Genomic DNA, 288,358 nt, shown 5'->3' on the forward strand with positions numbered 1-288,358 from the left:
AGCTGGAGTGACGTCATTTACCGCGCATGCGCAGTCCGTCAGATGCATTTTTTGATGGGAGGCATTATCCGACAGGACACCGGCGCTACCTGTAAGGCGACCCAGGCAGTCGCCTAGGGTGCAACTCAGCAGGGGGCGCCAGGAACCTGCCCGCTTAACCGGAATCATTATGGACCGGCGGGTGCGGGCGGCGCCCCTCATGCTGTGCTAGCCTGTGCTGGCTTCGCCCTTGGCCACCTGGGCGCTTTTGAGCTGAGTGACAGTGAGTCTCAGGGGCAGGGCTGAGTGCCAGGATCCAGTGCCAGATATCTTCGTAGCGGCGGTGCTGCGCATGTGCACTACGTTTCCCCTGCCGATGACATCAGCCGGCAGAGAAGACGGGGTGGGGGAGACCTAATGCGCATGCACGAGGCAGGACAGCGGGAAAGTTTGACTCAGCGCCGACTCCGCCAGCCGTCAGATAAGTAGTCACTGACTCTCAATGTCTAAAGGGGTTTTAACCCCTTCAACTTGGGATGGGGGGTGGGAGGCTGCCTGGAACACAGGCTCTACATTGGTGATGGTGAGGCTCCTCATTGGTGAGGCTCTCTAAGTCTCTCTATCATAGTCTATATTATAGACTATGATAGAGAGACTTAGAGAGCCTCACCAATGACTATATCACATAGTATTGTAAATTAATAAATGCAGGATTAATGTATCTGATTCTTGCTTGATTTTTATGGAATGGAAGTATTGATTTTCCTGTTTGTTTTCCTAACTTCTTTTTATTAGGTTTGGAGTCAGTGGCGGCCGGTGCTTTTGGGGTGCTGGGGCGCCTCCCCCCCTATCCATGCGTCCGGCCCCCTAATCTACATGCGGGGTGCCGGACGCATGGAGTTCAATGGGGTTTTTTTTTTTGTCACCTGATTAGAGCCAGAGGCTCTAATAGGCTTCAGCAAAGGTGGACCCAGGTCGCAGAGCAGTGCCCCCCGAGCCCACCCATTGTATGACAATAGCGAATGAAAATTCGCTGGCATCCCTGCGTTGAAAGGGGGCACGCTGGCATCTCTGCGTTGAAAGGGGGCACGCTGGCATCTCTGTGCATTGAAAGGGGGCACCCTATGCCTTAATTACTGAAGGCCCCTTTCACACTTTTGTGACCTCAAAGTCACGCAATTTTTTACCGCGTTTTTTGCCACAAAGCAATGGGGGCACGCTGGCATCTCTGTATTGAAAGGGGGCACGGTGATCTCTGCATTGAAGGGGGCACGCTGGTCTCTGTGCATTGAAAGGGGGCACGCTGGTCTCTGTGCATTGAAAGGGGGCACGCTGGTATCGCTGCATTGAAAGGGGGCACGCTGGCATCTCTGCATTGAAAGGGGGCACGATGATCTCTGCATTGAAGGGGGCACGCTGGTATCTCTGCAATGAAAGGGGGCACGCTGGTCACTGCATTGAAAGGGGGCACGCTGGTCTCTGTGCATTGAAAGGGGGCACGCAGGTCCCTGTGCATTGAAAGGGGGCACGCAGGTCCCTGTGCATTGAAAGGGGGCACGCAGGTCCCTATGCATTGAAAGGGGGCATGCTGGTCTTAATTACTGAAGGCCCCTTTCACACTTTTGTGACCTTAAAGTCACACAATTTTTTACAGCGTTTTTTGCCACAAAGCAATGCCTATTACATTTTTCTGTTTGCAACCCCTAAAATTTTGAGCACCAGCCACCAATGGGGCTTTTTTTTTTTCACCTGATTAGAGCCAGAGGCTCTAATAGGCTTCAGCAAAGGGTGGACCCGGGGCGCAGAGCAGCGCGCCCCAAGCCCACCCATTGTGTGACAATAGCGAATGAAAATTTGCTATTGTCCCACGGATCCTCCTCCTGGCCATTTAGGAAGCGGGTCCGATACGCGCTTCCTGATTGGCAGAAAGGCAAACCCCATGTCAATGGCCGAGGAGGAGGCAGGAGGACTGAGGACTCGAGGAGACGCCGGGGGACTGAAGAGAAGCCGCAGCTACAGATAAGTGCACTGGTCTCGGGGGGGGGGGGGGGAGCTTGGCACGCTATTCACTCTGCATTGAAAGGGGGCACATTGGCATCCCTGCATTGAAAGGGGGAACCCTGGCATCTCTGCATTGAAAGGGGGCACGCTGGTATCTCTGCATTGAAAGGGGGCAAGCTGGCATCTCTGAATTGAAAGGGGGCACGCTGGCATCTCTGCATTGAAAGGGGCACGCTGGTATCTCTGCATTGAAAGTGGTCACGCTGGTCTCTGTGCATTGAAAGGGGGCACTCTGGCATCTCTGCATTGAAAGGGGGCACGATGATCTCTGCATTGAAGGGGGCATGCTGGTCTCTGTGCATTGAAAGGGGGCACGCTGGTATCTCTACATTGAAAGGGGGCACGCTGGCATCTCTGCATTGAAAGGGGGCACGCTGGCATCTCTGCATTGAAAGGGGGCACGATGATCTTTACATTGAAGGGGGCACGCTGGTATCTCTGCATTGAAAGGGGGCACGATGATCTCTGCATTGAAGGGGGCACGCTGGTCTCTGTGCATTGAAAGGGGGCAAGCAGGCATCTCTGAATTGAAAGGGGGCACGCTGGCATCTCTGCATTGAAGGGGGCACGCTGGTATCTCTGCATTGAAAGTGGTCACGCTGGTCTCTGTGCATTGAAAGGGGGCACGCTGGCATCTCTGCATTGAAAGGGGGCACGATGATCTCTGCATTGAAGGGGGCATGCTGGTCTCTGTGCATTGAAAGGGGGCACGCTGGTATCTCTGCATTGAAAGGGGGCACGCTGGCATCTCTGCATTGAAAGGGGGCACGCTGGCATCTCTGCATTGAAAGGGGGCACGATGATCTTTACATTGAAGGGGGCACGCTGGTATCTCTGCATTGAAAGGGGGCACGATGATCTCTGCATTGAAGGGGGCACGCTGGTCTCTGTGCATTGAAAGGGGGCACGCTGGTATCTCTGCATTGAAAGGGGGCACGCTGGTATCTCTGCATTGAAAGGGGGCACGATGATCTCTGCATTGAAAGGGGGCACGCTGGTATCTCTGCATTGAAAGAGCACGCTGGCATCTCTGCACTGAAAGGGGACACGGTGATCTCTGCATTGAAAGGGGGCACGCTGATCTCTCTGCATTGAAAGGGGGCATGCTGACCTCTGTGCATTGAAAGGGGGTGCGCTGGTCTCTGTGCATTGAAAGGGGGCACGCTGGTCTCTGTGCATTGAAAGGGGGCACGCTGGTCTCTGTGCATTGAAAGGGGGCACGCTGGTCCCTGTGCATTGAAAGGGGGCACGCATGTCCTTGTGCATTAAAAGGGGGCACGCAGGTCCCTGTGCATTGAAAGGAGGCACGCAGGTCCCTGTGCATTGAAAGGGGGCACGCATGTCCCTGTGCATTGAAAGGGGGCATGCAGGTCCCTGTGCATTGAAAGGGGGCACGCTGGTCCCTTTGGATTGAAAGAGGGCACACTGGTCTCTGTGCATTGAAAGGGGGCACGCTGTGCCTTAATTACTCAAGGCCCCTTTCACACTTTTGTGACCTCAAAGTCACGCAATTTTTTACAGCGTTTTTTTGCCACAAAAAAATGCCTATTACATTTTTCTGTTTGCGCCCCCCCAAAAATTTTGAGCACCAGCCGCCACTGTTTGGAGTATAATTTTTTAGTGTGGCTGTTTTTCTTGAAAAAAGTCTTCTCTACGTCTCCTGTGCTCCCTGTTTGTATTCTGCAGCGAGATTTTCTTAGGTCTAAAGGTTACTACATATTTTAGGTAAAAAAAAATCGCAATAAGCGTATTTTGATTGGTTTGCGCAAAAGTTATCACATCTACAAACTACGGGAAAGATTTGTTTTTTTTATATTTATTTATTTTTTTACTAGTAATGGCGGCAATCTGCGATTTTTAGTGGGACTGCGACATTGCGGTGGACAGATCGGACCCCTAACTGACATTTATGACACTTTTGGGGGGACCAGTGACATTACTACAGTAATCAGTACTAAAAATACGCACTGTTACTGTAATAATGACACTGGCAGGGATGGGTTAACACTGTGGGTGTTACATCGTGGGACGAGCATATGGGGGGGCGTTAATTTTTATTTTGCTAGGGCACCAAAAATCCTTTCACCGACCCTGAGTACAGCAATGGAGGACTGCGCAATTACCAGTTAAATTCACGCAGTGCCAAATTGCAAAATATAGCCTGGTCATTAGGGGGGTAAAACCTTCCGGTCCTTAAAGCGGAGTTCCAGCCATTTACTCACCTGTCCAACGGTCCAGCGATGCGGCCGCCGGAAGCCTCGATCCTCTCCCTCGGCGCCGGCATCACTGCTGTGGGCACCCGGCTGTTACAGTTTGCGGCTTCACAGCCGGGTACCCACTGCGCATGCGCGAGTCGCGCTGCGCGCCGTGATTGGCCGGCAATCTTCTGGGACCTCTGACGTGTCCCAGAAGATTGCAGGGAGGGAGGGGGAGAGGAGAACTTCCGCTCAGGGCGCCGCGGCGCTCCGAGCGGAAGTGGGAGCGGGTACCTGTCAAAACTAGGTACCCGCTCCCCCCCCCAAAAAATGACATGCCAAATGTGGCATGTCGGGGGGTCAGGACTCCCTAATGCGGAAGTTCCACTTTTGGGTGGAACTCCGCTTTAAGTGGTTAATTGAGAAAAGTACACAGAGGGCTGTGCTTTGTTCATATTTCATGTCTGAGGTTTACAACTGTTGCAAATAGTAAATTTTCGTAGCTTTCTGATTGGAATACTGCAGCACTCTCATTCTTTCCATATATAACCGTAAGACACGAAAAGTATTTTACTAGACACACATATAAAAATAAGATACCCAGCACACAAAAATGCATTTCACCTCCACCCCTCTATCCAGTGACTACATCAGCTCGCCCCACATAATAAAGGAAGCACGCATCATGTGCAGCATCGCATCACAAGCTCCCAGCGTCCCTCACTACAAACGCCTCACAGCTCTCTCTTACATCGCTCATTGGTCAGGATTTCCTCTCCCACAAATCACAGAGCGACCCACAGAGGACTTGCCTGTGTGACATGTAAACGTCTGCCGTGATTGGTCATTCTGGAGTTGGGGCGGGGCAGACATTAAGGAAGTGTACTGCTGAGTTACCATATAATCTTCCGGTTTCAGTCGAAGTGGTATGCAAGTTGTTATTATGTTGTGTTTGGGTTTTACCTTGATAGGTAGAAGTCAGTCCGTGTTGGAAGGTTTGCTGTTGCGCTGTAGCGGACCCTGTTTTTTTTTAATAATAAGGCACACAAAGTGTGCGGGGACTTGTGGTACATGAATGGGCCCAGCTGGGATTTGCACTTGCCTTCTGATACAGAGAGTAGTGGTGTATGTTGTGCAGTGACCTATGCCTTCCTGTTTACTGTGTGTGTGCCATATTAATGTGGATGCAATTAGTTAGGCCACATTTACACCTATGTGTTCTGTTGTATGCGTATTAGGAATGGATATATAAAGTAGAGATGGTGTTCGGTGTATATGGGATCCTTGTCCCAATCCACCTGCCAGGAAGACGACACTGCACACCGCTAATCACAGGCAGTGAGGCAATTCCTGGTCCTGGGAAATATCTCAGTGCCTGTTATTTCCAATGTGCGGTGTCAGGATCGGGCAGGACTAGAACCCCCCCCCCCCCCCCAAAATAAAGCACATCAGTGAGGTGCACTATGCTAACAAATGGGTGTCACGCCTATTGTTGTCGATCAGCTTTAGACATCAGTTTGAGCTGGGGCTGAACTCATTGACAAGTGTATTATACCTGCTTCAAACTGCCTTCCCAAAGCCCTTGTGCACACGGGGTGTATGAATCTGTGCTCCGTGTAAGAGATGTGTATACCCCACGGGCCGTGGGGTATACACGTCACCCACAAGGGCACAGATTCTTTCCACTATGCGTGAATGTGGCCAAGACTTTATGGAGAGAAGCAGTTCTGATGTGAACAAAAGTCTGTCACCACTGGCCATTCGACTAGATTCACATGCTTTTTGCCTGGTTCACAATGTGTGAATCCATGAAACTAATGGAAACCCGTGTCAACACATGTGCAGGCACATCGCTGTATTCACCATCAGCTTTTTCATATTCAATATAAAATGCATCGCTATATTCACCATCAGCTCTTTCATGTTCAATATAAAATGCATTGCAATGGTGCTAGCATGCTTGTTGATGATATTAGTTATTAGGTTATTTGTTTTGATTCTATTGTTTTCAGTGGAAAATGCATAAAGAAAATGCCTCAGCTAAAATTAATGGCCTTTAGGTTTCTGTCTCTATAAAGCCCAACTCAAGGCTTGTTAATGCTTGATGTTAACCACTTAAGCCCCGGAAGATTTTACCCCCTTCCTGACCAGGGCCTATTTTGCGATTCGGCACTGCGTGACTTTAACGGACAATTGCACAGTCGTGTGACGCTGTACCTAAACGAATTTGACGTCCTTTTTTTCCCACAAACAGAGCTTTCTTTTGGTGGTATTTGATCACCTGTGCGATTTTTACTTTTTGCGCTATAAACAAAAAAAGAGCCTCAATTTTGCAAAAATAACAATATTTTTCAAATTTTTTTTATATGAAATTCCCCCCCAAAAAATGTAAAAATCAAAATGTTTTAACATTTTAGGCCAATTTGTTTTATGCTACATGTGTTTGGTAAAAAAAATCGCAAAAAGCGTATTTTGATTGGTTTGCGCAAAAGTTATTGTGTTTACTAACTAAGAGAGAGATTTCTGTCATTTTTGGTGTTTTTTTTTTTAACGCGTAATGGCGGCGATCTGCGATTTTTTTTTTTTTTTTTTTTTTTTTTTGCCACATTGTGGCGGACAGATGGGACCCTTGACTGAAATTTTTGACACTTTTGGGGTTACCAGTGACATTACTACAGTAATCAGTGCTATATATATATATATATATATATATATATATATATATATGCACTGTTGCTGCAAAATGACACTGGCAGGGAAGGGGTTAACTTTATTGGGGAAGGAGGGGTTAAGTGTGTCCCTAGGGGCGTTCTTCTAACTGTGATTGGATATGGCTACTAGTGTAGGAACAGTGATCCACAGTCCTACATAGTAGAACCATATGATCACTATTCTTACACGGGGGAGAATGACAGGCGGCTTGTTTACATTAGCCGCCTGCCTTTCTCCCTTCACGGCAGACGATCGCGAGTGACCTGCGATCGCGAGTCACATGCACGGACTTCCCAGGGAACAAGCCGGGGTGCGCGCCCACTTTTGGCTCACTTTTGGCTCACAGGCAAGTGACAGGCTAGTGACGTACCTATACGTCACTTTGCCTGGCCGGGGCTGACCGCCGCAGTATATGTACTTGCGGCGGTCGGCAACCGGTTAAAGCAGTATTAAACCCAAAACCAAAAATGTAATATATTGCAGCTTACCAATTTTTAGATGTGGTGTCTGAATAGTTTTCTTTTTTCAAGCTTCTTTCCCTCTGTTTTTATCTGATGATCTGGACAGCAATACACTTCCTGTTTTAAAGAGACACAACTCTGGAAGAAGAACTGGGGGTACCTTTTGGATAGCAGCAATGTCAGTCTGGGGGGAGGGAAATGTTAAATGTAATAGCAGATTTAGATACACTAACAAACTGAATCCAAATTCAAGCTCACACTTTATCAGTTACAGCAAACAGTTTTTCCTTTGCTTTTTTTTCCTTTTGGTATATAGGTTTTTACATGAATAAATAAAAGTTGTTAATTGAAAGCACCCCTTCCAGTGTTAAATTGCTTGTCTCACCCCTTTAAAATGATACATCTGGAAGTGAGCTTGTTCTTTTAAAAAATAACAGACTTACCGGCTGGATCACCAGATAAAAATAGAAGGAAGTTTAAAAAAAGGAAGCTAATGCAATCACATCTAAGAATTTGTAAGCTGTAATATAATAGGTGTTTGCTTTTAGGTTTAATAATGCTTTACATTTATCCATGCTGTGCATGGGTATTCCTTTCCCCCTAGCATTAGCTAAAGGGGAAAGGAATAAGGGCTTGTTCACATATGTGCGGAAATTTGTGTTTTTCTTCAGTTGAAAAGTGCAAGGGTATACAGCAGGGATCCTCAAACTGCGGCCCTCTGGCGGTTGTGGAACTACCCATCCCTTGAGGCATTGTAAAACTCTGACATGCACTGACATGACTAGGCATGATGGGAATTGTAGTTCCTGAACAACTGGAGGGCCATAGTTTGGAGACCCCTGGCATGCAGTTGTTTTCTGTGTTCTGTTCACATTACAATATGGCAGAGAGAAAAGTACAATCCCCTCTATTCTGCTCTTTGATGCTGTGGAATGTGGGTGGGCCCTCATAGTCAGCCTGAAGCAGCTTTGGGGGATTGGTTGCACAGAGAGGAAGAATAGCGAAAGTGTGTTTAATTCCATTACCTTTTGGTTACATGCATGTAGTGTTGGGTGAACCCTAGATCGTTGGTAACCTAGAGTGGGGCATTGCAGGCTGTGTTTGTTTTTTTTGTCTGATATTGTCCATTGAAATATATTTCATCGCACATGGAAAATCACATTGCATTGTCCATGAACATATATCGACATGCTTTGCCATGCTTTCTGAATCAGGTTGACCTGAGTTTTCATGCATGTTCATTTATCCTAATGGAAAATGCATCATTCAAATCCAGTCACATACACTGAACAAAATTATAAATGCAACACTTTTGTTTTCGCCCCCATTTTTCATGAGCTGAACTCAAAAATCTAAGACTTTTTCTATGTACACAAAAGGCCTATTGCTCCTAAATATTCACAAATCTGTCTAAGGGCTCTTTCACACGGGCGTTCCGTATGTCCGTTTTTCATCCCATCCGTTTGCGGATGAAAAACTGACATAATGTATCTCTATGTAAATATGGATGTCAGTGGATGATCATCCGCTGACATCCGTTTTTCTTCAGTTCAGTTCAGTTTTTTTGAACGGAGGAGAACCCTATTTTTTCTTCCTTTCAAAAAACGGAACGGACGCAAAAACGGATGTCAGTGGTGTCATCCGCAGACATCCGTATTTACATAGACATGCATTATGTCAGTTTTTCATCCGCAAACGGATGGGATGAAAAACGGACATACGGACCGGATGACACAAGTGTCATCCGTGTCCGTTACAAAAAAAAAAAAGGACCTGATCGGGCAAAAAAAAAGGAACGCCCGTGTGAAAGAAGCCTAAATCTGTGTATCTGTGTTAGTGAGCACTTCTGCTTTTCCGAGATAATCCATCCACCTCACAGGTGTGGCATATCAAGATGCTGATTAGACAGCATGATTATTGCACAGGTGTGCCTTAGGAAGGCCACTCTAAAATGTGCAGTTTTAGGACCCTTTCACACAGGTGGACCGATCAGATCCGCCTGTCAGTATTTTTGGCGGATCTGAACGGTCACCCCATGCATCTCTATGGGGCACCGGATGTCAGCGGAGACATGTCCGCTGACATCCGATCCGTCAAATCTGGACGGATGGAAACCCTATTTTCCATCTGTCGATCGGATGAGAACAGACAAACGGTCCGTTCCCATCCGATTCCCCAATAGAGATGCATGGGGACCTGACAGCTGTGTCTCCGCACACAGCACGGAGAACAGCTGTCATCCTCCTGCTCAGGGGGGGATCGGCGGATCGATCCCCTGCTGAGAAAAACAGAGTCCGTCCGAAGGACTCCACTGTGTGAAAGAGCCCTAACTGTATTGGGGGGGGGTCCGAAAACCAGTCAGTATCTGGTGTGACCACCATTTGCCCCACATAGTGCAACACATCTCCTTCACATAGAGTTGGTTGATCAGGTTAATTGTGGCCTGTGGAATGTCGGTCCACTCATTTTCAATGGCTGTGCGAAGTTGCTGGATATTGGCAGAACCTGGAGCAAGCTGTCCTATACACCAATCCAGATCATCCCAAACATGCTCAATAGGTGACATGTCTGGTGAGTATGCTGGCCATGCAAGAACTGGGATGTTTTCAGCTTCCAGGAATTGTGTACAGATCCTTGCGACATGGGGCCATGCATTATCATGCTGCAACTTGAGGTGATGGTCGTGGATGAATGGCACAACAATGGGCCTCAGGATCTCTTCACGGTGTCTCTGTGCATTCAAAATGCCATCAATAAAATGTACCTGTGTTCATTGTCCATAACATATGTCGGCCCATACCATAACCCCACTGCACCATGGGCCACTCGATCCACAACGTTGACATCAGAAAACTGCTCACCCACAAGATGCCATACACACTATTTGCCATCTGCCCTGTACAGTGAAATTTGGGATTCATCTGTGAAGAGAACACCTTTACAAGGTGCCAAACGCCATAGAATGTGAGCATTACCTAGTTAAGTCGGTTACGATGATGAACTGCAGTCAGGTCAAAACACTGATGAGGACAACGAGCATACAGACCAGCTTCCCTGAGACGGTTTCTGACAATTTGTGCAGAAATTCTTTGGTTATGCTAATTGATTGTTGCAGCAGCTGTCCAGGTGTCTGGTCTCAGATGATATATATATATATATATATACACTAACCGGCCACTTTATTGGGTACACCTTTCTAGTACCTGGTTGGACCCCCTTTTGCAAACAGAACTGCCTTAATTCTTCGTGGCATATATTCAACAAGGTTTTGGAAATATTCCCCAGAGGTTTTGGTCCATATTGACATAATGGCATCATGCAGTTGCTGCAGATTTGTTGGCTGCACATCTAAGATGCAAATTTTCCATTCCACCACATCCCAAAGGTGCTCTATTGGATTGAGATCTGGTGACTGTGGAAGCCATTGGAGTACAGTGAACTCATCAAATTCAAGAAACCAGTTTGAAATGATTTGATCTTTTTGACATGGTGCATTATCCTGCTGGAAGTAGCCATCAAAGGTTGGGTACACTGTAGTCATAAAGGGGTGGACTGGATTGGTACTAAGGGGCTCAAAGTGTGCCAAGAAAAAAAATCCCCTACACCATTACACCACCACCTCCACCAGCCTGAACCATTGATACAAGGCAGGGTGGATCCATGCTTTCATGTTGTTTATGCTAAATTCTGACCCTACCATCTGAATGTCTCCGCTGAAATCGAGATTCATCAGACCAGGCGTGGTCTTCTGCTTCTGTAGCCCATCTGTTTCAAGGTTCGATGTGTTGTGCATTCAGGGATGTATTCTGCATACCTTGGTTGTAACAAGTGGTTGATTGAGTTACTGTTGCCTTTCTATCATCTCAAACCAGTCTGCCTATTCTCCTCTGACATCAAGAAGGTATTTTCATCTACACAACTGCCACTGACCGGATTATTTTCTCTTTTTCGGACCATTCTCTGTAAATCCTAGAGATGGTTGTGTGTAAACATCCCAGTAGATCAGCAGTTTTTGAAATACTCAGACCTCCAACAACCATGCCAAGATCAAAGTCAATTAAAACCTCTTTCTTCCCTAATTTGATGCTCGGTTGTAACTTCAGCAAGTCGTCCTCACCACGTCTAGATGCCTAAATGCATTGAGTTGCTGCCATTTGATTGGCTGATTAGCAATTTGTGTTGCCAAGCAATTGAACAAGGTGTAACTTATAAAGTGGCCGGTGTGTGTGTACAGGTCCTTCTAAAAAAATTAGCATATTGTGATAAAGTTCATTATTTTCTGTAATGTACTGATAAACATTAGACTTTCATATATTTTAGATTCTTTACACACAACTGAAGTAGTGCAAGCCTTTTTTTTGTTTTAATATTGATGATTTTGGCATACAGCTCATGAAAAACCAAAATTCCTATCTCAAAAAATTAGCATATCATTAAAAGGTTCTCTAAACGAGCTATTAACCTAATCATCTGAATCAACTAATTAACTCTAAACATCTGCAAAAGATTCCTGAGGCTTTTAAAAACTCCCAGCCTGGTTCATTACTCAAAACCGCAATCATGGGTAAGACTGCCGACCTGACTGCTGTCCAGAAGGCCATCATTGACACCCTCAAGCAAGAGGGTAAGACACAGAAAGAAATTTCTGAACGAATAGGCTGTTCCCAGAGTGCTGTATCAAGGCACCTCAGTGGGAAGTCTGTGGGAAGGAAAAAGTGTGGCAGAAAACGCTGCACAACGAGAAGAGGTGACCGGACCCTGAGGAAGATTGTGGAGAAGGACTGATTCCAGACCTTGGGGGACCTGCGGAAGCAGTGGACTGAGTCTGGAGTAGAAACATCTAGAGCCACCGTGTACAGGCGTGTGCAGGAAATGGGCTACGGGTCCCGCATTCCCCAGGTCAAGCCACTTTTGAACCAGAAACAGCAGCAGAAGCGCCTGACCTGGGCTACAGAGAAGCAGCACTGGACTGTTGCTCAGTGGTCCAAAGTACTTTTTTCGGATGAAAGCAAATTTTGCATGTCATTTGGAAATCAAGGTGCCAGAGTCTGGAGGAAGACTGGGGAGAGGGAAATGCCAAAATGCCTGAAGTCCAGTGTCAAGTACCCACAGTCAGTGATGGTCTGGGGTGCCATGTCCGCTGCTGGTGTTGGTCCACTGTGTTTTATCAAGGGCAGGGTCAATGCAGCTAGCTATCAGGAGATTTTGGAGCACTTCATGCTTCCATCTGCTGAAAAGCTTTATTGAGATGAAGATTTCATTTTTCAGCACGACCTGGCACCTGCTCACAGTGCCAAAACCACTGGCAAATGGTTTACTGACCATGGTATTACTGTGCTCAATTGGCCTGCCAACTCTCCTGACCTGAACCCCATAGAGAATCTGTGGGATGTTGTGAAGAGAAAGTTGAGAGACGCAAGACCCAACTCTCTGTATGAGCTCAAGGCTGCTATCGAAGCATCCTGGGCCTCCATAACACCTCAGCAGTGCCACAGGCTGATTGCCTCCATGCCACGCCGCATTGAAGCAGTCATTTCTGCAAAAGGATTCCCGACCAAGTATTGAGTGCATAACTGAACATAATTATTTGAAGGTTGACTTTTTTTTGTATTAAAAACACCTTTATTTCAGTAATTTGATTCAAAAAGTGAAACTCCTATACTATATAGATTCATTACACACAGAGTGATACATTTCAAGCATTTATTTTGTATAATTTTTATGATTATGGCTAACAGCAAGTGAAAACCCAAAATTCAGGATCTCAGAGAATTAGAATATTACATGATAGACCAAGACCAATACAAAAAAGGATTTTTAATACAGAAATGTTGGCTTACTGAAAAGTATGTTCATGTACATTTATAGTATGCACTCAATACTTGGTCGGGGCTCCTTTAACCGCTTCCATACAGAGCAGTTAGACACCCTTCCTGCCCAGACCAATTTTCAGCTTTCAGCACTCTCACACTTTGAATGACAATTGCTCAGTCATGCTACACTGTAACCAAACAAAATTTTTATAATTTTTTTCACACAAATAGAGCTTTCTTTTGGTGGTATTTGAACACAACTGGGGTTTTTTTTTTTCGTGATATATGCAAAAAAAGAGCAAAAATTTTGAAAAAAAAACACTTTTTTTTAGTTTCAATTATAAAATTTTGCAAAAAATTAATTTTTCTTCATACATTTGGGCCAAAATGTATACTGCTACATGTCTCTTGTAAAATTAACCCAAATTAGTGTATATTATTTAGTCTGTGTGAAAGTTATTGAGTCTAGAAGCTATGGTACCAATTACTGAAAATTGATCACACCAGATGTACTGACTGCCTATCTCCTTTCTTGAGGCCCTGAAATGTCAGGACAGTACAAATACTGACCAAATGACCCCTTTTTGTAAAGTAGACAGTCCAAGGTATTTAGTAAGAGGCATGGTGAGTTTTTTGAAGTTGTAATTTTTTCCCACAATTCTTGGGAAAATGAAGAAAAACATTTTTTTTTCTTTTTTTTCCCACAAAGTTGTCAATTTATAAGCTATTTCTAACACATAGCATGTACACAGCAAAAATTACACCCAAAAATACATTCTGCTACTCCTTCCGAGTATGGCGATACCACATGTGTGAGACTTTTACACAGCCTGGCCACAAAAAGAGACTCCACGTCCAAGAAGCACATTCAGGCGTTCTAGGAGCATAAATACACATAAAACTTTCTTACTACCTATCACACTTTTCAAGGCCCTAGAGCACCAATACAATGGAAAAGTCCACAAAATGACCCCATTTTGGAAAGCAAACACTCCAACGTATATTCTATGAGGCATTATGGGTCGTTTGAACATATGATTTTTTTCCACAGGTTTTTGGAAAATGTGGGAAAAAAATGAAAACTTTTTTTTTTTACACAAAGTTGTCAATTTATAGGATATTCCTAACACATAGCATGTACACAGCAAAAATGACACCCCAAAATACATTCTGCCACTCCTCCTGAGTATGGCAATACCACATGTGTGAGACTTTTTCACAGCCTAGCCATATAGAGGGGCCTAACATCCAAGGAGCATCATCATGCATCCTAGCCACTTGCCTAGGCCTATTTTTGACATTTGGTGTTTACAAGCTAAAATCAGTTGTTTTGCTAGAAAACTGCTTAGAACCCCCAAACATTATATATTTTTTTTAGCAGAGACCCTAGAGAATAAAATGGAGATTATTGCAATATTTTTTATCACACCGTATTTGCGCAGCGGTCTTCCAAACGCAATTTTTTGGGAAAAAATTCACTTTTTTTAATTAAAAAATAAGAAACCAGTAAAGTTAGTCCAATTTTTTTCCATAATGTGAAAGATAATGTTACGCCGAGTAAATAGATACCCAACATGTCATGTTTCAAAATTGCGCACGCTCACGGAATGGCGACAAACTTTGGTACTTAAAAATCCCCATAGGCGATAATTTAAAAATTTCTACAGGTTGCCATCTTTGAGTTACAGAGGAGTTCTAGGGCTCAAATTATTCCCCTTGCTCTAACGATCGCGGCGATACCTCACATGTGTGGTTTGAACACCGTTTACATATGTGGGCGGGGTTTCTGTATGCGTTCGCTTCTGCGCGCGAGCTAACGGGGACGCTTTAATTTTTTTTATTTTTTTTTTTTACTATTTATTTTATTTATTATCTTTTATTTTTACACCGTTTAAAAAAAAAAAAAAAAAAATTGATCATTTTTATTTCTATTAAAAGAAATGTAAATATTCCTCGTAATAGAAATAGGCACGACAGGACCTCTTTTTTGTGAGATCTGGGGTCAAAAAGTCCTCAGATCTCACAAGTACACTAAAAGATAGAAAAAAAAAAAAAAAATTATTATATAAAATGAAAAAAAAAAAAAAAAGGACCTTTAAACCGGTTGCTAGGCAACAACATTTTCCGTAGCTCCGGTCCTCCAAGACCATAGAGTCAAGTGAGGGCAAGCTTGCCCTCACTCGACATCCTGTCTGTGAGGATTCGGGACCGGATCGTTTTCCCTGCTGCCGGCGGGTCCGGTAAGCGAGGAAAAGGACCGGAACGCGTCGGGAGGGGGGGGCGCCTCTTCCGCCATCCCGGAAGGGTGATCCCACGGCGAATCCGCCGCTGGGACCACCCTTATCGGAAAGCCAACCGTCCACCGTTTAAAAAAATACCAGGGTTATGGCAGCTATCTGCTGCCATAACACCGGTATTTAGGTTTAAACGGAGGACGTATATAAACCTTTTTGGACTTGGACTTGGACATGGTGGCTGTATGAAGGGTGACAGGTACTCGGGTACTTTGTTGGGCAGGTGACAGGTACTCTGGTACTGATGAGCAGGTGGCAGGTACTCGGGTACTCCGATAGGCAGGTGACAGGTACTCGGGTACTCTGATGGGCAGGTGACAGGCAGGTGATAGGTACTGATGAGTAGTACTCACTGACTGATAGGTGATACTGTACTGATGGGTACTGATGATCAGTACTGATACGTGATAGGTACTGATGAGTACTGATGAGTAGTGATGGGTACTGATGAGCAGGCGGCAAGTACTCGGGTACTTCAGGCGTCAGGTACTCTGATGTGTAGGTGACAGGTACTCAGGTACTCTGATGACGGGTACTCCGTTGACAGGTACTCAAAGTACCCGAGTACCTGTCATCAGAGTACCTGTCATCAGAGTACCCGAGTACCTGTCATCAGAGTACCCGAGTACCTGTCATCAGAGTACCCGAGTACCTGTCATCAGAGTACCCGAGTACCTGTCATCAGAGTACCCGAGTACCCGTCATCAGAGTACCTGAGTACCCGTCATCAGAGTACCCGTCATCAGAGTACCCGAGTACCCGTCATCAGAGTACCCGAGTACCTGTCATCAGAGTACCCGAGTACCTGTCATCAGAGTATCCGTCATCAGAGTACCTGAGTACCTGTCATCAAAGTACCCGAGTACCTGTCACCAGCCCATCAGAGTACCCAAGTACCTGTCATCTGAGTACCTGATGGGCTGGTGACAGGTACTCGGGTACTTTGATGGGCTAGTGACAGGTGCTCTTTATTGGGGGGGTGGGGCAATCAGTGTGTTTGGGGTGCACTGTACTTGGTAACTAGCTGTTACCACACTCTCTTCCTCACACAGGATCAGTGTGTGAGGAGGAGAACACGGTGACAGCTAGTTACCGTGTTCTCTGTTGACATTTGTGACTGGCTGTGATTGGACACAGCCGGTCACGTGGTAAAGAGCCAATTTCATTGGCTCTTTACCTAGATCGGGGATCGACTCTGTCCGAGGGACGAGCCTCGTCCCCGATCGCTGCTCTGCGCGCCCCCGGGGACGCGCATTGCAGAGAGAACGAGCGGCTCGTGCTGGAGCCGCTCATGTGATCGGCTGTGATTGACACAGCCGATCACGTGGTAAACAGCCAATTTATATTGGCTGTTTACCTTGATCAGGGATGGGCTATGTCCGAGGGACGAGCCTCATCCCTGATCGCGCCGCTGCGCGCCGCCGGGGGCGCGCAGTAGCAGCTAGAACGGGCCGACGTCATATGACGGCGGCCCGGATCTAGACAACCACTTTGCCGACGTCATTTTACATGACTCGGTATGGAAGTGGTTAACATAAAATGACTGCATCAATGTGGCGCGGCATGAAGACAGCATGTGGCACTGCTGAGGTGTTATGGAAGCCCAGGCTTTGATAGCTGCCTTCAGCTCATCTGCATTGTTGGGTCTGGTATGTCTCATTTTCCTCTTGACAATACCCCACAGATTCTCTATGGGATTTAGGTTGGGTGAGTTTGCTGGCCAATTAAGCACAGTGATACCATGATCATTAAACCAGGTATTGGTACTTTCTGACAGTGTGGGCAGGTGCCAAGTCCTGCTGGAAAATGAAATATCATACCATGTGGTATACCATATATACCTTTTTATACCATATTTAGATGGTCAGTTTGTCCAACTGATCCCCACTGCCAAAGTTTTGTACACCCCTTTAGGGCTAGCCCAGTTAGGCTATGTTAGCCATCCCTATTCAATGTCACCTATACTGAGTATATACTGTGTTTGCTGCTTTTGTTTAACTTAAGGGGAGCCATGGAGCCTATGTGGGCTGCAACTCTGGTGTCCTTTTTTGAAAGGGAATCCTTTTCTTCCCCCTTTATACACAAGTGGAGGTCCGCACAGTAGTATGTAGCACACATAGTTTATTTAGTCCGGACGTACATATTGAGTGACACTGTTTTTAGAGGTGCAATTAAGGGATGTTTTTGGCACTGTGTGGCAACTACCGTATGAGTGATTAACTCTTTAATAAGTGTAACTTGATACAGTAAAATACATGTTTTATATCCAAACCATTAGGTCTAGTTCTTGCCTAATTAACCGCTTAGTTATCTATTGAGGGAGCTATACTCCCACTTGGATTTAACCGTTTCCCCTTTTTTGTTTATGCATTTGTGTTAGAGGGCAGAACAACAATTTGGTGTCTTAGGCCCCGTTCACATAGGGGCGATCCGACTTGGGGGGGCGACCTCGGAGCGGCCGCCACGGACTTCATAACATTGAAGTCTATGGCGGTCGCCTCCGGGTCGCCCCAAAGATGCTCCGGACCCTTTTTCTAAGTCAGAGCGACTTGTGTCGCTCCTATTAGAACGGGTCCGCAGCTTCCCTATGGAAGGCGACCTACGGCGACCTGTGAGGCGACCAGGTCGCCTCACAGGTCGCCTTAGTGTGAACGGGGACTTAGACATTGCTATTGTGAATTGTTAGAATTACATCCCCCTATTTTGTGTTTAAGTGGAAAATTTAATTAGCATCTCCATAAAGCTAGTCAGCATGAAGTGCTCTACAATTTCCTGTTAGAGGGCTGCGCTGACTTTGGACTTGCTAAAACAGTGGATCAACATCAGATGACATGGCTCCCCAAATCAATTATGCATTTCATTTGGAAATCAAAGTCCCAGAGTTTGGAGAAAGAATAGAGAGGCACAGAATCCAAGTTGCATGAGGTACAGTGTGAAGTTTCCACAGTCAGAGGTGATTTGGGGAGCCATGTCTATTGCTGGTGTTAATCCACTGTGTTTAATCAAGTCCAATGTCCACGCAGCCCTCTACCAGGAAATTCAAGAAAGACACCAGACCCAACAATGCAGACAAGCTGAAGGCCACTATCAAAGCAACCTGGGCTTCCATAACACCTAAGCAGTGCCACAGGCAGATCCAAGTAGTGAGTGCATAATGTACTGTACATAGACATATTTTTCAGTAAGCCAACGTTTCTGTATTAAAAATCCTTTTATTTCAGAGGATACACTGAAAGATTATAGTATAGGTTTTATTTCAGTTCTCAAAAATTGTTACTTTAATTTCACTTTTAACTTTTTATGTGGAACTTTTTTGAAATAATAAATAACTATCTACAGTTTGAATAAATTTAAGGAAGATTACACAGAACAGTTTAGATGAAGTATAATATCTGCATTTCTCATGGTACATTTTTTCTTGTTTTTTCTTGTTTCAAACATTGTTCTGCCACTCCATTGAACCAACTCCACTGAAGTAGTTCATATAATTCAATTTTGCTGAGCACTTTGTGTGGGCAATCAAGAATGGGCAATGGCAATGGGTGTCAAACCCCAAAGGTTTCAAGTTCGTCACCGTGCTGTTTGCAGCCATTTCTGGTTCATTTTCACAGGATAGGGGAGTTATGTACCTGTCTGTATTCTGCCTAGGGGTGCACCGATCCGACTTTTCCAGTCCCGATACCTTGCATTGTGTATCTGCCGATACCAAAACCGATCCGGAACTACACACATACACAATATGCATTCGGCTGCAGTACAGAGCAAAGCCAGTGCTTCATGTGTATGGCTCCCCCATTCACAGGCGGAGTGCACCTGATATCACTCCGCCTATGAGCCGGACCTATACAGGAAGTAGCCGCTCCGTGCAAGTAAGGGACTGCGGAGCAAAACTGGATCGGCCTGCGGATCGGTTAATTTTACCGATCCCCCGATCCAGCTATTTTGGCAGTATTGGCGCCGATATCCGATCCTAATATCGGATCGGTGCATCCCTAATTCCGCCGAAAGAAAATTGTGGAGTATACAGCAGCAGAGGACTAGGTTGCTCAGTTTGTACAGTGCAGTGCAAGATTGATGGAGGTGAGGAAAATCTGCAAACAATTAGCAAGAACGCCAAAGGCATTCTTCACAACCCTCCTTGCATGATTTAGTCTATAATTGTAGATCTTTGCTCTCTAGAAGGGCTCCGCATGGGGAATGGCTTCAGTAAATTTTCATTAAATACAAAAGCTTCATCAGCAACAAATATAAAGTTCATCTCGTCTATGTTTTCCTCACATTTGGGTTTGTGAAATTTTGTCTGGGCAATAACACCATCAGAATTGCGCCATTCTTGCCAACGTCCAGATAAATAAATTTGTAGTTCGTCATGCTGGCAGTGGTAAATGCTATGCTAAAAATGCCCTTATAGTTCCAGAAGTAGAAGCCTGAGTTTGCTGAAGGATTAATTCTAGCATGCTTTCCGTCTATATCTCCGCCATAGTTCATAAGTGCCATTGTTCATGGAATTGCCTAGCAACTGCCTTTCATTGGTCAGGATTTCTTGGGAACTGTAAAAAAAAAAAAAAAAAAAGTAGTGTTACGAGAATATATTTTACACAAAAGAAAAACATTTTGGGGGTATTTCTGTTACTTTAGAAAGACAATATTTACAAGAATCCAAAAAACATTTTTTCAAAACAAGATTATGAAAAAATGAATTGTACCTTTTTTTAAAGTGATTGTGAGGTCAGAAGGTTTTTTTATCTTGATGCATTCTATGCCTTAAGATAAAGAACCTTCTGTGTGCAGCAGCCCTCCTCAGCCCCCCTAATACTTACCTGAGCCCATCTCGCTCCAGCGATGTTACAGGGGTGTCTCGGCTTTCCGGGACTCTCCCTCCTCATTGGCTGAGTGGGCAGCGTGGCGCCATTGGCTCCTACTGCTGGCAATCAAATTCAGTGAGCAAATGAGGAGAGAGAGGGACGCGGTCCGGGCTGCGGATCCATGCCTGAATGGACACAGGGAGCTGCAGCTCGGCTCTGGTGCTCCCATAGCAAGCTGCTTGCTGTGGGGACACGCAGCAGGAGGGGGGGGGCAGGAGTGCCGAAGAGGAACCCAAAAACAGGATAGGGGCTGCTCTGTGCAAAACCACTGCACAGAGCAGGTAAGTATAACATGTTTGTTATTTAAAAAAAAAAGGAGACTACAATTTCGTTAATGTATTCATTCTGCATGACTTTGATGATGGCACTGCAGATCTCTGATATTCTTATGCCAAGTGCTTGTGGTGAAATGCCAGTTGTGAATTTCAGATCCTGCAGGCTTCGCACCGTGGCAAGATATCAGAGTGTGGCAATCAACCGTTGCTCCACACTAATTGCCTACCGGAGAAAGGTATTCCTCTTTGTAGTGTGTGGCTTTACTGCAGTCAGGATTTGATTGAAGCAATTTGTCATTCAATTGCAAATAATTGCGTAAATGGTTAGGATTGTTCTCCTGCAATTCCCTCCCCAGACACGTGGGTGTACTGGTCGCACCTCTGTAGCCATCTCTTGCACTACAGCCACCTTTTTTCTGTTTCTTCAGTTGACTCCGTATGGCCAAAACTCCAACACCAATAATAGCAATTGCTCCATTCTTAGAATCCATCACTATAAGGAACAAAAGATCTGTTGGTGAGGAGACAACATAGAATTTGCTACTTATGACAATGGCACTGATGCAAAGGTGTGGTTAAAAGGTCACACATACAGTACATCACTTCCTCAGCTACTCTGACGTTCCTACGACATCTAGCCTTTGCCGTACCAGATTTTTTGTACACATGTAGCATCCTCACTATTGACCGATTTTCTTATAGTGTGTACGAGGCTTAAGGGCTCTCTAAATGGCTCATGAGCTAACAGAGAATGCAAAATGTATCCACCCTATGGTATCCACCCTCTCCACAAAGGTTGTCGGGACTTGTAGTTTCCCATTCACAGAGGTCTGTGAATGAATGACCTGGCCAGGCAGGCGGAGCCCCTCACTGCCACGTTATTTTTCAAACAGTGACAGCGGCGACTAGAGAAGATGCTTGCCCGCTGTCACTGGAGAGAGGGGGAGAGGCTGCAGCTGCAAGAACATGTTACATGTTCCACGGGTGGAACGTAACCTATTTCACGGGTGGAACGTAACATGTTCCAAAAGGTGACCTTCTCCTTTAAGGCCTGATCCAGCAATCTGTGTTGCCCACTAGGTATTTTACTTACCTTCAGCTCCAATCCAGTTAACTTCATTGTGTTGCCCTGCTCATGACCCAAACAGCCTTTCCTTTAAAAATTGGCATTTCATGCTGCACATGCAAATCAAATCTCTTTTATTTCTGGTGGGAGTGAGTAGTAGAAAGCAGCCATTTTCAGAGAAACATCTGCAGATCTGAGCCAGCTGCACTACAAAGATAGCTGGATTGGAGCAGAGGTAAAATAAGACTTAGTGGGCAGCATTCAGTGGGGTGGGGGACATTTTTTAGGGAAAAAGATACAGTTGTACATTAGATTATATGCAGTATTCTTCCCAGGTGAATTTTCTTCCTGCCTTTTTTGGTGAACCCTTTGCATTTTTTGTAGAGCTTTTTGAGAGCATTAAAACAAGGGCCAGGTGAATTCAGAGACAGGGAAAGCTTCCATTTCTGGTGCTGTGGTAAGGGGCCATAGCTCTAGTGAGAGCTTTTCCTGCTTTGCACACTAAGGACCTGGCTGTGCACAGATTACACAAGAAAATACTTTAATATCCACTCTTCCAGTGCAAACTGGGGTTGCGCTGTTTGGCTTTCTCTGTCTTTTGGGAGGTATAACAGCAGCTCCCAAACGAGTAAGGCTGCAGGATGGCAGCCTTAACTCAATAATTGGTGCATATGTGATCTGGTCAGATTAGTTTCAAAAAGTCTTGCAAATGTAAAAAAAAAAAAACATTTAACTAAAGCAGACCTTTGGGCTTGTTTTACTTAAATTGGAGAGTGCAAAACCTGGTTCAGCTCTGCATAGATGTACAGGGCACTTTCACCCCCTTCCTGCCTAGACCAATTTTATCTTTTAGTGCTCACATTTTGAATGACAATCACTCAGTCATGAAACACTGTACCCAAACAAAATTTGTATTACTTTTTTCCCCACACAAATAACTTTCTTTTGGTGGCATTTAATCACCACTGCATTTTTAATTTTTTGCAATATAAGTGAACATTTTGGGAAAAAAAAAAAAAAAACACTTTATCGTTCATTCACAGACGTAGCTCCATATTCTTCCTAAGCATTGGGTTATGCTGCCCTCTACAGGAGTAGGATACTAGGCAGGAAAAATCTTTACCACACCTATGAGGCAGTCCCTGAGGGTATACACCTACTCACTCTGCTATAGGCATTCAGTTTTTTATCTGCCTAGTTCCCTGCTGGGATTTCAGTCCTAGCATGTTTTTATGTAAAAAGGGAACCTTTTGTCTAAATTCATTTTTTTTAGTTAGTTATGTTCCTGAGAGAACTACAATCAACAGCTGGCCTGGGCGTCGGACTGGATATTCTACATCCTTATGGTCTCCCTGTCTTGCCAGCGAGCGTTTACAGGTCCCAGGCTGGACTGCGAGTGAAACACCTCACCGAGACGCACACGACCTGGTTTGGCTTAAGTCGCAGGGTATCCCTTGGCCGTCACCACCCCCACTCTGGAAGAAGAGGTGGTCTGCCTGGAGTGGCACCCACCTGAATATCGTTGGTATGGGGAGTAGTGTCCCCCCATATCTATTGCAGTCTCAGGGGGGACGTGGGCCCCTCCCTGGGACGGTCAGACCCTTGGGTTACTCCCATCCCCATGTCCCCCCCTTTTATGTGGGGTCCATAGGGACCATCCCCCATCGACCATCCAAGGCTCCCCCTGCAGGCTATCCTCCCCACTATTCCATAGGCGGTCCCTACCTCAGTCTGGTAGGGTGCAGGAGCTGTAGCAGGCGATGGGGGCCCTCGGGTGAGGGGGCCTGCCGATGCCACTGATTGGGCGATCCGCTGGGGCGTGTAGATCCTTGTGGGGGTCCCTGCCAGGGCCCCCCATGCCTGATGATGGCTGGACCCCTCAGGGGATCCTGTAGACCGCATGGCGTGCTGGGAAAGCTGCCATTTTCTTGTAGATCAGCTTACAAGGCTCAGCAGCCATTTTTTAGTAGTTTCCCATTGAAATGCATTGGGCAGCCATTTTCTAGGAGCCCCGATAATGCTGTACAGCAGCGAGTGGCAAAGGTTTAGCTCTGGTGCTGACCCAGGTACTTCTGCTTCCTGTGAGGATTGTTCTCTGCACACATCAGGTCGGCTCTGCTCTCCTTAATATCGGGCGGTGATGAGTTTATTGGGGTCCCTGTAGGTCCCTCTCTCACTCTGCTATATTCCAGTTTATTGTGCTGGGACTTATATTACCACTTGTGCAGCGGTGCTGGGACGTTTTTTGCAGTATTCTTAAAGTGACACTGCTCTGTCCCCGGGCTATCATGGAGTCCCAGGAGCAAGTATCACCTATTGATCCCCTCCTTGGTGTTGCGGGGACCTCCGGATCGCAACCCTTGTCTGCCTTAACAGCGTTTTTTTGAAACCCTGGTGTCAGAAGTGAATTTGGTCCTAAAAATGAGTACCAGTAAAAAGCGCCCATTGCCCTCATCTGCCTCATCTGTATCCTCAGATTCTAAGGTTGACTTTGATGGGGAGGATGAAATATCCTCACCTGCAGCCGTGCGGGAAAACGCGCTGGTGGAGTCACCTATAGTTTCAGTGCGGGAAACTCTAAAAACGGTTAATGATTCTACAGCATCAGGGACGCAGGTGTACTTTGGCACATGCAAATCCCCAAAGTCGGGCAAGGTTCTCACTTGTCTGGAACTTTTTGACAAAATTGGTAGCTTTTGAGCAGCATTTGGCCTTGGGTACTATTAAAGGCCAGGTGTTGGCCTTGGCGGTGTTTTTTCAATGTTCTTTAGCTACGCAGACTTTGATTCGCATCTTTATCCAGGGAGTTTGCGATTATGGCTTCTCCGATACGGTCCCCGTTACCTCCGTGGGATCTTAGCTTGGTATTGTCAGTCCTTCAGAAACCTCCCTTTGAAAACATTAGGGAGATTCCTCTGCTTAAACTGTCACAGAAGGTAGCCTTTTTGGTAACTATTACCTCTGAGCACAGAGTGTCTGAATTGGCGGCGCTGTCCTGCCATTCACCTTATTTGGTGGTCCACCGAGATAAAGTGGTACTTCGAATTAATCAGTCGTTTCTTCCTAAGGTGGTCTCTGATTTCCATTTGAATGAAGACATTGTGCTGCCTTCACTCTGTCCTAAGCCCAAGCATCCTAAAGAAATTGCTTTGCATTCCTTGGATGTGGTTCGAGCAATTAGGGTTTATCTGGCGGCTACTGAGTCATTCAGGAAATCAGACTCTCTTTTTGTCTTCACGGAAGGACCTCGGAAGGGATTGGCTGCGTCTGCTGCGACCATATGCAGATGGATCAGGCAGACGATGGTACAGACTTATTCACTTAAGGGTCAGGTTCCACCTTTCCCTGTGAAGGCGCATTCTACTAGGGCGCTGAGTGCTTCTTGGGCTTTTCGCCATCAGGCATCAGTAATACAAGTTTGCAAGGTGGCCAATTGGTCGTCTGTGCACGCGTTCACAAAATTCAAAAAAATGTGTTGGCATCTTTGGATGCTTCTTTTGGCCGCAAGGTTTTGCAGGCTGCTGTTTAAAAGAGATTGTTTTCTCTTTGAGGGTGTATGTTTCCAGGTGAGCTCCAGTTGTTCCTGGTTGAGCTCCATGTTACCTGGTTGGCTAAATTTAGCCTTTGGGAATTACGTTCTTTTCTGCGTTGTTTTCCCACCCCTCATGCTAATGCTGCTTTGGGACGTCCCAATAGTTAAGAAGAATATGGAGCTGCGTCTGTCAATGAACGATAGAGAAAACTATTTTTGACTTAACGAAAAAACCTTTTCTCTGAAGTTCGACAGATGCAGCATCTGCCCCTCTATATATGAGTTGGGTCGAGGTTTTTTCTTCTCACACTGCTTGCAACAAAACTGAATGCCTATAGCAGAGTGAGTGGGTGTATACTAGGGAACAACCGATTATCGGCAAGGCCGATTATTGACTTTTGCTGATATATCTGTATGAGCCTTGGAACTGGCCGATATTCCAAATATTGCTCATATAAGGGTAAAATGATGTCACATAGCATAATTCCTTTTACAAATGTTATTGAATATGCCACTTACATATGTACAAATTAAAGATATAAGCAATTCCACATTAGAAGATCTGCTGGCAGATCGGTATCTCTCACCCACTTGCCGTAAGTGACACCCGGGTGATACTGCTCCGTCTGGCATACGATGACGATCTTGGAGGTCACGTGATGATGCTAAGCATGACCACGCACGTGACCTCCAAGATCGTATAATGGACGGAGCGGTATCACCCGGGTGTCACGGCAAGTGGATGAGAGACGGATCAGTATCGGGTGGGTGGGAGATGGAGCGGGTGAGAGACAGAGCAGTATTGAGCAGATGTCGAACGGAGCAGTATCAACCAGGTATCACTTACGACAAGTGGGTGAGAGATACCGATCTGCCAGCAGATCTTCTATAGTAGAATTGCTTATATCTTTAATTTGTACATATGTGAGTGGCATATTCAATAACATTTGTAAACAGAATTATGCTAAGTGACATCATTTTACCCTTACATGAGCATCACCACCTAATGGTTGGAGGAGGAGAAGACTAGTCTTGGACCCTGACATAGGATGTATAAAATATCGGCCGATACCGATATGCGATGGCCAAAATATGGGTATCGATATCGGCAACGAAAAACTGATATCGGTCGATCCCTATACCTCAAGGGACTGCCCCATAGGCGTGGTAAAGATTTTTCCTGCCTAGTGTCCTATTCCTGTAGGGGGCAGCATAACCCAGTGGTTAAGATGAATATGGAGCTTCGTCTGTCAATGAACTTCAGATCAGGGAGAAAGATTTTACGGTAAGTCAAAAATCTATTTTCTCTTACGTCCTCCGACAGTCGCCGCCTCTCCATATTCGTCACAATGGGGTAATTGACCTTTTCTCCGTAGGAGTAGCTAGGCAACAGAATATGTCAATATTAAAGCTTTTAGCATATCCCACCCCAGGGGGTGGTCCCCTCAGTCAATACCCTCCTGCTTCCTGTATCTATACCTCAGTTTCATTGTCTAGCTTTCAGGAGTTAGCTGGCTGTTTCTAAGCTGGGGCTTTTTGCCTCAGCCTTTATCTTCTTTTGATTTTATTTGAGTTTTTTTCTCCCTCTTTACTTAGCTGTTACTTTTGTCAGCATTAGTTAGTTCTTCTGATGAAGAGGATCATGCGGGCTGGGTCTCGGGCTGGCCCCCCTGGTCGCAGGTTGTGGGCCAGTGGCTTCCCAGCCTGCCATCGAGCGTTCAGTCAGGTTTTTTCCTGGCATGTGTGAACGACCCATCCCTGTTCGATGCAGGGATGCTGCGGTGAGGTGGCTACCTCACTGGACGCCATGCGGTTTCGCACCGCAGTTCTGCTGCGTCCTGGCTGCGACTCTCCCTGTCTTCTGTGCAGCGGCTTGATCGATTGGGCGGGCTCCCCACGCCATTTAGAAGGTAAGTGTATCTGTGTGGGGACCTGTCTGTTTAGGGGGTGTCAGTCTGGGACTGTGTAACCCTGTTTCTGTTCACACTATTGGACTCCCTATCTGTTTTGGCTGCATTCTGTGGACTACAAGGAGGGGGGCCATACTGCACTGTTTCTGTGATCAGACTGTGTGCTTCTATTACTGTGTGACAGGCTGTATGCTGTGGGGCATGATTTGATCGTGTTTGTGCATACATGCGGCGGCCGCTGCTGCGGTCCGCCATTTTTTATTATACTGCAGGCGTGTGAGGGTGTTTTACTGTGTGCGGGGAGCGACGTTTTTGGCGCCAAGCGCCGCCATTTTGGCGGCGATCGCTCCGGCCTCATATTAACACTGCAGGATCTCTGCCTTTACTTCCTCCCCCGGCGGCCATTTTCTTGTAGCATTCCATAGGCTTTATAGGAGCGGCCTTGATTGCATCACTTCCTTTTCCCTGGGCACACCGATCGATACAGCAGCAGCAGTGATCTCTCCAGGTTTTTATCCTCTTTAGTCCTGTATTCCTTGCCTGAGTTTGTACTTTTCCCTGTGGGGGTTGGCTTGTGCTGGTGTGTGTGTGTGTGCGGTGGGCTGCGCTTACCGCGCTTTTAAAGGGGCAGTTACCCTTTTTTTTTTCTCCTGCACACTTCTGGGGGCATGGATTATCAGGAAAGCAAATTTCCTCCCACTTTAATGGGAGGCCAAGGGGCTGCTGCTGCTCCCCCTGAGGGGGGCGATTTGGCTACCATTGTGGCTAACCTGGCTGCTCAGGTGCAGATGCTTGTGGCTGCTCAATCCACAAAACGGCCCAGAGTTTCAATCTCCTCTGATTCAGAGGGCGAGGGTGATGGGGCTGCTATGGCCGGGGTCCCCTTATTGGGGTCCCGTTCGTCCCTGGATTTTGCAGGGTCGGAAGGGGAGGCAGAGGTTGAGGGGGTTGATGAGGGGCTCGTCTGAAGAGCTTGCAATCATGGATGAATTGGTTGCTTCTATCAAACAAACGTTGCATTTACAGGATGAGCCGTGTCCGCCTGCCGTTCTGGCTTCTTATGGGACACAGCGGAGACGCAAAACATCGCAGGTTTTTCCTTGCACTGAGGATTTTCAGCGCGCTGTTAGTGAACAATGGCACAATCTAAAAAAGCCTTTTGCTGTGCCAAATAGGTTCAAGCTGCGTTATCCTTTCACGCCCGCCACTGATGAACGCTGGTAGGTAACGCCTCCGGTGGATCACGCGGTGGCGGTTTTGAATAAATCCACTGCGATTCCGGCAGAGGATACCCAGGTGTTCCGGGACCCTACGGACAGGAGACTGGAGTCTCTTGCCCGCCATACTTACTCGGTTACCGGTTCCATGCTAAAAGCTATTTTTGCTTCCCTTATGGCAGCTCAGGCTGTTGTGGATTGGACGCAGGTACTTAGGCGCGTCCTGGTGTCTGATTCTGCCCCGCCGACAACATTGGCTATGGTGGATTAGATTCATCAGGGTGTCATGTATTTGTGTGATGTGGAATTGGATGTAACTCCTTTGGCTGCACGTGTGCACAGCGTGGCGGTGTTGACACGCCGTTTGATTTGGCTGAAATGTTGGTCTGTGGACCAATCTTCTCGCAAGACTTTGGCTAATTTGCCCTATACGGGTTCCCGCCTTTTTGGCGACTCACTGGATACGCTGATTAAGGGGATCTCTGGGGGTAAGAGCACGCTCTTGCCCCAGTCCCACAAGGCTAAGGTTGCTCAAGGTAAGAAGCATGCTTCGTTTAGGCCCGCTCAGGGGTCCTTTCGTGCCTTTCGGTCGCACTATAAGGGCAAGCCCTTCAAAGGTCAAGGCTCCCAAAAGAAACCGTGGGCAGGTAAGCAGAAGTCCGACCAGTCCGGGTCCGCTGCCCATAACAACGCGGCCTGAAGGGGCGCCCTCACCCAGCTCTGGGGTGGGGGGACGTTTGCTCGGTTTTCTTCAACCCTGGCTGGCCCGCGTTCGGGACAGGTGGGTTCAGGAAATCGTTCGATCTGGATACAAGATCGAGTTTCTCTCTCGGCCGGTGGGCAGATTTTTTCCCTCAAATCTTCAGCTGTCTCCGGAGCGCTTGCGGGATCTGCACCTAGCGGTGCGGGACCTGCGGGCTCAGGGAGTGGTGGTTCCGGTGCCTCATCGGGACAGATTTCGGGGGTTTTATTCAAATCTGTTCACTGTGCCCAGAAAGGAGGGCAAGGTACGTCCGATTCTGGACTTGAAAGCTCTGAACCGCTTTGTGCGGGTTCGCAAGTTCCACATGGAATCCCTGCGCTCGGTGGTGGTTGCTCTAGTTCCAGGAGAATTCATGGCCTCCATCGACCTGAAGGATGCATATCTTCACATCCCCATTTTCGAGGGTCACCAGAGGTACCTTCGATTCGCTATTGCGGAGGATCATTACCAGTTTGTGGCGTTACCCTTTGGTCTCGCTTCGGCTCCGCGGGTATTCACCAAGGTGCTTGCACCAGTTCTGGCCTTATTGAGAGCCCAGGGTATATCAATCCTGGGGTATCTGGACGACATTCTGGTTCGGTCTGCGACCAGTCAGGGTCTGGTGAAGGACCTGTCCGTCACGATGCAGACTCTGCAGGAGTTTGGTTGGACGATAAACTTCCCAAAATCGACGCTGTGCCCGTCGGTTCGCCTTCCCTATCTGGGAATGATTCTGGACTCTGTCCAGGCGAAGGTCTTCCTGCCGGAGGACAAGCTCAGGACACTCCAGGACGAAGTCAGGTCCCTTCGGGACGTTCCGTGCTCATCCCTCCGGACGGGCATGCGGTGTCTGGGTTTGATGGTCTCGACTTTCGAGGCGATTCACTTTGCCCAGTTCCACACGAGGGGTCTCCAGGCGGAGATCCTGTCCAGGTGGGACGGGCGACCAAAATCTCTGGATCTTCAGATCTCGTTGAGTCCTCGCACCAGAAGAGATCTTCTGTGGTGGCTACAGTCCCCGGCGGTGTCGGGGGGCAAGTCTTTTCGTCCGTTTTCATGGACGGTGATCACCACGGATGCCAGCCTGTCGGGCTGGGGTGGTGTTCTGGGCGTTCTGTCCGCCCAGGGTACTTGGTCGGAGGGGGAATCTTCCCTTCCGATCAACATTCTGGAATTGCGGGCGATAAATCTCTGCCTTCGACGTTGGACGGACAGGCTTCAGGGCCGTCCGGTTCGGGTGCAGACGGACAATGCCACAGCGGTGGCCTACATCAACCACCAAGGGGGCACCAGGAGTGCCCGAGCGGCTTGGGAAGTAGCCGACATTCTGTCTTGGGCCGAGACGCACGTCCCGGCGATATCTGCAGTTCACATTCCGGGGGTGGAGAACTGGCAGGCGGACTATCTGAGTCGCCAGTCTCTGGACCAGGGGGAATGGTCGCTCCACCCGGATGTCTTCCAGATGTTGTGCGCGAAGTGGGGCCTTCCAGATGTGGACCTGTTCGCGTCTCGTCTGAACAACAAGGTGGAAAGGTTCGTGGCAAGGACGCGCGATCCTCGGGCAGACGCGTCAGACGCGTTAGTGGCTCCGTGGCATCAGTATCGACTGATGTATGCGTTCCCACCGATTCAGTTGCTTTCCCGGTTCCTTCGCAGGTTGTCCTCGGAACCGCTCACGGTGATTCTGGTGGCGCCAGACTGGCCCCGCAGGTCTTGGTACGCAGACCTCGTGAATCTGGCGGTCGACACTCCATGGCGTCTGCCTCTTCGAGAAGATCTTCTGTCCCAAGGACCGATATTCCATCCTGCTTTACAGTCGCTGGCTTTGACGGCCTGGCTGTTGAAACCGAGGTCCTGAAGGATAGGGGTCTCTCCCCGGAGGTCATTCATACTTTGATCAATGCTAGGAAGGCCTCTTCGGGGAAGATTTACTACCGTACTTGGAAGGCCTATTTTGCCTGGTGTGAGTCCAGGGGGTTTTCCCCCCGCTCATACTCGGTGTCTCGGGTGTTGTCTTTCCTTCAAACGGGTGTGGACCAGCGTTTGGCGTTGGCCACGATTAAGGGTCAGATTTCTCCGCTGGCCGTTCTCTTTCAACGCCCTGTGGCGTCTAATTCTCTGGTTGGCACCTTTGTCCAAGGGGTGCGACACCTGGTCCCTCCTCGGAGGGAGCCTTTGCCTCCATGGGACTTGAACCTTGTTCTGTCCGTGTTGCAACATGCTCCTTTTGAGAAGATCAGGGAGATCTCGTTGCCTCTGTTGTCTAAGAAGGTCGCCTTTTTGGTGGCGATCACTTCGGCTCGCAGAGTGTCGGAGCTGGCAGCCTTGTCCTGCAGGTCTCCGTATTTGGTGCTTCACTTGGATAAGGTGGTCTTGCGACCTAATCCCTCTTTTCTTCCGAAAAGGATCTCGGAATTTCACCTCAATGAGGACATTGTCTTGCCTTCGCTTTGCGCGGAGCCTAAGCATCCGAAGGAGGTGGCCTTACATTCCTTGGATGTTGTTCGAGCGATCAGGGTTTACCTGAATTCGACAAAATCCTTTCGCAAGACGGATTCTCTCTTTGTCCTTCCTGAGGGACCTCGGAAGGGCAAGGCGGCGGCGGCTTCTACCATCGCCAAATGGATCAGACAGACCATTGAGCAGGCATATGCTTTGAAGGGGAAAGTTCCTCCTATGCCTGTGAAGGCGCACTCTACAAGATCTCTGAGTACGTCTTGGGCCTGTCATCATCGGGCTTCTGTGGCCCAGGTGTGTAAGGCGGCGACTTGGTCGTCCGTTCACACCTTCTCAAAGTTCTACAAAGTGGATGTTCAGGCATCGGCAGATGCTTCTTTTGGCCGCAAGGTTCTTAGTGCGGCAGTACCTTAAGGTCCCTTGTTTTTGGGCCCTTGGCTGTTTGGGATGTTTTTATCCCTGGATTATTTGTTCTTCCTGGGTTGTTGCTCCTGTTGAGCAAAGTTTTTTTCATGCTGCCCAGCTGGTTTCCTTCCTTTGGTAAGGTTACTTTCTCTGATATGGGTCCGGCGTTGCCTTGGGCGCGGCTGCGTTTCCCACCACTCATGCATACACTGCTTTGGGACGTCCCCATTGTGACGAATATGGAGAGGCGGCGACTGTCGGAGGACGTAAGAGAAAACTGAATTTTTGTAAAATCTTACCTGTAAAATTCCTCTCTCTGAGTCCTCTGACAGTCGCCGCCCCCGCCCCTCTTTTGGGGTTTGTTTATGTACTCTACTGCTATTCTACTGAAACTGAGGTATGGATACAGGAAGCAGGAGGGTATTGACTGAGGGGACCACCCCCTGGGGGTGGGATATGCTAAAAGCTTTAATATTGACATATTCTGTTGCCTAGCTACTCCTACGGAGCAAAGGTCAATTACCCCATTGTGACGAATATGGAGAGGCGGCGACTGTCGGAGGACTCAGAGAAAGGAATTTTACAGGTAAGATTTTACAAAAATTCAGTTTTTTTTATTTTATTTTTTGTTTCTATTATAAAATTTGGCAAATATGTACTTTTTGTTCAAAAATTTGGGCCACAATTTATACTGCTACATATCCTTGGTAAAAATAACCCAAGTCTGTGTGAAAAGAGTCTACAAGCTATGGTACCAATCATTGAAAATTGATCACACCTGATGTACTTGAGACCCTGAAATGTCAGGACAGTACAAAAATCCCCAAATGATCTCTTTTTGAAAAGTAGACAGTCCCAGGTATTTAGTAGGAGGTATGGTGAGTTTTTTGAAGTTGTAATATTTCCCACAATTCCTAGGAAAATAAAGAAATTAATTTATTTTTATTTTTTACACAAAGTTGTCATATTAACAAGTTATTTCTCGCACATTGTATACGCATATGTGCAATGACAACCCAAAACACATTCTGCATCTCGTCCTGAGTATGGTGATCCCACATTGTGAGACTTTTTAGTCACCGTAAGGTGTTCTATTACAAATCTATTTTCCTGACTACCTATCACACCTTTGAAGGCCCTGGAGCACCAGGACAATACAAACGCCCAGAAAATGACCCCACGTGACAAGTACTTGGGTACGTTGATGGGCTGCGGATAGGTACTTGGTTGTTCTGATGGGCTGGAGACAGGTACTCATGTACTTTGATGGGCTGCAGATAGGTACTCGGGTACTCTAATGGGCTGCAGATAGGTACTCTGTACTCTAATGGGCTGCATATAGGTACTCAGGTACTCTGATGGGCTGCGGATAGGTACTCGGGTACTCAGGTGGGCTGCCGACAGGTACTTGGGTACTCTGATGGGCTGCAGCTAGGTACTCGGGTACTCTAGCTACAGATAGGTACTCTAATGGGCTGGAGACAGGTACTCTGATACTTTGATGGGCTGGAGACGGGTACTGTGAGTACTAAAAATGTGCATGTATTATTATTTTTTTTTTAAAAAAATAATACTTATCCTTAAAAATTAATCTGTTGCATTTTCTTGCATAGCTAAAGAAAAGGTTCATTCTACATATGAGCCACACTATAAGGCCTGGTTCACACTTATGCCTTTTTTTTTTTGTGCTTTTTGCAGAATTGCACTGCAGTTTATTTAACATGGTTTCCTATGGGACACGTTCACATCTATGCTTTTTTCAGCCGCTGAATTTCTGGAAAGGGTCAGTGACTTTTTTAAACCCAAGAACGGTGCTTTTTTGGCTCAATAGACTTCAATGGAGAAGCTGCAGAAAAGCATGTAGTGCATTTTAGAAGCAATTTGCATTATGCGTTTTTAAATTTGCCCAACAATAAATTGGTCCAAAAATAAAAGCATAAAAAATGCAAATCGCGGTAAAATCGCTTGTGCACTGCAGAAACATTTAAAAGCAAACTTCATAAGTGTGAACCGAGCCTAAGGGTAGAACCCCTATAAAAAATTATCTTTTGTTAGTCTAGGTGATTATACTTGGCCACACCAGTAGTTGGCTTGAGGCTGTCATCTTGTGTTACAATGCTTGTAATAGCTCTTGTATTTCATTTTTTAGAGTGCTTGTGTCAAGTGTCTCCACATGTGACCTGTATATTAAATTGGTTTTAAAGGTATGAAGCAAGCAGCTCCCCCCCACCCAGCACCCCCTTATACTTACCTGAGCCTGATCACGATCCAGCAATATGCATGAGAACAGCGGGTTTCCCTGCTCTGTCTCCTCATTGGACAGGGAGGCAACAGTGGGAGCCATTGGAGTTTCAATGGACATGCAGAGCCAGCTCCGGAGAGAGCATGTACGAGTGCCCCCATAGCAAGCGGATTGCTATGGGGGCACACAGCAGGGGGGGTGTAAATGTGCCAGCAGAGGACCCGAGAAGAAGAGGTACCGTATATACTCGAGTATAAGCCGACCCGAGTATAAGCCGAGACCCCTACTTTTACCACAAAAAGATGGGAAAAATCATTGACTCGAGTATAAGCCTAGGGTGAGAATGCAGGGCGGCGGGCATGGTGCAGGAGAATGCAGGGTACTGGCATGGTACAGGAGAATGCAGGGTACTGGCATGGTGCAGGAGAATGCAGGGTACTGGCATGGTGCAGGAGAATGCAGGGTACTGGCATGGTACAGGAGATTGCAGGGTACTGGCATGGTGCAGGAGATTGCAGGGTACTGGCATGGTACAGGAGAATGCAGGGTACTGGCATGGTGCAGGAGATTGCAGGGTACTGGCATGGTGCAGGAGATTGCAGGGTACTGGCATGGTGCAGGAGAATGCAGGGTACTGGCATGGTGCAGGAGAATGCAGGGTACTGGCATGGTGCAGGAGAATGCAGGGTACTGGCATGGTGCAGGAGATTGCAGGGTACTGGCATGGTGCAGGAGAATGCAGGGTACTGGCATGGTGCAGGAGATTGCAGGGTACTGGCATGGTGCAGGAGATTGCAGGGTACTGGCATGGTGCAGGAGAATGCAGGGTACTGGCATGGTGCAGGAGATTGCAGGGTACTGGCATGGTGCAGGAGATTGCAGGGTACTGGCATGGTGCAGGAGAATGCAGGGTACTGGCATGGTGCAGGAGAATGCAGGGTACTGGCATGGTGCAGGAGATTGCAGGGTACTGGCATGGTGCAGGAGAATGCAGGGTACTGGCATGGTGCAGGAGATTGCAGGGTACTGGCATGGTGCAGGAGATTGCAGGGTACTGGCATGGTGCAGGAGAATGCAGGGTACTGGCATGGTGCAGGAGATTGCAGGGTACTGGCATGGTGCAGGAGAATGCAGGGTACTGGCATGGTGCAGGAGATTGCAGGGTACTGGCATGGTGCAGGAGATTGCAGGGTACTGGCATGGTGCAGGAGATTGCAGGGTACTGGCATGGTGCAGGAGATTGCAGGGTACTGGCATGGTGCAGGAGAATGCAGGGTACTGGCATGGTGCAGGAGATTGCAGGGTACTGGCATGGTGCAGGAGATTGCAGGGTACTGGCATGGTGCAGGAGAATGCAGGGTACTGGCATGGTGCAGGAGATTGCAGGGTACTGGCATGGTGCAGGAGAATGCAGGGTACTGGCATGGTGCAGGAGATTGCAGGGTACTGGCATGGTGCAGGAGATTGCAGGATACTGGCATGGTACTAGAGGATCCGGGGTTGTGGGCATACTACAGGAGATGCAGTGCTGTGGGCATGGTACATGTGGACCATGCCCGCAGCACTGCATCCCTCGTAGTGTGCCCGCAGCCCATGGCAGGTAGTGAAGCTGTTTCACTTACCTGTTCCAGAGGCGCCTTCATTTTAAAAATGGCGCCGCCCGGCGCGACACGTCATTGCGCACGCGCCGCCGCCGCTCGTATACTTTCGGCTATTCCCGGCCTCTCCCGAGCGGCTCCGGGAATAGCCGAAATTACACGAGCGGCGGCGGCGCGTGCGCGGTAACATGTATGCGACGGGCGGCGCCATTTTTAAACCTTAAACCCGTCGGAGAGGACATTTTTTTCCTTGACTCGAGTATAAGCCGAGGGGGACGTTTTCAGCACAAAAAAATGTGCTGAAAAACTCGGCTTATACTCGAGTATATACGGTAAGTGTAACATTTTATTTTATTTTTTTAATTTTACCTTTAGTTTTACCTTAACCTTTTACCTCCTTTATCATGCACATCATACATTAACCCCTGTGTATGATAAGTGTTTGGTCTGTACATGCTGTATCTAGTTATTTTAACCTCCTCAATTTCTTATTACTTTGTTCATTTCCAAAAAATACTGTGATCACCTTGGGGTGCCTATTTTCCACAAAGGGGTCATTTTGGGGGTGTTTGTACTGTCTTGGCACTTTGTATTTTAGCAAAGGGTAAGGGAAACAGTTTATTTTCCACATTTTTTGGCCTTTTTTTCCCCCCTACATAGTAAAAAATAAAATAAAAAATATCACCAAAAAATAAATAAAAAAAACACCAAAAAAATGACTGGTCTCAAATTGCATTTGGGTACAGTATTGTATGACAGAGTATTTGTCAAAGTATCACGGCATTAAAAAATAGTATAGTACTGAAGGGTTATTACAGGTGGATACTCAAGGTTAATGCTGTGAATGCATTAAGGTAAAAAAACACTTCTTACTACTTTAATGAATTAGTTGCAGCAATAGTGTCTGAATGTAAAAGTAGCACATATGAAAACTGAATTTGTTGCAAAAATTTCAGAATTAGCAAGAAAACTGTTTCACATATTTAATAAATTTGCTACAGGACTTTCTAGTACAGCCATAACATCAGAAAAATAGTTGAATGTGCTTTATTAAATTGCCCCCCATAGTGGGGTTTCTCAAATTTGTCTGCGAAAGTGGAAATACACTTTTAAGCTGGCCCTACACTGATCGAAATTTGGTTGGTTCAGCTGCGATCGGCCAAATTTTGATCAGTGTGTAGCTTTTGCACTCAATAGAAGTCAGTGTGCCCCTTCCCTAGCTGCTGCCCCATTTGTTACATATCTTACTTTTACTAATGCAGCAGTCCCCTGTTGGCAGTGAACGTCTGGCACTGATCCTTGTAGTTTGTGCTGCAGTACACTGATCAAAAAGTTTTCATAACCCTTGAAATGTTTCACATTTCATCATGTTACAGCCAAAAACGTAAATGTATTTTTATTGGGGTTTTATGTGATAGACCAACACAAAGTGGCACATAATTATGAAGTGGAAGGAATATGATAAATGGTTTTCAAATTATTTTTTTACAAATCTCTGAAAAGTGTGGCGTGCATTTGTATTCAGCCCCTATTACTCTGATACCCCTAACTAAAATCTAGTGGAACCAATTGCCTTCAGAAGTCACCTAATTAGTAAATAGTAGGGAAACACCGATTATCGGCAAGGCCGATATGCACTTTCCCCGATATATTGGTATTGGCCCTGGAATTGGCCGGTATTGCCGATATTCTTGTGACCTCATTCTGCCTTCTTAGGCCGCCTCCCTCTCCATCGCCTTGGACAGCCTCGTCTGGAATCGGGACTAGTCTCGCGGGAGTGTATCACAGCCATACACCCACCCACAGCAGCCTGGTGCCAGCCAGCCACCCACACCCACAGGCCCTGTACCAGCCAGCCACAGGCACTGTACCAGCAAGCCAGCCAGCCACAGGCACTGCGCCAGCCAGCCACCCACAGGCCCTATACCAGCCAGTCACCCACCCTCCACAGGGTGCCAAACAGCCAGCCACCCACCACAGGGTGCCAGACAGTCAGCCACCCACAGACAGGGTGCCAGACAGCCAGCCAGCCACAGGCACTGTACCAGCCAGCCGCCCACAGCCCCTGTACCAGACAGGCACCCACAGCCCCTGTGCCAGCCACCCACCCACCACAGGGTGCCAGCCACCCACCACAGGGTGCCAGACAGCCAGCCACCCACCACAGGGTGCCAGCCAGCCAGTCATCCACAACAGGGTGCCACTCAGCCGCCCACCACAGGGTGCCAGCCAGCCATCCACCACAGGGTGCTAGCCAGCCACCCACCACAGGGTGCCAGCCAGCCACCCACCCACCACAGGATGCCAGCAAGTCAGCCATTAAGCATTAAACAAAAATTAACATGTTCAGTACCAGATTTGTGTCAGAAATTGTCTTTATTTTTCAAAACTTTAAATGTACAAAATATCGGCCGATACTGATACGTTGTGACCAAAATATCGGTATCGGCCCTGAAGAAACCATATCGGTCTATCCCTAGTAAATAGAGTCTACCGGTGTGTAATTTAATCTCCGTATGAATACAGTTGTTCTGGGAAGCCCTCAGAGATTTGTTAGAGAATATTAGTAAACAAACAGCATCACGAAGGCCAAGAAACACACCAGACAGGTCAGGGATAAAGTTGTGGAGAAGTTTAAAGCAGAGTTAGGTTACATAAAAAACATGCCAAGCTTTGAACATCTCACAGGGCACTGTTTAATCCATCATCCAAATACTGAAAGAGTATGGCACAACTGCAACCCTACCAAGACATGGTTGTCCACCTAAATTGACAGGCCAGGCAAACAGAGCATTAATCAAAGAAGCAGCTAAGAGGCCCATGTTAACTCTGGAGGAGCTGCAGAGATCCACATCTCAGGTAGGAGAATCTGTCCACAGGACAACTATTAGTCGTGCACTCACAAATTTGGCCTTTATGGAAGAGTGGCAAAAAGAAAGCCATAAGCCATGTGCAGTTTGCGAGAAGCCATATGGGGGGACACAGCAACATGTGATAATTGGTGCTCAGGTCAGTTTGAAACCAAAATTTAATTTTTTGGCCTAAAAGAAAAATGCTATGTGTGGCGGAAAACGAACACTGCATATCACCCTGAACACCCCATCCCCACCGTAAAACATGGTGGTGACAGCATCATGTTGTGGGTATGCTTTTCTTCAGCAGGGACAGGAAAGCTGGTCAGAGTTTATGGGAAATTGGATGGAGCTAAATACAGGGCAATCTTAGAAGAAAACCTGTTAGAGTCTGAAAAAGACTTAAGACTGGAGCGGAGGTTCACCTTTCAGCAGGACAACAACCCTAAACATACAGCCAAAGCTACAATGGAATATTTTAGATCAAAGTATATTCATGTTTTAGAATGACCCGGTTAAAGTCCAAACCTTAATCCAATTGAGAATCTGTGGCAAGACTTGAAAAGTGCTGTTCACAGTTGCACTCCATCTAATCTGACAGAGCTTGAGCTATTTTTCAAAGAAGAATGAGCAAACATGTCACTCTCTAGATGTGCAAAGGTGGTTCTACAAAGTATTGACTCAGGGGGACTGAATACAAATGCATGCCACACTTTTCAGATATTTTTTTTTTTTTTAATTTTAAAAACCATTTATCATTTTCCTTTCACTTTGCAATTATGTGCCACTTTGTGTTGGTCTAGCTGTCTAGCACATAAAATCCCAATAAAATACATTTTAGGTTTTTGGTTGTAACATGACAAAATGTGGAAAATTTCTGGGGGTATAAATACTTTTTCAAGGCATTGTATTTCCCCACCTAATAAATAATGAAAACAATGCAAGGCTTTTATGAATAGAGCAGGTGTAACCTCCTTTGATACTTGTACTGCAGGTGGAACTAAGGCCTAGTTCACACCTATGCGTTTTTTGGGTGCTTTTTGCAGAAACGCACTACAGTTCATTTAAAAAACAAATGGGCACAGTCCTCACCTATAACTGGCCTTTGCAGAAAGGAGCACATGGAAGGGCAACGCATGCATAACAAAACAAAAGAAATTCCCAGCTCAACTTACCGACCAGCCTACAACCAACTGAATTAACCTGTCTAACAGCCCTGTTTGTATTGTATTTTCTGTAGTCCTTCAAGTTAGAACTACAAAAAATACTGGGGTGCTCTGACGGGGCTCCCAAGCTTTCGCATGTATTTGCAATGTGTGCAAACGAAACACCTGTCTTTAACGCATATTGTTAAGACAGGATCATTTAGGTGGTTGTAGGGTGGTCCGTAAGTTGAGCTGGGAATTTCTTTGGTTTTGTTTTACAGTTCATTTTACATGGTTTCCTTTGGGACACGTTCACATCTATGCTTTTACAGCTGCTGAGTTTTTGGAAAGGGTCAGGGATTTTTTAAAATGCAAAACAATGCTTTTTTTTTTTTGGTTCAATAGACTTCAATGGAGAAGCTGCAGAAAAAAATGTAGTGTGTTTTTACAGCGATTTTGCTGCTTTTTTTTTTTTTTTTAATTTGCCCAAAAACAAATTGGGCAAAAAAACCCCATAAATTATGCAAAACGGAAATGCATCAAAATATGGGTGTGCAAAACGCACTGCTGAAACAGAACAAAGGCAAACTGCATAGTTGTAAGCCAAGCCTAAGTGTCTTAGCGCCTGTCCTTGGCGATGTCAATAGACTGCTGGCTAATATTAAGATATGTAGCAAACTCTGCAACAGCCAGAGTTTGGGTTTACTCCATTAGCGCTAACCTATTTTTGCTGTGCAAACTGCTAAAAATTATTTCTCTTTCGTTCATTGACGGACACAGATTCTGATCTCCATAACCATTGGGTTATACTACCGCCTACAGGAGTAAGACACTAGGCAGAAAAAACGCCTGACTACGCATATGGGCAGTCCCAGGGGGTATACTTCCTCTCTTTGCTATAGGCAAAGGGTTTTTTTTCTGCCTTGTCAGGAGTAAGGATCTAGTTCCTTGCTGGGATCTCTGGTCCTGGCAATTTTTTTTCTTTTTAGATAGAAATTTTTTCTCCTGTTTATTTCCTCTGAGATCTACAATCAACTGCCAGACTGGGGGATGGGCTGGATAATCTAGATCCAGTGGTCACCCCAGACTGGCCAGCGAGCACGAGCAGACCTCAGCTCCATGCTAGGTAGCCCATGACTTAGCCTCACTGGATAGGGGCTGGCCTGCAAGTAAAAAAACCTTGCAAGGTCACATAGAACCGGGTCTCTACCCGAGTTGCAGCTTTCCTCCTTGCCAACAATCCCCCATTTAGATGGAGAGGGGTTCTGTCTGGAACGGTGCCGCCTGGTTCCTGGTATGGTGAGTATCTGTCTTCCTTCTACCCCTGGAGGATTTTCGGGTGGACATGGGCCCCTCCCTGGGACGGTCGGACCTCAGGGTTCCCCTCCTTCCCGTCAGGCACCCCCCTTTTCATCTGTCCCCATCTTACTCCCTCCACATATGCTGGGGCCTGGATGATCGACTGTGCGGGATGGGGGGGGGTTGAACCTGGTGGGGGCTCCTGCCAGGGCCCCCTGTTCTGCTTGGGTCTATCCTTGAGGCCTGGGTTCCCTCCAGGGTCCCTGGAAGTCTTGTGGTGCCCTGCGGGGCTGCCATTTTGTTGTAGCCTGTGTGTTTCTTTGCACGGTGGCCATGTTTGTGTAGTCCGGCGGCCATTTTGGCAGGGTGGCGATTTCGGCGATGGGCGCCCGTTCTCATTCCCTGGTGCTGAATCCAGGATCCTTTTTACTTCCTGATCACCGCACGGGGAGTGCAGATTATCCTGGTGGCCCCCGCCTTCACCTGTCTTAACTGTCTCATCATATCCTGAATCTGATACGGCCTCCGCAGACTTGGGTCACCCTGCTGGGTCTGCAACCACACGCCCCGGAATTCTCTAAGAGTGAGGATGATTCAATCACATCTGCAACCGCGCACGAAAGGCTCTGGTGGACGCACTGATTGTATCTGTGCCTAAGACCTTGAAGATGGAGGATGCAGCTGCGAGGCGCAGGTTCCCCTTGGCACTCACAAGCCATCCAGAGCGGCAAAGGTGTTTCCTTTCCTGGCCTATTTTGACAGAATTGTCACTAAAGAGTGGGGACAACCAAAGCATCCCTTTGGGGTCCCTAAGCGATTTTCTAGGCGTTACCCCTATGAGGACTCCCTTATTAGGAAGTGAACTGTTCCTCCGGTGGTGGACCCCCATGTTTCCAGATTGAACAAGGCAACTATGATTCTGCTTGAAGAGTCCTCTGTGGCCCCCAATATGTACACTCTGGCTGGTTTGGCACAGAGACCGGTATTCACCATTGCCCTGGTGTCGCAAACTCTGACCGAGGTAGGCTAAACTTTTACGCAGTGACCTGGAGGGAGAACCGCCTCCCCCCCCTGCTTTTGCTGAGCTGGCAGACCAGCTGGTCCAGAGGTTCTTCCTTCTCGGCTCATAAGACGTTTTTTCATTCCTCAGGGTCGACTGACGAGGACTCAAAGTCTTTCAGGGCCTCCTCTGGAGGATCCAGATGAACCTGGTCTGCCAACCTGAGAGCGGGCTTCTCCAGACCCATTGACAAGGTTCCTTCAGCATGAAGGTGCGCCCTCACCCAAATCAAGTGTGGGGGGACATCTTCGCTGGTTTCCGGACCCGTGGACTTCCCTGGTACAAGACAAGTGGGTACACGAGGAAGATTCGGTCCGGCTACAAGATCGAGTTTCGCTCTTGTCCCCTGGCAAGGTTCTTTCCTTCCAACTTGCACCTGTCCCCGGACCACTTACAGGGTCTGTTTGGGGCGGTACAAGACCTGTTACTTCAAGGGGTGATTGTCCGGTTCCGACTTCAGGACGTTTTCAGGGTTTTTACTCAAACCTGTTTACAATTCCCAGGAAGCAAGGCAAAGTGTGTCAAATCCTGGACCTCAAGGTGCTGCACTGCTTTGTGCGGGTGCAAAAGTTCAGAATGGAGTCTATTCGCACCATGGTGGCATCCCTGCGACAGGGGGATTTCCTTGCCTCCTATCGACCTCAAGGATGTCTACCTTTACATTCCAATATGTGCCAGTACCAGCGCTTCCTCCAATTTGCCGTGGGAAAGGAGCATTATCAGTTTGTGGCGTTAGGGCTCTTTCACACGGGCAGTCCGATCAGATCCGCCTGTCAGTTTTTTAGGCGGATCTGATCGGATCCTCCATGCAGCTCTATGGGGCAGCGGGTGTCAGCGGAGGTCACCTCCGCTGACACCCGCTGCCATCCGCATCCGATCCTGTGCTGAAATCTGGACAGATGGAAACCCTATTTTTCCATCCGTTCAGTAATCGGAGCGGAGCGGATCTGATGAGAGCGGACAAGCGGTCCGCTCTCATCCGATCCCCCATAGAGGGCAGCGGGTGCTGAGACACCTCCCTCTCCGCTCTGCAAGCGGAGACGGAGCTGTCATCCGCCGGGCTCAGCGGGGATCGCGGATCGATCCCCGCTGAGCAACACGGATCCGCCTGCGGAGGCGGACCGTGTGAAAGAAGCCTTACCCTTTGGTCTTGTCTCTGCTCCTCGGATATTCACAAAAGTGTTAGCCCTGGTGCTAGCTTTGTTACGCCAAATGGGGATCGTGGTACTGCGCTACTTGGACGATCTCCTTCTGCGAGCGGAGTCTCCCTCTGCTCTGGTGGAAAACCTGGAGATTACAATAGGAACTTTGCGGAAGTTCGGCTGTATTCTGAATTTCCAGAAGTCTGCTCTGGTTCTGTCCATAAAGCTGGACTATCTGGGCCTGACTCTGGACTCAGCCTTAGCCAGAGTGCTCCTTCCTCTGGACAAATTCCAGAAATTGCAGGCTGCAATTCATCTCCTGCTGTCCAGCAGATGGTCATCCCTCAGGATTTGCATGCAGGTGCTGGGCCTGATGGTGTCTACCTTCGAGGCGGTTCCTGCAAAGGGAGATTCTGGCCAAATGGGACAAGACACCGCAATCTCTGTAGAAAATCCGATCCGGCTGAGTCTAGGAACTAAGGACTCCCTGATATGGTAGCTTTGTTCTTCTGCGCTTTGGCTGGGCAAATCTTTCCTCCCCTTGTATTGGACAGTGGTAACCACAGATGCCAGCCTGTCCAGCTGGGGAGGTGTCCTCGGCAAGCTTTCTGCTCAGGAGATCTGGACACTGGAAGAGTCCAGACTACTAATCAATGTCTTGGAACTCCGAGCTTTCAGGCTGTGTTTGGACCATTGGACGGATCGTCTTCAGGGTTGCCCAGTGTGCATTTAATCAGACAATGCCATGGCCGTGGCTTATGTCAATCACCAAGGGGGCACAAGAAGTGTCCTAGCGGCTCTGAAGGTAGCTGGCATTTTAAGGTGTGTAGAACGGTTCGGTCCAGCCCTCCCCGCCATACACATTCCCGGGGTGGAAAACTGGCAGGCGGATTACCTCAGTCCGGAGGCATTGGACCAAGGGGAGTGTGCTTTTCATTTGGATGTGTTTTATCCGTTGTGCCTCTGAGGGGGCATCCCCGAAGTGGATCTGTTGGCGTCTCAGCTCAACAGAAAGGTGCAGAGGTTTGTGGCTCGGTCAAGGGATCCTCTGGCAGATGCCACAGACACGCTTGTGGCCCCGTTGGGTCAGTATCGTCGGATTTACGTTTTCCCTCTCAAGCTTCTGCCAAGACTTCTATGCAGGATCAAGGCAGAAGGGATTCTGGTCATCTTAGTGGCTCCGGACTGGCCTCGGCGGGCTTGGTACGCTGATCTGGTATGGCTGGTCGCCGATGTTCCTTGGAAGCTTCCTCTCAGGGAGGATCTGCTGTCCTAAGGACCGATCTTCCATCCTGCTTTACAGTTGCTGGCTTTGACGGCTTGGCTGTTGAACGCCAGATGCTAAAGGATAGAGGTTTATCTGAGTTGGTGATTCTTACACTGTTAAAAGCTAGGAAATCTGCTTCTAGGAAGATCTACTATAGTACGTGGAAGATGTACATTGCGTGGTTTAAGTCTCTTAGGGTTCATCCTTGCTCCTTCTCGTGGCTCGATCTTGACCTTCCTTCAACAGGGGGGGCGGGTTAAACAGAAAATAGGCTTTGAGTACCATCAAGAGCCAGGTGTTTGCCAATCTTCTTCCGACGACCCTTGGCCGCACACTCCCTGGTGGCTATCACCTCTGAGTGCAGGGTGTCGGAACTGGCAGCATTATCCTGTTGTTCACCTTATCTGGTGATTTACAGAGATAAGGTGTTTCTTAGCCCCTGTCCTTCGTTCCTTCCAAAGGTTGTCTCTGAATTTCATTTGAATGAAGACTTTGTGTTGCCTTCCCTGTGTCCCAGGCCTAAACTTCCGAAGGAAATTGCCTTGCATGCCTGGGATGTGGTTCGGGTAATTAGGGCAGCTACGGAGTTCTTTCAGGAAGTCAGACTCACTATTTGTGCTCACGGATGGGCCTCAAAGGGTTGTCCGCTTCCTCTGCGACCATTTCCAGACGAATCAGACAGTGATTCAGGCCTATTCCATCAAGGGTCAGGTTCCTCCTTTTGCTGTTAAGGAACACTCTACTCGGGCGCTTAATGCCTCCTGGGCCTTCCGTCATCAGGCGTCAGTAATGCAGGTTTGCAAGGCAGCCACCTGGTCATCGGGGCACAATTTCACAAAATTCTATAAAGTGGATGTGTTGGCATCTGTGGATGCTTCTTTTGGCTGCAAGGTTTTGTAGGTTGCTGTTGAGAGGACCTGATTCTCTTCGAGTGTGTATTGTTTTTTTTTCAGGTGGGCTCCAGTTGTTTTGGTTGAGCTCCTGTTGCCTGGTTGCCAACTGTTTAGCCTTGGGAATCTTTTTGTTGTTCCCACCCCTCATGTTTAACACTGCTTTAGGAACGTACCAATGGTTATGGAGATCAGAAGCTGTGTCCGTCAATGAACAAAAGAGAAAATTGGATTTTTGACTTACTGTAAAATCCATTTCTCTGATGTTCATTGACAGACACAGCACCCACCCCTCTGTGGAGTTGTATTTCTTCTGACACTGCTTGTAACTAAACTGAGTGCCTATAGCAGAGACAGGGAATATACCCCCTGGGACTGCCCATGGGCACAGCCAGACTTTTTTTCTGCCTAGTGTCCTACTCCTGTAGGGGGCAGTATAACCCAACTGTTATGAAGATTAGAAGCTGTGTCCCTCAATAAAGAAATATCAGAGAAATGTATTTTACGGTAAGTCAAAAATCCCATTTTTTTTTTTTTTTACCATACTTCTGCCAGCTTTAAAGTAAAAAAAAAATACAAACGCAAATTTGGCATTTTCTTAATAGGGAAAAGTTACAGATTCTCTTTTAAAATGTTGTTTCAATTTTGTTACAGGCGAGAATGGAGGAGCCAGACAAGGAGGCAATGGCCACTGCAGTTCAGCGTGTAGCTGGAATGCTGCAGAGGCCCGATCAACTGGATAAAGTAGAACAATATCGAAGGAGAGAGGCTCGAAAGAAAGCATCTGTGGAGGCCAGGCTGAAAGTAAGAATTTCTGGCATTGACTATTTTTTTTTTTTTTTTTACTCTCTAAACATGTAAAAATAATTTTAAAGTCCATTTTTTGAATCTTAGGTATAGTGTTTAGCACTGTATAAAGGACATGTAGATTAAGAGGGGGATTGAATGTGTGGGTGATAAAATCATCAAGGGCATGCAGGTCTCACTTATAATTCAATTTAGAAAAAATTGGACTTGTTTTTATTACCATGTAATGGTAAAGTATAAAATGTCCCAACTCCAGGATTTGCAGAACTTTACAAATCTGCTGGATTATAAGGGGTTAGGTCCAACAAGTTGTATGTCATCTTGTGGACCTATCTGTTTTATTTACTATTTGCATTTTTGCATTTTTTTTAGCTCTGGGAGTATAGCTATTGCAATACTTGCAGCACTCCAACACTGGACCTTTGGGTCAACGATACAGCAGCTGCAGGATCATTTGCAGCTGCTCTGCCTGTCCCTGTTTTCTTGACCAACAACAGAAGGCTTTGTATTATGTGAACTCATTCACAAAATACAAAGTATTTTGAAATGTACAAAGTAAATGAAATGTGGAGGGGAGTAGCAGGCAGAATGGCTTCTGTGTAGTAGAGCACATCTCAGAGCATCAGAAGTTTAAAGACAGCTGTATTCCTGGTGCTTAGTAAAAATGTAATGGTAAAAAGTGATAAATGTAAAGGTGACATACACCTCTTTGAACTTAACTTCTTCAAGACTAGTATATTTTTGTTGCTGTGATTCCTGAAGTTCCACTTTAACTTTGTATTCCACAAACGGCATGATGTAAAAGGGTGGTAACCTTAGCTCTAACAGTTTAGGTGGTATCTTTTGCGGCTTGGGGCAGCCCTCTTCCTAGTTGCAGATTGTCATAAAGTAATATTTTAAATTAGGACTGCATTCAATGAGAAAATTAAGACATTTTCCTTTTTCTTCCATTGAGGGACTAATTTTTTTCGCCTTAAGGTTATACTACAGCCTACCAGAGGGTTGGACACTGGGAAATGAAACTTCTACCAGCATCCATGTTTTTTGATTCAATTCGTTTCTGCGATGCATCACTAATACTGCACATGGTTTTCATCAAAAACCCATCAGTGCTGATCAGTGCAGCCTCATCAGTGGCCATCAATGAAGCCTTATTAGTGGCCATCAGTGCAGCCTCACCAGTGCCCATTAAATGCAGCCTCGTCAGTGCCCATCAAATGCAGCCTCATCAGTTCCAATCAAATGCAGCCTCACCAGTGCCGATCAAATGCAGCCTTGCGGCGATCTCCCGCTGTGTCATGGAGCTTGGATTTGAATTGCCCGGCAGGCACTGTCAACAAAGTCCTGACTCCTAGACCGACTCCTATGATAGACATCACACTGATTAAATATCCTGGCATTGGATCAGTGTGTCGTCCTTGATGGGAGACGGTCCAGGAGGCGGGACTTTGTTACAGGGGCCACCCGAACATTTCCAGGGGCCACCCTGTGTGACCTACACAAGGAGAGGAGGAAGGAGGGAAGGACTCTAAAAGGGGCGCGCCGGGATGACGTTATCGATGCAATCACTATTCAGCCATTTTCTGTATCGATGCTGAATCGTTTAAGGCTTAATCGTAATGCATCTAATATACGATTATTTTTAGCACCCCTAGCAGCCAGCGGTAGGGAAGAAATGTTGGATAATGCTGCCGCTGTCAGATCACTTTGCCCTGCACCTGTTAAAAACTAGTACCTCTCTTTGCAAGGGAGTTTTTGCCAGCAATCGTACATTATAATAAAACCTGCAAATAAATCTGTATATAATATGTATAAACTAATGATCGACCGATATCGTTTTTTCGTTGCCGATACCGATATTTTGCCGATTGCATATCGGTATCGGCCGATATTGGCCGATATTTTCACACATGCAAAAATTACCCAAAAAAACCACAAAATACGTCAGAAATCTCTCAATAAATATGTTAATCTTTATTTATTAACATGTTTAACATTAAGTGCTGGTTTTTCGCACCTTAACTGCATAATAACTGATATAAAAACTTCAATTCCAGGGACATTTGCTTTGCATTTCACATCCTGATTGTGCATTAATGCATAAAACGGACTGCACTGCAGTAACATATTGCAGTGTGTGAGTCCACTACTGCAGCACTGTTACGATAAAAGTGCTGCAGCAGTGGACTCACACACTGCAACAGCTACACAAAATACACATACACAGTGGATTGGATAGACTGGAGTCAGTGGAAGGGGACTACCTCTGCAGTAAGGCACTGACTGCAACTAATGCAGTGCAGTCAGTGCAAAACTGCTAGAAAAAAAGCAAGGAAACAGCTACACAATGTCACAGTGGATTGAACTGGACTGGAGTCAGTGGAGGACTATTACCCTCTGCAGTAAGGCACTGACTGCCACTAATTCAGTGCAGTCAGTGCAAAACTGCTAGAAAAAAAGCAAGGAAACAGCTACACAATGTCACAGTGGATTTGACTGGAGTCAGTGGAGGACTACTACCCTCTGCAGTAAGGCACTGACTGCAACTAATGCAGTGCAGTCAGTGCAAAACTGCTAGAAAAAGAGCAAGGCAACAACAGCTACACAATGTCACAGTGGATTGGACTGGACTGGAGTCAGTGGAGGACTACCCTCTGCAGTAAGGCACTGACTGCAACTGACTGAAAAAAAGCTAAGCAACAGCTAGACAGTGGAGTGGATTGGAGTCAGTGGACTACCTCTGTAGTAGGGCACTCTCTACAGCAGTCAGTGCAAAACTGCTAGAAAAAAAAGCTAGGCAACAGCTAGACAGCGGATTGGAGTCACTCACCAGACTACCTCTGCAGTAGGGAACTCACTGGAACTACAGCAGTCAGTGCAAAACTGCTAGAAAAAAAGCTAGGCAACAGCTAGACAGGGGATTGGAGTCACTCAAGGGACTACCTCTGCAGTAGGGCACTCACTGCAACTACAGCAGTCAGTGCAAAACTGCTAGAAAAAAGCTAGGGAAGAGCTAGACAGTTGATCTGAGTCACGCAGCGGACTACCTCTGCAGTAGGGCACTCACTGCAACTACAGCAGTCAGTGCAAAACTGCTAGAAAAAAGCTAGGCAACAGCTAGACAGTGGATTGGATTGGACTCTTAGCAGTAGGGCACTCATTGCAACTACAGCAGGCAGTGCAAAACTGCTAGAAAAAGGTAGGCAACAGCTAGACAGTGGATTGGAGTGGAGTGGACACTACTCTTTTCAATACTCCCAGTTAAAGCGGAGTTCCACCCAAAAGTGGAACTTCCGCTTTAGGGAGTCCTGACCCCCTGACATGCCACATTTGGCATGTCATTTTTTGGGGGGGGGAAGCGGGTACCTAGTTTTGACAGGTACCTGCTCCCACTTCCTCTCGGAGCGCCGCGGCGCCCTGAACGGAAGTTCTCCTCTCCCCCTCCCTCCCTGCAATCTTCTGGGACACGTCAGAGGTCCCAGAAGATTGCCGGCCAATCACGGCGCGCAGCGCGACTCGCGCATGCGCAGTGGGTACCCGGCTGGGAAGCCGCAAACTGTCACAGCCGGGTGCCCACAGCAGTGATGCCGGCGCCGAGGGAGAGGATCGAGGCTTCGGGCGGCCGCATGGCTGGACCGTTGGACAGGTGAGTGAATGGCTGGAACTCCGCTTTAAATCGAACAATATTATAATGCAGAAAGCGGAACATTTCAGCATGTCTATGGTCACCTGTTAAAGGTCTTCTGTTTTGTTCAAACAATGCTGCAACTTCGTAAACATGCTCAGGAGTGCAGGACAGAGGAGCAGAGAGAGGTATCTTCTAGCATGGAAAGCAAGTCTTTTGTAGCGTGCCTCATTTTCTCTCCACCACTGAAGAGGATGACTTCTGTCAATTACGGCTTCTTTCAAATAGAGATGAAGTTCATCATCCAGGCTCATCGTTGCAGATTCGGAAGAAATTGAACCCTCCGCATGAGGCCCCAATAAAACACAGAAAATGTCCTGATCAATTCGACGACGATGAAGCCGATTCTCTTCTGTTTGTTGACGTATTTTTGGACATTTGTCTGTTTTTTCAGCATGCTGCTCTTCATAAAAGTAGCGTTCTGGACTTTTCTTTTGGGCAGGAACCTCCTGCACCTCCATGTCTTCTGTCAGCCATTGTTTCGCCTTAACCAATACATGATCAGAAGAGAAAGCATGGTTCTTGTATCGAGGATTCAAAAGACTTGCAAGCACAACATGTTTAACCTCTTCATGCTTCTCAAAACATATATCAAGCAAAGCTCTTTGGCTTGACAGACCATCATTTGAAAGTTGGAGGCTGTTGTGTGCCATGATGACACAGAGGTCTGACGTTTCAGCAAGCCTCACTCCTTTAGGCATATTTGCTCCACTGTCTCTAAGTTACGCAAGCATCACTCGGTCTTTGTTGATTCCCTATTCTTCAAGCATGCCTAGCAACATTTCTCTACTGTACTCAGCTGTGTGGGATCCTTGCATCACTTTTGTATTCAACACCAATTGCCTTCTTGTCCATCCCCTGTCAATGAAGTGGCATGTAAGAATGAGTAGTGACTCGAACTATGTTTGTGACCAGCAGTCCGTCGTGAATGAGAGCCAGTTGCCAGCATTCTCTGGTTGCAGCATAGCCTTTACTTTGTCAACTACCTTTTGGTGTAGCTTTGCCAGAATTTTGGTTTGATAATACTTCTCACTCTTCAGTGTGTAGCTTGGCTCAAGCATTGACATCAACCGCTTAAATCCTGAGTCAGACACCATTGTAAATGGCTGGTTATCAGTGACAATCATCTCTGTGATTACTCTGTCCAGCAGTTGGGATCTTCCATCTGAATCTAGACAGTGACATCTGTTTTTTTTTCACAAACATATCTCTTATTGTTGCCTGGGATAGTGGAGGAGATATTTCAAAATCACATTGATATTCATTTTGTTTTTTCTGTGCTGGCTGATACAATTCAATATGATGAACTCTTAGACGGGCCCAAAGATTTGAGGTATTTTTGTTTTTTGCAGTTACTGATCCCATGCTTATGTTGCTTGTACATGTGTTGCACACTGCTGCTTTTCCTGGAGATGGTTGAGACGAGAAATAGTCCCAGACCACATGTTTACTCTTTCTCTCCTCATCCATCTTCATTTCAACTTGAAAGACATAAAATAGATTAAAGAAATGGCTTACTCAAGTTGCTGCTGATGCTGGCACTGGCACCCTGTTGTGGGTTGGTGGTGGCTGACGCCTGGCAGTGTGGCTGGCTTGGTGTCACCCTGTTATGGGTGGCTGGCTTGCAGGAACACTCTGGTGGCGGGCTGGATTGGTGTCAGCCTGTTATGGGTGGCTAGCTTGCAGGAACACTGTGGTGGCTGGCTTGCTTAGTGTCAGCCTGTTTTGGGTGGCTGGCTTGCAGGAACACTGTGGTGGTTGGCTGGATTGGTGTCAGCCTGTTATGGGTGGCTGGCTTGCAGGAACACTGTGGAGGCTGGCTTGCTTGGTGTCAACCTTTTATGGGTGGCTGGCTTGCAGGAACACAGTTGTGGCTGGCTGGATTGGTGTCACCCTTATGGGTGGCTGGCTTGCTGGAACACTGTGGTGTGTGGCTGGCTTGCAGGAACACTGTATTGGCTGGCTGGCTTGCAGGAACACTGTGGTGGGTGGCTGGCTTGCAGGAACACTCTCTGTGGTGCCTGGTTGGCTTGCTTGGTGTCAGCCTGTTATGGGTGGCTGGCTTGCAGGAACACTGTGGTGGGTGGCTGAATTGGTGTCACCCTCTTATGGGTGGCTGGCTTGCAGGAACACTGTGGTGGCTGGCTGGATTGGTGCCAGCCTGTTATGGGTGGCTAGCTTGCAGGAACACTGTGGTGGCTGGCTTGCTTAGTGTCAGCCTGTTTTGGGTGGCTGGCTTGCAGGAACACTGTGGTGGTTGGCTGGATTGGTGTCAGCCTGTTATGGGTGGCTGGCTTGCAGGAACACTGTGGTGGCTGGCTTGCTTGGTGTCAACCTTTTATGGGTGGCTGGCTTGCAGGAACACTGTGGTGGCTGGCTGGATTGGTGTCAGCCTGTTATGGGTGGCTGGCTTGCAGGAACACTGTGGTGGCTGGCTGGATTGGTGTCAGCCTGTTATGGGTGGCTGGCTTGCAGGAACACTGTGATGGCTGGCTGGATTGGTGTCAGCCTGTTATGGGTGGCTGGCTTGCAGGAACACTGTGGTGGCTGGCTGGATTGGTGTCACCCTCTTATGGGTGGCTCGCTTGCAGGAACGCTGTGGTGGGTGGCTGGCTTGCAGCCAGGAACAGTCTCTGTGGTGCCTGGTTGGCTTGCTTGGTGTCAGCCTGTTATGGGTGGCTGGCTAGCAGGAACACTGTGGTGGCTGGCTGGATTGGTGTCAGCCTGTTATAGGTGGCTGGCTTGCAGGAACACTGTGGTGGCTGGCTGGATTGGTGTCACCCTCTTATGGGTGGCTGGCTTGCAGGAACACTGTGGTGGCTGGCTTGCAGGAACAGTCTCTGTGGTGACTGGTTGGCTTGCTTGCTGTCAGCCTGTTATGGGTGGCTGGCTTGCAGGAACACTGTGGTGGCTGGCGGGATTGGTGTCACCCTCTTATGGGTGGCTGGCTTGCAGGAACACTGTGATGGGTGGCTGGCTTGCAGCCAGGAAAAGTCTCTGTGGTGCCTGGTTGGCTTTCTTGGTGTCAACCTGTTATGGGTGGCTGGCTTGCAGGAACACTGTGGTGGTTGGCTGGATTGGTGTCAGTCTCTTATGGGTGGCTCACTGGTTAGCAGGAACACTGTTGTGGGTGGCTGGCTTGCAGGAACAGTCTCTGTGGTGCATGGTTGGCTTGCTTGGTGTTAGCCTGTTATGGGTGGCTGGCTTGCAGGAACACTGTGGTGGCTGGCTGGATTGGTGTCACCCTTATGGGTGTCTGGCTTGCTGGAACACTGTGGTGGGTGGCTGGCTTTCAGGAACAGTCTCTGTGGTGCCTGGTTGGCATGCTTGGTGTCAGTCTGTTATGGGTGGCTGGCTTGCAGGAACGCTGTGGTGGCTGGCTGGCTTGCAGGAACACTGTGGTTGGTGACTGGATTGCTGGAACACTATGGTGGCTGGCTTGCAGGAACACTGTGGTTGGTGGCTGGCTTGCAGGAACACTGTGGTGGCTGGCTGGCTTGCAGGAACACTGTGGTGGCTGGCTGGCTTGCAGGAACACTGTGGTGGGTGGCTGGCTTGCTGGAACACTGTGGTGGTGGGCTGGCTTGGGGTCACCTTGTTATGTGGGTGGCTGGCCTTGTGTCACTCACTCACCCTGGCCTGTTGTGGGGGGTAGCTGCTGCTGGCTTCCTGGAACACTGGTCACGGTGGCGGGTGGCTGCGAGTGGCTGGCTTGGTGTCATCTGGGTAGCTGGTTGCTTGCTCGCTGGGCTGGCATCCTGCTGTGGTGGGTGGCTGAGGCCAGGGCCTGTGGGTGGATGGATGGCTGGCAGCGTGACCGGACCAGACTGCAGCTGGCTGTAACACAAGGCTGTGGGAGGCGGTCTTAAGTGCAGTGCGCGCGGTGAAATGGCGTCACGTACGGGCTGCGCAGGAGTGGGAGGCGGTGTTAGAAGGCAGAACGTGTGCACGCAACATACGGAATGACGTCACGAAAATATCGGCAATGTCGGTAAAAAAAAGCCAATTCCGATATATCGGGGAAAGTCCATATCAGCCCTCGATATATCGGTTTTGCCGATAATCGGTCGATCTCTAGTACATACTGTTACTAACAGAGAAGGGGGGAAGACTCCTAGCTGAAGATATTGGAGGTGGGACTGTGCGGGTGTTCTGAGCTGTTATTCATAGGACACTGCCTTGGGGGGTGGTACAGACCAGGACTCCCAAGTCCACAGTGAGCAAAGAGGAAAAACATCACTGTTATGGGAGGAAGAACTACAAGAGGGCTGTGACAAGACCAGTGGCTGGGGGAATAATATGTATAGTAACCAGTGGTCTTACAAACAGGAAACCCCTTGGAATCAACAATTTGATTTAAAAATAAACAGGATATTTCATAGCAACTGCCGAGTGCACCAGATAATGGATGACATATTCAGTGAAGGTAGGAAAGCAGCAATAATGGCACGTAAAAAAGGTTTTGCCCGAAGTTCTGCTTTAAATGTTAGTGTGGAGTTTGCAGATCTTCATTTATATAAAAGCATGTTGTATTTTGTAGAAAACTACAGCTCTTCTAAGTGGTAATAGATATGAAAAGGTAATGAGAAACAACTGTTTAGGTATCATTTGACTTGATATTTTATGTGTAATTATGATTTTACATGTGTCCATCTTGCAGTTGTCTTTAATGCTCTTAGTAGGCAGTGACCAAAACATGCATAGCTGAAAACATTTTCCATATAATTTACTGTACATAGTATATAGCGCCTAACACTTTTAATCACCATGCTAATTATTTCTTTCAGGCAGCTATTCAGTCACAACTTGATGGTGTGAGAACAGGTTTAAACCAACTTCACAACGCATTGAATGATGTTAAAGACATCCAGCAGTCCCTGGGAAATGTTAGCAAAGACTGGAGGCAGAGCATTAATACCATCGAAAGCTTGAAGGATGTGAAAGATGCTGTGGTCCAGCATAGTCAGCTGGCAGCAGCAGTTGAGAACCTAAAAAACATTTTCTCAGGTAATAAATCAAAGGTGTTTTCTTTTACTGTATGGTTTATGAGAAAAGGCAAGCCTTTTTACCAGTTCAGCTCTAGGTAAATAATTTCACTTTCTCTTTCGTTCATTGACGGACACAGCTTCTGATGTTCTTAACCATTGGGTTATACTGCCCCCTACAGGAGTAGGACACTATGCAGAAAAAAATTCTGGCTACACCCATGGGCAGTACCAGGGGGTATACTCCCTCTGTCTGCTATAACCACTCAGTTTTTTTCTGCCTTGTTAGGAGTAAGGACCTAGTTCCTAGCTGGGATCTTCGGTCCTGGCATTTTTTTCCTTTTTAAATGGTATTTTTTCCTATCTTTGTTATTTTGTTCCTGTGAGAATCTGCAATCAACTGCCGGACTTTATGACAGACTGGATATTTTTTACAAAATCCAGAGGGTCACCCCAGTCTGGCCAGCAAGCACGCGCAGGCCTCAGCTCCGCGCTAGATCGGCCGTTACATAGCCCCACTGGACGGGGGCTGGCCTGCGAGTTAAACGTCTCATGAGGGCGCATATGACTTGGCCTCGGCCTGAATCACAGCGTTCCTCCTGACCGACAGCCCCCCCCCCCCCACATTCCAATGGAGAGGTGGTCTGTCCGTAGCGGTGCCCACCCTGTTGCCATGGTATGGTAAGTAGCTGTCCCCCCCAGCCCCTCTGAATTTCGGTGGTCACTGTGGGTCTGCCGGCCCAACCCCTCCCCCCCTGGGAGAGGTTATGAGCTGGCTTTTGCCACATGCTTTTTAGGGAGCCTTGTTGGGGTTGCTGCTGGCTAGGTTTTTTCCTGGTGCGCAATGGGAGGTTGAGCAGGGTTCCCTGCCACCCTGGGGTGACTAGGGCAGGGATGTCCTCTGGGCTCAGTGCTGCAGTTGTTGGGCTGGGGAGCAGATGGTTTTGCATCTGTGGATCTGGCTGAAAATTTAGGCCGCAGCTTTGACGCCTGCTGGTCGGGAACAATGTAGAGCGGCCCCAGTGAGGGTGGCTGAAGCCACTACCCTCCATTTGGGCATCCGCCCTCCCCTCTGCTACCCCTGTGTGGTCGGCCCTGCTGGGGCTCGCGCCCAAGCAGCTGGGCGTCCACAAATATTTAGGCCGCGGCTTGTGGCCTACTAGGCCATGTAGCTGAGTCAGGCGCTTTGGTTGTGGGGGAGCTGCCCCAGCAAGGTTAGCTGAAGCCCCCGCTATTTCCTCTAATGGCCCTATTGGCTGGGATCCGTGCACTTGCAGCCTACTGGGCCATGCGGCCAGCTTGGAACCTCCCTTGGAATGGGTTGTGCTATGGGGGGGCGGTCTATTTTTTGATGGCAGCAATGCTGAAGTAGCTGGCGACCGGGTGGTGCTGCCAACACTGTGGGGTTGTCCCTTGGCAGTGTTTTTACACTCATCTGTGGGTCCCACTGGTCTCCAATAGAGAATTCTCAGATAGTGAGGATGATTCCTCCACATCTGCAACCTAAAGATGGGGGATGCGACTGGGGCGCAGATTCCCTTTGGCACTCTCAAACCACCCAGGGGCAAAATTAGTTCTCCTTTCTCCGCCTAATTTGACAGAATTGTCGCGAAAGGGTGAGGACGACCGAAGCGTTTCCTTGGGGTCCCTAAGCAGTTTGCTAGGTAATACCCCTATGAAGAGTCCCGTTTCAAAAAGTGGTTTGTTCCACCGGTGGTGGACTGTCAGGTTTCCAGGGTAAACAAAACAACCATGATTTTGGTTGAAGAGTCTAAGGCCTTTAAGGACCCTGCTGACAACAAAGGCGGAGGCTGTGGCCAGCAAAATGTTTCACCTGGCTTGCCCGAAATTGAGGCCGGTGTTCACCATTGCCCTAGTGTCGCAAACTCTGGCTGAGTGGGCTAAGTTTTTACGCTGTGACCTGGAAGGGGAACAGCTCCCACCTGCCTTTGCTGAGCTGGCGGACCAGCGGGTCCAGGGGCTGCATTTTATCTGTGCTGCATCTTTGGATGTGGCTCCCCTAGTGGCTTGGATCCTTCGGCATGTCCTTTGGCTAAAATGCTGGCCTGCGGACTAGACCTGAAAAGGCCCTGGCTGTTCTTCCTTTTCAAGGAGATCGCCTGTTTGGAGCTACCCTGGATGACATCATTAAGGGGTCTCACAGGGGGGAAGAATTCCCTTCTTCCACAGGTTACTAAGGGCAAGGACCATTGTTGCAGATGTGGGCCCTCCTTTTCGGCTCATAAGTTTTTCGTCCCTCAGGATCGACTGACAAGGGCTCGAAGCCTTTCGGAGCCTCCTCTGATAGATCCATGAATAGGTTGTTTGGTGCCTCAGGCCAAGAGGTGGGACTTTAAGAGCAAGTAGTTATGTAAACAAGTTATACATAAAATCAAAAGGTAGATTATTCAGTAGTTTAAAGCATATATTCAAAAAGAAAGACTTATAACAATAATGTGCATAAATGTTGGGTTAGAGACACAAGGTGCATAGGTAGGAAAGTAGGTTCGGAAAATTTTCTGTGACAAGTGTAAATCTGGTGACTTATTCTGGATGTTGTCTCTGTTTTTCCATGCTGGGGGCTTGGAAAGATATTCACAGAGGTCATCCGGTAGTTGTCCCGACGCGTTTTGGCAACGTTGTAGCCTTTCTCAAGGATTTTATCACCAAGTCTATTAAAGTAGTGATAGATATATCAATTATTGTCTGTAAATGTCATATTCATGTAAGTAATAATCTAATGGTAATGTAAAATACATACATTTTTTTGCCTATTCATGTGTGCTTCCCTGTGTCTTGTAAGACTCGCAACAGGAACCATTGGATGCGGCCTGGAGGGTATACGTGAATAAATAGTTTTGTAATTACAGAATTAGAGAAAGTATTTTAATGGACTTGAAGTAAGTTTGGGGAACTCACAATGTTTGCTGCAGAATCGCAGTTGCAATAGTGCTCCACACTATTGTGGGAACTTCTTGGGGTCTTTTGGTGTAGATACTGTAATTGAAATTGCATTGTTTTATTGGGTTGTAGTGAGATAGAAAAAATGTGTTTTTGCAAACAAAAAAGGTGTGGGGTAACTTACATAGTGTGCTGCTGAATTGCAGTCACAGTTGTGCTCCACAATGTTGGGGGAGCTTGATGGGGTCTTTTTTGTAGTCGGGGTACTGAATATACATATAGTATGTGTAAATGAATAGTTATAGAAAAGGTGTGTGTATATATATATATATATATTATAAGTTTGGAGTAAGTTGGGGGGAACTTGCAGTGTGTGCTGCAGGAATCGCAGTCACAATCGTGCTCTACAATAAGGGGGGGAGTTTCTTGAAGTCCTTTTTTGTAGTCTGGGTACTGAGGGTACATATGGTGTATGTGAATAAATGGTTATGTACAATATTGTGGGTAATAAACTTGAAGTAAGTTAGGGGGAACTTACAGTATGTGCTGCAAAATCGCAGTCACCGTAGTGCTCAACACATTTTTTCTATCTCACTACAACCCAATAAAACAATGCAGTTTCAATTACAGTATCTACACCAAAAGACCCCAATCGTGTGGAGCACTACTGCAACTGCGATTCTGCAGCACACATTGGGAGTTCCCCAAACTTACTTCAAGTCCATTAAAATACTTTCTCTAATTCTGTAATTACAAAACTATTTTTTCACGTATACCCTCCAGGCCGCATCCAATGATTCCTGTTGCGAGTCTTACAAGACACAGGGAAGCACACATGAATAGGCAAAAAAATGTATGTATTTTACATTACCATTAGATTATTACTTACATGAATATGACATTTACAGACAATAATTGATATATCTATCACTACTTTTATAGGCTTGGTGATAAAATCCTTGAGAAAGGCTACAACGTAGCTGAAACACGACGGACAACTACCGGATGACCTCTGTGAATATCTTTCCAAGCCCCCAGCATGGAAAAACAGAGATAACATCCAGAATAAGTCACCAGATTTACACTTGTCACAGAAAATTTTCCGAACCTACTTTCCTACCTATGCACCTTGGGTCTCTAACCCAACACTTATGCACATTATTGTTATACGTCTTTCTTTTTGAATATATGCTTTAAACTACTGAATAAACTACCTTTTTGATTTTATGTATAACTTGTGTACATAATCACTTGCCCTTAAAGTCCCACCTCTTGGCCTGAGGCACCTAACAACCCCTTCATGATATATAGGGACGGAGGCAACCAATACTTTCTAGCTCTATAGAGATCAAAACATACCCCCCACCTCTGATAGATCCAAGTGAGCTTGGACTGGCAAGTCGACGGCGGGTTTCTCCAGACCCGCAGACAAGGCGACTCCAGCTTGGAGGTGCGCCCTCACCCAAATCTGGGGTGGGGGGATGTCTTAGCCGGATCCTGGACCTGTGAACTTCCCTGGTACAAGACAAGTGGGTCCATGAAGTCATACGATCCAGATATAAGATCGAGTTTCATGCTCGCCCTCCGGAAAGGTTCTTTTCTTCCAATGTGCGACTGTCCCCAGTCCGCTTACAGGCCCTCTTTGGGGCGGTGCAAGATCTCTTGCTTCAAGGGGTAATTGTCCTGGTTAAAATAGATGAACGTTTTCAGGGGTTTTACCTGTTTTCAGTCCCCAGGAAGTGGTGGCTTCCTTTCCCACAGTGGTGGCTTCCCTGTGTCAGTGGGATTTTCTTGCCTCCATAGAAATCAAAGATGCCTATCTTCACATTCCAATATGTGTCGGTCACCAACGCTTCCCCCGCTTTGCTATGGGAGAGGAACATTATCAGTTTGGGGGGTTATCATTTGGTCTCGGTTCTGCTCCCCGGGTCTTCACTAAAGTGTTGGCCCTGGTACTGGCATTGTTACGCCAGCAGGGGATCGTGGTCCTGGGCTATTTACATACTTGCCAACTGTCCCTTTTTTCCTGGGACAGTCCCTGCAAATAGGAGCCTGTCCCAGGTAATTTATATTGTCCCTGGAAGCGCCTGTTAATCGGGCTGCCCATAAATGTTACGCAGAAGTAGTGTAGCTGAATGAGAGACTTATTCCAACTCCGCTACTGTGGCCTTAAGTTTGAAATTCCCTTTTTAATTTCCTGTAATTATCTCTATATTAAGTAGACTCTATAATCTGATAAGTAGGCGAGATTAATTATGGAGTGGGCGGAGCTTCAGGGAAGTGGGTTTGGTAAGTAATTGATAGCTGTGCTGTAAAGTGTCCCTGGAAATTATTTTAAAATGTTGGCAACTATGTATTTACACGATTTCCTCTGCAAGCAGAGTCTTAAAACCTGGAGATCACCATACAAACTCTTAAAGTTCGGCTGGATTCTGAATCTTCAGAATTCAGCCTTGGTCCCTTCTACGAACCTAGACTACGAACCTAGACTATCTGGGGCTGACTCTGCAGTGCACGGGCTGTTTTTGCCAGACTTCCCTTATAAATTTTTAATAGTTTTTTAATAATATATATAATTTTTTTAATAATAAGTTCTCTTTATCTTCATTTAGAGTGTACATGTTTTTATACAATTTCATAGTATTTTTATCCATGTATTTTTTATCCAATCTATTTTTGACGAATATATTCTATGATGCTAATTTAAATATTTTTACACCTGACTATATTTAATTATCTAATTATATTTGTCGCTAATTTAATTATATTCTTATATCTGAGAATACATTATCTCCAAAATATAGATTAATTAGCTTGGGCGCTTTTTCAGATCCTTTTGTTATTAATTTAAACTTAGCTTTACTATCCGTGGTCACAGAATAAACCAATCCACCTTTAAAACATTACCCTAGCAACTGCTGATTCTGGCTCCCGAAGAAAATTCATTGGTCAACACAAACCACTCGGGAGAGTTCAACACTTCCTTTAGATTCAGATTAGTAAGTTCTGCCCAACAACCGATGACGCGCTAACATGAATTTTCCGATTGGGCGCTCGTTCCGGTTGCCGGGCAACCTACTAGGATTTATACAAGCGGGACTCACGTAGCCTCACGCTGCTCCTGATGACGTCAGCTTGATGACGAAACGCGTAGAGCGTAGGCACGTCAGTTCCGCCCTTTGAGACGCACATCCGGTTGCTGAGACGCACGGCGTCCGGAAGTACCGCTATACGAGGGGTTCGCGGTCCCTACCTGCTTACGGATGCTGTATCTTTATTTTAAATGTGAGTACTTTATGTAAATTGCTTAATAAATGGACACATTTTACGGTACATCACTATATTAGCGTTTTCTATCCATATAATCTCGGACATCATTCCTAATACTCTGGAGCGCTGCCTATGATCCCACACTACACATCGCTTGCCTAAATACCTGATTACTGGAAGGAGGAAGTGCATTTGATCCCAGAAGGAGTGAAGAGGCTCACCGCAGTTTTCCGGGGAACACCCCACTAATCCAACGCTTGTTACCCCTGTAGGGGTGCCCCTCTCTGGTGAGTGCGGGCTATATAGGAAGGGGAGCACGGAAATTCCCTCACCCGGCACCCACATCCTGATCCATCACTGGGAAGCACCCCCTCCATCCATGAAAATTTCTTCTGGCACCTTATAGCACAATATTGTTGCACTATTTTGGAAGATCATTATATTGATCAAATCTGTGGACTTTCTTCACTTTTATTACGGACTATTTATTTCTTTGTGTATATTTATTCCTGGAATCCCTATAAGTGTTTTTACAGATCCCAAACTATTCTATTTTCACTTGGCACAATATTTAATTTTTTAGTACCATTTTTATATATTGATTCTCACCTGGATATCCATTATTTCACTTTTTTGGTATTGACATTTTATTCCTGATATTAATACACCACTTGGCACGTTTTATCACTTTACAATTGTTTTACTTGGATATCCACACTTATCATCTTTTAATAGCACTGCCACCTAGTGTCTACATTATTTATTACACGAGTCACCTTAATTATTTTTAGACTCACATATTTTCTACCAGTTGGGATATATTTATTGCCTGTAGGCACTGCACACATTTTATTTATTTATGTCATTTCACTTTATTTTCATTGGTTTATGATTAATTATTAATTATTTATTAATGCTATAAGTTTATCAAGTGTTGGTTAGAATACACACTGTGGCATTACATTGGAATCATTGGGTATATATAAGGACCATTACTTATACCATTGTTATCACATTTTTATCACCTACATCGTCCTTGTATTTGTAGGATATATTACTCCCCTGTATATATATATATATATATATATATATATATTTTTACAATTACTGGCAGCGCCAATTACCCTATCAAACTCCTATGACTCTGCACTCTGCCTTAGCCAGAGTATTTCTTACTCTGTGGAGTTATAATTCTGCTGACCCTGCTTGTAACAAAACGGAGAGGCTATAGCAGAGAGAGGGAGTATACCCCCTGGGACTGCACATGGGTGTAGCCAGAATTGTTTTCTGCCTAGTGTCCTACTCCTGTAGGGGGTGGTATAACCCAATGGTTAAGAATACCAGAAGCTGTGTTCGTCAATGAGAATGGATTTTACGGTAAATCAAAAATCCAATTTCTCGATCGTCCATCGACAGACGCAGTCTCATCTCCATGAGCTCATTGGGGTATGCTGCCACCTGCAGAAGTAGTCTAGGCAATACGTTAGTACAAAGCTTTTAAAATGTACATGCCCACAGGGCTGTCCCTCCAGGCATAACCCCCACTGCCACAGCCTAGCACATCAGTTTGTTTCTGCCTAGAGAAGGAGTAGGGCCTAGGGTTCATGCTGGGACTCTGGTCTCAGTTTTTTTTATTATTTTCAGAATATTTTCTTTTTATTTCTCTTTACTCACTTGCTAGCTAGTGTTCAGGGAGGAATTTTCCTGGTGATCTACAAGCAACGATGCCCGCTGGGGCTTCGCACTGGATAATCTAGATCCTTATGGTTCCCCCAGTCTGGCATTGGCCTACGAGCGTGAGCAGGTTATAGTCCCGACCTAGGTCTAGCCACGATGGTGCCCCTTTTCCAGATGGGGACGAGCCTGCGAGTGGATGCCTCGCCGGGACGCAACGACCTGGAACACACATGCCTGCAGCATACCCCTCAGATACCCCCACTTCTGGTAGGAGGCAGTCTGCCCAGAGCGGAGCCCACCCGATCCATGTTATGGTGAGTAAATGTGCCCCCCTTGCCCTGCTGGCCTTGGGGAGATGTGGGCCCTCTCCTGGGGATAATGGCATTTGTGCCTCCCAAAAGATCCCCTTGGCCTGCCCTGTGCCCGGTCTGTGCGTCCTATCCTCCCCTCTTCCCTGTCCCTGCAGTGGCTGTGTGTCTGGAGCGCCTGGTGCCCTGGGGGGGGAGGGGGTTGTACCTTGGGCTTGTTGGTCCCTGTTGTGGTTCCTGAGGCCTTCATGTGTCCGGTCCCTAGCTGCATGGTTCGCCGTGGGCGCCGCAGTCTTAAGTGGGGGCAATGTAAATTTTTCCCTATAGACTTGTATGGGGCAGGCATTTTCCCTGTAGCTTCCTATTGATATGTATGGGCATCCATCTTTGTGTAACCCTTGTGCTATGCCGGGCAGTGTGACCTTCCTCAGGCAACATCACTTCCTGTCCACTTGTTTCCTGCAACTGGCCGAGGTCACTTCCTGTCTTTCTCTCCATGCTGCTGGAAGACTCAGGATGACAGGTTGTCTGAGGTGGTACAGTACTTTTGGTCCCCACAGGCATATTTCTGCACTTTCAGCTGTCAGTTTAGTTTAAAGGGGTTCCCTACAGACCGCTGCGATCGGTGGTGGATACCACAATCGGCACTCTTAAAGCAACAGTACTCCGGTTTTTTCAAATTGCAATATGGAGTCCCAAACTGTGCAATCACCCTCAGACCCACTCTGTGCGAATCCTGGACAGTCAAGATCGCAGTCGCTGGCCACGATTTCAGCAGCTCTGAAAAGCCTGCCGACTAAAGTTGATTTAGTCATGAAAAAGGTTGATAGCTGAAAACAGCCGCTGCCTTCTCCATCTATGGAGGTGTCCTCTGATTCAGAGGGTGATGGGGTCACCCCGGACGCCCCCCTACCTGGGGGGTCACTGTCCTCGCAGTCCGATGGTGAAGAGGATCTGTCCTCTTCAGCTGCAGCGTGGGAATGTGCATTAGTGGAAGCCCTGATTATTTCAGTACAGGATACTTTAAAATTGGCTGATGTGCCCACACCGGCAGGGACTCGGGGGCTTTTGGCTCTCAGAAGTCTCCAAAAGCTGACAGGGTTTTCCCTTGTCTCGACACTTTTCACTTTCAATTTGTGGCATTACCCTTTGGTCTCACCTCGGCTCCCAAAGTTTGTACCAAGGTCCTAGCCCCTGTGCTGGCCTTGTTACGTCGACAAGGTATCTCCATTTTGGGATGTCTGGACAATCTCCTGTTGCGAGCAGTCTCCCATTCAGATCTGCTGGACAATGTCTCCATCACCATTCAGACCCTTCAGGAATTTGGATGGATGATCAATTTCCACAAATCTGCCCTGACACCGTCCATGCAGGTCACTTATCTGGAGCTGATCCCCGACTCTGGCGAGGGTCTTCCTTCCCTTGGACAAGCTTCAAAAGTTGCTAAGGGCAGTTTGATTGCTGATGGAGACTGATCGAAGCGGACCCGTTTGCTCAGTCTCACACGAGACAGTTGCAGAAAGAGATTTTGGCCAAATGGAACAGAGATCCTTGGTCCTTGGACCTACAGATTCGGTTGAGCCATCTCATGAAGGTTTGCTCTCTCTCTTGGTGGCTCCAGTCACCTGTCCTGTGCCAAGGCAAGTCCTTCCTGCCGGTGTTCTGGACGGTGGTCACAACGGACGCCAGCCTGTCAGGCTGGGGTGGAGTGCTGGGGAAGCTCTGTGTCCAGAAAACTTGAACGACGAAAGAGACTTCCTTGCCGATCAATATTCTGGACCTGAGAGCGATCAAGCTCTACCTGCTTCACTGGACGAGTCGGCTACGCAGCTCTCCGGTTCGGGTTCAGTCAGACAATGCCACAGCCGTGACTTATATCAATCACCAAGGGGGCATCGGGAGTGCCCTGGCGGCCAAGGAGGTGGGCGGAACACAATGTTCCGGCTCTCTCCGCAGTCCACATCCCGGGTATGGAGAATTACATAGTTACATAGTTAGTGAGGTTGAAAAAAGACATCAGTCCATCCAGTTCAACCTATGATGTGTGTGTGTGTTTGCTTTTAACCGTACATTGTATACCCCTGTATGTTGTGGTCTTTAAGGTGTCCATCTAATAGTTTTTTGAAACTATCAATGCTCCCTGCTGATACGACTGCTTGTGGAAGAGAATTCCACATCTTTACCGCTCTTACAGTGAAGAACCCCTTACGCACTTTAAGGTTAAACCGCCTTTGATCAAGTTTTAGTGAGTGGCCACGTGTCTTATTGTATCTCCTTTCTCTGAATAGTTTGTTCCTTATGCTAGGGTCACCAGTACAGTATTTGTACATTGATATCATATCCCCCCTCAATCGTCTCTTCTCCAGAGAGAACAGGTTCAGTGCTTGTAGTCTTTCCTCATAGCTGATGTCCTCCATTCCCCTAATTATTTTTGTTGCCCTTCTCTGGACTTTCTCCAGTTCCAGCACATCCTTCCTGAGGACCGGTGCCCAGAACTGGACTGCATACTCCAGATGTGGCCGGACCAGAGTCTTGTAGAGCGGGAGAATAATCTCTTTATTTCTGGAGTGAATCCCCTTTTTTATACAACCCAGTATTCTGTTGGCTTTGCTTGCGGCGGCTTGGCATTGCATACCACTGCCAAGCCTGTTGTCTACCAGTACCCCCAAGTCCTTTTCCATCCTAGACTCACCCAGAGGTTCCCCCCCTAGTGAGTTGCTTGCTTTCTGGTTTCTGGCCCCCAAGTTACTTTACATTTTTCAACATTAAATCTCATCTGCCATGTAGTTGCCCACCCCATTATTTTGTTCAGGTCCGCTTGTAAGGTTTCCACATCCTGCATAGAAGATATTGGCATGCCTAATTTAGTATCATCAGCAAATACTGAGATTGTACTCGATATCCCCTCCTCCAGATCATTTATGAATAAATTAAACAGGATTGGTCCCAGGACAGAACCCTGGGGGACCCCACTTTCCACACCCGCCCAATCCGAGTACTCCCCATTAATCACCACCCTCTGGACTCTCCCCTGGAGCCAGTTCTCTATCCAGGTACTCACCTTATGGTCCATACCTACCTTCCTTAGTTTGTACAGTAAGCGTTTGTGGGGAACGGTGTCAAAGGCCTTTGCAAAGTCCAGATACACCACATCCACAGGCTTACCTTTATCTAGGTGGCAGCTCACTTCATCGTAGAAGGTTAATAGATTGGTTTGGCACAAACGATTTTTCATGAATCCATGCTGATTACTACTTATAATACCGTTTTCATTACTAAAGTCTTGTATGTGGTCCCTTAACATCCCCTCCAAAATTTTGCAGACTACTGATGTTAGGCTAACCGGCCTATAGTTACCTGGGATATATCTCGGCCCCTTTTTAAATATTGGTACCACGTTGGCTTTTTTCCAATCAGCTGGCACCATACCCGTCTGTAAACTATCCTTAAAGATCAAGAATAATGGTCTGGCAATCACCTGGCTGAGCTCATTAAGAACCCTCGGGTGCAAGCCATCCGGTCCCGGGGATTTATTTATGTTAAGTTTCTCTAGTTTAGCTCTAAGTCTATCCTCTGTTAGCCATGGCGGCACTTCCTGAGGTGTATTATTTAGTTCGGCCTTACAAGCAAGGTTCGTGTAGCCCCCCGATTCCTTTGTGAAGACTGAAGAGAAGAAATTATTTAACACTTCCGCCTTTTCTCTGTCCTCAGTGGCCATTTTTCCTTTATCATCTTTTATGGGGCCAATGTGTTCTGACCTCACTTTCTTACTGTTTATATACTTAAAGAACTTCTTGGGGTTCTTTTTACTCTCCTCCGCTATATGTCTCTCGTGTTCTATTTTAGCCGCCCTGATTTCGTCTTTACATTTCTTATTACACTCTTTATAATGCTTAACCACTTAAGCCCCGGAGGATTTGGCTGCTAAAGGACCAGGGGTTTTTTTGCGATTTTTTACTGCGTGACTTTAACGGACAATTGCGCGGTCGTGCGACGCTGTACCTAAACGAATTTGACGTCCTTTTTTTCCCACAAACAGAGCTTTCTTTTGGTGGTATTTGATCACCTGTGCGATTTTTTGATCACGCGCTATAAACAAAAAAAGAGCGTAAATTTTGCAAAAATAACAATATTTTTCACATTTTTTTATATGAAATTCCCCAAAAAAAAAAGTAAAAATCAAAATTTTTTAACATTTTTCGGCCAATTTGTTTTATGCTACCTATGTTTGGTAAAAAAAATCGCAAAAAGCGTATTTTGATTTGGTTTGCGCAAAAGTTATCGCGTTTACTAACAAAGAGAAAGATTTTTGTCATTTTTGGTGTTTTTTTTTTTAACGCGTAATGGCGGCGATCTGCGATTTTTTTTTTCGGTACTGCGACATTGCGGCGGACAGATCGGACCCTTGACTGACATTTTTGACACTTTTGGGGTTACCAGTGACATTACTGCAGTAATCAGTGCTATACATATGAACTGTTACTGCAAAAATGACACTGGCAGGGAAGGGGTTAACTTTATTGGACAGGGAGGGGTTAAGTGTGTCCTAGGGGCGTGCTTTCTACTGTGTAGGGACATTCCTATTGGTGTAAAAGCAAAGATCAACCGTTCTACATAGTAGAACGGTCAGATCTTTACATTTACACAGGGAGAACTGACAGGCAGCTTGTTTACACAAGCTGCTCTGTCTTTCTCCCTTCACAGGAGCGATCGCAGTGTGACTGGCGGACATCGAGTCCGCCGGTCACACGCACTGACTTGCCTGTGAACGAGCCGCGGCGGGCGCGCGCCTCGGCGGGCGCGCGCCCGCCCGCGATAGGCTCGCAAGTCAGTGACAGGCGAGTGACGTACCGATACGTCACTCTGCCTGGCCGGGGCTGACCGCCGCAGTATATAGTCGTGCGGCGGTCGGCAACGGGTTAAATGCTGCCAATGACCCCTCAGTCTTGTATTTTTTGAAGGCCTTTTCTTTAGCTCTAATATACATTTTTATGTTGGAGTTGAGCCACCCAGGGTTTAGTTTTGCTCTTTTAAATTTATTTCCCTGTGGAATGCACTGGTCCACCCCCTTGTTAAGTATGCTCTTGAAGCACTCCCATTTTTCCTCCGTGTTCATTGTTCCCAGGGTTCTATCCCATTTGATATTTTCTAGCAGCGAGCGCAGTTTAGGGAAATTGGCTCTTTTGAAATTCAGTGTTCTTATATTACCCTTGTGTTTCCTATTACTGTAATTAATACTGAAACCAATTGACCTATGTTCACTGCTCCCTAAGTTATCCCCTATTTCTATATCCGTGAGCAGGTCTGTATTGTTGCTAATCAGTAGGTCAAGTACCGCATTGTTTCTTGTCGGTGCATTCACCATCTGACCCATGAAATTGTCCTGCAAAACATTTAGGAACTGCCGAGCCTTGGCTGAGTGCGTGGTTCCTTCTGCCCAGTCTATATCCGGATAATTAAAGTGCCCCATTATAATGACATTTCCCATCCTTGCTGCCAATCCTATCTGTAACATGAGGTCCGCCTCACCCTCCTCCCTCTGGTTTGGGGGCCTATAGCATACGCCCAATATTACCTTCCCCACCGTGCCTTCCCTTTGAAGCTCTACCTATAGGGATTCTGCCTCGTCCTTTGCTCCATTATTAATATCATCCCTCATATTTACCTGTATACTGTTCTTAATATACAGACATACCCCTCCCCCTTTTTTACCCTCTCTATCCCTGTGATAAAGGGAATACCCCTGAATGGTCGCCATCCAGTCATGAGAGCTGTCAAACAGTTATGCCCACAAAATCTAAGTCCTCCTCAAACATCAGCAGCTCCAGTTCTCCCATCTTGTTGGCCAGGCTTCTGGCATTGGTATACAAACCTCGTAATTTGATCGGTTACATTTATCCTCATTTGATGTTTTTAGGCTGCTCTCTTGATTTTTCCCCGTACCCACCCTGGGTTTAGGAGCTCCGAACACCCTACCGCTAATGCCCCCATTTCTGCCCTCTGAAACTTGCTTTCCACTGGCTAATTCTACATCTGTACCCTCCCCCCCATTCCCTAGTTTAAAAGCCCCTCTAAATTTTTGGCCATCCTCTCACCCAGTACAGCTGCACCCACCCCATTTAGGTGCAATCCGTCCCTACCAAAGAGCCGGTGACCGACTGAGAAGTTGGCCCAGTTCTCCAGGAACCCGAAACCCTCCTTACTACACCAGCTCCTCAGCCACTCGTTAACTTCCCTAATCTCCCGCTGCCTCTCTGGTGTGGCTCGAGGTACAGGTAGTATTTCGGAAAATACTACCTTGGAGGTCCTAGTCCTCAACTTAGCGCCTAAGTCCCTGAAATCGTTTAGGACTCTCCATCCTCCTCTGCCTATGTCATTGGTACCCACGTGTACCATGACAGCTGGGTCTTCCCCAGCCCCACCCAGTAATCTGTCCACCCGATCCGCGATGTGCCGAATTGGCAGGAAGATTACCTGAGTCAGGTGTTGGATCAAGGTTAATGGTCCCTTCATCCGGACTTGTTTTATTTCCTGTGTGCCCAGTGGTGGACTCCAGAGGTGGATCTGTTTGCGTCTCGTCTCAACAGGAAAGTTCAGAGGTTTGTGTCCAGGTCTCGGGATCCTCTGGCCGACGCCACAGACGCTCTTGTGGCTCCTTGGAGTCAGTATCGCCTGATCTATGCCTTCCCTCCGCTTGTTCTCCTGCCGAGGTTTGTCTGCCGGGTGGCGAAGGAATGCATTCCGGTGGCACCAGATTGGCCTTGGCGGGCCTGGTACGCAGAACTGTTAAAAATCTGTGGATCTGCCATGGCGTCTTCCTCTACGGGAAGATCTCTTATCTCAAGATCTTCCATCCTGCTTTACGGTCGCTGGCTTTAGGGCTTAGCTGTTGAAAGCAAGGTGTTGAGGGATAGCTGTCTCTCTGTGGCCTTCAAAAGGGTAGGAATCAACAAATCAAAGTCGACATCTAGGAAGATCTATCATTGTACGTGGAAATCGTACATTTCATGGTGTGAATCGCTGCAGCTGCACCCTCGCTTTTTCTCTATAGCTAGAGTTTTGGCCTTTTTAAAAATGGGGTTGAGCAGTGCCAGGTGTCGGCCTTGGCTATTTACTTCCAACGTCCGTTGACTGCTAATAGTTTGATTCCCACTTTCATTAAAGAGGTGCGTCATCTGGCTCCTCTGCGGAGATCCCCGTTACTGCCATGGGATCTTAATCTGGTTTTGTCTGTTCTTCAAATTGTTCTCCTTTTGAGAATATTAGGTAGATTTCTCTGCTTTCTTTGTCGCAGAAGGTTGCCTTCCTAGTGGCTATCACTTCTGCCCGCAGAGTCTCTGAGTTGGCAGCACTGTCCTGTCGTTCGCCTTATTTGGTGGTCCACAGGGATAAAGTGGTCCTCCTACCTTATCCGTCTTTTCTTCCTAAGGTGGTGTCGGATTTTCACCTGAATGAAGACATTGTGTTGCCTTCCTTATTTCCTAAGCCTAAACATCACAAGGAAGTTGCCTTGCACTCTCTGGATGTGGTTCGGGCAATAAGGGTTTATCTGACGGTTACTGAGTCCTTCAGGAAGTCGGACTCTCACTCTTTGTTCTTACGGACAGTCGCAAAGGTTTGGCTGCATCCGCTGCTACCATTTTGAGATGGATCAGGCAGACGGTTGTTTAGGCTTATTCGATCAAAGGGTCAAGTTCCTCCTTTCCCTGTGAAGGCGCATTCTACTAGGGCGCTGAGTGCCTCTTGGGCTTTTCACCATCAGGCCTCTGTTGTACAAGTTTGTAAGGCAGCGTCTTGGTCGTCTGTACACACCTTTACCAAATTTTACAAGGTGGATTTGTTGGCATCTTCGGGTTCCTCTTTTGGCCGCAAAGTTTTGCAAGCTGCTGTTTCATGAGAGAAAGTTTTTTTGTTATTCTCTTAGGGGTCTTTTACCTGGGTGAGCTCCTGTTGTTTGGTTCAGCTCCATGTTGCCCGGTTGGCTAGGTTTAACCTCTTGGAGTTGACGTTACTGTCTGGTTGTGTTTTTCCCACCCCTGATGCCTATACTGCTTTGGGACATCCCACTCGGCTCATGAAAAGATGAGGCTGCGTCTATCGATGGACGATAGAGAAAATACGATTTTTGTAAGATCTTACCGTAAAATCGTTTTCTCTGATGACCATTGACAGACGCAGCACCCGCCCCTCTGTATGGGAATGGTTCTTTTTTCTTCACTGCTTGCAACTAAACTGATGTGCTGGGCTGTGGCAGTGGGGGTTATGCCTGGATGGACAGCCCCATGGGTGTGTAAATGGTAAAAGCTTTGTACCAACGTACTGCCTAGACTACTCCTGCAGGTGGCAGCATACCCACTGAGCTCATGGAGATAAAGCTGCGTCTGTTGATGGACATCAGAGAGAAAAATTTTACGGTAATATCTTACAAAAATATTATTTTTTGAACACATGAAAAATGTTCATTTTTGGCAATAAAATTACTTAAACCCCCCAAACATTTTTTAATTTTCTAAAAGTAGAGGCTCTGTAGAAAAAAAAAGATATTAGAAGGTTACAAATTTCTATACCATGTGCTATTTGCACTACTGTTTATTAAACGCAAATTTTTCAGGAAAAAATATATAATGCATTTTAGTGCAAACACACACAATATAATACCCATTTTTGGTAAAATCTAAAAGATAAGGTTGCATCGAGTAAATGGATGGCAAGTCTTATTGCGTGCGCCTGTGATAACTAATTTGAATTTTTTTTTTTTTTTAATCTTAATGCAGAGAATGCATTACAGTAAAACACCATTTAGCCTTTACAACCACTTTAACTGTGAATTTAAGAACTACATATCCCATGGTACCTTGTCTGCAAGCAGATGTTTCTGTACTGACTCTGCCTCCTAAAACTCCTCTTCTCACCATATCTGTAGTTCAGATGGCAGGCTCTGTGAATTCTGTGACACAGCAGTGCCTTTCACCAGAACATAGTGAATGTATCACAGAATCCAAGGAAGTAAATGTGTGGGGAACTTCACAAAGTAAATTTGTAAACTTCAAAATCATTCAGAGTAAGAGGAGTAGGCTAGAAATAATTGAAGTACAATTATGGAAATTAATATATGATTTTTACCTGTTGACCATTCTTATTATTATTGTTACAATACAATGAAATACACGCGGGTTAAGAGGGCCCTGCTTATTAGAGCTTACAATCCAATAGGGTGCAGTAAGTGGTACAAAAGGTTATAAATGTGGGGGATGAGCTGATGGAAGTAATAAAAAAATGAGTTGGAGGCTTAATAGGCTTCCCTGAAGAGATGAGGTTTTAGGGATCACCTAAAGACAAGCAGAGTAGGAGATAGCAGGACGTATTGAGGGAGAGTTCCAGAGGATGGGAGAGGCTCTAGAGAATTCCTGGAGACAAGGGGAGCTTGAGAGCAGGAGGTCTTGGGAGGGGGAGGTGCGGACAAGACAGTTTAGGTGATATTTGAAGACAAGATTGGTGATGTAGCTTGGGGAAGAGTTTTGAATGGCTTTGTATGATATTTTGAATTTAATTTGCTTGGCAATTGGAAGCCAGTGTAGGGATGTAGGGACCATAGATACACATTAACGTTTTATAAATGATGAAGTGCAAATTGCATACATCATACTCTCTAATAGATAAGAGATAATAAGAGATAATTATATTAGTGATAGACTGATATCATTTTTTTAATGCCGATACCGATATTTTGCCGATCCCATATCGGCCGATATTGGCCAATATTTTTGTACATTTAAAATTTTGCCAAATAAACACAAATTCCGACACAAATCTGTTACTGAACATGTAAATCGTTATTTATTAACATTTTTAACATTAAGGGCTTGTTCTGTTGACACCTTAAGTGCATAAACTGATAGGAAAACTTCAATTGCAGGGACGTTTGTTTGCATTTCACATCATCTGATTGTGCATTAATGCATAATAAAGTGCTGCAGTAGTGGACTCACTCATTGCAATAAATTCACTACTGCAGTGCAGTCAGTGCAAAACTGCTAGAAAAAAAGCTAGGCGACAGCTACACAGTGGACTACCTCGGCAGTATGACACTCACTGCAACTACTGCAGTCAGTAAAAAACTGCTAGAAAAAAAAGCTAGGCAACAACAGCTACACATACACAGTGGATTGGAATGGAGTCAGTGGAGGACTACCTCTGCAATATGGCACTCACTGCAACTACTGCAGTCAGTGCAAAAACTGCTAGAAAAAAAAGCTAGGCAACAACAGCTACACATAGTCACAGTGGATTGGACTGGTGTCAGTGGAGGACTGCCTCTGCAGTATTACACTCACTGCAACTATTGCAGTCAGTGCAAAACTGCTAGAAAAAAGCTAGGCAACAGCTACACATACACAGTGGATTGGACTGGAGTCAATGGAGGACTACCTCTGTAGTATGGCACTCACTGCAACTACTTCAGTCAGTGCAAAACTGATAGAAAAAAAGCTAGGCAACAGCTAGCTAGTGCTAGACAGTGGAGTTGGACTGGTGTCAGTGGACTACCGCTGCAGTAGGGCACTCACTCACTGCAATAATTTTAAATTGCTACTGCACTACTGCAGTAGTGATTTAAAGTTATTGCAGCAGTGAGTGGTGCACTACAGCAGCAGCAGTAGTCCACTGACTCCAATCCACTGTCTAGCTTTTTTTCTAGCAGTTTTGCACTAACTGCAGCGCAGCCCAGTCAGTGCCAAACTGCTAGAAAAAATAGCTAGACAAAAGCTAGACAGTGGATTCATTGGAGTGGACTGGTGGACAGACACTACTACTACACTTGCAAATCAATACTCCCAGTTAAGTAGAACAATATTAAAGTGCAGAAAGCATAACATTTCAGCATGTTCACCAGTTAAAAGGCTTTTTTTCTTTTCATAAATTGTTGTCACTTCACTAAAAACATGCTCACTTGGTACTGAGGAAGGAGGAGCAGAAAGGTATCTTCTAGTATGAGAAGCCTCATTTTTTTTCCACCACTGAAGAGGATCACTTCTTCTGTCAATTACTGGTTCCTTCAAATAGAGATGAAGTTCATCATCCAGGCTCATTATTGCAGATTCTGATGAATCCGCCGCATGAGGCCCCAATAAAACGCTGAACATTGCATCTATTTGACCACAATTAATTTTCTCTTCTGTCCATTGTCTTTTGGGACATTTTCTCCTGCATCCTGCTCTTCCACATCAGAAACCTTCTCTTCTTGACTTATCTTTTCGTCGGGAGGAACCTCCTGCACCTTCTGTTGAATATCTTCTGTCAGCCATTGTTTTGCCTTGGTCAATACATCATCAGAAGAGAAAGAATGGTTCTTGTATCGAGGATCCAAAAGACATGCAAGCACAACATTTTTTTTCTCATGCTTCTCAAACCATTTGGTGAGGCTGTCCCTCATGGCCTGCCTACATGCTTTAATGCCATGTGTGTTGGGTCCTTCATTCTGCTGAAGAAGCCTCTTTAGGTCTCTCACACATGGGATCACAGAGGAAATAGATGAGTGGTAATGACTCGCCTCCAGTGTCACTTCCTTAATGGGTACGAGCGTCTCAATAATGTTGGCTACTATGTCCCACTGATCTACAGTTGGACAAGAATGTCCTCCAAGTCCATATTCACCAGAATATATAGAGAGCTCGCTTCTGCTCCAGCATCCTTTGAAACACGTGTAGCGTTTAGTTCCATCGTGCTGGAACAGCCTGTATCAGGTTGTTTTTGGGTAGGCCAAGGTCTTCCTGAATGCACCTCAGTCGCTGCTTGTCAAGAACAGAATGGTGGAAATGGCCTGCACACTTCTTCAGCATGGTAATAATGTCTGGCAAAACTTTCTGGTTTGACAGACCATCATTTACCACCATTTTGAGGGTGTGTGCCATGCAACTGAGGTCTGACACTTCAGCAAGTCTCATACCTTTAACCATGTTCGCTCTACTGTCTCGCAGCACAAGCATCACTCAGTCTTTGGGGATTCCCCATTCTTCTAGCATGCCTAGAAACATTTCTCTAATGTACTCCCCAGTGTGGGATAAGTGCATCACTTTTGTATTAACACCAAATGCCTTCTTGTCCATTCGCTGTCAAAGAAGTGGGATGTAAGACTTATTAGTGATTCTGTTTGTCCTGACCAGCAATCAGTCGTGAATGAGAGTGAGTTGCCAGCATTCTCTGGTTGCAGCATAGTCTTTACTTTGTCAACAACCTTTTGGTGAATCTATTCCAGCATTTCAGTTCAATAAAACTTGTCACTCTTCAGTGTGTACCTTGGCTCAAGCATGGACATCAACCACTTAAATCCAGAGTCAGACACTATTGTAAATGGCTGGTTATCAGTGACCATCATCTCTGTGATTACTCTGTCCAGCAGTTGGGATCTTCCATCAGATTTTAGCCACCTGTTTTTTTCTGAAACATATCTGTTATTATTGCCTGGGGGTAGTGATGTTTCACCTTGTGATTCATTTTGTTTTTTCTGTCCTGCATTATACAATTCAACATGATGAACTCTTAGATGGGCCAAAAGATTAGACGTATTTTTGGTTTTTGCAGTTATTGATCCCATGCTTACATTGTTTTTGCAAGTGTTGCACAGTGCTGCTGATTTTCCTGCAGATGGAGAAGAGAAATAGTCCCAGACCACAATTTTAATTTTTATATCTCGATCTATCTCCATTGAAACAAGAAAGTCACTAATATAGGCTTAAACAAAATGGCTGGCTGGCATCCTGTGGTGGCTGGCTGGCTGGCACCCTGTGGTGGGTGGGTGGCTGGCTGGCACCCTTTGGGGGGTGGCAGGCTGACTGGCACTCTGTGGTGGGTAGCTGGCACACTGTGGTGGGTGGGTGGGTGGCTGGCACACTGTGGTGGGTGGGTGGCTGGCTGGCACCCTGTGGTGGGTGGCTGGCTGACTTGCACCCTGTGGTGGGTAGCTGGCAGACTGGCACCCTGTGGTGGGTGGCTGGCTGGCTGGCACTCTGTGGTGGGTGGCTGGCTGGCTGGCACCCTGTGGTGGGTGGCTGGCTGACTTTCACCCTCTGATGGGTGGCTGGCTGGCACCCTGTGTTGGTTGGGTGGCTGGTTTCCACCCTGTGTTGGTTGGCTGGCTGACTGGCACCCTGTGTTGGTTGGCTGGCTGACACCCTGTGGTGGGTGGCTTGCTGGCACCCTTTGGTGTCCGGCTGGCACCCTTTGGTCGCTGGCTGGCACCCTTTTGGTGGGTGACTCTCTGGCACCCCGTAATGGGTGGGTGGCACCCTTTGTTGGCTGGCTGGCAACCTTCCATGGCTGGCTGACTGGCACCCTGTGTGGTGGGTGGGTGGCTGGTTGGTTGGCACCCTTTGGTGGCTGGCTGGCACCCTTTTGGTGGTTGACTCTCTGGCACCCTGTAATGGGTGGGTGGCACCCTTTGTTGGCTGGCTCGCAACCTTCCATGGCTGGCTGACTGGCACCCTGTGTGGTGGGTGGCTGTCACGTACAGGCCCAGGGCCTATCGCTGGATAGCTGGTACACTCAGGATTCAGGCAGGGCCTGTGGCTGGCTGGTACACAGTGGGTGTGTGGGACTGTTTGGCTGGTTGGCACCGGGCAGCTGTGGGTGGTGGGTGGCCGTGGCGGCTGGGTCACAGAACGTGTGTCTGTGACTGGTCACTGTGATTTTGAAGGACCACTAGATCACTCACTTTCCCGACCGACTGTGCAGCATGCAGACTCCAGTGTGCCCACGGCCGGTAAAACGCACTGTAACGAAGCTGAGGGAGGCTGCCTAAGCGCTGCCCAGTGCGCGGAGGCGCGTGGCGCAACATACACGATGATGTCACGAAAATATCGGCAATATCGGTAACTCCAAAGGCCAATTGCGATATATCGGGGAAAGTGCATATCGGCCCCCGATATACACTGCGAATCTCCGAATGACGTAATCGCCGACCGGACCCGGAAGTGAGAAGAGGATAAATAAAGCAAAAAATCAGGTATTTACTAGCAAAAAAAAAAACTTTCCATTGGTAAAAGTCGTTTTAAAGGGGATTACATACATCTAAAGTGACTAAAATGGGTGGAACTCCACTTTAAGTGTTTCTTTTTTTTTTTTTTTTTTACCTTGTAATACATTCTCTGCATTAAGGTAATAATCTCCCCACTACTTGCTCCACCCCGCACCAAAAAAAGTCAGCAACTACAAAAACTTTAGCTGCTGACTTTTAATATTAGGACACATCTGTCCAGGGATCCCGCGATGTCGGCATACCAGCCGATTTTCCAATCAGCTCTTGGGTGCTGCCGCCGACATTCATTGTGAGTGAAACGGGCAGTGAAGCCTTAGGTCTTCGCAGCCGGTTCCCTACTGTGCTTGTGCGTAGTGCACTGCACTTTGCAAGTGGGCCAGCGGCGGCGGAAGAAAGGAGAAGGGGGGCTGAACGAGTGGGGTACCTCACCCCAGCAAGATCACCCAGAAGTTACCTGTCAAAAACAGGACCCCTGCTCCCCCCTCCCTCCCAAAAGGTGCCAAATGTGGCACCGGAGGGTGGGAGGAAGCAAACAAGCAGAGCTTCTCCTTTTAAGTGTATGTAAAGTCAAAGCCTATTTTTTAGGCCCCATGCACACAGGGCGTTTTTGCAGCTGCTGTTAGGAGCGTTGTATGTGTTTTTTTTTTTTTCAACTTAAAAACGCCCCTCTATGTTATTCTATGGCCTCATGCACACACAGGCTCTTAGGAGCTTCAAGTGGTATAGGAGTATTTAAGCTGCAAAAAAACCCAGGGCCTGCGCGTTCCGAGGACCAGCGCCAGAGCTGTAAAAACGCCCGATGCTGCTAAAGGCTGAATAACGTTGCTTAACGTTGCTTATACAGCGTTAAGCCACGTTATACGTTTTTCTTTGTATGTGATAATCAATGGTTCCCTATGGGAGCCCATTGATTTGAATGGAAGTCGCATTACAAGTCGGATCAGGCAGATCCGACTTGTGGTGCGACTTGCACTCTATGGATCTTGAGGGGAACTCCACGCCAAAATGGGAAAGAAGTGGCGTGGGCCCCCCCCTCGCCCATTTTCCAAACCAGGCCCTTCGGGTCTGGTATGGATTTTGAGGGGAGCCCCACATAGAAAAAAATGGCGTGGGTCCCCCCCAAAATCCATACCAGACCCTTATCCGAGCATGCAGTCCCAAGCGGAGGGGAGAAGACCAGAGTGGAGAAGTGCAGCGTGTGCTGTGTGCAGAGAGAGGAGGAGGAGAAGGTGCTGCGGGGGATCTCGGGGGAACCGAGGTGTCCGGTGACTGAAGGGGAGGATCATCTGAGCGGCGGCAGCAGCGGCAGAGGAGGACCAAGAGGGACTGAAGGACTGAATACCCCCCCACCCCTCAGAAGAGCGGCGGCGGCCGGGCTAGAACCCCCCCTCCCCCCCTGAAAGGAAGCGGGCGGCGAGCGGATCGGTAACCCCCCCTCCCTTGTTGAGGCGGCGGCGTCCGGTGCTAAGACCCCCCCCACCGAAGTAAGAGCGGGCGGCGAGCGGTGCGGTAACCCCCCCTCCCCCTTGTTGCGGGCGGTGTACAGTGGGCAGTAAACCGTCCCTTGCGGCGAGCGGTGCGGGAACCCCCCCCCCCCCCCCCACAGAGAGGAGCAGAGGAGACTAGCTGACAGGGAAGTGACCGAGGGAGAGGGGTGCTGAGAGGAGACTGACCGACTCACCGTCAGGAACTGCTAGTGACAGGCTTAAAGGGACACACACTAGGTAAGTAAGACTGGTGACTTAGATTAAACAGTGACTGAGGGTGTAGTGTAGTACCTGAGTGTCTGTGAGTACCTATTACTACCTGAGTGTCTGGGAGTACCTATTACTACCTGAGTGTCTGGGAGTACCGATTACTACCTGAGTGTCTGTGAGTACCTATTGCTGCCTGAGTGTCTGGGAGTACCTATTGCTGCCTGAGTGTCTGGGAGTACCTATTGCTGCCTGAGTGTCTGGGAGTACCTATTGCTGCCTGAGTGTCTGGGAGTACCTATTGCTGCCTGAGTGTCTGGGAGAACCTATTGCTGCCTGAGTGTCTGGGAGTACCTATTGCTGCCTGAGTGTCTGGGAGTACCTATTGCTCCCTGAGTGTCTGGGAGTACCTATTGCTCCCTGAGTGTCTGGGAGTACCTATTGCTGCCTGTGTGTACTGTGAGTGTTGTGCGTCTGACCGGGCTGTGCGACTGAGTGTTGTGCGTCTGACCGGGCTGTGCGACTGAGTGTTGTGCGTCTGACCGGGCTGTGCGACTGAGTGTTGTGTGTCTGACCGGGCTGTGAGATTGTGAGTGTTGTGCAACTGAGTGTCAAGCGAGTGTAGCGGAGTACCAGAGGGTGAGAAGGTAGAGTTAGGAAGCCAGGAAATAGCCACATAGGATAGACTTAAATTGCTGAATCCCCATTAGATTTGATTAGTAGGTACAATGCCCGGCGGGTGTGGAGATGCGACTCGGTGTACATCTTGTGATATGTATGCGTTCCTCAGACGTGATCGAGGGTGAATACAAATGCGCAAAATGTAAGCACGTTGCTTCCCTGGAAGCTCAGGTCCTGAATCTAGTGAAGCAGCTGGCAACACTGAGACGAATGTCCATACCAGAGGAGAGCCAGGATCGTACCAGTCAGGTGCAGGCAGGGGTCTGCACAGAGGTGGGCGGAGTATTGGAGGTGCAGGCATTAGAGCAGAGTAGAGGGGTGACAGTTAGGAGGGGTAGAAGGGGACAAGGCAAGGAGGCTGATCCTGGGCTGGAGCACCCCAATAGATACGCCCCGTTGTGTGATGTTGGGGAAACCAGTCAGGGACCAACATTGCTGGAGCAGAGTGACGCCCCTAGCTGCCAGGGGAAGAACTCCTCCAGTGAGGCCGGGAGAAAGGGAAAGGAAAGACAGGTGCTGGTGGTAGGGGACTCAATTATTAGAAGGACAGACAGTGTAATCTGTGACAAAGACCGTGTGCGCCGAACAGTCTGTTGTTTGCGGGCGCTCGGGTTCGGCACATCGCGGATCGGGTGAACAGATTATTGGGTGGGGCTGGGGAAGACCCAGCTGTCATGGTACACGTGGGTACCAATGACATAGGCAAAGGAAGATGGAGAGTCCTAAACGATTTCAGGGACTTAGGCGCTAAGTTGAGGACTAGGACCTCCAAGGTAGTATTTTCCGAAATACTACCTGTACCTCGAGCCACACAAGAGAGGCAGCGGGAGATTAGGGAAGTTAACAAGTGGCTGAGGAGCTGGTGTAGTAAGGAGGGTTTTGGGTTCCTGGAGAACTGGGCCGACTTCTCAGTCGGCCACCGGCTCTTTGGTAGGGACGGATTGCACCTAAATGGGGAGGGTGCAGCCGTACTGGGTGAGAGGATGGCCACAAAGTTAGAGGGGCTTTTAAACTTGGTGACGGGGGGGGGCAGGGTACAGATGTAGAATTAGCCAGTGGAAAGCAAGATTCAGAGGGCAGAAATGGGGGCATTAGCGGTAGGGTGTTCGGAGCTCCTAAACCCAGGGTGGGTATGGGGAAAAATCAAGAGAGCAGCCTAATAACAACAAATGAGGATATATGTAACCAATCAAAATTAAGAGGTTTGTATACCAATGCCAGAAGCCTGGCCAACAAGATAGGAGAGCTGGAGCTGCTGATGTTTGAGGAGGACTTAGATATTGTGGGGATAACTGAGACTTGGTTTGACAGCTCTCATGACTGGATGGTGACCATTCAGGGGTATTCCCTTTATCGCAGGGATAGAGAAGGTAAAAAAGGGGAGGGGTATGTCTGTATATTAAGAACAGTATACAGGTAAATATGAGGGATAATATTAATAATGGAGCTATGGATGAGGCAGAATCCCTATGGGTAGAGCTTCAAAGGGAAGGAACGGTGGGGAAGGTAATATTGGGCGCATGCTATAGGCCCCCCAACCAGAGGGAGGAGGGTGAGGCGGACCTCATGTTACAGATAGGATTGGCAGCAAGGATGGGAAATGTCATTATAATGGGGGACTTTAATTATCCAGATATAGACTGGGCAGAAGGAACCGCGCACTCAGCCAAGGCTAGGCAGTTCCTAAATGTTTTGCAGGACAATTTCATGGGTCAGATGGTGAATGCACCGACAAGAAACAATGCGGTACTTAACCTACTGATTACCAACAATACAGACCTGCTCACGGATATAGAAATACGGGACAACTTAGGAAACAGTGACCATAGGTCAATTGGTTTCAGTATTAATTACAGTAATAGGAAACACAAGGGTAATATAAGGACGCTGAATTTCAAAAGAGCCAATTTCCCTAAACTGCGCTCGCTGCTAGAAAATATCAAATAGGATAGAACCCTGGGAACAAAGAACACGGAGGAAAAATGGGAGTGCTTCAAGAGCATACTTAACAAGGGGATTGGCCAGTCCATTCCAAAGGGAAATACATTTAAAAGAGCAAAACTAAACCCTGGGTGGCTAAACTCCAACATAAAAATGTATATTAGTGCTAAAGAAAAGGCCTTCAAAAAATACAAGACTGAGGGGTCATTGGCAGCATTTAAGCATTACAAAGAGTGTAATAAGAAATGTAAAGATGAAATCAGGGCAGCTAAAATAGAACACGAGAGACAGTAGGACAGAGGAGAGTAAAAAGAACCCCAAGGAGTTCTTTAAGTATATAAACAGTAGGAAAGTGAGACCAGAACACATTGGCCCCATAAAAGATGATAAAGGAAATATGGCCACGGAGGACAGAGAAAAGGCGGAAGTGTTAAATAATTTCTTCTCTTCAGTCTTCACAAAAGAATCGGGGGGCTACACGAACCTTGCTTGTAAGGCCGAACTGAATAATACACCTCAGGAAGTGCCGCCATGGCTAACAGAATATAGACTTAGAGCTAAACTAGAGAAACTTAACATAAATAAATCCCCGGGACCGGATGGCTTGCACCCGAGGGTTCTTAATGAGCTCAGCCAGGTGATTGCCAGACCATTATTCTTGATCTTTAAGGATAGTTTACAGACGGGTATGGTGCCAGCTGATTGGAAAAAAGCCAACGTGGTACCAATATTTAAAAAGGGGCCGAGATGTATCCCGGGTAACTATAGGCCGGTCAGCCTAACATCAGTAGTCTGCAAAATTTTGGAGGGGATGTTAAGGGACCACATACAAGACTTTAGTAATGAAAACAGTATTATAAGTAGTAATCAGCATGGATTCATGAAAAATCGTTCGTGCCAAACCAATCTATTAACCTTCTACGATGAAGTGAGCTGCCACCTAGATAAAGGAAAGCCTGTGGATGTGGTGTATCTGGACTTTGCAAAGGCCTTTGACACCGTTCCCCACAAACGCTTACTGTACAAACTAAGGAAGGTAGGTATGGACCATAAGGTGAGTACCTGGATAGAGAACTGGCTCCAGGGGAGAGTCCAGAGGGTGGTGATTAATGGGGAGTACTCGGATTGGGCGGGTGTGGAAAGTGGGGTCCCCCAGGGTTCTGTCCTGTGACCAATCCTGTTTAATTTATTCATAAATGATCTAGAGGAGGGGATATCTAGTACAATCTCAGTATTTGCAGATGATACTAAACTAGGCTTGCCAATATCTTCTATGCAGGATGTGGAAACCTTGCAAGCGGACCTGAACAAAATAACGGGGTGGGCAACTACATGGCAGATGAGGTTTAATGTTGAAAAATGTAAAGTAATGCACCTGGGGGCCAGAAACCAGAAAGCAAGCTACTCACTAGGGGGGAAACCTCTGGGTGAGTCTAGGATGGAAAAGGACTTGGGCGTACTGGTAGACAACAAGCTTGGCAGTGGCATGCAATGCCAAGCCGCCGCAAGCAAAGCCAACAGAATACTGGGATGTATAAAAAAGGGGATTCACTCCAGAAATAAAGAGATTATTCTCCCACTCTACAAGACTCTGGTCCGGCCACATCTGGAGTATGCTGTCCAGTTCTGGGCACCGGTCCTCAGGAAGGATGTGCTGGAACTGGAGAAAGTCCAGAGAAGGGCAACAAAAATGATTAGGGGAATGGAGGACATCAGCTATGAGGAAAGGCTACAAGCACTGAACCTATTCTCTCTGGAGAAGAGACGATTGAGGGGGGATATGATATCAATGTACAAATACTGTACTGGCGACCCTAGCATAAGGAACAAACTATTCAGAGAAAGGAGATACAATAAGACACCTGGCCACTCGCTAAAACTAGAGGAAAGACGATTTAACCTTAAAGTGCGTAAGGGGTTCTTCACTGTAAGAGCGGTAAGGATGTGGAATTCTCTTCCACAAGCAGTCGTATCAGCAGGGAGAATTGATAGTTTCAAAAAACTATTAGATGGGCACCTTAGAGACCACAACATACAGGGGTATACAATGTACGGTTAAAAGCAAACACACACACACATCATAGGTTGAACTGGATGGACTGATGTCTTTTTTCAACCTCACTAACTATGTAACTGGATGAAGATTTTTAATAAACTTCTCAAAATGTCTCCTGTACATACACTGCCTTTTATGGGGTGAATGGGTAGGGGTACAATGTACCCCATACCCATTCACATAGGGAGGGGGTCCGGGATCTGGGGGGCTCCTTGTTAAAGGGGGCTTCCAGATTCCGATAAGCCCCTTGCCTGCAGATCCCCACAACCACCGCCCAGGGTTGTCAGGAAGAGGCCCTTGTCCTCATCAACATGGGGGCAAGGTGCATTGGGGTGGGGGGTGCAGAGCTCCTCCTGCCCCAAAGCACCCTCCCCCATGTTGAGGGCATGTGGCCTAGTATGCTCATCCCCTCCCCTTTCCTGGCCTGCCGGGCTGCATGCTGGGATAAGGCTCTGGTATAGATTTTGGGGTCGACCCCACGCCGTTTTTTTCCCCCATTTTGGCGTGGAGTTCCACCTCAAGATTCTCACAGCGCAAGTCGCACCACAAGTGGGATCATCCTGATCCGACTTCCATTCAAATCAATGGGCTGAAAGCCGTATCAAAGATGGCTCCTAGGCAACCATTGATTTTGAATGGAGGCAGAAAAAACGCTGCTAAAAGCCAACGTGGCCAAACGTGCAGTAACGCCAATGGAGAAAGCTACTAAAAGCACGTTTTTACAGCTGCTTTTTCCTGGCGTTAGAAGTGGCTCTGCAGCGCGTTTTTTCTGACGCCCTGTGTTCATGGGGCCTTAGTTTTGAATAGAGTAGGGAAGAATTAGAACTATTGCTAGCTTTGTATATTTTTGGGGAAAGTGAAAAAAATATTTTTGGAACCATAAGGTTATTTAATTGTTCTTGCTATGCAAAAATATTAATGTTGAAGTAAATAATCTGGATCATAGGGAGGCAGATCCAAACCCCAAAGGATCTCCACAGTCGTCCTTGGCTTGTAGTTTAATGTAACCAAAATGCAAATTGAAGCGCTACACCACTACAAAGAGGTCCAGATACAAATTTATTCCAATAAAAGTCAAAGACCCCAAAACACACTGGATACTTTTTGGATTGCCTCTTAACAGTGGTGTGGTGCTTCAATTTCCAGGTTAGTATTGTCTGTCTCCCAGCTAGATAAATTCATCCTCTTTAGAGAGATTTCCTTTCATTTCTTTTTACATCTTTAGGAATAGAAGCAAAGGGAAATCTGCTCAACAGTACCCAGCAAAAAAATAAAAAAAAACGTACATGGTTTTTACCCTTACCTATTCTAACAGTGAAAAAATACATCTGGCTATACACACATTTTAATACCATTTATTGACATTGTGATAAGCATTGTTTGAAGAGTGTCACGTGACCGCTGTACTGGCTTCTTAGCCCCTCCTGCCGTAGCCCGTAGATGGGGGCGAAGATGTGGCCGGGAGTGATGTGCCCAGCCTGAAGAGCTCTGAAAAACGATATTTAGTGGCTTAGTTTTCCATAAATAATTAGTTTTATGGCTGCACAAAAGCGGGGCTGGTAGTGACAGTTTTTAAATGTTTACTTTATTACTAATAGCGACAGGATGGGGGGAGGGATCTCTCACAGACTACATTGACCGATCTAGCGAGGACCGATATGCACTTTCCCCGATATATCTGTATCGGCCACCAAGGTGGCCGATATTACCGATATTTCGGAAAGTGCTTGTACCGGAGTGATGCCTGCAGCTAGAGGCATCACCCCGGTACCGGTGTCCATAGCCAACGGTCGGCTTTCTTGTAATGACAACCAATGTGGCTGAGGGGGGACGTCCCCTCCTGCTGCCTTCAGCGGCTCGCCTGGGCCTCTCGTCCCATCGGGAGACCCGGGCAACCAGCCTACACGGCCGCTGAAGACCTGATCAAAGCCGAATTCGGCTCCGATCGGGTCTCCATGCAAAATCCCGGAAGTGTTCTCATGACATCACTTCCGGTTACTGGTGCCAAATTAAAAAAAATTACAGCATTCAAAGCAGCCAAACGTAGCATTTTGAATGCGTTTAAGTGCAGAGGAGGGGTTTGGGGTCTTTTAGACCCCCACATCCCTTTCACAAGAGTACCTGTCAAGTAAAAAAATAAAACCTTTTTAAATGTACGAAAATATCGGCCAATACCGATACGCGATGACCAAAATATCGGTATCGGCAATGAAAAAACGATATCGGTCGATCCCTATCACAGACACAGAAGCCTGACAGCCAGGGAGGGGAGAGGACGGGGGACAGAGGAGAGCAGCAGATGACGGATGGCACGTAAGCTGATCACGGTGTCAGGAACTCAGCAGCCATGATAAACTGTGATAAGCTGACCCTGCCTGCCTACACCAGCACTGTGCTGTATAACATTTTTTTTTTTTTTTTTTTTTAGGGTTACAAACACTTTAACCACTTTGCCACTGCTCACTGGAGCTCTACTGCGGCAAAGTGGATCGTTATCGTCTGGCGACGTAGACCTACGTCGCCAGACGCTCCTCTTTCTCGGCGGCGCGCGCCCGCCGCCGGAGGCTCGCTCCTGCTGTATTCAGTCACAGCGGGAGTCGGGCCAGGGGAGGAGCAGCGGCGATTGCCGCTGCTCTTCCCCGATCGTCGGGGAATCGAGTCTGGAGATCCGCCCGCTTGTGTAAACAGAGCGGGCGGATCTCCTAAGTGACAGGCAGGGTCAGATTGCAGGGTTCAGCATAGCTGAACCTGCGATCTGTCCTTGTGTCACTCAGTCACCTCCCCCCACACATGTCAGTAAGCACCAGGCATACATTGACCCCTCCCTCTCCAATAAAATTAACCCCTTCCCTGCCAGTGTCATTTTTACAGTAACAGTGCATATGTATAGCACTGATTACTGTAGTAATGTCACTGGTACCCCCAAAAGTGTCAAAAATGTCAGTCAAGGGTCCGATCTGTCCGCCGCAATGTCGCAGTCCCGCAAAAAAAATCGCAGATCGCCGCCATTACTCGTTAAAAAAAAAACCACCAAAAATGACAGAAATCTTTCCCTTAGTAAACGCAATAACTTTTGCGCAAACCAAACAAAATACGCTTATTGTGATTTTTTTTTACCAAACATAGGTAGCAGAAAACAAATTGGCCAAAATATTTTAAAAAATTTGATTTTTACATTTTTTTGGGGGGGAATTTCATATAAAAAAAATTTGAAAATATTGTTATTTTTTTTAAAATTTACGCTCTTTTTTTGTTTATAGCGCAAAAAGTAAAAATTGCACAGGTGATCAAATACCACCAAAAGAAAGCTCTGTTTGTGGAAAAAAAGGACGTAAATTTTGTTTGGGTACGGCGTTGCATGACCGCGCAATTGTCAGTTAAATTCGCACAGTGCCGAATGTGTCGCCAGACGCTCCCCTTTCTGGGCCGAAAAGTGGCCCAGACGTAAGACAGCAAAATCCTCCGGTGGTAAAGTGGTTAATTAGTACATAATCACAATGTGCTCAGCAATATACAGAAGATTAGCACACCCTCTGGCAAGCCTTTAGCATCCATCTTTCATGCACATTTGCAGTATTTACCCTTTAAAAACATGGAAACATTTTAAAATATAGAGGCTGTTTGCAGATTCCGCATGCAAAGGACTTCAGGATAGTGGCGTCATGTCCTCGGAGTTATGCAAGTGGGCCTTAAAAAATATGGAAAGCTATAGCATAGTCTATGGTTGCTGTATTTATATTATTAATGAGTAGTGTGCTAACATGGCCATTTTACTGGACTGTATACACTATATTAAACAAGCAAAAAATTGGGGGAGCAAGCCGTGAACATGTATATCTAAAGGCGGTGCAGCTATGGACCAAGCAACATGTATATTAACCACTTTACCACTAGAGCATTTTGCTGTCTTACGTCTGGGCCACTTTTTGCGATTCGGCACTGTGCGAATTTAACTGACAATTGCGCGGTCATGCGACGCCGTATCCAAACGAAATTTAAGTCCTTTTTTTCCCACAAACAGAGCTTTCTTTTGGTGGTGTTTGATCACCTGTGCGATTTTTACTTTTTGCGCTATAAACAAAAAAAAAGCGTTTATTTTGAAAAAATAACAATATTTTTAACATTTTTTTTTATATGAAATTCCCCCCCAAAAAAGATGTAAAAACCAATTTCTTTTTTACATTTTTGGCCAATTTGTTTTCTGCTACCCATGTTTGGTAAAAAAAAAATCGCAATAAGTGTATTTTGATTGGTTTGCGCAAAAGTTATTGCGTTTACTAACTAAGGGAAAGATTTATGTCATTTTTGGTGTTTTTTTTTTTAACGCGTAATGGCGGCGATCTGCGATTTTTTTTTTGCGGGACTGCGACATTGCGGTGGACAGATCGGACCCTTGACTGACATTTTTGACACTTTTGGGGGTACCAGTGACATTACTGCAGTAATCAGTGCTATAAATATGCACTGTTACTGTAAAAATGACACTGGCAGGGAAGGGGTTAATTTTATTGGAGAGGGAGGGGTTAATGTATGCCTGGTGCTTACTAACGTGTGGGGGGGGAGGTGACTGAGTGAGCTAGGGACAGATCGGATCTTCAGCTATGCTGAACACTCCGATCTGTCACTCCCTGTCATCCAAACTGGATTCCCCGACGATCGGGGCAGAGCAGCGGCGATAGCCGCCGCTCCTCCCCTGGCCCGACTCCCGCTGTGAATGAAAACAGCGGGAGCGCGCCTCCGGTGGCGTGCGAGCGCCGCCTACAGGGGAGGAGTCTAGCGACGTAGGTCTACGTCGCTGGACGATAACGAGCCACTGTGCCGCAGTAGCAGCACAGTGGCTAGTGCTAAAGCGGTTAAAAAAGAATAGCGCACACATGCAAAAGAAATTACTATCAAATATGGAGACAATCCATAAATAAAAATGGGGATTTAGTCCCACCATATGGCCATATCGTGCTCAAGCCCACCACTACGTCAAAGTACCCCATTATCAGTGGGTCCTACACTATCCATAAAAAAGGGGTGAATCCAGCCTCTCTAACCCTTGGAGACAACACTCCTTGCTGGGATAGATGTGCTAATGCACTACAAGAGACTCCTCCTTTGTCTACTTGATAGTGGACACTGATAGAGCACAGGTGTGTGTGGGGGGTGGGATGCTCAACCCCAGAAGTCTGGTCAGACCGAATACATAATAAACAAGCAAAAATTTGGGGGAGCAAGCCCTGAACATGTATATCTAAAGCCGGTGCAGCTATGGACCAAGCAACATGTATATTAAAAAAGAATAGCGCACACATGCAAAAGAAATGACTATCAAATATGGAGACAATGCATAAATAAAAATGGGGGTTTAGTCCCACCATATGGCCATATCGTGCTCAAGCCCACCACTACGTCAAAGTACCCCATTATCAGTGGGTCCTACACTATCCATAAAAAAGGGGTGAATCCAGCCTCTCTAACCCTTGGAGACAACACTCCTTGCTGGGAAAGATGTGCTAATGCACTACATGGGACTCCTCCTATATTTTGCTTGTTTATTATGTATTCGGTCTGACCAGACTTCTGCGGTTGAGCATCCCACCCCCCACACACACCTGTGCTCTATCAGTGTCCACTATCAAGTAGACAAAGGAGGAGTCTCTTGTAGTGCATTAGCACATCTATCCCAGCAAGGAGTGTTGTCTCCAAGGGTTAGAGAGGCTGGATTCACCCCTTTTTTATGGATAGTGTAGGACCCACTGATAATGGGGTACTTTGACGTAGTGGTGGGCTTGAGCACGATATGGCCATATGGTGGGACTAAATCCCCATTTTTATTTATGGATTGTCTCCATATTTGATAGTCATTTCTTTTGCATGTGTGCGCTATTCTTTGTATACACTATATTACCAAAAGTTTTGGTACAACCTGCCTTTACACGCACATGAACTTTAATGACATCCCAGTCTTAGTCCGTAGGGTTCCATATTGAGTTGGCCCACCATTTGCAGCTATAACCACTTCAAATCTTCTGCCTGTCTGCATTAAAACTTCGGAGGGCTGTCGGCAAGCGATTAAATAAGTAATGTTACTTTCACCTAAATAAAAACACAGCCTTCCAAATTAGGCATTCAAGGAACATTCACACTTTGCGTTGCCATTAGATCATATTTATCAGACTTTGCTTTTGTTGTTCTTTTGCTTTTTTTTCTATTAAAAAATGTATATTGTCTTTTTTCTCATAGTCCCAGAAATCGTAAAAGAGACTCAAGATCTTATTGAACAAGGTGCACTGCTTCAAGCACATCGTAAATTAATGGACCTGGAGTGTTCTAGGGATGACCTCATGTATGAACAATACCGTATGGATAGCAAAAATACCCATGACATGAATCTTATTCAAGCTTATTTTGGTGAAGTACAACATCTGTCTGATGAGTTGGCCAAACAACTGTGGATGGTAATACAGAGATCGATAACCACTGTTCGCAAGGATCCTACCTTACTTGTTTCAGTAGTTCGCATTATAGAGAGGGAAGAGAAGATAGATCGACGCATGATGGATAGAAGGAAACAAACTGGATTTATTCCACCGGGAAGACCCAAGAAGTGGAAACAGAAAATGTTTGACGTTATTGATAAAACAATTGGAGCACGAATTGAGGGTACACAAGCAGAGACAAGAGAATCTGATAAAATGTGGTTGGTGCGGCATTTGGAAATCATCCGTCGTTATGTGTTGGATGATCTTATAATAGTCAAAAACTTGATGGTGCAGTGTTTTCCACCTTCATATAGCATATTTAGTAAAGTTTTGGAACTGTATCACAATGCTTTGTCTTCTCGGATCCAGGAGTTAGCTTTAGAAGATCTTGAAGCCAATGAAATTGTCAGCATTCTTACTTGGGTTTTAAACACCTACCATAGGTAATACTAACTATTTCAGAATCTGAGTACTTTTCTTGTTTAATTTTTTTATTTAGTGCTAAGAATTTAAACAGCGTTTTTTTAAATAGTATACATTCTTATCCCTGCTATCTCACATGCAGATATACTAGGGACAATTTAGACAGGAGTAAGTTAACCTACCAGCATGTTTTTTTGGAATGTGGAAGTAAAGCTATATAAGTACAGGGTGAACCCAATGCAGATAGCATCCTAGCTATTGCTGCAAGGCAGAAGTGCTAACCATTAAGCCACTGCATTACTCATTTTCTCTTTCGTTCATTGATAAACACAGCTCATGATCTTCTTTGACCCGTGGGTTATGCAGCTCTTCCTAGGAGTAGGACACTAGGTGGAAAAAGGGTTAACAAAAGTTAACAAAGCTTAACTACGCCTATGGGGCAGTCCCAGGAGGTATACTCTCAATTCCTGCTTTAGGATCTAATTTTATTTCTGCCTACTCAGAAGTAAGGACCTAGCTCCTTGCTGGGATCTCTGGTCCTGGCATTTTTTCCTTTTTAAACTTAATTTTTTTCTTCTTTTATTATTTTCTGTTCCTGTGAGAAATACAATTAATTTGGTTCCTGTGAGAACTACAATCAACTGCCGATCTGGGCAAAGGACTAGATATCCTAGACCCTTACGGTCTTCCCAGTCTGGCCAGCGAGCGCACGCAAGCCTCAGCTCCAGGCTAGGTCGGCCGTGACATAGCCCCACTGGACGGGACTGGCCTGTGAATGAAACACCTCGCGAGAACACACATGACCTGGTCGTGGGCTGAGTTACAGCATACCTCTAGCCCGCAACTACCCCCTATTTCAATATGGGAAGGTGGTCTGCCAAGGGTGGTGCTCACCCGGTTCCATGGTGTGGTAAGTAGTGTCCCCTCTTCTCCCTTTGAGGTCCCTCAGGGTGGACGTGGGCCATGCCTTGGGATGGTTGGACCCAAGGTTCCCTTCCCCCAGCTCCTCTAACTGTCATGGGGGTCCTTTGGCCCCAACCTACCCCCAACCTACTTGCTCCTGTAAAGGGGGGATGGATGTGGTTGTTGCTGACCGGGCTGTCTGGATCGCACGGGGGGGGGGGGGTTTGAGCAAGTTCCCGGCCCACTGGGGGTTAGTGACTGGGGCAGGGATGTCCTCTGGACTCCCTGTCGTGGTTATTGGGCAGGGGGGAGCAGATGTCTCCTCATCCGCGGGTGTGCTCATCACATGGCTGGATCGGGCCAAAAATGTAGTCCGTGGCTTTGCGGCCTGCTCCCGGCTGTCCAAGTGCCTGACCACATGGCCAGATCGCGCCAAAAATTGAGGCCGCAGTTCTGCGGCCTACTCGCGGCTATTCGAGTGCCTGGCCAGGCCGTCCGGGGCCGAATCGGGCCCCAAATTTAGGCCACTGCTTTGCAGCCTACTCACAGCTGACTGTCCGAGCTGATGACCAGGCTGTTCGGGCTGCTGACCGGGTTGATGGAGCAGCAGACGGGTGTCCGCCTCCCCCCGTCTTCCTCAGGGCGGTGGACATGTGGTATGCCTGGCGCCCCCTTAAACTGGGGGGGGAGATGTGGGGGCACTGCATTTTTTAGCAGTGTGAGGGTTATTGTGTGAGGGTACTCTGCCTGCGCGTCCCCCTCTTCCCCTTTCTAGGGGGCTTTGTCCTAATATGTCCTCTTTGGAGGGCGACCCTTAGGTCTAATAGGTGGTCCTTTTGTGGACCTTTAGCCAGCATCTCCTTTAGGGATGCACTGATCAGATATTAGGATCTGATATCGGGGGCCGATACTGCCACAATAGCTGTATCGGGGGATTGGTAAAATTAACTGATCCACGGGCCGATCTGGCTCAGCCGTCCATTACTTGGTGTAGTAGTAGTATGGGATGGGAGCCGCTACTTCCTGTATAGGTCCGGCTCACAGGCGGAGTGATATCAGATGCACTCCGCCTGTGAATGGAGGAGCCATACAAATGAAGCAGCGGTTTTGCTCTGTACTGCAGCTGCATGCATATTGTGTATGTGTGTAGTTCCGGAGCGGTATTGGGATTGGCAAATACACAATGCCAGATATCGGTATCGGGACAAGAAAAGTCGGATCGGTGCACCCCTAGTCTCCTTGTGGGACTGTGGTCGGCAACCTCCCCTGCTTATTATGTTCTCTGGGTGAGCTTAGCATATAGCGACTCTACTGGGTCTGTATCCACGCACTTCGGGTGCTCTGACGATGAGGATGATTCCTCTTTTACTGCACATTCAAGGACGCTGGTGAATGCACTGATTGTATTGGTGCAGGAAAACTTGGGGAATGCAGCTGCTGCTTCTGCGTCAGAGACACTGGTCCCCTTGGGGCCTGCAGATCCCCTAAAGCAACAAAGGTATTTCCCTTTTCCCGCCTACTGTGACAAAATTGTCGCGAGTCAGTTGAGTTGTTCTAAACGCAATATGGCGGTGCCTAAGCGTTTCGATAGGCAGTATTTCTTGGCAGTCCCTGTTGAGTATGTGGGCAGTCCCACATGTGGCTAAGGCATCCAGGCTGAATAATTCTGCCCCATTTCCGGTGGAGGAGTCTACAGTTTTTAAAAGATCCTTTTGACGGGAGAGCCGAGACTTTGGCCTGTAACATGTTTTCTGTTGCCGGTTCGGTCCTTAGGCCAGTTTTCAACATAACATGGTGTCCCTGACTTTCCCAAGTGGGCAAAGCTTTTGCGCCAACATCTGGAGGGGGAACAGATTTCTCCTGCTTTTGCGGAGCTGGTAGACTAGTTGGTCCAGGGGTTGCAGTTAGACCGCGATGCCTCTCTGCCAGCGGCTCCCTTAGTCTCTGGGCTGTCCGTGACAGCAATGATCCTTTGGCGCATGATATGGCTAAAATGCTGGTCTGCGGACCAGACTTTCCAGATGACCTTATGTGATCTTCCCTTTGTGGGGAATCGTCTGTTCGGAGCCTCCCTGGAAAGGTCTCCTCTGGAGGTTCCATGAGGACCCGGTCTATTATGCCGAGAGCGGGTCCTTCCAGACTTGCAGACAAACAGCCCTTCTGCCTGAAGGGGCGCTCTCATCTGTATCTGGGGTGGGGGAGGACTTCTTCGTTTCTTTCCGTACCCGTGGTTCTCCTTGATTCAAGTCAAGTGGGTCAACGAGCTGATTCGTTCCGGCTATAAGATCAAGTTTTCGGTCTTCTCCTCCAGAGAGGTTCTTTCCTTCCAACCTGCGTTAATCCCCAGACTGCCTGCTAGATCTCTTCAGGGCGGTGTAAGACTTGCTAGTACAAAAGGTGATTGTTTTGGTCTCAGATCTCGGAATGTTTGTTTCATGTTTGCAGGTCCCAGGAAGAAAAGCGAGGTTGGTGCAATCTTGGACCTCAAGCTCTGAACTGCTTTGTGTGGGTACAGATGTTTCGAATTAAGTCCATTCGTGCGGTAGTGGCATCCCTACATCAGGGGGATCTTCTGGCCTCTATTGATAGTAAGGACACTTACCTTCATATTCCCATGTATGTCGGTCATCCGCGCTTCCTCGGCTTGCTGTGGGCAAGGAGCATTATCAAGAGGTCTCACCTCAACCACTCTGGTTTTCGCAAGTGTTGGCCCGGTGTTGGCATTGTTGTTCCAGCGGGGAATTACGATACTGGAGTACCTGGATGATCATCTTCTGCGAGCATAGTCTTCGAATGCTCTGAAGGACAACCTGGAGATTACTGTGGGGACACTGCAGGAGTTTGGTTGGAAATTCAATTTCTCTATCGCTCATTGACAGACGTAGTCTTCTTGATTCTCAAGAGCTGGGTTATGTTGTCTCCGCAGGAGTAGGACTAGGCAGAAAGACAAAACGTTCTGGCTCCACCTTAGGGGCAGTCCCTGAGGGTATATCCTCCCTCTCTCTGCTACAGGGAATCAGTTTTTTTCTGTCTAGTCAGGTTAATTTAGTGTTGTCGGTTCTTCAGAAACCTCCCTTTGAAGATATTAGGGAGATTCCTCTACCCACGTTGTCCCAGAAGGTGGCCTTCTTGGTGGCTATTACTTCTGCACGCAGGGTGTCAGAACTGGCCGCATTATCTTGTCGTTCACCATATCTGGTGGTTCATAGAGATAAGGTGGTTCTTCGTCCGAATCCATCCTTCCTACCAAAAGTGGTTTCAGAATTTCATCTGAATGAAGAAATTGTATTACCTTCCCTGTGTCCTAAGCCCAGTCATCCTCGGGAGTTTGCTTTACACTCCTTGGATGTGGTCCGGGCGATCAGGGTATACTTGAAAACGACAGACTCGTTTCGCAAGACGGATTCACTTTTTGTGATCCCAGATGGACCCAAAAAGGGGTTGCCTGCATCTGCCGCGACCATTTCCAGATGGATCAGACAGACGGTAGTGCAGGCTTATTCTATTAAGGGTCGGGAGCCCCCGTTCCCTGTTAAGGCGCACTCCACTCGGGCACTTAGTGCGTCATGGGCCTTTCGCCATCAGGCGTCAGTGGTCCAGGTGTGCAAGGCGGCTACCTGGTCGTCGGTGCATACCTTTTCTAAACATTATAAAGTTGATGTAATGGCATCGTCTGATGCCTCGTTTGGCCGCAAGGTTTTGCAGGCCGCAATTTGAGGAGACCAGTGGTCTAACTCGAGGGTTTTTTTCCGTTGGAAAATTTTTTCTTTAGTCTCATTTTTTGTTTATAATGAGCCTTTAAAACTTCTAGTTTGGCACCGGTTGGGCCTTCTAGATTGGATTTGATTTTGTCAATCCCACCCCTCATTTGTGGCACTGCTTCTGGATGTCCCAGCTCTTGAGAATCAAGAAGACTACGTCTGTCAATGAGCGATAGAGAAAAATGGATTTTTGTAAGATCTTACCGTAAAATCCTTTTCTCTTAAGCTCATTGACAGACGTAGTACCCGCCCCTCTATCATTGAGTTGGGTTGGGTTAAATTCTCTGTACTGCTTTAAACAGAACTGATTCCCTGTAGCAGAGAGAGGGAGGATATACCCTCAGGGACTGCCCCTAAGGTGGAGCCAGAACGTTTTGTCTTTCTGCCTAGTCCTACTCCTGCGGAGACAACATAACCCAGCTCTTGAGAATCAAGAAGACTACGTCTGTCAATGAGCTTAAGAGAAAAGGATTTTACGGTAAGATCTTACAAAAATCCATTTTTCCAGGTATTGGCTCTGGTTCTGTCCACCTAGTTGGACTATCTGGGTCTGTTCTGGACTCGGCCTGAGCCAGGGTGTTCCTCCCATGGGACGAGGTTCTAAATTCTGTCCACACAAGACCTCTGCAAAGAGAGATTCTTGCAATGTGGGGCAATAATCCACAGTCTCTATACAATCTGACCCTTTTGAGCCGGGGTATGAGAGGGTCCCTGATTCAGTGGCCTCGCTCTCCTGCGCTTCGACAGGGTACATTTTCCTTCCCCTGTACTGGACGGTAGTCACAACGGATGCCAGCCTGTCCAAGTCGGTTGGCGTTTTTTTGGCACGGAATGTGATCAGGGGGTCTGGACTCTGGAAGAATCCAGACTACCGATTGATATACTGAAAATTTCCTCCGGAGATGTTTCATCAGTTGTGTCTCTGGTGGGAAACTCCTGAGGTGGTCCTGTTGGCCTCCCATATCAACAGGAAGGTGCTACGCCAGAGACGCACTAGTGGCTCCTTTTGGGTCCAGTATCGTCTTATATACATCTTTCCTCTTCTAAAACTTCTGCCAAGACTCCAGCGTAGGCTCAAGGCAGAAGGTAGTACGGCCATCCTAGTGACTCCAGACTGGCCTCGCCGGTCTTGATACTCAGATCTGATACGGCTGGTCGTCGATGCTCCTTGGAGACGTCCTCTTAGAGATCTATTGGCTCAAGGGCCAATCTTCAATCTTGCTTTACAGTCGTTGGCTTTAACAGCCTGGTTGTCGGAAGCCAGGTGCTGACAGCTAGAGGGTGATTCCCACGCTGCTGTAAGCTAGTAAATCTACTTCTAGGTAGATTTACCATCGCGTTTAAAGAGCGTACTGTGCTGATGTGAATCTCTTGGGGTTCACCACTGCTTCTTTTCGGTGACTCGAAGTTTGGCTTTCTTCCAACGAGATGTGGAGCAGCGTCTTGCCTCGGGTACCACCGGGGGGGAATGGGGGGGGGGGGGGGGAGTTCGGCCTTAGCGGTTTTCTTCTATTGTCGTTTGGCTATGTTTTCTGTGGTTCGCACCTTTGTTCGGGGGGGTCGCTACTTGGCTCCCCCAGTGTGGTATCCATTGCTCTTGAGGGATCTCCACTTGGTGCTGTCGGTTCTTCAGTAACCGCTGTTGGAAAATATTCACGAGATTCCTCTGCTTACATGTCCCAGAAGGTAGTCTTCTTGGTGGCTTTTTCTTCTGCATGTAGGGTGTTGGAGCTGGCAACTTGTCTTGTCGTTCACCTTACTTAAAGTGGTGCTTCGGCTCTGCCAGTTGCTCCTTCCTAAAGTCATTTCTGGTTTTCATTTACATAAAATCCTAAGCTCCCTAAAGAGCTTGCCTTACATTCTTTGGATGTACCTCGGGCATTTAGGGTGTACCTGGGGACGACTGAGTAGTTCTGGAACTCAGATTTCCTATTTGTCCTTACAGGTGGGTCCTGTTAGGGGCTGGCTGCGTCTGCTGCGACCATTTCCAGATGGATAGGCAGGCGGTGGTGCAGGCCTATTCCATTAGGGTCAGGATCCTCCTTTCCCTGTTATGGCGCATTTTACATGGGCGCTTAGTGCCTCTTGGGCCTTCCATCATCAGGCGTGAGTGGTGCAAATTTGCAAGGCGGCCACCTGGTCATCTGTGCACATTTTCACAAAATTTTATAAGGTGGATGTGTTGGCATCTGCAGATGCCTCTTTTTGGCTGCAAGGGTTTGCAGGCCACTGTTGGAGAGGATTAGCCCTCTTTGAGGGTGTACTTTTTTGTCAGATAAACTCCATTAGTTCCTGGTTGAGCTCCTGTTTTACCAGGCTGGCTACGTTTAGCCTTTGGGAAGTATATTTGTTGCTGTGTTCTTCCCACCTCTCATGTTGACACTGCTTTGGGTCGTCCCACGGGTCAAAGACAAAGTGGAGCTGTGTCTGTCAATGAACGAAAGAGAAAACAACTGGATTTTTGTCTTACCATAAAATCCTTTTCTCTGATGTTCATTGACAGACACAGCACCCACCCCTCTGTGGAGTTGGGTTATGTATTCTTCTGACACTGCTAACTTTTGATAACCCTTTTCTGCCTAGTGTCCTACTCCTAGGAAGAGCAGCATAACCCATCTGTCAAATGAAGATATGGAGCTGTGTCTGTCAATGAACATCAGAGAAAAGGATTTTACAGTAAGACAAAAATCCAATTTTTTAGGCAAAATGGCTATATCTGTAAAAAGACACAGCAATCAAATTTACACCCATATGCTTTGTTGGGCACAGTTTTCCATGTACACCTCACTACATACTGAGGTTAATATAACATTTAAATTTTTTTTATATTCTGCCTATGCAAGGGCAGCATCTACTTGCCTGGCTTTCCAGCACATCTTCCTGCACCACCATATTACTGGAAATCAGTGCATTTTCAAAGTGCAAAGAAAAGTAGCCTATCCATGCATTCTTCCTTGCATCTAACCCCCGACCTGCCCATCCCAGAAGGATTAGCCCATGTGATTTATTATCGTTTAACCACTTCAATACTGGGCACCTTTGCTCCCTTCCTGCCCAGGCCAATTTTCAGCTTTCATTTTTATTGACATTTGCTCAGCCATGCAACACTGTACCCAAACTTAATTTTTATCATTTTGTTCACACAAATAGAGCTTTCTTTTGATGGTATTTCTACACCACTTTTTTTTTTTTTTGCTAACTAAAAAAAAACCCACTGAAAATTTTGAAAAAAAAAAGCACTTCGTTAAAAAGTTTTGCAAATAAATAATTGTTCTTTTATAAATTTAACCCAAAATGTATTCTGCTACATTTCTTTGGTGAAAATAACCCAAATCAGTGTATATTATTTTGTTGTTAGGAAAGTTATAGAGTCCGCTATATACCTGATAATTGATCCATCCTGATGTGCTGACAGCCTCATTTCTTAAGCCCCGTACACACGTACCGATCGTCGACCGACCGATCGTCCGTCTTTTGTCCCCGGGCTGTCGTGTCCGCTGAAAAGTGCAAAAGACTGCACACGAATTTTGTCTACCGACTGCAGAAGTGATGTCATGTGATGGTTAACTTTCCCTGTGTTTTTTCTTTTCTGAGCATGCCCAGTCTTGCAAATCTGCTGTCTGTCGGCCGAATTCTGTACTGACTGGCGAACAATCGGCCGTCCTGGTGTTGGCATACAAAAATTTTAATGCTTGCACGACAGATTCTGTTCGGCCGAAAGTGCGCTGTCGGCTGTCGGAAGCATCATACTAACAAGCTGAAAATCGGCCGATCGGTCGTTGGCCCGAATCTTTTCGGCCGACAATCTGCACGTGTGTACGGGCCTTTAAGGCCCTATAGAGCCAGGAGAGTAGAAAATACCACCCAAATGACCCCTCTTTGAAAAGTAGACAGTCTAAGGTATTTAGTAAGAGGCATGGTGGGTTTATTTGAAGTTATAATTTTTTATCACAATTTATTTTTTTTTTTTTACACACTGTCACTATTACAGTGCAGCGTTCCCTTCTAACTGGTGTGGTGGTGATCAAGGACACTGACTGGTGACAGTACGAAAAAGAAAGTTATTTTATTTGTTTTAATTTTTTTTTTTTTAACACACTGAGACCAGAACAATATAATACTACCATAGTAACATTGTACTACTCTGGGAAAGTGATCAGTGTATGTATGTGTATATATATATATATATAAGTATATATATATTTTTTTTTTACACATCAGGATTGCTTATAGCAGTGTATTACATTGCTATAAGCAAGCATTTTACTGAATGAAACTGAGTCATTCAGTCTGTTTTGTTGTGATTAGCTGTGATTGGTCAAAGCTAATCACATTGTACAGATGGGCTGTGATTGGCCCTGTCTGTACCATGTAATCAGATTGACCAATCACAGCTAGCAACACAATTGTGCACAATGGATGGCATTAAAAGTAAGCCATACAATGTGTACAATTGTCTTGTGACCTGCTGTGTTTCGTCGCGACAGTCACATGGTACCGGCCTGTGGACATGGCAGGTGACAGATTGCGCTGCCATGTGATCGGCGCTTCCTGACAGTATGTCATATGACGTCCTGTCAGGATAGGAAAGTAACCACCCAACCATCATTTGTCTATAGGAAGTGTTTAATGATATTTTAGAAGTATAACCTATTCATTGTTGTTTCAGTTCTGAAATGATGGGGAATATAGACTTAGTTCCTGAAGTTGATGTAAAGTTGCTAAAGCCACTTCTCTCTGAAGAAATAGTAGACCAGCTTCTGCATAAGTACATGGCAACTCTCCAGGTAAGCAACATTTTTAATTGTTTTATGTAAAGAATGCAAAATTTACCAAAGAACAATCTGTTAAAGCCCAGCTCCAGCTTTGTTTTGCTCTTGAACAGAGTAAAAAAATGTTATTCATTTCTGAAATTATATGTCACTGCATTTCCTTATCTTTTTTGTTTGGAATGAAAAGTGAGTGGGCAAACCCCAGTCAGTTACTTTAACAATTTTTACTGCAGGGTCAACCGTACAATAAATGATGCAAGGCCCTTTTAAAGGAGTCACAGATGGCAATCAGATCTGAAAAAAAAAAATGGATACCGTTCCCTTAACCTCCCTGGCGGTATGATTCTGTCAGGAATTCTGTACCAAAAGCGGTACAATTTTTTTCATGGAAATTTGGCGTTATGTATTATAGGCCTACAATTCTTAGTAATTACTGACTTAAACCTGACCAAAACAAGACTCTAGTAGACATCCCAGATGTGATAAATTTGAAACACAAACGCATGAATTATAATCTAATCAATAATATAATTTTATTATATATATATATATATATATATATATATATATATATATATATATATTATATAATAAAATTATATTATTGATTAGATTATAATTCATGCGTTATATTGTATATATATATATATGTGTGTGTGTGTGTGTATATATATATATATATATATATATATGTGTGTGTGTGTGTGTATATGTATATATATATATATATATATATATATATATATACATATACTAGAGCTGCACGATTAATCGTATGAAAATCGCGATCTCGATTCACCCCCCCTGACGATCTAAACCTGACATATGCTCGATTCTTTGCATAGCTGCTGTGAGGAAGCAGAGAGAACAGCTGTGGAAAAAAAAAAAAAAGCCTCCCGCAAACAAACGCCTATCAGCATAAGTCTCCCAGTAACTATAAACAAAATGATTACATTGTATCTTTTCCTTCCCTCTGCCAGGGAGAAAGGAAGTTTAACCTCTTAAAGACTAGACCTTTTTCTGACACTTGTTGCTTGCAAGTTAAAATCAGTTTTTTTTCTAGAAAAGTACTTAGAACCCCCAAACATTTTATATATTTTTTTTAGCAGAGACCCTACAGAATAAAATGGCGATTGTTGTAATATTTTATGTCACACTGTATTTGCGCAGCAGTCTTTCAAACGCAATTTATAGACTAATAAAACTAATATAGACTATAAAAAAAAAAACGTAACAGTAAAGTTATCCCAATTTTTTTTTGTCGAGAATCGTGGGAGAATCGTGATCTTTATTCCAAGCTAAAAAATCGTGATTCTCATTTTGGCCAGAATCGTGCAGCTCTAACATATACATACACCTATATATATATATATATGTATATATAATATAAATGTTATGTGTGTGTTTGTGTTTTGTGCAACGTTCAATGTTTGAATTTCCCTCCCTAGTTCCGCTCCCATGCAGCATTGCTGCTGCAGGGAACGGAACTAGGAAGTCATCACACCGACGGAGGACGGACGAGCGGCGGGGATCTCAGACGGCTGGCGATCTCAGCAATGGGAGATCATCGCTGGATCGCCAGGAGAAGGTAAGAGACCGCTGCGCGCATCCACCCCGAGCGTGACTCGGGGATACCGATCCTAGCACAGAAAATCCACCCCGAGTCACGCTCGGGGTTACCGCTAGGAGGGTTAAAGCACAGTGCTTGTGCTGTGTAATTTGGCCCCCTGTATCTCCTAAAAAAACCTGACTAATCCTGCCTGGTTCTACCCACCCCCTGTAAACTGAACACGGTGTATCATGGCTAATGAGCCCTGACACCATGATCAGTTTACTTGCCTTTGTCATCCGCTGCTATCCAAAGCTCTCCTCTGTCTCCCTCCCCCCTCCTCCCCCCTCCCCTCCCTGCCTGTCAGCTCTTACTAGCGCCACTCTGTTCCCCTCCCCGCTGTAAAAAAACGAGGTTATCTTTATACCATGCCCTCTGTTAGATAACAACCTGTATCCTAGTTCCTGTGCTTTATTTAAAAAAAGCAGATTTCTACCTGTTTTCATTATCGGCACTCACTTGACTCCCGGCTCTCTCCTTCTTTCCTCCCCGGCTGACGTCAGAGGAAGTTCTCGGCCTCGCCCGCTGGAGACGTCAGACTGGGAGAGGAGAGAGCCGGGAGTCACGTGAGCGCCGGTAGACGCTGTAAAACCGGGAAGAATTTTGGCTTTTGTTTATAAAGCACAGAAACTAGGACACAGGTTTCACAGGGGTGTACTTAAAGCTTTACTAAACCCAGGGCCCTGTATTCAAAATATCTGGTCTCCCACAGTACACAGAACATGGAAATGCAATTATTTTAGTAAATAATAACTGCTAAATATCTTTTCTCATCAGCAGTATATAGCAGTCTTGTGACTTCTATCAGTGCCTGACCAGGATGCACAAATGTTCCGTGCATATCTATGCAGGCCATCCCTTTCATGCCATTTGGGACACATCGGCTGCACTGACACAGCTTCTGCTCCCAATTTGACATCTGTGTGGATCCCTGAACGCAAACAGCGTGTGTTAGGGGTCCCACACTCTAACCCACATGCACACAGACCCCAAATTGATAGCCGTAGCTGTGTCTGTGTATTGAACATCTGTCACACTGGGGGAGTTGGATGTTCATATAGGTCCATATTGACTGTATAGTATGTTTCCTTTTTTGTTAATGGTTTTCACTTACAATCAGAGGGCTGGGAGCATTTTTCAAATTAGTAACTAAATTAAGCTTTTTGAGGGTTGGACTTGCTGTATTCAGGAGAAATAAACATGGGACACCTGGCTGGAGCACCTGCAGGAAATGGAACATTACACTATACAATGAACTGTGATTTCTCAGCACATAGGCAGCAATGAGCAAACGAAGTTCCTTGGCTACATTTGCTGTTTTGAGAAAGGGTCATCCTTTTTTGAAGATTCCCATTGCATATCCTGTATAGTGTTGAGCGAACACGGACTGTATTATTCGTGTTCGTACCGAATAATTGGATTTTTTGTACCCGAACACGGACACGGACACTTTACTGTATGTTCGGGTAAAAATCCGTGTTCGGTCGTTTTATTTCCGGGTTTTGCATGCTTTGGCGCTCTTTTCATGGCGGGCTTTCAACAGCCAATCAACAATCGTTTAACTGGTGTGCCTTAAGCCATCCCAGCCATGCCTGCAAATGTCTCAGTAGCTGTGATTGGCCGTCTGAAGCATGTGACCAAGTCTTTATAAGTTCGAGGCAGCCGCAGCGGCGTCATTATGCTGCTTAGATTCAGGGACAGAGCACACATCAACGTGCTGGCTGCTGATTAGGGAAAGATAGGCAGGAAAAAACCATTTGTGTCCGGATAGAATTGAGGGACAGGTCGGAGTGTTTAGGCAGGGCGAGTTGTAGGCATTTTAGGGATAGAGTCTGCTGAATTATAGGGTCAGTGTCTTCTACAAACTACAATCGATATTGCTGTGTGGGGGGTGGGGTCTGCACTCAATCCTGATCTACGATCTCTTCTCAATCCTGTTAGGGACAGAGTCTGCTGAATTTTAGGGAAACTGTGTTCTACAAACTACAATCGATATTGCTGTGTGGTGTGGGATTGGAGATAGGCAGGTGTCAGTGATCCACATCCATTTTTCTGTGTGTGAGCTGCAGTGAACACAATCTTTTTGGGCTGCAGTGAACACAATCTTTTTGGGCTGCAGTGAACACAATCTTTTTGGGCTGCAGTGAACACAATCTTTTTGGGCTGCAGTGAACACAATCTTTTTGGGCTGCAGTGAACACAATCTTTTTGGGGTGCAGTGAACAAAATCTTTTTGGGGTGCAGTGAACACAATCCTTTTTGGTGTGCAGTGAACACAATCTTTGTGGGGTGCAGTGAACAAAATCCTTTGTGGGGTGCAGTGAACACAATCTTTTTGGGGTGCAGTGAACAAAATCCTTTTTGGGGTGCAGTGAACAACATCCTTTTTGGGGTGCAGTGAACACAATCTTTTTGGGGTGCAGTGAACAAAATCCTTTGTGGGGTGCAGTGAACACAATCTTTTTGGGGTGCAGTGAACACAATCTTTTTGGGGTGGAGTGAACAACATCCTTTTTGGGGTGCAGTGAACAAAATCCTTTTTGGGGTGCAGTGAACAAAATCATTTTTGGGGTGCAGTGAACACAATCTTTTTGGGGTGCAGTGAACACAATCTTTGTGGGGTGCAGTGAACACAATCTTTTTGGGGTGGAGTGAACAACATCCTTTTTGGGGTGCAGTGAACAACATCCTTTTTGGGGTGCAGTGAACACAATCTTTTTGGGGTGCAGTGAACACAATCTTTGTGGGGTACAGTGAACAGAATCTTTGTGGGGTGCAGTGAACACAATCTTTGGGGGGTACAGTGAACACAATCTTTGTGAGGTGCAGTGAACACAATCTTTGTGGGGTGCAGTGAACACAATCATTGTGGGGTGCAGTGAACTCAATCTTTGTGGGGTACAGTGAACACAATCTCATACTTCTGAAGGTTTGAGGGTGCTGCCTGTTCCATACTCCCCCTACTCCTCATCTAGCCTTTTAGGGGTACAAACAATAGTAATTGGGGCCTAGTGTGGTTGTGTACGTGTGATATACATACACTTTTTTGGGATCATATTTTCTATTCCGCTATTTAATCAAAAACCTTTGGGGATCAGTTAAATTGGGGGATAGTCTGTGTTGGTACGTGTGAGAGAGATCCACCTTTCCAAGTTGTTGGGGTTCATCTCATACTTCTGAAGGTTTGAGGGTGCTGCCTGTTCCATACTCCCCCTACTCCTAGCCTTTTAGGGGTACAAACAATAGTAATTGGGGCCTAGTGTGGTTGTGTACGTGTGATATACATACACTTTTTTGGGATCATATTTTCTATTCCGCTATTTAATCAAAAACCTTTGGGGATCAGTTAAATTGGGGGATAGTCTGTGTTGGTACGTGTGAGAGAGATCCACCTTTCCAAGTTGTTGGGGTTCATCTCATACTTCTGAAGGTTTGAGGGTGCTGCCTGTTCCATACTCCCCCCTACTCCTAGCCTTTTAGGGGTACAAACAATAGTAATTGGGGCCTAGTGTGGTTGTGTACGTGTGATATACATACACTTTTTTGGGATCATATTTTCTATTCCGCTATTTAATCAAAAACCTTTGGGGATCAGTTAAATTGGGGGATAGTCTGTGTTGGTACGTGTGAGAGAGATCCACCTTTCCAAGTTGTTGGGGTTCATCTCATACTTCTGAAGGTTTGAGGGTGCTGCCTGTTCCATACTCCCCCTACTCCTAGCCTTTTAGGGGTACAAACAATAGTAATTGGGGCCTAGTGTGGTTGTGTACGTGTGATATACATACACTTTTTTGGGATCATATTTTCTATTCCGCTATTTAATCAAAAACCTTTGGGGATCAGTTAAATTGGGGGATAGTCTGTGTTGGTACGTGTGAGAGAGATCCACCTTTCCAAGTTGTTGGGGTTCATCTCATACTTCTGAAGGTTTGAGGGTGCTGCCTGTTCCATACTCCCCCTACTCCTAGCCTTTTAGGGGTACAAACAATAGTAATTGGGGCCTAGTGTGGTTGTGTACGTGTGATATACATACACTTTTTTGGGATCATATTTTCTATTCCGCTATTTAATCAAAAACCTTTGGGGATCAGTTAAATTGTGGGATAGTCTGTGTTGGTACGTGTGAGAGAGATCCACCTTTCCAAGTTGTTGGGGTTCATCTCATACTTCTGAAGGTTTGAGGGTGCTGCCTGTTCCATACTCCCCCTACTCCTAGCCTTTTAGGGGTACAAACAATAGTAATTGGGGCCTAGTGTGGTTGTGTACGTGTGATATACATACACTTTTTTGGGATCATATTTTCTATTCCGCTATTTAATCAAAAACCTTTGGGGATCAGTTAAATTGGGGGATAGTCTGTGTTGGTACGTGTGAGAGAGATCCACCTTTCCAAGTTGTTGGGGTTCATCTCATACTTCTGAAGGTTTGAGGGTGCTGCCTGTTCCATACTCCCCCTACTCCTAGCCTTTTAGGGGTACAAACAATAGTAATTGGGGCCTAGTGTGGTTGTGTACGTGTGATATACATACACTTTTTTGGGATCATATTTTCTATTCCGCTATTTAATCAAAAACCTTTGGGGATCAGTTAAATTGGGGGATAGTCTGTGTTGGTACGTGTGAGAGAGATCCACCTTTCCAAGTTGTTGGGGTTCATCTCATACTTCTGAAGGTTTGAGGGTGCTGCCTGTTCCATACTCCCCCTACTCCTAGCCTTTTAGGGGTACAAACAATAGTAATTGGGGCCTAGTGTGGTTGTGTACGTGTGATATACATACACTTTTTTGGGATCATATTTTCTATTCCGCTATTTAATCAAAAACCTTTGGGGATCAGTTAAATTGGGGGATAGTCTGTGTTGGTACGTGTGAGAGAGATCCACCTTTCCAAGTTGTTGGGGTTCATCTCATACTTCTGAAGGTTTGAGGGTGCTGCCTGTTCCATACTCCCCCTACTCCTAGCCTTTTAGGGGTACAAACAATAGTAATTGGGGCCTAGTGTGGTTGTGTACGTGTGATATACATACACTTTTTTTGGATCATATTTTCTATTCCGCTATTTAATCAAAAACCTTTGGGGATCAGTTAAATTGGGGGATAGTCTGTGTCGGTACGTGTGAGAGAGATCCACCTTTCCAAGTTGTTGGGGTTCATCTCATACTTCTGAAGGTTTGAGGGTGCTGCCTGTTCCATACTCCCCCTACTCCTCATCTAGCCTTTTAGGGGTACAAACAATAGTAATTGGGGCCTAGTGTGGTTGTGTACGTGCGAGATACATACACTTTTTTTGATCATATTTCCTATTCCGCTATTCAATAAAAACCTTTGAGGATCAATTGAATTGCGGGATAGTCTGTGTCGGTACGTGTGAGAGAGATCCACCTTTCCAAGTTGTTGGGGTTCATCTCATACTTCTGAAGGTTTGAGGGTGCTGCCTGTTCCATACTCCCCCTACTCCTCATCTAGCCTTTTAGGGGTACAAACAATAGTAATTGGGGCCTAGTGTGGTTGTGTACGTGTGATATACATACACTTTTTTTGGATCATATTTTCTATTCCGTTATTTAATCAAAAACCTTTGGGGATCAGTTAAATTGGGGGATAGTCTGTGTTGGTACGTGTGAGAGAGATCCACCTTTCCAAGTTGTTGGGGTTCATCTCATACTTCTGAAGGTTTGAGGGTGCTGCCTGTTCCATACTCCCCCTACTCCTCATCTAGCCTTTTAGGGGTACAAACAATAGTAATTGGGGCCCAGTGTGGTTGTGTACGTGTGATATACATACACTTTTTTGGGATCATATTTTCTATTCCGCTATTTAATCAAAAACCTTTGGGGATCAGTTAAATTGGGGGATAGTCTGTGTCGGTACGTGTGAGAGAGATCCACCTTTCCAAGTTGTTGGGGTTCATCTCATACTTCTGAAGGTTTGAGGGTGCTGCCTGTTCCATACCCCCCCTACTCCTCATCTAGCCTTTTAGGGGTACAAACAATAGTAATTGGGGCCTAGTGTGGTTGTGTACGTGCGAGATACATACACTTTTTTTGATCATATTTCCTATTCCGCTATTCAATAAAAACCTTTGAGGATCAATTGAATTGCGGGATAGTCTGTGTCGGTACGTGTGAGAGAGATCCACCTTTCCAAGTTGTTGGGGTTCATCTCATACTTCTGAAGGTTTGAGGGTGCTGCCTGTTCCATACTCCCCCTACTCCTCATCTAGCCTTTTAGGGGTACAAACAATAGTAATTGGGGCCCAGTGTGGTTGTGTACGTGTGATATACATACACTTTTTTGGGATCATATTTTCTATTCCGCTATTTAATCAAAAACCTTTGGGGATCAGTTAAATTGGGGGATAGTCTGTGTCGGTACGTGTGAGAGAGATCCACCTTTCCAAGTTGTTGGGGTTCATCTCATACTTCTGAAGGTTTGAGGGTGCTGCCTGTTCCATACCCCCCCTACTCCTCATCTAGCCTTTTAGGGGTACAAACAATAGTAATTGGGGCCTAGTGTGGTTGTGTACGTGCGAGATACATACACTTTTTTTGATCATATTTCCTATTCCGCTATTCAATAAAAACCTTTGAGGATCAATTGAATTGCGGGATAGTCTGTGTCGGTACGTGTGAGAGAGATCCACCTTTCCAAGTTGTTGGGGTTCATCTCATACTTCTGAAGGTTTGAGGGTGCTGCCTGTTCCATACTCCCCCTACTCCTCATCTAGCCTTTTAGGGGTACAAACAATAGTAATTGGGGCCTAGTGTGGTTGTGTACGTGTGATATACATACACTTTTTTTGGATCATATTTTCTATTCCGCTATTTAATCAAAAACCTTTGGGGATCAGTTAAATTGGGGGATAGTCTGTGTTGGTACGTATGAGAGAGATCCACCTTTCCAAGTTGTTGGGGTTCATCTCATACTTCTGAAGGTTTGAGGGTGCTGCCTGTTCCATACTCCCCCTACTCCTCATCTAGCCTTTTAGGGGTACAAACAATAGTAATTGGGGCCCAGTGTGGTTGTGTACGTGTGATATACATACACTTTTTTGGGATCATATTTTCTATTCCGCTATTTAATCAAAAACCTTTGGGGATCAGTTAAATTGGGGGATAGTCTGTGTCGGTACGTGTGAGAGAGATCCACCTTTCCAAGTTGTTGGGGTTCATCTCATACTTCTGAAGGTTTGAGGGTGCTGCCTGTTCCATACCCCCCCTACTCCTCATCTAGCCTTTTAGGGGTACAAACAATAGTAATTGGGGCCTAGTGTGGTTGTGTACGTGCGAGATACATACACTTTTTTTGATCATATTTCCTATTCCGCTATTCAATAAAAACCTTTGAGGATCAATTGAATTGCGGGATAGTCTGTGTCGGTACGTGTGAGAGAGATCCACCTTTCCAAGTTGTTGGGGTTCATCTCATACTTCTGAAGGTTTGAGGGTGCTGCCTGTTCCATACTCCCCCTACTCCTCATCTAGCCTTTTAGGGGTACAAACAATAGTAATTGGGGCCTAGTGTGGTTGTGTACGTGTGATATACATACACTTTTTTGGGATCATATTTTCTATTCCGCTATTTAATCAAAAACCTTTGGGGATCAGTTAAATTGGGGGATAGTCTGTGTCGGTACGTGTGAGAGAGATCCACCTTTCCAAGTTGTTGGGGTTCATCTCATACTTCTGAAGGTTTGAGGGTGCTGCCTGTTCCATACTCCCCCTACTCCTCATCTAGCCTTTTAGGGGTACAAACAATAGTAATTGGGGCCCAGTGTGGTTGTGTACGTGTGATATACATACACTTTTTTGGGATCATATTTTCTATTCCGCTATTTAATCAAAAACCTTTGGGGATCAGTTAAATTGGGGGATAGTCTGTGTCGGTACGTGTGAGAGAGATCCACCTTTCCAAGTTGTTGGGGTTCATCTCATACTTCTGAAGGTTTGAGGGTGCTGCCTGTTCCATACTCCCCCTACTCCTCATCTAGCCTTTTAGGGGTACAAACAATAGTAATTGGGGCCCAGTGTGGTTGTGTACGTGTGATATACATACACTTTTTTTGGACCATATTTTCTATTCCGCTATTTAATTTAACTGGGCCTCCATGCGAGACCTGTGTGCCTTGTTGCGCTGTTTTGAGTACTCCACCAACATGGCCAGTGGCAATGACGCCGTTCTCAGCTTAACTATCCCACTTCTATGCCTCCTTGAAAAAACAATTCGGGCGATGATGGAAGAGGATGTGGCACAGGATGAGGAGGAGGAGGAGGATGAAGAGGTAACATTTCCAAGGCTTTCAGGGCAGTCATTCGCAAGGGGCTCCGAGGGTGGGTTCCTGCACACGCAAACGCCAGGGACGCAATTGTCCAGCAGGGGCACAGTTCTGGAGGATGAGGAGGATGAGGAGGAGGAGGAGCTGGAGGAGGAGATGGAACCATGTTCACAGCAGGGTGGCACCCAGGCCAGCTCATGGCCATCACTGATGCGTGGCTGGGGGGATACAGAGGACACGGACGATACACCTCCCACAGAGGACAGCCTTTCGTTGCCTCTGGGCAGCCTGGCACACATGAGCGATTACATGCTGCAGTGTCTCCACAACGACCGCCGAGTTGCCCACATTCTAACTTGTGCTGATTACTGGGTGGCCACGCTGCTGGATCCCCGTTACAAGGACAACGTACCGTCCTTAATTCACTCACTGGAGCGCGATCGCAAGATGCGCGAGTACAAGCGCACGCTGGTAGACGCCATGCTGCTGGCATTCCCATCTGACAGCGGGGCCACAGTGGAAGCACAAGGCAGAGGAGGAGGAGGAGGAGGTCGCCAACGCAACCAGGGCACCGCCAGCACCTCAGAAGGCAGGGTTAGCATGGCCGAAATGTGGAAAAGCTTTGTCAGCACGCCACAACAGCAGCACCAGCAGCTCAGATGGAACGTCTTAGCAGGAGGCAGCATTTTACCAACATGGTGGAGCAGTATGTGTGCACACGCCTACATGTAGTGAATGACGGGTCTGCCCCCTTCAACTTCTGGGTCTCCAAATTGGGCACATGGCTTGAGCTTGCCCTTTACGCCTTGGAGGTGCTGGCGTGCCCTGCAGCCAGTGTATTATCTGAACGGGTATTTAGCACGGCTGGGGGCGTTATAACAGACAAGCGCAGCCGCCTGTCCAGAGACAATGTGGACAAGCTCACGTTCATTAAAATGAACCAGGCATGGATCCCACGGGACTTTTCCGTACCTTATGCAGAATAGCAATGGATACCGACCTTACCCACCCATTGTTCCATTTTTGCTCTTTCTCACTCTTTTGGGGTGTACCCTCATTTAAAATTTTTGAAAAGAAGCAGTGTTGGCTACCTCGTCCTCCTCCTCAGGGCCAGATTAATGTAGGGGCTATTGGAGCTGCAGCTCCAGGCCCCTACCTTTTATATAGGCCCCGGGTTGGCCATATTCACTGTTACCGCTCTTCTGTCACTTGTAAACACAGAAGTCTGGCTTCTATGCTCGCTTCCCCAGGCAGCACCCTCAGAACCTCCCCACACAGCGTGAAGGCCGGACAAGGAGGGACAGTTGGCGATGCATGGATGTGTTTATGGGCTTCAGAGACAGCATCCCATGTTGAATTAGGCATGCATGGCTGCACCCTTCCTCCTCTGGGTGCATGGCAAGGCACGGCCCTTAAGGCCCTTCAAAATCCTCAGCACCAAGCCCATGATGCTGTTAATCTGGCCCTGGTCCTCCTCCACCGCCGCTTCCACCTACACCGCCCATAGGTGTGCGCAGCCTATTGCATTAAGGTGTGCACCCCAAAGTTGAAATACACATGCATGTGTTTGCCAGCAGGGAGAGTAATGTATCGGGGCCATGTACCTGTAGGCAAGGAGAAATAGAGCAGAGCAGGTCCCAGGGAGATCTTTCCCATCTCCTCACTGGCAATGCTATGTGCCCTAGGTGATTAGGGTGTGCCCAGGCACACCCAGCACACCCTGTGCGCACGCCTATGTCACCGCTAGGCTTGTGACGGTATCAGATTTTCATGCTGCGATTAATTGATTAAGGTTTTGCCACGGTATACGGTATTATCACGGTATTCTATTATTAAATTTAAATTATTAAATTTCCACCTCACTTCAATTTCATTGCTGAATTTAGGGGCTTTGGTTCACTTATGCACATTATTATATAGTCAGTCAGTACAGACTCTGTGAACCAGGCCTAAAATAGGTCATCAAGCAGTGTCTGGCCTAACTGGTGATAACTGGTTCTGGCGCTCGGCTCCGATCCGATGGCCTGGTCATTAAGAGGGCAAATCCTTGTGGTCAAGAAGTGGTTAAACCTGAAGGAGGTGTTGTTTATAAATTACTTTACTATTGCTTTAGGCCTGGTTCACATGTATGCGGGTTGGTGGTTCACATTTGCACAGGCATAGCAGCCCATTGATTTGAATGGGCTGCTATGCCCTCATTTTCCGCAGAAAAAAGGTGCATGCAGCATTTTTTTAAAATTCAGTGGCCTTGAAATCCATCCTGCTTTTGCACCATGCGACTAACCTGCAGTTCCTGCTCTGGCAAGCTTTCTGCATTTTTTGTATACGTGGGCACGGCATTTAAAAATAAACAGTTTGCGTGTGCAGCAACGGCAGGTAAGTCGCATGGTGCAAAAGAAGGATGGATTTCATGGCCACTGCATTTTTTTAAATTCTGCATGCACCTTTTTTCAGCTGAAAACGCAGGCATAGCAGCTCAAGCCCATTCACATCAATGGGCTGCTATGCCTGTGCAAATGTGGGCCCCCAACCCGCATACATGTGAACCAGGCCTAAAGCAATAGTAAAGTCATTAATTGGTTAAACCTGCAGGAGGACCGGTGTTTTTATCTATTAATGACTTTACTATTGACAGAAAAAGATCCAGTCTTTAAGAGGTTAAACTTCCTTTCTCCCTGGCAGAGGGAAGGAAAAGATACAAATGTAATCATTTTTGTTTATAGTTAGGAGACTTAATGCTGAAAGGTGTTAGCTGAGTGAGTGAATGAGTCATCCAGCTCACTGAAATGTATCAATTCACAAGTCAGGCAGACTTGACAGAGAAACTCGGTATTTTAAAAATGCCACAATAACAATACCGTGGCTATGCAATACCGCGATATATCGAATTACCGAAAACCGGCATATGTCTAGTCACCGCCACATCCACCACCACCTCAACCTCCCTCCTACTCCATATGGGCCTCGTCCTTCAGAGATGAAGAAGAACATTGTTTTATTTTTCTGTTTTTTTTTGTTGTTTTAAGTTATTTCCCTATCCACATTTGTTTGCAGAGCACTTGCCATGCTCTTAATTACGTTTTGCTGCCATTTGCAGCACTCTAGCCCTTTCCTTTGGTGTTTTAGAGCCATTTTAGTGCCTTAAAGTTCGGGTCCCCATTGACTTCAATGGGGTTCGGTGTCCGGGAAAAGTTCGGTAAAAGTCCGGGACACGGACCCGGACTTTTTTTTAAAGTTCGGCCGAACCCGTCGAACACGGACATCTAGGTGTTCGCTCAACCCTAATCCTGTATAATCTAAAAAAAGAAGGGTGATTAGTGCTTCTCATGTGTCTTTTCGGTGTTACACTCCCCATTTCTGGGGTTGAATGTTGTACTGCGGTGTACTTGCATTTCGAGCCCTATGGGTTTGGGGTGATGTCTTCTAGTGCCCAGAACACAGAGATTTCTTAGCCCTAGTGGATATCCGAGATGCTTACATTTTTATTTTATTATTATTATTTATTATTATTATTATTAATTTTTCTCTCATTTAAGGTCGTGTCTTACTTACCCCTCCTTTAACCCTCTCATCCTATTGCCTTACGCATGCTTCACGGGGTAAGGCTCTATACGGGTGCATCTCAAAAAATTTGAATATCAAAAAGTTAATTTATTTCAGTAATTCAATTAAAAAAGTGAAACTTATATATTCTATAGATTAATTACACACAGTGATATATTTCAAGCATTTCTTTCTTTTAATTTTGATGATTATGGCTTACAGCTAGCGAAAACCCAAAATTCAGTATCTCAGATAATTAGAATATTGTGAAAAAGTTTAATATTGTAGACTCATGATGTTACACACTAATCAGCTAATTAACTCTGTAAAGGTTGTACCTGTACCTGTAAAGGTTTCCTGAGCCTTTAAATGGTCTCTCAGTCTGTTTAATAGGTTACACCATCATAGGGAAGACTGCTTACTTGACAGTTGTCCAGAAGACAGGCATTGACACCCTCCACAAGGAGGGTATATCAAAAAAGGTAATTGATAAAGAAGCTTGCTGTTCACAGAGTGCGGTACCCAAGCATATTAATGGAAAGTTGAGTGCAAGGAAAAAAGTGTCGAAAAAGATGCAGAAGAAAGAGGGATAACCGCATCCTTGAGAGGATTGTGAAGCAAAGGCCATTCAAGAATTTGGGGGAGTTTCACAAAGAGTGGATTATGGCTGGTGTTAGTGCTTCAAGAGCCACCACACACAGATGTATCCAGGACATGGGTTACAACTGTTGCATTCCTTGTGTCAAGCTACTCCTGAACCAGTGACAACGCCAGAAGTGTCTAACCCAGGCTAAGGAAGAAAAAGACTGGACTGTTGCTTAGTGGTCCAAAGTCCTCTTTTCGGGGGAAAGTAAATTTTGCATTTCAAGGTAATCAAGGTCCCAGAGTCTGGAGGAAGAGTGGAGAGGCACAGATTCCAAGTTGCATGAGGTCCAGTGTGAAGTTTCCACAGTCAGCGATGATTCAGACAGCTGGTGTTGATCCACTGTGTTTTATCAAGTCCAAAGTCAGTGCAGCCCTCTACCATAAAATTCTAGAGCACTTAATGCTTCCCTCTGCCGATCAGCTTTATGGAGATGCTAATTTTATTTTTCAGCATGACTTGCCACCTGCCCACACTGCCAAAAGTACTAATACCTGGATTAATGATCATGGTACCACTGTGCTTGATTGGCCAGTAAACTCGCCTGACCTAAACCCCATTGAGAATCTGTGGGGTATTGTCAAGAGAAAGATGGGGAGACACCAGACCCAACAATGCAGACGAGCTAAAGGCCACTATCAAAGCAACCTGGGCTTCCATAACACCTCAGCAGTGCCACAGGCTGTGATCACCTCCATGCCACGCCGCATTGATGCAGTAGTTCATGGAAAAGGAGCCCCGACAAAGTATTGAGTGCATACTTTATTGTACGTGGACATACTTTACATAAGACCAAAAAAGAAAAAAGGATTTTTGGCTTACTGCAATATTCTAATTTTTAGAAACACAGAATTTTGGGTTTTTTACTAGCTGTAAGCATTAATCATCAAAATTAAAAGAAAGAAGTGCTTGAAATATATCACTCTGTGTGTAATGAATCTATATAATATATACATTTTACTTTTTGAATTGAATTACTGAAATAAATTAACTTTTTGATTATATTCTAATTTTGTGAGCGTCCATTCAAAAGACAGGCTACCTTACCTTATTCCCTGCAGAGGGATTGTGGGTTCCAGTTCAACCATCCCTAGATGGGTTTGCCAGATTATTTCTTCGGCCTGGTCCTTTAAAGTGATCCTTGCAATAAAAGGCAAGATTTGTTTATCAGATCTGCCCTCAACTCCCACCCACTACCACCCTACCTTTAAAAATCAGTGCTCGATAGTAGTTGAAAAATGTGCCTGTAACAAAAAAAAGTTAGAATAAATACTTAATATATAAACAAAAATAAGTAAGGCCTTGGATTTATAATAGCATTCCCAACATTGCGCTAATCTGTATGGTGTTGTCACTATAGCCTAACTGAAAATAGGCGGGCAGGGGCCTGCACAGAGGAGGGTGGAGATACAAGGGTGCAGGCATCATAGCAGAGTAGATGGGTGACAGGAGGGATAGAGGGGAACAAGGCAAGGAGGCCGGTCCTGAACTGGAGCACCCCAATAAATTCGCCCTGTTGCGTGATGTTGGGGAAACCAGTCAGGGACCAGCATTGCTGGAGCAGAGCAACGCCCCTAGCTGCCAGGGGAAGAACACTTCCAGTGAGGGTGGGAGAAAGGGAAAGGAAAGATAGGTTCTGGTGGTAGGGGACTCAATTATTAGGACAGACAGGGCAATCTGTCACAAAGACCGTGAGCGCTGAACTTACCGGGCACTCGGGTTCGGCACATCACAGATCCGGTGGACAGATAACTGGGTGGGGCTGGGAAAGACCCAGCTGTCATGGTACATGTGGGTACCATTGACATAGGCAGAGGGTGATGGAGAGTCCTAAAAAAGGATTTCAGGGACTTAGGAGCTGAGTTGAAGAGTAGGACATCCAAGATAGTATTTTCAGAAATACTACCTGTACCTCAAGCCACATCAGAGAGGCAGCAGGAGATTAGGGAAGTAAACAAGTGGCTGAGGAGCTGGTGTAGTAAGGAGGGTTTCGGGTTCCTGGAGAACTGGGCCGACTTTGCACCTACATGGGGAGGGTGCAACCATATTGGGTGAGAAGATGGCCAACAACTTAGAGGGGCTTTTAAACTATGTGATGGGGGGAAGGGTACAGATGTAGAATTAGCCAGTGGGGAGCAAGGTTCAGCAGGCACAAATGGGGACATTAGCGGTAGGGTGTTCAGAGTTCCTAAATCCAAGGGTGGGTATGGGGAAAAATCACAATAGCAGCCTAAGAACAACATCAAACGAGGTTATAGTTTGCATCTGGTCAAAATTACAAGGTTTGTATACCAATGCTAAAAGCCTGGCCAACAAGATGGGAGAGTTGGAGCTGCTGATGTATGAGGAGGACTTAAATTTTGTGGGGATTACAGAGACTTGGTTCGACAGCTCCCATGATTGGCTGGCGACCATTCAGGGGTATTCCCTTTATCGCAGAGATAGAGAAGGTAAAAAAAGGGGGAGGGGTATGTCTGTATATTAAGAACAGTGTACACGTAAATATGAGGGATGATATTAATAATGGAGCTATGGATGAGGTAGAATCCCTATGAACTTCAAAGGGAAGACATAATGGGGGACTTTAATTATACAGATATAGACTGGGCAGAAGGAACCATGCATTCATCCAAGGCTCGGGAGTTCCTAAATGCTTTGCAGGACAATTTTATGGGTCAGATGGTAAATGCACAGACAAGAAACAATGCGGTGCTAGACCTACTGATTATCAACAATACATACCTGCTCACGGATATAGAAATACAGGGCAAATTAGGAAACCCTGACCATAGGTCAATAAGTTTCAGTATTAATCATATTAACAGGAAACACAAGGGTAATATAAGGACACTGAATTTCAAAAGATCCAATTTCTCTGTCGCTCATTGACAGACGCAGTCCTCTTTGAATAATATCAGTAGGGTTATACTGCCCCCTACAGGAGTAGGACACTAGGCAGGAAAAACGTTCTGGCCACACCTTAGGGGAAGTCCCAGAGGGCATATCCTCTCTCTCCCTGCTACAGGATGTCAGTTTTTTTCTGCCTAGTCAGGAGTAAGGACCTAAGTTCCTTTCCTGGGATCTCTGGTCCTGGCAAGCTTTTTTAGATAAATCTTTTTTAGTTAGCTTTTTCTCTCCAGTTTTTGTTCCTGTGAGATCTTCAAGCAATTATGCTGGAGCTGGGCGACGGGCTGGATGTTGAGATCCAGTGGTCACCCCAGCCAGCCTACGAGCGCGTGCAGGCCCTAGCTCCGCGCTGGGTCGGCCGCGACATAGTCCCACTGGACGGGGACTGGCCCCGCGAGTTAAACGCTCGCCAGGTCGCCTACGACCAGTCAGGAAACTGCGTCTGTATTGGTCGACAGCCCCCCCACCTCGGTGGAGAGGGGTTCTGTTAGGAGTGGGTGCCCGCCTGTTCCGGTATGGTGAGTAGAATGTTCCCCCTCTCCCCCTGTCGGGTTTTGGGAATAGATGCGGGCCCCTCTGTGGATGGTCGGACCCTCATGATCCGGGGTTCCCCTCCATCCTGTGACACACTTCACATATCTCCCCCTTGCTAGTGTGAGTGGTGAGTAAGGTATACCATTCCAGGAGGCTTGGTTTGGGAGCTGACAATCTATATGAGTCTGTCACTGCAAGGAAAGTCTGCATTGTAAAAACAGCATTCCAGGCAGGCTCTGTTGCTAAACTTGGAGATCACTATGATCTCTTTGGAAGAGTTCGGGTGACTGGTGAACCGGCAGAAATCATCCCTGGTCCCCACCAGGAGACTGAACTATCTGGGCCTAACTCTGGATACATCTTTGGCAAAAGTGTTTCTCCCGCCGGAAGATTCAGTCGACGACTCAGTTATTATTGACCGTCAACTGGCCTTCCCTGCGAACTTGCATGAGGGTTCTGGGACTGATGGTGGCCTCCTTCGAGGCAGTACCGTTTGCCCAGTCTCATACCCGGATCCTTCAAAAAGAGATTCTTCTCAAATGGAACCGGAATCCCGATTCCCTGGACAATCAGATCCAGCTGAGCGAACGGACCAGGGAATCTCTGGTTTGGTGGCTTCGGTCACCAATGCTCAGTCAGGGGAAGTCATTTCTTCCAATCTATTGGACGATTGTCACCACGGATGCCAGTCTATCCGGGTGGGGTGGGGTTCTCGGCAGACGATCTGCTCAGGGGCTCTGGTCCCTGGAAGAATCCAGGTTACCGATAAATGTATTGGAACTGAGAGCGATCAGACTTTGTCTGATTCACTGGACCGAGCAGCTCCGGGGCAGCCCGGGGCAGATCCAGTCGGACAATGCCACGGCCGTGGCTTACGTCAATCACCAGGGGGGCACCAAGAGTGTCCTGGCGGCCATGGAAGGGGCCAACATCCTTCGTTGGGCGGAACGATTTGTTCCAGCTCTCTCCGCGGTATTCATTCCGGGGGTGGAGAATTGGCAGGCAGATTTTCTCAGCTGTCAGATTCTGGATCAAGGGGAATGGTCTCTTCATCCAGAGGTATTTCACCAACTGTGCCTTTGTTGGGGCACCCCGGATGTGGATCTGTTGGCATCTTGACTCAACAGGAAGGTGCGGAGGTTTGTAGCCCGCTCCCGCGGCCGCAGACGCGCTGGTCGCCCCGTGGGGGCAGTATCAGCTACTGTATGCTTTTCCTCCTCTCAAATTACTGCCGAAACTTCTGCGCAGGATAGAGGTGGAGGGAATTCCAGTGATCCTGGTGACTCCGGACTGGCCTCGTCGGGCTTGGTACGCCGACCTGGTCACGCTGGTCACAGACGCTCCTTGGCGACTTCCTCTCAGGGAGGATCTGCTGTCTTAGGGACCGATCTTCCATCCTGCTTTACGATCGCTGGCTTTAACGGCCTGGCTGTTGAGACCCAGGTGCTGAAGGACAAGGGGTTGTCAGCTTCAGTTATTCCTACTCTAATTAAAGCGAGGTAATTAAAGCGAGGAAAGCGACTTCCAAAAAAGTCTATCATTGCACATGGAAGTCTTATATCGCGTGGTGTGAATCCCTTGGGTTTCCTCCACGTTCTTACTCGGTGACCCGAATATTGGCTTTTCTGTAAGAGGGGGTTGAGCAGAAACTGGCCTTGAGCACTATCAAGGGTCAGGTTTCAGCGTTAGCAATCTTCTTTCAGAAGCCTCTGGCTACTCATTCCTTGGTGCGGAATTTCATCCAGGGGGTGCGGCACCTGGCTCCGCCGGTGCGCGCGCCCTTGCCGCCATGGGATCTTAATTTGGTGTTGTCGGTTCTTCAGAAACCTCCCTTTGAAAATATTAGGGAGATTCCCTTGCTTACTTTATCCCAGAAGGTGGCCTTTCTGGTGGCTATCACTTCTGCACGCAGGGTGTCAGAACTGGCTGCATTGTCCTGTCGTTCCCCATATCTGGTGGTTCATAGGGATAAGGTGGTTCTTCGTCCGAATCCATCCTTCCTTCCTAAGGTGGTTTCAGAGTTTCATTTGAATGAGGATATTGTGTTACCTTCCCTGTGTCCTAAGCCCAGTCATCCTCGGGAGTTTGCGTTACACTCCTTGGATGTGGTTTGGGCGATCAGGGTGTACTTGACTACTACGGAATCTTTCCGTAAGACGGATTCACTGTTTGTGATCACAGATGGCCCTAGAAAAGGGTTGCCTGCGTCTGCCGCGACTATCTCCAGATGGATCAGACAGACTGTGGTACAGGCTTATTCTATTAAGGGTCGGGTTCCTCCGTTCCCTGTTAAGGCGCACTCCACTCGGGCGCTTAGTGCTTCCTGGGCCTTCCGCCATCAGGCGTCAGTGGTTCAGGTTTGCAAGGCGGCTACCTGGTCGTCGGTTCATACCTTTACAAAATTTTATAAAGTTGATGTGCTGGCATCGGCGGATGCCTCTTTTTGCCGCAAGGTTCTGCAGGCACGCTGTTTGAGGAGACCGGTGGTCTACCTCGAGGGTTTTTTTCTGTTGGGTTTTCATTTGAGTCTCATCCTTTTGTCCGATGAGCCTTTAAGACTTCTAGTTGGCATCGGTTGGTCCTTCTGGATTGGATTTTGATTTCCGTTATCCCACCCCTCATTTGTGGCACTGCTTTGGGAACGTCCCTACTGATATTAATCAAAGAGGACTGCGTCTGTCAATGAGCGACAGAGAAAATTGGATTTTAGACTTACCGTAAAATCCTTTTCTCTTAAGCTCATTGACAGACGCAGTATCCGCCCCTCTATTTTTGAGTTGGGTTGGGTTAAAATCTCGGACACTGCTTTGTGACATAACTGACATCCTGTAGCAGGGAGAGAGAGGATATACCCTCTGGGACTGCCCCTAAGGTGTGGCCAGAGCGTTTTTCCTGCCTAGTGTCCTACTCCTGTAGGGGGCAGTATAACCCTACTGATATTAATCAAAGAGGACTGCGTCTGTCAATGAGCTTAAGAGAAAAGGATTTTACGGTAAGTCAAAAATCCAATTTTCCCAAAACTGTGCTCTTGGCTAGAAAATATCAAATGGGATAGAACCCTGGGAACAAAGAACGCGGAGGAAAAATGGGAGTGCTTCAAGAGCATACTAAACAAAGGGATTGGCCAGTATATTCCCAAGGGAAATACATTTTAAAGAGCAAAACTAAACCCTGGGTGGATAAACTCCAACATAAAAATGCATATTTATACTAAAGGAAAGGCCTTCAAAAAATACAAGGCTGAGGGGTCATTGGCAGCATTCAAGTGTTACAAAGAGTGTAATAGGAAATGTAAAGGCAAAATCAAGGCGGTTAAAATGGAACACGAGAGACATATAGCGGAAGAGAGTAAAAAAAAAAAAAAACCCTAGAAATTCTTTAAGTATATAAATTGTAAGAAAGCGAGGCCAGAACACATTGGCCCCATAAAAGACGACAAAGGGAATCTGTCCACAGAGGACAGAGAGAAGACGAAAGTGTTAAATAATTTCTTCTCTTCAGTCTTCACAAAAAATTGGGGGGCTACACTAACCCAGCTTGTAATGCTAAATTAAATAATACACCTCAGGAAGTACCCCCATGGTTAACAGGAGAAAGACTTAGAACTAAACTAGAGAAACTTAACATAAATAAATCACCGGGACCGGATGGCTTGCACCCAAGGGTTCTAAAGAGCTTAGCCACGTGATAGCTAGACCATTATTCTTGTTCTTTAAGGATAGTCTACAGACGGGTATGGTGCCAGCTGATTGGAAAAAAGCCAAGGTGGTACCAATATTTAAAAAAGGGCCGAGATATATCCCGGGTAACTATAGGACGATCAGCCTAACATCAGTAGTCTGCAAGATTTTGGAGGGGATGTTAAGAGACCACATACAAGACTTTAGTAATGAGAATGGTATTATTAGTAGTAATCAGCATGGATTCATGAAAAATCGTTCTTGCCAGACCAATGTATTAACCTTCAACGATGAGGTGAGTTGCCATCTAGACAAAGGAAAGCCTGCGGATGTGGTGTATCTGGACTTTGCAAAGGCATTTGACACAGTTCCCCACAAACGCTTACTGTACAAACTAAGGTGCATAGGTATGGACCATAGTGTGAGTACCTGGATAGAGAACTGGCTCCAGGGGAGACTCCAGAGGGTGGTGATAAATGGGGAGTACTCGGATTGGGTAGGTGTGGAAAGTAGGGTCCCCCAAGGTTCTGTCCTTTGGACCAATCCTGTTTAATTTATTCATAAACGACCTAGAGGAGGGGATATCTAGCACAATCTCGGTATTTGCGAATGATACTAAACTAAGCATGCCAATATCTTCGATGCAGGGTGTGGAAACCTTACAAGCGGACCTGAACAAAGTAATGGGGTGCGCAACTACATGGCAGATGAGGTTTAATGTTGAAAAATGTAAAGTAATGCACTTGGGCGTAAGAAACACGAAAGCAAGTTACTCACTAGGGGGGGACCTCTGGGTGAATCTAAGATGGAAAAGGACCTGGGGGTCCTAGTGGACAACAGGCTTGGCAGTGGCATGCAATGCCAAGCCGCTGCAAGTAAAGCCAACAAAATACTGGCATGTATAAAAAAGGGGATTCACTCCAGAAGTAAAGAGATTATTCTCCCACTCTACAAGACTCTTGTCCGGCCACATCTGGAGCATGTTGGCCAGTTCTGGTCACCGGTCCTCAGGAAGAATGTGCTGGAGCTGGAGAGGGTCCACAGAAGGGCAACAAAAATAATTAGGGGAATGGAGGACATCAGCTATGAGAAAAGACTACAAGCATTGAACTTATTCTCTCTGGAGAAGAGACGCTTGAGCGGGGATATGATTTCAATGTACAAATACTGTACTGGTGATGACCCTAGCATAAGGAACACACTTTTCAGAGAAAGGGAATACAATAAGACACGTGGCCACTCACTAAAACTAGAGGAAAAACGGTTTAACCTTAAAATACGTAAGGGGTTCTTTACTGTCAGAGCAGTTAGGATGTGGAATTCTCTTCCACAAGCAGTCGTATCAGCAGGGAGCATGATTGCTTCAAAAAACAATTAGATGGGCACCTTAAAGACCACAACATAAGGGGGTATACAATGTATGGTTAGCAGCAAACACACACATCATAGGTTGAACTGGATGAACTGATGTCTTTTTTTAACCTCACAAACTATGTAAGAGCCAGGGAGGGAAAGAGACTATTTCTGTGACAAAAATAAGGCAAATTGGGGATGAAAAATAAATTAATTTTATTAGTATTAAAAAATGTAATTCCAATTAAAAGTATGTTTACCAGGGGTTCAGGTTCCCCTGACAGGGAAATACACAAGCCACTTCCATTGCATGTCTAGCATGCTTACATGTAACAAAAACAAGGGCAACATAAAACAAAAAATACAAAAATGTCTGGACGCCAAGTATTCTGTCACACTGGGTACCACCAAGGCTAAACGCCATATAAGGATTACCAATGGGATCTACCAAAGATAGTTCTCCTGTGTGTGAACCCCTTGGGAGCATGAGCTGGAGGGGTGGTTGATATCGCTAGCAATGCTTGATGTATGTTCTTTTAAAAGGATATTCCTATTAAGTTCTTGATGGGGTTGTAGTAGTCCCTGCAGGATATGGATTCCACCAATGAATCCTGAAGTCCTGTTTATACGTAAGGAAGGATAACAACACTGTTTTCATTAGGGAGAGGAAGTTCCTGGATACTATAAATAAGGTATCAATAGTTGTAGACTGCTGATCCGTGGACAAGAACCCTATAGTCCAAATCCCCTAATGCTAGATCTCAAAGTGGTTCATCTGTTTCTGATGGTGTGGGGATATGGGGTAGGAGGCCGTCCATTCTGACTCTGCAGGTTGATGCAGAATTTTTGAAATCACACACCTAGACCGGTGATTAAGGCCACTTAGGGGAATCCTTGCATCCATGCAGTGCGTGTAAACACTGGCCATCCCTTTGCGCTGACTATACAACTCCTGAGGAAGTAGCAGTGCTATTTACCAGGGGTCCTGAGTTGGCTAGGGATCATAGGTTGTGGATAATGCTTTTATGTAGGCATAGATCCAAAGTCTTGTTTTAGCAACAGGGGCATAAAAATCAAGACTAGATTAGCAAGTATACTTTACCCCCGCTTAATATAGGCTGCCTATATCGAGCGGGGTTAAAGTATACTTGCTAATCTAGTCCGGAACGGATGATCCACTTGGATATTTGAGATCCAGCGTGGGGGGATCTGGACTATAGGGTTCTTGTCCACTAATCAGCCATCTACAACTGTTGCTACCTTTATAGTATCCAGGAACTTCCTCTCACTAAGGAAATCAGTGTTCTTATCCTTCCTTGCCTATAAACGGGACTGCAGGATTCATTAGTGGAATCCATATCATGCAGGGACTGCTATAATCCCATCAAGAACTTAATAAGAATATCCTTTTAAGTTCCCAAAGGGTTCACACACAGTAGAACTATCTTTGGTAGATCCCATTGGTAATCCTTATATGGCATTTAGCCGTGGTAGTACCCTGTGTGTCAGAATACTTGGCGTCTGGACGTTTTTGTAATTTCTGTTTTATGTTGCTCTTGTTTTTGTTACATGTAAGCATGCTAGACATGCAATGTGGAAGTGGAGTTGTGTATTTCCCTGTCAGGGGAACCTGGACCACTGGCAAACATACTTTTAATAGGAATTCAATTTTTTCATACTAATAAAATTAACTTAATTTTTCGTACCCAATATGTCTTATTTTTTGTCACAGAAAAAGCCTCCGCCCCTCCCTGTCTCTTGATACAGGGACTATTTTTTTTCTTTAGAATAAATTCTTGCCTAACCCTCACCTTCCTCAGTGTGGGCCTTGAAGTTACCCTTCTGATGAGGGCACTTTGGCCCAGTGCAAAAGTGTCTTGGGCGACTCGGAATTACGGAATCTTTATTCTTACCTGTATCTTGCCAGAAGGGGTGTGATGTTCCCCTCCTCTATGCTCCGAGGGTGGAAGATAAATTATATACTTGCTTTACCATTGTATTACTTTTAAATACATTATTCAACTATCAAGTAGCGATTCTTGCAGAAGTAGGGAGTCTAATAGAGCTTGTATTTTTACTTCAAGGTCCACTTAAGGTAACCGGATCCCCCCTTTCCATTCACCACTTGTTCTGTTCTTGGGCTTTCTGGCACTAGGTTTTGGTTTCCCAAAACCAAAACCTAGTGCACAGCTGCTACCTGGTTCCTTTTTTCTTCATTTTTGTCAATTTTTTTTTCTTGTGAATGTGCTAGCACCCTGGGACTTAGCTTTGGACATAAGGTGGCAGTGTGATCTTTATTTTATTTTATTTTATTTTATTCTTATTGCTTTGTTTTGACATTTTCCCTCCAATCTTTCCTGTTTGGTTACAGCTTGTTACTCTGCGCTTCTGTTACATGTGTAGAGATATAGCCACTAGATGGGGCTGTGCCTCTTTCCTTTGCAAAGAGGCACCTTTATAGCCACACTGAATTCTTTGATCTTAATGCATTACTGGAGAAATGGTGTTAACAGTGAATAATTTTTTTTTTTCATTATTTGGTATATTTGTATTTTAATATCTAATTGTGCAAGCTAAATACATTTTATGTCTAATTTTTTTTTCTTCTGCATCTATTTAGTCTAATATTATTGCTTGGTTGAGAAAAGCATTAGAAACCGATAAAAAAGACTGGGATAAAGATACAGAACCTGAAGCTGACCAGGCTGGCTACTACCAGACCACGTTGCCAGCTATTGTTTTTCAGGTAATTATTAAACATTTTTGTTTTGAATATGTTCCAGGAAAGAACTGTGAAAAAATGCTGCTCCCTTTCCAGACATAAATTGTAAGTTCTGCCCACCACCTCTGCTGTCTGCAGTGCTGCTTGACACACTGCCCACTACCTCCACTGTCCTGAAATCATTTATTTCAATGTGTTTTTACTTGACATTAAATTTCTTCTCTTTTTCCTCCTCTTTAAAACTGCCTATGTGAAGAGCAGAGCTCCCATGATTCTCAAGGTCTGACCTCTAGTAAGACATTTAGTGCCGGTTCACACTATAGCGATGTCAGACATTGCATGTGATTCGCACCGCACTGCTGTGCAAATCACATGCGATGTCTGTGCGATGCGAATGCAGCCATACACAGATTGTATGGCTGAATTTGCATCACAAGTTGTGCAGAACCCTTTTTTGGTCCGCACCAGAATCGGATCGCATGGGCGTTCTCAACTATGCAATCCGATTTCTGTCTGAATTGACAGTTTGCACTGTGATATGCGAACTAATCTGGGGGTGTCATTAACTTTGTATTGACACTCCCAGCAGTTTGCATATGGCAGTGTGAACTCCCTGCGAGTCGGCTGCGATGCAGTAATCCGCAGTGGATTTGCAGGGTTCCCGCATCACACCAATGTGAACCGGCACTTAGAGAATGCTCCATGTTTACTTTTGGCCATTTTTGTAAATGGGCAACAAATGCATTTTTAGGCGCATCTACCCACTGCTTTTTAATGGGCTTTAAATAAGAAACATTGTGGCAACAATATTTTCTGATAGTTATGATTAAAATGTATCTAAATTTAAGAACACCCTTTTATGTTTAGTCTTTTAAAGTTATTTTCAATTAACACTAAATTGTTTGACGAGGGGAATATACTCTGTTTTTGTATAACATGTTTATCTAATGGTATGTTGTATTAGTTATTTGTCATAAAGCTATTTTCCTTTAATACATATATAAAATTCCCCTACAGTATATACCTTTCTTAACAGACCCTGTCATTAACCTAAAGAACTGAAAGTAAAAACACAGAAAAATCGAGTATTTTAAATGCTTACTTTCTGTGTTTTTATTGATTTGCATTGTGCCTCTAAATTTCCTAACAGAAGAGTGAATTCCCTAGCACAGCCCCCTCCCTCCTTAAACATGAGAGCCCCCTACCCTTCTGGCAGTGTCTTATTACTGTCTTTGCTGGCAGCTCCTCTGCCCTTCGTTTATTTTCCTTGCATACCTTTTTATGTAGCAGCTGTGGGAGGAACAAAGGGGAATACTACAGAGTATAACTTGAATGATAACTCTGAGTCTATGTAAGGCTCACATCTAAGATGGTGGTGCCCCGCAGCAGTCTGAGGGCTTTTGGATGCTTAAATATAGAAGGGACTTACATGTAGATAACTTGTCTAAAATATGTTACACAATTAGTCTAGTTGAAAAAAGACCCAAGTTTATCTAGTTCAACCAATAAAAGGGAAAATAAATAATTATACAATCCTATATACACAATTCTATAACTACAGTTGATCCAGAGGAAGGGAAAAACTCCCCAGCAAAGCATGATTCAGTAGGGTAAAAAATTCCTTCCTGGGGGGCGTGGTCTGGACATGGACGGCTGAAGTTGTGCTTTCCCTGAGCTCCGTGCCTGTCCGACCCTTACCCGGCCGACGTTCACTGCTGACGCCCGGGATGAGATCAGCGAGGCGCAGGAGGTCAAGGGGAACGGCTGGACCACCGAATACACCCCGCCGGAACCCGGTTCGTGGAGCTATTCAGCACTTCTTTTCTCCTACACAGGCTCCCGCCGCCGCCTCCAACATGGCGGCTGCACGCTCTCCCCCTCTACAGGATGCGAGCCCTCCTCCAGCATCGCCGGCTTCCACCGCTGCCTCGGAAACCCTGTTGGACACTCCGGCTGCCTTTGGAGCCCCGGGACCCAGCCCTTCCCATCCGACTACCCAAGTGGAGGTGGACTCTGAACTCCGCGCCCTGTTGCGCGCCCTCCCCACAAAGGCCAACATCGAGGCGATCGTGGGTCGCCTGGAAGCGAAACACCGCCAGGAAGTGACCGTGGTCCGGGCTGAGGTACAGACTGTGGCTGTTTGGGTGTCGGCGGGGGAGACCACCATACAGGCTATGGAGGGACGCCTGGCCTCGGTGGAGGCTGCACTGCGGTCCCAGGAGGAGGTGACCATTGCCATGCAGATCCATATGGAGGATCTGGAGGACCGCAGTCGGCGGAACAATGTCCGGATTAAGGGTCTGCCCGAGGCCACGGATGCTGATGACCTTCCGGCCACGGTCACCGCGATCTTTGCGCAGCTATTGGGGGAAGATTTACCCCCCCGCATGGACTTTGACCGCCTGCACAGAGCACTGGGCCCGCGTTCTTCGGACCCGGACAGGCCACATGACGTACTGTGCCGCCTGCATAGGTTTGCCCACCGTGAACTTATCATCCGGAAAGCATGGGATGTGGGCACCCTGGACTTTGATGGAGCGGCCCTCAAGTTGATGCCGGACCTCTCCAGGGCCACGTTATACCGCAGGGCCTTGCTGAGACCTCTACTGGATCTGGCTCGCCGCAGTGGCGTCACCTACAGATGGGGATACCCGCTTTCTGTCACCTTCCGCAAGCCGAACTCCTCCTTCACACTCTGCTCCCGAGCGGAGCTCCCTGCGCTCTTTGCCTTTTTGGAAGCTGACCCTATTCAGGTACCCAACTGGCTCCTTCTACTGCCCAGGCCGTCGGATCGCAGACCACCTTCCTCCGGAGGCTTTCTGGGATCTCCCCGTCCTCAACGTTCCAGACGGAATTCCAGGCCCCGGGCGCCGGAAGCACGTAAAGAACCTTGACTGTATTTACCCTTCGTCCCGGGCACCCTCTGATGCCCCGAAGCACCTCGTCAGCTGACTAAACTGATCCCTGGTTCCTTCACCTTGCCCTGCAGATGACGGCTTGACTCAGGTTTGCTTGTTGTTGGTATCCCCCCCCTTTTTTTTGTCCGGGTTGTGCCTCCCCGCAGATGCCCCTGCTTCGCCTGCCTGCATGGACTGGCCTTGCTGCCCCCCCACTGACTGGCAATTACTTCACCCGCTGCCCCCACTGTCCGAGGCGGGGGGGTGCTAGGTCCGGGCACCGCCAAGACTGACGTCATGGACCGTTCTATTGTCCCCACTTTGGGTACCCGCAGCTGCTGCAGCCTGCACTGCCATCCGCAGTGCTGTACATGGAGTCCCAGGGGTGGGTGCCTGGGGGGGGTCGCCTGTGGGCTCCCCGTGGGTTGTGTGGGGTGGGGAGGGGGATTGGGGTGACCTGCTGTGGGGACCTGCACTTGTTCTCATGGGGATCTGTTACCGGGGACGTTATGTTCTTATTGTTATTGTTTATTGCACTGTTCGCTCCTGCGATCCTCGCATGCCCCAGAGCGGGGGGGGTCCTTTGACCCCTGGTCTTTTGTGGGCCACTTAGCGGAGATGCAGATGGCTGTGGTTACACTACCTGTTTTCATTATGTGCCTTAGATGCTGCTGTGGGTACTAGACTTGCCCTGAGGGGCCCTCGGTCTGCCCCCTCCACTTCCAGACACGCTGCTTTTCCTTGCTTCTGTTTCTGACGTCTATCCTACATACCATACTTACTAATAGGTCTCTCTCTCTCATGATGGTATCCTGTCTCCCTCGGCTCCTACTCTCTACTCTCCCTCCTATACACGTACACAGTGCTGGGTGGGCCGGACAGCCGGACTCGGGTTCCATTTTTCCTGTTTTTTTTTTTTGTATTTCCTGGTCTGTCCTTCTCCAACCCCCGACCCCCAGTAGGTTGACGCCTGGTGGGCTCCGTGCCTCCTGGCGCTCGTGCAGTAATTTCTGCTCTCTAGTTTTGCTATCTCCTCCTCTCCTCTGCTTCTTTCTCCCTCTCGCACTCTCTCTATCCCCTCCTACTCCCATTCTTGTCTACTCCTGACCTTTGCCCCTTCTCACCCCCCTCCCCCTTGTTTGTGTGTACCCCCCGCTCCGTACGGGCTCATGGACGCCATTCATATTGTTTCTTTGAACGCCAAGGGGCTCAACGTCCCCGAGAAACGGAAAGTCCTCCTCAATGAACTTCGCCGCAGTAAGGCGGATGTAGCTTTCATTCAGGAGACCCACTTTCGGGACGATCGCCTTCCACTCCTTAAGAACCGTTTCTATCCCTTTGCATACCATGCCACTAACCCTGTGGCGAAATCTAAGGGAGTCTCGATCCTCCTCTCTGCTAAAGCTCCCTGGCATTGTGAAGGAACGCTGGTGGACCCTGCGGGCCGTTATCTGTTTTTGAAAGGGACTCTGGGCCCGGCTCGCCTCACCTTCGCGTGCGTGTACGCTCCTAACGAGGGACAGGCCTCATTCATGGTGGGCGTTCTGGAGAAATTGAACGCGTTTCAGGAGGGACAACTCGTTCTAGGGGGAGACCTCAACCTGCCACTAGTGCCCGATGTGGATACCTCCTCGGGGACGTCCTCGATTCCCCACGGACACCGGAAGAGGTTTTTGCAAGCCCTCCACGGTGCACAGCTGGTGGATGTCTGGAGACTCCAGCATGGGGGGGAGCGGGACTACTCGTTCTATTCCCCACCCCATCAGACATACTCCCGTATCGATTATTTCTTGGTGCCACACCGCCAACTCCACACGGTGCGGTCCACCTCGATAGGATCCATCACCTTTTCAGATCACGCGCCCGTCTCCCTGACCTACTCCCTGACTGAGGGATCGGAGCTGGGGTCCAGGGTGTGGCGTTTGAGCGACTCGCTCCTCCAGAACGCCGAGGTACAAGCGGAGATTCAACACGAGCTTTCTGAGTTCTTTCGGGTAAATGTCCCGGACGACTGTGACGCAGGCATGATATGGGAGGCCCACAAGACAGTGATGCGGGGACTTTTTATTAAGCACGGCTCCCGTCTCAAGAAACAGCGCCAGCAGCTACTGGAGCGACTGTTGGACGAGATCCATGCCCTGGAAATTAGACATAAGCGTTCCTTTTCGAGAGAATTGGAACTGGAATTGATTGCACTCCGCCAAAAGGTTCAGGACATCCTCTTTATGAAGGCTAAGGCTGACTTGCAGAGGGCTCGTCAGAAGTTCTATCTTTCTGGCGACAAATGTGGCCGGCTGCTGGCGTCCTCCATTCGGGCGCAGAGGTTGGCTAACTACGTCCCACACGTTCTGTCCCCGTCGGGGCAGCGGGTTGCCCTCCCGAAACAGATCGCCGCGACCTTTCGCGACTTTTTCTCCACCTTATACAACCTCCCTCCCTCAGTGTCCCCCGCATCTCATCTAGAGGAATATATCGCCTCAGCGCACTTGCCCTCCCTCGCGGCAGAAGACTGTGAGTCGCTGGAATCCCCGATCACGCTGCTGGAGTTGCAGGGCGCTCTAGGCTCCTGTAAGGCGGGTAAGGCCCCAGGGCCTGACGGCTTCACACTCCCCTACTTCACCACTTTCCTACCCACCCTCGGCCCTCACTGGGTGAAGTGGCTCAACCTTCTAGGATCTGGGGAGTCTGCCTTCCCGAGGGACTCCCTTAGGGCACACATCTCCCTCATCCCGAAGGAAGGAAAGGACCCCTCAGCCTGCGCCAGTTATCGCCCGATTTCATTATTAAATGTGGACCTGAAAGTGTTCGCTAAAATCTTGGCGAATCGACTTGGACCTTACATGTCCCGTTTGGTCCATTTGGACCAGGTCGGCTTTATACCATCCAGGGAAGCTCGTGATAACACGACCAAGGTCCTCAACCTCATTCATGTTGCCCGGTCCACTAATACCCCTTGCGTTTTCCTGAACACGGATGCCGAAAAGGCCTTCGACCGGGTCAGCTGGAGGTTTATGACGTCCACCTTGCGTACTGTGGGCCACCATGCTGTCCTGGATTGGACATCTCTACTCGAACCCGACTGCGCAGGTGAAGTGCAATGGAGTCCTCTCAGACTCCTTCTCGATCTCCAATGGCACTCGCCAGGGCTGCCCTCTCTCCCCCCTTCTCTTCGCCCTCTCCCTAGAGCCTTTTCTGTGTAGGGTGAGGGCGAACCCGGACATCACCGGACTTACCGTTGGGGACTTTGAATGTAAGGTCTCTGCATACGCGGACGACATGATGTTTTCCTTGACCAACCCTGTCGTCTCTGCGCCTAACCTTCTCAAGGAGTTGACGCTATACGGTACACATGCTAACCTGAAGATCAACTTCGGTAAGTCAGAGGCGATGGGGGTCGCTATCCCCCCGACCTTAATGGCCACCATTTCTTCCTCGCTGCCTTTCCGCTGGACCAAAGGGGCGCTTACGTACCTGGGCACCCGCATAGCGCCGATTATCTCACAGCTTTACGAGCTCAACTTCGCCCCACTGCTCGTCACGGTCCGCCGCCTCCTTGAGGCCTGGTCAACCGGCCTTCACTCCTGGTTCGGGAGGTGCAACCTGCTGAAGATGACGGTCCTCCCTAAGGTTTTGTACCTGCTTCAGGCTCTCCCAATCAAACTTCCATCTGCCTTTTTTAAACAGCTGCACTCTCTCTTTGTACGGTTCATCTGGGCCACGGGTGCCCCACGCTTGTCCCGGGCACTTTTGACGTTACCCAAGCACTGTGGCGGCCTGGCCCTGCCGGATGTGCACAAATATTACTTGGCGACGCACCTCGGTCGCCTTCTCGACTGGCGCAGGCAATCCACATACAAGTTGTGGGTTGGCCTGGAATTGGCGCAATCTACGATACCCCTAGGGGGCGCCCCCTGGTGTAAGGGGCACTGGCCACCTGCTCTGGTATCCCACCCTACGATTGGGGTTACCCTCTCTGTGTTGTCCCCGGTAATCCTTAACCCTGCTATTTCTTCTGCAACTTCCCCGCTGTTTCCGATTTTGGGGAATCCGGCGTTCTCTCCGGGCCTGATAGATCGGACGTTCCAACCGCTGGTTGACCGTGATAAGAGAGTGGCGTCTCGCTTTACGTGTCCGGGTGGCTGGCCCTCCATAGCAGCACTGTCAGACCCGACGGGGCACTTTGCCCTTACCTTTTGGCCGGCTGTGCAATTACACCACTTTCTCCTTTCCCTCCCGGAACCTGACCTTTTCAACAGGGAATTGACCCCTTTTGAGGAACTTTGTGAGGGTGAGGGAATGCTCCCACACACACTGTCTCAGGCTTATCACCTCTTGATCTCCCCGCCGGAGGATTTCACCCCTCCTTTCCTTTCCAAATGGGAACAGGATCTCCAGATTTCTCTCTCACCGACGCAGAAGCTCAACATCTGCACCATAGCTTTAAAGACGCCGACCTGTACCAGACTGCAGGAGTCCAACTATAAGTTACTCACCAGGTGGTACAGGGTCCCTTCCCGTCTGAGCAAAATCTTTCCGGGGACCTCCGATACCTGTTGGCGCTGTCAGGAAGACAGGGGTACCCTGCTTCATGTATTCTGGTCCTGCCCGAAACTGCGAGACTTTTGGACCGCGGTGGGCTCCCTACTACGAGATCTGACCGAACATACTATTCCGGACACGCCGGAATTTTTCCTCTTACAACGCACCAGCATCCCTCTGAGGAAATATAAACTTTCTATTGTGCCCCATGTCCTCTGTGCGGCTAAATCCTGCATTCCGCAGTACTGGAAGACCTCCCGATCGCCCACCATCAGGGACTGCATGCGGAGGCTGGTCGAGGTGAACAGACTGGAAGATTTGACCCTTACAGCGCTCCACCAGCGTGAGAAGTATGAGAAGGTATGGGGATACTGGAGGGTTTTCGTCCTGTCAGAACGGGGAACTTCTCTGTTGGGCTCCTGAGTCTGGCCGAGAAAGTCATCCTCGGAGGGAGTGGTCCCCGGGATCCGGTGCGGAGCGATTCCCCCCCCCCCACCTCCCCCTCTTTCCCCTTCCTTCCCCCCCTCCCCCCCATCCCCTTGCCCCCCCCCCCTGTCGATGTGTGTTTGTCCCCCACTCTGTCTGTCCTCCTCTTTCTCTTTCCTGCTCTTTCTTTTATCTCTCTAATGCTGTCTTAGCCTTACTTCCTAAACCTTGAACTGGAACTGTGCTGCGCAGACGATGAGTCTGCATTGGTCACTATCACTTATTTGGTACTGGCGCACAACAACCTTGCATACCTCCACATGGGCCTAGTGCCCCGGAAACTTGATTATTTGTATCTGTCGATGCTTATATGACGCACTTGTTTTCCTCTGTTGATGCTTCCGTATTTGTCCTGACCTTTGCACTAACGGCACGTATGTGCGTGCTTTCTTCCTACTTACTTGGTGCTTGCCTCGGTGATTTACATGTTTTTGGTTATATTACACTGTACTGTACTGTTTATCTGGTTCAACTTTTACAATAAAATCATATTTGAAAAAAAAAAAATTCCTTCCTGATCTCCCAAGAGGCAAGTGGATATTCCCTGGTTCAACTTTACCTATAAATGTTAGTATCCAGTTATACTATGTACATTTAGGAAATAGTTCAGGCCTTTTTTAAAGCAATCTATTGACCTGGACAGAACCACTTTTCTGAGGGAGTCTATTCCACATTTTCACAGCTCTTACTGTGAAGAAACCTTTCTGTTACATTCACACACAGTATTTCTCAAAAGTGAGTACACCCTTCATATCTTTTCATATGACAACACTGAAGAAATTACACTTTGCTACAATGTAAAGTAGTGAGTGTAAAGCTTGTATAGTAGTGAGTGTAAAGCTTGTATAACAGTGTAAATTTGCTGTCCCCTCAAAATAACTCAACACACAGCTATTAATGTCTAAACCATTGGCAACAAAAGTGAGTACACCCCTAGCAAAAAATGTCCAAATTGGGCCAAAAGTGTCAATATTTTGTGTGGCCACCATTCTTTTCCAGCACTGCCTTAACCCTCTTGGGCATGGAGTTCACCAGAGCTTCACAGGTTACCACTGGGGTCCTCTTCCATGACGACATCACAGAGCTGGTGGATGCTAGAAACCTTGGCGCTCCTCCACCTTCGGTTTGAGGATGTCCCACAGATGCTCAATAGGGTTTAGGTCTGGAGACATGCTTGGCCAGTCCATCACCTTTACCCTCAGCTTCTTTAGCAAGGCAGTGGTCCTCTTGGAGGTGTGTTTGGGGTCGCTATCGTGTTGGAATACTGCCCTGCTGCCCAGTCTCTGAAGGAAGGGAATCATGCTCTGCTTCAGTTTGTCACAGTACATGTTGGCATTTATGGTTCCCTCAGTGAACTGTAGCTCCCCAGTGCCAGCAGCACTCATGCAGCCCCAGATCACTCCCACCCCCATGCTTGACTGTAGGCAAGACACATTTGTCTTTGTACTCCTCACCTGGTTGCCGCCACACACACTTGACACCATCTGAACCAAATACGTTTATCTTGGTCTCATCAGACCACAGGGCATGGTTCCAGTAATCCATGTCCTTAGTCTGCTTGTCTTCAGCAAACTGTTTGCGGGCTTTCTTGTGCATCATCTTTAGAAGAGGCTTCCTTCTACGACAACAGCCATGCAGACCAATTTGATTTAGTGTACGGCGTATTGTCTGAGCACTGACAGGCTGACCCCCCACCTCTTCAACCTCTGCAGCAATGCTGGCAGCACTCATACTCTATTTCCCAAAGATAACCTCTGGATATGACGCTAAGCTTGTGCACTCAACTTCATTGGTCGACCATTGCGAGCCCTTTTCTGAGTAGAACCTGTCCTGTTAAACCACTTTATGGTCTTGGCCACCATTCTGCAGCTCAGTTTCAGGGTCTTGACAATCTTCTTATAGTCTACGCTTTTTTTTTTTAAGTACAGCAACAGTTCTTTTTCTCTTACGTCCTCCGACAGTCGCCGCCTCTTCATATTCGTCACATATGGGGTATTAGACTTTGCTCCGAAGGAGTAGCTAGGCAACAGAATATGTTAACAATAAAGCTTTTAACATATCCCACCCTCAAGGGGTGGTCCCCTCAGTCAATACCCTCCTACTTCCTGCAACCATATCTCAGTTTTAATGTCTAGCTTGTCAGGAGTGGCTGGCTCTCTCTGTGCTGGGACTTTCTGTCCCAGACTCTTTCTTCTTTTTAATATTTTGTTTGAGTTTTTCTCTCTACCTTTATTTAGCTGTTATTTTGTCAGCGTTAGTTAGTTCTTCGGATGAAGAGGATCATGCAGACTGGGTCTCGGGCTGATCCCCCTGGTCGCAGGTCGTGGGTCAGTGGCTTCCCAGTCTGCCATCGAGCGTTCAGCCAGGTAACGCTCCTGGCATAGTGAACGACCCATCCCTGTTCGGTGCAGGGATGATTGGTGAGGTGGCTACCTCACTGGACGCTGTGCGGTTTCTTAACCCCCATTTTGTGCGTCTTGACTTGCGACTCTCCCTGCCTCATGTGCAGCGGCTTGTTCGCCTGTGCGGGTCCCCCACGCCATGTGAGGTAAGTGTATTTATGTGGGGACCTGTCTGTCTGGGGGGGTGTCAGTCTGGGACTGTGTAACCTGCCTTTATTCACACTGCTTGTCTCCCTATCTCTCGGCTGCATGCTGTGGGCTGCAAGGGGGGGAGGGGGAGCTGTATGACACTGTGTGTGTCAGACTGGTCAGTGTGAGAAGCTGTGTGCTGTGGGGCATGTTTTTTTGGCATGTTTGGGCATATACAGCGATCGCTGCGGCGATCTGACATGTATTCTGATATTGGCATGTAATGTGTGTTTTAATGCACTGTGGAGCGGCGGTTTCGGCGCCAAACGACGCCATTTTGCCTACACTCGCTCCGGCCGCATGGTTTACATGCATGGAGGCCATTTTCTTGTAGCCTCCATAGGCTTACATAGAGCGCCCTGGCAGCATCACTTCCTCTTTCCAGGAACACCGATCGAGGCAGCGGCGAGGGTCTCCTCAGGTTTTATCCTTCTGTTCTTGCTATCCATTGCCTGTGTTCAGTTTGCATATTCCCTGTGGGGGTCTCATTGTGCTTGAGTGTGGTGCGGTGGGCTGCGCTTGCCGCGCTTGCTTAAAAGGGGCAGTTAACCCTTGTTTGTCTGGCATTACAGGGGCAATGGATTCTCAGGAGGGCAAATTTCCTACAGTATTGGTGGAAAGCCAGGGGACCGCTGTTTCCCCCCCAGGGGGGGATTTAGCCACTATTGTGGCTGGCCTTGCTGCTCAGGTGCAAATGCTGGTGGCTGCTCAATCTACTAAAAGGCCCAGAGTTGCTCTTTCCTCTGATTCTGAGGGTGAAGGTGATGGGGCTGTTATGGCAGGGGCCTCCTTATCGGGGTCCCGCTCCTCTCTTGATCTAGTGGGGTCTGAGGTGGAGGCTGAAGTTGAGGGGGTTGATAATTCTCCCCCTGGCTCACCTGAAGAGCTTGCAATCATGGATGAGTTGATTGCTTCCATTAAGCAAACGCTGCGTTTGCAGGACGAAGTGTGTCCCCCCGCTGCCTTGGCGGCTTATGGGACGCAGAGGAAACGCAGGACGCCGCAGGTTTTTCCCTGCAATGCTGATTTTCAGCGCGCTGTTAAGGATCAATGGCGCGATCTGCGCAAACCTTTTGCGGTACCAAGTAAATTCAAGCTGCGTTATCCTTTTTCGCCTGCCACTGATGAAAGGTGGTGTGTGCCTCCACCAGTGGATCATGCAATTGCGGTTTTGGACAAAGCCACTGCGATTCCTGCAGAGGGTTCCCCTGTTTTCCGTGATGCCACGGATAGGAGACTGGAGTCTCTTGCCCGTCATACTTATTCTGTTACGGGTTCTATGCTTAAGGCTCTGTTTGCTTCTCTCATGGCGGCCCAGGCGATCGCAAGTTGGACGCAGATGCTTAGGCGCGTCCTAGTGGCCGATTCGGCCTCGCCGGCGACCCTGGATATGGTGGATCAGATCCACCAGGGTGTCATGTATCTGTGTGATGCGGACCTGGACCTGATTCCGTTGGCTGCACGTGTGCACAGCGTGGCGGTGTTGTCTCGTCGCCTGGTTTGGTTAAAATGTTGGTCGGTGGACCAATCTTCACGTAATACCTTAGCCAATCTGCCTTATGATGGGTCTCGCCTTTTTGGGGAGTCCCTGGATGTGTTGATTAAGGGGATCACCGGGGGTAAGAGCACTCTCTTGCCCCATTTCCCCAAGGCTAAGGGGGCTTCTGGGAAGAAGCATGCTAATTTTCGGCCCCCTCAGGGGTCCTTTCGTGCCTTTCGGCCGCACTACAAGGGCAAACCGTTCAAAGGTCAAGGCTCTCAGAAGAAGCCCTGGTCTGGTAAACAGAAGTCCGGCCAATCCGGACCTGCAGCCCATAACAGTTCGGCCTGAAGGGGCGCCCTCACCCAGTTTTGGGGTGGGGGGACGCTTGCTCGGTTTTCTTCAGCCCTGGTTGGCCCGTGTGCGGGACAGATGGGTTCTGGAAATCGTTCGATCTGGTTACAAGATCGAGTTTCTCTCTCGGCCGGAGAGCAGATTTTTTCCCTCAAATCTTCAGCTGTCTCCAGAGCGCTTGCGGGACCTGCACCTGGCGGTGCGGGACCTGAGGGCTCAGGGAGTGGTGGTTCCGGTGCCTCATCGGGACAGGTTTCGGGGGTTTTATTCCAATCTGTTCACCGTGCCCAGAAAGGAGGGCAAGGTTCGTCCGATTCTGGACTTGAAGGCTCTGAACCGCTCTGTGCGGGTTCGCAAGTTCCGCATGGAATCCCTACGGTCGGTGGTGGCTGCCCTGGTTCCGGGGGAATTCATGGCCTCCATCGATTTGAAGGATGCGTACCTTCACATCCCCATATTCGAGGGTCATCAGAGGTACCTTCGATTTGCCATTGCGGGGGATCACTACCAGTTCGTGGCGTTGCCTTTTGGTCTCGCCTCGGCTCCGCGGGTCTTCACCAAGGTGCTTGCACCGGTTCAGGCATTATTGAGGGCCCAGGGCGTTTCTGTCCTGGGGTATCTGGACGACATTCTGGTTCGGTCTGCGACCAGCCAGGGTCTGGAGGAGGACCTGTCTGTCACGATGCAAACTCTGCAGGAGTTTGGTTGGACGATAAATTTTCCAAAGTCGACACTGAGTCCGTCGGTTCGTCTCCCCTATCTGGGAATGATACTGGACTCGGTGCAGGCGAAGGTCTTCCTGCCGGAAGACAAACTCAGGACTCTCCGGGAGGAAGTCAGGTCCCTCAGGGACGTTCCGAACTCGTCTCTGCGGACGTGTATGAGATGTCTGGGATTGATGGTCTCGGCCTTCGAGGCGATTCCTTTCGCCCAGTTTCACACGCGGGGTCTCCAAGCGGAGATCCTGTCCAGGTGGGACGGGCGACCTCAATCTCTGGATCTTCAAATCTCGTTGAGTCTTCGCACCAGGGAAAACCTTCTGTGGTGGCTCCAGTCCCCGTTGGTGTCCGGGGGCAAGTCGTTTCGTCCGATCTCGTGGACGGTGATCACCACGGATGCCAGCCTGTCGGGCTGGGGTGGTGTTCTGGGCGTTCTGTCCGCTCAGGGGACTTGGTCGGAGGGGGAGTCTTCCCTTCCGATCAACATTTTGGAATTGCGTGCGATAAGTCTCTGTCTTCATCGCTGGACGGACCGGCTGCAGGGTTGCCCGGTTCGGGTGCAGACGGACAATGCCACGGCGGTGGCCTACATCAACCACCAAGGGGGCACCAGGAGTGCCCGAGCGGCTCGAGAAGTGGCCGACATTCTGTCTTGGGCCGAGACTCATGTCCCGGCGATAACGGCGGTTCACATTCCGGGTGTGGAGAACTGGCAGGCGGACTATCTGAGTCGCCAGACCCTGGATCAGGGGGAATGGTCTCTCCATCCGGCTGTCTTCCAGATGTTGTGCGCGAAGTGGGGTCTTCCAGATGTGGACCTGTTCGCGTCTCGTCTCAACAACAAGGTGATGAGGTTCGTGGCAAGGACGCGCGACCCTCGGGCAGACGCGTCGGACGCGTTAGTGGCCCCGTGGCATCAGTACAGGCTGATGTACGCGTTTCCACCGATTCAGTTGCTGTCCAGGTTCCTTCGCAGGTTACATTCGGAACGCAACACGGTGATTCTTGTGGCACCGGACTGGCCTCGCCGGTCCTGGTACGCAGACCTCGTGAATCTGGCGGTCGACGCCCCGTGGCGTCTGCCTCTTCGAGACGATCTACTGTCTCAAGGACCGATATACCATCCTGCTTTACAGTCGCTGGCTTTGACGGCCTGGCTGTTGAGACCGAGGTCCTGAAGGAGAGGGGTCTCTCTCCGGAGGTCGTTCATACTTTAATCAACGCGAGGAAGTCTTCCTCGGGGAAGGTTTATTACCGTACTTGGAAGGCCTATTTTGCCTGGTGTGAGTCCAGGGGGTTTTCACCCCGCACGTACTCGGTGTCCCGTGTGCTTTCTTTCCTTCAAACGGGTGTTGATCAGCCTTTGGCGCTGGCTACGATAAAGGGTCAGGTGTCTGCTCTGGCCGTTCTGTTTCAACGTCCCGTGGCTTCCAACCCATTGGTTGGCACCTTTGTTCAGGGTGTGCGGCATCTGGTTCCCCCGAGGCGGGATCCTCTGCCCCCTTGGGACTTGAATCTCGTTCTATCTGTGTTACAACGTGCTCCTTTTGAACAGATCAGGGAGATCTCTTTGTCTATGTTGTCCAAAAAGGTCACCTTTTTGGTGGCGATCACTTCGGCTCGCAGAGTGTCGGAGCTGGCGGCTTTGTCCTGCAAGTCTCCGTACCTGGTTATTCATTTGGATAAGGTGGTCTTGCGACCTAATCCTTCTTTTCTTCCGAAACGAGTTTCGGAATTCCATCTTAATGAGGATATTGTCTTGCCTTCGTTGTGCACGAAGCCTAAACATCCAAAGGAGGTGAGATTACACTCTCTGGCTGTTGTTCGGGCGATTAGGGTTTACCTTAAATCGACTGAGTCTTTTCGAAAGACGGACTCCTTGTTTGTTCTTCCAGAGGGTCCTCGGAAGGGCATGGCGGCTTCGGCCTCTACCATCGCCAAATGGATCAGGCAGACCATTGAACAGGCCTATGCTTTGCAGGGGAAGGTTCCCCCTGTGCCTGTGAAGGCGCACTCTACTAGATCTCTGAGTACGTCTTGGGCCTGTCGTCATGGGGCTTCTGTAGCCCAGGTGTGTAAGGCGGCGACTTGGTCGACCGTGCACACTTTCACAAAATTCTACAAAGTAGATGTTCAGGCATCGGCGGATGCTTCCTTTGGCCGCAAGGTTCTTAGTGCGGCTGTTCCCTAGGGTCCCTTGTTGGGGACTCCTGGCTGTTGGGATAAGTTTTGTATCCCCTGGTTTTTTGTCTTTTCCTGGGTTGTTGCTCCTGTTGAGCACTTGTTTTTTGCTGTTGCCCAGCTGGTTTCCTACCTTTGGTAAGGTTCCTTCTTTGATGCGGAGACTGCGTTGCCTTTCGGCGCGGATGCGTTTCCCACCCCTCATGTTTGCACTGCTTTGGGACGTCCCCATATGTGACGAATATGAAGAGGCGGCGACTGTCGGAGGACGTAAGAGAAAACGGAATTTTTGTAAAATCTTACCTGTAAAATTCCTTTCTCTGAGTCCTCCGACAGTCGCCGCCCCCGCCCCTCTTTTGGGGTTTGAATGTATACTCTACTGCTATTCCACTAAAACTGAGATATGGTTGCAGGAAGTAGGAGGGTATTGACTGAGGGGACCACCCCTTGAGGGTGGGATATGTTAAAAGCTTTATTGTTAACATATTCTGTTGCCTAGCTACTCCTTCGGAGCAAAGTCTAATACCCCATATGTGACGAATATGAAGAGGCGGCGACTGTCTGAGGACTCAGAGAAAGGAATTTTACAGGTAAGATTTTACAAAAATTCCGTTTTTTCAGATCCTCAGAGTTCTTTGCCTTGAGGTGCCATGTTGAACTACCAGTGACCAGTATGAGTGAGAGCGATAACACCAAAGTTAACACACCTGCTCCCCATTCACACCTGAGACCTTCTAACACTGAGTCACATGACACCGAGTAGGGAAAATGTGTAATTGTGCCCAATTTGGACATTTTCTCTTAGGGGTGTACTCACTTTTGTTGCCAGCGGTTTAGACATTAATGGCTGTATGTTGAGTTATTTTGAGGGGACAGCAAATTTACACTGTTATACAAGCTGTACACTCACTACTTTACATTGTAGCAAACTGAAATTTCTTCAGTGTTGTCACCTGAAAATATATAATAAAATATTTACAAAAAATGTGAGGGGTGTACTCACTTTTGTGAGATACTGTATATTCTTAAAGGGAAAATCATTGCTAAAAGAAATAGTCTGAGGGACTGTTAAGGGCCGGTGCACACCTGAATTGCACTGGAACACTGTACGCATTCCTGTGTGATTCCAACGCATTGTCGGTGCTATTTTCGGTGCTATCGGTGCTATATTGCAAATCCCTTCACACGGGGTCGCACAAAAAGTAGTGCATGCGCTAAAAAAATGCATTGCACCAAATTGAAAAGTAGTCTGGTACCATCTGCGTTTTTGAGTGTCGTTAAAATCATATTGGTACCCACAGCAGATCACAAGGGCTCTGCATTTTGAGCACCGTACAGAAGCAAGCACGGAACACGCATTTCCTATACTCTGTTCTGTTTAATCAGGTTTTATTGATTTCAGCAAAATAAAAGGGAACAGAATAAATGTTCTTTGAAAACTTGTAATATGCTGAATGACCTGTACAAAAACAGGCTCTACACGTTAATGAGCAATTTAATAAACTGAAAGTCTTTGCGACTGTCGTCTCATTTGCAGTATGCAGAAACCGATATGAAAACAAAACAACACAACATGTAAGAAAACACCTCGTTTACAGGCAGGGCAGCTCTTGGACTGAAACATGCCAGAGAACTAAAACAAGGGGGAAGATAAAGAGGGTAAAGATAAGGTGGAGAGAATAAGAGAGATAGAGAAATTACCCGCCTAACTGTTACCCCGGCACAATAAATCTTAACCTAAAGGGATAAAGCATAATGTTAATCTGTTTCAAGACATACAAATTTGTCCCCATAAGACAAGAGAGAAGACATACTCAATCATTTGGTATCTCTTACATCCACCCCATCCTTACATCTCTAAATTTTTCTTGTTTGTCCCTAACAATGTGGATCCAACGTTCAGCCTTCATAATGACATCCACTTCCCTTTTCCAACTAGACAATGTAGGGCAAGTAGATTGTTTCCAGAATCTGTGAATTCAAATCTTTGCAGCATTTAATAAATACACTTTGTTTTATAAGCCTTCAAGGAAGATAGGATCCCATGAAAAAGGAGATGGATGGAGAATTTGTGATCGGTCTAAGGGACAGTTTTTTTAATACAAGGGGTAATGGCTTCCCAGAATTCTGTAATCTTAGGGCAGGACCACCAAATGTAGGAAAACGTGCCTCGTTGATCACATCCCCTCAAACAACGGTCGCTAGCAGTAGGAAACATCCGGGCTACATAGGAGGGGGTCTTGTACCATCTGGTAAGAAATTTAAAGGAGGATTCTTGGGTACAGGAGCTAATAGAAGAGATATGAGTCACTTTAATGATCCGTTGGATCTGGGGTGGGGTAAATTTCAGTCCAAGCTCCTCCTATTCCCTAATGTAATAAGGAACTATCGTTGAGCAATTGCCTAGTACCAGTTTATACATTTGGGATGATAAATGTCTAGAGTCGGGGAGGTATACACATAATGATTCAAACGTGGTAAGACTCGTCATAGGGTGCGGTTTGTGGTCCAATTTAGAAATAAAATGAGTCAATTGGCGATGCCTCGAAGTCATTAAAGGTGTCATAGGAAAATTGCAGAGCCTGAAAGTACAATAGAGTTTCTTGAGAAGCCAATTTTGCACGTGTCATATCGCCATCTGCTCCGCATGAACAAAATAATCTAGGTTCCTCACCCTGCAAAAAACCATGGAAATCCCCCCCAATGGGGCTAGCGGAGATGTTTAATGATTAGTCCGATTCAACCTATCCCAAACATTCAAGGTTTATCTAGTAAGGGGAGAAGTCCAGTCCGAGAGACCTCTAGATGTGGATGGTATCCACTGGGCCCCTGCCAGGTTCCTACCCGCCATTGATTTCTGTAGAGGCACCCACAATTTGGACATAGCCTTATAATCAAGAGCAACGTCTTCCTCCATCTTGTTTCGCCCAATGAAGGATGTCATATGATAGCCTAGGGCAGTGTTTCTTAACTTTTTTTCAGTCAAGGCACCCTTTAAAAATTAAGAACAATCTTGAGACACCCTTTAAAAATTATGGACAGTCTCGAGGCAGAACACCCAAGTAGGACACCCAATGTTAGAGGGGATTTATTCTTCCAAAGCAAGTATACTTTTGCAAACTGGTACAAGCCACGCCTCTCTACAGTTAGAATCACGCCCCTAGGGTCACATTGAACCCCTTGATCACCAGTACAGTTAACCCCTTCCCTGCCAGTGTAATTTTTACAGTGACAGTGCATATTTTTATCACTGATTCATGTCACTGGTACCCCCAAAAGTGTCAAAAATGTCAGTTAGGGGTCCAATCTGTTCGCCGCAATGTCGCAGTCCCACAAAAAATCGCAGATCGCTGCCATTACTAGTTAAAAAAAAAAACAATAGAAATGACATAAATCTTTCCCGTAGTTAGTAAACACAATAACTTTTGTGCAAACCAATCAAAATACGCTTATTGCATTTTTTTTTTTTTTTTTACCAAAATATGTAGCAGAAAACAAATTGGCCTAAAATGTAAAAAAATTTGATTTTTACATTTTTTTGGGAGAGAATTTCATATAAAAGAATGTGAAAATATAATTTTTTCAAAATTGTCGCTCTTTTTTGTTTATAGCGCAAAAAATAAAAATCGCACAGGTGATCACCAAAAGAAAGCTCTATTTTTGGGAAAAAAAGGATGTCAATTTTGTTTGGGTACAGCGTCGCATGACCGCACAATTGTCCGTTAAAGTCACGCAGTGCTGAATCGCAAAATAGGGCCTGGTCATTGAGCAGCCAAATCCTCCAGTCTTAAAGCAGAGTTCTGGCCTCTGGGGTCAATTTGAGCTAAAAATACCCCCGGGACAGTCAGGGCTAGTACATTCCATAATGGATGCCTAGAAGCTGTTAAGCAGTGAATGCCGCGCCTGCACCGGAAGTGACGAGCGGGGCCGGTGCAGGCGCATTGATTCCTGGGAGCGATGACGTTCAGCTCCCAGGAGTCATCGCAAACCGGAAGTGACGGCGCGGCCGCAGAGGGAGGAAGTGGAAGGAAGGTGAATATATTTTCTTCTATAATAAGGTGAGTGACCAAAAAAAAACGGTACTATCCATTTCTCTTTCAGGTTCCCCTTAGCAAGCGGATGGCCCAAAATGGATTTTATCAATTTTGTGGCCAGAACTCTGCTTTAAAGTGGTTAAAATCAAAAAATCTGTATCTGGTATTATATTTTTGCCATATGCTGATAGGCAGTTTTCTGTTTCTTTTTACAGATGTTTGAGCAAAATCTTCAGGTAGCTGCTCAAATTAGTGAAGAATTGAAAAAAAAGGTTTTGCATCTCTGCCTCCAGCAAATGAATACATTTCTAAACAGGTATCATGACCAATATGAATTATTTTTATTTGCTACTGTATGTATATGTACATATAGGTTTTCTTGAAACAAACAAGACTTTAAAGAAGAAATCCAGGTATGGTATATTTTTATATACACTTGTGCTCAACAGTTTGCATAGCCTAGTAGAGATTGTAGCATGTTGTCATTGATATTGAAAATATGACTGATCATGACAGAAAATCTCTCTTCTATTTAAGGATAGTGATCATATGAAGCAATTTATTATCACATACTTGTCTGGCTCCTTTTTAAATCATATTGATAACAGAAATCACCCAAATGGCCCTGATCAAAAGTTTACATACCCTGGAATATTTGGTCTTGGTACAGACATACAAGGTGGCACACACATGGGTTAAAATGGCAATTAAAAGTTAATTTCACATGTATGTGGCTTTTGAAATTGCAATTTGTGTCTTTGTATAAATTGTCAATGAGTTTAACTCGCACATGAATGCAATGAGTAAGCTAGATACTGAGCCATGGAGAGCAGAAAAGAACTGTCAGAAGACCTGCGTAACAAGGTAATGGAACTTTATAAAGATGGAAAAGGATAGAAGAAGATATTGAAAGTATTGACTATGCCAGTCAATACTGTTCAGTTATTAAGAAGTGGAAAATTCAGAGATCTATTGATACCAAGCCAAGGTCAGGTAGACCAAGAAAGATTGCAGCCACAACTGCTGGAGGAATTGTTCATAATAGAAAGAAAACCGCACGGGTAACCTCAGTAGAAATACAGGCTGCTCTGGAAAAAATGGTGTGGTTGTTTTTAAGGAACACAATATGATGATACTTGAACAAAAATGATCTGCATGGTCTAGTTCCCAGAAATAAGCCTTTACTGCGCCAACACTGCAAAAAAGCATAGTTACAATATGCCCAACATTACCTTGAAATGTCTCACTGGGTAGATAATTTGGAGTCCCAGAAAACTATGGTGGATGTTAGCCAAGTGGAACTCTTAATGAAATGGAGGACCCTAATACTAATACTAAGGAGCTCTTGTACAGCCGTAGCCAAAGGTTTTGGGAATGTCTCAAATTTGAATTTTCACAAAGTCTGCTGTTTCAGTGTTTTTAGATCATTTTGTCAGATGTTATTATGGTATACTGAAGTATTATTACAAGCATTTCATAAGTGTCAAAGGGTTTTATTGACAATGACATTAGGTTTTTGCAGAGTCAATATTTGCAGTGTCGACACTTCTCTTTTAAGACCTCTGCAATGAGCCCTGGCATGCTGCCAATCAATTTCTGGGCCACATCCTGACTGATGGCAGCCCGTTCTTGCATAATCAATGCTTGGAGTGTGTCAGAATTTGTGGGGGGGTTTTTTGTTCACCCTCCCCTTGAGAATTGACCACAAGTTTTCAATAGGATTAAGGTCTGGGGAGTTTCCTGGCCATGGACCTAAAATATTTATGTTTTATTCCACAAGCCACTTCGCTATCACGTTTGCCTTATGCCAAGGTCCTCCATGCTGGAAAAGGCATTGTTCGTCACCAAACTGTTCCTGGATGATTGGGAGAAGTTGCTGTCCGAGGATGCTTTTGCACCATTCTTTATTCATGGCTTTATTCTTAGGCAAAATTGTGAGTGAGCCCACTCCCTTGGCTGAGAAGCAACCCCGCTCATGAATGGTCCCAGGATGCTTTACTGTTGGCATGACACAGGACTGATGGTAGCACTTACCTTTTCTTCTCCAGGCAAGGTTTTTGTTCGGATGCCCCAGACAATTGGAAAGGGGATTAATCAGAGAAAATGTCTTTAACCCAGTCCTCAGCAGTCAAATTCTTGTACCTTTTGCAGAATATCAGTCTGTCCCTGATGTTTTTTCTGGAGAGAAGTGGCTTCTTTGCTGCCCTTCTTGACACCAGGCCATCCTCCAAAAGTCTTCACCTCACTGTGTGTGTAGATGCACTCACACCTGCCCTCTGCCATTCCTAAACACTGGTGGTGCCCCGATCCTGCAGCTGAATCAACTGTAGAAGAATGGTGCTGGCGCTTGCTGGATTTTCTTGGGCTCCCTAAAGCTTTCTTCACAAATGCAGTGGAAATGTTTTTTTTATTGGATTAAGTTCATTCTCATGGCAAAGAGGGATTTTACAATTAATTGCAATTTTTCTGATCACTCTTTATAACATTCTGGAGTATGTGCAAATTGTCATAAAAACTGAGGCAGCAGACTTTGTGAAAATTTATATTTGTGTCATTCTCACAACTTTTGGCCATGGCTGTAAAAACTTGAAGCTAATTAAAAATGGCTATAAACCCTCAGACATAAAATTTGAACAAAACATTTTCCTTGTGGTGTGTACTTGTCTCAATGAGAAGCCAATTGTGACTAAAAGAGTCATTGTTCCTTGTAAATAGCTCTTTTACAAAAAAAAAAACATTGAAAACCTTTAGCAGCATGAGAAACCTTTCAAAAGGCGCAAAAGACTATCTACAGGAGAAAGCTGCATTTTGCTTTTCCAAATCATGTCCTGACACTTGCATACCTACTGCACACAAGCAAGGGAGAGAAGTACATTAATAATATCTCTATTCATTTTCATTCAAATTCTGGTCTTTGTACCAGGCATCCAAAAGATCCTTGATCCAGCTCCCCTTTATAGTTTAACAACTGTTTGGGGCTTGCTAGAACACACAATACAGAGATTCATCTTATTTCACTGGCTTATTCCCTAAATTAAGGGAATCCCTAGTTCCCTTTCTTTTCCCATTTTACCATGGTGGTAAGTGCTTTCTGGACCTTTGGGCACCAGAGATCAGTCTTTCAAGTATGAAAATTTGCTACATGATTCCCTGTTTATACATTCACCGAGTTTTACCATTTGCTTGTGACTGCATAGGTGGATGCTGGCTGCAATCTTAGGATCCTGCAGGTGATGGTGTGCTTGCACCTCTTTTTGGGACTGTTTTTTTTTTTTTTTATTTCCTATCATTTGAAGAGTGACTTTCTGTGTTTACCAATGAGTACTGGGAAATAAAAGTAAAATTCTTTTTTTCCTAGTACTTTTGTGTACAACTCTCCTTCCCTATTGTTTTTTTATGTTGTTGCCTTTAATTGTAATTTGCTCACTGCTTGCTGCTCCTGAGTATGTGCTATAAATTCAGGGGTATCGATATGGCAGCGCTTTTGCTTTGCCCAGTGTCCAACTTTTTTTAGGTGGCGGCTTTACTCCATTGGTTACCTAAATTACCTTTGGTAACCATTAATTACCATTGGTTACTCCATTGGTTACCATAATTACCCAAACAGAGATGCCGCCTTTTCCTCTTTTTTTTTTTTTTTTTATCCAAAAAAAAAATCGAATAGTAAATTTTTTTTTGGCGTTCCACTCTGAATCTGAACTTGCATAGACACAGATATATTTGTAAGTGAATCGATTATTAAGAAAATAAGAACACTAGATTGATCACTTGGTGTCCACTTGCCTTCAGCATTCTCATGATAAATGTGGAGTCCTGTTCGCTTGAGGATTTTAACACTTGTGTACGCTTGATTGACAAGTCTTTCTTCAGTCTGACCTAGGGCCGGTTCACACTGGTGCATTGCGGGAAACCCTGTGATTCACACCTGAATCGCGCAGTGGTTCACACTGAGATCTGCAAACTGCTGGGGGTGTCAATGTAAATTTAATGACACCCACAGATCGGTTCGCAGATCACAGCTCATCATCATGTGAAATAATGCAGGAATCAGATTGCATAGGTGTGAACACCCATGTGATCCGATTCCAGTGCGAACCAAAAAAAGGGTCCTGTACCATTGTGTTGTGAATGCGATGCAATTTTAGCCATACAGTTTGTATGGTTGAAATCGCATTGCACAGACATTGCATGTGATCTGCACAGCAATACGGTTCAAATCACATGCAATGTCTGGCATCGCACAAGTGTGAACCGGCCCCTAAAATCATGTTTTGCTGATATCTGTTTGTGAAAAAATCTGTTGATGCCCACAGGTACAGCGAACAAGCTCAGCTCTATAAAGAAGAACATCTGAAAAACCGACAACTTCCTGCATGCTATGTTCAGTATATGATCGCCATCATTAACAACTGCCAAACCTTTAAGTAAGTATATATCACTGCCTAGTGCCAAAGGTAGAATTTGCATTGTTATTGAGAACAACACTCAAAAAAAATATAAAAAAAAAAACCTATTGACAATACATTGTTAAAGAAACACTATTATACAGTTTTTATTTACAGATACATTTTGAATACTGTTTAAAATTGTTATATCTTTTGAATCTAGATGTAAAAAATTGGTTCTGAAACTGGTAGAGTTGCTTATTTAATTTTATTTTTTATTGTATTTATTTATCTTGACTAATTTCTATAACTAATAAATGTACAGTAACAGTAAATGCATTGAGCAGATGCAAACAAACAAATGTGAAAAAAACACCGTACAACCATCCTATTAAACATATTGGTAGCTGTGAGCATTGACTTGTCCCCACACCTAATTGAATGTCAAAAATAAAAAAATGCTGCCTTGCCTATAATACTATCAATAGCTTGTGGAAGAAAAAGGCAACAAAACTATCTTCATGATCAACTTAAAAATGATAAGTGGGAAATCGTGGTGGCACCCTCTTTGCCTAAATATCTCCAGTTATCATAAATATTTTGCCATTAAACTATAAACGTGCTAACATAACAAAACATATTATTATATCATACATATTATTTATCAATTGTGGTGCCACCCTCTGTGTATGTATAAATGCTTAAATAACCATCTGTGTTCAAACCATACACAGCCAAGTTGATTGTTGTGACATACAGATTATATAAACTTACTATATAATAATAAAAAATAATGGTGTCACCCTCCTGGTAAAATCAAACCAAATGTTGCAATAACGAATGATGATTAAAAAAATCCTTTATGTGCAGTCCTTAAAGTAACTCGAAAATTCATATTCATACATCCATCAAGTCTTTGATTTTTGCATGCACTTCTCTTACATAGTTACATAGTAGGTAAGGTTGAATAAAGACAATAGTCCATCCAGTTCAACCTGTGTTGGTGTACTTGTGTCAGTGTTGATAATTTTTTCCCATATCCCTGTATGTTGTGTTCTTTAAGACGCACGTCCAAGAGTCTTTTGAAAATATCAATACTCCCCACTGATACCATCAATTGTGAAAGACCGTTCCACATCCTTATTGCTCTGACAGTGAAAACCCCCCTGCACAGTTTAAGATTAAACTGCTTCTCCTTCAATTTCATTTTGTGGCCATGTGTCCTCTTACACTCCCTGAGACTGAATAGCTTTTTCCCTATGCTGAGATCACCATTGAGGTATTTGTAAATTGCTATCATGTCCCTTCTTAAGCGTCTCTTCCCCAGCGAGAATAAATTTAGTGCTTCTAGTCGCTCCTTGTAATTGAGGTCCTCCAATCCCCTTAACAATTTTGTTGCCCTTCTTTGGACTCTCTCCAGCACATTCCTTCTCACAACTGGTGACCAGAACTGGACAGAATACTCTAGATGTGGCCTAACCAGAGTTTTATAAAGTGACAGGATTTTAGATTTATCTCTGATGTATATCCCCTTTTTATGCATGCTAATATTCTGCCAACTTTGGTAGCTACAGCTTGATCGTGCTTGCTGTTGCTCAGTCTGTCTTCCACTAGGACCCCCAGATCTTTCTCCATCCTTGATTTCCCCATATGCTCTCCCCCTAGTGAGTAGTTTGTGTTTGGTTTAGCCACCAAGTGCATTGCCTTACATTTCTCCACATTAACCACTTTAAGACCAAGCCTATTTTTGACACTTGGTGTTTACAAGCTAAAATCTGTTTTTTTGTTCTAGAAAACTACTTAGAATCCCCAAACATTATATATTTTTTTTAGCAGAGACCCTAGAGAATAAAATGGAGATTGTTGCATTATTTTTTATCACACTGTATTTGCGCAGCGGTCTTCCAAACGCAATTTTTTTGAAAAAAAATTCACTTTTTTAAATTAAAAAAACAGTAAAGTTAGCCCAATTTTTTTCCATAATGTGCAAGATAATGTTACGCTGAGTAAATAGATACCCAACATGTCATGCTTCAAAATTGCGCACGCTCGGGGAATGGCGACAAACTTTGGTGCTTAAAAATCCCATAGGCGACAATTTAAAAATTTCTACAGGTTACCAGCTTAGAGTTGCAGAGGAGGTATAGGGTTCAAATTATTGCTCTCGCTCTAACGATCGCGGTGATACATCATATGTGTGGTTTGAACACCATTTACATATGTGGGCGGGGCTTCCACATGCGTTCGCTTCTGCTCGCTAGCTAACAGGGACAGGGCGCATTATTTTGTTTTTTCCTATTTATTTTATTTATTATTTTTTATTTTTACAGTTTAAAAAAAAAAAAAAAATTTGATCATTTTTATTCCTATTGCAAGGAATGTAAACATTCCTTGTAATAGAAATAGGCATGACAGGACCTCTTTATTGTGAGATCTGGGGTCAAAAAGACCTCAGACCTCATAAGTACACTAAAAAAGAAAAAAGAAATGGTTAAAAAAAATCGGCTCTTTCAACTGGTTGCTAGGCAACGACGTTTGACGTCGCTCCGGTCCTCCAAGACCATAGAGTCGAGTGAAGGCCATCTTGCCCTCACTCGACTTCCTCTAAGAGGATCCGGGACCGGATCGTTTTCCCCGCTGCTGGCAGGTCCGGTAAGCGGGGAAAAGGACTGGGACGCGGCGAGAGGGGGGGGCGCCTCTTCCACCGCACCATAAGGGTGATCCCGCTGCAAATCCACTACTGAAACCACCCTTACCTGAAAGCAGATCACCCACCGTTTTCCAAAATACAGTGGTTTGGGAACCAAATCTGCTGCCATAACCCCAGTATCACTACACTTTGGATGTGCCCCTGTAACTAGTTCTCTATCCAAGAACAAACTTTATGGTCCATGCCTGCAGACCTCAGCTTGTAGATTAAGCATTTATAGGGAACTGTATTAAATGATTTTGCAAAATCCAGATACACCAGATCCACAGGCCTCCCCCCCATCTAGATGGCAGCTTACTTCCTCATAGAATGTTAACAGATTGGTCTGGCAAGAATGACCCTTTGTAAACCCATACGGATTACTACTAATGATAAGGTTTTCTTCAGCAAATTCTTGGATATAGTCCCTTATCATCCCCTCCAATAATTTACCTACTATTGATGTTATGCTGACTGGCCTGTAGTTTCCAGGAATATGTCACTGCCCTTTTTTGAATATTGGTACCACATTGGCATTTCTTCAATCAGCTGGTACAATTCCTGTAAGCATGCTGTCCGCAAAGAATTGGAATAATGGTCTAGCTATAACCTGACTGAGTTCTTTGAGGACTCTCGGGTGTAAGCCATCTGGTCCTGGTGTTTTTTTTTTTTGCATTAAGCTTATATAGGCTTTCTTTGACTATGGCCTCTGTTAACCACAAGGGTATGTCCTGTGATGTGTTATTACCAATCCTGTCATGGTCGGTATACCCCTCCTTTTTCTGTGTAATAACTGATAAGAAAGCATTTAGTACAGTTGCCTTCTCTGTGTCATCTGTAACCATCCTCCCATCATCGTCTTTTATGTGGGCAATGTGCTGATTTTCTCTTTTACTGTTAATATATCTAACAAATCTCTTGGGATTTTTTTTTACTCTCCCCTGCTATGTGTCTCTCGTAGTCTTTTTTTAGCCACCCTGATTTCTTTCGTTGTAGTGTTGGAATGCTGACAATGCCCCCTCCGATTTATATTTTTTAAAGGCCATTTCTCTTTCGTTCATTGACGGACACAGCTTCAAATCTTCATTTGACAGATGGGTTATGCTGCTCTTCCTAGGAGTAGGACACTAGGCGGAAAAGGGTTAACAAAGCTTAACTACGCCTATGGAGTAGTCACAGGTGGTATACTCCTACTTCCTGCTCTAGGATCTCAGTTTTTTTTTTGCCTAGTCAGGAGTAAGGACCTAGTTTCTTGCTGGGATCTCTGGTCCTGGCATTTTCTCCTTTTTAAACGGAATATTTTTTTCTTCTTTTATTATTTTCTGAGAACTACAATCAATTCTGTTCCTGTGAGAACTACAATCAACTGCCGGACTGGGAGACCGACTGGATATCCTAGATCCTTACGGTCTTCCCAGTCTGGCCAGCGAGTGCACGCTGGCCTCAGCTCCACACTAGGTCGGCAGCGACATAGTCCCACTGGACGGGGACTGGCCGGCAAGTTAAACTCCTCACAAGGACGCATAACCCTGGTCACGACCGGAGTCGCAGCATACCTCTGGCCCGCAGCACCCTCCATTCCAAGATGGGGAGGTGGTCTGCCCATAGTGGTTCCCATCTGGTTCCATGGTGTGGTAAGTAGTGTCCCCCCTCTTCCTTTGTGGTCCCTCGGGGCGGATGGGGGCCCCTCCCTGGGATGGTCGGACCCCCGGGTTCCCTTCCATTCCCCCAGCTCCTCTAACAGTCACAGTTGTCTTTTGACCCCAACCTACCCCATCTACCCACCTCCTCCTCCCTGGGTGAGGTAGGAGCTGGCTTTGCTACTTGCTCCAGTGGGGGGGGGGGTGGATGTGGTTGCCGATGACCAGACTGTCTAGATTGCACACGGGGGTCTTTGCGTGGGTTCCCAGCCCCCTTGGGTTTAGTGACTGGGGCAGGGATGTATTTGGGCTCCCTGCGGTGGTTATTGGGCTGGTGGGGAGCGGTTGTTTCATCATCCACGAATCTGCGCCTCACATGGCCAGATTGGGCCGAAAATTTAGACCGCTGCTTTGCGGCCTACTAGCGGCTGTCCGAGTGCCTGAACAAGCTGTCTGAGATTCTGCTATAGCGGATGGTACTGCTGACGGATGCGCGCCTCACAAGGCTGGGTCGGGTTAAAAATTGAGGCTGCGGCTTTGTGGCCTATTCGCAACTGTCCGAGTGCCTGACCCAGCTGTCCGACTGATTTACCGAGCTGCTTATATAGTGGACGGTACTGCTGACGGATGTGCACCTCACACGGGTAGATCGGACCAAAAATTGAGGTCATGGCCTTGCGGCCTACTTGCGGCTGACGGAACTGGCTGTCTGAGCTCCTAACCAAGCTTTCCGAGCTGCTGAGCAAGCTAACAGAGCTGCCGGCGGACTCGCGACTCACGCGGCCTGATCGGGCCCCAAAATTTAGGCCACGGCTTTGCGGCCTACTCGTTACTGGCTGTCCGAGCTGCTGGCCAAGCTGTTGATCAAGCTGTTCGAGCTGCTGACCAGGTTGATAGAGCTGCGGGGGGGGGGGGGGGGGGGCATATAGTGTGCCTGACATCCCCCTTGAACCAGGGGGTGCCGTTGGGGCACTGCATTTTTAGTGAAGTGAAGCAGCCATTATTGTGTGGGTGAGGGCACTCTGTCTGCGTCACGGCAGGCCCCCCTCTCTCCCCTCTGGAGAAAGAGGGGGCTATGTCCTATTATGTCCTCTATGGAGGGCAACCCTTAGGTCTAATAGGTGGTCCTTTTGTGGACCTTTAGATAGCATCTCCTTGCATTACTGTGGTCGGCGACCTCCCCTGCTTGTTATGTTCTAAGGGTGAGCTTAGCATTTAGTGACCCTGCTGGGTCTGCGTCCATGCACTTCGGGTGCTCTGACGGTAAGGTTGATTCCTCTTTTACTGCACATGCGCATGCAAAGGCACTGGTGGGTGCACTGATTGTATCAGTGCAGGAAACTTTAAAACATGGGGGATGCAGCTGCTGCTGCGTCAGAGGTGCCAGTCCCCTCGGGCCCCGCAGATCCTCTAAAGGTATTTCCTTACCTCATAAGTCAGCGGAGTTGTTCTAAACGCAATATGGTGGTGCCTAAGCGTTTTGATGGACGGTATCCCTTGAGGAGTCTCTGTGGACTATGTGGCCAGTCCCACCTGTGGTGGACTATCAGATCTCCAGGCTGAATAAATCCATGCTAATACCGGTGGAAGTCTCCAGTTTTAAAAGATCCTTTTGACAAGAGACCCGAGACTTTGGTCCACCACATGTTTACTGTGGCCGGTTCGGTCCTTGGGCCAGTGTTCACCATAGCATGGTGTCCCTGACTTTCCCGAGTGGGCAAAGCTTTTGCGCCAGGATCCGGAGGGGGAACAGATTCCTCCTGCCTTTACGGAGCTAGCGGTCTAGTTGGTCCAGGGGTTGCAGTTGGTCTGTGATGCCTCTCTGGATGCGGCTCCCTTTGTCTCTGGGCTGTCCGTGACAGCAATGATCCTTCAGCGCAGGATATGGCTAAATTGCTGGTCTGCGGACCAGACTTTCCAGAAGGCCTTATGTGATCTTTGTTTTGTGGGGAATCGTCTTCCTGGAAAGACCTCTTCCGGAGGTTCCATGAGGACCTGGTCTGGTATGCCGAGAGTGGGTCCTTCCAGACCTGCAGACTAAACACCCCTTCTGTCTGAAGGGGTGCTCTCACCTATAACTGGGATGGGGGAGGACGTCTTCACCTCTTTCTGGACCCGTGGACCTCCCTGATTCAAGACAAGTGGGTCAACGAGCTGGTTCTGTCCGGCTACAAGATCGAATTTTCGGTATTTTCCTCCAGGGAGGTTCTTTCCTGCCAACCTGTGTTTATCCCTAGACCGCCTGCAAGGTCTCTTCGGGGCAGTGCAAGACTTGCTAGTACAATGGGTGATTGTTCCGGTCTCAGAATCGGAATGTTTTTTTCATGTTTGCAGGTCCCAGGAAGGAAAGCGAATTTGGTGCAATCTTGGACCTCAAGCTCTGAACCTCTTGGTGCGGGTACATATGTTTTGAATTGAGTCCATTTGTAAGGTAGTGGCATCCCTACAACAAGGGGATCTTCTGGCCTCTATTGATAGTAAGGACACTTACCTTCATATTCCGATATATGTCGGTCATCCGCGCTTCCTCTGCTTGCTGTGGACAGGGAGGATTATCGGAAGGTCTCACCTCAACCCCTCGGGTTTTCGTAAGTGTTGGCCCCGATGTATGCAAAGTTGTGCCAGCGAGGAACTGTGATACTGGAGTACCTGTATGATCTTCTGCGAGCAGAGTTTTCAACTGCTCTGAAGGACATCTGGGAGATTACTATAGGGACTCTGCAGGAGTTCGGTTGGAATTTAAATTTCCAGGTATTAGCTGGTGAAGGTGATTTCTCTTTGTATATTCAAAAGTTAAGTCCCTGACTTAATAGCAATAGTCTAATCTGTTCTATGCAAAAACAGCAGAGCTCTGGAGAATGTTTTATCCTGTTAAAGAAAACACGTGCAACCGCTGCTCAGTCTAAAACATTCTTAACTTTATTTGCAAAGCGGGGTAACTATTATACACAGTATTGAACAGGAAATACAGTTGGGAGGGGGAGTGGATACTCTCAGGAAGAGTCAAGTTCTCACAAAAGTTGAACAATGGGTTAATACAGAATGTTCGTTAGAAATTGCAAAATACGCCTTGTCTAGACCCTATAGCTCAACTTAGAATAAAAGGAAGCAGAATGTGTAAGGTACAAAGGAAGTGGGGATGTATCGTTATCTTAAAGTGTCAGAACATATCAGGTGATTGACTTAGGTCATTGTTCATGTTTAACTAAAGACTTAAAGTAACCTTAACTGAAACAAGTCATTACAAGTCACAGTTGTAAGAAAGAAAATGGTGTGACACAGGTCAAGCTAGAAAATGGTTGCCAGCAACTAGAAAGAGGTCCTGTCATTCCCCTTCAATCCCCTCTAAAAAATCATAATTTCATATGCATGATTTTTCTCCTTATCATTTATACGGTGTCATCAGAGGACACCAGGCCTCTCTGGAAAGGAATAGCAGGTTAGGCGACAATGTCCTTTGTTTCCTTAGTATAATCAAATAAGGACCTAAACCTGCCCACCTAAACGGTAGACTTAGCTTTCTTAGCTTTATAAAACTTTACATATTCCTGGTAATCAAAAGGGGTTTGGGTTTGTTGGATCAGAACACCTTGTCTAGCTGTTAGAAATGTGTCAACATTTTCAGCATCTCTGTTAAAGTACAAACTTACATAAGATCCCCCTCTGCTAGCTGAGTCTGGGTTCTTTGTGGTTTTAGCAATTAGGCACATAATAAGCTTAAAGCATGCATATGAAAATAATAGAAAAAGTAAAATCATCATAATCATCATAGCAATGTATTTTAACCAGGAAAACACTCCTCCAAAACCAAACCCTCCCATACCTACAAAGGGATCCCAGCTTTTAGCAATGTTACGGGCCTCTTCTTGCAACTTATTGACCTCCTTTCTGTGTTGGGCAATTATGTCATAATAATTTGGCACTTCCAAAGTGGTATTGTATATCCAAGTGCAACATTCATAGTCCTCAGTATGCTCACAGAGGCCAGTCAATGCAGCACTCATACTTTCTATAGCTAGATCATGTAATTCTAACTTCTTCCTAATGGCCCTTTGTTCAAGATTTAGCAACTTAATATCATCTGAGTTTTTTTCCATTATCTCATCAATGATTCCAGAATAATTATTTAATTTTTTCATCATATCGATTGACCACCCAGTCCAGGAAGGGAGCCACGCCCACGCGAGGTCTCCTGTGCTAAACAGATCTCTTTTGATTCTATGTCTCAAGGGGTATCTTGGATGTGCACTTGCTTCAAGCATGTGCCCATTGTTGTCATTATCCACAACTCCCATAATTGGGACCACTGAAGCTAAATAACACCACCCTGAGACATGGAGGGGGACCCAGGGGTAACATTCCCTCCCACAACATACATATATACTCTTTCCCAGTGAAAAGGGTCTCTGGGCAACGTATTCTTGTAGGCGTCTATTTTGTACTGCAATCACAAGGTGGTCCAGTATTTGTTGTATGTTTGTAGAGAAATTCTGGTAATTATCCCTTATGGTCTTATTTAAGCTAGGACTTGATATGTCAAACAGGGAACATGAGTCTCCTGATGGGACTTGGCAGGAAGTAATATTAAGAATTGACCTTTTGCAAATGGAAGGGTTAACACGTGTGTTATTTCCTAGGCTGAAACACCAGTCTGGGAAATGGCTTCTACCATCTACTGGGAAGGTGATGTTATTATTACTTGGCACATTAGTTAAAGTAGCAGAGGTTTCATTAAGGAACTGTGTAATATTCAAAGGGACAGCAATAAGAGGGATGCGGGCTGTTTCTGGATGGAGTTTGCTACATATCCAACATTTCTCAAAACCTGACTTCCTCGCATAAGCATATTTAAATTTTGTTAGTAACATTTCACTATGAAAAGTGGGTGGATTCTCATCTACATTATGCTCAATACTCAATTCTCTCTTTGTTCTGTTATGCGTTTCATATGCAGGGTATGGTCCGCATATACTTCTCATGACACCCAAATTTTCAGGGTGATAGATGCAGCTAGTAACAGTCCATACAAGGGAAAATGCTGAAAATGGAATCAGGATTATCAGCAGCCATAGTTTGGCTGAGTCCGGTGCAACTGGAAAAGTCATTTTCTACAGGGTCTGGGCGGTCTGCCCCTGTCAGTACCCCCTTTTCTTGACTCTCCTGTTCAAGGTCAGGGCAATTTGCCCCCGTTAGTACCTCTCTTGCTTCTGGATCCTCCTGTTCAAGGTCAGGGCAATCTGCCCCCGTTAGTACCTTCTTGCTTGCGTCTGGATCCTCTGGCTCCGGTCCTGTCCGCACCAACTTCACTCTAGTGGCATGGATCCAAGTAGGGCTGTGTTCGGTCAAAACAGCGGTACTGGTAACTGCTACCACAGTGGTCTCTGGGCCGTAAGCGAAATCCTTTTGCTTCTTTGCTTTGGGCAACAGCTTCACTACTACCACGTCTCCTTCCTCAAAGGGATGGGTATTTTTCTGTGGAAGAGAAGGAAACTTGCGAGTAACATTTTCCTCAACTCCTATCAAAGTTTCAATCAATCGTTTGACATAAGCGTCTCTAATGTTGTCAAGAGTGTCATCTGTCATGAAAGTCTTCCTAGCCCAAGGCGTAGGGAAAGGTCTACCCATTAATATCTCAAAGGGAGAGTATCCTAGGGCTCTATTAGGTGTCATCCTGATTTCAGCTAGTACAGCTGGCAGACACCTTCTCCAATTCTCATACGTACCTCCAGTGGCTTTCCTCAGTTTGTCCTTAATGGTCCTGTTCATTCTCTCTACTATCCCTGAGCTCTGGGGATGATAGGGAATGTGGAATTTCCACTCAATTCGCAAGGCCGAAGCCAGATGTTTGCAGACTTGAGAGGTAAATGCCGGACCCTGATCAGAGTTGATCTGCAATGGTACTCCCCATCTGGGAACGATTTCTCTAGTGAGGATTCCTACCACAGTTTTTGCATCCTCCCTCTTAGTTGGGAACATCTCTGGCCAGCGAGAAAATACATCTATTATGACACAAGCTGGCTATGTTCCCCCTTTTGGTAAAGGAATGTGTGTAAAATCTATTTGCAAGTGTGTGAAGGGGGATGATGGGTAGGGCAGGTGTTCAGGTTTCATTTTATGTGGATTGTTGGGTTTGCTTCTGATGCAAGTGATACATCTTCTTACAAAACTTTCCACTAACTGTGCTGCCCCACTGACATAGAAATCTTTCTGCAGTTGTTTTAAAGTAGCCTTCCACCCTATGTGTCCTATCCCATGATAGTGTGCAATGTAGATGGGTGCACTGTGGCGTGGTATACATGGTCTCCCCTCTTTGCAAATTAATCCTGTCTTAGGATTCTTTTGCAACACTGGGTAACACCAATCCAATTTTTCCTCAGGTGTGACAGAGCATTGGAGGTCTGTAAGGAGTTGAGCAACATCTGGAAGGATTGGAGTTAACACAGGCATTGGAATCAGGGCACCTAGGGGGAGGTTTCGTGATGCTCTTTTAGCCTCTAGATCTGCTAATGCATTACCCCTGGAAATGTCATCAGTTCCCCTAGTGTGTGCCCTACAGTGAATTATGGACAGTTCTGAGGGTAGCAAAATAGCTTGGAGGAGATCAGTTATGAGTTCAGCATGAGAAATTCTTTTCCCATCTGCGCCCACATAACCGCGGATTGACCACAGAACGCCGTGATCGAATACCACAGAATGCGCATATCTGGAATCGGTGTAAATTGTCACAGGTTTGCTTTTGTAAAGTGTACATGCCCTTGTGAGTGCAATCAGTTCAGCAGCTTGTGCTGACTGGTATGGAATTGGGTTTGCTTCTAGTACTACATCTGGCAATTTAACTACTGTGTACCCGGCATGGTAAGTGTTGTCATTAGGGCGGCTGCAAGAGCCGTCCACAAAAACAACATCTGCTCCTGGGATGGGAGTTTTCATCATGTCAGCTCGTGGGGAAGTGACAGTTTCAATAGTCTCCAAACAATCATGCCAATCTGGAGATAAATTCTCTTCTGTTCCAAGAGTGAGAAGTATGTTAAGAATTACAGCAGGGCCAGAGTTGGCTGCACTGTATTTTATTTCCAGATTGGGATTGCTTAACAGTATGACCTCATAGCTACTCAGCCTCTGAGCTGACATGTGCTGAGTATGTACATTCTTAAGCAGAGCCAATACATCATGTGAAGTGTGTAAACAGGTTGGGTGTCCCAAAGTGAAAACAGTAGCCATCTCAACCACCATAGCACATGCTGCCAATGATCGCAAACAGGATGGCATTCCCTGGACTTGGACAGGCATGACCTTTGAAAAATATGCTACAGGGCGAAATTTCCCTCCATGTTCCTGGGCCAGCACCCCCGCCATGGTTTTACAATTGTCTCTAGCATACAAATGAAACATCAAAGTGAAGTCAGGGAGGCCCAGTCCAGGACTCACAATCATTGCTTTTTTTAGAGCTTTAACCGCTTCCATACAGAGCAGTTAGACCCCCTTCCTGCCCAGACCAATTTTCAGCTTTCAGCACTCTCACACTTTGAATGACAATTGCTCAGTCATGCTACACTGTAACCAAACAAAATTTTTATCATTTTTTTCACACAAATAGAGCTTTCTTTTGGTGGTATTTGATCACAACTGGGGTTTTTTTTTTTCGTGATATAAGCAAAAAAAGAGCAAAAATTTTGCAAAAAAAATACTTTTTTTTAGTTTCTATTATAAAATTTTGCAAAAAATTAATTTTTCTTCTTACATTTGGGCCAAAATTTATACTGCTACATATCTCTGGTAAAATTAACCCAAATTAGTGTATATTATTTAGTCTGTGTGAAAGTTATTGAGTCTAGAAGCTATGGTACCAATTACTGAAAATTGATCACACCAGATGTACTGATGGCCTATCTACTTTCTTGAGGCCCTCAAATGTCAGGACAGTACAAATACCCCCCAAATGACCCCTTTTTGTAAAGTAGACAGTCCAAGGTATTTAGTAAGAGGCATGGTGAGTTTTTTGAAGTTATAATTTTTTCCCACAATTCTTGGGAAAATGAAGAAAACATTTTTTTTTCTTTTTTTTTTCCCAAAACGTTGTCAATTTATAAGCTATTTCTAACACATAGCATGTACACAGCAAAAATGACACCCCAAAATTCATTCTGCTACTCCTTCTGAGTATGGTGATACCACATGTGTGAGACTTTTACACAGCCTGGCCACAAAAAGAGACTCCACGTCAAAGTAGCACCATAAGGCGTTTTAGGAGCATAAATACACATAAAACTTTCTTACTACCTATCACACTTTTCAAGGCCCTAGAGCACCAATACAATGGAAAAGTCCACAAAATGACCCCATTTTGGAAAGCAAACACTCCAACGTATATTCTATGAGGCATTATGGGTCCTTTGAACATGTCATTTTTTTCCACAAGTTTTTGGAAAATGTGGGAAAAAAATAAAAACTTTTTTCTCTTACGTCCTCTGACAGTCGCCGCCTCTTCATATTCGTCACATATGGGGTATTAGACTTTGCTCCGAAGGAGTAGCTAGGCAACAGAATATGTTAACATTAAAGCTTTTAACATATCCCACCCTCAAGGGGTGGTCCCCTCAGTCAATACCCTCCTACTTCCTGCAACCATATCTCAGTTTTAATGTCTAGCTTGTCAGGAGTGGCTGGCTTTTCCTGTGCTGGGGCTTTCTGCCCCAGACTCTTTCTTCTTTTTGAAATTTTGTTTGAGTTTTCTCTCTACCTTTACTTAGCTGTTATTTTTGTAAGCGTTAGTTAGTTCTTCTGATGAAGAGGATCATGCGGGCTGGGTCTCGGGCTGATCCCCCTGGTCGCAGGTCGTGGGTCAGTGGCTTCCCAGCCTGCCATCGAGCGTTCAGCCAGGTAACGCTCCTGGCACAGTGAACGACCCATCCCTGTTCGGTGCAGGGATGATTGGTGAGGTGGCTACCTCACTGGACGCTGTGCGGTTTCTTAACCCCCATTCTGTGCGTCTTGTATGCGACTCTCCCTGCCTCATGTGCAGCGGCTTGTTCGCCTGTGCGGGTCCCCCACGCCATGTGAGGTAAGTGTATTTATGTGGGGACCTGTCTGTCTGGGGGGGTGTCAGTCTGGGACTGTGTAACCTGCCTCTATTCACACTGTTTGTCTCCCTATCTCTCGGCTGCATGCTGTGGGCTGCAAGGGGGGGGGGGGGAGCTGTGTGACACTGTGTGTGTCAGCCTGGTCAGTGTGAGAAGCTGTGTGCTGTGGGGCATGTTTTATGGCATGTTTGGGCATTATACAGCGATCGCTGCGGCGATCTGACATGTGTTCTTTTACATGGATGACATGTGTGCATTACTGCACTGTGGAGCGGCGGTTTCGGCGCCAAACGGCGCCATTTTGCCTACACTCGCTCCGGCCGCATGTTTTACATGCATGGCGGCCATTTTCTTGTAGCCTCCATAGGCTTTCATAGAGCGCCCTGGCAGCATCACTTCCTCTTTCCAGGAACACCGATCGGGGCAGCAGCAGCGGCGAGGGTCTCCTCAGGTTTTATCCTTCTGTTCTTGCTATCCATTGCCTGTGTTCAGTTTGCATATTCCCTGTGGGGGTCTCATTGTGCTTGTGTGGTGCGGTGGGCTGCGCTTGCCGAGCTTGCTTAAAGGGGCAGTTAACCCTTTATTGTCTGGCATTACAGGGGCAATGGATTCTCAGGAGGGCAAATTTCCTACTGCCTTCGTGGAAAGCCAGGGGACCGCTGTTTCCCCCCCAGGGGGGGATTTAGCCACTATTGTGGCTGGCCTTGCTGCTCAGGTGCAGATGCTGGTGGCTGCTCCCTCTACTAAAAGACCCAGAATTGCTCTTTGCTCTGATTCTGAGGGTGAAGGTGATGGGGTTGTTATGGCGGGGGCCTCCTTATCGGGGTCCCGCTCCTCCCTAGATCTAGTGGGGTCCGAGGTGGAGGCTGAAGTTGAGGGGGTTGATAATTCTCCCCCTGGCTCGCCTGAAGAGCTTGCAATCATGGATGAATTGATTGCTTCCATAAACCAAAAACACTGCGTTTGCAGGATGAAGTGTGTCCCCCCGCTGCCTTGGCGGCCTATGGGACGCAGAGAAAACGCAGGATGCCGCAGGTTTTTCCCTGCAATGATGATTTTCAGCGCGCTGTTAAGGATCAGTGGCGCAATCTGCGCAAACCTTTTGCTGTACCAAGTAGGTTCAAGCTGCGTTATCCTTTCTCGCCTTCCACTGATGAAAGGTGGTGTGTGCCTCCCCCAGTGTATCACGCAATTGCGGTTTTAAACAAGGCCACTGCGATTCCTGCAGAGGATTCCCCTGTGTTCCGTGATGCCACGGATAGGAGATTGGAGTCTCTTGCCCGTCATACTTATTCTGTTACGGGTTCTATGCTTAAAGCTCTGTTTGCTTCTCTCATGGCGGCCCAGGCGATCGCAAGTTGGACGCAGATGCTTAGGCGCGTCCTAGTGGCCGACTCGGCCTCGCCGGCGACCCTGGATATGGTGGATCAAATCCACCAGGGTGTCATGTATCTGTGTGATGCGGACCTGGACCTGGTTCCATTGGCTGCACGTGTGCACAGCGTGGCGGTGTTGTCTCGCCGCCTGGTTTGGTTAAAATGTTGGTCGGTGGACCAATCTTCACGTAAGACCTTAGCCAATCTGCCTTATGATGGGTCTCGCCTTTTTGGGGAGTCCTTGGATGTGTTGATTAAGGGGATCACCGGGGGTAAGAGCACTCTCTTGCCCCATTTCCCCAAGGCTAAGGGGGCTTCTGGGAAGAAGCATGCTAATTTTCGGCCCCCTCAGGGGTCCTTTCGTGCCTTTCGGCCGCACTACAAGGGCAAGCCGTTCAAAGGTCAAGGCTCTCAGAAGAAGCCCTGGTCTGGGAAACAGAAGTCCGGCCAGTCCAGATCTGCAGCCCATAACAGTTCGGCCTGAAGGGGCGCCCTCACCCAGTTTTGGGGTGGGGGGACGCTTGCTCGGTTTTCTTCAACCCTGGTTGGCCCGTGTGCGGGACAGATGGGTTCAGGAGATCGTTCGATCTGGTTACAAGATCGAGTTTCTCTCTCGGCCGGAGAGCAGATTTTTTCCCTCAAATCTTCAACTGTCTCCAGAGCGTTTGCGGGACCTGCACCTGGCGGTGCAGGACCTGAGGGCTCAGGGAGTGGTGGTTCCGGTGCCTCATCGGGACAGATTTCGGGGGTTTTATCCCAATCTGTTCACCGTGCCCAGAAAGGAGGGCAAGGTTCGTCCAATTCTGGACTTAAAGGCTCTGAACCGCTCTGTGCGGGTTCGCAAGTTCCGCATGGAATCCCTGCGGTCGGTGGTGGCTGCCCTGGTTCCGGGGGAATTCATGGCCTCCATCGATTTGAAGGATGCGTATCTTCACATCCCCATTTTCGAGGGTCACCAGAGGTTCCTTTGATTTGCCATTGCGGAGGATCACTACCAGTTCGTGGCGTTGCCTTTTGGCCTCGCCTCGGCTCCGCGGGTCTTCACCAAGGTGCTTGCACCGGTTCTGGCATTATTGAGGGCCCAGGGCATTTCTGTCCTGGGGTATCTGGACGACATTCTGGTTCGGTCTGCGACCAGCCAGGGTCTGGAGAAGGACCTGTCTGTCACGATGCAAACTCTGCAGGAGTTTGGTTGGACGATAAATTTTCCAAAGTCGACACTGAGTCCGTCGGTTCGTCTTCCCTACCTGGGAATGATTCTAGACTCGGTGCAGGCGAAGGTCTTCCTGCCAGAAGACAAACTCAGAACTCTTCAGGAGGAAGTCAGGTCCCTCAGGGACGTTCCGCACTCGTCTCTGCGGACGTGCATGAGATGTCTGGGATTGATGGTCTCGGCCTTCGAGGCGATTCCTTTCGCCCAGTTTCACACGCGGGGTCTCCAAGCGGAGATCCTGTCCAGGTGGGACGGGCGACCTCAATCTCTGGATCTTCAAATCTCGTTGAGTCATCGCACCAGAAGAAACCTTCTGTGGTGGCTCCAGTCCCCGATGGTGTCCGGGGGCAAGTCGTTTCGTCCTGTCTCGTGGACGGTGATCACCACGGATGCCAGCCTGTCGGGCTGGGGTGGTGTTCTGGGCGTTCTATCCGCCCAGGGAACTTGGTCGGAGGGGGAGTCTTCCCTTCCGATCAACATTCTGGAATTGCGTGCGATAAGTCTCTGTCTTCATCGCTGGACGGACCGGCTGCAGGGCTGCCCGGTTCGGGTGCAGACGGACAATGCCACGGCGGTGGCCTACATCAACCACCAAGGGGGCACCAGGAGTGCCCGAGCGGCTCGAGAAGTGGCCGACATTCTGTCTTGGGCCGAGACTCATGTCCCGGCGATAACGGCGGTTCACATTCCGGGGGTGGAGAATTGGCAGGCGGACTATCTGAGTCGCCAGACCCTGGATCAGGGGGAATGGTCTCTCCACCCGGCTGTCTTCCAGATGTTGTGCGCGAAGTGGGGTCTTCCAGATGTGGACCTGTTCGCGTCTCGTCTCAACAACAAGGTGAAAAGGTTCGTGGCAAGGACGCGCGACCCTCGGGCAGACGCGTTAGTGGCCCCGTGGCATCAGTACAGGCTGATGTACGCGTTTCCACCGATTCAATTGCTGTCCAGGTTCCTTCGCAGGTTACACTCGGAACGCAGCACGGTGATTCTTGTGGCACCGGACTGGCCTCGCCGGTCCTGGTACGCAGACCTCGTGAATCTGGCGGTCGACGCCCCGTGGCGTCTGCCTCTTCGAGACGATCTACTGTCTCAAGGACCGATATACCATCCTGCTTTACAGTCGCTGGCTTTGACGGCCTGGCTGTTGAGACCGAGGTCCTGAAGGAGAGGGGTCTCTCTCCAGAGGTCGTTCATACTTTGATCAACGCGAGGAAGTCTTCCTCGGGGAAGGTTTATTACCGTACTTGGAAGGCCTATTTTGCCTGGTGTGAGTCCAGGGGGTTTTCCCCCCGCACGTACTCGGTTTCCCGTGTGCTGTCTTTCCTTCAAACCGGTGTTGATCAGCGTTTGGCGCTGGCTACGATAAAGGGTCAGGTATCTGCACTGGCCGTTCTGTTTCAACCTCCCGTGGCTTCCAACTCCTTGGTTGGCACTTTTGTTCAGGGTGTGCGGCATCTGGTTCCTCCTAGGAGGGATCCTTTGCCCCCTTGGGACTTGAATCTCGTTCTGTCTGTGTTGCAACGTGCTCCTTTTGAACAGATCAGGGAGATCTCGTTGTCTATGTTGTCCAAAAAGGTTGCCTTTTTGGTGGCGATCACTTCGGCTCGCAGAGTGTCGGAGCTGGCAGCTTTGTCCTGCAAGTCTCCGTACCTGGTTGTTCATTTGGATAAGGTGGTCTTGCGACCTAATCCTTCTTTTCTTCCGAAACGAGTTTCGGAATTCCATCTTAATGAGGATATTGTCTTACCTTCGCTGTGCGCGAAGCCTAAACATCCAAAGGAGGTGAGATTGCATTCTCTGGATGTTGTTCGGGCGATAAGGGTTTACCTTAAATCGACTGAGTCTTTTCGAAAGACGGACTCCTTGTTTGTTCTTCCGGAGGGTCCTCGGAAGGGCATGGCGGCTTCGGCCTCTACCATCGCCAAATGGATCAGGCAGACCATTGAACAGGCCTATGCTTTGCAGGGGAAGGTTCCTCCTGTGCCTGTGAAGGCGCACTCTACTAGATCTTTGAGTACGTCTTGGGCCTGTCGTCATGGGGCTTCTGTAGCCCAGGTGTGTAAGGCGGCGACCTGGTCGACCGTACACACGTTCACAAGATTCTACAAAGTAGATGTTCAGGCATCGGCGGATGCTTCCTTTGGCCGCAAGGTTCTTAGTGCGGCAATTCCCTGGGGTCCCTTGTTGGGGACCTCTGGCTGTTGGGATAAGTTTTATATCCCATGGTTTTTTGTCTTTTCCTGGGTTGTTGCTCCTGTTGAGCACTTGTTTTTTTCTGTTGCCCAGCTGGTTTCCTTCCTTTGGTAAGGTTCCTTTCTTTGATGCGGAGACTGCGTTGCCTTTTCGGCGCGGATGCGTTTCCCACCCCTCATGTTTGCACTGCTTTGGGACGTCCCCATATGTGACGAATATGAAGAGGCGGCGACTGTCGGAGGACGTAAGAGAAAACTGAATTTTTGTAAAATCTTACCTTTCTCTGAGTCCTCCGACAGTCGCCGCCCCCGCCCCTCTTTTGGGGTTTGGTTGTATACTCTACTGCTATTCCACTAAAACTGAGATATGGTTGCAGGAAGTAGGAGGGTATTGACTGAGGGGACCACCCCTTGAGGGTGGGATATGTTAAAAGCTTTAATGTTAACATATTCTGTTGCCTAGCTACTCCTTCGGAGCAATGTCTAATACCCCATATGTGACGAATATGAAGAGGCGGCGACTGTCGGAGGACTCAGAGAAAGGAATTTTACAGGTAAGATTTTACAAAAATTCCGTTTTTTTTTTACACAAAGTTGTAAATTTATAGAATATTCCTAACACATAGCATGTACATAGCAAAAATGACACCCCAAAATACATTCTGCCACTCCTCCTGAGTATGGCAATACCACATGTGTGAGACTTTTTCACAGCCTAGCCATATAGAGGGGCCTAAACATCCAAGGAGCATCATCATGCATCCTAGCCACTTGCCTAGGCCTATTTTTGACATTTGGTGTTTACAAGCTAAAATCAGTTGTTTTTGCTAGAAAACTACTTAGAACCCCAAAACATTATAAATTTTTTTTTAGCAGAGACCCTAGAGAATAAAATGGAGATTATTGCAATATTTTTTATCACACCGTATTTGCGCAGCGGTCTTCCAAACGCAATTTTTTGGGAAAAAAATCACTTTTTTTAATTAAAAAATAAGAAACCAGTAAAGTTAGCCCAATTGTTTTCCATAATGTGAAAGATAATGTTACGCCGAGTAAATAGATACCCAACATGTCATGCTTCAAAATTGCGCACGCTCACAGAATGGTGACAAACTTTGGTACTTAAAAATCCCCATAGGCGACATTTTAAAAATTTCTACAGGTTGCTATCTTAGAGTTACAGAGGAGGTCTGGGGCTCAAATTATTGCTCTTGCTCTAACGATCGCGACGATACCTCACATGTGTAGTTTGAACACTGTTTACATATGTGGGCGGGGTTTCCGTATGCGTTCGCTTCTGCGCGCGAGCTCGCGGGGACAGGGCGTTTTAATTTTTTTTTTTTTTTTTTTACTATTTATTTTATTTATTATTTTTTATTTTTACACTTTTTTTTTAAAAAAAAAATTGATCATTTTTATTTCTATTACAAGAAATGTAAACATTACTTGTAATAGAAAAAGGCACGACAGGACCTCTTTTTTGTGAGATCTGGGGTCAAAAAGTCCTCAGATCTCACAAGTACACTAAAAGATAGAAAAAAAAAAAAAAATTAAATAAAATGAAAAAAAAAAAAAGGGACCTTTAAACTGGTTGCTAGGCAACAACGTTTGCCGTAGCTCCGGTCCTCCAAGACCATAGAGTCGAGTGAGGGCAAGCTTGCCCTCACTCGACATCCTGTCTGTGAGGATCTGGGACCGGATCGTTTTCCCCGCTGCCGGCGGGTCCGGTAAGCGGGGAAAAGGACCAGAATGCAGCGGGAGGGGGGGGGGCACCTCTTCCGCCACCCCGGAAGGGTGATCCCTCGGCGAATCCGCCGCTGGGACCACCCTTATCGGAAAGCCAACCGTCCACCGTTTAAAAAAATACCAGGGTTATGGCAGCTATCTGCTGCCATAACACCGGTATTTAGGTTTAAAACGAACGACGTATATAAACCTTTTTGGACTTGGACATGGTGGCTGTATGAAGGGTGACAGGTACTCGGGTACTTTGCTGGGCAGGTGACAGGTACTCTGGTACTGATGAGCAAGTGGCAGGTACTCAAGTACTCCGATAGGCAGGTGACAGGTACTCGGGTACTCTTATGGGCAGGTGACAGGCAGGTGATAGGTACTGATGAGTAGTACTGATACTGATAGGTGATACTGAACTGATGATGGGTACGGATGATCAGTACTGATACTAATAGGTGATAGGTACTGATGGGTACTGATGAGTACTGATGAGTAGTGATGGGTAATGATGAGCAGGTGGCAAGTACTCGGGTACTTCAGGTGTCAGGTACTCTGATGAGCAGGTGGAAGGTACTCGGGTACTCTGTTGGGTAGGTGACAGGTACTTGGGTACTCTGATGGGTAGGTGACAGGTACTCCGATGACGGGTACTCCGGTGACGGGTACTCAAAGTACCAGAGTACCTGTCATCAGAGTACCCGAGTACCCGTCATGAGCGTACCCGAGTACCTGTCATCAGAGTACCCGAGTACCCGTCATCAGCGTACCCGAGTACCTGTCATCAGAGTACCCGAGTACCTGTCATCAGAGTACCCGAGTACCCATCATCAGAGTACCCGAGTACCTGTCACCAGCCCATCAGAGTACCTGTCACCAGCCCATCAGAGTACCTGTCATCAGAGTACCCGAGTACCTGTCATCAGAGTACCCGAGTACCTGTCATCAGAGTACCCGAGTACCTGTCATCAGAGTACCCGAGTACCCGTCATCAGAGTACCCGTCATCAGAGTACCCGAGTACCTGTCATCAGAGTACCCGAGTACCTGTCATCAGAGTACCCGAGTACCTGTTATCAGAGTACCCGAGTACCTGTCATCAGAGTGCCCGAGTACCTGTCATCAGAGTACCCGAGTACCTGTCATCAGAGTACCCGAGTACCTGTCATCAGAGTACCCGAGTACCTGTCATCAGCCCATCAGAGTACCCGAGTACCTGTCATCAGAGTACCTGATGGGCTGGTGACAGGTACTCGGGTACTTTGATGGGCTAGTGACAGGTGCTCTTTATTGGGGGGGGGGCAATCAGTGTGTTTGGGGTGCACTGTAATTGGTAACTAGCTGTTACCACAATCTCTTCCTCACACAGGATCAGTGTGTGAGGAGGAGAACACGGTGACAGCTAGTTACCGTGTTCTCTGATGACATTTGTGACCGGCTGTGATTGGACACAGCCGGTCACGTGGTAAAGAGCCAATTTCATTGGCTCTTTACCTAGATCGGGGATGAGCTCTGTCCGAGGGATGAGCCTCGTCCCCGATCGCCGCGCTGGGCGCCCCCGGGGGAGCGCATTAAGGAAGGAACGAGCGGCTCACGCTGGAGCCACTCATGTGATCGGCTGTGATTGACACAGCCGATCACGTGGTAAACAGCCAATTTCATTGGCTGTTTACCTTGATCGGGGTTGGGCTCAGTCCGAGGGACGAGCCTCACCCCCGATCGCCGCGCTGCGCGCCCCCGGGGGCGCGCAGTAGCGGGGAGATCTGGGCGCCGTCATATGACGTCCGCCCGGATCGAGAAAGGATTTGTGCCGACGTCATTTTACATGACGCGGTACGGAAGGGGTTAAATGCTTTCAACATTTCAGGGGACCATTTGATCCTATCAGGACAATCTTTCAGTGTGGCTTGTCTTAGGATATTATCATAAAATGAGCAATTCGGTATCCAGTTTCGGCTATAGCTTGTCATGCCAAGGAAACCTAGCATTTCTTTCTTGGTTTGTGGGGTGACCAGGCCCACCATGGCAAGTATGCGCGAGGGACTGATACACCGTTTACCTTGTGTGAAGACAAAGCCTAAGTATTCAACTTTTTCCTGACACCATTGCAATTTCTGCTTAGACACTTTGTGACCACATTTGCATAACCACAATAACAGAGATTTGCTATCTGTCTGGCTGGCCTCCCTTGACTTACTACAGACCATCAAATCATCGACGTACTGTAGTACTACCGAACCTTGGGGGGGATGCCAGGGCCTGAGGGTTGCTTGTAGGACAATGCTATACACAACAGGTGAATCGACAAATCCTTGAGGAAGCCGACACCAGGTTAACTGCCCTTTTTTTGTGATAGTAAAAGCAAAGAGTGGCCTTGTTTCCTTGTCAACAGGTATGCTAAAATATGCATGCTTGAGATCAATCACTGTGAAATGAGTGGCATCATGTGGGATGGTTGCGATTAAGGTATTGATATCTGGCACAATTGGTGCTATTGGGACAATCAAATCATTTACTGCCCTTAGGTCTTGCACAAACCTGTAAGTGCCATCCGGCTTCTTGACAGGATTGATTGGAGTATTGTAGGGTGAAATCACTTCCTCCAGAACTCCAGTTTTGAGAAAACTCTCTACCATTGGGGTTATCCCTTCTATCTTCTCTGGGGATAGTGGGTACTGTTTGTGAAAAATTGGGCTACTATTGGGTTTCAAAGCAGCCTTGTAAGGTGTACAGGAGATGAGACCTGTATCATGGGCTCCATTAGCCCATACTTCATCTGGTATGTCTTGGTAAGCACAAATGTTGACTAATGTGACCATGTGTTTCTCAGTAAAAGGTTCCAGGGTCATTAGTGGAGAATCAACAACAAATCCTCCCCTCTCTGGGTTAACTGACAGACTTATCTGCAGTTTTTCAAATAAATCCCTGCCCAACAAGTTTACTGGGCAGCCTGGTATCAACCTGAAAACATGAGTACAAAGAAACTTTCCACTGCTGTCAAATACATTGAGTGGATCAGTACAGTATGTTGTTGTTGATATCCCATTGATTCCCATGGAAGGCTCAGATTTTCCCCTAGGGCCACAATAGTGGCTCTCTGATAAGACAGAGCTTGTGGCCCCTGAATCACAAATTAGAGATAGTTTAACCCCATTTATCTCTAAGACAATTAGTGGTTGCTCTCTCCATGTGTCTGGGATCTGCGGGAAAATCGGGACATCAGCCTCCGGGCCCCGTCAGTATTGACGTCTGTTAGACCAGTCAATAGGGAATTGGGGTGGCTGCTGCAGCTGCTGTGACGGCTGCTGTGACGGCTGCTGTGTTTGCTGTTGGGGTGGCTGCTGTTGTGGCTGCTGTTGTTGCTGCTGTTGTTGCTGCTGTGTTTGTTTTTCATAGGGACAATCCCTTGCCCAATGTCCAGCATTACCACAATTATAACAGAAACCCGGAGGGGCTCTGGGTGCAAAGCCCTCTCTAGGGGTAGCTCTAACTACAACTGCCCTATCTTGGTTTTTGAACTGAGCCCCTCTTCCCCTACCCCAGAATCCCTGTCCCTGAGGATGGGTGGCTTGAGGAGTTTGGTTGTGATTCTGACCTTGGAACTTCCCTTGTCTCTGTGTATTGCTGTTAAAATTATGTGTAGTAGTTGTGGTAGTAGTAGCAGAGGGCTTCTTTATGTCAAAGCAACCTGCTGCATCTTTACTAAACAACTCTTCCTGGAATTTAGTTGTTGTGTCACTTGGCCATGAGGAGATCATCTGTTTAATGGGCACTGTCAGATGTGGGAGTGTGTTATTAATCCAGGTAGAAATAAACAAACTATCATTACCAATGGTAGCCAGACCAGCTTCTTCTACCCAGCATGCTGCAAATCGCTTCCAGTAATCTACTACTGACTCAGAAGGTTTCTGTTTGCATGCTATGGCAGTAGATAGGGAAGATCTGGCTTTGTAAATTTCAGTAATATATGCAGTTAATTCTATCCACATTTTGGTTTTGCCCTCTTCTGTGTTTAATGCATATGTGGAGGCAGTAGGGTAGGCACCCCCATCTTCTGCCCTCTGGATTTCACTTATAGTCTTGACATTAGCCCAGTCCCATTTAGGATTACTTCCAATAATCCCCTCAAGGATTAGCCTCATGTCTTCCTGGGTGTAATTGCGGCCATTGCAGGCTTTCTTCAGATAGTTAATGGTACCCTGAGGTGCTATGTTTGGTTTAGGGCAATTCTTAACTATCTTGTTAATGTCCTCAATCTCCATAGGTTTTTTTAAAAGTTGTTCTCCCACTGTCATAAAGGGCAGATGTGTGGCACCTTTCTCCCTGGGACCACTTCTGTTTCTAGGAGGTGTTGGTTCAGTTTTAAAAGCAATTGCTAATGCTTTTGTACTACGAGCTTTAGGCGTTTCCACAGGAAGCTCACTCACTTCGTCGGACTCGGTGTCCGATTCACTAATGCTTGCAGCAGTGGCAGGAGCGCTAGGGTTGACAGGGATGGCTGCTGCAATAGCAAGGAGATCATCTAGGTCTTTCTGAGATAAGCTAGGATATAGCTGACTCCCCTGTGGTGCAGAAGGTGTCGTAGCAGCATTGATCTTCAAGAGATCATCTACATCCTTCTCTGAGAGACTAGGATAGTGTTGGCCGTGCTGTTTGTTTGTATAGGGCAGGGGTGGTGGAAGAGGTGGAAGCGGACGTGTCACAGAAGCTTCTAATTCATGCAATTTAGTTTCATTTCTGCTAGATTTATTTTTATTCTTAATACTTTTCTTCCTCTCTTGCTGATACCAATATGGGGCATATTCCAACCAATTTAACCCTCCCTTTTCCATATAACGTTTATCCCACTGCGGGTCGGGACCAAAGTATGGATATGCCTTTGAGTCACCGAGACATAAACTTTTGACCATATCCATGTGAAAACTATCATTTGCGCCCTCCCGGGGGAAAGGATTACAGCTGTTCATTAACTCTGTCCATCCTGTTAGCTGGTCCACCCATGGGTTAACTAAATAATAATCAGTGCCACATACACGAGCGACATAGTCTTTGCAATTTTCCCCGATAAGGGGCGGCGCTGCTTTAGAGACGTTTCCGCCCATCCTCGGGAGAAAAAAAGAAATTGCAAACTTCTCTCAACAACACCCAAAAAAAAACAATTCTTCTTTACAGAAGCTACAGAATTCTCTCAACAAACAATTCTACTTTACTTAATGTCTTTCCTACAAAAGACTGTGGGATCCTAATGGGACTATTTATTTTATACAAATACCAGCCCTTACAATAAAACTTTGGATCACCAACAGTAGCAGAGAAAGTATGCAAACAATAGGGATCTCTACTAATATATCTAACAACGTGTCGCCTGCTGTCTGGTCCGGTGTGCTGTATCAACAAACCACAGACATCGCTCTCACAAGTCATTCACAATCACACAGCGTCAATATACATCAGACCAGCAACAATGAAACTGTCACTAACCAGGAAACAGCGTGTTATCTTAACAGTCCACAAGTCACATACAATTACAGACACGTAGTTAAAACCAGCAAATATAATACTTCAACACAATATGGCAATATTTTCAAATGGCATAACAAAATGAAACAACAAAACCATCACGTGATGAACGAGACTTATCTACTTACTAAATAAGCTTTTGTTAGATCACACAAACAAATTATCTTATACTCTATATCTTACAGTTTCTATGCGATAGAAAGATAAAAGCAAGAAAAGGAAAGTATTTGTTTTCTACACAGAACAGACTGACATCTATTTATTATTCACTAAAGGAACAGGGTTTTCCTAAAACCCCCTGGGCTTCCCTGAAACCCCAAAAAAAAAAATACTGTCTTTGTTGAAGACAGCTTCAACGCCTCCCAGAGACGTTTTATTTGTCCCTCCCAGAGGAACGGGATTCTTCTCGAGAAAAAAGCCCCGGATATTGTCTTTCCTTATAAATGACAAATTCTGTGTCTGTGACACTGTCTCGATACGTTCCCAGAACGTACTCAGGTTCAACAACCTAACATATAATATCTTTCCCTGAAAAATATTATTCTGGCTTCCCTGAAACCTCCTTATATATATATATTAGTATTCAAGCTTCCCTGAAGCTTCTATATATATATATGTAAAGATCCAGAGCATCTCCCAGAGCTGCTCTATTATCCAACATGCTCCCTGAGCGTTTGGTGTCTATGGCTCAAAGAACGGAACCAGGGCCAAACGGCCAAGTCCCACCGGACAGGCAAACAGATAAAATAAAATATCTCCTTACCCAGACCGGTGAATCCTTGGACCCGTGATGGCCGCTCTCTCTCCGATCCCGGACGAGCCCCCAATCTGAAGGTGATTTCTCTTTATATTCACCCTAGATACCTTAAATGTATATTCAAAAGTTAAGTCCCTGACTTAATAGCAATAGTCTAATCTGTTCTATGCAAAAACAGCAGAGCTCTGGAGAATGTTTTATCCTGTTAAAGAAAACACGTGCAACCGCTGCTCAGTCTAAAACATTCTTAACTTTATTTGCAAAGCGGGGTAACTATTATACACAGTATTGAACAGGAAATACAGTTGGGAGGGGGAGTGGATACTCTCAGGAAGAGTCAAGTTCTCACAAAAGTTGAACAATGGGTTAATACAGAATGTTCGTTAGAAATTGCAAAATATGCCTTGTCTAGACCCTATAGCTCAACTTAGAATAAAAGGAAGCAGAATGTGTTAGGTACAAAGGTAGTGGGGATGTATCGTTATCTTGAAGTGTCAGAACATATCGGATGATTGACTTAGGTCATTGTTCATGTTTAACTAAAGACTTAAAGTAACCTTAACTGAAACAAGTCATTACAAGTCACAGTTGTAAGAAAGAAAATGGTGTGACACAGGTCAAGCTAGAAAATGGTTGCCAGCAACTAGAAAGAGGTCCTGTCATTCCCCTTCAGCTGGTTTTGTTGACCTAGGTGGACTATCTGGGTCTGTTCTGGACTCTGCCTGAGCCAGGGTGTTCCTCTCATGTGACCAGTTTCAAATATCTGTCCACACAAGACCTCTGCAAAGAGAGATTCTTGCCATGTGTGGCAAGAATCCACACTCTCTATATAATCTAATCCTGTTGAGCCGGGGTATGAGAAGGTCCCTGATTCGGTGGCATAGCTCTCTGGCGTTTCGACAGGGTAAATCTTCCTTCCCCCCTTTACTGGACGGATGCCAGCCTGTCCGAGTGGGGTGGCGTTTTTTTTGGCACAGAATGTGCTCAGGGGGTCTGGACTCTAGAAGCATCCAGACTACTGATCGGTATACTGGACATTTCCTCTGGAGGTGTTTCATCAGTTGTGTCTCAGGTGGGGAACTCCCGAGGTGGTCCTGTTGGCCTCTCTTCTCAACAGGAAGGTGTTTGGGTTTATGGCACGGTCTCGGGATCCTCTGGCCAATGCCACAGATGCACTGGTGGCTCCTTTGTGTCCAGTATCATCTGATATACGTCTTTCCTCTTATAGAACTTCTGCCAAACTCCTGCGTCGGCTCTAGGCAAAAGGGATTATGGCCATCCTAGTGGCTCCAGACTGGCTTGGCCGGTCTTGGTATGCAGATCTGATACGGTTGGTCGCCGATTTTCCTTGGGGACTTCCCCTTAGAGGTGATCTGTTGGCTCAAGGGCCAATCTTCAATTCTGCTTTACAGTCACTGGCTTTAGCGGCTTGGCTGTCGGAAGCCAGGTGCTGAAGGCTAGAGGGTTGTCTGAATTGGTTATTCCCACACTGCTGTAAGCTAGTAAATCTACTTCTAGGTAGATTGACCATCGCGTTTGAAGAGCGTACTTTGCTGATGTGAATCTCTTGGGGTTCACCCCTGCTTCTTTTCGGTGACCCCGAGTTTGGTTTTCCTCCGAGGTGTGGAGCAGCGTATGGCCTCTGGTACCACCTCGGTGTTCTTTCATTGTCGTTTGGCTATGCTTTCTGTTCATCACACCTTTGTTCAGGGGGTTCGCCACTTGGCTCCCCCAATGCGGTCTCTATTACCCTCGTGGGATCTCAACTTGGTGCTGTCGGTTCTTCAGTAACCGCTGTTGGGAAATATTTGCAAGATTCCTCTGCTTACATTGTCCCAGAAGTAGCCTTCCTGGTGGCTTTTTCTTCTGCACGCAGGGTGTTGGAGCTGGCAGCTTGTCTTGTCATTCACCTTACTTGGTGGTTCACAGAGATAAAGTGGTGCTTTGGCCCTGCCAGTCATTCCTTCCTAAAGTAGTCTCTGGTTTCCATTTATATGAAGGCATTGTGTTACCTTCCCTTTGTCCTAAGGCTATGCACCCTAAAGAGATTTCCTTACATGTTTTGGATGTGGCGCGGGCAATCAGGGTGTAACTGGCAGCATCTGAGTCGTTCTGAAAATCGGCTTCCCTTTTTGTCCTTACAGATGGACCCTGTAAGGGGCTGGCCGCATCTGCTGCAACCATTTCCAGATATATTAGGCAGACATTGGTGTTCCATTTGGGTCAAGAGCCTCCTTTTCCTGTTAAGTGCCTCTTGGGCCTTCCATCATCAAGTGTCAGTGGTGCAGGTTTACAAGGCAGCCACCTGGTCGTCTGCGCACATTTTCAGAAACATTTATAAGGTGGATGTCTTGGCATCTGCGGATGCTTCCTTTGGCCGCTGTTGAAGAGGATTAGTCCTCCTTAAGGGTGTATTTTTTTGTCAGATGAGCTCCAGTTGTACCTGGTTTGCTAAGTTTAGCCCTTGTTGGGAATTTGTTTATTGCTTTTTTTTTTCCCACCCCTCATGGTGATACTGCTTTGGGACGTCCCATCTCTCAAATTAGGCTATGAAGCTGTGTCCGTCAATGAACGAAAGGGAAAACTTTTGTCTTACTGTAAAATCCTTTACTCTGATGTTCTTTGACGGACACAGCACCCACCCCTCTGTGGAGTTGGGTTATGTATTCTTCTGACACTGCTTGTTACAAAACTGAGATCCCAGAGTAGGAAGTGGTAGTTTACCACCTGGGACTGCCCCATAGACGTAGTAAGCTTTGTTAACTTTTGTTAACCCTTTTCTGCCTAGTGTCCTACTCCTAGGAAGAGCAGCATAACCCATCTGTCAAATGAAGATATGAAGCTGTGTCCGTCAATGAACATCAGAGAAAAGGATTTTACGGTAAGACAAAAATCCATTTTTTTTCTCTTTAAGACCGCCGGCTGCAGATTTACTGCTGCAGGCTGCCTCTCCTGCGCGAACCGATGTAGCCCTAGGTCGATCACGCGCTCCCGCCCCCACACAGCTGACCGTTCTTCTCTCTGAAAGGATCACAGAGCACCTGTGATCCTGCTATATAAGAACACGGGTCTCTATGATCATTTCACAAGCCCATCCCCTATACAGTTAGTAAATACATTTAACCCTTTGCTCACCCTAGGTTAACCCCTTCCCTGCCAATGTCATTATTAAAGTAACCGTTCATATTTTTAGCACTGATTACTGTAGTAATGTCACTGGTCCCCCCAAAAGTGTCAAAAATATCAGTTAGGGTTCCGATCTGTCCGCCGCAATGTCGCAGTCCCGCTAAAGATCGCCGCCACTAGTAAAAAAAAATAAACAAAAATTACATAAATCTTTCCCCTAGTTTGCAGATGCGATAACTTTTGCGCAAACCAAAATACGCTTATTGCAAATTTTTTTTACCAAAAATATGTATTAGAATACAAATTGGCCTAAAAGGATGAAACATTTTGATTTCTCTGTCGTTCATTGACAGACGCAGCTCCATATTCTTCTTGACCATTTGGTTATGCTGCCCCTTACAGGAGTAGGACACTAGGCAGGAAAAATCTTTACCACGCCTATGGGGCAGTCCCTGCAGGCATACACCCTTTCACTCTGCTATAGGATTCAGTTGGTTTCTGCCTAGTTTAGGAGTAAGAGGACCTAGTTCCCAGCTGGGACTTCGGTCTTCAATTGTGTTTTTTACTTTAAAGGGAACCTTTGTTGAAATTTTCATTTTTTAGCTTATGTTCCTGAGAGATCTGCAATCAACAGCCGGATTGGGTTTCGGACTGGATATCCTAGATTTTTAAGGTCTCCCAGCCCGGCCAGCGAGCGTGAGCAGGTTATAGCCCAGCGCTAGGCCTCGCCACCACAGAGCCCCAATGGATGGGGGCTGGCCCGCGAGTGAAATACCTTGCCGGAACACACACGACCTGGTTCGGCCTGAGTCGCAGTGTCAACACCCCCACCCTGAGTGGAGCGGTAGTCTGTCCGGAGTTATGCCCACCCGATGTCGTTGGTATGGTGAGTAGCTCTGGCTGTCTCTGCGTGGACGTGGGCCCCTCCCTGGGAAGGTCGGACCCTCGGGTACCCCTCATTTCCCCTGACCTCTCGGTATGTACCAGGCCTCCCCCAAGGCCTCCCTACCCACCATCATAGGGGTCCCTATCTTAGTCAGCAATGGTGGACGCACCAATGCCGCTATAGTGGATCCACTGGGGGGGTTAACCCTGGTGGGGGTCCCTGCCGAGAACCTCGCGATGCCACAAATCTTTTGGAACTCTTAGGGGGTCTCGGAGACCGCATGGTGCGCCGTGGGGGCCGCCATTTTACTGTAGAATCGTTCAGCCTCATTTTGCAGAAGTTCCCATTGAAATGCATTGGTGGCCATGTTTTTGTGGTTTCCCCATAGAAATGCAATGGACAGCCATTTTCCAGGAGTCCACGAATGCTGGACAGCAGGGAGCAGCTAGGCCTTTACTCTAGTGAATGACTTAGGTACTTTCTCTTCCTGTGAAGATTGTTTTCTCTTCCAGCAGAATGATCCTGTTCTCCTCCATATCAAATGGTGGTATGTTTATTGGGGTCCCTGTAGGTCTCACTCTCACACTGCTATCTGCAGTGCTAGTGGCTGGGACTCGTAGTACTGCTGGTGCAGCGGTGTGGGTCAGTATTTTGCAGTTTTCTTAAAGTGATACTGCGCTATTTCAGGGTTCATATGGAGTCCCAGGACTACATTTCACCTACAGATCCCCTCCTTGCGATTAAGAGGACCTCTGGGTCACAACCCCTGTCTGCCTTAATGGCGGTTTTGGAAAACCTGGTGTCAAAATTGGATTTGGTTTTAAAAAACACCACTATTAAAAAGCGCCCTATGCCCACCCCTGCCTCTCTGATTCTGAGGTAGATATGACCGCCACGGACGCATGTCACCCTGAGGGTTCAGCGTCAACGCACTTGGATGGCGAGGACAACATATCCTTGTCTGCAGCCGTGTTGGAACGTGTGCTGGTGGAGGCACTTATAGTGTCAATACGGGAAACTCTGAAAATGGACGCAGGTGTCATTTGGCACTCGCAAATCCCAGAAGTTGGGCAAAGCTTTTCTTTGTCTGGAACTTTTTGACACTGACCAATGAGGGCGCCTCAAACACGTTAGTGGTGCCGAAGCGTTTTAAGAGGTGCTATCCATTTGCGGACACGGTATCCGCAAAATGGACCATTCCACTGAGGGTGGACCATCCAATCTCCAGACTGAACAAATCTACTGTGGTCCCGGTGGAGGAGTCCCCGGTCTTTAAAGACTCTGTAGATAGAAGGATTGAGTCTCTGTCCTGCCATTTACATTTGATAGCGGGCTCAATACTTTAACCCATCTTCATGATCACTCTGGTGTCCCAGACCATAACGGATTGGGTGAAGTTACTACGGATTGGGTGAAGTTACTAAAAAGTGACCTAGAAACAGAACTGCTCCCTCGGGGCCTGACAGAGCTAACGGACCAAATGGTCCAAGCCCTACTATTTATATGTGATGCGTCGCTAGATGCGGCCCCTCTTGTAGCCAGAGTATCCGCAGTGGGGGTAGCTATTAGACGCATGGCGTGGCTAAAAAGTTGGTCTGCGGATCAGTCTTCAAAAAAGGCTCTATCACAGCTCCTCTTTACGGGGGGACCGATTGTTTGGACCCTCATTGGATGAACTGATCAATGGTCTTACAGGTGGAAAGAGTACTCTTCTTCCTCAATCCTCCAAGGGCAAGTAACCACATAATAGACGGGGGCCTTATTTTACAGCCCACAGGCGGCCCTTTCGTGTCTCCGGCACGCAAGAGAAAGGATCTAAGCCATTTAGGTCTTCTGGGGGTTCCAAGAAGACATGGTCGGGTAAGCCGAGAGCAGGCCAATACAGATCTGCAGACAAATCCCCTTCTGCACGAAGGGACGCCCTCACTCGTAACTTGGGTGGGGGAAGTCTTCGCTTCTTTCCGAACCATGGGCCTCCTTGATTCAGGACAAATGGGTCCACGAACTGATCCGATCGGTTTACAAGATCTAATTCAGGTCTCGTCTGTTGGACAGATTCTTCCCTTCCAACCTACCTCTATCTCCAGATTGGTTGAGGGATCTACGAGAGTTTGTACAAGATCTGCTGTCACAAGGGGTGATTGTTCCGTTTCCCTCTCAGGGATGCTTTCAGGGGTTCTATTCAAACCTGTTCACTGTTCCCAGGAAAGAAGGCAAAGTGGGTCCAATCGTGGACCTCAAGGCTCTGAACCATTTTGTGCGGGTACCTTAAGTTTCAAATGGAGTCCATTGGCATGTTAGTGGCGTTTCTACACCAAGGAGACTTTTTGGCCTCCATCGATATCAAGGACGCATATCTTCACATCCCTATTTATGCTGGCCACCAGCATTTTCTTCACTTCGCTATAGGAGAGGATCATTATCAATTTGTGGCATTAGCCTTTGGTCTCGCCTCCTCTCCCAGGGTCTTCACCAAAGTGTTGGTACCAGTATTGGCATTACTTCGATAACTGGAGATTGCGGAACTAGGGTACCTGGTGTGACGGATATGTGACGGTGGCGGGTATCAGATCCCTGCCCTTCTCACCAACTCGTGACCAAGGACCAGGCAGTCTCACACCCTGCCGTCACTTGCGTAACAATGCCACTCTCAGCTGCACCCGGCATAAAGATTTTCCAGCTTGCGGGACCACAATCTTGATGCCAGCAGGCTGAGAGAGATTGTCACCGGGCTAATTAAGCAATTAACCCTTTCACTGCCACCACCTCCTTTATTTATTTTCAGAGCCGGAGGAAGCTCTTAACTTTAGAAATACCAATTATGATTTTAGAATAATCGTTTGTAACACACACTGTCACCACAGACAGGAATGTTCAGAGGATTTATTCTATACAGTAGCAATCTTCAAGAGACAGGTTCGTTGTTAGTTTGCATTAAGAGCTTAGGGACAAGATTAACACTTTTCAAAATAAGGTTTAATAATAAAAAGGTTAAAATTGGTGCAAATAAAATATTTACAGAAAAATGGGTTTCAAAGAAATAGAGACCCAATTCAGCAATTTAGAAAAATAAGATAAAGAATTAGAAATGAAAATACTTGCATTCAATGTCCTCAGTAGTTTTAGAGTTTCAGAAGCTGAGCCGGTTCTCAAACGTGATAGATGTTCCTTCTTTGATAGTACAGGAGAACTGACTAACCCTATCTGCCTCTCTCCTTTTCTCTGAGACCGTAGGGGGTGTCACCAGAGGTCCCTGACCAATAAACACAGTAGCCATGGGCGGCCCTAAGATGTAGACAATGCCAAGGAACCTCCCGTTTAGACAGATTTATAACATAATTCATATCTCGAAATATGTAATGGTTACATTCTTTAAACTGCTAGTTTATCATTCAGCCTGTGATTTGGCTTCAAACGATACTAAACATGAATATATTATTGCACAGGAAAATATCTTATTGCTATCATCTATTCTATATGTGACAGGGGGATCATGCATGGTCTCGTTCCGTTCAGTATTTTATTTTGCATTTAACTATACACTTTCTAGAGACATATCTTGTTTGTGTTTAAAGTTATGAATTTGTGTGTGAATGAGTTCATTTTCCTAATGAACAAATTGGCTGTGGTATTTACGACACGGCTCTGGCCAGCCTTACTGGACATCTGCTAGGATTTCCATCTGTGCTTGAGATAAGGATCTTTGAAGGGCCGTTTCTTTGAAACCTCTGCATTCCTAAGTTAATTAGTACGAGGAGGGGGCTGACAAACAAAATGGTTGCTTGACAAAATGGTTGCTTGTGACAGCTTTTACAATATCAGTGCAGGATATCATTACACCTGGATGATCTCTTCTTAACCACTTTACCCCAGCCCTATTTCGGACACTTTTTGTTCACAAGTTAAAACCAGTATTTTTTCCTAGAAAACTACTTAGAACCCCCATACATTATATATATTTTTTTAGCAAAGACTCTGGAGAATAAAATGTCGGTCATTGCAAAATTTTTTGTCACGCGGTATTTGCGCAGCGGTCTTTAAAACGCCATTTTTTTGGAAAAAATTTGAAAAATCACATTTCACTGCATTTAAAAAATACTAAACAGTAAAGTTAGCCCATTTTTTTTGTATATTGTGAAATATGATGTCACGCCGAGTAAATAGATACCAAACATGTTACGGTTTAAAATTGCGCCCCCCCCGTGGGATGGCGACAAACTACGGTCAATAGAGATCTCAATCTGCGACGCTTTAAATTTATTTAACGGTTACCAGTTTAGAGTTAGAGTATAGCTCTTTTTTTTAAATTATTGCCCACGCTCTGGCGATCGCGGCGATACCTCACATGTGTGGTTTGAACAGCGATTTCATTTGCGGCTCGACTTGCGTATACGTTTTTTTTTTGTGCGCGAGCTAACGGTGACGGGGGCGGCTAAATTTTTTTTTTTTTCCTATTTATTTTTTCTTTTTTTTTAACTTTATTACAGGTTTTTAAAAAAAAAAAATCTGATCACTTTTATTGCTGTCACAAGCAATGTAAACATCCCTTGTGACACCAATATGTAGTGACAGGTACACTTTATGGAGGGATCCTAGACCCCTCCACTACACTTCCCTGTATGCAAAACGCCGAAAATGGCATTTTTGCATACAGCCGTTTTTCAAATCTGCCGCCTTTTGCAGAACAGTAACCCGGATGTGACGTCATGGACGCCGCCTCCGGGTTACATCATCGGAGCCCTGATCGATGCCGTTTCCGGCATTCATCGGGACTCCATCCAGCCGGCGGACGCGCCGGCTGGGTGCTCGGGGCTCCCGGTGGGACGGGAGCCCCGAGCAAAGCCGCGGGAGGGGGGGACGTCCCCTCCCGCCCCCCCGGGTAACGATCGAGCGGCTCCCGAGCCGCATCGCTCGTTACCGACGGAAAGCCAACCGTCGGCTTCAAACAACGGTACCGGGATGATGCCTCTAGGTCTACGTGGCTGGTCGTTAAGTGGTTAAGAGCAGACTCACATTCGGTCCGGTTGGGCGACTTGGCGAGCAAAAGTTCCGTTGGAACATCAATTTAAAAAAATCTGCTCTGGTACCATCTTCAAAACTGGATTATATGGGCCTGACTCTTTACTCAGCTTTGGCGAGGGTGTTTCTTCCCTCGGAAAAGTTGCGGAGGGCAATTTGTTTGCTGTTATCCAGCAACCTGTCCTCTCTGCGAACTTGCATGCCAGCCTTAGGTCTGATGGTGTCGACCTTAGAGTCACAGCACAAGGAGTGCACTTCTGTGGTGGCTTCACTCATTGGCACTATGAAAGAGAAAGTCCTCCCTCCCATTGTATTGGACCGTGGTAACCACGGATACCAGCCTGTCCAGCAGGGGAGGAGTGCTTTGGAAGCTGTGTGTCCAGGGGTCCTGGACCGTGGAGGAGTCCGGACTACCGATCAATATTCTGGAACTCAGAGTGATAAAGCTTTGCCTGAGTCACTGGACAAATCGTCTGCAGGGTTGTCCAGTTCAGATTCATAGTTACATAGTTTGTGAGGCTGAAAAAAGACATCAGTCCATCCAGTTCAACTTATGATGCGCGTGCGTGTTTGCTGTTAACCGTACATTGTATACCCCTGTATGTTGTGGTCTTTAAGGTGCCCATCTAATAGTTTTTTGAAACTATCTATGCTCCCTGCTGATACGACTGCCTGTGGAAGTGAATTCCACATCCTAACTGCTCTGACAGTGAAGAACCCCTTACGTATTTTAAGTTTAAACCGTTTTTCCTCTCGTTTTAGTGAGTGGCCATGTGTCTTATTGTATTCCCTTTCTCTAAAAAGTTTGTATCTTATGCTAGGGTCGCCAGTACAGTATTTGTACATTGATACCATATCCCCCCCTCAATCGTCTCTTCTCCAGAGAGAATAAGTTCAGTGCTTGTAGTCTTTCCTCATAGCCGATGCCCTCCATTCCCCTAATTATTTTTGTTGCCCTTCTCTGGACTCATTCCAGTTCCAGCACATCCTTCCTGAGGACCGGTGCCCAGAACTGGACAGCATACTCCAGATGTGGCCGGACCAGAGTCTTGTAGAGTGGGAGAATAATCTCTTTATTTCTGGAGTGAATTCCCTTTTTTTATACATGCCAGTATTCTGTTGGCTTTGCTTGCAGCTGCTTGGCATTGCATGCCACTGCCAAGCCTGTTGTCCACTAGGACCCCCAGATCCTTTTCCATCTTAGATTCACCCAGAGGTTTCCCCCATAGAGAGTAGCTTGCTTTTGTGTTTCTGACGCCCAAGTGCATTACTTTACATTTTTCAACATTAAACCTCATCTGCCATGTAGTTGCCCACCCCATTATTTGTTCAGGTCCGCTTGTAAGGTTTCCACATCCTGCATAGAAGATATTGGCATGCTTAGTTTAGTATCATGCGCAAATACTGAGATTGTACTAGATATCCCCTCCTTTAGATCATTTATGAATAAATTAAACAGGATTAGTCCCAGGACAGAACCTTGAGCGACCCCACTTTCCACACCCGCCCAATCCGAGTACTTCCCATTAATCACCACCCTCTGGACTCTCCCCTGGAGCCAGTTCTCTATCCAGGTACTCATCCTATGGTCCATACCTACGTTCCTTAGTTTGTACAGTAAGCGTTTGTGGGGAACGGTGTCAAAGGCCTTTGCAAAGTCCAGATACACCACATCCACAGGCTTACCTTTTATCTAGGTGGCAGCTCACTTCATCGTAGAAGGTTAATAGATTGGTTTGGCAAGAACGATTTTTCATGAAGCCATGCTGATTACTACTAATAATACCGTTTTCATTACTAAAGTCTTGTATGTGGTCCCTTAACATCCCCTTCAAAATCTTGCAGACTACTGATGTTAGGCTGAGCGGCCTATAGTTACCGGGGATATATCTCGGCCCTTTTTTAAATATTGGTACCACGTTGGCTTTTATCCAATAAACTGGCACCATACCCGTCTGTAGACTATCCTTACAGATCAAGAATAATGGTCTGGCAATCACCTGGCTGAGCTCTTTAAGAACCCTCGGGTGCAAGCCATCCGGTTCCGGTGATTTATTTATGTTAAGTTTCTCTAGTTTAGTTCTAAGTCTATCTTCTGTTAGCCATGGCGTTACTTCCTGAGGTGTATTATTTAATTTAGCATTACAAGCTGGGTTAGTCTAGCCTCCCGATTCTTTTTTGAAGACTAAAGAGAAGAAATTATTTAACACTTTCGCCTTCTCTCTGTCCTCTGTGGTCAGATTTCCTTCGTCGTCTTTTATGGGGCCAATGTGTTCTGGCCTCACTTTGTTACTGTTTATATACTTAAAGAATTTCTTGGGGTTCTTTTTACTCTCTTCTGCTATATGTCTCTTGTGTTCTATTTTAGCTGCCTTGATTTCGCCTTTACATTTCTTAATACACTCTTTGTAATGCTTGAATGCTGCCAATGACCCCTCAGCCTTGTATTTTTTGAAGGCCTTTTCTTTAGTATTAATATGCATTTTTATGTTTAGCCACCCAGGGTTTAGTTTTGCTCTTTTAAATGTATTTCCCTTTGGAATGCACTGGCCAATCCCTTTCTTTAGTATGCTCTTGAAGCACTCCCATTTCTCCTCCGTGTTCTTTGTTCCCAGGGTTCTATCCCATTCGAAATTTTCTAGCAAAGAGCACAGTTTTGGGAAATTGGCTCTTGAAATTCAGTGTCCTTATATTACCCTTGTGTTTCCTAATACTATTATTAATACTGAAACAAATTGACCTATGGTCACTGTTTCCTAAGTTGCCCCCTATTTCTATATCCATGAGCAGGTCTGTATTGTTAGTAATCAGTAGGTCAAGTACTGCATTGTTTCTTGTCGGTGCGTTCATCATCTGACCCATAAAATTGTCCTGCAAAACATTTAGGAACTGCCGAGCCTTGGTTGAATGCGCGGTTCTTCTGCCCAATCTATATCTGGATAATTAAAGTCCCCCATTATAATGACATTTCCTATCCTTGCTGCCAATCCTATCTGTAAAAGGAGGTCCGCCTCCCCTTATCCTTTTGGTTGGGGGGTCTATAGTATACGCCCAATATTACCTTCCCTATAGTGCCTTCCCTTTTAAGTTCTACCCATAGGGATTCTGCCTCGTCCATAGCTCCATTATTAATATCATCCCTCATATTTAGGCTCCATGCACACAGGGCGTCATAAAACGAGCTCCAAAGCTGTTTCTTGACGCCAGGAAAAAGCAGCTGTAAAAACGTGCTTTTAGTAGCTTCTTCCATTTGCGTTATTGCACGTTTTGGCCACGTCGCTTTTAGCAGCGTTTTTTCTGCCTCCATTCAAAATCAATGGTTCCCTATGGGAGCCTATTGATTTGAATGGAAGGCGCACTGCCACTGCAAGTCGGATCAGGATGATCCGACTTGCGCTGTGAGAATCTTGAGAGGGAACTCCACGCCAAAATGGGGAAAAAAAACGGCGTGTGGTTCCCCCCCAGGTTCCAAACCAGGCCCTTCCGTTCTGGTATGGAATTTGAGGGTAGCCCTACGCTGTAAAAACGGCGTGGGGCCCCCCCAAAATCCATACCAAACCCTTATCCGAGCATGCAGCCTAGGAAAGGGGAGGGGACGAGCGAGCGGCCCCACCCCCCCGGACCATACCAGGCCACATGCCCTCAACATGGGGGTGTGGGTGCTTTGGGGCAGGGGGGGCTCTGCACCCTCCCACCCCAAAGCACCTTGCCCCCATGTTGATGAGGACAAGGGCCTCATCCCCACAACCCTGGCCAGTGGTTGTGGGGGTCTGCGGGCAGGGGGCTCATCGGAATCTGGAAGCCCCCTTTAACAAGGGGGCTCCCCAGATCCCGGACCCCCTCCCTATGTGAATGGGTAATGGGTTACATTGTACCCCTACCCATTCACCCCATAAAAGGCAGTGTATGTAAATAATGACAGGAGACGTTTTGAAAAGTTTATGAAAAATCTTCATCCGGTCTTCTCCGCTCTCTGGTCTTCTCCTCTCCGCTCTTCTCCCCTCCGCTCTTCTGCTCTTTTGCCCTTCTGCTCTTTTGCCTCCTCTGGTCTTCTTCTTCCTCCGGTCCTCCTCCGACGCTGTCCCGGTGATTATGCCGGTCTCCGGTCTCTGCAGCATATTATATAGCCATTAGGGGCGTGGCCCACGTTGACGTCACCGGGAGGCCCCGCCCCCTTATGTCTCTGACGACGCCAGGAACCCAAAACCCTCCTTACTACACCAGCTCCTTAGCCACTTGTTAACTTCCCGAATCTCCCGCTGCCTCTCTGGTGTGGCTCGAGGTACAGGTAGTATTTCTGAAAATAGGTCCTACTCCTCAACTTAGCGCCTAAGTCCCTGAAATAGTTTAGGACTCTCCATCTCCCTCTGCCTATGTCATTAGTACCCACGTGTACCATGACAACTGGGTCTTCCCCAGCCCCGCCCGGTAATCTGTCCACCTGATCTGTGATGTGCCGAACCCGAGCGCCCGGTAAACAGACAGTTCGGAGTTAACGGTCTTTGTGACAGATTGCACTGTATGTCCTTCTAATGATTGAGTCCCCTACCACCTGTCTTTCCCTTCCCTTTCTCCCGGCCTCACTGGAGGAGTTCTTCCCCTGGCAGCTAGGGGCGCTGCTCTGCTCCAGCAATAACTGGTTTCCCCAACATCACGTAACGGGGCATATTTATTGGGGTGCTCCAGCCCAGGACCGGCCTCCTTGCCTTGTCCCCTTCTACCCCTCCTAACTGTCACCCATCTACTCTGATGCCTGCACCTCCGTTTCTCCGTCCTCCTCTGTGCAGGCCCAGGCCTGCACCTGTCGGGTACGATCCCAGCTCTCCTTCAGTATGGACCTTCTTCTCAGTGTTGCCAGCTGCTTCCCTAGATTCAGGACTTGGGGCTTGCAGGGAAGCAACGTGCTTACATTTTGGGCATCTGTATTCGCCCTCGATTGCATCATCAAGGAACATATACATACCACAAGATGTACACCGAATCGGATCTCCACACCCGCCGGGCATTGTACCTACTAATCTAATCTAATGGGGATTCAGTAATTTAAGTCTGTCCTATGTGGCTGTTTCCTAGCTTTCTAACTCTACTTTCTCACCCTCTGGTACTCCGCTACCCTCAATGACACTCCCAGACACTCACAGGTACTCCCAGACACTCAAAGGTACTGCCAGACACTCAGGTACCAATAGGTACTCACAGATACTCAGGTAGTAATAGGTACCAGTAGGTACTCACAGATACTCAGGTACCAGTAGGTACTCACAGATACTCAGGTACCAGTAGGTACTCACAGATACTCAGGTACCAATAGGTACTCACAGATACTCAGGTACCAATAGGTACTGAGGTACCAATATGTACTCACAGACACTCAGGTACCAATAGGTACTCACAAACACTGAGGTACCAATAGGTACTCACAGACACTCGGGTAGTAATAGGTACTCACAGATACTCAGGTACTACTCTACACCCACAGTTATAGTCAGTCAGTTACAGTTCAGTTACAGTCACAGTTAGTCACAGTACAGTTACAGCAGTTACAGTCACAGTTAGTCACAGTACAGTTACAGTCACAGTCAGTCACAGTACAGTCACAGTTCAGTTACAGTCACAAACTATTCCCTCTGACTTCCCCCCCAGTGGCCGATCATAACGTCCTGGTCCTCCTTCAGTCCCTCCGGGTCCTCCGCCGCCGCCATTCAGATGATACACCCCTTCAGTCATTGGTCACCTCGGTTCCCCCCCAGATCTCCTGCAACGGCTCCCCCCGCAGTTCCTTCTCCTCCTCCTCTCTCAGCACACAGCACGTGCTGCACGCTGCCTGCCCGCACACACACACACACAAGTTCCTGCTTCCGGCTTCTCGCAGCGCCTCCTTCCACTACACAGTCCACCAGAGGAGCCCTGGAAATAATGCCCCATACACACGTGCAGATTATCTGCAGACTTTTGTCTGCAGACTTACCAAAACCATATAATATGAGGTCAAACCTAAACACTTTCAATTTGTATGCAATCCGGCAGGCCCTTGCACTACATAGAAAAGGTATGTCTGCAGACAAAAGTCTGCAGATAATCTGCACGTGTGTACGGGGCATTAGTTTCAGATCTCAGGGTAACTCAGTCAGACAATGCCATGGCCGTGGCTTAAGTCAATCATCAAGGGGGCATCAAGAGTGTCTTGGCGGCCCGGGAGGTGGCCGAGATCCTGAAATGGGCAGAAGAGTTTGTTCCAGCCCTTTCCGCCGTGCATATCCCAGGTGTGGAGAACTGGCAGGCCGCCTACCTGAGTTGTCAGGTGTCGGACCAGGGGGAATGGTCCCTGCAACCGGAGGTGTTTCACCGGCTGTGTGTCCTGTGGGGGACACCCGACGTTGACTTGTTAGCCTCTCGACTCAACAAGAAGGTACAGAGGTTTGTACCCAGGTCTCTGGATCCTCTGGCCGATGCCACAGACGCACTGGTGACTCCTTGGGATTAGTATCGGCTGATCTATGCGTTCCCTCCGCTGAAACTCCTGCCGATGTTTCTGCGCAGTATAGAGGTAGAAGGGATTCCGGTCATTCTGGTGGCCCCAGACTGGCCTCATCGGTCTTGGTGTGCAGATCTGGTAAGGTTGGTCGCCGATGCTCCTTGGAGACTTTCTCTCAGGGAAGGTCTGCTGTTTCAAAGGCCGATCTTCCATCCTGCTTACAGTCGCTGGCTTTAACAGCGTGGCTGTTCAAACTAAGGTATTGAAGGACAGGGGTCTTTCTGACTGGATTCCTACACTGTTGAAGGCTAGAAAATCTACCTTTAGGAAGATCTATCGTCGTACATGGAAATCGTACATCTCATGGTGTGAATCATTAAAGGTGCATCCTCGCGTTTTTTCGGTGTCTAGGATTTTGACCTTTCTCCAAAGAAGGGTTGAACAGCGGTTGGCCTTGGGTACTATTAAAGGCCAAGTGTCGGCTTTGGCTGTGTTCTTTCAACGCCCTTTAGCTACGCATGCCTTGATTCGCACTTTTATTCAAGGAGTTCGCCATATGGCTCCTCCGATACGCTCCCCATTACCTTTGTGGGATTTTAACTTGGTGCTGTCTATTCTGCAAAAACCTCCCTATGAGAACATTAGGGAGATTCCTCTGTTTACACTGTCGCAGAAGATTTTTTTGTGGCTATTACCTCTGCCCGCAGAGTATCTGAATTGGCGGAGCTATCCTGACGTTCGCCTTATCTGGTGGTCCACAGAGATAAAGTGGTACTTCAACCTAATCCAGTCATTTTTTCCTAAGGTGGTTTCTGATTTCCATTTGAATGAAGACATTGTGCTGCCTTCACTCTGTCCTAAGCCCAAGCATCCCTAGGAAATTGCCTTGCATTCTTTGGATGTGGTTCAGGCAATAAAGGTTTATCTGGCAGCTACTCAATCTTTCACGAAATCAGACTCTCTTTTTGTCCTCACGGCAGGACCTTGCAAGGGATTGGCTGCATCTGCTGTGACCATATCCAGATGGATCAGGCAGACGGTTGTACAGGCATATTCACTTAAGGGTCAGGTTCCACCTTTCCCTGTGAAGGCGCATTCTGCTAAGGCACTGAGTGCCTCTGGAGCCTTTCGCCATCAGGCATCAATAATACAAGTTTGCAAGGTGGCTACTTGGTCGTCTTTGCACACGTTCACTAAAATTCTACAAAGTAGATGTGTTGGTATCCTCGAATGCTTCTTTTGGCTGCAAGGTTTTGCAGGCTGCTGTTTAAAAAAAAAAAAATTCTCTTTGAGGGTGTATGTTGTTTCTAGGTGGGCTTCAGGTGTTCCTGGTTGAACTCCATGTTACCTGGTTGGCTAAGTTTAGCTTTGGTGAATTACGTTCTTTCTCTGCAATGTTTTTCCACCCCTCATGCAAATACTGCTTTGGGACATCCCAGTGGTTAAGAAGAATATGGAGTTGCGTCTGTCAATGAACGATAAAGAAAACTGAATTTTTGACTTACCGTAAAATCCTTTTCTCTGAAGTTCATTTACAGAAGCAGCACCCGCCCCTTTATTTCTGAGTGGGTTGGGTTTTTTTTACTTCTGACACTGCTTGCAACAAAACTGAATCCTATAGCAGAGTGAGTGGGTGTATGCCTTAAGGGACTGCCCCATAGGCGTGGTAACGTTTTTTCCTTCCAAGTGTCCTACTCCTGTAGAGGACAGCATAACCCAATGATTAAGAAGAATATGGAGGTGCGTCTGTCAATGAACGTCAGAGTAAAGGATTCTGCCACTGTGTCTGAATTCTTCAGAAGACTTTAGGCGCTTCTAGAGCCTTCAATTTCCAGAGGCCAAAAATGCTACACATCCTCTGTTCCCCCTGATTCAGAAATCAGTGGTGAAACCTCCTTTCTTTGAGTAGTACCCTTATTCATTAGCGAAGATCATAGATGATATTCCTTCTCATGCAGTTTCTGAACCACCAAATGCAGCTGCACCTGACTCTGCAGATCCTAAATAAGCCCCTATGGGCATTAAAATGCTGACTAAGTCAAAGACTTTTCCCATACATGCACCGATTGTGCACTTTAGAAGGACTATCTCAAGCCTGAAAGATTATTTACTCTTCCTATGCTTTTTACTGTGATTTATGCTATGGAAAAGAAGAAATGGGCTATTCCAGTAGTGGATCCTGCCATTTTAGTTCCCAATAAACACCTTACATTTTCTATTGGAGATGTTTTTTTCTGTTAAGGAAGGCCTCTTAAAGGCCCCCTGCAGTTCCAGCCCTCTAGCCCTCCAGTTACTGCACTGACTGCTTTGCCAGACTATTCCTAATTTGACAAAATAAATTAACTTGGACCAGGAGCCTGTTTTTGATGACCCTGTTCTAAAATTAGCTGATTTTGTGGTAATTCTCTGGAGAATGTAATGCACCAAGTCTTTAGAATGTCCCTCATCTATTATATGTATATGCCCAGGATATTGTGGTGAAAATTTTGGTCTGCTGAACCTGCTTGTAAAAAGCATCGCTGGCAGCAGACAGTTGCTCGGCAGTAGGGATTCCCCTGCCAACACTGTATGTGTTGATGGGGAATTGTGCACATGTCTTGTTGCAAGAAATAAATTTGCACCATCTGCCTTAGTCTTGAACCACAGACCGCTACATTTCTTGAGTCTTCCAGTGTTGTCTGTTTGCAAAGATTATAGTGGTCAAGTCCTGATTCTGTTTGTATTTGGGGGGGCGGGGGAAGTGTGACCGCGGAGGATCACAGTGACCTGTTGTAGACAGAAATGCCTACATTGGGGCAGGATTCTGCCTTCTCCATTCTCTTTCAGAAGCCTTTTCTCTAAGCAAAACTTTGCTTCAGGGATTTTCTAAAATACATCCCCCAGTTCAACCGTCTAAGTCACCATTGGATCTGAACCTGGTGCTTAACGGAATTCTTTACATTTCTTTGGAAGACCTCACTTGAAGATTGTCTTCCTGGTGGCCATTACATCTGTTAGGCGTGTTTCTGAGTTAGCAGCTTCTTGTTTTGCGCAAGCATAAAGCGGTTTTGAAACCAAAACCTTCTTTTCTACCTAAAATCTGGTACATACTATCAGTTTTTTTCTCCCTTCAACCCAGCGGGCTGAGCCAAAAGTAGACAGAGGAGCTCCCTGTACGAACTATCCAATGTTACTACAGCGATCTTCCCGCTGGGCTTTTGCTGCCAACGCTGATGGATGCTGGTTTTCCAGCATGCCTGTTCGGCAGAAGCTGGCTTCCAATGTACATATGGGCTGAATGTCACCCGGTTTCTGTTGAACTGGGCAATACCGGCTGATATACGGCCTGTGTACCAGACTTTAGGTAGTTGATTTTTCTCTTACATCCTCTGACAGTCGCCGCCCACTCATACAGTCTTCACTTATGGGTATTGGTCTTATCCACAGGAGTAAGCTAGGCAGAAGATTTTGTTAGAAACATTCACAAAACTTTGCATAGACACACCTACAGGGGGCTGTCCCTCTGACCCAATACCCCCAGCTAGCCTCATTCCCAATTCAGTTTGTCTTTTGCCTAGTCAGGAGTAGGCAGGCTTCCCTTAGCTGGGGCTACAGTCTCAGCTTTTTCTTCAGTTTTCTTAATTTTTATTTCTGCTAAGTGTATTTTCTTTACACTGATAGCTTTTTATTTATTCCTGCGCTTAGTTAGTCAGACTTCAGAAGACTACAGCGTTTGCAGAGCTGGGAATCTGACTGGTTGTACTAGAGCCTTACGGAATCCCAGTGTGGGCAATGTATTTTAACGTGCTCGGCGGCCATTTTCCCGGAGCCTCCCCCATAGCATTACATTGGCAACCATTTTTCCTGGGCTCAAGTCCTATTTTGGCCTCTAGCGGCGTGACATCATTTCCTTTCTCCAGGCAGTCAGATCGAGCTACAAGCGTGGTATTGTACAGCTGCTCTTCTGGGGGGCTTTTTCTGCTATTTTCATGGGATAATACATTTGCTGGCAGTTATATTCTTCAATATTTAGTAGCTCAGGCTAGTCCTCATTGTGGTGCATTGCGGTGGGATCCGCCGCTATCGCTGATTTAAAGGGCCAGCGCCATAAAATTTTTATGGAGTCCGAGGACAGCAAATTCCCCCCAGCTCTGGTGGAGGGTACAGGTACACCTGAATCCTCTGCGATGGGCTCCCTTACTGCTGCAATTGCGACTTTAGCGTCTAAAGTGGATCCATTGATGTCTGAGCGTGCTTCTAAGAAAAGGCCCAGACTTTCTCATTCTTCTGATTCAGAGCTAGCTATGGCTGCCATGGACTGTGTACCCCCTGAGGGGTCTCAGTCCTCTCAGTCGGAAGGGAAGGAGGAGGAAGAGGAGGGGGACGACTCCCCCCCCCCCCCCCCCCCTGGGACGGCCAGAGAACACGCTGCTATGTCTGCGCTTATTAGTTATGTTAAGGATACGCTACATTTAGAGGATGAGCCCCACCCGCCGGTAAGAGGTCTTCCTTTGGGACCTGCAGGACCCAGAAAACGGCACAGGTGTTTCCCTGTCCCGCTGAGTTTCACGAAACGGTGAACGAACAATGGCGCAATTTGAAGCGCAATTTTGTGGTACCAAAGCGGTTTCAGTGCCGTTATCCCTTTGCGTCTCCAACGGATTTGCACTGGACCGTGGCCCCTAAGTTGGATCACACGGTGTCCAGGTTGAACAAGGCCACTCTGATGCCTGCGGAGGATTCTCCGGTGTTTAGGGACCCGACAGATAGACGGGTGGAATATCTTACTCGCCACTCCTATATGGTGGCGGGTTCCTTGCTGAAACCCGTGTTCGTCTCTATAATGGTCTCTCAGGCTGTGGTGGAGTGGACCAAGGTGCTCAGACGCACCCTTGTGGCTGATTCCGCCCCTCCTGCTACTTTGGAGATGGTGGACCAAATTATTCAGGCTGTTTTATACCTGTGTGACGCGCCCTTGGATGAGGCCCCTTTAGTCTCAAGACTATCTGCTGTCGCAGTAGTAATCCGTCTTATGGTGTGACTGAAGAGCTGGTCGGCCGACCAGACTTCCAGGAAGACGGTATCTGACATCCCTTATGCAGGGAATCGCCTTTTTGGGGACTCCCTGGACGAGTTGGTTAAGGGGGTCACTGCAGGCAAAAAGCACTCTGCTGCCCCAAGCGCCCAAGGGTAAGTTTTTCTGCGGTAAGCGGGGCCCTTCCCTTTAAACCTAATCAGGGTTCCTTTCGTGCTTTTAAGGCACAAGACAAGGGCAAATCCTTCAAGGCCTCTGGTGGCCAGAAGAAGTCTTGGGCGGGCAAGTCAAAAGCTGCCCATGCTGGCACGGCGGCCCAGTCTGCCTCGACTTGAAGGGGCGCCCTCACCCGTTTCAGGGGTGGGGGGGCGTCTGCGCTGTTTTCCCGAACCTTGGCTGTCCCAGAATTAGGACAGGTGGGTTCAGGAGCTCATTCGGTCAGCGAACAAGATCGAATTCCGATCGCGCCCAGCAGACAGATTCTTTCCCTCAAATCTTCATTTGACCCCAAATCGTTTTCAAGATCTTCAACGGGCGGTTCAGGATCTCATCACCCAGGGGGTGATCGTCCCGGTGCCACATCAGGACAGATTTTGGGGGTTTTGCTCGAATCTGTTTACGGTGCCCCAGAAGGAGGGCAAGATGCGTCCGATTCTGGACTTGAAATTTCTGACCGTTTCGTGCGGGTTCAAAAGTTCCGTATGGACTCCCTTCGTTCGCTGGTGGCCTCCCTGAGTCCGGGAGATTTCCTGGCTTCCATCGACCTCAAGGATGCGTATCTACACATTCTCATATTCGAGGGTCATCAGAGGTACCTCCGATTCGCAATCGTGGAGGAGCACTATCAGTTTGTGGCGTTACCTTTCGGTCTCGCTTCGGCTCCAAGGGTGTTTACCAAAGTGTTGGCTCCTGTCCTGGCCCTGTTGCGGGCGCAGAGGATTGCAATTGTGGGATATCTGGACGATCCCCTGTTAAGATCGAGTTCCAGTCCAACTCTGTTACGCGACCTGTCAACCACAGTTCAGACGCTCCAGGAGTTCGGGTGGACCATCAATTTTCAGAAGTCGACATTGTCCCCTTCTGTTCGTCTCCCTTACCTGGGGATGGTTCTGGACTCCGCCCATGCAAAAGTTTTCCTGCCGGAGGACAAACTCCGGACTCTGCAGAACGAGGTCAGGTCCCTCAGGGACAACGAATCAAAGCAAAGGGTGGTGATTAATGGGGAATACTCAGATTGGGCGGGTGTGGAAAGCGGGGTCCCCCAGGGTTCTGTCCTGGGGCCAATCCTGTTTAATTTATTCATATATGATCTAGAGGAGGGGATATCGAGTAAAATCTCAGTATTTGCAGATGATACTAAACTAAGCATGCCAATATCTTCTGGGCAGGATGTGGAATCCTTACAAGCGGACCTGAACAAAATAATGGGGTGGGCAACTACATGGCAGATGAGGTTTAATGTTGAAAAATGTAAAGTAATGCACTTTGCTGCCAGAAACCAGAAAGCAAGCTACTTACTAGGGGGGGGGGCCTCTGGGGGAGTCTAGGATGGAGAAGGACCTGGGGGTACTGGTAGACAACAGGCTTGGCAGTGGCATGCAATGCCAAGCCGCTGCAAGCAAAGCCAACAGAATACTGGGATGTATAAAAAAGGGGATTCACTCCAGAAATAAAGAGATTATTCTCCCACTCTACAAGACTCTGGTCCGGCCACATCTGGAGTATGCTGTCCAGTTCTGGCCATCGGTCCTCAGGAAGGATGTGCTGGAACTGGAGGAAGTCCAGAGAAGGGCAACATAAATAATTAGGGGAATGGAGGACATCAGCTATGAGGAAAGACTACAAGCACTGAACTTATTCTCTCTGGAGAAGAGACAATTGAGGGGGGATATGATATCAATGTGCAAATACTGTTCTGGCAAACCTAGCATATGGAAAATCCTATTCAAAGAAAGGGAATACAATAAGACACGTGGCCACTCACTTAAACTAGAGGAAAGGCGGTTTAACCTTAAATTACGCAGGGGGTTCTTCACTGTAAGAGCGGTAAGGATGTGGAATTCTCTTCCGCAAGCAGTCGTAATAGCAGGGAGCATTGATAGTTTCAAAAAACGATTAGATGGGCACCTTAAAGAACACAACATACAGGGGTATACAATGTACGGTTAACAGCAAACACACACACACACATTATAGGTTGAACTGGATGGACTGATGTCTTTTTTCAACCTCACTAACTATGTAACTCTGAAATCCTTCCGGCCGTTGTTATGGACGGTGATCACCACGGATGCCAGCCAGTCGGGCTGGGTTGGCGTTCTGGGCAATTTGTCTGCCCAGGGCACTTGGTCGGAGGAGGAATCCTCCCTACCGATGAATGTCTTGGATCTGCGAGCGATCAGACTGTTTGCTCCGTTGGTCAGATCATCTTCGGGCCGCCCTGTGCGTGTGTAGACGGACAACGCAACTGCGGTGGCTTACGTCAATCACCAAGGGGGCACCAGGTGTGCCCGGGCGGCCCAGGAAGTGACCAAGATTCTGGACCAGGGTGAATGGTCCTTACACCTGGAGGTGTTTCAGATGTTGTGTGCGCGATGGGGATCCCCGGACGTGGAGAAGTCTAAAGCAGGGTTAGGTTATAAAAAAATATCCCAAGCTTTGAAAATCTCACGGAGCACTGTTCAATTCATCATCTGAAAATGGAAAGAGTGTGGCACAACTGCAAACCTACCAAGACATGACCATCCACCTAAACTGACAGACCAGGCAAGGGGAGCATTAATCAGAGAAGCAGCATAGAGGCCCATTTTAACTCTGGAGGAGCTACAGAGCTACACAGATCAGGTGAGAGAATCAGTCCACAGGACAACTATTTGTTGTGCACTCCACAAATCTGGCCTTTATGGAAAAGTGGCAGGAAGAAAGCCCTAAGAAGTCCGTTTGCAGTTTGCGAGAAGCCATGCGGGGTACACAGTAAATGTGGAAGAAGGTGTTCTGGTCAGATGAGACCAAAATATAACTTTCTCGTACGTCCTCCGACATTCGCCGCCTCCTCTAAGTCATCACTATTGGGTATTGACTTCCACTCCGCAGGAGTAGCTAGGCATAAGACTTAGTCAAAAGAACAAAGGCATTTGCATATACACACCCATGGGGGCTGTCCCACTGGTCAATACCCCCCCTGCAGTGACACTCCCAACTCAGTTTGTTTCTGCCTAGCGTCAGGAGTAGTTAGGCTTTCCCTGTGCTGGGGCTACTGTCTCAGCCTTCTAATCTTTTTTTATTTGATTTTCTTTTAAAAATGTCAGTTTTTTCTTGTTATACTAGCTGTTTCTTTTGTCAGTTTAGATTTTATGATAGATGTATATATTCAGAGAATATGCCTCGCGCCTAGGAGTGCCTAATGTAATGTGTACTGATATAAATAACAGAGCAGCTGCTATAAATAAGGTAAATTGAGTAAGAAAAACCCCCGGCTAAAAGGGATAATATAGGGCTTGCTGGTAAATGCAAATAAATATAAAATATCAATCTAAAAGCATAGGGTAAAATATATGCCCTTAAAACGCACAGTAAGACAATATAATGAATGTATATAAATAAATAAATAATTAACAATAGTGCCAAGTGAAGTCCAAAATAGTGCAATAGTGACTATATGATAAAAAGTCCAAAGAAAGTGCCAGGAAAAAGTGCGAGTGCTTGAGGCTGAGTCCTCCAGTGATCCAGGAGATCCGATCACACAGGTGACTCTCAAAACAGAAATAGGATTTAAACTCACCAGATGCGATGGGTCTCACATGTCATATAACAAAGAGACCAGTATTGCTTTATGACCATCCAGGTCAAAGATAAGGTGACTGCTAGGCTCAGGTCCCTCTAGACCGGGATTCCCAAGATGTATAGATCGAGTTCCTGAGGTCCTCCAATATGGACGGGGAGAGGAAAGAAAAGAGGCTCCGGATGGTGCAATACCGTTACAAAGTATTGTTTATTGTGTAAAATAGTCAAACATGGATAAAATAGCTTTAGTATCGATGCTAGCTGTCCTCCGGTAACTGCCTGTAGCGTGGAGAGCGGTTTGCGCTCCAAGCCCGACTTCCGGATTGACGGCGTGCGTTCCACCTGACGCGCGTTTCGTCAGAGCGTATGACGTCTTCAGTATTGCACCATCCGGAGCCTCTTTTCTTCCCTATCCATATTGGAGGACCTCAGGAACTCGATCTATACATCTGGGGAATCCCGGTCTAGAGGGACCTGAGCCTAGCAGTCACCTTATCTTTGACCTGGATGGTCATAAAGCAATACTGGTCTCTTTGTTATATGACATGTGAGACCCATCGCATCTGGTGAGTTTACATCCTATTTCTCTTTTGAGAGTCACCTGTGTGATCGGATCTCCTGGATCACTGGAGGACTCAGCCTCAAGCACTCGCACTTTCCTGGCACTTTCTTTGGACTTTTTATCATATAGTCACTATTGTACTATTTTGGACTTCGCTTGGCACTATTGTTAATTATTTATTTATTTATATACATTTATTATATTGTCTTACTGTGCGTTTTAAGGGCATATATTTTACCCTATGCTTTTAGATTGATATTTTATATTTATTTGCATTTACCAGCAAGCGCTATATTATCCCTTTTAGCCGGGGGGTTTTCTTACTCAGCTTAGATTTTAGTCGACTCTTCGGATGAAGATGGATTCATGCGGAGCTGGGATTCGGACTGACCGCCCTGGTCAGAGGGTAGAGGGTCAGAGGGACCCCCAGCCCGCCATCGAGCTTTCGACCATGGTTCGTCCTGGCATTATGAACGACCCATCCCTGCTCGCAGCAGGGATGCAGCTGTGAGGTGGCTACCTCACTGGTCTCATCTGCGATACTGCAGTGTAATGTTTTTGGCTAACGGCATTCCCTGTCAGATGAGGACAGCGGCTTTCCGTTCTGTGAGGCACCCCACGCCATCCGATACAGGTAAGTACTTCTGTGTGGGGCCTCTGTCTGGGGTGGCAGTCCTGTGTTGCTGTGTGTCCCTCATGTCTGTGCCTGTGTGGGGCTCCCTGTGGCGATCCCTGCGGGGGGTCTCTTTGTACATGCGCTGCGGTGCTGTGTATTGTTGGGGGCCCCTTCCCCTGTGTCACTTCGGTGTTTTTTTCTGGGGGTGCAGACAATGTGTGTGGCGGCCGCAGCGGGGGAAAAACCGTGCGGTCCGCCATCTTTACAATGGGCATACATGTCTGGCTTCATTGTGGGCTACATTACATGTTGTTTTGGCGCCATCCGCCGCCATCTTGCGTGTGGCAGACCGATCGTTCTGAGCACATGTTCGGCGGCCATTTTCCTGAAGCCTCCCATTCAGTTCTATAGGCAGCCATTTTCCCTGGGTCCTGCAGCTTTTATAGTTCAGCCTCTTCTGACCTCACTTCCTTTTCCTCTGAAGCAGCGATCAATGTGGTAACACTCTGTGGGGCTCTGCAGACTTTCTCTTCCATAACTTTCTGTTTTGTCATTCCTGGCTCAGTTTCTTCTCCTTTTTGGGGGTTTTTAGTCACTGTACATATAGCGGTGGGCTGCGCACTCCGCAGCGGTATTAAAGGGCCAGTACCTTTTATTGCACTGTTGTTTTTTTCTAACTTGGGCAATGGATTCTCAGGACAGCAAATTTCCTCCAGCTCTGGTGGGGGACCCCAGTCCCCCCCGTAGTGGCGTCTTTAGTGTCCAAAATGGAGGTACTGATGGCTGAACGTGCTGCTAGGAAAAGACCCAGATTATCTATCTCCTCTGATTCAGGCTACCTTGATTCCTACTGAGGAGAACCCAGTATTTCGGGATCCCACAGACAGAAGGTTGGAGTCTCTAGCCCGCCATTCCTACACGGTGGCAGGTTCCTTGCTCAAACCTGTTTTGGCGTGCGTTCTGGTGGCTCAGGTGGTGGCGGATTGGACTAAGGTGCTTAGATGCAACCTCGCGTCTGATTCTGCCCCCCCTGCCACGCTGGCTATGGTGGATCAAATTCACCAAGGGGTCATGTATTTGTGCGATGTGGCCTTAAATGAGGCCCCTTTGGTAGCACGCCTATCTAGTGTTGCGGTGCTTAACCTTCGACTGATCTGGCTGAAGAGCTGGTCGGCTGACCAGACATCACGGAAAACTGTTGCTAATTTTCCTTATGCGGGTTCTCGCCTTTCTTGGCGAGGCTTTGGATACCTTGGTAAAAGGTGTCACGGGGGGTAAAAGCACCATGCTGCCCCAGAACCCCAAGAACAAGTCCTTTCGTGGCAAATGGGGTTCCACCTCTCGACCCAATCAAGGGTCCTTTCGTGCCTTTCGGAATCAAACCAAGGGCAAGCCCTTCAAGGGCCAAGGTAGCCAGAAGAAGCCCTGGGCAGGCAAGCAGAAGTCCGGCAATGCTGGTACAGCGTTTCAATCCGCCTCTGCCTGAAGGGGCGCCCTCACCCGTTTCAGGGGTGGGGGGACGTTTGCGTGGTTTCCTCCAACCTTGGCTGATCCGAATTCCAGACAGGTGGGTTCAGGAAATCATTTGATCAGGATACAAGATCGAATTCCTTTCCCGGCCGGCGGACAGATTTTTTCCCTCAAATCTTCATTTGACCCCGGGGCGTCTGCAGGACCTGCATTAAGCGGTGCAGGACCTCCTTGCCCAGGGGGTGATTGTCCCGGTGCCTCATCGGGACAGGTTTCGGGGGTTTTATTCCAATCTGTTCACTGTGCCCAGAAAGGAGGGCAAGGTACGTCCTATTCTGGACCTAAAAGCGCTGAACTGCTTTGTGCGCGTTCAGAAGTTCCTGGCCTCTATAGACCTGAAGGATGCGTACCTGCACATCCCCATTTTCGAGGGTCACCAGAGGTACCTTTGTTTCGCAGTCGGGGAGGACCAGTATCAGTTTGTGGCGTTACCTTTCGGTCTCGCTTCGGCTCCAAGGGTCTTTACCAAAGTGTTGGCGCCTGTTCTGGGCCTGCTCAGGGCACAGGGCATTGCGGTCTTGGGGTATCTGGACGATCTCCTCTTAAGATCGAGTGTCACCCAGAACCTAATGCGCGATCTGTCCACCACGTTACAGATGCTCCAGGAGTTCGGATGGACCATCAACATACAGAAGTCGACCTTGTCTCCTTCGGTTCGTCTTCCCTATCTGGGAATGATCCTGTACTCTGCTCAGGCAAAGGTGTTCTTGCCGGAGGACAAGCTCCGGACCCTGCACGACGAGATCAGGTCCCTTAGGGACAATCCGTCTTCGTCGCTCAGGACCTGCATGCGGTCCCTGGGGTTGATGGTATCAGCCTTCGAGGCAATACCCTTTGCTCAGTTTCACACACGGTCTCTTCAAACGGAGATCCTGGCCAGGTGGGACAGACTGCCTCAGTCCCTGGATCTGAGTGTCTCATTGAGTCGCCGAACCAGAATGGATCTTCTGTGGTGGCTCCGGTTCCCGGCGGTGTCGGGAGGCAAATCGTTCCGTCAGTTACTGTGGACAGTGATTACCACGGATGCCAGCCTGTCGGGCTTGGGTGGAGTCCTGGGCAACCTGTCTGCCCAGGGCACTTGGTCGGGGGAGGAACCTGTCTCTTCCAGTGGTCGGATCGACTTCGGGGCTGTCCTGTTCGGGTACAGACGGACAATGCTACCGCGGTGGCTTACATCAACCACCAAGGGGGCACCAAGAGGGCCCGGGAGGTGACCGACATTCTGTCTTGGGCTGAGGCTCATGTCCCGGCGATTTCAGCAGTTCACATTCCGGGTGTGGAGAATTGGCAGGCCGACTATCTGAGCCACCAGACCCTGGACCAAGGGGAATGGTCCCTGCACCCGGAGGTTTTCCAAATGCTGTGTGCGAAGTGGGGATCCCCGGACGTGGATCTGTTCGCGTCTCGGCTAAACCACAAGGTGGAAAGGTTCGTGGCAAGAACGCGCGATCCTCTGGCAGACGCCTCGGATGCATTGGTGGCCCCTTGGCATCAGTATCGTCTGATGTATGCCTTGTATGCCGATTCAGTTGTTGTCCAGGTTCCTTCGCAGGTTAGCCTCGGAACCGCACCTGGTGATTCTGGTAGCGCCGGACTGGCCACGCCGGTCCTGGTACGCCGACCTTGTTGACCTGGCAGTTGCGCCTCCTTGGCGGCTGCCAATGCGGGAAGAACTACTGTCTCAGGGACCGATCTTCCATCCTGCTTTACAGTCGCTGTCTTTAACGGCCTGGCTGTTGAGACCCAGGTCCTGAGAGACAGGGGTCTCTCCCCTGAGGTCATTTCTACTCTGATCAAAGCTAGGAAATCCTCATCTGGTAAAATCTATTATCGTACCTGGAAGGCTTACTTCGCCTGGTGTGAGTCCAGGGTGTTCTCCCCTCGCTCATACTCGGTGTCAAGAGTGTTGGCTTTCCTTCAGTCTGGGGTGGACCAGCGCCTGGCGCTGGCCACCATAAAGGGCCAGGTGTCTGCACTGGCTATTCTTTCTCTTACGTCCTCCGACAGTCGCCGCCTCTTCATATTCGTCACATATGGGGTATTAGACTTTGCTCCGAAGGAGTAGCTAGGCAACAGAATATGTTAATAAAGCTTTTAACATATCCAACATATCCCACCCTCAAGGGGTGGTCCCCTCAGTCAATACCCTCCTACTTCCTGCAACCATATCTCAGTTTTAATGTCTAGCTTGTCAGGAGTGGCTGGCTCTCTCTGTGCTGGGACTTTATGTCCCAGTCTCTTTCTTCTTTTTAATATTTTGTTTTGAGTTTTTCTCTCTACCTTTACTTAGCTGTTGTTTTATCAGCGTTAGTTAGTTCTTCGGACGAAGAGGATCATGCGGACTGGGTCTCGGGCTGATCCCCCTGGTCGCAGGTCGTGGGTCAGTGGCTTCCCAGTCTGCCATCGAGCGTTCAGCCAGGTAACGCTCCTGGCATAGTGAACGACCCATCCCTGTTCGGTGCAGGGATGCTTGGTGAGGTGGCTACCTCACTGGACGCTGTGCGGTTTCTTAACCCACGTTCGGAGCGTCTTGTATGCGACTCTCCCTGCCTCATGTGTAGCGGCTTGTTCGCCTGTGCGGGTCCCCCACACCGTGGTGAGGTAAGTGTATTTTTATGTGGGGACCTGTCTGTCTGGAGGGGTGTCAGTCTGGGACTGTGTAACCTGTCTCTATGCACACTGTTTGTCTCCCTATCTCTCGGCTGCATGCTGTGGGCTGCAAGGGGGGGGGGGAGTTGTGTGGCACTATGAGTGTCAGCATGATCAGTGTGGAACGCTGTGTGCTGTGGGGCATGTTTTATGGCATGTTTGGGCACTTACAGCGATCGCTGCGGCGATCGGTTCTGTTTTTTTACATACAGACATGTGTGCATTACTGCACTGTGGAGCGACGGTTTCGGCGCTAAAAGACGCCATTTTGCCTGCCCTCGCTCCGGCCGCATGTTTTACATGCATGGCGGCCATTTTCTTGTAGCCTCCATAGGTTTACATAGAGCGCCCTAGCAGCATCACTTCCTCTTCCCAGGAACACCGATCGAGGCAGCAGCAGCGGCGAGGGTCTCCTCAGGTTTTATCCTTCTGTTTCTTGCTATCCATTGCCTGTGTTCAGTTTACATATCCCTGTGGGGGTCTCATTGTGCTTAGTGTGACGCGGTGGGCTGCGCTTGCCGCGCTTGCTGAAAGGGGCAGTTAACCCTTGGTTGTCTGGCATTACAGGGGCAATGGATTCTCAGGAGTGGAAAGCCAGGGGACCGCTGCTTCCCCCCCAGGGGGGGATTTAGCCACTATTGTGGCTGGCCTTGCTGCTCAGGTGCAAATGCTGGTGGCTGCTCAATCTACCAAAAGGCCCAGAGTTGTGCTCTCCTCTGATTCTGAGGGTGAAGGTGATGGGGCTGTTCTAGCTGGGGCTTCCCTATCGGGGTCCCGCTCCTCTCTTGATCTAGTGGGGTCTGAGGTGGAGGCTGAAGTTGAGGGGGTTGATAATTCTCCCCCTGGCTCGCCTGAAGAGCTTGCAATCATGGATGAGTTGATTGCTTCTATTAAGCAAACGCTACGTTTGCAGGACGAAGTGTGTCCCCCCGCTGCCTTGGCGGCTTATGGGACGCAGAGGAAACGCAGGACGCCACAGGTTTTCCCCTGCAATGCTGATTTTCAGCGCGCTGTTAAGGATCAATGGCGCGATCTGCGCAAACCTTTTGCGGTACCAAGTAGATTCAAGCTGCGTTATCCTTTTTCACCTGCCACTGATGAAAGGTGGTGCGTGCCTCCACCAGTGGATCATGCGATTGCAGTTTTGAACAAGGCCACTGCGATTCCTGCAGAGGGTTCACCCATTTTCCGTGATGCCACAGATAGGAGACTGGAGTCTCTGGCCCGTCATACGTATTCTGTTACGGGTTCTATGCTTAAAGCTCTGTTTGCTTCTCTCATGGCGGCCCAGGCGATCGCAAGTTGGACGCAGATGCTTAGGCGCGTCTTGGTGGCCGACTCGGCCTCGCCGGCGACCCTGGATATGGTGGATCAGATCCACCAGGGTGTCATGTATCTGTGTGATGCGGACCTGGACCTGATTCCGTTGGCTGCACGGGTGCACAGTGTGGCGGTGTTGTCTCGCCGCCTGGTTTGGTTAAAATGTTGGTCGGTGGACCAATCTTCGCGTAAGACCTTAGCCAATCTGCCTTATGATGGGTCTCGCCTTTTTGGGGAGTCCCTGGATGTGTTGATTAAGGGAATCACCGGGGGTAAGAGCACTCTCTTGCCCCATTTCCCCAAGGCTAAGGGGGCTTCTGGGAAGAAGCATGCTAATTTTCGGCCCCCTCAGGGGTCCTTTCGTGCCTTTCGGCCGCACTACAAGGGCAAGCCGTTCAAAGGTCAAGGCTCTCAGAAGAAGCCCTGGTCTGGTAAGCAGAAGTCCGGCCAATCCGGACCTGCAGCCCATAACAGTTCGGCCTGAAGGGGCGCCCTCACCCAGTTTTGGGGTGGGGGGACGCTTGCTCGGTTTTCTTCAGCCCTGGTTGGCCCGTGTGCGGGACAGATGGGTTCAGGAAATCGTTCGGTCTGGTTACAAGATCGAGTTTCTCTCTCGGCCGGAGAGCAGATTTTTTCCTTCAAATCTTCAACTGTCTCCGGAGCGCCTGCGGGACCTACACCTGGCGGTGCAGGACCTGAGGGCTCAGGGAGTGGTGGTTCCGGTGCCTCATCGGGACAGATTTCGGGGGTTTTATTCAAACCTGTTCACCGTGCCCAGGAAGGAGGGCAAGGTTCGTCCGATTCTGGACTTGAAGGCTCTGAACTGCTCTGTGCGGGTTCGCAAGTTCCGCATGGAATCCCTGCGGTCGGTGGTGGCTGCCCTGGTTCCGGGGGAATTCATGGCCTCCATCGATTTGAAGGATGCGTATCTTCACATCCCCATCTTCGAGGGTCACCAGAGGTATCTTCGATTTGCCATTGCGGAGGATCACTACCAGTTCGTGGCGTTGCCTTTTGGCCTCGCCTCGGCTCCGCGGGTCTTCACCAAGGTGCTTGCACCGGTTCTGGCATTATTGAGGGCCCAGGGCATTTCTGTCCTGGGGTATCTGGACGACATTCTGGTTCGGTCTGCGACCAGCCAGGGTCTGGAGGAGGACCTGTCTGTCACGATGCAAACTCTGCAGGAGTTTGGTTGGACGATAAATTTTCCAAAGTCGGCACTGAGTCCGTCTGTTCGTCTTCCCTACCTGGGAATGATTTTGGACTCGGTGCAGGCGAAGGTCTTCCTGCCGGACGACAAACTCAGAACTCTTCAGGAGGAAGTCAGGTCCCTCCGGGATGTTCCGCAATCGTCTCTACGGACGTGCATGAGATGTCTGGGATTGATGGTCTCGGCCTTCGAGGCGATTCCCTTCGCCCAGTTTCACACGCGGGGTCTTCAAGCGGAGATCCTGTCCAAGTGGGACGGGCGACCTCAATCTCTGGATCTTCAGATCTCGTTGAGTCATCGCACCAGAAAAGACCTTCTGTGGTGGCTCCAGTCCCCGATGGTGTCCGGGGGCAAGTCGTTTCGTCCTATCTCGTGGACGGTAATCACCACGGATGCCAGCCTGTCGGGCTGGGGTGGTGTTCTGGGCGTTCTGTCCGCCCAGGGAACTTGGTCGGAGGGGGAGTCCTCCCTTCCGATCAACATTCTGGAATTGCGTGCGATAAGTCTCTGTCTTCGTCGCTGGTCGGACCGGCTGCAGGGCTGCCCGGTTCGGGTGCAGACGGACAATGCCACGGCGGTGGCCTACATCAACCACCAAGGGGGCACCAGGAGTGCCCGAGCGGCTCGGGAAGTGGCCGACATTCTGTCTTGGGCCGAGACTCATGTCCCGGCGATAACGGCGGTTCACATTCCAGGGGTGGAGAACTGGCAGGCGGACTATCTGAGTCGCCAGACCCTGGATCAGGGGGAATGGTCTCTCCACCCGGCTGTCTTCCAGATGTTGTGCGCGAAGTGGGGTCTTCCAGATGTGGACCTGTTCGCGTCACGTCTCAACAACAAGGTGAGGAGGTTCGTGGCACGGACGCGCGACCCTCGGGCAGACGCGTCGGACGCGTTAGTGGCCCCGTGGCATCAGTACAGACTGATGTATGCGTTTCCACCGATCCAGTTGCTGTCCAGGTTCCTTCGCAGGTTTCAATCGGAACGCAACACGGTGATTCTTGTGGCACCGGACTGGCCTCGCCGGTCCTGGTACGCAGACCTCGTGAATCTGGCGGTCGACGCCCCGTGGCGTCTGCCTCTTCGAGACGATCTACTGTCTCAAGGACCGATATACCATCCTGCTTTACAGTCGCTGGCTTTGACGGCCTGGCTGTTGAAACCGAGGTCCTGAAGGAGAGGGGTCTCTCTCCGGAGGTCGTTCATACTTTAATCAACGCGAGGAAGTCTTCCTCTGGGAAGGTTTACTACCGTACTTGGAAGGCCTATTTTGCCTGGTGTGAGTCCAGGGGGTTTTCACCCCGCACGTACTCGGTGTCCCGTGTGCTGTCTTTCCTTCAAGCGGGTGTTGATCAGCGCTTGGCGCTGGCTACGATAAAGGGTCAGGTGTCTGCTCTGGCCGTTCTGTTTCAACGTCCCGTGGCATCCAACCTTTTGGTTGGCACCTTTATTCAGGGTGTGCGGCATCTGGTTCCTCCTAGGAGGGATCCTCTGCCCCCTTGGGACTTGAATCTCGTGCTCTGTGTTACAACGTGCTCCTTTTGAACAGATCAGGGAGATCTCGTTGTCTATGTTATCCAAAAAGGTCGCCTTTTTGGTGGCGATCACTTCGGCTCGCAGAGTGTCGGAACTGGCGGCTTTGTCCTGCAAGTCTCCGTACTTGGTTATTCATTTGGATAAGGTGGTCTTGCGACCTAATCCTTCTTTTCTTCCGAAACGTGTTTCGGAATTCCATCTTAATGAGGACATTGTCTTGCCTTCGTTGTGCACGAAGCCTAAACATCCACAGGAGGTGAGATTGCACTCTTTGGATGTTGTTCGGGCGATCAGGGTTTACCTTCGATCGACTGAGTCTTTTCGTAAAACGGACTCCTTGTTTGTTCTTCCAGAGGGTCCTCGGAAGGGCATGGCGGCTTCGGCCTCTACCATCGCTAAATGGATCAGACAGACCATTGAACAGGCCTATGCCTTGCAGGGGAAGGTTCCCCCTGTGCCTGTGAAGGCGCACTCTACTAGATCTCTGAGTACGTCTTGGGCCTGTCGTCATGGGGCTTCTGTAGCCCAGGTGTGTAAGGCGGCGACTTGGTCGACCGTGCACACTTTCACAAAATTCTACAAAGTAGATGTTCGGGCATCGGCGGATGCTTCCTTTGGCCGCAAGGTTCTTAGTGCGGCTGTTCCCTAGGGTCCCTTGTTGGGGACTCCTGGCTGTTGGGATAAGTTTTGTATCCCCTGGTTTTTGCCTTTTCCTGGGTTGTTGTTCCTGTTGAGCACTTGTTTTTTGCTGTTGCCCAGCTGGTTTCCTTCCTTTGGTAAGGTTCCTTTCTTGATGTGGAAACTGCGTTGCCTCTCGGCGCGGATGTGTTTCCCACCCCTCATGTTTGCACTGCTTTGGGACGTCCCCATATGTGACGAATATGAAGAGGCGGCGACTGTCGGAGGACGTAAGAGAAAACGGAATTTTTGTAAAATCTTACCTGTAAAATTCCTTTCTCTGAGTCCTCCGACAGTCGCCGCCCCCGCCCCTCTTTTGGGGTTTGGTTGTATACTCTACTGCTATTCCACTAAAACTGAGATATGGTTGCAGGAAGTAGGAGGGTATTGACTGAGGGGACCACCCCTTGAGGGTGGGATATGTTGGATATGTTAAAAGCTTTATTAACATATTCTGTTGCCTAGCTACTCCTTCGGAGCAAAGTCTAATACCCCATATGTGACGAATATGAAGAGGCGGCGACTGTCGGAGGACTCAGAGAAAGGAATTTTACAGGTAAGATTTTACAAAAATTCCGTTTTTCCAATGCCCTGTGGCGTCAATTCGCACCTTAATTCAAGGTGTGCGACATTTGGCTCCTGCCAGGAGGGAGCCTTTACCTCCATGGGACTTGAACTTGGTTCTGTCAGTGTTACAGCGTTCTCCCTTTGAAAACATCCGGGAGATATCGTTGCCTCTGCTGTCCAAAAAGGTTGCCTTTTTAGTGGCGATCACTTCGGCTCTCAGAGTGTCGGAACTGGCGGCGTTGTCTTGCCGCTCTTCTTACTTGGTAATTCACAAGGATAAGGTGGTCTTGCAACCTCATTAGTCTTTTCTTCCTTAGGTGGTCTCTGAGTTCCACCTTAATGAGGACATTGTCCTGCCTTCGCTTTGTACGAAGCCTAAGCATCCTGAGGAGGTTGCTTTGCATTCCTTGGATGTTGTCAGAGCGATTAGGGTTTACCTGTCATCTACGGAGTCCTTTCGGAAGATGGATTCCCTCTTTGTCCTTCCTGAGGGACCTCGGAAGGGCATGGCTGCGTCTGCAGCGACCATTGCCAAATGGATCAGACAGACCATTGAACAGGCTTATGCTTTGAAGGAACGGGTTCCACCCTTCCCTGTTTAGGCGCACTCTACCAGATCTTTGAGTGCGTCCTGGGCCTATTGGCATCGTGCCTCGGTGGCCCAGGTGTGCAAGGCTGCGACTTGGTCGTCGGTGCACACCTTCTCCAAATTCTATAAGGTGGATGTTCTGGCATCAGCTGATGCCTCCTTTGGCCGCAAAGTTCTCAGTGCAGCAGTGCCATAGGGGACCCTTGTTTTTTTGTGGGTCCCTGACTGTTGGGGTGTTATCCCCTGGGTTATTTGCTTTCCTGGGCTGTTGCTCCTGTTGAGCCTTGTTTTCTATTGCCCAGAAGGTTCTCTTACTGTGCGTGTAAGGTTCCTTTCTCTGATGTGGGTACTGCGTTGCCTTTTCTGCGGTTGCGTCTCCCACCCCTCATGTCTACACTGCTTTGGGACATCCCAATAGTGATGACTTAGAGGAGGCGGCGACTGTCGGAGGACGTAAGTGAAAACTGAATTTTTGTAAAATCTTACCTGTAAAATTCCTTTCTCTGAGTCCTCCGACAGTCGCCACCCCGCCCCTCTTTTGGGGTTGTTTTCTTACCTACTGCTATTCTACCAAACTGAGTTGGGAGTGTCACTGCAGGGAGGGTATTGACCAGTGGGACAGCCCCCATGGGTGTGTATATGCAAATGCCTTTGTTCTTTTGACTAAGTCTTATGCCTAGCTACTCCTGCGGAGTGGAAGTCAATACCCAATAGTGATGACTTAGAGGAGGTGGCGACTGTCGGAGGACTCAGAGAAAGGAATTTTACTGGTAAGATTTTACAAAAATTCAGTTTTTTTGGCCTAAAAGCAAAATGCTATGTGTGGCGGAAAATTTCCACTGTGAAACATGGTGGTGGCAGCATCATGTTGTGGGGATGCTTTTCTTCAGCAGGGACAGGGAAGCTGGTCAGAGTTGATGGGAAGATGAACAGAGCCAAATACAGGGCAATCTTACAAGAAAACCTGTTAGAGTCTGCAAAAGACTTAAGACTGGGGTGGAGGTTCACCTTCCAGCAGGACAATGCCCCAAACATACAGCCTGAGCTATATTGGAATGGTTTAGATCAAAGCATATTCATGTGTTAGAATGGCCCACTCAAAGTCCAGACATAAATCCAATTGAGAATCTGTGGCAAGACTTGAAAACTGCTGTTCACAGACGCTCTCCATCCAATCTGATAGAGCCTGAGCTATTTTGCAAAGAAGAATGGGCAAAGCTGGTAGAGACATCCCCAAAAAGACTTGCAGCTGTAATTGCAGCTATAAGTAGTATTGACTCAGGGGGTCTGAATACAATTTTACACCACACTTTTTAGGTAATTTTTTGTAAAACAATTTGAAAAATGTTTATCATTTTCCTTACACTTCACAATTATGTGCCACTTTGTGTTGGTCTATCACATAAAATCACAATAAATTTACGTTTTTGGTTATAGCATGACAAAATGTGGAAAATTTCAAGGGGTATGAACACTTTTCAAGGCGCTGTATGCCTGTGGGCCCTCATAGATGGCATCCAGCTTTCCCATTCCACTATTTATATGCTAGGTACACACTGAGTTTTTTTTGTTCAACCCAGCGGGCTGAACGAAACAAAAAATGGAGAGGTCACCGTACTAACTAAGCACTGTCAGTTCGCCAGTCTTCCCCGGTGAGCTGTTGTGTTCAAACAGGGGGAATGCACCACCTACTAGAACACACTGATCAGCGTCCACAGCATTGACTGCAAGCTCTGATCAGATGCTGGTTTTCCAGCATGCCCATTTGATAAAAGCCAGGCGTTTGATCGGCTTATGTCAGACAGGCTGCTGTACGCACAACCCGAATGATATTCGTCCCACGTGTACCAGCCTTTAGGGGGATTAGGCAACTCATCTGCAGGGCATATGCCTTTAGGGACAGAGTTTCCCCTTTTCTTATCAGAACCCTTTCCACCAGGGCTATTGGTGTATCTTGGGCTTTAAAATATGAAGCATCAGCTTCCTAGATTTGCCAGTCCACCATCTGGTCCTCTGTTCACACCTTTTCCAAGTTCTACCAGGTGGATGTTCAGATTTTGGCTGAAGGTGCTTCAAGTTGTCATCTGAGCTTTTATGGTTGGGTTCTTTAACCCATTGCTTTTTTGGGGGCCTTTTGGTAGTTGTTTGCTATGTTGCTGCCCACCCCTCAGTTTGTTGCTTGGGTATGTCCCGTGGTCTATGAAAAGTCCTGTGTCCTGTACTGTATGGTTAAGATAATAGGAATTTTGACTTACCTTTAAATTCCTTATTTTGGAGTACATAACAGGACACAGACCCTTACCCCTTATGTCTTGATCACTCCTTGTTGCTTGCTAAGAAAAAAACCTGGAGTTTTCCTGAGTGAGCAGGGTTATAGGAGTACTCTCTTGCGGTGAGTTTTTTGCCAGTCTCCAATTACCTGAAGGCTGTCAGAATAAAACGAGTCATTGTTTTCTTACATTTAATGATTTAGCATAGTCTTCTTTGTAGTGTACCTTGTTTAATGGCCAATGTTTTGCCTTTTTTTTAGGGAATCAATTATAAGTCTGAAAAGGAAATACTTAAGAAGTGAAGAAGATGTTATGGCATCTGGCTCAGCAAATATGGACTCCATTTTAGACAACATTGCAAGCGAGGGATGCAGAAGTTTGTTGGATGAAGTTTTTTTGGATTTAGAGGTGAAAACATAGATTTTACTTATATGAATGTTTATATTGTAGAATCTTCCTTTTAAAGCAAAACTGTCTGGTTTTTATTGCTCCAAGTGTCAGCTCCGCGCTATGAGTGCTAATAAACCCATATTAGCTCCCAGCACCAAGATTACTAATCTTCATGAGAAAGTGTAATCTGAAGGTGTATGTATGTTTGTGCGGCGCTTGGGGTTGCAAAAAAATATACCATAAACTGTTCTTGAGCGCAGTAGCACTGTTAGGTAGAGTACAGTTTTTATGCAAGAACAAGCCTTGCACAAACACACATACAGGTTTTTATTGCTGTCTGTGTCTCTGTTAAAGAGATTCACCCTCTCTATGTGTCCTGTTTATGATTATCATTCAAAGTGAGAGTAAAAGAAAACTCTAAATTTAGGGTTGTCCCCAGAGCAGGAATAGAGGGAAAATCTTCAAATGGAGACCTTTGTAGTGACCTGGGGGACACACACCAAGAGTTTCCCTCAATTTGCAGAGATTTGCCTATAGTCCTACTTCTAAGTTATTATTTGTACTATGGTTTTCATTAAAAATGAACTCCCTATTATGAAATCGGTGCATTGGCATCATTTTAACTGCAGCAATATCATCACATTACCTGCAATTTCATAATTTTTAATTTTGTAATATTTTGTGAGACCCCTTACTATTTCTACTTGTCATAACCAGGTCAGGTGTCAATAATGTGAAAGCTAAATAGTGGTAAATCCACTGTGTATATAAACTTAAATATTCCCTATCTGCTGAAAAGGTTGAAATAATAAGAAATAGATTGTAAGCTCTAACGAGCAGGGCCCTCTGATTCCTTTTGTTCCAAATTGTATTGTAACTGTAATGCATTTGCACATCTCTCCCAGCAAGGAGTATTATCTCCAAGGGTTAGAAAGGCTGGATTCATCTCTTTTTCATGGATAGTGTAGGACCCACTGATAATGGGGTACTTTGACGCAGTAGTGGGCTTGAGCACGATATGGCCATATGGTGGGACCAAACCCCCATTTTTATTTATGGACTCTCTTCAGATTTGGTAGTAATTTCTTTTGCATTTGCGCGCTATTCTTTTTTAATATACATGTCTTTTGGTTCATAGCTGCAGCAGCTTTGGAAATACATGGGTATGCTCCCCCAAATTTTTTGCCTGTTTATTGTAACTGTAATGTCTGCCTTCATTTTGTTAAGAGATGCGCAAACTGTTGGCGCTATATAAATACTGTATAATATAATAATAATATATTCTACTTACGGACCTGTGACATGCCTCTGTACTTATTATTAATGCAAGATATAATGTGCCATCCTAGTAGAAAAGCAAATCAAACTAAAGTGACTTGTCAGGTAATGAAGGAAACAATTACCATTTTTTTCAATGCATATTTCAATGTCCTACAATTTAAGAAATCCTGTAACTGCATAATATATTATCCTTTAGCAACATCTTAATGACCTAATGACCAAGAAATGGCTTGGAGGATCTAACTCTGTGGATACCATATGTGTCACTTTAGAGGACTACTTTAACGACTTTGCAAAAATCAAACCCCATTATCAACAGGTATGTGGTTTTCAAAAATAATGGTTCCATAAAAGATTGTAACAGAAACACGTATGACTAGTTGTCACTTGAATAAAACTGTGAAAACCGGTAGTAGTGGGATTGTAATACAATCTCTTATCAGTAAAATTCCTCTGGGCAGTAGCAAAAAAAAATCTATGGAGTGCGGGCGAATTAATAAAAGGTGTGCTTTCTCCATCCAAAGATCAACTTTCAATTATAGAAACTATAGTAGAGCTTCTGTGAATGTGAGGAGATGGACTGAAAGGGTGGGCATAGTTGGCACTCTTGATGAGAGCATATGACGGGTACCTCATCTCCATTATCCCCCACTGTTCATGTAGACTGTGGGGGTAGAAAGGGGGCATTGGAGGGCGATCGATTTCAAGCAAAGCATGAGACAGCAGCACAAAGGACATTAGTTGTAAAATAAGCTACTATTTATTTTTTCTATTGATTTAACTAGATGGACTCTGTGTCTTTTTTTAACCTGCCTAACTATGTACAGTGCATCTGGAAAGTACTCACAGCGCTTTGCTTTTTCCACATTTTGTTATGTTACAGCCTTATTCCAAAATGGGTTAAATTCATTATTTTCCTCAAAATTCTTCAAACATATCCCACATCCCGCACATTTCTTAAAAATAAAAAAAACAACACTTAAAGCGGAGTTCCGGTGAAATTTAGATAAAAATACCCCCCGGACAGTCAGGGCTAGTACATTCCATAATGGATAGCCTCTGTACTGTCCCAGGTCGCATTTACCTTTTAGAAGAAATACTTACCTTGAAAATTTCTTCTCCAGCGCTGCCATCTCAGGTGTGGGCAGCTGAAGCCAGCTCGTCCTCTTCCGTGTCCACTTCATCCCAGAATGCCCCGCACCGGCCCCGCTCGTCACTTCCGGGGCAGGCGCGTCATCCCTGCACAGCTTCTGGGCATGCCCAGAAGCTGTTTAGCAGGGAATGACGCGCCTGCACCAGAACTGACGAGCGGGGCCAGTGCAGGCGCATTGACTCCTGGGAGCAATGACGTTCAGCTCCCAGGAGTCATCACGAACAGGAGGAGACGGCGCGGGCCGCGGCCTCAGAGGGAGGAAGTAGAAGAAAGCGAAGTATACTTTCTTCTATAACAAGGTAAGTAAAGAAAAAAAAACATTCTGGAGCATCCATTTATTTTTCAGGGCAATCTCAGCAAGCGGATGGGCCAAAGTTGTTTTTAGCCCGGAATTTAACTATTTGGTTGGAATGGCAAGTGTCATGTCTAGTGGAAAACAGGCACCGCTCATCACCTGGCCAATACCATCCCTACAATGAATGGTGGTGGCAGCATGTGGATTTTGTTTCAGCAGCAGGAACTGGGAAACTAGTCAAGATCGAGGGAAAGACATAGTTGATCAAAACCTGCTCCAGAGGGCTCTGAACCTCATACTGGGGCGAAGGTTCATCTTCCTACAGGACAACGACCCTAAGTACACAGCCAAGATAGCAAAGGAGTGGCTACGGGACAACTCTGTGAATGTCCTTGAGTGGCCCAGCCAGAGCCCAGATTAGAACATATCTGTAGAGATCTGAAAATGGATGTGCACCGACACTCCCCATCCAACCTGATGGAGCTGGAGAGCTCCTGCAAAAAAAGAATGGGAAAAACTGCCCCAAAATAGGTGTGCCAAGCTTGTACTATCACATTAAAAAAAAACTTGAGGCTGTAATTGGTGCCAAGGGTGCTTCAACACTGTATTGAGCAAAGGCTGTGAATACTTATGTACGTGGGATTTTTTTCCTTTTTTGATAAATAAATTTGCAAAGATTTCGAACGTCTTTCATGTTGTCATTATGGAGTATTGTTTGTAGAATTGTGAGGGAAAAAAAAGAACTTAATACATTTTGGAATAAAGCTGTAACATAACAAAATGTGGAAAAAGTGAAGCAATGTGAATACTTTCCGGATGCACTGTAAGTAAAGTTAACCATATTCTCATAAATTTCAAAAAAGAAACTGCGCTATCATCTAAATTTGTGCAATAACCAAATTGAATAAGAGCAGCAACTTCACCATGACATACTATTCACAGTCAAACTGCTATTATATCAAAAAGAATCGTGCTTACAAGTGATAAAAAATGTATGTGAACCAATAAAAAAAAAAAAAAAAAATTGATTTCATTTGAAAAACATGTGCAAGTCCAATGGGTGAAAGGAAAGTCCTCTTCTGTGTTCAAATATTCTTAAACGTGTGATCAACCTCCATCACCAGTAAGAAAAGTTGTGAGGCCACCACCTAGTGGTAGAGCTGCACGATTCTGGGTATTGACCTCTTATCCACAGGAGTAAGCTAGGCAGAAGATTTTGTTAAAATCACAAAACTTTGCATAGACACACCTACAGGGGGCTGTCCCTCTGGTCCAATACCCCCGGCTAGCCTCATTCCCAATTCAGTTTGTCTTTTGCCTAGATAGGAGTAGGCAGGCTTCCCTCTGGTGGGGCTACAGTCTCAGCCTTTTCTCTGTTTTATTACATTTTATTTTCTGCTAAGTGTGTTTTTCTTTGCACTAGTAGCTTTTTATTTGTTCCTGCGCTTAGTTAGTCAGACTTCAGAAGACTACAGCGTTGCGGAGCTGGGAATCGAACTGGTTGTCCTGGTTTCCCAGGACAGAGAACCTTATGGAATCCCAGCCTGCCATTGAGCGTTTAGCAGGCTATGCGTATGCCCAGGCCTCGCAAACGACCTGTCCCTGTCCTCAGGGACAAAGCCCGCGAAGTGGCCACTTCGCTAGGATGTCTCTACTGCGGTACACTGCGTGTAGCTAGCTTACAGAAGGTGCATTTATACGGAGACTTGATTACACATTAGTCATTTAGTGCAACATTGGATCATTCAGAGATCCTCACTGAACTTCTGGAGAGAGTTTGCTGCTCTGAAAGTAAAGGGGCTGAATTTTGGACGCCCAATTTTTCAGTTTTTTATTTGTTAACAAAGTTTGAAATATCCAATAAATTTCATTCCACTTCATGATTGTGTCCCACTTGTTGTTGATTCTTCACAAAAAATGACAGTTTTATATCTTTAGCATATTTAAGGATTCCCCTTGGGGTGGGACTTTGAAGGTCACTCAAAAAATATACAAAAAATTATATTGAATAATTATTGGTTTTATTACAAAAATGGTAAAAGGTAAACATACACAAATGACAGTGAAAACTAGTAAAATTATTGGCAAAACTGATATTGGTATGAAGGTGTACAAATCACTCAACCAATTATTCCAAGCAAGATCCGACGTTTCAAGGTGAGAACCTCTTCTTCAGGGATTTTTTTGGGAATAATTTTATCTGTAAGTATTGAAGAGATATATCAAAGCAAACAAGCAGTTGTTGATAATATAAAATACAGTAACAAAATATTGGTATGAACATGTTTTTTGAGTATAGGCATACACTCATTATAAAACAACATTGTAAGTAAAAAAATCGTTGTATACACTTACATGGTTGAAGGACGCATGAACACCACAATTGTTTTGCCACAGATTAAAAACATGGAACATTAACGACACCCACAGAGATCATCGTCAGCCTTGTCTATGAGAGGAAGGTTTGGTACTTGGAGTAGGTCCAAAAAGGGATATCAGTAAGCATATGATAGTGGAAAGTGTGCAGACCAGAGGGGGCCCAAATTGCTCCAGCTGGAGTCCAAATTGGCCCAACCAAGGGGGCGGGGGTCAGTCACAGTAATGCTGTAGATAGCAAGGAAATACAAATAATAAATAAAAGATAAAATACAAAAATGTTTGTTTTATCTAGGTGCAATGTACAGAGAGTACAATGACGCGACAAAACCAAAAATATGCACGTATATACAAATACTACATATATATATAAGGCAATAGCCTGATAGGTGTGCGTCAAATGAATGCACATATAGCATCTCACTAGGATCAAGCATGGTTTATAACACTGCTACAAACAGAAGGAGCCAGTGCATAGAGTAAATTGGAGCCTATGCTCTAGCAATTTTATGACTATGAGGGATAACCAGTGAAACTGGATATGTAAAGATGAAAATATAGTCATGACATAAGCTAAGTGTGCATATTTATATATGAGGACAAATAGGTAAATCCCTTTGAGATGATGAGAACTGACCTTAAGACAGCAGACTCCGAGGCAAACTTCCTCCCAGCAGTGGATGTACACAGTACTCCATGCTGGGAGTGGTGCCTATATAGGAGCGCAGTCCGGTGAAGGCAATCAAGCTGATTGCATCTCCGCCCCCTGGTGGCCCTGGGCTCCCTGAGCGGCGCTCGCCAGACCCGCCCATAACCACGCCCTGATGAACACAGGAAGTGCGTCACCGGAACGAAAGGCCAGAGGCGTAGCCGGCGGGCGTCTCCCACCGGCACGGGATGTGACGTCGCTGAAGCGCACGAATGCGTGCAGCGGCGTATCCCGGAAGTGGGGATACCATTTTTGTAATAAAACCAATATATATTCAATATAATTTTTTGTATATTTTTTGAGTGACCTTCAAAGTCCCACCCCAAGGGGAATCCTTAAATATGCTTCTCATATCGGGATGTGGCACTCATATTTAGGAAGCACACCTCTAGTTTTATATCTTTATGTTTGAAGCCTGAAATGTGGCAAAAGGTCGCAAAGTTCAAGGGGGCCGAATACTTTCGCAAGGCACTGTATTTGTGAAAGGTGTGTGCTCGTTATCATTTATAAACAAGGAATGGGTACATAGATCCAGCATAAGTGAAAAATAATTTTCAGACGATTTTTGTATAGTGTGTACAGAACTTTGTCCCTTCGAGAATTTTCGTATGAAAATTCTGAATCGTCTGTAGAAACTCCAAAATGTTTCTCGTACACGAAAAAACAACAGTTTTCGTTTAATGTGTACAGTTTTCGTACGATTTTTGTACAAGAAAAATCAGAAACGAAAGACTGAGCATGATCACAAACAATAAACAACAAAAAAAAGCCTTTGCCGTACGAGAATTATCATACAAATTTTTGTTCATCGCTTTGATATGAAACGAGGCAAATCGGACGATCGTTCACCCGATTTTCTTATAGTGTGTACCCTACTTAAGTAAAACCTATGCAAGTTTAAACAATTATTATCATATCCTTTCTTATGTAATATGTAAGTTTTACTTTCACTTTTTATGTTTTACTAGGGGATTTTGCACACACAGGCACTGCTGGGTATGTGCTATAACCCTCATTTATCCACGTGCTGAGTAATATTGACTTCCCCTTATTTGTAATGTAAGCAATACCCGCCCCCTTAGGAGATTGGGAGTCTGTGGCCACAAACCCGACCATAGAGATACAGGCTCACCGTGCGTTGGCCCAACAACCATCAACAGGGTTTTTAAAGAGGTAGAATAAATAAAAAGTTAGAAATCTAGATTTAAAAAAATATATATGTTTGACCACACACATGTAATAAATCTTACTTTGTGGGGGGTAAAATATACCTTAACCCCCTTACTGGCCAGATGCCAGCATGTATGTTAAAGAAGAACTCTGTGTTTCCTGTGACTTTAAATGGCTATTTTGGGCCAACTTGGTTAAAATGATCATTTCTCTTTCGTCCTCCGACAGTCGCCGCCCACTCATACAGTCTTCACCAATGGGGTATTGACTTCATCTCCACAGAAGTAGCTAGGCATAAGACTTGTTGGAAACCAAGCATTTACATAGACACACCCATGGGGGCTGTCCCACTGGTCCAATACCCCTCCTGCAATAGCCATCCCAGCTCAGTTTGTCTTCTGCCTAGTTTAGGAGTAGATAGGCTTCCCTGTGCTGGGGCTACAGTCTCAGCCTTCTTCTTCTATTTTATGATTTTCTGCAGATTGTCAGTTTTTTCTTTACATTACTAGCAGTTTATTTTGTCAGCGTTAGTTAGTTGGATCTTCGGATGAAGGCGCCCTGGCCTCACAAACGACCCATCCCTGTCCTCAGGGATGCAGCTTTGTGAGGTGGCTACCTCACCGGACACATGCTCGGTTCGTCCGTGCACTCCTGGTGTCCTGCATTTTTGGCTGACGGCACTCCCCTGCCATCTGAGGGCGGGCGGTTTCCCGTTTGATATGAGGCACCCCACGCCATCGGGTACAGGTAAGTACACTCTGTGTGGGGCCTCTGTCTGGGGTCGGCAGTCTTTTGTGGTCTGTGGTGTCCACTATGTCTGTGCGGTTTTGGGCTCCCTGATCCCGGTCCCTGCGTGGGTTTTTTCTCCCACAGCCAGCGCTGTGTGGGGTTTTGGGGGATCCCTCTCCTGTGTCACTTTAGGGTGCTTGGAGGTACAGACATGTGCGGCGACCGCTGAGGGGTTAAAAACCGCCAGTCCGCCATTTTAGATGTAGGCAGCGTGTCTGGCTTCACTATGGGCGCTTAAACAGCATTGTATGTAGTGTATTTTGGCGCTCTGCGGCGCCATCTTGTGTGTGGCAAACGATCGTTCCGAGCACATGTCGGCGGCCATTTTGCCGAAGCCTCCCATTACTTTGCATAGGCATCCATGTTTCCTTAGCCTGCAGCTTTAGTTCAGCCTCTGGCCATGACATCACTTCCTTCCTTCTCTCAGGAGGGACTGACAGCGCTGGTAACACTCTGGTGGGGCTCTGTTCTGCTGTCCTTTTCTTTCCTCCATTGTGCAATCTTCCTGGCTTCAGTTTGTCCCTGTGGGGGGGTCTGCGTTCCACAGTCCATATAGCGGTGTGCTGCGGGGTCTGCGGCGCGCTTAAAGGGCCAGTACCTTACGAAAAAAAAAAAAAATTTTTTTGTAATGGAATCCCAGGACAGCAAATTCCCTCCAGCTTTGGTGGGGGATTCAGGTTCTGCTGAATCCTCTACCCTGACTAATTTGGCCACTGTAGTGGCGTCTTTGGTGTCCAAAATGGATGTGCTGATGTCTGAATGTGCTGCTAGAAAAAGGCCTAGGATTTCTTTTTCTTCTGATTCTGAATGTGACATGGTTGCTGCAGGTAGCGTGCCCCTTTCAGGGTCTCGCTCTTCTCAGGACCCACTAGAGTCTGAGGGGGAGGCAGAGGTTGCAGTGGTGGATGAATCCCCCCCTGGGACGCCAGAGGAACGCGCAGCTATGGATGCGCTGATTTCTGCCATTAAAGAAACACTACATTTAGAGGATGAGTCCAATCCTCCGGGCATTGTGTCCTCTTTTGGTACACACAGAACCCGCAAGACGACGCAGGTTTTTCCTTGCCCCGCTGAGTTTCATCACACGGTGAATGAGCAATGGCGCAATTTAAAACACAGCTTCACGGTGCCTAAGAGGTTTCAACTTCTCTACCCTTTTACGTCTACTACGGTTGCACGCTGGTGTGTGGCTCCTCAAGTGGATCACACTGTGGCCAGGTTGAACAAGGCCACTCTGGTTCCTACCGAAGATTCTCCGGTGTTTAGGGATCCTACGGATAGGAGGCTGGAATCTCTTGCTCGCCATGCCTATGTGGTGGCGGGTTTCATGTTAAAGCCTATTTTCGCTTCTGTCATGACGGCTCAGGCTGTGGCGGATTGGACTAAGGTGCTAAGACGCACTCTCGTGGCTGATTCGCCCCCCCCCCCCCACTACAGTGGAGAGGGTGGACCGGATTTATCAAGGGGTCATGTATTTGTGCGATGCGGCCTTGAATGAGGCCCCATTGGCTGCGCGCCTGTCCAGTGTCCCGGTGCTTAGCCGTCGACTGATATGGTTGAAAAGCTGGTCGACTGACCAGAAATCCAGAAAGACGGTGGCTGACATTCCCTATGCGGGGGTCTCGCCTTTTTGGGGAATCCCTGGATGTATTGGTTAAAGGGGTCACTGGGGGCAAGAGCACTCTGCTGCCCCAGAATCCTAAGGGCAAGTTTTTCCGCGGCAAGCGGGGTCCCGCCTTTAAACCTACTCAGGGATCCTTTCGTGCCTTCAAGGCACAGTACAAGGGGAAACCCTTCAAAGGCTAGGGTGGCCAGAGAAAACCCTGGGCCGGCAAACAAAAATCCGCCTGATGGGGCGCCCTCACCCATTTCAGGGGTGTCGGGACGTTTGCGCGGTTTCCTCCAACCTTGGCTGCTCCGAATTCCGGACAGGTGGGTTCAGGAAATCATTCGATCAGGGTACAAGATCGAATTCCTTTCGCGACCGGCGGACAGGTGCTTTCCCTCAAATCTTCATTTGACCCCAGATCGGTTGCAGGATCTTCATCGAGCGGTGCAAGACCTTCTCGCCCAGGGGGTGATCATCCTGGTGCCACATCGGGACAGATTTCGGGGGTTTTATTCTAATCTGTTCACTGTGCCCAGAAAGGAGGGCAAGGTGCATCCGATTCTGGACTTAAAAGCTCTGAAACCGCTTTGTGCGCGTGCGAAAGTTCAGCATGGAATCGCTCCGCTCGGTGGTAGCCTCCCTGAGTCCGGGAGAATTTCTGGCCTCTATCGATCTGAAGGATGCGTACCTTCACATCCCCATTTTCGAGTGTCACCAGAGGTACCTCCGATTCGCTATCGTGGAGGATCATTATCAGTTTGTGGCGTTACCTTTCGGTCTCGCTTCGGCTCCAAGGGTCTTTACCAAAGTGTTGGCGCCTGTTCTGGGCCTGTTGCGGGCACAGGGCATTGCAGTCTTGGGTTATCTGGACGGTCTCCTATTGAGATCGAGTACCAGTCAGGGCCTGCTGTGCGATCTGTCCACAACGGTCCAGACGCTCCAGGAGTTCGGATGGACCATCAACGTTCAGAAGTCGACTTTGTCTCCATCGGTTCCGATTCCCATATTTGGGAATGGTTCTGGACTCTGCTCAAGCAAAGGTGTTTTTACCGGAGGACAAACTCCGGACCCTGCAGTCCGAGGTCAGGTCCCTCAGGGACAACGAATCCTCGTCACTCAGGACCTGTATACGGTCTCTGGGGTTGATGGTGTCGGCCTTCGAGGTGATACCATTTGCACAGTTTCACACGCGGTCTCTCCAAGCGGAGATCCTGACCAGGTGGGACAGACTTCCTCAGTCCTTGTACCTGAGAGTGTCTCTGAGTTGCCAAACCAGAATGGATCTCTTGTGGTGGCTTCAGTCCCCGGCTGTATCGGAAGGAAAATCCTTCCAGCCATTACTGTGGATGGTGATCACCACGGATGCAAGCCTGTCAGGCTGGGGTGGCGTCCTGGGCAACCTGTCTGCCCAGGGCACTTGGTCGGAGGAGGAATCCTCCCTTCCGATAAACATATTGGAGTTGAGAGCGATCAGGCTATGCCTGCTCCATTGGTCGGATCATCTTCGGGGCCGTCCTGTACAGGTGCAGACTGACAATGCCACTGCGGTGGCGTACATCAATCACCAAGGGGGCACCAGGAGTGCCCAGGCGGCCCAGAAAGTGACCAGTATCCTGTCTTGGGCCGAGACTCATGTCCCGGCGATTTCGGCAGTTCATATTCCGGGTGTGGAGAATTGGCAGGCCGATTATCTGAGCCGCCAGACCCTGGACCAGGTGGAAATGGTCCCTGCACCCGGAGGTATTTCAAATGCTGTGTGCGAAGTGGGGATCCCCGGATGTGGATCTGTTCGCGTCTCGGCTAAACAACAAGGTGGAAAGGTTCGTGGCAAGAACGCGCAATCCGCTGGCAGACGCCTCGGATGCTTTGGTGGTGCCTTGGCATCAGTATCATCTGATATATGCCTTTCCTCCGATTCAGTTGTTGTCCAGGTTCCTTCACAGGTTGGCCTCGGAACCAACTCTGGTGATTCTGGTGTGGCCGGACTGGCCACGCCGGTCCTGGTACGTGGACATCGTTCACCTGGCCGTCGAGCCTCCGTGGCGGCTGCCGATGCGAGATCTCCTGTCTCAAGGACCGATCTTCCATCCTGCTTTAGAGTCGCTGGCTTTAACGGCTTGGCTGTTGAAAGCCAGGTCCTGAGAGACAGGGGTCTCTCTTCAGAGGTCATTCCTACTTTAATCAAGGCTAGAAAAGCCTCGTCTGGTAAGATTTATTACCGTACGTGGAAAGCTTATTTTGCCTGGTGTGAGTCCAGGGGCTTCTCTCCTCGTTCTTACTCGGTGGCGAGAGTGTTGGCTTTCCTCCAGTCTGGTGTGGAACAGCGCCTTGCGTTGGCCACGATTAAGGGCCAGGTATCTGCACTGGCTATTCTTTTCCAACGCGCAGTGGCGTCTAAGTCCTTGATTCGCACCTTCATTCAAGGTGTGCATCACTTGGCCCCTCCCAGAAAGGAGCCCTTACCTCCATGGGTTTTGAACTTGGTTCTGTCCATGTTACAACGTCCTCCGTTTGAAAACATCAGGGAGATCTCGTTACCTCTGCTGTCCAAAAAGATTGCCTTTCTGGTGGCGATCACTACGGCTCGCAGAGTGTCGGAACTGGCGGCGTTGTCTTGCCGCTCCCCTTACCTGGTGGTTCATAGGGACAAGGTGGTCTTGCGACCTAACCCGTCCTTTCTTCCAAAAGTGGTTTCGGATTTTCACCTTAATGAGGACATTGTTCTACCTTCGCTCTGGGTGAATCCTAAGCATCCTAAAGAGATTGCCTTGCATTCTTTGGATGTTGTCAGGGCGATCAGGGTTTACCTGTCATCGATTGAATCCTTTCGTAAATCGGATTCTCTCTTTGTCCTTCCTGAGGGACCTCGAAGGGTTTGGCCACGTCTGCGGCGACCATTTCAAAATGGATCAGACAGACAATTGTTCAGGCCTATTAGTTGAAGGAACGGATACCGCCCTTCCCTGTCAAGGCGCACTCTACCAGATCGGTGAGTACGTCCTGGGCCTTCCGACATCAGGCCTCGGTGGTCTAGGTGTGCAAGGCTGTGACTTGGTCGTCGGTGCACACCTTTTCAAAATTCTACAAAATTGATGTTCTGGCATCAGCAGATGCCTCCTTTGGCCGCAAAGTTCTCTGTGCGGCAGTGCCATAGGGGACCCTGGTTTTGTTGCGGGTCCCTGACTGTTGGGGTTGTTGACCCCCTTGGTTATTTGCTTTCCTGGGTTGTTGCTCCTGTTGAGCTTTCTTGTTGCCAAACGGTTCCCTTGCTGTTCTTGTAAGGTTCCTTTCTCTGGTATGGGTACTGCGTTGCCTTTCTGACGGTTGCGTTTCCCACCCCTCATTTCTACACTGCTTTGGGACATCCCCATTGGTGAAGACTGTATGAGTGGGCGGTGACTGTCGGAGGACGTAAGAGAAAACTGAATTTTTTTAAAATCTTACCGTAAAATTCCTTTCTCTGAGCCCTCCGACAGTCGCCGCCCCCGCCCCTCTTTTGGGGTTCTTATACACTTAACTACTTGCTACCAAACTGAGCTGGGATGGCTATTGCAGGAGGGGTATTGGACCAGTGGGACAGCCCCCATGGGTGTGTCTATGTAAATGCTTTGTTTCTAACAAGTCTTATGCCTAGCTACTCCTGTGGAGGTGAAGTCAATACCCCATTGGTGAAGACTGTATGAGTGGGCGACGACTGTCGGAGGACTCAGTGAAAGGAATTTTACGGTAAGATTTTACAAAAATTCAGTTTCACTAACTTTTAAAAGTGACAGGAAACATGGAGTTCTTCTTTAACCTGTCATCACCCAGTCTCCAGCAGGTGCTTTAAAATTCATCACCCAGTCTGCATATGTCATAATCCCTCACATTTATTGAAATATCACTCTCTTTGCCCCTGAACCTAAATTAATCTTATACTTAAAGCGGTAGTATACTCATTTTTGTGACTTTTACCTACAGGTAATTCTATAATAAGGCTTACCAGTAGGTACAATTAATATCTCCTAAACCTGCACGGTTTAGGAGATATTTGCCCTGCATGCAGCCGCTGACGCTAGCGGCACAAGCGCTCTGAAGGAAACTGGCACATTTTTGTTAGTAACAAAAGAACAATGTGAATGATACAGTGAATAGGAGACCAAAAGCATGTAAGTTCAGGGATATTTAAAATAAATGTTTCATTTTATCCATGTGAATATTTCTTTTACATTCTTTAAGTACAATCCCTTGGTCAAACATACACATCTTTACCATACAATTTGTCAGCCTTCTAAATTATGGAGACATTTAATTTATAGCCCATCCCTTGATGGGTTTTGATAGGATGAATATGCCAACATTTGGTGTAACATAAAATTTCACTGTCTGCAGAAAATGACCATCAAAGCTCACAGGAAGGTAGTAACGGAGTACTTGAAGGCAATCATGCAGAGGCGTATTTGTTTCAGAAATGCAGAAGAGCGCAAGGAAGGAGCAGAACGTATGATTAAGGAAGCTGAACAATTCAAATTCTTATTTAAGCGCCTAACTTCTGTAAGTGATCTCTACCCTAACATAATCCTTCATTGTCTGTTGGTATGTCAATTATGTTGTTTTATTCTCAAGGACTAATTCTTAAGGACTAACCAAGCAATGTTCAAATGATTTGTAATATATAAACATTTAAAAAAAATCAATATTATAATTTTATGCCTCAATTTGTTATTCTTTGGCTATTCCACAAAAGGTAAAACCATAAAATCTTTAGCCTAATTTTATTTAATACTTAAATTTACGCGTTTCAAAAACATGTAGATGTAGAACAAAATATTTAGACAATAACTAAGCAAATCATTGCAGCAAAATAAAAATCTGTATAAGAATATATATTGCTTTTTCCAATAAAGATAATGCACAAATATTTCTGTGCACTGTAACTTGTACTCACTTTAATTACCACATTGTGTAGTGTAAATATAATAAAAGAATAAAAGAAAATCTCTGCATACATTCCAAAAGCTGTAAATACCAATAGCTTAACATGAAAAAAAATTCTAAGTACAGTAAACCTGTAATATTTTCTTAAATTGGCAAACTAACACTGCGTCTGTATAGAGACCACCCTATGGTGCCACAACCTGGAGTGCCTGCCCCCCCCAGTACAGTGTGGATGTTTTTCAAGTGCATAGCTGTATGCAGAATAATGCCCTTTTGAAATTAAGTATTTCCAGGGCCATATTGCAGTAAACACTAAAGTAACAGTGAGGAATAAAAGTATTTGATCCACTGCTGATTTTGTACGTTTGTCCACTGACAAAAAAAAAAAAAAAAAGATCATTAATCACTTTAATGGTAGGTTTGTTTTAAAAGTGAGAGACAGGGCAAAAAATCCACAAAAACGCATTGCAAAAAGTTATAAACTGATTTGCATTTTAATGAGTGAAAAAGGAATTTGATCTCCTATCAATCAGAAAGATTTCTGGCTGCCAGGTGTCTTCTATACAAGTAATGAACTGAGATTAGGAGCACTCGCCTAAAGGGAGCTCTTAATCTCAGTTTGTTACCTGTATAAAAGACACCTGTCCACAGAAGCACTCAATCAATCGTATTCCAATCTCTCCACCATGGCCAAGACCAAAGAGCTGTCCAAGGATGTCAGGGACAAGAAAGGAGACCTACACAAGGCTGGAATGGGCTACAAGACCATCGCCAAGCAGCTTGGTGAGAGGGTGACAACAGTTGGTGCAATTATTTGCAAATGGAGGAAACCCAAAAACCCAAAATGACTGTCCCTCAGTCTGGGGCTCCATGCAAGATATCGCCTTGTGGAGTTTCAATGATCATGAGAATGGTGAGGAATCAGCCCAGAACTACACGGAAGAATCTTGTCTTTGATCTCAAGGCAGCTAGAACCATAATCACCAAGAAAACGATTGGTAATGCACTACACCGTGAAGGACTGAAATCCTGCAGCGCCCGCAAGGTCCCCCTGCTCAAGAAAGCAGATGTACAGGCTTGCCAATGAACATCTGAATGAGAACTGGGTGAAAGTGTTGTGGTCAGCTGAGACCAAATTTAAGCTCTTTGGCATCAACTCAACTTGCCGTGTTTGAAGGAGGAATGCTGCCTATGACCCCAAGAACACCATCTCCACTGTCAAACATGGAGGTGGAAACATTATGCTTTGGGGTGTTTTTCTGTCAAGGGAACAGGACAACTTCACCACAACTAAGGGACGATGAAGGGGCCCATGTACCGTCAAATCCTGGGTGAGACTCTTCTTCCCTTAGCCAGGGCATTGAAGATGGGTCGTGGATGGGTATTCCTGCATGACAATGACCCAAAACTATCGGCCAAGGCAACAAAGAAGTGGCTCAAGAAGAAGCACATTAGGGTCCTGGAGTGGTCTAGCCAGTCTCCAGACCTTAATACCATAGAAAATATGTGGAGGGAACTGAAGGTTCGAGTTACCAAACGTCAGCCTCAAAACCGTAATGACTTGGAGAGGATCTGCAAAGAGGAGTGGGACAATATCCCTCCTGAGATGTGTGCAAACCTAGTGGCCAACTACAAGAAATGTCTGACCTCTGTGATTGCCAACAGGGGGAATTGCCACCAAGTTTTTAGTCATGTTTTGCGAACGGATCAAATACTATTTTCACTCATACAAATGAAAATCAATTTATAACTTTTTCGTAATGCGTTTTTTGGATTTTTCTGTTATTATTCTGTCTCTCACTGTTAAAATAAACCTACCATTAAAATTATAGATTGATCACGTATTTGTCAGTGGGCAAACGTACAAAATCAGAAGGGGATCAAATCCATTTTTCCCTCACTGAAAATACTTTTTTATAAAGCTGCAGTATTACATTTGCATAAAACATGTTAGAGGTTTACTTTAACCACTCACAGTTGCAGTACCTAGAGCATAATGAAGGAAACAGTCATTTATGTTCTATTTTGGAACACAGGGCAGTACAGGCTCTTTATTTCAGTACCTTGCTGTCAGGGACAGCACTGATCTTGCACTAAGTGATCCTAATCACAATGACAGTAAGGCTCCATGTACACGGGACGTTAGAAAAAACGTGCTGCAAAGCTAGTTCTGACGCTGGGAAAAAGCAGCTGTTAAACGTGCTTTCAGTAGCTTTTTCCATTTGCGTTATTGCACGTTTGGCCACGTTGCTTTTAGCAACGTTTTTTCTGCCTCCATTCAAAATCAATGGTTCCCTATGGGAGCCTATTGATTTCAATGGAAGTCGCACCGCAAGCCGGATCAGGATGATCCAACTTGCGGCGCGACTTGCGCTGTGAGAATATTGAGGGGGAACTCCACGCCAAAAATGGGAAAAAAAAACTGCGTGGGGCCCCCCCCCCCCCCCCAAAATCCATACCAGACCCTTATCTGAGCATGCAGCCCGGTAGGGCAGGAAGGGGGGGTGGACGAGCGAGCGGCCCCACCCCCCATGGACCATTACAGGCCACATGCCCGCAACATGGGGGGGTGTTGGTGCTTTGGGGCAGGGGGAGCTCCGCACCCCCCCACCCCAAAGCACCTTGCCCCCATGTTGATGAGGACAAGGGCCTCATCCCCACAACCTTGGCCGGTGGTTGTGGGGGTCTGCGGGCAGGGGGCTCATCGGAATCTGGAAGCCCCCTTTAACAAGGGGGCCCCCCAGATCCCGGACCCCCTCCCTATGTGAATGGGTATGGGGTACACTGTACCCCTACCCATTCACCCCATAAAAGGCAGTGTATGTAAATAAAGACAGGAGACGTTTTGGAAAGTTTATTAAAAATCTTCATCTGTTCTTCTCTGCTCTGGTCTTCTCCCTCTCCTGGACTTCTGCTCTTTTGCTGTCTGCTCTTCTGCTCTTTTGCCCTCGGCTCTTCTCTTCTTCTTCTTCTTCCTCCGGTCCTCCTCCGACGATGTCTCTGGTGATTATGCCAGTCTCTGCAGCTTGTTATATAGTCATTGTGGGCGTGGCCCCCGAAGATGTCATCTGTGACATGAGGGGGCAGGCCTCCCGATGACGTCATCGGGGGCCACGCCCACAATGACTATATAACAAGCTGCAGAGAACGGAGACCGGCATAATCACCGGAGACATCATCGGAGGAGGACCGGAGGAAGAAGAAGAAGAAAAGAGCCGAGGGCAAAAGAGCAGAAGACCAGGAGAGGGAGAAGACCAGAGCAGAGAAGAACAGATGAAGATTTTTAATAAACTTTCCAAAACGTCTCCTGTCGTTATTTACATACACTGCCTTTTATGGGGTGAATGGGTTGGGGTACAGTGTAACCCATACCCATTCACATAGGGAGGAGGTCCAGGATCAGGGGGCCCCCCTTGTTAAAGGGGGCTTCCAGATTCCGATGAGCCCCCTGCCCGCAGACCCCCACAACCACCGGCCAGGGTTGTGTGGATGAGGCCCTTGTCCTCATCAACATGGGGGCAAGGTGCTTTGGGGTGGGGGAGGGTGCAGAGCTCCTCCTGCCCCAAAGCACCAACACCCCCCCATGTTGAGGGCATGTGGCCTGGTATGGTCCAGGGGGGGTGGGGCCGCTTGCTCGTCCCCTCCCCCTTCCTGCCCTACCGGGCTGCATGCTCGGATAAGGGTCTGGTATGGATTTTGGGGGGGACTCCACGCCGTTTTTTCGGCGTGGGGCTACCCTCAAATTCCATACCAGACCCGAAGGGCCTGGTTTGGAACCTGGGGGGGAACCCCACTCAGTTTTTTTTCCCATTTTTGGCGTGGAGGTCCCCCTCAAGATTCTCACAGTGCAAGTCGGATCATCCTGATCCGACTTGCGGTGAGACTTCCATTCAAATCAATAGACTCCCATAGGGAACCATTGATTTTGAATGGAAGAAAAAAAACTTGTAACGTGGCTGAACGTACGTTCATCACGCTCGGTCACGTTTGGTCACGTTCGGCCACGTTTCTGCGTTTGAAACGCCGGGAAACACACGTTTGAACGCAAATAATTGCGTTCCAAAAAAAACGTCCCTGAAATCAACTGCCTGCAAATGACTGTAAACGACCCTGTGTACATGGACAGATAAGATAAAATGTAGATGGGTTCAGGGGCTTCTGAAAAAAACGCCCAACTGCTCCTAAACGCCCATTTACAACCTCCCGTGTACATGGAGCCTTAATCATAGTGACACAGGTTTATTTACAAAACAAAGCTGATAGCTTCATTGTCATTTTGCTATGCACAGAGACAGGCACTTTAACAACTGCAACTAGCCAGTGGCTCCTGAATTAAAGGCTGAAAAGTAAACAAAAAAAAAATGTATAAACTGTTTTTTTTTTTTAAAACCTATCAGTACAGCGGGCAGTTTATGATAATAAAAAAAACAATAAGCTTGGAGTTTATTAAAACTGTGTAACATAGTAAGGCCCCTTTCACACTTGCGGACCGTTCAGATCTGCCTGTCAGTTTTTCAGGCGGATCTGAACGGTCCCCCCATGCATCTCTATGGGGCATCGGATGTCAGCGGTGACATGTGCGCTGACATCCAATCCTATCCTATCCTTCAAATCCGGATGGATGGAAACCCTATTTTCCATCCGCCGTTCGGATCGGATGAGAACGGACAGGCAGGTCCGTTCTCATCCGATTCCCCCATAGAGAACAGCGGGGACCTGACAGCTCTGTCTCCGCAAACAGCACAGATCCCCCGCTGAGAAAAACGGAGTCCGTCGACGGAGCGGCATGTGTGAAAGGGGCCTAAAGTCTTGTATGTCCTTTAACCACTTTACCACCGGAGGATTTTGCTGTCTTACGTCCAGGCCACTTTTTGCGATTCGGCACCGTGCCACTTTAACTGACAATTGCGCAGTCATGCAACGCCATACCCGAACGAAATTTACGTTCTTTTTTTTCCCACAAACAGATCTTTCTTTTGGTGGTGTTTGATCACCTCTGCGCTTTTCATTTTTTGCGATATTAATAAACAAATGCAACAATTTTGAAAAAATTAAAAAATTTTTCTACTTTGACAGTTAAAAAATATCCAATATATTCAATTTTTGTCATATATTTAGGCCAAAATGTATTTAGCTACATGTCTTTGACAAAAAAAATTCTCAATGAGCGTATTTTTAACCGCTTTAAGGCCGGAAGATTTTACCCCCTTCCTGACCAGGCCATATTTTGCGATTCGGCACTGCTTTATTTTAACGGACAATTGCGCAGTCATACGATCCTGTACCCAAATTAAATTTATGTCCTTTTCCCCCCCACAAATAGAGCTTTCTTTTGGTGGTATTTGATCACCTGTGCGATTTTTACTTTTTGCGCTATATATACAAAAAAAGAGCGACAATTTTGAAAAAATAACAACATTTTTCACATTTTTTTATATGTAATTCCCCCAAAAAAAATGTAAAAATCAAAATTTTTTTACTTTTTTTGCCAATTTGTTTTCTGCTACATATTTTTGGTAAAACAAATTGCAATAAGCGTATTTTGATTGGTTTGCGCAAAAGTTATCGCAGCTACTAACTACGGGAAATTTATGTCATTTTTATTGGTTTTTTTTTTAACTAGTAATGGCAGCGATCTGCAATTCTTTTTTTTTTTTTGGGGGACTGCGACATTGCGGCGGACAGATCGGACCCTTGACTGACATTTTTGACACTTTTGGGGGTACCAGTGACATTACTACAGTAATCAGTTCTATAAATATGCACTGTTACTGTAAAAATTAGACTGGCAGGGGTTAATGTATGCCTGGTGCTTACTGACGCGTGTGGGGGGAGGGGACTATGTGACACAGGGACAGATCGCAGGTTCAGCTATGCTGAATCCTGCAATCTGACCCTACCTGTCACTTAGGAGATCCGCCCGCTTTGTTTACACAAGCGGGCGGATCTCCACACTCGATCCCCGACGATTGGGGAAGAGCAGCGGTGATCACCGCCGCTCCTCCCCTGGCCCGACTCCCGCTGTAACTGAATACAGCGGGAGCGAGCCTCCAGCGGCGCGCGCGCGCCGCCCACAAGGGGAAGAGTCCAGCGATGTAGGTCTACGTTGCTGGACGATAACGAGCCACATTGCCGCAGTAGCAGCAATGTGAGCGGTCGTAAAGTGGTTAAACAATGTAAACATTTTCTTGTAATAGAGCTATAGTCAGTTAACCACTGCTGCCAATACGGTCTGAGCATCTATGCAACATTGATATCTGGTCACCATAAGGGTAAACCTGACTTAGGTGATGATTTGATTGAGTGGATTTTTCTGTTTAAAACTTGAATATACGAAGTCAAGCAATGCTGAGTAATTGTTTACATTTTTTGCCCTTTTAGGGATTCACTGAGGAGACAGATGGACTATGTGACACCATTACAGCTATTGCAGAGGTTATAAAGCTTACAGACCCTTCACTTCTTTACCTAGAAGTCTCCACATTGGTCACTAGATATCCAGATCTCAGGTATTTTATTTGTACTTATTACTCATCCTCTTTAGGACTGAGTGACTGCAGTATGTGTCCTATTATAAAGTGCAAGAGAGGTTCTCATTGATTTTTGGAAACATGTCACCATGCACAATCCTATTAATATTGGAGAAGATGTGGAAAGAGTTAGCAGCTTTATGTTACTGGACATGACTCTAACTGATAACATTAAGCTGCTCTGCATGCATAATAACACCTTTATTTCCCCAGAAAACTAAAGCCAGGCACACACTTTTCGTTCAGCCTGCATGAAAAAAATAGCAGATTCTTTCATTCATGCTGTACAGTGCAGGTAGAAGAATCTGCAGTGTCAGCTATTGTATTCTGACATCTGGTGCTTTGCAGAACTCTGAAGGCCTAGTTTACACTTGCAATTGGGGGGGAAAGGGGGGGGGGGGGCGGTCATAAAAAAAATAAACTTCTAAACGTGTTTTTACCAGCTCAGTACAGGGTCGCTTAGCATTGTGAAAACAGTACAGAGGAACACTGATAGTTTCAGGCAGTATATCTGGGATATTTACATTGCTGATTCAATTAGAAAAGCAGACCATATTATCAAGTTCTTTTCATAGCCTGCTTAAACCCTTTCAATAAGCTGTTGCGGTCTATTAGAACATGCATATTTAGGCTTTGTGGTATCTTTATCATACAGCTATAAGAATTTTGCTTACTTATTGTTTTTATTTGTGCTTTGTACTATATTGGTGTTATTTGTCTATTTGTTATCTACTTTTTTGTCATACTGTGAGAATGCATACAAGTTAGTACGTTGTTGTACAAGTCATAAGCGGGTAAACTTTTAAAACTTGAAGCCCAAATCCAAGCAAAGTAAAAGTCCTCTCTTGCAGTGAGGCTGTACCCATACTGCAAGGGTTAAATGTGTTTTTTTGTCTAGGGAATGGTAAAAGCCCTTTTACCTGATCCTCTGCTCCCTCAGGTAAATGCTTCGACTCTGGACTTTCTTTCTCTTGGTGTCCTCACATCCAGTGCAGAGCTGTAGTCCTGCATTGGTCGTAAAGATATCAGGGGCATTCAGCCACCAGAATGCAGGGTAGAAAAAGCCTGCAGAGAGAACAGGGGGAACAGGTAAGTAAAACTGCTTTACCTGGTCCCTTAGACAAAAATATACAGTGAGAGAGATGTCCTGCTCTGTGCCCCGATCACTTTGTAACCATAACACTATTGCTGTACAATAAAACCCTTGTTTGCACACACTGGCTTTGTTGAGACTCTGAATAACCTTCCTGCACCCTAAAGTACACATGCTAAGGCCCCTGTGCTGTAAACCACCGTTTTTTAGAATGTATTTTCCACATTTCTTACTGAAAATAGAGAAAGTGCTTGTTTTAGTGTATGGTGTCAGTGCTCAGAATTTTCTTTAAAGCTAAAATTCTCTTTCATCTTTTTCAGAGATGATCATATAGCGGCACTACTAGCAATGCGAGGAGATGCAAGCCGAGAAATGAAGCAAACGATTATAGAAACTGTGGAGCAAAGTCAGAGACAACAAAGCTCAAATTACACACCAATATTTAAAGATATTGTTCCAAGCCAGCCAACTTTAAGCGTTCCAAAACTTCTCAAGTAATGCTCAGGCTTCTTTGGTTCTTTGCCTTAGTCGTATTGTTATTGCCTTGCTGGTGTGCTTGCTTAATACAGCAGAAATGTAAGGCCCCGTTCACATACAAGCGACGCTACTTCGCACCGCGACCTCAGAGGTCGCGGTGCGAGCAGCGCGCCGCGACCTCGGAGCGGCCGCCATGGACTTCATAACATTGAAGTCTATGGCGGTCGCCTCCTGGTCGCCCCAAAGAAGCTCCGGACCATTTTTCTAAGTCGGAGCGACTTGTGTCGCTCCTATTAGAACGGGTCCGCAGCTTCCCTATGGGAGGCGACCAGGTCGCCTCACAGGTCGCCTTAGTGTGAACGGGGACTAAATGTTTTATTTTGCTTTCAGTGAAAACAAAGATTTTTACTTTGCCTGGAGGGTAATAAGGTTTTTTTTTTTTTTCACGTAAATACTTTGCAGTCATCAGTTGCCTCAGTCTTATTACTTTCTTTGTTACTGACTGTCAACATTTTTAGTCAGCCCCAATAGTTTTTCTGAGAAATTGTTCAGCACACATTTAGACAAGAACAAGAAACAAATGGAAAGAAATCACTAGGGCAGCCTCAGAGCCGAGGGGATGTGCACTATTGTGTTACTCAAGGCTTTCTGAAACTAAACACACACATTTTTTATATAGTATTGTAATGTAAAGCCACATTTTCAGACATATGTTGATTACTTTTTGTTTTGATAGCGCCAACTACCCTTACCAATAATTTGTCCAAGTCACCCTCATTACCATTACCTTACCTGTAAAAAGAGTAGGAGAACATAAGGAAAAATAACATGGGAAGTCCAGCTGCCAGGAGATAGTTTTACAGTACTAGAAGTGTATAACCATTACATTTTTTTTTTTTACAATAGACGTTAATGGTTATACACTGTAAAAATATCTTTGACACTAATCTAATATGGGGTAAACAGTAGTAATCTGTCAGCATAATCCAACCTTAACATAAATCTAAAGAAAAATATATATACTGCCTTTGCTGACTAACAGGCACTGCAGTTTATTCATCCATGCACGCTGTATAGCCCACAGACTGAACCAAAAAAGTCTAACTTAGATCTAACTTTACCTGCTTCTTGCTGGTTCTGTGTCTCAAAGTATTACAGCGAGACAGCCCAGTAACCTGCATTTTTAGGAGGAAGTCGGTAGTACAGCCTAAAATGTTTGCTCAGTAAGGTGTAGCTAAACAATCAGTTTTTCTATAAATATTGGTTGTCACGGGGATTTCTGCACTGATTGCAAATTTCCTGTAGATACACAGCCATACAGACAAGATCTTAAGATCTTGTTATAGTGGGGACAGGTGAGATATAACTTGGAGAAGGCTGGGGATGCATGGTAATGTTTAGCATTAGTATAATTGCACTTAAAGTGGTAGGCATGGTGGTTCTGTGACTCACACTATTAAAACATATTACAGGGGCACAACAATTTTAGTCAGTTACTTCAGCACAGCATCCTTCACTAGCATTAGGCAAGCTTTAAAAAAAAAAAAAAATTTCCAATTAATATGGTCTGTTTAAAGTTATAAATGAAAAATAAATAACACTGTAAAAATGCACAGTAGAAAGGGTGTTGAAAATCTGCACATCTAAGAATAGCTTTTTCCCCTGTCCGGTACTGGGCCAATTTATATAGAACTGTATATCGCAATTCTTTTTTTTTTTTTTTTTAATAACCCTGTTTTCTGGCATATCTACCAATCGTGTCCAGCAATACCATAAAGTCTACCTGACTTTAAAAAAAAAAATAAAAATCGGTACCCATAACGCTGAAGGAGAGTGTCCAAATCCAGCCTTTGCAGCACAAAACAGCTCCATACAAGCATTCTTGAAATAAAAACGACAGAACAGGTTATGCAAACTTGCCAATCACCATATTCTAATCACCATATTCATTTGCTCCCTCACTGTGGTTCCAGTGAGAGGAACCACAGTGAGGGAGCAAATGTTCGACTAATTCAATATTCAAATATTGTGGAGCAAAGAGGAGCTTTTTAGTATATGGCTACCATATATATATATATAGGTTATTATTACTTTTTTTTTTGTTCAGATGAACCATGGGGTAAAAGTGACTCTTTGTGGTGACAGGGTCACTTAACTTTGTGGGAACAGTGTTTCAAGTTACAAACACAATTAATATTGTTTCAAGATAACTGAACATTTGTATGTCCTGATTGTACAGTTCAGGGGACAGGCTTCTTTAAAAAGTAACTCTACCTTCGTGAAAAAAAATTGCAAAAAGAAAAAATAATATAGCATATAAAATTGTGACACAAGTTGCATTGTAATTGAATATTAAAACCGACCTTTCCTTTTCAATCTGCAGCTCTGTTTTTTCTTTGAAATGCAATGCAATGTGGCTACCTGGAGGTGTTCTGTGTACAGAATGCCTCCCAGATATGTAATTTCCCGCTTGTGTGATTAGCTCACTAATTTTCCCAGAAGTCTGCACTAAGATACAAGTCATATTTCATGCAAAAATGTCATATTTGGTAAGATACTCCCAATAGGAAATCACGTCTAAAGGGATGCAGACCCTGCATTTTTTTTCCTCATTAGAGCCTTGCAGGTGTAGCACCTGGTTGATAATTAAGAAACAACTTCCATTAAATTCACTTCTGAACATGTGCACAAACAAAAACACAGGGATTTCTTCAGAATAACAAAAGGTAGGAATCTGCAACAAAGTTTGTCAAAATCCCTGCAATGTACATAGATCACCCAGAGAGGAATGCCTTTTTCCTCAACACAAGCAGGGTTACACTTTAAATTACTTTGACTAAGTTATATGCAGCTACCTTCAGATGACTGGACTCCCCTATAAAATTCCTCCCACTTCCAGTTAGCCTTAATTGTTAGGTGATGCACCTCTTTACTCTACTGAGAAGAGCTTACTCTCTTATATAGAGGTTTTTCTCTCACTGTATGGATGATTTCTTCATAACTTGGCTGCACCATAGGCTGCTTTTTTTTTTAATTCAGCTTCCAGATTGGTTGACTCCCCAGCAGAGCAGAAAGGAAATAAATCCTCCTCAATCCTGCTACTGACGTGGTGAGTACAGCGCCAAAGCCCTTTTAACATTCAAAGGGTGCCCACTATTTTCCCTTTGGGTAAGAAAAGTCCACTGTCTAGTCTTCTGGTGGCGCAGTTTGGTGCCAGCTGTTGTCCTGCCAGAAGGTATCGTGCATGGTGTTGTTGTACCATACGCTCTCCTTCTCAGTGGTCCTGTACTGTGCTTTGCACAAGTACATTTTCCACATGGAGGAAGGTTACTGCACTTGCACATCCTGCCTCTTTAGATTAAGGACACTGGCCAAGTGACATCATTGACCCTGGGGTTCAGCATCCTATAGTTCCTTGCACCAAAGCATCACCTCTTCTGCTCCACTGCTGCAGAGATTGTGCAGAGATTGTGAGTCCCCCCTGGCGATATTTAATATTATGCATAAGGTGGGCCATAAGTGCAAAGATAAAAACGGCTCAATAGCTCATGCTCGGCCTTTTGAGGGATGTAGTCCATTAGATCAGGACCCTAGTACCCTTTTTGGCTGATGGCTGTCAGCCATTCTTACTCCCTTCCCTTACTCCCTTCCTCTAGTCATTCAGCTGGGCTGTTGGCCACATCTGTCTCATACTTTCTTTCCAGAGAAGAATTTTCTGCCATAATGTCAAAGTTCATGGGCAGAATTTGTCGTTGTGGTCTTAGATAGGAGAGATCACAGCCATGCCCCTTCAACCTCCCCTTTGGTATCATACTTATGACTGCTCTGGAGCTAGACAGGGTGCAGGAGGATATGTTAACCGAAGGAGAGCCCTTGCCTTTTGAAGGATCAGATTAAGATGATAACCTGCTAAAGAAAGTTTTCCTAAACTCAGAGACTATTGCTACACTGATTGAAGCTGTACGCTCTTGTTAAGCATTGTAGCAGATAGTCTGCTTTCCCAAAGTTTTCCAGTATAATGTTCATGTGCTGGCTGAGCTTATCCTGTATGGTGAAGATTTTTTTTTTTTCTCTTACTAAACATTTCGTCCAACAATATGCTACTGAAAAAAGTTGGGCTATTTCTATGGTGGATCCAGCCATATCTTAACATGGCCCTGAAGGGATAATTCCATAAGCTCTAACGAGCAGGGCCCTCTGATTCCTACTGTATTAAAGTGTATTGTATTTGTACTGTCTACCCTCAAGTTGTAAAGCGCTGCGTAAACTGTCAACGCTATATAAATCCTATATAATAATAATATATAAAGACTAAGTTCACCTTTGGAATATGTTATATGTACCACATGTATTTTGGTTGTAACCTGTTCCTGCTCCTGCCTCTTCCTCCCCCAATTCCCCCTCCTTCCTGTGACACTAGGCGGGGGTTTCTCTTCTGCACCCGTTGTCACTTTACAAAATTAGCATGGCTGTTTTGGTGGAGCAGATTCCTGTGAATGAATAAACTACCGTTTGCCACCAAGGGAGATGAACTTGTATTTTTAGTGGGCTGTAAGGGCCCTGATGAGCACTCACGCAGTCCACTGACATGTCCTCTGGCTTTCAAACAGAAAACCTGTACAGAGGTACGGGCTATAACCCAGAGGACATGCCCACTGAACCTCTGTGATCCACTGATGTGGGTGCAGTGCTTTTGAGGCTCCTGGAGGAAAAAAATAATAAACGCATGTTTTTTTTCTGCAAAAAATATGGGAATACATACATATATTTATGTATATTGATTTTATGCTTGTTGATTGCAAGACTTTTAATAAACAAAAATTGGGGAGGAATACATCCTAATTAGCATTTAGTCCCGTCCAGTCACACCTACAGGAAGAGTCCAAACCTTCCAAGTTCCTCCTCATAGATCTCAGCATTATTAAAAATCACATAGTACATGCCTTCATACGCATGCTCTTCCGAAAGCTAGCTGTGCTGATGCTGGGAGGGATGAATAGCCAGCCCTGGTACACACCGCGCACCACATGAAAGTCACGTGACTTCCAGCGCCACTATCACACAAAAAATACAAACTTTTTCTTGCAGATTGCTCTGCCTTCAGAAATGTACAGATATGAATGAATGGTTTCCAAGCACAACATGTGTTTCCGTGGGTTTTAGAAATGCACAGCAAAGCACACATTTTCTGTGCAGGTTGCCACTTGTTTGGAAATGCGCAGATGTGAATGCAGCCTAAATGGTAACACATCGCTACGCGTTTTAAAACACATGGCAAAGCAAGCGTTTTCTTGCGGCTTGCTGTGCATGTGGAAACGCACAGATGCGAAAGAATGGTAATGCAAGTGCATTGCGCATTTTCTAAGTGCACGGAAAAGCATACATTTTCTTGCAGGTTGCTCTGCATTCAGAAATGCGCAGACCCCAAACAATGGTAAAACAAGCACAAGACACGTTTGCTTGTCTTTTGAAAAGCATGGCATGGTGTGCATTTTCTTGTGAGCTGCCGAACATTGGGAAATGCATAGATGCAAATAAATGGTAACGCAAGCGCACCGTGTGTTTTTTTGTGAATTGCCGTGCATTTGAAAATGCGCAGATGTGAATGATTGGTAGCGCAAATGTGACGTGCTTTGCAGTTTGTTTTCTAAACACGTGACAAAGCATGTTTTCTTTGCTGGTTGCTGTGCATTTGGTAACGTGCAAATAACAACACAGCCTAAATGGTAACACTGACGTGACACACATTGCTACGTGTTTTTGAAACGCTTGGCAAAGGGTGCGTTTTTTTCTTATTGCAGGTTGTCATGCACTCAGAAACAGGCAGATGCAAATAAATGATAATGCAAGCAAGCCACACGATTTGAAAATCTCACCAGTGTACATTTTCTTGCGAATTGCCGTGCATTTCGAAACGTTCAAACGTGAACGAATGGTAACGTGCGTTGGAAACAGCACGTTAAAAATACACTGCAAAGCGCGTGTTTTCTTGCCGTTTTTCATGCGCTTGGAAATGTGCGGATGAGAATGCAGCCCAAATGGTAATGAAAGTGCGACGCGCATTACTGCGCTGTTTAGAAAATCACATCAAACACATGTATTTTCTGTGCGGGTTGCCATTCATTTGAAAACAGAGATACAAACCCAGCCTAAATGACACCGTGAGAACGACATGTGTTTGGTGGGCGTAGCCATGCCTTTTCTGTGTAGGTTGTGTGATGCAAGCATGCATGAGTGCCCTCTTAGCAAGCAGCTGTGGGAGAAGAGGAGGATTGGGGCTTCTCCATGCAAAACCATTACAAAGAGTAGGGAAGTATAACAAACCATTACACAGAGCAGGGAAATATGACATTTATTATTTAAAAAAAAAAAAAAAATTGCCTTTAGAATCACTTTCATTTTCTGGCCTTGCGGCTTCACGGCTGGGTGCCTACTGCGCATTCGCGCTGCACTCGGGTACTGGCCTAGAAGCAGAGGAGGAGGGGGCCAAACTTCTGATGTACCTCGCCGCAGCGAGGTCCGACGGAAGTGGGGAACAGGGTACATGTCAAAAACAGGTACCCGCTCTCCCCCCCCCGAAAGGTGCCAAATGTGGCAGAGGAGGGGGGGAGGAGACAGATAAGCGGAATTTCCACTTTTGAGTGGAACTCCTCTTTAATTTCCACTTTCTGCTTCTTCCTTCTTCACTGCACATGAAGGAATGGAGTGTGGGCAGTGATAACACAATTCCATTCCTCCCCCAATCACCACTCACATGAAGGCCCAGAAACACCCACAGTAACCCTTGGACCCGCCAACATCAACCCCCCACAGCCTGCCCTGAAACTACAGAGGCTCAAAGGATCATGGGAGAGATAGTATCAGGACTAGCAAAGCAAGAAATCAGGAAGTCAGAGAATTTAGAAATTCAGCCAGGAGGAGTAAGTCTAAGTAGGGGGACGTTTGTTGACCTTCTGGTCTCAGAATATCTCAAACTCCTGGGTCCACAGTTTTTTTTTTTTTCTAGGGACACTCTACCTTCTCCCTGCTTCATACTTTCCAGCTTCTCCCCTTCCTTCTCATGGCAGCAGATCTTCCTCCTATTGTCCAACAGCTTTTGAATCAGAGGATCTCCTGTACAAACAAGAGAATGCTTTTGAACTGATTCTAAAAGTGTTTTTTTTAAATAACAAACATGTCATACCTGCTTTGTGCAAAAGTTTTGCACAGAGCGCAGCCTCGATCCTCCTCTTCCCGGGTCCCCTGCTGAGTGCAAACCATAGCAATCTCGTACAGGCTCACTCCCGAAACGCCTCTGCGTGTCTATAAGACATACAGCACATGGCTTGGCTCCGCTCCCTCCTCACTGGTTGTGATTGACAGCAGCGGGAGCCTCATTCCAGTCATTCATTCCAATGCACAGAGAAAGTTATTATTTTGTGTTTGCTTGAGGGTCAGGGGCAGTGATGGCAAACCTTGGCACCCCAGATGTTTTGGAACTACATTTCCCATGATGCTCATGCACTCTGCAGTGTAATGGAGCATCATGGGAAATGTAGTTCCAAAACAGTTGGGGTGCCAAGGTTCGCCATCACTGGTCTAGGGTCTCATGGTGGCCATACACTTAGTTTTATCCCCGACCATTGCAACTCAACATTATGGCTTTATGGGACTAACTAACTCAGTTCTTGGACTACCCAATGTGTCTGAACCCAAACACCAGACTCCTTGACATGGTGGATTTCCAGTCTGATGTTGGAGTTAAGGAAGCCTTTCCTTTACAGTTGTAGGAAGTTCTCAAGATGGATGCTAGCCAGTCGAGCTGGGGAGCTATTCTGAACTCCTAATCGGTACAGTGGACTTGGTCATTGAAGGACACGCAACTTCCTGTCAAGGTTCTGGAACTCAGGATGATTTAAGTGCCCTTATAATACTGAACTCCTTGATGCCTGATGAGGAACAATGTCAGGACCCAGGCCTACATCAATCAGCAAGAGACACCAGAAGTCTAAGAGCAGCAGACTTGATGCTCTCTTGGCAAAACTGCATGTTTTGGCGGCCTGCAGTCCACATCCTAGGTGGACTTTCTTAGTCCTCACCATCTGAGTCTGAGTGAGTAAGAGGTCTTTCATGCTTTGCCACAGATGAGGTACACTTGATGTGGACCTCCTGCCATCCAAATTCAGTAACAAACTAAACAGGTTTGTTGCTAATTTCAGGGACCCTTGGGTTCTTGCAGTTGATGCTCTGGTACTAGTTGGATCAATTCAATATGATCTGTTTTTCCACCGCTCCAGATTCTCCCTTTCCTACTTCACAGGATTGAGATGGAGGGCATCCCAGTGATCCTCATTACACAGAGTTGGCCCAGGAGAACGTGGTATTCCAGCATACTTAAAGGCATTGTAAAGGCAGAAGGTTTTTTTTTTTTATCCTAATGCTTTCTATGCTGTAGGATTAAAAAAAAAAACTTCTGTGTGCAGCAGCCCCCCTAATACTTACCCTAGCCCATCTTTATCCAGCGATGTTGCAGGAGTTTCTGAGCTGCCCTGGACTCCCCTCCTCATTGGCTGAGACAGCAGCGCTGTGCGATTGGCTCCCGCTACTGTCAATCAAAGACAGCCAGCCAATCAGGAGATTGAGGGGCCGGGGGGGGGCAGGGCTGGGTCGCAGCTTCATGTCAAAAGACACAGGGAGCTGTGACTCGGCTTGGGTGCCCTCATAGCAAACTGCTTGCTGTGGAGGCACTCAAAAGGAGGGAGGGGCCGAGAGCACAGAAGAGGGACCCAAAAAGGGGAGAAACCTGACCACTCTGTGCAAAACCAACTGCACAGAGTAGGTAAGTATAACATGTTTGTTATTTTAAAAAAAAGAAGACTTTACAATCACTTTAAGCTCCTGGCAGATGTTCTGTGGGATCTTCCAGATCATCTGGACCTCATGTCCCAAGGGCCAGTGTTTCATTATGCTTTTTGGTTGCTGGCTCCATGGATGTTAAAATCATGGTCATGAGGAACAGGGGCCTCTTGGATTCCATTATTCCTTCCCTCTTGAAGGCTAGGATGTAGACTTCTCATAAAGGCTACCTTTGCACTTTGAAACGCCTACTTTGCTTAATGCTAGTTGGGAAACTTGCATCCTAGTACTCCATAGTACACTTACTGTCCTTCCTCCAGACTGGTCTGAACCAAAATTGGCCTTGAGGGACAAATCTCAGAATTAGCCATTTAGTTTAAGAGATCGTTGGCCTCTCAGTCTCTAGTTGAGGCCTTTGTTCAGGGAGGAGCTCTCAACTCTCCCTGTTTTTTCCCCTGTACCCCCCTTGGGATCTTAGTCTGGTTCTGTTGGCTGAACAGAAGCCACTCTTTGAACTTATCAGTCATATTCTCTGACCCTAGCCGTAAATCCCTGCAAGGAGAGTCTGAGTTTGTAGCCCCATTCTGTAAGAAACCTTTCTTAGTGTTGTAAAAGGATAAAGTTGTCTTGAGGCCTAGATATTTTATCCTCCTTAAGGTAGGCTTTACCGTCTACCCTAATCAGCATCCAAGGGAAATTTCTGTCAAAGTCTGGACATGGTGTGTGTGGTGAGTTTACCTCTCAGCTACTGCTTTTTTTTTTTTTTTAAATCGGATTCACTCTTTGTGTGTATATTCATGAAAATAGGATTTTTGATTTTCCTGATTTACAGTACAAAACACAGGACCTTCACCTCTTAAGGCTAGGTGTTAGAGGTTATATAGGGAGATGTCACTGCATTGTATTTTTGCAAGTGTCCTGTCACCTGCATATAACCCAATCACAGCGATTTAAAGAAGCCTGTGTCCTGTACTGTGCTCCAGGAAATGGTTTTACTAGCAAGTCAAATATCCTATTGTCTTTACTTTTTAAGCTTTATATGTTTCTACAACACTTTACTCCCTGGAGCATGAAATTGCGTTATTTTGCTGTTGAGGTAGATGGGGATGCCGCCCTCTTGGGTGCACTGAAATAATGTAATACTAGGGCCAGTTTTAGACAGTCCAGTATGTCTTTGCTTTCCTTCCACACACCAGAGTATCTGAAGGAAACCCATGCAAGTACAGGGAGAACATGTAAACTTAATTTTTAAAGTTTTGATCTTCCAAATGTTTGTTAGTCTACCTGCTTTGTTATGGTGGCCCTAGTGTTCCGGTTGTGCACAGCCCTAGATACGGCTCTAAAGAGAGTTTAAAACATTCCCATGACGTGAATTACAATACTAGAATTGACATCTGATGTGAACTACATATACATTTAATGTCTGGTTGTACAAATTTGTGACATCTCAATAAACCTTTACCTGATTTAAAAAAAAAAAAAAAAGTTTTGATCACATTATTATTACAAAGCATTATCATCCAGAACACTTGTCACCTTCCATGTTTGGAAGTTTATTAAGCACTGTAGTGATGTTGCCTTTGAACAATACAATATTTTTTTTTTGTTTTCCATTCATATTTTTCATGTAGCCAATTTCTTGATTTTAAACCCTTTGTGTAGCTTATTTTGTCTGGTTCTTACTAACAGCTTTAACACTGTTTTATAATTCATTAATTCATTATGTTTATAGACTAAAGACGTTCTGGTGTTTGAACTGATTCTAAAAAATAACCCGGTTGGGTTATTATTTTGGCTGTAGACACACTGCATGACTAGAAACATGGGGGGGGGGGGGCTATAGCAGGGGATATGAAGGTTTCCATGTTACAAACAACCAATGGAAATTGTACTATTTGTATTCAAATATAAAATACGCAAAATAAGTGTGCAAAGTGTGACAATTAATTAAAGTGTTTGTTCACCAATGCCAGCAGTCTGCCAATCAAAACAGGTGAGTTGGAGGCTTTGGTGCATGAGGAGAACAATGTTTTCTCTGTCGCTCATTGACAGACGCAGTCCTCTTTGATTAATATCAGTAGGGTTATACTGCCCCCTACAGGAGTAGGACACTAGGCAGGAAAAACGTTCTGGCCACACCTTAGGGGCAGTCCCAGAGGGTATATCCTCTCTCTCCCTGCTACAGGATGTCAGTTTTTTTCTGCCTAGTCAGGAGTAAGGACCTAAGTTCCTTGCTGGGATCTCTGGTCCTGGCAAGCTTTTTTAGATGAATCTTTTTTAGTTAGCTTTTTCTCTCCAGTTTTTGTTCCTGTGAGATCTTCAAGCAATTATGCTGGAGCTGGGCGACGGGCTGGATGTTGAGATCCAGTGGTCACGCCAGCCGGCCTACGAGCGCGTGCAGGCCCTAGCTCCGCGCTGGGTCGGCCGCGACATAGTCCCACCGGACGGGGACTGGCCCTGCGAGTTAAACGTCTCGCCAGGACGCCTACGACCAGTCGGAAACTGAGTCGCGGCGTCCGTATTGGTCGACAGCCCCCCCACCTCGGTGGAGAGGGGTTCTGTGAGGAGTGGGTGCCCGCCTGTTCCGGTATGGTGAGCAGAATGTTCCCCCCTCCCCCCGTCGGGTTTTGGGAATGGATGCGGGCCCCTCTGTGGATGGTCGGACCCTCATGATCCCGGGTTCCCCTCTATCCTGTGACACACTCCACATATCTCCCTACTTCCAGGAGGCTTGGTTTGGAAGCTGACTATCTACATGAGTCACTGCTAGGAGCCTGCATTGTAAAAGGAAGGAAGCCATGACTGAGCTCAGTCAGGGATGGAGACAGGGCGCCGCTGGCATTACTGTTTGAAACAGCCATGCAGAGGGGTGATACGATAAAGCACCTACCTATCGCATAGCGATGCATCCGCACGGACCGCCATCCTTCCGCAGGCTGCACGGACCGCCATCCTTCCGCAGGCCGCACGGACCGCCATCCTTCCGCAGGCCGCGCAGGGCCGCCATTTTGGCGTAGCCTAATGTCTCCTGCATGGGGGCGGCCATCTTGGATACACCCAGCTACCTCGTGGAGTAGCGGTGGGAGTGCCGGAAGGCGTGTAAAGGGGTGGAGCCGTCTCCTTTACCCGGGTAAATCGATCCACAAGACTTCCTGTTCTGTAAGGACAGTGCTGAGAGCAGTTCGGTAGAAGCTTCTGTGCATCAGGTGGTGAGCCCTTGGGGTCTCTCTCTCCCTCTCTCTGTGGGGGTCCGAAGTAGGTGGCACTGAGGGGCGCTGTTGTGCTGGGGGATTAAAAAAAAAAAAAAAAAAAAAGGTTTTTTTCTTTTGCAATCCTTGGTTGCTGGCAAGTGTTCCTGGATTTGTCATGGAACCTGCTACACATGTATCCCCACCTGATCCCCTCAAGGTGGCTGCAGGACCCTCCAGTTCCCCACTTACTATTGATGCATTGTCAGCGGTTTTGGAGTCTTTTGTATCCCGGGTGGAGGTGGCCTGTCAGGAACGGGGCGCAAAGAAGCGACCCCCGCCTACCCCTATTTCATCTGACACTTCAGATACAGATTCTGAGCCTGTCGCAGCAGCTGCAGGCCCCTCTTCTGGTACCAGTGTCTCATATCCCATCTACTCGGATAGTGAGGAAGACATTTCTCCCTCCGCTATAGCGCAGGATGAAGCATTGGTAGACGCACTGATTGCTTTTGGTACTCGCAAGCCTACCAAGATGGCAAAGGTGTTTCCTTTGCCCAAATGTTTTCAAGATATAATTAAGGAAGAATGGGTCCGTCCAAAACGAGCCCCTGGTATTTCCAAACGGATTGCTAGACGCTATCCATTTGAAGAATCTCTCCTTAATAAATGGACGGTACCACCGTCGGTGGATTCACCGATTTCCAGATTAAATAAAGCTACGGTTATCCCGGTGGAGGACGCTCCGTCCTTTCGGGATCCAGTGGACCGTAAAGCGGAATCTATATCCCGCTCTATATTTTCCCTGATAGGGTCAGCCTTACGGCCAGTGTTCACCATTGCTCTGGTTGCACAAACATTGACAGAGTGGACCAAGTTGTTACGCCGAGATCTGGAGGGGAGAAGTCTCCCCCCGGCAGTATCGGACTTGCTGGAGCAGATGGTACAAGCGCTACAGTTTGTCTGTGACGCCACCCTGGACGCCGCTCGATTAATGGGGCGCGTATCGATCTCGGCGGTGGTCCTTCGGCGTATGCTGTGGTTAAAATGCTGGTCGGCGGATCAAGCTTCCAAAAAAGCTTTGACTAATCTCCCCTTTCAAGGGGATCGCCTGTTTGGTGCCACCTTGGATGCGATCATCAAGGGTATCACTGGTGGCAAGAGCACCTTTTTACAACAGACTACTAAGGGGAAAGCACCGCGTCGTAGACAGGGACCTTCCTTTTCCGCTCATAAGAAGTTTTTTCGCTCCTCTGGGGCGGGCGATAAGGCGAAGTCCTCCAAAGCCCCCCCAGGGGGATTCAAAGGGCGCTGGTCGAGTAAACAAAGGTCCGGCCCTGCCAGACCTGAAGATAAGACCAATACATCCTGAAGGTGCGCCCCCACCCATATCTGGGGTGGGGGGACGTCTTCGCCGGTTTCCGGACCCATGGCTCTCCAGGATTCCAGACAAATGGGTTCAAGAGGTCATAAGGTCGGGATACAAGATCGAGTTTTCGATCACTTCCACCGGTGCGGTTCTTCCCTTCCAATATCCGACTATCCCCGGACCGCTTAGAAGCTTTGCGGGGGGCAGTGACGGATTTAATGCAACAAGGAGTGGTGGTCCACGTTCCTTGGACAGAATGTTTTCAGGGGTTCTATTCGAACCTATTCACAATACCCCGAAAAGAGGGCAAGGTGCGTCCAATTTTGGACTTGAGAGCACTCAATCATTTTGTCCAGGTGCAAAAATTCAAGATGGAGTCCATTCGCATAGTAGTGGCTTCCCTGCATCAGGGGGATTTTCTGGCATCCATAGACATCAAAGATGCCTATCTTCACATTCCCATTTACGCAGGACATCAGCGTTTTCTTCGCTTTTCCGTGGTAGAGAACCATTATCAGTTTGCGGCGTTACCCTTTGGTCTCGCCTCTGCTCCCCGGGTCTTCACAAAGGTCTTGGCCCCGGTTTTGGCGCTGTTGCGACAGCGGGCATTTTGGTTCTAGGCTACCTAGACGATCTTCTTCTCCGTGCGGAGTCTCCGCAGGCTCTGCTGCTAAACTTGGAGATCACGATGATCTCTTTGGAAGAGTTCGGGTGGCTGGTGAACCGGCAGAAATCATCCCTGGTCCCTACCAGGAGACTGAACTATCTGGGCCTAATTTTGGATACATCCTTAGCAAAAGTGTTTCTCCCGGTGGAGAAACTCAGGAAGATTCAGTCGGCGACTCAGTTATTATTGACCGTCAACTGGCCTTCCCTGCGGACTTGCATGAGGGTTCTGGGACTGATGGTGGCCTCCTTCGAGGCAGTACCGTTTGCCCAGTCTCATACCCGGATTCTCCAAAAGGAGATTCTTCTCAAATGGAACCGGAATCCCGATTCCCTGGACAATCAGATCCGGCTGAGCGAACGGACCAGGGAATCTCTGGTTTGGTGGCTTCGATCACCAATGCTCAGTCAGGGGAAGTCATTTCTTCCAATCTATTGGACGATTGTTACCACGGATGCCAGTCTATCCGGGTGGGGTGGGGTTCTCGGCAGACGATCTGCTCAGGGGCTCTGGTCCCTGGAAGAATCCAGGTTACCAATAAATGTATTGGAACTGAGAGCGATCAGACTTTGTCTGATTCACTGGACCGAGCAGCTCCGGGGCAGCCCGGTGCGGATCCAGTCGGACAATGCCACGGCAGTGGCTTACGTCAATCGCCAGGGGGGCACCAAGAGTGTCCTGGCGGCCATGGAAGTGGCCAGCATCCTTCGTTGGGCGGAACGATTTGTTCCAGCTCTCTCCGCGGTATTCATTCCGGGGGTGGAGAATTGGCAGGCAGATTTTCTCAGCTGTCAGATTCTGGATCAAGGGGAATGGTCTCTTCATCCAGAGGTATTTCACCAACTGTGCCTTTGTTGGGGCACCCCGGATGTGGATCTGTTTGCATCTTGACTCAACAGGAAGGTGCGGAGGTTTGTAGCCCGCTCCCGCGACCCTCTAGCGGACGCCGCAGACGCGCTGGTCGCCCCGTGGGGGCAGTACCAGCTACTGTATGCCTTTCCTCCTCTCAAATTGCTGCCGAAACTTCTTCGCAGGATAGAGGTGGAGGGAATTCCAGCTATCCTGGTAGCTCCGGACTGGCCTCGTCGGGCCTGGTACGCCGACCTGGTCAGGCGGGTCGCGGACGTTCCTTGGCGACTTCCTCTCAGGGAGGCTCTGCTGTCTCAGGGACCGATCTTCCATCCTGCTTTACGATCGCTGGCTTTAACGGCCTGGCTGTTGAGACGCAGGTGCTGAAGGACAAGGGGTTGTCCGCTTCAGTTATTCCTACTCTAATTAAAGCAAGGAAAGCGACTTCCAGAAAAGTCTATCATCGCACATGGAAGTCTTATATCACGTGGTGTGAAGCCCTTGGGTTTCCTCCACGTTCCTACTCGGTGGCCCGTATATTGGCTTTTCTGCAAAAGGGGGTTGAGCAGAAACTGTCCTTGAGCACTATCAAGGGTCAGGTTTCAGCGTTAGCAATCTTCTTTCAGAGGCCTCTGGCTACTCATTCCTTGGTGCGGAGTTTCATCCAGGGGGTGCGGCACCTGGCTCCGCCGGTGCACGCGCCCTTGCCGCCCTGGGATCTTAATTTGGTGTTGTCGGTTCTTCAGAAACCTCCCTTTGAAAATATTAGGGAGATTCCCTTGCTTACTTTATCCCAGAAGGTGGCCTTTTTGGTGGCTATCACTTCTGCACGCAGGGTGTCAGAACTGGCCGCATTGTCCTGTCGTTCCCCATATCTGGTGGTTCATAGGGATAAGGTAGTTCTTCGTCCGAATCCATCCTTCCTTCCTAAGGTGGTTTCAGATTTCCATCTAAATTAAGATATTGTGTTACCTTCCCTGTGTCCTAAGCCCAGTCATCCTCTGGAGTTTGCGTTACACTCCTTGGATGTAGTTCGGGCGATCAGGGTGTACTTGACTACTACGGAATCTTGCCGTAAGACGGATTCACTTTTTGTGATCACGGATGGCCCTAGAAAGGGGTTGCCTGCGTCTGCCGTGACTATCTCCAGATGGATCAGACAGACGGTGGAACAGGCTTATTCTATTAAGGATCGGGTTCCTCCGTTCCCTGTTAAGGCGCACTCCACTCGGACGCTTAGTGCTTCCTGGGCCTTCCACCATCAGGTGTCAGTGGTTCAGGTTTGCAAGGCGGCTACCTGGTCGTCGGTTCATACCTTTACAAAATTTTATAAAGTTGATGTGCTGGCATCGGCGGATGCCTCTTTTGGCCGCAAGGTTCTGCAGGTCGCTGTTTGAGGAGACCGGTGGTCTACCTCTAGGGTTTTTTTCTGTTGGGTTTTCAGTTGAGTCTCATCCTTTTGTCTGATGAGCCTTTAAGACTTCTGGTTGGCACCGGTGGGCCTTCTGGATTGGATTTTGATTTCCGTTATCCCACCCCTCATTTGTGGCACTGCTTTGGGACGTCCCTACTGATATTAATCAAAGAGGACTGCGTCTGTCAATGAGCGACAGAGAAAATTGGATTTTTTGTAAGAACTTACCGTAAAATCCTTTTCTCTTAAGCTCATTGACAGACGCAGTACCCGCCCCTCTATTTTGAGTTGGGTTGGGTTAAATTCTCTGACACTGCTCTGTGACATAACTGACATCCTGTAGCAGGGAGAGAGAGGATATACCCTCTGGGACTGCCCCTAAGGTGTGGCCAGAACGTTTTTCCTGCCTAGTGTCCTACTCCTGTAGGGGGCAGTATAACCCTACTGATATTAATCAAAGAGGACTGAGTCTGTCAATGAGCTTAAGAGAAAAGGATTTTACGGTAAGTTCTTACAAAAAATCCAATTACCGTGATGCTCCTGTGAGCCAATCAAGACCCTGTCTTAACAAGCATGATAAATTCTAAAGGCGAATATCAGGAAGACCCATCCCCCCCTCAGACCCCGGGAGAGAAAGTTTTCGTAAAGCAATACGAGGTTTTTTAGAAGCCCATAAAAAATGTTCAATGCTTTATTTATTCTCTGCACATCGAATGCTTCAAGAGTAAAGGAAGTGTCTGTAATGGATATAAAAGACGCGCAAAAGATACCATCTTAAATAAATGACATCTCCCGAAGAGTGAGAGAGGGAGGGTTGCCCAGGTCTGCAACTCAGAGACAATTTTACAAATGAGTGGTGGAAAGTGAAGGGTGTATAAAGATGAGGGGTCCCTTCCTACGCGAATGCCAAGGTACGTTATATATTGCGACGCCATAGCAAATGGGGATAGTCTACGCCAGTGAGCGGACAGTTGAGGATGTAGCTCTAATACCTCGCTTTTATCAAAATTTATCCGAAAACCCGAGCAGAGACGGAAGGTTGCAAACATTTCTTTAAGAATTAAGAAATTATTAAGAGGATTAGACGAAAAGATCAAAATATCGTCCGCAAATAAAGCGGATTTTAAGGTTTGGTTCCCGACAGGAATTCCGCTAATACCCTCTGGAGAATTAAAAAGTCTAGATAAAGGCTCAAGGGCCAAATTAAAAAGAATAGGGGAAAGAGGGCAGCCTTGGCGTGTCCCTTTCGTTAAGTGGATAGTATCCGAAGTGAAATCTAGCGTAGAGAGCTTAGCAGTCGGTGATTTATACATTTGTCGAATAAACAGGAGAATAGAGCCCAAAAGCCGAATATTTCCATAACTTTAAAAAGCCAGTTGAAACTAATGTTGTCAAAGGCCTTTTCAGCTCCTATCGTTATAATGGCTGCATCTATTTGAGGATTTCTTCTAGCATGTTCAAGTGCCAGAAGGACCCTGCGAATATTAAGCGTCGCTGAGCGACCCGAGACAAATCCTGACTGAGCAGGAAGCAAAAGTGATGGAAGAAGACCAGCAAGACATGAAGCAACTATCTTTGAAAGAATTTTTGCATCCACGTTTATAAGAGATATCGGATGATATGATCCGGGCAGAAGTGGATCTTTCCCTTTCTTGGGGATGAGTTTAATGTAAGCGAGTGATCCCGTAGGGAGATAAGGACCCCCCCGACCACATTAATTGGAAAACGGGGAGGAGAGTCGACGATATAAAATCATTAGTAAGCTTGTAGAAATCCGCTGAATAACCATCTGGACCAGGGGCTTTAGCTGATGGAAGAGCTTTGATAGTAATCGAATATCTTCCAATGAAATGGGAGAATTTAAGCTTCTTATATCGGCCAAAGTAAGTGTAGGCAGGCATATTTTCGCTAGTAGAGTCTGCGCAGTATCGAGATCAGTAGGGTCAGTAGAGTACAATGCAAGATAATACTCTACCAGCATCCTACTGACCTCTGTCGGTGATGAGTAGGGTTGCCACCTCATCCCTTTAAACCAGGACACACATTTATTACACAGGTTCTGTGGTTGATTAAGGTGGTAATTAAACTCACTTACTGCCTTATGTGCATTAAATTAGCCTCAGAACCTGTGTAATTAATATGTGTTCTGGTTTAAAGGGATGAGGTGGCAACCCTGGTGATGAGACAAGAGTGGCATCTTTTGATTTGAGGGCTGTTATACGTGTCGGACAACGAGTATCCGAACACATTTTAGCAAGGAGTTTGCCAGCTTTATTTCCAAATTTATGATAGCGTAGGGAATAGTATTACGACCTAAACGCTTCTTGCTGTGCAGCCCACAAATCAAAAGGAGTTTTTCGCACTCTGCCAGTTTTTAATGGTAGAAGGAATGCGATTTAATGTCAGTCTCTTTCGCGTGTCGTAAATCTTGGCTTGTCTTTAGGCACTGTTGCCGTGCATGTTTTTTATATTGAGAGGTACAGGATATAATCTTGCCCCTTAAAAAGGCTTTACCTGCTTCCCAAAATAAGTTGGGATCGGAGGTGAGATACGAAACATTGTGCGAGGAATATTCCTCCCACGACGATCGCATTGTATGTAGAAAATCCTCATTATCTTTTAGGAAAGATGGAAAACGCCATATGGGCGTTGATGTAGGGATTTCGGTGAAAGGGAGAGATATTGCTATAGAACAATGGTCCGAAATAGCCATGTCATGAATAACCGGGTCTCGGAGTAATGAAGTAAGAGCTGGTGACGCAAAGAAATAATCAATCCGTGAAAAGGACTGCTGTGGAGATGAAAAAAAAGTAAATTCACGGTCAATAGGATGCGTAATACGCCACATATCTGTGAGACTAGCCGATGAAATATGTCACGCTAATGGCTTTGAATCCAGGATAGATCGTAATATAGAGTGTGGGAAATCTTAGAGTCGGGAATTGTACGGTCTTCCAATGAATGCATGACCGAGTTGAAGTCCCCACCAACTAGATGTAAAGTATTCGATACCTGTAGTATCCATGATGTCATATCCTGAAAAAAGTGTGAATTGGGGGAATTAGCTGCATAAATATTTGTAATTGCCAAATCACCCGACTTAAGAGTGAGTTCAATAGTAAGTTTACGACCCTCAGTGTCTGCCCGAATTTGTTTAAGATTAAATTGTAAATCTTTATGTAACAAAATGGCCACTCCAGCTTTCCGTCCTATAGCAGAGGAGCCATATACTGTACCCACCCACAATTTGCGTAGGCGGTCGAGATCGTCTGAGGAGAGATGGGTCTCCTGAAGGAGAGCTACATCTGCCCGCAGATGTTTAAGGTGTCTGAGTACCTGCATTTGCTTACTTGGAGACCGAAGACCCTTAACGTTCCACGATACGATTTTCAGCTGATTCCTGTTAGTCAAAGAAGCCATGACCGTGGGTGATACAAGAAGCGGCAATACCATGTTCACTCCTCCTCAGTCTTGAATTGAAAAAGTAAGTAGATAGGCTCAGGCTGATAGAAGCTGAAAGAATAAAACCTAAAAAAAAAAGTAGTAATGAGAAAAAGAAAAAAGACAAAAAAAAAAGAAAAAAAAAAAGGTACAAAATATAACACAGAGAACAAAGAACATCCTAATAAATCCACCGCTTCACCTTTTTCCGCATGAGAGCTATTCTCCCTGCAGGACTCCCACAAGCCGGCCATCACCCCCTGCAATATGACCCCGGGGATACACATAATATAAATACTCCCTACTAATAACATGTAAGATAGGGAGCGAAAATCAGAAGTCAATACTGTAAATGAGGGTCTGATAACAACGTGTCCAACAAAAAATTTAAACATGTATCGTCGTTACAACCCCTTCTTAAATATTTCTGGGACCTAATCTGGGCCAAAAGAAACTCGCTTGGGGCGCTATTAATAAAATAGCCTAGATCACAAAACAAAAAAAAAAAAAGGGGTGAAAAAAATATATGACAATGGTGGCCCCATATAGTCGTTCAATCATAGTTAGGAATTGTGGGAGTTATTAGCCATGCTGTCCCTGAGGCCACCATCAATGTGGCCACAGTGTCAGCAAGGCTAGGAGCGACTGGAATGTCCAGAAGAGCGTCCCCATCTTGGTCGAAGCCCCACAGGACTCCGTCGGGGCTGAGAAACCTGGAAGCCAGATCTAGGTTCTTGAATAGAGCCATCGGAAGGTGGGAGTTTTTGTTGGCTTTCCAATTCTAGTTCCTCGCTAATGTAGTGCTCAGCTTCTTCTGGAGAAGAAAATGATCGATAAGACCCATTGAGCATCTGGATACGTAGGGTTGTGGGGTACACAAGAGCAAACTTGATACTTTTGCGATGAAGTGTTGAGCAGGCGGTGCTAAAGTCCTTACGTCGATTCATAACTTCGATAGAATAGTCCACAAACATAAGCACTTCTTGAATTTGAAAAAAATCCGCGCTTAGGATATATCTAGTTACTCGATAGAGTTTGGCTGCAGCCCCCTTTTAAACTATAATCCGAAGATATATAGAAAAGCAAATTCAGTAGGGAAAGGGGTGTGGCGCTGCCAATATGTATATATACCACTCAGTATCTGAAAATGTGAACAATAAAGTGCAAAATATGTGAACAATATATAAATAAATAAAGTGCAATGTGTAATAAGTGTCCAATCAGGAAATAGTGTATCCGCACGTGACTAAGGGTATCAAAGTGCCAGTGCCTGGTAAGGTGAGCCTGATAGTGATTGGAAATCAACCAATCAACTTATATATAAAAAAACTATAAAAAGTGGTATCAAAAGTTGGTCCAGTATAAAAATTGTGAAAAAATTATTATAGTGTTAATCCAATAGTGCTCCAATAAAAACTTAATAGCATATGTAGAATAAAAAATAAAAAATCAGAGTGGTAAAAAATCCGTATAAAGGTGTGTTAACAATCCACTAGAGGTAGTCCTAAACCAGGGTATGTTCAGAATTGTGTAACCTTGCCAGGGTAGTTGCAACCGCGGTCTGTTCATCTTCTATAAAAGCGATGCGATCCTCAGCCTGAGAATGTCTGTCCCTGGTCTGTTAATTCCTTCCTAATCTGCTCCAGGCCCCTCTCTATAGCCTTATCTATTGTAGCAGTCAGTATAGGGGTAAGAAGTGTCACCACAGTTTGGGCTATTTCACCCCAAAGTGTAGAGGGGTCAGTAGCCACCTTCTGAAGCTGGAAAGGTGTTAAGGCTGTAGTTTGAGTATGCGAAGCCCTCTGCATCTCTGTAGATGTTGGGGGTGCTTCGGGTTCCACCTGGTTATCAGGGGCCTTCTGCAGCTGAAGGGATGCTGGAATTATGACATGAGGATCTGATGCCCTCTGCAACCCCAGGGATGTTGGGGACTCCCCTTGATTATTTAGGGCCATCCTCACCTGAAGGGATGCTGTGTCTGATGCTTGAGTGCCTGATGCCTGCTGTCCATAAGGAGATGCTGGGGCTGCCGCTTTAGTGCTTAAAGATTTCACCGACTGAAGGGATGCTGGGGCTGTTGAAGATGCTGCCTCGCTGTCTGCAGTTTGATTCACACTGGCCGCACCGATCCCTGCATCCCACACCGTCTGCTGGACTGCAGAAGCGGTGCTGCGAGCCACAAAATGATCCATGGAGGTCCCTGTCTAACCCCCGACAGGTCTCCAGCCAGTTTCCTAGCAGGGTAGGGAGAAGTAGGTAGGGAGAAGGATCAGAGACTCAGCAGCTCATCGGGCTTATAGTCGGCTTTATCCGCAGATGCAGGGCAGTGAGAGGCGCGGGAGGTTCACTGCCTACCTCCTTCCCATACGACGCCTGAACCGGAAGCTCTGGCCATTGCATAACATTCCACTTCTTTCCCTTAAAAAAATGCTTTGGTTGCTTTCGCAGTATGCTTCGGGTCATTGTCCATCTGCACTTTGAAGCGCCGTCCAATGAGTTCTGAAGCATTTGGCTGAATATGAGCAGATAATATTGCCCGAAACACTTCAGAATTCATCCTGCTGCTTTTGTCAGCAGTCACATCATCAATAAATTCAAGAGAACCAGTTCCTTTGGCAGCCATACATGCCCACGCCATGACACTACCACCACCATGCTTCACTGATGAGGTGGTATGCTTTGGATCATGAGCAGTTCCTTTCCTTCTCCATACTCTTCTCTTCCCATCACTCTGGTACAAGTTGATCTTGGTTTCATCTGTCCATAGGATGTTGTTCCAGCACTGTGAAGGCTTTTTTAGATGTTGTTTGGCAAACTCTAATCTGGCCTTCCTGTTTTTGAGGCTCACCAATGGTTTACATCTTGTGGTTAACCCTCTGTATTCACTCTGGTGATTGTTGACTTTGACACACTACACCTACCTCCTGGAGAGTGTTCTTGATCTGGCCAACTGTTGTGAAGGTTGTTTTCTTCAACAGGGAAAGAATTCTTCGGTCATCCACCACAGTTGTTTTCCGTGGTCTTCCGGTTCTCTTGGTGTTGCTGAGCTCACCGGTGCGTTCTTTTTAAGGATGTTCCAAACAGTTGATTTGGCCACACCTAATGTTTTTGCTATCTCTCTAAAGGGTTTGTTTTGTTTTTTCAGCCTAATGATGGCTTGCTTCACTGACAGTGACCGCTCTTTGGATCTCATATTGAGAGTTGACAGCAACAGATTCCAAATGCAAATAGCACACTTGAAATTAACTCTGGACCTTTTTATCTGCTCCTTGTAAATGGGATAATAAGGGAATAACACATACCTGGCCATGGAACAGCTGAGCAGCCAATTGTCCCATTACTTTTGGTCCCTTAAAAAATGAGAGGCACATAAACAAACTGTTGTAATTCCTACACCTTTCACCTGATTTGGATGCAAATACCCTCAAATTAAAACTGAAAGTGTGCAGTTTAAGCACATCTTGTTTGTTTCATTTCAAATCCATTGTGGTGGTGTATAGAGCCAAAAAGATTAGAATTGTGTCAATGTCCCAATATTTATGGACCTGACTGTAGGTTTGAATAAATAACCCTTGAAAGTGTTCCTGAGAGGCAACTGGCACACTCACCCCTTGTGACAGCAGATGTTGTACAGCCTCTCATAGATCCCTTAACCGGTCTGGAGATAGGAGCAGATTGGACGGGAAGAACCTGTCGACGATCAAGACCGGAATTTGATCCTGTACCCTGATCGGATCAGTTAGTGAACTAATTTCTCCTGATCCAAGGAAGTCCATAGTTCCAGAAAGAAGCGAAGATGACCCCCCCACCCCAGAAACGGGTGAGGGTGCCCCTTCATGCAGATGAGGATTTGTCTGCAGATCTGGATTGGCCTCTCTTCAGTTTGCCTGACCATGTCTTCTTGGAACCCCCAGAAGACCTGAATGGCTTTCCTTTTTCCTGTGACCCAGAGGCATGAAAGGGCCGCCTATGAGCAGTAAAAGAAGGCCCCCTGTCTAGTACGTGGTGCATTGCCCTTAGAGGTTTGAGGGAGAAGAGTACTCTTCCCACCCGTAAGGCCTTTGATCAAGTCATCCAGGGAGGATCCAAACAACCTTGCTCCCGTAAAGGGAAGGTCAGAAAGAGCCTTTTTGGAAGCCTGGTCCGCAGGCCAGCTCTTTAACCACACCATGCATCTAATAGCATTTACCACCGCCGACACTCTGGCCACCAGGGAAGCTGCATCCAGCGACGCTTTACATATATACAGCAGGGCTTGAGCCATTTGATCCATGAGCTCAATCAGCCCCGGAGAGAGCTGTTCCGTTTCCAAGTCACCTTTAAGTAACTTCACCCATTCAGTGATGTTCTGTGACACCAGGGTGGTCACAAATATTGGTTTCAATATTGAGCCCGCTAACACATGTAAATGACAGGACAGAGACTCAATCAGTCTATCAACGGGGTCCATAAAGGCTGGGGATTCTTCCACCGGGAGCACAGTAGACTTATTAAGTCTGGAAACCAGATGATCCACCATTGGTGGCACAGTCCACCGAGTGAAAACCGCATTCGTGAAGGGATAATGGCGTTTAAAACGCTTGAGCACCACAAATGTGCTTGATGGGCCCCCACTGTTCATATAGTTAAAGTTACGGGAGGGGAAACACCTTGCTCTATTTCTGGGATTTGCAGGTGCCAAAGGACACCTGTGTCTGACGCTGTAGACTCATCCACCATTTTTAAAGTTTCTCGCACTAAAACTATAAGTGCTTCCACCAATGCGCTTTCCCATGCGGCGGCTGACGAGGACATGTCCTCTTTGCCATCAGAATGCTATGACACAGATGCATCAAGTTGGGGTGCATCTGCAGCGGCCATATCTGCCTCAGAATCTGAAGATTCTACAGAGGGAGGCGAAGGCAAAGGGCACTTATGGCTAGTGGTACTTTTTACACTAAATCCACTTTAACACCAGGCTTTCCAAAACTGCTGTAAAAGCAGACAAGGGCTGCTACTCAGAAGATCCCGCAGCCGCACTGAGGGAGGTCTGTAGGTGAAATGTTGTCCTGGGGCTCCATTGTCACTGAAATTAAAAAGATGGTGTCACTTTAAAAAAGTCGCAAAAACGCGATCGCAAAGCTGCACTAGCGGTATAGCAAGTCCCAGTCTAATACAGTTTGTCAGCAGAGTGAGTTAGGAATACCTACTAGGAACCCCACAAACATTACCAAACCAATCAGGAGGCTTTCAGGGATGTTCTGTGCAGCAGAAAAACATGCCTAGAGTCTTTAATGTCTCCCTTTGCTGTCCGTGGACTACAAGAAAATGGCTGCCCCATGCATTCCTTTGGGGATCAAAAAATGTCTGCCCATGCATTGCAATTTAGAAAAAGTTATCAATGCAGAGCAAAAAGTCTACAGCGAAATGGCAGCCCCCACAGCACACCATGAGGTCTCCAGGACCCCCAGGGGGGTCAGCAGACAAAAGACATTAGAGGGTCCTCAGAAGTAGACCCCACCAGTAAGATGCCCCCCCAGAACCACTTCAGGGGCCACAATATATCCGCCCCCCCAGAGTTAGGAACCTGCTATGGGGGGCATAGCTGAGGGGGGCCTGGTATACCCGAGAGGCCAGAGAAACTGAGGGATACCCGAGGGTCTGACTATTCCATGGAGGGGGCCCACTTCCTGAGACCGCCAGAGAAGTGGGGGGATACTTACTCACCATGCCACAATATCAGGTGGGCGCTGCTCCGAACAGATCTCCCGGGGTGGGGGTGCTGCCAGCCAGGGGGTATGCTGCGACTCTGGGCTTCCTAGGTCATTCACGTTCCAGCGAGACGGTCCACTCGTGGGCTCGTCCCTGTCCAACTGGGCTCTGGTGTGTTGAGGCCTAGTGCTGGACTATAACCTGCTCACACTCGCTGGCCAGACTGGGGGACCTTAAGGATCTAGTATATCCAGTCCGAAACCCAGCCAGCTGTTGCTTGTAGTTCTCCAGGAACTTTAACTAAAAGAAAATAAATTACAAAAAAGGTTCCCAAAAAATCAACAGCTAAGACCGAAGTCCCAGCTGGGAACTAGGTCCTTCTCCTAAACTAGGCAGAAACAAACTGAGGGCTGTAGCAGAGTGTGTGGCTGCAGGGACTGCCATATAGGCGTGTTGAAGTTTTTTCCTGCCTAGTGTCCTACTCCTGTAGGGGGCAGCATAACCCAATGGTCAAGAAGATATGAAGCTGCATCTGCCAATGAACGATAGAGAAATATCCTATTTGGTACTATGCTGATTCACCAACTAGAAAGGCAAAGGGGGTTGCAATAGGATTTTCAAATGATATAAGATTTAGGATAAAAGCAAGAAAAATAGATCCTGATGGTAGATACTTGTTTTTGAAAGGAGAATTATTTAACTTGGAAGTGACGTTTGAAGATATTTCAATATTTCTTTACACTTTCTTCTTTAGGGCTCTTTCACACGGTCGGTCCGATCAGATCCGCCTGTCATTTTTTTAGGCGGATCTGATCGGATACTCCATGCAGCTCTATGGGGCAGCGGGTGTCAGCGGAGGTCACCTCCGCTGACACCCGCTGCCATCCGCATCCGATCCTGTGCTGAAATCTGGACGGATGGAAACCCTATTTTTCCATCCGTTCAGTAATCGGATCGGAGGGGATCTGATGAGAGCGGACAAGCGGTCCGCTCTCCTCCGATCCCCCATAGAGGGCAGCGGGTGCTGAGACACCTCCCTCTCCGCACTGCAAGCGGAGACGGAGCTGTCATCCGCCCGGCTCAGCGGGGATCGCGGATCGATCCCCGCTGAGCAACACGGATCCGCCTGCGGAGGCGGACCGTGTGAAAGAAGCCTTACACTTACTGCTTCCTGCACTGCTCTCCTAATAAGGAACAGAGGAATAAGATACTTGAGCGATCCCGGAAAGACCCACAGCCCCTCTAAGAAGCCCCCCTAGGTGAAGGAAACGTGATCAGGCTGGGAAGGACGCAGACCCCCCTGGACATAATAGGACGGCATTGTGAAAGGAAAAAAAGGAGCCACATCCACTGCGAGTCTAATACAGGCGTATTATTGAACTCATTGAGGTGAGAATTTAGGACGCCTAGATGTGAGATCACTGGAAATCCCTTAATCACGGAAAGGAAAGGTGGAGGAAGATAACGAATATATACAACACTGGGATTCATTGTTTAATAAATTGGACACTTTTATGATTTATCACTGTTTATAAATTTACTTTCACAACCAAGGTTAAACAACAGCACTAAAACACATGTGTATATGTTTACAGGATAGAAGCACCTGCACTTTATGTAATATATACTTCATCTTTTGCACGGACTCACTTTAATAAGCCACTTTAGCACCTTGTGATTTATAATTTCTATCCTGTAATATTGATGTGATATTTAAGCACCAGACGGTTATACATCATGTATGGTTTTACAATATATTTGAGATATATATATATATATATATATTCGAATGGAAGGTGTGTTTGTATCACAAAATTATACACAAAAGGTACCACATCCCTAATCTGTATATTATCTATACTGGGAAAGATATCCCAAAGGGTTAAACCCACAGCTGAAACCTGAGGTGTATAGGTAGGTGCTGGGGTAGGAAACAAGAAGAGAAGGTGGATAGATGAAAGGAAAAAAGATGGAAAGGGGAGGGAGAAGGGGGGGGACGTAGAAAGGGAAGAAGGAGAAAGGAGAGGGGCAAGGGGAAGGAAAAGGGAGAGGGGGAAGAAGGGAAGAATGGGGGGGGGGGGGAAGAAAGAAACAGAGGGGGACAGGGACAAGGGGAGAAAAGCAAGAAAAATGAGACCAAAAAGGTCAGAAAAAGGAATGAGAGGGCTGGTGGGACTTTTAAGGTACCAGATAATTCAAAATGATAAAGACGTTGTTAAAAACTTGGAATATTTATTAACATGACATCATTAAAATCAAGAACAAACAATACAACATTGATACATGTATTTTGACATATACAAAAGAAAAATGTGTAAAGCACAAGGCAATAAATGGATGATGAGGATGAATAGGTCCAATGATGAGCATCAGACCAATCCCGACATGTTTCGCGGGCAACAGTGCACCGCTTCTTCAGGGGAATAGAAACATATCAATGTACAGTGCCTGTATAATACAACAACAACAAACATTTGTTATTGGTTCAGATACATATATGTATATCATCAAACATAAAATGCATGCCAATATGGAACATCAAGATGCATCCGAAACCGCCACCACAGAGAAATCCACCGTCAGACCAGTCAGATGAAAGCACTTCCCAAGAAAAACGTCTCCCCCGCGGATGTGGAGGGGCATGTGAGGCAGGATAGGGATATGAGTATAGTAAACTGAAAAAACCTCCACCACCGAAAGGGGGGGGGAAAGAAGGCAAGGAGAGAAGGCCTGTATATAAAGCTGGTATATATACCTTATGCAGTGTCTACAATGGACACATTTATATAGTCAAAAAGGACAGGGTTAAAAGCAGGAGGGCTTATGCATGGCGGCCATGTTGGAAACCCCCACGTGGGGTGTTAATCTGTTGAGATGGAAATCAAATGAGTATACTTACAATCCAGAATCTATAGGGTATCTCTCCAATGGGAAGTTTGGGGGAAAAAAAAGGGCTTTACCTGCAGAGTAGTAGATAAGCCTTTTCTGGTAAAGATTGGTGGCTTGAAATCTAATAGGGCCCAGGTGTGGGTTTTTATACTTTTATCACTGGATCAGGGAGGGTGATGCCAGCCGTTAAGCACTTCTATACAGCATAACCAGAGAGATAAACAATTGGAGAGTTAATAAGCCCATCTATCACCGAGTCATAAGTACACAAGTGTAATCCAGAGTTCTTACCCGCGTGGGACCGCCATACCGATGAACGCCAACTCCTGAATGAATGGAGCGTTTGATCCCGCCTGATATGGCCCTCAACCCGACGCCACGCTGCGCATGACGTCATGCGCAACGTGGGCGGGTCAGGTCCTCAACTGAGCGCGCATCAGAGGAGGCGCATGCGCAGTGTCGTTCTGTTGGGGCCACAAACGGCAGCCCAGAACGGCCACAACAGCGCCGGACAGATGAAAACATCCGGCCAGTGATGTGTGAGAGGACCACACATCCGCTCGGACGTCTGGGGAGCACGACACCTAGCGGCCGGAGGGGAAACTACATGGGAGGACAAAGTCTCCGATGCAAATTGGTTACCAAAGGGACCGTAACATGCATGTACAAGAAAACACATGAACAAGTACAAATTTGACCAGAAGAAACACCTGTTGAACATTTGTATAGGATATAGAGTTATAATCCTAAATATAAACTGATGATTGCAATAGAAACTTAGAGGGAGCATGAAGTCCCCTGCAGTTTCTGCATGTGGGTACCCTGTTATGGAGTGCACAAATCCTCCAACACAGGGGAAAAAACATAAGCACAAAATAAATAATAATCATGATTTTAGATGCTACAGCAATTTCGGATATGGAATCTAGGAGAGACCCAAAAAGAGGAAATTTGAATCAATAAATATGGACGAATTTAAAAGAGAAATCAGTATTTCCAATAATTGGAATAACTGACAAACTTACCAATCTCCAGATTCGCAGTCGTGGTATCGCAGGAAGTGGATGGTCCGGAAAGGTGGTGTGGGCAAAACAAGTGCATGGATGCCCAGCAAATCACATGGATCAGACTCAAGGGTATTTCAAAAAAGTTATAAAAAATAAAAAACATTTTTTGAGAGAGAAAAAAAAGAGAGGAGGGGGGGAAGGGGGAAAAAAAACCTTTTTAACCTAGAAACGGTTTGTAGGTCAAGACCTCATTAATCCCGGGAGGTATGGTAGCCTCTAGGGATTCTATCCAGTACGACTCCCTTTGTAAGATGCGTTTGTCCCAGTTCCCCCCACGGGGGTCCTGGGGAATAACCTCCAAGGCAAAGAACGAAACCACTGTGTTATCATACTTGTGGCGAAATCTTATGTGACGTGTAACACTAGTTTGTATAGTACCACCCTCAGAGTGGTAAATGTGGTCATCTATACGTTTTCTCAGTTTCCTAATGGTTTTGCCGACATAGAATGCCCCACAGCAACAGCTCATAAGGTAGATAACCCCCCCGAGTGTTGCAGTCGGCATAGTGTCTGGAATGGAGCCATTTCCCATTGGGTAAGCGGATACCTGTTCCGACTTTGACCCAAGGGCATTTGTCACAAGACCCACAACGATATGTGCCTTTTTTAAGGCCTGCATTGGTGGATTCATTAATGTAATGACTTTTGGTTAAGCAGTCCCTAAGGGACATTGATTGTCTAAATACCAGACTGGGTCTGGCACTTAGATATTTGTTCAGGGTGAAATCTTGAGTGAGAATCGGCCAATGACGTTTCAGAATATTTCGTAAAATATCATCGTGTGCAGAGTACGTGGTGATAAACCTGACACTTTTATCATCTTTTTTTGAGGTGGTTTTATATAGCAAGTCGGCCCTCGAGTGGGTATTGGCCCTGTTATACGCCCTTCTGAGCAACGTCTTGGAATATCCTCTGGCAAGGAGTCGCTCACGCAGCAGGCCAGCTTGGACATGAAACCTGGCCTCCGCGGAACAGTTCCTGCGGAGCCTTAAATATTGGACATAAGGGATACTTGCGATCAAGGGGGCGGGATGGGCACTTGCTGCGCTGAGAATGGTATTGCCCGCGCTGGGTTTGCGATAAAGATCAATGAGACCATCCGGGGAGAGGCCGATGTTCAGGTCCAGGAACGAGATCGAATGTTTGTCAAACGTATGAGTAAATTTGAGATTTAAATTATTGTTGTCAATGGCTTTCAAAAAAAGTGAGAGTTCATCTACAGTACCTGTCCATATGATCAACAGATCATCAATGAACCTGTACCAGATTAGAATATGAGACATCCATTGTTCCATTCCTTCATCTGAAAAGATCAGCCTCGCCCAGATACAGATTGGCATAAGAGGGAGCGCAGCAAGTGCCCATAGCTACCCCCTGGACCTGCAAGTATGTTTGTTCCAAAAAAGTAAAATAGTTTCTAGTAAGGATAAATCTCAGCAACTGAAGGACAAAGTCCATCAAAGGCCAAGTCTTATAATCCTGTTCCTTGAGGAAAGATTCGGCCATCCGGATGCCCTGGTCGTGCGGGATACTGGAGTATAATGCTTCAATATCGATTGCTACAAGCAGGGCATCCGGAGGGACCTGAATCTCCTCGAGGCGTTTGAGAAGGTCAGTGGTGTCCCTGATGTAAGATGGAAGTGCAAGGACATGAGGAAGTAAAAATGAGTCCACAAATTTGCTGGCGTGCTCCGTGAGCGACTCGTTGCCAGAGACAATAGGTCTGCCAGGAGGGTGCACAAGACTCTTGTGCACCTTAGGCAAGGTGTAAAAAGTAGGAGTTTTGGGATGTTTATTGGACAGAAAGTTATACGTATCCCTGTCTATGAGGCCCTGGGTAAAGGCCTCAAAACACAGGGATCGGTATTCACAAATGAAGTCCTTAATGCAATCAGACTCAATGGGGAGGTACCATTCCCGATTGCATAAGACTTCTAGACACATGGTTTCGTACTGGGGGGGGACATAACAACTATGTTGCCCCCCTTTTCTGATGGTTTTATAAGAATCTCCTTGTTGTTTTGGAGTGATGATAAAGCTAGAGCCTGATCTCTAGTGAGGTTTCTGGAGATGGAAGGCAAAGGGGTGGTTTTTAAGTCTCTAGACACCCGTTGGACAAAAGTCCAAATGTTGGCGTTACTAGATAGATCTGGAAATTTTTCTGATTTAGGTTTGAAAACCTTTTTTGGTGGAATTTGAGAACTAGGAGGAGGAAGGGTTTCATCAGATGAATCCATAGAATCAATGATGGATACAACCTCAGTATTCCCTTCTTCATATAGCAAGACTAGGTCCTTGATGGCCCGGCTCTCAGCCATGGTGAAGTGCTTGGTCTGTTCGGCCAGTTGTTTTTCTAAATTTTTTTGTTTCCTGTCTTCATCAAACATGAACTTGAAAGTAAGATTTCTTGCAAAAAGATGCAGATCTTTTATGGTTTCAGAAGTGTCAATGGCCCTGGAGGGGCAAAAGCCTAAGCCTAGACCAAGCACTTGTTCCTGGGCAGGAGTCAAGTCAACAGAGGTTAGGTTAATAATATTAAGTTTATTAGAGGAATTGGTATGTGTATTTAGGTTGTTTTGGGTTTCACATACATATTTAGGTTGCCTTGTTTGGTATTCCTGGGTGTTTGAGGAGTAGGTAACTCTAAAAAACCGTCATCGGAGGTGGCAGATGCGGAATCACTGGTGTTCAAAGGGAGTGAAGTGTTTTTGGCTAATACTTTTTGTAGTGTGGGGGCTATATTGGATAAATTGGTGGATGTGTTTAAATTGGCAAGTGTGTCAGGTTTTTTCTTATTTTGACTCGAGGGTAAAGTGGGTGAAGGACCAGCACTGCCTCGTCCTCGTTTCTGGGCCTTAGTACGTTTGTTTGGGGCTGGTGGACCTTGTCGTGATACTCATGATTTGTGCGAAAGGGAACTGGCCATGCTGGAATCTGATTCTAAATTATCATCCGTGGTTTCTGCGTGATTGATAGTGCGTGTTCGGGGTGTGCGTGTGGGACGGGTTTTGGAATTCCATTTATATGCATAACCTTCATTGAAGGCTTGTTTGTCTTTTTGAAATTTAACTTGTTTTTTTATGAATAATTTCTTTGTTCATAACCTCTAGTTTGGCCTTCACTTCTGTCCAGGCTGGGGCAAAGTTAGGGGCCCCAAAGACCTGTTTGTATTTGGTATTCATTTGATCTATTTCAGTGTCTAACGCTGTCATGTCCACCTTGTATTGGATCACAAGTGATTTCATCAAGTCTTGGCTGCATGTATTAAGTATACTCTCCCATTCTTTCTTGAAAGTCTCCAATCCTTAAACCCTGTGGGCTAATATTCTCATCGATATACTTGAGGAAATACTCTATGTGCCAGTAAAGGTGTGATTTGCGTTTTAATAGATTAAACATTTTGCCGAGGTAAGTCCTAAGGTCTTCCTCTGTTTTGGTATGAGATCTACATGTAGACTGTATACCTGTCATGAAACCGGTCCATGCTGTGCCTAGCAAATCCATGCCTGTGCCCACAAGTCCAGACCAATCGACAACCAACGACCTCACAGAGTACGAAGCTGGAGAAAAAAGCACAACTACTCAAAACGAGGTATGTGTCAGGGAAAGAAAAAGAAACAAAAAAAGAAGTTACTGTCTCTCCGAGATAATAATAGAAAAGCTGAGCATGTAATCAAAACAATAAGTGTATATAAGGAATACTATAACAAAATACAATTTTACAAACACTTGGCATATAGCCAGGAAATAGAGGCGCCCTCAGGTGTGTTATCCACCTAGAATTTATTCAAATGGAAGGTGTGTTTGTATCACAAAATTATACACAAAAGGTACCACATCCCTAATCTGTATATGATCTATACTGGCAAAGATATCCCAAAGGGTTAAACCCACAGCTGAAACCTGAGGTGTACAGGTAGGTGCTGGGGTAGGAAACAAGAAGAGGTGGATAGATGAAAGGAAAAAAGATGGAAAGGGGAGGGAGAAGGGGGGGGGACGTAGAAAGGGAAGAAGGAGGAAGGAGAGGGGCAAGGGGAAGGAAAAGGGAGAGGGGGAAGAGGGGAAGAAGGGAAGAATGGGGGGGGGGAGAAAGAAACAGAGGGGGACAGGGACAAGGGGAGAAAAGCAAGAAAAATGAGACCAAAAAGGTCAGAAAAAGGAATGAGAGGGCTGGTGGGACTTTTAAGGTACCAGATAATTCAAAATGATAAAGACGTTGTTAAAAACTTGGAATATTTATTAACATGACATCATTAAAATCAAGAACAAACAATACAACATTGATACATGTATTTTGACATATACAAAAGAAAAATGTGTAAAGCACAAGGCAATAAATGGATGATGAGGATGAATAGGTCCAATGATGAGCATCAGACCAATCCCGACATATTTCGCGGGCAACAGTGCACCGCTTCTTCAGGGGAATAGAAACATATCAATGTACAGTGCCTGTATAATACAACAACAACAAACATTTGTTATTGGTTCAGATACATATATGTATTTCATCAAACATAAAATGCATGCCAATATGGAACATCAAGATGCATCCGAAACCGCCACCACAGAGAAATCCACCGTCAGACCAGTCAGATGAAAGCACTTCCCAAGAAAAACGTCTCCCCCGCGGATGTGGAGGGGCATGTGAGGCAGGATAGGGATATGAGTATAGTAAACTGAAAAAACCTCCACCACCGAAAGGGGGGGGAAAAAAGAAGGCAAGGAGAGAAGGCCTGTATATAAAGCTGGTATTTATACCTTATTCAGTGTCTACAATGGACACATTTATATAGTCAAAAAGGACAGGGTTAAAAGCAGGAGGGCTTATGCATGGCGGCCATGTTGGAAACCCCCACGTGGGGTGTTAATCTGTTGAGATGGAAATCAAATGAGTATACTTACAATCCAGAATCTATAGGGTATCTCTCCAATGGGAAGTTTGGGGGAAAAAAAAGGGCTTTACCTGCAGAGTAGTAGATAAGCCTTTTCTGGTAAAGATTGGTGGCTTGAAATCTAATAGGGCCCAGGTGTGGGTTTTTATACTTTTATCACTGGATCAGGGAGGGTGATGCCAGCCGTTAAGCACTTCTATACAGCATAACCAGAGAGATAAACAATTGGAGAGTTAATAAGCCCATCTATCACCGAGTCATAAGTACACAAGTGTAATCCAGAGTTCTTACCCGCGTGGGACCGCCATACCGATGAACGCCAACTCCTGAATGAATGGAGCGTATATATATATATTTTATTTTTTTTTTGATGGATATATATCACATGATGAATTAAGTTACACTATACACACATTAGCACTTTAATTATTCAGAATATTTGATACAAAAGTATATATATTTGCACAAAAAGTGATTTACACTTCCTATCAACACACATTCCGTTATAATTTAAAAAATGAATAATTTAATTTTATTTACGCATAGATGTCTGCACTAATTTACTAGAATATACTTACCCCTGAACCGCAGTACCCCCCCTCATATTAAAAATATTTATTGCCCAAATAAGAATCCTATGATTTATTTAAAGCAGACCCTTGGAAAATTCATTGAATTTAAAGATGGTATGTCAATAGTTGCAGGGGATTTTAATTTTGTTATGGATTCACAGCTCAATGTGTTGTCCCATGTGGGGGGGAGTAGAGTAGAACAACTAAAACAAAAAAGAAAAAAGTATTATAAGAGCATCAGCTGGTCGATGTTTCGAGAATCTAACACGCCATAGATAGGGAATACTCTGTTTTCTCCTACGCAAACAGTACTTACTCGAGATTGGATTATGTGTTGGTGGAACATAGGTTATTGGAAGTGATGGGTAGAACCTCAACTGAATCAGAGAATAAATAACAGGAGATTAAATGATTCATTAATACAAGAACAGGAAATTTAAAAGAAAATTAGGGAAGATCTGGAGTTTTATTTTAAGATAAATACGCCTCAGGAAGTATCTATGGCCATGATATGGGAAGCACACAAAGCTTATATTAGAGGGGTGTTAATATCAATGGAACCTAAAAAAAGATAGAGAGGCTGAATGAGATCAATACAATTTTAAAGGAACTTTTTGAGCTAAAACAAAGGCATAAGAAAGGGAATGAAAAGGAAATCCAACAGTTGTTAGTGTTAAAAAGAGACAAGTTAAATACATTAAAGGGAGCAGGATGCAAGGAGAATTTTCAATAGAGTAAACAAAGAGAGATATCAGTGGGGAAATAAACCAGGGAAACATCTTGCAAATTTAATAACTAACAAGAAATCTAGGGGATATATAGAGAGAATTAAAAATAAGACAGGAGAATTAGTACACTCAAAAGAAAATCGCTGAGTTCCAGAAGTTCTACAGTGAGTTATATGTGGTAAAATCAGAGGGAGATAGGGTTAATAATTCAGAAAGAAAGGTATTTAAATATTTAAAGAAGCTAATTTACCTAAATTAAACGAGGGCGAACTGTTGGATTTAGAAAGAGATATTTCTCAGGAGGAAATATTAATAGTGGTGAAAGATTTATTATAGGAAAGAGCCCGGGGCCAGATGGTTTTTCAGCAGTTTATTATAAAAAATGTAAAGATATACTTATCCCCAAATTAAAGATATACTGGAACTCACTGAAGGACGGTAAGGAGATGGTAAAAGAGGCAGTCCTAGCTTAGGTTACCATAATACCTAAGGAGCACAAGGACCCCATGCAATGTTCTAGTTATAGACCGATATCATTATTAAACATTGATGTAAAATTATATGCAAAAATATTAGCCACAAGGCTGAGGGGCCTAATGTCAGAGTGGATACATATGGATCAAGTGGGATTAGAAGGGAGAGATAACAGGATAAGATCCTTATTACTTATTCAAAAAGTGAAAAAGGAAGGTCTCCTCTTGTCAGTAGACGCACAGAAAGCCTTTGACAGAGTGGATTGGAGCTTTATGATGGCAATGTTGGAAGATCTAGGTATTGGACCGAGAATGATTCAATGGATTAAAATGCTATATAGAAGTATTGAGGCAGTGGTTAAGATAAATATAACTTTTACAGGCTTTTGAGCTGAGAAATGGTACAAGACATAATATTGTTCATTCTGATATTGAAGCCCTTATTGGCATGTATTAGAAACTGGATGGATATCAGGGGTTTGGGAATAGGTGAAGATGAACACAAAGTGGCAGCGTATGCTGACGATATTCTATTTTAGGTCTCTAGTCCTAGAATTACCCTACACAATATAGGCAAACTTTTGAAGCAGTATGGCGATCTGTCAAATTTTAAAATAAATCCCCAAGAAATCGGGAATATAAATAGAGATAAGAAAGAAGAGAAAAGAAAAGATCACAAGTAGAATTCCCAAGTTACAAATTACAAGTAGAGGTAGAAGTGGCAAGATAACTAAAGATACTTAGGGATAAATTTAACATCAAAGTAGAAAATATTATATCATGTAAATTATATTCCACTATTAAATAAAATTAAAACAGATCTAAGGGAAAATGAGTACAAACCCATATTCTGGTTAGGATGTATTATTATAATAAAAATGAGGATCTTACTAAAAATACTTTATAAATTTCACATGCTCCCAATACATATTCCACAGAATTATTTTAATATACTTAAGAAAATAATAGGATGCTTTATCTGGCAGTATAAAAAACCTAGAATAAAGTATGATGTATTGAGTAAAGATAAAATGCAAGGAGGGTTGGCAATACCAGATTTCAAAAGATATTATAAAGCAGTTTTACCAACTAGAATCATAGATTGGACATTCAGCGCACAAGGGAAAAGTTGGGTAAAAATAGAGCATAAATTAAGTGAGACACACTTAAGTAAGATGATATGGGTTCCACAAAAATACTGACATTTTTCTAAACACACTAGTACATTAACACAGGAAATATTTAGGTAATGGGATTCATTACATAAACAATAACTATAATTCACCACTAATTCTACTGGTCGGTACAGTATATTTTTCACCTAGGAATGAGATACACAGGGGGGTTGGATAAAGGATAAAAAAGTACAGTTAATGGACATTATGAAAAGAGGGGAAATATACACATTTGATGAATTAAGATGTAAAAAAAAATATTTTGTGGCTAGATATTTGGAGATACTATCAATTAAAACATTTTATAAAAACCTTGCCTTACCCAATAAGATCTGGAGAAAATTAACGCCTTTTGAAAAAATATTGAGTTAAAAAAACACCCGAAGCATTGTACATCACAGATATATAGGATCCTTACTAGAATGGCAGAGCCTGTGGAACCGCCATACTTGGAAAAATGGGAAGCGGAACTCAATGTAAAATGGAATGAGGAAGAAAAGGAGAAAATAGTGAGTCTAACATATGGAACAGCAATAGATATAAAAACGAGGGAAATGATTTATAAGTGCTTGTCAAGATGGTATGCAACTCCTAGTATATGAAATATTTTTCAACTTTGTTGGAGATGATGCGAGATGAAGGGGAATATTTCACATATTTGGTGGGAGTGGCCAATTTTATATACATTCTGGAAGGAAATAACACATGTAATTCAGGAAATAATAATTTGCCGAATAGGCTGGAAACCTTTTTATACCATTATACCAAATTAACAATAAAACAATATAAAAAGACGGTGATAACTCATTTAATAAATGCCGCAAAATATCTTATCCCTAAGTTTTGGCTAGTACCAGAAAGACTCAAGGTAAGAGACATTTAAACCTGGAAGAGTTGTATTATAGAGGAGAAGATAAATTAGAAAAATTTCAGAGAATATGTAAGGTTAAAAGAAATATGTGGAAATGGGAGGTGTGTGAAAAAGGGAGTAGAAAGGGGAATACGAAGAATATAGGAGGGACGAGAACAAGGATTGGACAAAGGAAGTGAGAGGAGGGGATGGGGTGGAAGGTATTTATTATACTTGTGTAAGGATTATAAGAATTATGGTATTTTATTTTTTCTATGGATATGTATTTCTTTCTTTTGGAGTGTGTTTCAATTTGGAATTAAAGTTTGTAACAAGTATAATATAAATTATAATAAAATTAATCTAATAAAAAAAAAAGCACTCTACGTGCGCCATTCAGGAAGCAAAGATGCCCAGGAGTCTGTCAGGATTATTGGGGAGATAAAGAAAAATGGAATTATAAAGGCCATATATATTCAGTCCTATATAGAGATTTTGAATAGTACAGCATCCATTTTGTTAGGGGTGACCGTCGGTTCATGTTCTTTTACAAGATGTCTTATAAAAAGGTCTTATATTTTCAACAGAAGATTTTCTTTGTATTTCTTTAAATCGTAAATAATGGGACTTTCTGACATTTCACCTGATAAAAGCCTAGCCAGGATGGCACCAGGTTTTAAGGGGGGTGAGGTCTTCTTGATTGTCTGTATGTTACAATGAACAATAAGTACAGTATATTTATTTTTAAAGGTTCATTTACAAATACGTTTTAGAAAACATCATCATGTGTAAGATGTATATTAACAATAATATATTGTTTTATTATTGATATAGTAGTGTGAACTTGGAATGTATATAATGTTGTATATATATATATATATATATATATATATATATATATATATATATATATATATATATATATATATATATATACACACACACTAGAATATTTTTTTAAGTGTAAGGACTTATGTGCCTTGATACTAATTACTTCATTTTAAGGCATGTGGAGGGAGTGTTTATATAAGAATTGCTTCAGCCTGGGCTAAGTCATATAAATCCTACAAGCCAGGCGTAAAGTCTGATAGCATATGACAGAATTCATGTGATTTCATTACTGTTGCCCAGCCAGGTAATAAGGTTATCAGTATAATAATACTGCTATTATATGCAATTGTATGCTATATATTGAATCTAATAAGTAATACAATACTGCCCCCTTTGGTGACTGCTACTAAATGTAGTCTCTTGGTAAAATCAGTCATTTCCAATAAATATATATATTGTATTAATAATATATCCTTATTAAATGGCGTTGCCAGGTTCAATCCTTACCTAGATACATGATCGAGATATTAGATGGACATGTATATACTATGAGAGTATGGATAGATTTTCATATTGTGGTTATGATCATTCTTAATTGAAGCAATTATTATATAATTCTAATATCCAAAATACTGGATGATTAGTAGAGGTGTTGTCAATGACCTCACCAGTTAATGGATAAGTAATTCCAGCCAATGGGGGATAAAGTTCCTCCTTCTGGGTTCGCCTTATGGTCATTTTACTGTCCTTTTGTTCAATACAATATAAAAAAGGGAAACACCAGATGTAATAGGACACACACACATTACAACAACATTCATTACACTTTCAACACACACGCTACTTACATCCATACATATACTTATTTATACATACTCCCATCTTGCTCCATCATTCATCTGAAATTTTGAAGGACGCCAAACAAAACTCCTCCGTAACTGGCCACCATTTTGGGAAGACAGCCATCTTAAGGACTCTGGTAACCACCATTTCAAGCTATCAGCCATCTTAAGTGGTAAATATACCTTGCTGTTTATTTGATTATTATTTACTATTGTTTATTTCCTTCCTTATATATTTTATATTTTATATTTAAGGGTAACGAGATTACAGTCCCAGCCGTATGAACCATATTCGATTTTTCTCTAAAAACTGATTTTTGTTTTTATACATTTTTATTAATATCAGATTTAGCGCAATATTAGCGATATTAGTCTCCCATTTTGCATAGCTTATTCTCACTTCAACTGCAGCGGAGTGACTGTTGGCTGCACAATTCGCAGACAATTGTGGTCTGATTATATAGAACACTTATCTATGGTTTCTACTATACCTGGGGAAAATGTAATGTTGCTTTCATTTTTAATTTTATCATTACTACATATCAGTAAAAAACAATGTAGCGCTAATCCTCAGCAAGAACTGTCAAAAAGATTGAACATATACAGTCCATAAAAGTCCCAAATGATCAGATGAGTGACAATGCAGGTCCGTGATACCACCACCAAACACCCAGCTCACACTGTCCCTTACCAGATGGAGATGATCCCCATAACAGAGATCTCAAAGTGCCAAACAAACTCTGTGAAGACCCAGGATGGTGCTCCTCATATCCAGCAATCTCCAGGCAAGTGATCAAACGTGGTTATGGAATAAAAAATCAGGGCAGCATCATAGCGCAGACCATAAAATTTATTTACACAAAGATCAAAGGGATTAAAAACACTTACAATGGTGAAGTAAAATCGAGCACATCAATCTAAAAACGATTCACTCCAGCATGTTCCGCTATTCCCACAGCAGCCCACCAACAAGATGGCCGCCGCGTTTCCTCCGTGTGGGCGAGCGTGACCGCAAGTACCGCCCGACGTACGTTTCGTCGTCACAGACGTCTTCTAGGGGCGCGGTCTCACGGTCATCTTCGCTATAAATAGCGATGGAGAAGCGGATATGATGCAATTATCCCGGAAACAGAATAGAGCCCGTGGGTCTCTATTATGGAACTTGTCATAATGGCGTGATACGTTGTGTTTGGGACAACCCTTGACTATGCTGGCCACATGCTCCTTGAGTCTCACTTGGAACTCCCGGATAGTGCGGCCAACATAGTCAAGGCCACACGGACACCTGATCAGGTAAACCATGTGTTTGGTGGAGCATGAAATAAAATGTTTGATCCTAAATTCTTCGCCCGTGGAACCAGAACTGAAAATCTCAACACATCTCCTCTTTTCGCTGTTAAGCTTGCATATCGCACATTTTCTACATTTGTAGAAGCCCCCTTTCTGTTGGAAGAAGGATACCCTCTTCGGGGGGTCCCTAATGTTCGGGGCCACTTGTAGTCTCAGGGGTGGGACTCCCATGTATACAACCTGAGGTTGTTGTGGCAACAATGGACCTAATATGTTATCATTCTGTAAGACGTGCCAATGGCGACGCAATATCTTTTTTACAGAAAAATGTTGCGTCGAAAAAGAAGAGAAGAAAGCAAAATCAAAGGGTTTTTTATTCTCTCTGACCTTGGGCTGTAATAGATCAGCCCTAGCCTTCATATCGGCTCGGGCAATAGCTTCATGGGAAATTAGAAGACTATGATCAACAAACCTCTGTTTTAATGCAAAGGTTTGAAGAAAAAGGGTATCAAAAGGACCTTCTAGAAAAAACCAGGGAAGAAGTTAGAAACATGAACAGGGAGAGCCTACTGGAAACTAAAATAAAGGAGAATAAGGGATCATTTGAAGGTGCTTTCATTTCAGGATACCACAGACAATACAAGGAAGTAGAAAGAATATTCAGGAGATATTGGCCAGTGCTGAAAAGTGACAAAAAACACTTGCCAAGATACTCCCAGAAAGACCTAAATTCATCTACCGTAGAGCACCCACCCTGAGAAACCGATTGGTCAAAAACGTGATTGACCCTCCAAAAAATGTCAAAATTTTTCCTGACATGAAGGGGTTTATTAGATGCAGAAAATGTGTAGCCTGTAGGAATAATCCTACCCAGCCAAGAAAAATACTGGACTTCAAATCAAAAGTGAACCACAAAAGATATAAGATTAACAACCTTATTACATGTAATACTACACATGTCACCTATGTTGTCGAATGCACTTGCAATTTGCAATATGTAGGCCGTACCACCAGACCTCTTCAGGTCAGGATCAGAGAACATATAACCAATATCAAAAACGGCTTTCCGAAACACAGCCTCTCCAGGCATTACCTAGAAGTTCATCATAAAAACCCTGAAGGGCTAGTCTTCTACGGTATAGATTCAATTCAGGGACACTGGAGAGGTGAAAGTAAAAGGAAGAAAGTTTCTCAAAATGAAACTAAGTGGATATATCTGCTCAATTCACTTCAACCCAAAGGACTTAACCTGGATATTGATTTAAATTGTTTTATCTCTAATTTTTAACATTCAGTATATTTATATTTTAGACATTTTTAACAATTAATTTTTAGACTTAATTCAACACTAGGTCTAATCCTATGGGATACTTAATCTTCTTTCTCTGGTTACGATTACGGGATTACCCGTCAAATTTGATCATATGCTTACAAGGACCACCTTTAGATCTTATGGGACATACAGAATGTTGTCCCTCTTCTATCCCACCCTCATTTCTTGAAAATTTAACAAGTGATTTACGGATGGGAAGCTAATATTCCCTCATTCATATTTCCCCTTATTTAATTTCTCTATTCAGATTTCCTCTAATTGGATGGGTTTTTTACCCCCAATGACTAGATACCCATTATTCCGTTATTTGTATTTTCTCATACCTCAATGCTGTCCACATTTATATATTTTTTATATTTTTTATCTTTGACTCCATACTGAGTCCAGTCCCTCACATTAAGTTATCAGGCCCCATTACATTTGAATATATATTAGCTTTGGTACATTTAATAGCCTCTTAATGTTCACACAGGATACCCATTATTCCGTTATTTGTATTTTCTCATACCTCAATGCTGTCCACATTTATATATTTTTTTCTCTTTGACTCCATACTGAGTCCAGTTCCTCACATTAAGTTATCAGGCCCCATTACATTTGAATATATAATAGAGAATATATATTAGCTTTGGTACATATAATAGCCTCATAATGTTCACACAGGAACGATCATACACCATACTATTTTTCATTTCATTTTCTCACTTTTATAATATTTTTCCTATTTTATTTATTTACTGACCAGAAAGAGCACACACTATATCAATTATTTATTCCACCTCCACAATATTTTATGTATTCACTGTCACTAATATTATTTTTATTTATTATCACCACCACGGTTTAGTTCACATATTAAACTATTTAGATATTACAATTCATATATATGTTTTTTATTAATTGTTTATACTCTTAGATTGGATGTAAGGTTATTTATATTTATATTTACCAGTATTATATGATTCACATTTTTATCACCAGTATCAGTTTAGTATTATATGCCATTGCATGCTACTGTATTTTATTTGATGGTATATTTTTTTGAACAAGATGGTAAACAGATCCGATACCCAAGCAGGCATTGTTACACCATTATTGCATTAGCGGGAACAAGGGACGACTTGACCTTCTCAAAGTCCGTTTTCTCTTCCCCTTTTTTTAGTTTGTACATGGTACACTTCATACTTTTGAGGTCAGAAATGTCCATCTCTTGAATTTTAGTTACACAGCCGTGAGTATGTAAATCCACCAATTTTTAAGATATACAATTCTACCCGGCAACAGCGTGCGTCTCGTTTTTTCCTATTGGACGCTGTATACGGCTTTCTGATTGGAGCACGCACTAAGTCCCGTTTACCATGTTGGTATAAAAAGGCGGAGATGGCGTGATGACGCTACTCCTGAAGACGTCATCACGACGAAACGTACGTAGAGCGTCATTGCGCCACATCCGCCCAAGTGGAACGCACATCCGCCCTGTGGAACGCACGGCGTCCCGGAAGTGCGCTATTACTGCTGTTCTTTCATGCTAATACCCTTTTTTCGTTTGTGAGTACCTATTTTTTAATTCTAATAAAGCATTTTAAAAGCGGTACTACTCTATGTGAGCCTTCTTCCCCCATATATCGGTACACCTCTGGACCCTAATACCAAGGAGCCTGGTTTGCAAGATTCGGGCAGATATTTGGATCACCTAATCACTTTGACGGCCAGTGGAGGAGACCCAGGATTATAGATCCAAGGCCTGATACCCCTGCAGGGGTACATAGCTCTGGTGAGTGCGGTCCAAGGGGTGCGGGGAGCACTGAATGGTCACCAAATACCTGAGCACCTCCAAATATTCATCATTAGAGCACCTGCACTCAAGTCACTTTTGCCTCTTAATTTAGGAAAAGTTTTTTTACCATTGTGGAACTATCCTCCTTTTTAGGCTTCTTAGTTATTACGGACTTATTTATACTTGGACTATTGCTGCCATAATATTTACACATCCATCGTCCACTTTATTTATGCCATACCTGATGCTTTGTACTGTATAATTAGAAGGTTGTAGATATTCACAGCTTATTTAAGTGGATCCAACTGTTTTTATATATTCATATTTTTTTACATTTCATACACTTTATTTATCTCTTCTTATCAATTTATATATACCAATTTACACTTATTTTGTATACATTTTTTCTTCACGGTTTTAGCACAAATATTTATTCTTCACAGAGTTGGATCCCCTTTATTATTGCACATATCTATTGGTGACACGCACATGATGCACCTGACACTTTATTAATTTATTATTTATAGTGGTGATTGATATCGTATACACATTTAGCATCTTTGTTGGACATACGGAACCATCAGCACATTTTGGCAGCGCCATACACCTTCCTTTTTTCCTTCAATCTCACTATATTTCTAGGGAATATAGTATAAAGGTAGGCTGCAGCCAATATCAAATATTAGAAATCTAAAATTATCCTAAGCGCGGATTTTCTACATTTCATTTTTCCACCCCTGGGTGTTCACATCTGCAGCTATGGATATTTTTAGCTTCACTACCACTAGGAAAGTTGATATTGAACAGATTTTTAGCAGTGAAAGGGTGTCTACTAATTATGATGTCAACAGCCTTTTTAGGCAACTTAAGCACGCACTTGAGAAGCAAGTCAGGGTGTGGTGGGATATCACCACCCTGGAAATGTACTTAAAAGAGAAGATTACACCCAGAAGGTTACGCTGGGATGTACATCCCAATGATGGACTTAATGACAAAACCCTAATGGATAGTTGGTTCATTTTCTTTAATAGATGCGAATCAGAACTCCTACAAACAATCATTACTAGGAGGAAACACAAACTCACGGAAGTAGAGAAACTGATTAAGCAATTAAAAGAGTCCCTAACACCCTTTTCACTAACTAATGAGTATAAGGATAAAGAAAAGGAGATTCAAGAAAGTATCACCAAATATGACTTAGAAATACAAACCAAAAAACAGAAGAAATATAGTAGGGATACATTGGACTATAAAAATAACAAAATCTACAACTGGCAAACCACTATGGGAGAAGAACCTATGGAATTACAGGAAACCACCTTAGTAGCAGATTCTAGGGAAACCACACCGGAAATAGAAGATCAGGATATCTATCCAGACACTCCCACTCAGAGAACCCCTCGGAGTGTCAATTTTGACAGAAGAATCAGGGAAGAAGAACCCCAGACCCCTAGGAATACTGGACAATACAGGGATGCAAGATTTAGAAGTGCAGGGAACAATGGGGAAAGAATACCCCAGGACACGAGATTTACATCACCTGGATATAGAACTCCCATACAACAGAGAGGCAGAGCCATGCAAGAACCCAGATTTCTTTCACCAGGTTATAGGATTCCTATACATAATAGGTTTTCCCCTCTGAGAGACGAAAGAACGTATACCCCTAGAGACGAAAGAAGAGGTGGCCATAACCAGCAGGGAAGGGATTTTTTTCACGCAAACCACTATGGGAGGCCTCCAAGACAACAGAATTGGGTAAACCAGTACAGAAGACCAGGAGGGAGGGGCCCTCAAGGACACAACTACCGAGGAGGATTCCCAGATCATATGAACAATCGTGGGGGGAGACAAGGACCCAGGAGGGATCAAACATCACCACGGAGAGAAGAATGGAGGAATTATGTACCTTACCAGCAACAGAACTGGAACCACTGGAACGGACACGGGGCAAGAGGCAACGGGCAAGAGGCAAACGTGGGGGCAGGAAGAAAGCGAAGAAGGGAGTTTTAGAAACGGGCATTTTTAATCTCAGTAATCAAGTTTTTAGCAAAGAGGAATTGGCAATTTTGGATTTGGGACTTAAGTTCGCACCTTCCAAAGATATAGATACATTTGAAACCTATATAGACCTCCAAAAATTCATCCGGAAATTGAATATTAAGAAATTCTTTCAGATCAAGGGCGAATATAAGAACCCCATATCCACACGTTTTAAGCATACGGTTTTAAGGAACAACTCAATTTTTAACCCCAAGGTACCAAACAATGACTGTATTAAAGCTTTTAAAATAATGATGGAGGAAGATATCAAAAAATTACAAATTCATGGCAAAGACAGCAAACGGATTTGGAAAGCCATACGGAATTTGGAAAAAAATAAGGAAGTGGTCATTAGACCAGCTGACAAGGGAGGAGGACTTGTCATTCTGAGTAAGAAAGATTATGAGGAGGAAATGGAAAACCTTTTGAAAGTGCCAGACACCTATAAGAAATTAAAAAAGGACCCGAAGAGTGAATACACCAGGAAACTCAAAGAATATGTACAGAAGGGTAAAGACATTGGCATTCTAACAGAAAAGGAAGCAAAATATTTAATACCTGCATCCTCCAAAACTCCTGTAATATACCACATTCCTAAAATTCACAAACGTTTAGAAAAACCACCCGGGAGACCCATAGTTAGTGGGGTTGAGTCTTTGTTCTCTCGATTGGGTGAATATTTAGATAAGTTTCTCCAACCTTTAGTATCTAAAGGAAGGTCCTATTTGAAGGATAGTACCCAATTACTTAAAGAAATTAAGAATCTGAATACAGATGAATCCCAGTTTCTGGTTACAATAGATGCTAATTCGTTGTATACCAGCATCAAGCAAAAAGATGGGCTTAGTGCAATAAAAAAAGCACTTTATGAGGACAACCGTTTAAAGAGAACTCAGATACAGTATATACTTGAAGGCCTCAAACTAGCCATGGAAAGCAATTATTTTTGGTACAATAAATCTTTTTATGTACAAACAAAAGGAGTGGCCATGGGGGCAAGATATGCCCCCAGTGTGGCAAATGTTTTTATGAACATGTGGGAGGAACAGCATATTTACAATCAAAACTTACCGGAAATCAAATTTTATAAAAGATACATAGATGACATCATAATGATTTGGGAGGGGACAAGAGAGTCCTTACAAGAATTTTTGGAAGAAATCAATTCCAACCCATACGGGTTGACCTTCACTGGACATTGGAACCTACAGAAGATTGATTATCTTGACCTACAAATTTTTAAAGAAGGGGGCCGTTTACAAACAAAGACTTTTTTTAAGACCACCGATAAGAATGGTTATATTCCGAAAACTAGCTGTCATCATCCTAAATGGAAAAATAACATTCCGAAAGGGCAATTCATGAGGATGAGGAGAAATTGTGGGAAATTAGAAAAAGGCGTCCCGGAAGTGCGCTATTACTGCTGTTCTTTCATGCTAATACCCTTTTTTCGTTTGTGAGTACCTATTTTTTAATTCTAATAAAGCATTTTAAAAGCGGTACTACTCTATGTGAGCCTTCTTCCCCCATATATCGGTACACCTCTGGACCCTAATACCAAGGAGCCTGGTTTGCAAGATTCGGGCAGATAATCACTTTGACGGCCAGTGGAGGAGACCCAGGATTATAGATCCAAGGCCTGATACCCCTGCAGGGGTACATAGCTCTGGTGAGTGCGGTCCAAGGGGTGCGGGGAGCACTGAATGGTCACCAAATACCTGAGCACCTGCAAAATATTCATCATTAGAGCACCTGCACTCAAGTCACTTTTGCCCCTTAATTTAGGAAAAGTTTTTTTACCATTGTGGAACTATCCTCCTTTTTAGGCTTCTTAGTTATTACGGACTTATTTATACTTGGACTATTGCTGCCATAATATTTACACATCCATCGTCCACTTTATTTATGCCATACCTGATGCTTTGTACTGTATAATTAGAAGGTTGTAGATATTCACAGCTTATTTAAGTGGATCCAACTGTTTTTATATATTCATATTTTTTTACATTTCATACACTTTATTTATCTCTTCTTATCAATTTATATATACCAATTTACACTTATTTTGTATACATTTTTTCTTCACGGTTTTAGCACAAATATTTATTCTTCACAGAGTTGGATCCCCTTTATTATTGCACATATCTATTGGTGACACGCACATGATGCACCTGACACTTTATTAATTTATTATTCATAGTGGTGATTGATATCGTATACACATTTAGCATCTTTGTTGGACATACGGAACCATCAGCACATTTTGGCAGCGCCATACACCTTCCTTTTTTCCTTCAATAGCTTCATCCAGGGCCACCTCCCCATAGCCCTTTTCCAGAAATTTTTGCTTTAATATTGCCGCTTCACCCAGGAACTCCTCCAGGCGCGAGCAGTTGCGTTTTAAACGCAAAAACTGACCGACAGGAACGGACTCCAGCCACGCCTTGTGGTGACAACTCGTGGTGTCTATGAATCCGTTCCTGTCAGTCGGCTTAAAAATGGTCGAAGTGAGAATTTGACCCTCCTCCACCCAAATACGCAGATCCAAAAAATGAATCTCGGTACTGCTAGACTCAAACTGCAAACTAATACCCCTCTGGTTGGCATTGAGGTCCTCCATAAAGTCTTGCAGTGAGTCGGGGCTGCCATTCCATAGGAAGAGGATGTCATCAATGTACCTACGCCAGAGCACAAGCTCCGGCCTAAGTACACCTAAGATGACATCCTCTTCCCATTTCCCCATAAAGAGGTTGGCCATACTAGGGGCAAACTTGGCCCCCATGGCCACCCCTCTATTTTGCAGATAAAATTGGCCATCGTACCAAAAATAATTTCGGGTCATGGCAAAATCAAGAAGAGTCAGGATAAAATCCCTTTGCAGACTCAACAAGCTGCCCCTCTCCAAAAAGAGTGAGACAGCTTCTCTTCCGTGCTCATGGGAGATGATGGTATACAGCGACGAAACTTCTGCTGTAACCATTATATAACCATCACTCCATGTGATACTTTGGAGATCATTGATCATCTGCATCGAATCACGTAAATAAGAGGGCAACTTGGTGACCACTGGCTGCAGAAAGTGATCGATATATCTGCCCACCCGGGAGGTAACGGAATCAATCCCGCTAATGATAGGCCGCCCTATGGGCAAACAGGATCCTTGTGCACCTTCGGCAGAAAGTAAATCACCGGGATCCTAGGAGTCGAGGGCACCAAAAACCCTTTCTCCTTCTTGGTGAGTAACTTTCTGTCAAAACCATTTTGAACCAGCTCAACCAACTCCCTCTTATAAAGCTTAGTGGGATCACTCCTCAGGGGGATGTAAGTTTCTCTGTCAGACAGAAGCCTGTGCATTTCTGCATCATAGGCAGTGGAGTCCATGATGACAATCCCACCGCCCTTGTCGGCTGGTCTGACCATGATGTCTGTATGTTCCTTCAGCAATTTAAGTCCTCGGTTAACCACTTAAGCCCCGGAAGATTCTACCCCCTTCCTGACCAGGGGGTATTTAGCGATTCGGCACTGCGTGACTTTAACGGACAATTGCGCGGTCGTGCGACGCTGTATCTAAACGAATTTGGCGTCCTTTTTTTCCCCACAAACAGAGCTTTCTTTTGGTGGTATTTGATCACCTGTGCGATTTTTTGATCACGCGCTATAAACAAAAGAAGAGCATAAATTTTGCAAAAATAGCAATATTTTTCACATTTTTTTATATGAAATTCCCCCCCAAAAAAATGTAAAAATCAAAATTTTTTTACATTTTCGGCCAATTTGTTTTATGCTACCTATGTTTGGTAAAAAAAAAATTGCAAAAAGCGTATTTTGATTTGTTTGCGCAAAAGTTATCGCGTTTACTAACAAAGGGAAAGATTTTTGTCATTTTTGTTGTTTTTTTTAACGCGTAATGGTGGCGATCTGCGATTTTTTTTTGCGGTACTGCGGCGGACAGATCGGACCCTTGACTGACATTTTTGACACTTTTGGGGTTACCAGTGACATTTCTACAGTAATCAGTGCTATACATATGCACTGTTACTGTAAAAATACACTGGCAGTGAAGGGGTTAACTTTATTTGAAAGGGAGGGGCTATGTGTGTCCCTAGGGGCATGCTTTCTACTGTGATTGGCTGTGGCTTCAGATGTATGAAGAGTGATCAATGGTTCTACATAGTAGAACCGTATGATCATCCTTCATACACAGGGGAGAATGACAGGCAGCTTGTTTACACAAGCCGCCTGACTTTCTCCCTCTCCCCCGCCAATCGCAGAGTGACTGGCGGACATCGGGTCCGCCGGTCACACGCACGGGGGGGGGGGGGTGGGGGATCCGTGACCACACGGGAGCGCGCGCTCGCTCCCTAGACCCTCACAAGCTAGTGACGTAGCCCTACGTCACTTTGCCTGTGAGGGGCTGACTGCCGACGTAGATCGACGTTAGGCAGTCGGCAAGTGGTTAAATGCTAAATCCATCCCACATTTCTTAATCTGGAGATCCTCTATATCCTTGGTGACAAGGTCTCTGAAAACCGACAAAGTCGGGGCCAGGGATCCTGGAGGATTAAATGTGGAAGCATTACTGAGATTAGTACTCACAATCCCCATATTGTACTCTTCTCTAACAGTTGTAGGGTTGGTAGCAAAGTGCCTTTTAATGTTGACCTTCCTGATAAATTTTTGGAGATCAATAAAGGTCCCAAATTCATCAAATGGCTTAGGGGGGGGGGCATATTTGAGGCCCTTGTTAAGGACATGTTTCTCCTCATTAGTGATGGTGACTGAACTTAAATTGAAAAGTCCCCCATCCCTCAAAGCCGCCTCTTTTTTGTAACGGAGTCTCCTCCCCCCTCTGGTCCCCCTTTTTGATTTTTTATTCTTTTTTTTTTCGGGTAGCCCCGGGAAAAAAACGTTGGTCAGACCTCCATTGTTGGTTTTGGTTATATCCATCCCCACCACTATAAGGCTGATTAAAGCGGTGGGGTACAGGTCCCTGAGAACTTAGATTAGGATTATTAGACCACCCCTCTTGACAGTTCTGTGATCTATTACTCTCAGAGGGATGATTCACCATATATCTAGGAGGTTCCATTGTTCCATAAGCCAACGGAGCAAAACCATTTGAGGTACGTACCATACCCTCTGGTATTTGTGGGTGGGGACCCCATCCTCTACCCCTTCCCTTTCCTCTTCCCCTTCCACGACCCTGTTGTTGCCATTGGGCTGTTTGGGGAAGGGGGGAATAAGGAGGTCTACCTGCTCCACTCTAGACCCACCTTGGGGAGGGAGACTAGTTGATACCTCCATCTGTTCTGGTTCTATGTTACCCGCTGTAGTAGTTTTAACAGCTTACCACTTAGACTTTATGGGCATTATAATCCCCTAAGCCTCTTGCATACTTTTTGCGTTTTTTGTATTTCTGATCCAAATCCTCTCTTTCTCTAAATGTTTCTTTAGGAGGTCCGATTTGTTTTTGTACTCCTCTTTATTTTTAAAGGTTTCCAATTTTTCTTTAATAGTATTAATCTCCTCGTCTAATTTAACAAGTTTCTGTCTCTTCTTGGTGAGCATAAAGCTCAACAAGCTAAGACCAGCCTTGTTAAAGAATAGATACCATTCATCAAGATCTATTACGTCCGTCTGTGGGAAGACCTCCCACCTCAGACTTCTGGGGACCATGCCATCGGCCAAATACTTTTCGAAAAAGGCCACGTCCCAATTGGCATGGAGTTCAGCCGTCATCAGGTTTTTTAACCTCAAAAAAAGGCCCCCCAGGTCGTCTGAAGCGGCATCAGACGAGGAGAAGGTACTCAAAACATCTATGGTATGAGAGGTGCGAAACTCAAAGATATCCATAAGTTATGGGTAAAAACAGTTAAAATGATTGAATAAAAGCTGCAGCACTGATAAAATTCAAAACAACAATAATGGGATATATTGCTGCGCTAACTAAAATTCAAAGTATCAATATAATAACGTCAAATATATAAAATCTTTGGAAAAGCTGCCACACAGAATCTGGAATAAAAACAGATCAAAGATAGAAGTAAAAAACAATGTAGTGCTAATCCTCAGCAAGAACTGTCAAAGATTGAACATATACAGTCCATAAAAGTCCCAAATGATCAGATGAGTGACAATGCAGGTCCGTGATACCACCACCAAACACCCCACGGGGACACTATTTTTGGGGATAGATAGGTATGTGGGCAATTGGAGGGGCAGCAATATGATCCGTGGGGTGTCGAAACCAATTGGATTTTTAAGATGAAGTGCCATACCCCGAGGGGGTTAAATATTGAATGGGATCTCAATGCCTTCATTAAAAAATCTTAATTTATTTATTCCCCTGCCTTCTCTTAATGTTCTCCATGAATATCGGTTTATTTTTGATTTTGTATGTTTTTTATTGTTTGTAATTAATGTACTGCAGTTTGTTCTCCAGCAAGTTCCGCTTTATTTCCACTAGATGGCGCCGTTTCTTCTGTGATTGGACGGTCCCATTTTTTATGATATGGACGTTAAGTCCTGATTATGATTGGTGTGCCTCT

At 46.1% G+C, this 288,358-nt stretch overlaps 1 protein-coding gene across 1 annotated transcript; it reads left to right on the top strand.

Moving 5' to 3' along the window:
- Positions 1-5,053: 5,053 nt before the first annotated feature.
- EXOC3 (exocyst complex component 3) lies at positions 5,054-235,680 on the top strand. Its single transcript, XM_082257483.1, has 13 exons — positions 5,054-5,161; positions 46,134-46,283; positions 54,759-54,978; positions 89,748-90,429; positions 99,743-99,860; positions 125,008-125,133; positions 144,606-144,706; positions 148,704-148,814; positions 213,063-213,210; positions 214,670-214,792; positions 226,946-227,107; positions 233,873-234,000; positions 235,435-235,680. The coding sequence occupies exons 2-13, from the start codon at positions 46,140-46,142 to the stop codon at positions 235,610-235,612; spliced, it is 2,241 nt and encodes a 746-aa protein (XP_082113609.1). The 5' UTR covers positions 5,054-5,161; positions 46,134-46,139; the 3' UTR covers positions 235,613-235,680.
- Positions 235,681-288,358: the final 52,678 nt, after the last annotated feature.

This window comes from Pelophylax lessonae (assembly GCF_965119305.1).
Source record: "Pelophylax lessonae genome assembly, chromosome: 5".
Classification (NCBI taxonomy): Eukaryota; Metazoa; Chordata; class Amphibia; order Anura; family Ranidae; genus Pelophylax; species Pelophylax lessonae.

Excerpts from the sequence above, each read along its gene's own strand:
- EXOC3 (XM_082257483.1), top strand. The coding sequence starts at position 46,140 with ATGGAGGAGCCAGACAAGGAGGCAATGGCCACTGCAGTTCAGCGTGTA. Across the intron at positions 125,134-144,605 it reads TGCCAGCTATTGTTTTTCAG|ATGTTTGAGCAAAATCTTCA; the intron begins GTAATTATTAAA and ends TTCTTTTTACAG. Across the intron at positions 144,707-148,703 it reads ATGAATACATTTCTAAACAG|GTACAGCGAACAAGCTCAGC; the intron begins GTATCATGACCA and ends TGATGCCCACAG.